The following is a 288,358-nucleotide window of genomic DNA, read 5'->3' as shown; positions in this document are numbered from 1 at the left end:
GAGGGTGACATAGCTGTTGGCTGTCGTTAGTGTCCCACCAAGGTCTGAACCAGGAGCTGTAGTTGTTGGTATCGGAGTGTGTGCCGGAGTGTCAAGCGAATAGCTGGACTGCAGATGACGTGCAGAACGGAAGACTGTGTACTGCCTGAGAGTACTGTGTATTTGTGTGGACTAAGGATCACTGTGAGTCAGCGAGGGAAGCCGCTATCGTGAGTGAGAGGATGATGGACCTGTGCTATTATTCGCTGTTGTGAGTATCGTCCTGCTTGTTCACTGTATGTGACTGTGTGAATTACTGGACTGTCTCTGAAGTCGAACCATGGAATAGCCATCGTGTGTTGTGTGGCCCGTAGCCCTGTATTCAAATCCAGCGGTCTGTTACTGTATGAGGTGACCGGACTTGCGGAAGTGAAAGTAAGGATTACAACCGTCCGCAGGTAATTTCAACCGGCCGGGACTCCCTGGTGTGTGTACAGAAGAGAGACTTTTAAACAGACAGTAATTAGTAAGTGTGGCCATTATTGGCTGAATAGAATTGTACATACATGTATGTGTACATTTACTGGGTCATCCTGAAATAAATTAGAGTATTAAAACAAACGGTGTTTTGTTCGTAACAATATCTTGCAGGAGGGGAGATCTCAGGCAGAGGTGGTTCGTACGTCCAACATATCTAGACAACTGGTATCTGTCTGGAAAGAAACCTGTACACAATACGTGGTCATGCGCACAATAAACCACGACAAGGTCGTCATCGAAATGAACCAAGATAATAGATACGGTAATTAGAAGACATAGTAGCAGATCCTAGATCATTGCCGATCTGAGGCAGAATTATGGAGTAGATGTCCATGTATCTACTGTAAAACGTAGGTTAAAACATCAGGATTTTTCCCTCATCGTCCTTGCAAGGAACCCTTCATAAATGCACGCATCAGAAACAAGAGTCTTACTTCCGCAAGAGAGCACCCTAAATGGACACAGCAGGACTGGTCTAGGGTATTATGGAGTGACGAAAGCAAGAATTTAATATGATGTCATCGGATGGCATTCAATATGTTCGTCGCCCTAGAAATAAGATACCTTCCACGTTACCAGGTTCCTACTGTAAAACATGGAGGTGGAACATCATGGTCTGGGGATGCTTCTCCGCTAAGGGCGTAGGTCCGTTAGTGCCCATCGATGAAATAATAAATGGTCCTGACTAGCAGGATATTTTGGACAACCATCTGCTAGAAAAATATGGCTTGACAATGGTTTTTTCAACACGATAATGATCCCAAGTATCAATGTAAGTGTGCAACAGGCTATCTGCCAAAGAAGAAGATAAAAGTTTCACCATGGGCAAGTTAAAGTCCGGATTTAAATCCAATAGAATGCATGCGGGAACTGCTGGGCACGCGTTTAACGACAGGATCACATACAAATAAAGCGGAGTTCTTTAACAGTTTGAAATCTGAATGGGCAAAGATCCCTAAAGACAAAATTAGAACCCTCATTGCTTTCATGCCTGAAAGATGTGATCCTGTTATACAAGCAAAAGGCTATGCAACGACATATTAGCTGCCACGGTCAGAAAATGAACATTTAGTCTATTTGACTTTCTCCCAAATGTCTTTGTAAACAATTCACTAGCTTTGAATGTCACAGTTTTTCTTTTTGCTAGCGGCTTTACGTCGCACCGACACAGATAGGTCTTATGGCGACGATGGGATAGGAAAGGCCTAGGAGTTGGAAGGAAGCGGCCGTGGCCTTAATTAACGTACAGCCCCAGCATTTGCCTGGTGTGGAATTGGAAAACCACGAAATACCATCTTTAGGGCTGCCGACAGTGGGATTAGAACCCTAACCGCACGGCCAACTCGCCCGGCATTTCAAATTTAATCATGTAACAAACAATATTCTACCCCCAAAATATTAGTTTGTTTTTGATGTATGTCCTTTTTGTTCATAATTTGTGTTATGTATCATACAAGAGGCAAAATAATGCTCTGAATAAAACTATTGCGACAGACGTTGTTGTCAAAACACTTCTGAGCGCTACTGTATGGTCGATGTTATGCAACAAGGTAACAGCCCACAATATCAAACTTCCATGTTTCTAAATTTCAGCACCGTTGTGTATGAAAATTGGTTGGTTAGTAGGTTACAGATGGAGGCAGAGCATAATGTCGTCCTTAGAATTTAGACAAACGTTATATCGATAATTCGTGATGTCCAAGATGAGGATCTTATGTCATATTACAGTATTATCAGTCCCATTAGTTAATCTCTAAACACACAAGTGTACATCGAAGGTGCACGTGATACACCTTGTAATCCCAGTAAAGAAAGTTTACAGTGAATGCAAAAACCTTCTCAGGCTTTTATTTTCAAGGTTACCTTTGTCATTTTTGTTTTGTTTTCTGTTAATTAACTCTTAATCCATTTACAGTGTTTTGTAATAATAATTAATGTTATTGTTTTTACGTCCCACTAACTATATTTGCTGCTTTTCGAAGACGCCCTCGGGAGATTTTTAAGTGTCAGTGTATCTACTGATACTAGGCTGACGTATTCGAGCACCTTCAAATACCACCGGACTGTGCCAGGATCAAACCCGCCATGTTGGGTCGGAGGACCAGCGCCTCAACCGTGTCAGGGTAAATATGGACTCGTCTGTGAACAACACAGGTCTCCATTGGCGAAGTTGCCGGTTGACGTGGGTATGGGCAAACAGAAGGCGAGCTGAGCGATGTTGCTGCCTTAAACGGGGCACTCGAACAGGACGTCTGGGTATTAAGGACACTCCTATTAACCTGTTCCTTACTGTCTGGTCAGGCACTGTGACTCCAGTGACCCTCCTGAGGTCTTGTTGCAGTTTTCAGGCAGTTGCTGAACGACGCCGCAACGCACAGATGGTCAGATATCGGTCATCCACGACCTTGTCCAACACTCCTTGTCAACTGGCCTGTATCATTGCAGCGATTCCACAAGCGTTGAATAACAGACGGAGAGACATTGAGATCCACAGGAACACGTCGAAAAGTTCATCCTTCCTGCATCAAAGTGACGGCCCTTGCGACTTCAAGCTCGTCAAGATATCTCATGGGATGTGCAGGTTTACGTACAGTGTGCCCGAATGACCGCAGTAGTCTGTGTACCTCACGACGACACACGGACGCACCGCTATTCACTTTGTTTTGAGCGGTCACCTGACATTTTAATGCATGGCTACGCCTACAGATGGAGTATAACTTCGATTTGACATACCCTGAGTAGTTAAGCTCTCAAGGTATGCTGTACGACCACTGGAACTCCATCTACCAAATTAACGTTCACATACCGGGTGAGTTGGTCATGCGGTTGGGGGCACGCAGCTGTAAGCTTGTATGCGGGAGACAGTGGGTCCGAACCCCACTGTAGGCAGCCCTGAAAATGGTTTTCCGTGCTTTCCCGTTTTCACACCAGGCAAATGCTGGGGCTGTACCTTAATTAAAGGCCACGGCGGCTTCCTTTCCACTCCTGGGCCTTTCCTATCCTTTCGTCGCCATAAGACCTATCTGTGTCGAGGCGACGTACAACTAATAGTAGTAACGTTCACATACCAGACGTTACAAAACATGTTCCCCTAATTTTTTTGAACTGTGTAATTCTATTTACGGAATGCGTACCGACAGATGACAGAATTAGGCGATATTTCAAAAAATACAACTTACAGATGTCTGTTCGTACATAATGAAACGGTAATTGTGTCAAAAGTTCAGTGAAGGGCCTTTTGTTCCAACCTTGGACAGTGGCCTTTTCGAAGCGTACTTATGAGTTTCGGAAGAGTCATACATTCCATGCTCCTTTCTCAACCTAACCATGGACAGAAAATTCACAACCCCACTAATGTACACGGGAAGATAATTTTACAGACTGGGTAAAGTCATTATCAAGAGTTGAAAGATGCAGAGGAAATTATTCCTTCTTGATTTGTTGTCGACGCAGGCAACATCCCCTCAGTATGATAAGTCTCACGGTATTCATGATGTAAACCGTTCTTTAATTCCATGTCGTATCAGACAATTTAACGAACATAATCTTGTTTTCACCAGAAATCTCATCACATTTTCTATATGCTAGTTTCTTCCAGTTCCTTGACTGGCGTCGTCCACTTGTTGCTTTTCTAGGTCTTTCTATTTCTTAAAGTTCATTATTACAACTGCATGGACGAGCAAATCCAACATAAAGGTGTCCTTGCTGCCTTGGCGCATTCTTTTGAAATATTTTACTCAAAACAGTTTGGCTAACCTATTCAGAAAGAATTCAATAATGTTCGAAAACACCTTTACATCTGGATATTTTTCGGTGGTATTTCCTATATTACCATCCCAGGAAGGTGCGGAATGTACGTTATCATCTCCGTCAGTGGTAGACAATGCTTATTTTGTACAAGTTGCATTACGTCGCACTGAGACAGACAGGTCTTATGGAGACGATGGGGCGGTAAATGGGAGTGGCCATGGCCTCAATTAAATTACAGTCCCAGCATTTGCCTGGCGTGAAAATGGGAAATTTTCAGGGGTGCCGACAGTGGGATTCGAACCCACTATCTCCCGAATACTGGATACTCGCCGCACTTAAGCGACTGCAGGAATCGAGCTCGGTTAAGACGATGGTTTAGATGCTTCATTAAAATCCACACCTTCTTCACCAGTAATTCTACGATCGCATAAACAATGGTCGTTCCTTAATTTCCAATTATTGATGTATAGTTGGATACCGAGATGTGTCTGCCATTTTGTCTTTATTTGAAAGTTGGGATTGCGCTAAAGAAAAATGTACGACAACGTTGGTCGATTTCTGCCTCATCAGTTGACGCATCCGTAGATCATTCATCTGAATCCATTTCGATACCTAATGAAAATATGGTAATAATTAGATATTCTGTTCCGTGTTCATAAATAGGACTATGGACATGTGATAACTGTGATCTTTATGACTGCGGGACTAATCACATTAAAATTACAACCGGGCGAGTTGGCAGTGCGGTTAGGGATGCGTAACTGTGAGCTTGCATCCGGGAGATAGTGTGTTCGAACCCAACTGTTGGCAGCCCTGAAGATGGTTTTCCGTAGTTTCCCCATTTTCAAGCCAGGCAAGTGCTGGGGCTGCACCTTTATTAAGGCCATGGCTGTTTCTTACCCGCTCCTAGGCCTTTCGTATCCCATCGTCTTCGTAAGACCTATCTGTGTCAGTGCGACGTAAAACCAATTAAAAACACAAATCAGTCCTAGAATAACCTCCTTATATAAACAATAGAGTTAATCTGTAGACAGAAACGTGTTGAACGTGCTCATTAAGGGTATCAGAGATATCCTCATCAATCGCGTAGATCGAAAGAACTCACTTGTGAAGAAATAAGACAACATACTGAACACAATATTTCTCAGACCGTGTGTTGGAAGGGCTCAAACTTGTAACTTCTTACACTGTTACACACTCTGTGAGTAAGGCAAGTAATGCCAGTGGCAATGCGTTACGGGAAGTTGTTATAGGAGTCAGTAGCATAGCGATGATGACCGATTGAGGTGGGGGGGGAGGGGTATGATTACAAAATGATGATAGAACATAGTGAAGGTGTTTGGGCTTGTGTGGTGCAAGCATGCACGAGAGTAATTTGGACACTGATGGAAGTAAATTATGTCCATATTCAGACTAGTCCGCCTCTCTGGTGTAGTTGTTAGCGTGATTAGCTGCCATCCCTGGAGGCCTGGGTTCGATTTCCGGCTCTGGCACGAAATTTGAAAAATTGGTATGAGGGCTAGAACGGGGTCCATTCAGCCTCGGGAGGTCAGCTGAGTAGAGGTGGGTTCTATTCCCACCTCAGCCATCCTCGAAGTGGTTTTCCGTGGTTTCTCACTTCTCCTCCAGGGAAATCCCAGGATGGTACCTAACTTAAGACCACGGCCGACTCCTTCCCTCTTCCTTGCCTGTTGCTTCTAATGTCGTATCTCTCCACAAGGCCGTTGTTCACCACAGCAGGTGAGGCCGCCCGGGCGAGGTACTGGTCCTCCTTCCCCGTTTTATCCCCACCCAATGTCTCGCGCTCCAGGACACTGACCTTGAGGCGGTAGAGGTGGGATCCCTCGCTGACTCCGAGGGAAGATCTGACCCTGGAGGGTAATAATAATGGCGTATGACCTCCGGAGATGCCTGGTGCGGTCTTTATCTCGTAGACGGCCTATTAGGCGACCTGCATGTCTGTGAATATGATAGCGCTACGTAGGATGATTTCTAATGCTGAATACGCAACACACACCCAGCCCCCGAGCCATTGGAATTAACCAATTAAAGTTAAAATCCCCGACCCGTCCGGGAATCGACTCCGGGACCCTCTGGACCAAAGGCCTGCACACTAAACATTTAGCCATGGAGCCGAGCCCCTGGAGGGTAAACAGATTAAGGAAGAAAGAAAGAAAGAAAGAAAGAAAGAAAGAAAGAAAGAAAGAAAGAAAGAAAGAAAGAAAGAATGAAAGAAAAAATGATATTCAGACTACAGTGCTGGTACACTACAAAATCTTATATTAAAATACGGAACAAGAACAATATAATTAAAGTAAATACATTTACGGTGAATGGTACGTTTAGATTACAATCTAAAATTCAACTTTTGAGGCTTCTTAAAAAATGGAATCTAGAGAACTGTTGGTTTTACAATTTTCTATCTATGAAGGTTCAAAATACCCAACAGTTTGAGTCGATTTTTTCTCTAGTTTATTGTCAGTTTCTGTTTTCGTTTATAAAATTTCCATGTCGGAGGGTGGGGGGTGGGGGGTGAGGATTCTAACTCCATGTAATCGCCCCTTGGCTTCGTACGTGTTACCCAGTATCTCAGTGACAAAGTCTGACAGAGATGTATGGTCTTGGGGTAAGACACTGTTGTGTGAATGCTGAACACTTGAGTTCGAATCCCAGTATGGCAGAGAGATTTTATTGCATAGTAAATGAATACAACTTTCAGTATAGAGTACCAAGGAAGTGGGAGATGCAGATCAACCAATAGCAACAAGTTAGATACAACAGCCGAGTAGAAGGTGTCATGGCAGTGACATGGATGGCTTCGGAAACTTAGAAGCATGTATGTGAAATATGGAGGATGTGAGAACATGAAGGAAGAAAGTCGGGAAACACAATGTACTGGAAGTGGTTAGGAAGAAGTCCGGTATGAGTAAGGTGAATTGCTCACGGGTTGAATTGAAGATGGGGTAGAGCCTGCGTGATAGGCTACCCACACTGCAGGTGCCAACGGCCTAATTTTAAACAAACCGACATAGAGTCCTCCCTGTATTTTAGATGGCTGGGGTAATCGCTCCAGTGGCCCCTGTGGGATCAGGACGTCCGCTGCCTTTGACGTGTTCTCAAACACTAGCCCGCCTTTGGCCCTACATTTATCAACAGACCAGAAATCCGTAAGCCATCACATGCTCATGCATGCGCACTAGAGTATATTGAGACTTAAACTATTATTCTTCAGATCTTTAGAACTATCACAGTCACAATCTGTTAATTTACAATTCAGTAAAAAAAATCGGCCCTAACGTGAATCGAACTCGGAGTACGTCACTCCGGTGCCGTACTCTGAGATCACACAGCACCAGCGAGAGGTTGAGTTTAGATCCCGTGTAATGAAGTACAATAAGGAAGCGACCTAATGAAGTACATGTACTCCTCTAAGTACCATAGCATTGTTTCTAGGTATATTAATGTAACATATTAACATTACTAGGTCTGAATTATTTGCAACCTAACAGTAATAGAAATTGCCCAAGTTCCACGTTTTCTTTATTTCCTTCTGTCTTTCTTCCTTAACCCATTACACATCAGTGTTAGTTTTCCCCCCGGACACAGAAAGGGATCCCACTTCTACCCCCTCAAGGCTAGTGTCCTGGAGAGTGAGACTTTGAGTTGGGATACAACTGGGGAGGCGAACCAGTACCTCTCCCAGGTGGCCTCACCCGCTATGTTGAACAGGGGCCTTGTTGTGTTAGGTAGGTTGGAAAGATTGGAAGGGATAGCCTTAAGTGAGGTACCATCGCGGCATTTTCCTGGAGAAGGAGTGAGAAACACGTAAAACCACTTCGTGGATGACTGAGGTGGGAATCGAAACCCCTGTACTCAGCTGACCTCCCGAGGGTGAGTGGACGCCGTTCCAGCCCTCGTACCACTTTTCAAATTTCGTATCAGGGCCGGGAATTGAATCCAGGCATCCGGGTGCGGCAGCTAATCACACTTACCACTACATCACAGAGGCGGAGCATGTTTTATTTGCTGATACTTTAAAGCGTTTGTTCATTTTGGTTCACGCCGGAGTATATAAAGACACAAAGATAGAAGACATAAAGTTCATGATGGTAGGTAAGCGAGGTGTGAACAATGATATGATAATTTATGCGAAAGCGGAAACGAAATTTGGTTTGTTCTCATCAGACAGGATACTTAGACATACAAAATGGCGTTTGTGGTTTTCTCCTTAAAGATATGGCATAGAATAAACGTGAAAAAGACAGCTAATAAAAAGGTATAGAATTATTATTATTATTATTATTATTATTTGTCCTCCTCTGTTGTGTAGGTTTAGTGTGATTAGCTGCCACCCCCAGAGGCCCGAGTTCGATTCCCGGCGCGGCCACGAAATTTGAAAAATGGTACGAGGGCTGGAACCGATCAACTCAGCCTCTTGAGGTCAACAGAGTAGAGGGTGCTTCGATTTCCATCTCAGCCATCCTCGAAGTGGTTCTCTGTGGTTTCTGAATTCTCCTCTATGCAAATGTCGGTATGGCACCTAACTTAAGGCCACGGTAGCTTCTGGTATATCCATTATAATCTTTCAATCCCCTCACAAGGCTCCTGTTCAGCATAGCAGATGAGGCCATCTGGGTGAGGTACTGGTCCTCCTTCTCATTTCTATCACCCGACCAAAGTCTTACGCTCCAGGACACTTCACTTGAGGCAGTAGAGATGGGAACCCTCGCTGCATCCGAGGGAAAAAGCAATGCCGGAGGGTAAACGGATTAAGGAGGAAGAATGAAATCGACCTATGGGTGAGGGTGGGGGGTTATGGTTACAAAATCATGATAGCACATAATGACGGTGCTTGTAAGTGTTTGGTGCGCGCATGCGCGATAGTCATAACGACACTGATAAGTGTCCCATCATCGCCGTAAGACCTATCTGTGTCGATGCGACGTAAAGCCAATAGCATAACGAAGACAGGGTTCTTGTATTGACAGTCCATGTCCAGACATGGCGCGCTTCCCGACCTCGGTGCACTGTAGTATCGAGCTTGCCACAATGTCCACACTTACTATCTTCAGACAAGTTGTGACGAAAGTGCTTTGTTGCTGTTGGAACCATGTCGTTAATTACCGAGTAAACTGATGATTTACACTGTGTTGGTACTTGTTTGTTGTTGGCATTTGCCAAACCATTTTCCATTTCCTTTCAGGAAATTTTTGTTCAATCGGTACTGGTCTCTGTAATCCTTTCAGCAGGTAAGTGTAGAAATTCTTCGTCGAATGAAGTTATTTTCTTTCTTTTCGGTCCCGCGGGTGACTGTCAAGTATACCAATGATGGTTCGGAAAGTAGGATGTATGTGCCTATGTCGACCACCTGTTATATCAGGCTCAGGAGGTTGGAGAAAAGTCGGTTATGTTCGAGTTTGCAAACCTGATAGTAGAGCCTTACATTTCAAGCCTACACAAATTAGGTTTAGTCCTCCATGTGCAGTTGGCAAGTACAGCTGATCACGTCTCACCCGATATAGGGAACCTCTCCAAAGACAGTGGCCTATTCAACGTTCTATACGTTGAGTTATTTGTTTTGTTGCAGGTAGAACTTGAGCAAAGTACCATATTTTGGATAAAGCAAGCACATTAATATGCCATACATTTTGGATGAAATTCAGAGACCTAGTACGCTGCTGCATTAAGGTGTTTCTAACTTTATTATTTATCGACGTCCAATTCTCGGTTAGCATATCATTAAAATATTGTTGGAAAGAAAATTCCTAAGATATTCAACTTAGTTGCAATGGGCAGTGATCTATTAGGCGCAGGTAATTCATGTCGGCCAAGAAGCAGCATTCCGGACTTTTTCTTATTTATCTTCGATCCTGAATCTTCCTCAAATTCGTGGATTATATTTAGAGTTCACTCTTCGTCGGATGGTTCTTTTACGATAATACAAACGTCGTCAGTATACGTTCGTGCTGACACTTTTTGTGCACTGAGTGTCAGGCCAATTATACACTGATCTATTCGGTGAAGAAATGGTTATAGCGCTACGATGAACAGAATCATAGAGAGGGGACATCCTTGAAGAACTGATTTCCATATAGCCTAGGTATTTTCACAGTTAGATGTCAATTTATAATGATTCTTGAGGTGACTGTCCTATACAGTCCTTTAAAGCGCTCAGTCAGTTTAGTTGGAAAGGCGAAAGATTGCATGGTGGAGCATATATATATATATATATATATATATATATATATATATATATATGGATGTTTTATTCTGTCGAAGGCCTTATGGAAGTCCAAAGTTACGAATATTGTGGAAGGAAGGTTCGATGATGCTTTGCCGTGTAACAGAATTATGTTCCTCATCACTAACAGATTGGAGATAATATCCTGACCTGATGTCCCACACGATTCCCATTGTCCGATGTTCTGTTGCAACTGCAGTTTAATTCAAGATGCTATTGTTTTAGCGAATATCTTGTAATCTGTATTTAGCAAGATGATTGGCCTGAAGTCTTCCACGCCCAGTGGTCTTGTGGGTTTGGGAATTAAAACAATAATTTCGGACGTGAAATCTTCCGTTAGGATGTGTGGCCTCTCTAGTATCTCTTGATACACTTTCAACAGGTCTTCCCCTATTATGTCGCACATTAACTTGAAGAATTCATAAATTATTCCATCTGGTCCTGAAAAGCGACGACGCTGTGCTTGGGAAAGTTCAGAGAGCATTTCCACCGAGGTAATATCTGTAATCAAACTAGACTCATCTTCTTTATTCAGTGTTGGTATACCGTGCTGTAGGATGCTGTAAAAGTGCTGATTAATGTGTGGGCCGTGTTGTCTTGTGAAATAGTCTACACGAATTTGGAGTACGTCCTTCATATCCGGCTTTATGTGACCATGCTCATCCCGGAGTTTAGTAATTGCTTTCCTCTTCCCTTTACGTCTTTCAGTCAAAATGTAAAATAGTTATGAACGCTCTTGAACTACTGAGGGTACTTTTGCACGGATGAGTGCCCTTTTAAGATGATTCTCTTGATTATTAATGAGGGTGTGTTTTATTTCTTTCATTTCATTAGTGACATTCTCCTCAATTTCTTGCTGTCGTTGAAACTGATATAAAACTTCATAATAAATATTCAATGCATTTCTCTTTTCCTTTGCTCGTTGTTTGGAAATCTTTGAAAAAGTCGTTTAATTTCACGTCCAACAGTACCAGTTCACCATGTCACGTGGTAATGATATTTATATCGTTTACTAAGCAATTTCATTCATAGAGTTCGAAAATCATTTTGGACATCTTGGTCGTACAAGATGGACGCATTAAGTTTTCAGTATCCATACCCATGAATAGGTGGTCGTACTGTTGTTGAGTAACGGACGAGGAGAGCATGATGGTCACTAAATGACACCGATATAACCTCAGAACTGTGTTGACTATTTATCATCTCTCGTGATAGATATACCCTATCGATTCTAGAAGCTGAACCGAGCCGGAAGAATGTAAATTGGACGTCTGTTCCATGTTTAAGTTCCCATACGTCATGTAAGTGTAATTCCTCAACAATATATTTTAGGCTGCGACAGTTACTGAAATGTCCAGTTTGATCGTACAGATTTAATACACAGTTAAAATCACCGGCCAAACATATGTTGTTAATAGGGCCCTGCACGAAATATCCGATGTCATCTTCAAATAATCGTTCGCTGTCAAGACGCCCTCGGGAATGTGATGGAATATAAACATTAATAAAAAGAGTATCCTAACATTTCACAGCAATAATTCTACCATTGTGATGAAACTCCGTTTCAGAAATAGTCAGTCCTGCTCTATATATTATAGCCGTACCTTGAAGTGATGAACCAATATTTACTTTATATTCGTATCCCGACAACCAGTCTAAGTTTGGATTATTAACTTCTTGAAGAAATAGAATACTATGTCTTTAACCCTGAGAAAATCCTGAAGGAGAGCTTGCGTGGTCAGACTTTTGACGCCGTCTACATTCAAGGTGGTGACACAACGTGGGAGAGTCATCTGCAGAAACAAGGGAAGAATCAAGGTAATTGTAGCAGAATTCATCCTGGTAAGAGGATTCGATTAAGCTGATGTGGTCAATACACTTTCACGCATACACTGGATTATACTTTCTATTATTTAAGCCGACTGCGAGAGGTACTACGCCTTTGGGTGTTGTACGGTTTTGATTCGTCACGTGCGTATTTGTTGACAACTTTCATCTGTAAGTCGTGAGAGTCCTTGGTATTGCCTGTTGTATTCGGGGTAGTCTTGTCACCTGCTAGCGAAGTCACTGCACTTTCACTGAACATTCGGTCCTCTTGTCTTGTTAAGGTAAATTACTGGGTCAGGAATGGGATAATTTTCTGAATCTGGTGTAAACTCCATGTCTTCACTGCGCAAATGAAGCAGACTTTGTTCGTTGTCTGTGATTGGATGTTTTCTAAAATCTCGGCGTGTATCAAGTTTTATTAACTGAATGCCCCCTGTCGTTACATTGGTGTCTTCTTGAATTTCCTTATCGTCAGACCATATTTTTCGTGTTATTGGTGTACTTACTATATGTTTCATTCTAACTGGGTTCTCTTCGGCTGCCGCCTGATCTACAGTCTCCTGTGGTGCCTGAATGTTTCACCTCTTCTCAAAGTTGACACTACAAAGTGTCATGATTGCTTCTCTCGTACTACGAGGTGTCCTCAGTGCTGTCAGCTGGCTGAGAGGTGTCTTGAAAGTCGTGTTGTTGTTTATGCGGAGTGTGAGTAATACTCTCTAATACTGTTGGGTATTCAGGCGAGAGAACTCCGACTTTTGCATCGGTTGTGTTGCTTAGTGTACTGCTCCTATCAGACTCGGCCACTGCGGAGCTGTATGTTTGTTTTCTACTCAGCGGGGGACGGACTTTCCTACTGGGACAATCTGTTTGGAGATGTGTTGTTTCTTTGCAATAGAAACATGATTCTGATTATCTTTCGTACGATAGTAGAACTCTACAATCATTCAGCATAAGCTGAGACGGGATAGGGTACTTAAGTTCTAGTTTTTCAATTCGTATGCCATTACATACATCTGCAAATTAGTAGGCTTCATTTCACCGTTCTTCCTGGATGTCCTTGACTATTCCATATGTAGATGGAACTCCTGCAAAACGATCGTTGCTTATTTCTGGAGGAGGTTGAGCACACGCACTCGTTTAGTTAAATTGTCCGCTGCTGAAATAGTTACTTTAGTGGTACTGACATAAGCTAAACTAAAAGATTTCACTCTTTCGTGACGTGCTAGAAGGTTTCCATAAAGAGTCGCAGATATTAGTTTTGTGTATACAGCATTTTCCCCGTTATATAACTGTATTAAATTCATTTGGTCTCTGTTAAGTTTTAGTTCATTACTAATCCAACGATGGATTTCTAAAGGCGAAGGCTTATTAACCCTTTCTTCGAAAATACATTTCATGGTGTTTTCTCTGATACTTCCCATGATTTTACATACAATTTTCCAAGTAGGCCTACCACACAATATGTATATTAGGAACACACACTCGCACTACGCGACAACCACACTATACTTGCACGCCGCTTGCCGTGTTACCTCTGCCGAGGTTACGCACGAACTAATAAACAAACCGACATAGAGTCCTCCCTGTATTTTACATGGCTGGGGTAATTGCTCCAGTGGCCCCTCCGGGGTCAGACGACCGCTGTCTTCAACGCATTTCCAACCAATAGCCCGTCCTTGGCCCTACAAGAAAATAATGATATGGCGTATGGTTTTTAGTGGCGATAGTGCCCGAGGACAAGTTCGGCTCGCCAGATGCAGGTCTTTTGATTTGACGCTCGTAGGCGACCTGCGTGTCATGATGAGGATGAAATGATGATGAAGACGACACATACACCAAGCCCCCGTGTCAGCGAAATTAACCAATTACGGTTAAAATTCCCGAACCTGTTTCGAATCGAACCCGGAATCCTAATGACCAAAGGACAGCACGCTAGCCATTTAGCCATGGACTTGGCCCTATATTTATCAACAGACCAGAAATCCAAGATTTGGTTCTGGTTACTGGTTGTTTATATGCGATCACATGCTTACGCATGCGCACTAGATTATACTAGGGCTTAAACTATTGTTCTGCAGATCTTTAGAAGCATCAGTCACAATCTGTTATTGAAAGTAGTATTTATTTACAATTCAGTAAAAAATCGGCCCTAACGTGGATCGAACTCGTGCGCCCTTTATCTCACTCCGGTGCCGTACCCGGAGATCACACAGCACCAGCGAGTGGTGGAGTTTAGTTCTCGTGTAATGACGTACAATAAGGAACCGACATAATGCAGTACATGTACTCCTTTAAGTACCATAGCATTGTTTCTATTAGGTTCAACTCTTCTTGTCACTAATGCAGGAAATATTAAACTTAGGAAGAAAGCAAGTGACACTTATGTATATACTCTTAGAACGATTGATGATGTTAAGAATTTGGCATGATATAGATGGCTGTAAGGGATAAATTGTTATCATTTTACTATCAGAATGTTAGAGGGTTGAACACCAAAATAAGTGATATATACACAAGTGTCCTTGCTAGTAATTATGACTTGATCATGGTTACAGAGTCATGGTTGACGAAGAGCGTATATAATGGAGAAATAGTTGATACAAGATATAATGTTTTTCGGCGGGATCGTGTTCATAAGAAGGGTGGTGGTGTTTTGATAGCTGTTGCCAATACTTTTAAGTCTGTTCTTGTAGAAATTGATGTAGAGAACATCGAATGTGTCTGTGTTAAATTTTTTTTTTAGGTGAAAAGTTATATCTCGTGGTAACTGTTTACTTTCCACCAAACTCTGATTTAGAAACTTATAATAATTTTTTTTGCTGTACTTGAAAACAACGAATTCATACAACATTATAATATTATTATAACGGGTGATTTTAACTTACCCTTGATCAATAATAGTAACTGTAATTTACTAAACTGTGGACCAAAATACCTTGCTCTGGTTAATTTTATTGCTTTATTCAATCTGAATTCGTGTAATAACGTAAAAAATGCCAATGGTTAAACACTTGATTTAGTTCTGTCCAACTATGTAGGAAATATTAATGTATTCAGAAGAGATTACTTCCTTGTGCACCGGGCGAGTTGGCCGTGCGCGTAGAGGCGCGCGGCTGTGAGCTTGCATCCGGGAGATAGTAGGTTCGAATCCCACTATCGGCAGCCCTGAAAATGGTTTTCCGTGGTTTCCCATTTTCACACCTTAATTAAGGCCACGGCCGCTTCCTTCCAACTCCTAGGCCTTTCCTATCCCATCGTCGCCATAAGACCTATCTGTGTCGGCGCGACATAAAGCCCCTAGCAAAAAAAAAAAAAAAAACTTCCTTGTGCCTGAGGATTCTAATCATCCTGCTTTATATTTTGAACTGGTTGCTAACATTGAGCGAGTCAAAATATTACCTGTCAGCATCTACAATTTCAAGAAGGCCGAGTTTTATGAGTTGTATGCATCGTTACAAAAATATGACTGGAATAAGTTACTATTGAGTAAAGACCCTAACAATGCAGTAAGCTATTTTATGAAGTCCTTAATAAACTTTTCACAAAATATATTCCTAAAACAGTGAGGAAGAAAAGAATGTACCCTTGTTGGTTTACATTAGATATAGTTAAAATGTTGAAATTAAAGGAGAATCACAGGAAGCACATGAAGCATTCTGAATACAGTGCTCACATGTACGAACAATTAAGAAGAAAGTCTAAGACACTTATTGCAAGGGCATATAAATTGTATATATTACAGTCACAGGATAATATAAAAATGATCCGAAAACGTTTTGGGGTTTCATAAAAAAGTAAACGAAATAATAGTTTGTTCAAACAGTGTATGGCATATGGTGGAAACCATTTTGTAACTGTGCAAGGAATAGCCAACGCGTTTCCATGTTATTTTCAAACTGTTTATGCACCCCAGCCTTCTTTATATACAGCCTCTGAGTCAGTATCAATGATTACTGCTCACAGTTTTCAGATGGGTTCTATACGCGAAGATGAGTACAAAGATGCAGTAACAAAACTTAAGGCATCTAAATCGGCGAGAATTGATCACATACCTCCTTACATTATTAAAGGATGTGCAGAGGTGCTAATGGTTACACTATGTACCATATATAATTTAATTTTAAAGACGCAAATATTTCCAGAGATTTGGAAAGTAAGTAAAATAACTCCGAACCTTAAATATGGTGATAGTTCGAAAATTGAGAACTACAGAGCTATCTCAATAATATGTGCTCCAGCGAAGCTCTTTGAACAAATACTCTATGTTAGTATATTTAATCATATCAAACCATACGTATCAGAATTTCAGCATGAGTTTTTTCCCAAGCGTTCTGCTACGACTAATCTTATGAACTTTATTCAGGATATTTCTGATTCAATGAATGAAGGGCTTCCTATCGATGCAGTTTATACTGATTTTGCAAAAGCTTTTGATAAAATTGATCATGGTATACTTTTGAGTAAATTATCATTATTTGGTTTATCTTCTGAGTTTATGAAATTAATTTCTTCATATCTATTAGACAGAAAAAAGTTTGTGTCTTACGCACAAAATACTTCATTCAAGTTCAAAGTCAATTCTGGAGTCCCTCAGGGCTCAAACCTTGGTCCATTGTTCTTTTCATTATTTACAAATGACTTACCGAAAGTAATAAAATATTCAAAATGCTTACTCTTTGCTGACGACCTAAAGATTTATAAGAAAATTACCGGGTATGATGATGCTATGGAATTGCAAGCCGATGTAAACAACTGTTACAAATGGTGTGTTGCAAACAGGCTTTTCTTCAATATAAAAAAGTGTTTTGTGATCACATTTTCTCGTAATAAGAATGTGACTGTGATTAACTACAGTATAAATGGTGAGATCTTGCAGAGGTGTAATTTAGTAAATGATCTGGGTGTTATGCTTGATTCAAAACTTTCATTCAACAGCCGTATTCACGAAATTACAAATGATGGATTTAGACAATTAGGGTTTATTATTAGAAATACTCGGGAACTTAGGGATGAATATACTTTAAAAATCGTATTCAGTCATCTTGTTAGAAGTAAACTTGAATATGCATGTGTAGTGTGGGCTCCTCACTACATGTGTATAATTAACGAAATAGAAAAAATACAAAACAAATTTTTGCGATATTTATATTTTTAAAAATGTTACCGATCATCATATCATCAAAGAGTTTCTTATAGAACTCTACTAAATGAATTTGGTTTAATGCAGCTCAGTACACGTAGAATATTAGCTCAACAGATATTTCTTTACAAGACAGTTAGTGGAATATTAGATAACCAAGAGTTTCTTAAAAGAATCATCTTCAATACCAAGAGGGTAAATCTTCGTTTGAGACAAACATTTTACTGCCTCTTCTCAAGCACCTCACATCATAAAAATTCACCTGTTGTAAAAATGTGTGAAGTATATAACAGAATATCTTCAGACAGCAGACAAATAGATTTTGCATTATCACTTCCTTTACTTTCAAAAATGTTAAAACAATATTTACATTATAATGAATAATTTATTGGAGAAAATTAATTCAGCTCTGAAATATGATGTATGTAATGCCACTATTATTTTTGAAATGTATATGTGTTCGTGTATTTGCTGTTCTTATGAATATTTTTCTTCTTTCTCTGCTTATTTGTTTTATCTTCCTTAACTTTAATACTTTATATGTTTGTATGTTTTAATGAAAATGTGTTTAAAATATTCTTAATGTAGTCAAGGCAATTTTGGTTTTTTAATTGTTAAATATTATTTTGTACATATAGGTACCATTTATATATTGAATGTATTTTGTACCATCCATTGTAATTGGGGATAACCCTCTTATGGATGTATTAATAAATAAATTACTGTGACGCATTAACATTAATAGATTTGAATTATCTGCAAACTAATAGTAATAAAAATAGCTCGAAGTTCCAAGGTTTCTTTCTTTCTTTGTTTCTTTCGTTCTTTCGTAACATTTTACCCTCCAGGGTTGGTTTCCTGCCTCGGATCCAGCGAGTGATTCCACCTCTACCACCTCAAGGGCAGTGTTCTGGAGCGTGAGACCTTGGGTTGGGGTTACAAATTGGGAGGTGGACCAGTACCTCTCCCAGGCGGCCTCATCTGCTATGCTGAACAGGGGCCTTGCGGGGGATGGGTGTTTGGGAGAATTGGAAGCGGTAGATAAGGAATTAGCCTTAAGTTAGGTACCATCTCGGCATTTGCATGGAGAAGTGGGAAACCACGGAAAACCACTTCAATGATGGCTGAGGTGGGAATCGAAACCAACTTCTCAGTTGACCACCAGAGGCTGAGTGGACCCCGTTCCAGCCCTCGTACCAGTTTTCAAATTTCGTGGCCGAACCGGGAATCGAACTCGGGCCTCTAGGGGAGGCAGCTAATCACACTAACCCTACACAACAGAGGAGGACTAATATTATTATTATTAATAATAATAATAATAGTACCGGGAGGTACACCTCCACTCCGCACATTCAAAAGAAGCGCCTTAAAGAACTCTATCTATCAAACAAAACGCGAAACTGCTACTGCATGAAGTAGGGACATTAATCAGAAGATGTCATTACTGAATAACTGAGAAGTTTATCATTTCTAAGTTTCCTAAACTGATTGGATTTGTTTTGTTTTGGTGTATATCAAGAAGTTCGAACTTTTCTCCATAGATGTCTCTACAAAACTGAGGTAACGCACTCTGGTGCAAAGTGGATTAATTATTTATTGAAATAAATTTCGTGTTTATAGGTTTTTCTCAAGTAAATTAACATTCATTTATTTTTTATATATTTCAAGGTTTGTAACACTACCTTCTCTTCCCGCCAGCTTTGGTGTTGGTCAATCAAAATTTTTTTGTAACTATTTTTCAGCCTATCACAGGCTTCTTGTTTGTTTTTGGGTGTAACTTTTGATTCTGACAATAAAATTGAGAGGGTGTGTCCGGATTAGTCCAGAACCCTATAGAACCGTCCCCTCGCGTATATAAGCTGCGGTCTTTCAGGCTACCTTGTCTTAGGATCACCGAATTTCTGAGAGTGTATTTGTTAAGTCAGGAGGCGGCGTGCCTCATTCTTCGCCAGGCAGTTCAACCACCAAAGTAATGGCCACCTATCTTATTTTTCTGTAGCTAACTCCGCAGACTTACACGAGAGGAAGTTTCTAATTTCTAACTATAACCTCCTGTTTGTTAAAATGTAAACCCTCTTTCGGCTAATGTAAAATTTTATAAAATCTTAAACTGTAAATCGGGAATAGAGAGTGCGTTACCCTCTCGAGTTCCCCTTCAACTTAGTTTGTGGTGACTGTGACTTTGTAACCTTTTCTCTTCCCTGTAAAGTGCTAAATTAACCTCAATTCCAGTCACCTAAGCAGCTTGAGATTAGCCCATGCATCATCGGGCCGAGAGCCCAACAAGGGTTTTTCAATTTTCTAGGAGTGCAAGTGGACGCCTCCATTCATTTTGTGTTCGGGCCAGTAATTTAACCTGTTCTTCTTTCCACAATGGTCCAGTAGTTTGGGTAATAGATACCCCTGTGTACAAATTGTAAATGTTAGGTTGGGCCTAGAGAGGCCGGAAGGTGTTAGATTTTGTGTAATATTGCCTTGAGTAGGCGGTAAAAAATTGGGAGGGCCGTCTCCTTGATTAATGCTGGAGAGTATGTAAGCTCTTTTCTGATTTCTGTAACATTGAGGGGTGCGTCTGGAAGGCTATAGATTTGTAACCTTTGGAGCAAAGTGCTCTGAATTGGGAGATTTATGTCCCTGTCTAAATAATACTACATTTGAGAAATTGTAAATTTGTAAACTAGGGGCGTGAAGCCCAAAAATTGTTAAATTCCCTATTCTTGGGTTTTCCAATTCATGAAATTGTCATTGTACCTGTGAAAAGTTGTTAAGTTGTGAATAAAGAGAAATATAACCTTTAATTTTAAAGTTTAATTTAATCTTTGATATAGTATATAGACCCATTCCACCCAGCACCTTCTTTCACCTCTTTCTGCTCCACGGAAACTCCGTGTTAATAATAATAATAATAATAATAATAATAATAATAATAATAATAATAATAATAATAATAATACTTTACCTTTCTATTAACTGTATTTTTTACGTTTATTCTATGCCCTATCTATAAGGAGAAAACCACGAACTCCATTTTGTATGTCTAAGTATCCTGTCTGATATGAACAAACCAAATTCCGTTTCCGCTTTCGCATACATTATCAACTCGTTTACCTACCATCATGAACTATCTATCCTCTATATTTCTGTCTTTATGTACTCCGGCATGAACCAAACTCTGGCTGTGGCAGCTAATCACACTAACCACCTGACACCAACTTCAGTTGATGAGCTAATGAAGATGAAATGAATTACAGTATACGAAATTAGTTTTGGTGGTGGAAGGAATCGGCATTTGCCTGGAATGAAAGAAAAGTGAAACCACAGAAAACCAATCCGTGGACTGACGACGGTGGGGTTCGAACCCACTCGTCTCCCCAATGCGGAGCTTGTCTCCATATCCGTAGCGCGTTAAAATTCGCGGTCACTCCGCTCGTAGTGAAAGGAAGGAATAACAAACTGAACTTAATAGTACGGACATTTTTCTTTTATAAGTCCAAGAAATGCTTCGATTATCAGGGAAAAAATAATCACGTATGGGATCGGAAGAAATTATTGAAGCTGAATGCCCTTAACAAACTCATAATACTTCCGAGTCAAGATCGGAATAATCTTTGACGGCCGTATTCCTGAATTGCTAAATGATGATTAAAACTGACTGTAACGCATGTTGAGATACAGTGGCATTAAAATCCTGGATTATATTGTTAAATCACTCTCTGGAACACAGCATTCGTATGACCTTACGTGCAGTGTTTGCTGATGTGTATAGCTTCTCATCAAAGTAAATAACTATAGCAGAAGATTTTCCTCAGAAATCGGAAAAACTCCTTCAGATATTAATACATTCATGAGCACTTGTGTTTGAATTGTATGTTTACCTTTTCTTTTATATTAATACATTCATGAGCACTTGTGTTTGAATTGTATGTTTACCTTTTCTTTTCTTGATCCGGCGATAGAAAGAAAAACTGAAAATGGATTCCTTGTAGATTATTGCCAAAGATCAAAGACAACAACTTGTTGACAATAATTTTCTACCAGAAGTGAAGTTCGATATCGATATCTTCCCACATGATTGTATGAACAGTGTATGAGGTCTTGGAAAAGATCTACGAAAACCTTAAAAGTAGCTATTGGGACGTAAAGCCAATAACATTATCTTGAAAAAGCTTCATGAAATGTGGGGTGTAGGCTCCCATGGTCATAATCTGATGGTTACTTGTTATTTTCCGAGCTGTTAGATGGCTATCACATTTTTGACGAAAGCGTTTTACCAATTACATTGTCGGCCTTCCTAAGACTTGGTATACAACATAATACGAAAGAGTTTCCATAAATTTCTGCCCTGGAATATGTTCTTTCAGTGCTTTTATGATCAATATCCTTCCTGCATGTACCACGGACTCTGTACTACCAATAGTTAGAATTACTAATTCTTCATACTGTGTAAGTAGCAAAATCTCTCCAATCCCTCTCAATCTTCACGAGTGCCTTCGTTATAAACACAAATAGGTCCGAGGCAATTATCCACGTGGTACTTGTTTCGTAGTTGTAAGCTTACATTCGAGAGTCTTTGAATTCGAACCCCGCCATCAGCAGTCCTGTATATTACGTTCAGTTGTTTCTAATTTTCATATTAAACAGGTGTCGGTACTACTGCTCATTTTCCAGTACTAGCCCTTCCAAATTCCATCGTCACCGAAAACATATGAGTTAGTGCAACGTTCAACTCCTATGATTATGATTATGTATGATTATAATTATTAAATTTAGGAAGATGATCATTGATATGATCAGGAGAAGAACGCGAATGCAAGAGAGATTCTTTGTTGTGTGTTCAACATTTTTCTACTACCACCTGCATTAGTGTATAGGACTTTAGAGTGTCAGAATTTTTGTCTGGAAAAGGTCACTAAATATATAGATATTTATCTCTTACGCTTAATCATTACATTCAATTTGGCTGCATCCAAGTTTATATCTAATCAAATGGGTCAAAATAGGCAATCGTCTTATAAACTGCAGTGCCTAGTAGGTCATGAATAATCTTTTTTATTTTACAACTTACCTCTCAACCTCAAAATACCCAGTGTGTTAATAGACAATGAATATTCCACTCAATTAGCCATACTCATTATGACAAAGCAGTGATCCTAGGTGAACTGGGTTAGTTTAAACCAGTGGTTCCCAACCTGCGGACGATCGCCCCCAAGTGGGCGATTTGGGTTATCAGGGGGGCAATAAATAAATGGGGGGCGATTTGGGGGTGATGAGTATTCAATGGGGGTAATTAAAATAGTACTGTACAGCAGAAGTTGCCGGGTAGCACGAGTCACTGGCTGTTCTCAGCCGGCGAGTTCACTGCACTCACCACTCCCCACCTGTTGTTGTTCAGTGCGGCCGACTGGTGACTCAACCCCCTCACCCTCCTGCCATTACAATACACTTGCCATTGATCTATATCCGTCGTCAGTCTTAACTAGCCATTGTGTGCCTCACCATCAGTTTTTGTGCGTGTCTTTTCTGTTTCTGTGCGCTTGTTTTGAAGTGTAGAAGTTCATGCAAAATGGATTAAAAAAAGAAGTGTCGTCAATACTCAGCTGAGTATTTAAAATTCAGTTTTATCGCGTCACCGCAAAATGTGCACTTTCTACATTGTCTTTTGTGCGATAAAACATTTACTAGTAATGAGGCCATGAATTCCTCGCGAATGAAAGATCATTTATCAAGAGTACACAGTGATAAAGTGAGTAAAGAACTTAGTTATTTTCAACACCTCAAAGCTAAAGCTGATAAACGGCCTAATGTGAGTGAATTATTTAAAAAACGAGCAACCGATCTTGACAAAGATCTTCTTGCTTCTTACGAGGTGTCTTTATTGATTGCTAAATGTGGTAAACCTCAAACAATTGGCGAAACTCTTGTTTTACCGGCTACCCCTCAAAAATGGTTGAAATCATGCTAGGCGAGGGCCCTAGTAACAATCAATCGTTTCCTTTGAGCAACAATACTGGTTCCAGCCGAATTGACGATATGACCAAGGACGGTGAATCCAAATTCACCAATTTGTTGAAGAAAAGTAAATTTGCATTGCACATTGATGAATCAACTGTGATTGATGACAAAGCAATTGTATTTAATTATCTTACGTGAGTTTTGTCAATGAACACAAGGAAATTACCGAGGAAATGATGTTTGCTAGACCTTCGATCACTGATACGAAGGGATAGTCGATTTTTGAAGTGGTACAAGATTATTTTGAGGGGAAAGAGATTCCCCTAACAAACGTGAGCGCTTGCGCAACAGACGGTGCTCCTGCCATGTCAGGTCGTCATACTGGGTTTCTAGCCCACCTTAAGAAAGAAGTACCAGAGGTCATCAATATTCACTGTGTCATTCATCGTCAACGCTTATCTATGAATAAATTGAGTGATATTCTACATGAAACCCTGCAACTGTCATTACTGGTGTCAACAATATCAAAGCGAATTCTCTCAGTGACCGTCTTTTCCGACAACTTTCCCATGAAAATGACAAGGAATTCGAACGCTTGGTTCTGCATACGGCCGTGAGGTGGCTTTCCAAAGGAAACTGTTTGCGCCGTTTCTTCGAGTTATTTGACACGGTTACTGAGTTTCTCGACACGTCTGATACTGTTTTAAGTGAGAATTTGAAGCAACGCAAGTTGGAACTTGTGTACTTTACAGATATTTTTGAAAAAATGAACGAATTCAGTATAAGGCTTCAAGGAAACAAGATAAACCTTATCAAGGCCAAAGGAATTATTTCGTCATTCATCGCTAAGTTTGATATTCACAAGGTAAATATTGGCCTAAAGAGCTGATTCAGTTTCCGACCCTTAGAAGGTGTTCAGTGTCAGATAACGAGAATCCTGAACTCCCAGAAGATGAAATCCTATTTTTTACTGATCTGCTTGACTAGTTAAAATCTGACATGGAATCAATATTTGAAGATTTGACTAAGTTACAAATTCCGGATTGGATTCTAGATCTCGCTTGAAGCTGTGGATAAGCTTGATAACTCTTGGCAGACGGAGTTTCTAGAACTGAAGTATGACTGTGAGGCGAAAATCATTTTCAAGCAGAGCGGTTACGAGTTAGCCTGAGTGAAGCTAATGGACACTTGTCAACAACTGTGGGGAAAAACTGAACCACTTCTCATCTCGTTCCCGTCAACATTCTTATTTGAAAAAGGATTTAGTTCTGTTGTCCAGCTCCTCACAAAACAAAAAATTAAGTCGGACATAAAGGAGACTTGCGCCTGAACTTGACAAACGTACAGCCGTATATTCAAGCTTTAACTGAAATCCACCAAGCACAAGGCAGCCATTGAAAAGGTAAAATAAAACAATAACAATGTTTTCAAACTTTAATTTACTTTTTCAAATTTAATTGTCATCTTTCTCAACTTTTCCAGATTCCAATTTAAAAATGGAAACATATACCCCTGTTTTTGAATGTACGTCAATGATCTTACTTAATTACTTCACTTCTTTGTTCTCAAAAAGTCTGTAAAAATGTACATTTTATTTTTTCTATTTTATTTAACAGTGACCGGTTAAAACTCTTTTGGTTGTTTCTATATATGGTAGTAAAATTGTTTAAAATTATAAAACTCCATTATTACTAACACTTTACTTCAAATTAAAATTAGGCATACATTGAAAATGAAAACAGGGTGATAGGTATTAGTTAACCTCCAGAAAGTGGAAATGGGCCACAAAAGGTTGTGAACCACTGGTTTAAACTCTGGCGAGCAAGTGGCTATATCGTCGGGGACGTTAAATACAACGGCTTCGAGTTGAATTTGTATCCACTGGTTTTGTGAACGCACCATGTGTCAAAAATCAACACTCCGAGTTATCATGGAGCAGATATAAAGGAAACAGGCTGCAGCGGCCCATGTAGTAATACTATGGTAAGGTCTACATATGGTGGGGTTCGAGCTTATTATTTCCCAAGTCGAAGATTACTATTACTATGACACAGTAGTGATGCTATTCAAACTAGGTTACATAAAACGCAGGGAAACAAGCGGTTATGCTGGAGAGGTCACAAGCAACGGCTTCAAGTCATATTTCAATACCTGGTTTTCCGAATCCATAGATAAAGTCCACCAGGTGCCGAGCTTTCATGGAGAAATGGTAGAGAAGGAAGCGCCATTGGTCTACGTAGGAATATCATATTAAGTACTGCAGATTGTTGGGTACAAACGTACAATTTCCCGAAGCCTGCAACGTAGCTAACTCACACGGCAGCTTGTGTATAACATCGTTCTACTGCAAATAGTTTCTTAGTGTCGCTGGGACAGGAAAGGGCATGAATTAAGAAGCTAGCTATGGAATATATCTGGTGTGAAAATAGGAAACCACACAAAATCGTTTTCTGGTTTATCGACAGTGAGTTTCGAACACCCTATTTCTAAAAACCAAACTCGTAGGCACGTGAGCCGTACTGAGAAGTTGATTCACGCGGTGTCTTGAGGTTAACATCACACTAAAACACACGGTTTCTCAGTGGCGCTAGAATAGAAAAGCGTTAAGACTGGGAAGATACCCCAAATCTGGCAATAAAACTCAAGAGAAAAGAAACAAATATTTGATCTTGATAGCAAGGTTATCATCTGGTAGAATATGTAATAATAATAGTAATAATAATAATTTCCTGACTAACACTTGTTCCGAGATTGAAAAAAAAAATGCATCGAGTGAATTGACCACACGGTAAGGGTCGCGTAACTGTGAGTTTGCGTTCCGGAGTTAGTGAGTAAGAATTTCACTGTCGGCAGCCCTGAAGATGGTTTTTCGTGGCTTCCCATTTTCACACCAGGCTGTTCTTTAATTAAGGCAACGGCCACTACCTTCCCAACACCATCCTTTCTCATCCTTGCTTCACCAAAACATTCGATTTGTTAGTGCGATGCTAAACCCCTAGCAATATATATACAACAGGTGGCCCGCCAGCGCCGTACTTTCTACTGGTAAGTGTCCCGCAACACTAATGAAAAATGGGATATCTTATCTGTCTTATACCTGCCTGCAGGCAGTTTACGTTACAGTTTGAAGAGATATCAACCAGACGGCCGCTCGCTGCATGTTCCTCAGCGCTACCCGTCTAATACACTGCCCTAGAGTTGCTGTCCACATATCGATAATGCTAACGACGAATGTTCTTTTTTTGCTAGTGGCTTTACGTCGCACCGACACAGATAGGTCTTATGGTGACGATGGGACAGGGAAGGGCTAGGAGTGGGAAGGAAACAGCCGTGGCCTTAATTAAGGTACAGCCCCTGCATTTGCCTGGTGTGAAAATGGGAAACCACGGAAAGCCATTTTCAGGGCTGCCGACAGTGGGGTTCGAACCTACTATCTCCCGAATACTGGATACTGGCCGCACTTAAGCGACTGCAGCTATCGAGCTCGGTAAACGACGAATGTACATACACAATTTTAATGCATGGAGAATCCGGTCGTAAAGCTGCCGATGGTCGCAGACGACATGCGCAGAAGTTTCCAAAAAGATGCTTTAATTCTATACACGTTTTTCTCTGAACAGAGTTGCAATTTAGAGCTATCGGATTGTTCACGGCACACGCCCCGTACAAGCAACACTTTGGTAGAGTGGAATGTCTGTACGTGTATAAATTAATGAGTTACACTTTATTTTCTGCATCTTTGGCGTATTAAATAATTCACCCTTTTGCAGAACATGTATAGTAAAATGACTGCTATTTGTTTCACTTCCGTAATTCAGCACTTTTTAGTGCTCCTTTTTAAACCACCTATTAGGCTTCCCCTTCATCACTATTGTATGTGGAACACTTTAACGTAGAAAGTAAGGGGCTGGAAAGCCACCTGGTGTTTATATATCCTATAAACGATGCAAAACAAAATCACAATAAGGAACTTTTTGTCAAAATTAGGATCGACACTCAAAAATTCTGGTTTCTTTTTTCTTCCGCAAGTTGTTTTACGTCGCACTGACACAGATAGGTTTTATGGTGACGATGGAACAGGAAAGGGCTAGGAGTGGGAAAGAAGTGGCCGTAGCCTTAATTAAGGTACAGCCGCAGCATTTTCCTGGTGTGAAAATGGGAAACCATCTTTATGGCTGCCGACAGTGGGGTTCGAACCCGCTATCACCCGAATACTGGATACTGGCCGCACCTAAGCGACTGCAGTTATCGAGCTCGGTGAAAATTCTTGGATTGTAAAGAACCCTCAAGGCGATGGTTATGTAGATGGAGCAAATGTTATAGAGATTGTACTGTCAGTACCTGTACAGTGACCAATTAAAAATATAAGATCAAATGAAGCTAGAAAAACACCCGGAATCGGAACCTAGCATCTTTCTAGAAGAAGTATAAAAAATTGATTCGAAAATGCCGAAAGCTGAAAAATCATTATGCCCTGACGGAGTAAATGTAGAGGTTTTGAAAGTTACAGGCGATGCTGGAGTCAAAATGCTGTTGAACATTTCCCAAGGTAATATGAAATTCCATAAGCTGGCTCCAGGAACTTTCATCTCAATCCACAAGATGCGATCAAGGAAAAATGTTGGAAATTATTGACTAATTTCTTTTATTCACATGTCAGTAAGGCTATTTTTATATCCTCTACAAACGACTCCGAGCATTCTTAGATTACGAAATTCCTGAATTAAAGGCTGGATTCTTGAAAGAAAGAGTACATGACATCAGAACTTAAGTCTAAAACAGATCATTGAATAGGCTAGGGAATTCAATATTCCGGTATACCTGTTTTGTATTGACTACCAAATGATATTTGATATCGTTAAATAAAACTCTCTTCAGAAAGTTTGTAGATGATAATTGTTTGCAACTCCATATGTGTAAGTCTCTGTGTACGTAAAATTCAGGCACTGTTAAGATTCAAAGCAAACAATCCCAAGAGTTTCAAACAAATGCTGTAGTCCGTCATTGATTTCTCCTATCACCACTGCTTTTCAGTCTCTATGGTGAATATACAATGAAATCTGCACTAGATCGGTGTGGATTTTCTACTGGAGTGAAGCAAGACCAAGACTTGAGATTTTTTGATGACACCACCCTGATAGCATCATCTGAAGTGTTGACAGATATGATCAAGGAATCAAGCCTGGAAATAATACTTCATTTAAATCGACATTAAACTAATGCCATGATTGTCGATTGTAGGAAAAATAACAGTCCACATATCCAGCAGATAAGGGGATGTGAAGTTTTAAACCATTGCGCATACCTACGCACCTTATTGCCTTATTCTTGTGGATCCACAGATGAATGAAACGAAGGATCGAAATAGCAAAGGTAACAATGATCCGCCTGCGGAAGAGTCGGTAAGATCATAATATCGCCATGAACCCCTTTGGGTGGGGTACGCAGACAAAGAGGATATGAGGATATGAAAAATAACTTTACTGACATGCGAATAAAAGGAATTAGTCAATAAATTCCAAAATGTTTCCTCGATCGCATCTTATGGATTGAGATGAAAGTTCCTGGAGTCAGCTTCTGGAATTTCATGGGTCGACTTTACTTGCAGTTAGTATCACCATGTGAGGAACAACATGGATCTGCGTTACCAGTGAGTAGTGCCTTTATGTGATGAATACGACAGTTCTGTGGTCAGTAGGGTCTACGATCGTGTGTATTCCACCGAAACGGGGGAGCGGGCATTCGGCTGCGCGAACTAATGCCTATGTGCCGTAATGCTGTGTTGGAATGTGTCGGTTCCCCTGGGTTCAGAATAGATCTGAGCTACCTATGAGTAGTACCATTTTACGAGAAACACCATGGGTGTACGTTGTCTGTGATTAGTACCACTATGTGAGAAAAACCACCGATTTTGCTGGGCTCCGTAGTAAGTACCACTATGTGCTAAAACCATGGGTGTGCGTTACCTGAGAGTAGTTCCATTATCTGACGAATACCATGAGTTTGTATTACCTGTGGTTGTCACCATAATGTGTCATACACTATGGGTCTACATTGCCTATGATTAGTAGCACTATGTGAGTAACACCATGAGTACACCTTGCCCATGATTATTTCCACTTAGTGAGGGACACGACGGGAATTCCGGCGCCCGTGATATGTGGAGAGCCACATGGGTCTGCGTTGCTTGTGAGTGATGCCACTGTGTGGACATATGATAGGTCTTCATTTCCTGTGATTAGTACCACCATTAGAGAAACACCATGAGTCTACGTTATCTGTGATTAGTACCACTATAGGAGGAACAGCATGGTTCTACCTCCCAGCGATTAGTACCATTGTGAGGGGGCGGTAACCTGGAGTTTGGAGCGCTTTAGACCCCAGTAATTCAGGCTTTGTGAATTGGTTCCACTGATTGTTTTTCTTTCACTAATATTTTCTCATCGTCATTCGTTCTAGATTCCTGTTAGTGGTTAAATTTTGAAGTTTTAATTTTCGTATCGTTCGCCTCTTACCATTTGGTGCCGATGACCTAGCTGTTAGGCCCCTTTAAACAACAAACATCAACAACATCATCAATATCACCATGAATACAAAAATTAAGCTTGTTGAATCCATAGATTACCCAGTATTTTTCTATTGTACAGAGACGTGAAACATCCAACAACGTGATCGCGCACGAATAAACAGCTTTAAAAAATGGTACTGGAGGGAAATTTTAAGAATTCCTTGGACAGCTCATCGCACGAACAATTCTATTCTGAACAATCTTCAGATAAAATTTTATCTATGTGTAAAGTCTCTCCGCAGATCGTTTACCGCAGTATTTTATACATGTTGTAACGGTTCAAATCCCGTTACAAGATGATATCTGTATTTTTAATTATTGTATGATTTTATCTGTATTATTATTATTATTATTATTATTATTATTATTATTATTATGTCAGTATTATTATTATTTTATCTGTGATATTATACTATTATTGTAATTATCCGTTTTATTCAATTTTGCAATTGCCTGTTGCTTGCAAGATTGCACTTAGATGTATGCATATATACGTATGTGTAGTATAACACTCAATACCTGTACAGTGAGAATTGTTGTATATATCAGAGATTGGAAGTGACGTTGTTATATTGCTATACCAGTGGCGATTCTGCCAAGTCATCGCCAAGCCATGGCTATGTCATCGTTTTTATTTAGAATATGCGCGCACGGACTCGTCGCCGCGGGGCTATTTCACCACTGGATGTAATATCTGTCGCGTAGGTGGGAGTATGTCATTGTTATTTTTGGAGATTACGTAGCTGTGTCAACCAAGTCTATATAAGGTAGCTCCATGTTGTAGCGTCAGTCATTACTTATACGGATGCAGTACAGTGAAGTAGTCTACTAGATCAAGAGGCCTTAAGTGGTCAGCCAACCAGTGTGAACGAGAGATGGTGAAGACTCAGTGAGCCATTATTGGTCATTGAGAGAGTGAGACCAAATGGTTGGTCCGTCACTTAGTGGAAGACGCGGACGCAAGGCTTACCAAGGAGTCAGAGAGGGCAACCCTGGACCTACCAAGAGGTCATACCATATTGACTTACAAAGAAGTCAGATGATATGGAGAAGAAGCAGTCTCAAGGATGTATCACCACGTTAGGCGTGACACATCTACAGTAAACACCAGAGCAATGGATTACGTCGTAATTACACTCAAAGTGTTAAAGGTACAGTCAAGTGAATCAGTGAGGGAAATATTTCGTATAAATTGCTAAATGTCCGGTCAAGAAGAATCTAAATTCATGCCTAGTTTCTGTCAGTTGCAATGTCATAATTTCATATTTTCATCTGTTTTATCGCAACAAGACTCACTATTTTTTTGATATATTATTTAAAGAATATATATTGTTCTATCAAACGAATTCAGAGTTTCATTTCATTGACAGTAAAATATCTTAACCTCAAAATTAATGGAGAAACCGAACGCCAATCTCCTTTTCCCAGAACTTATATGGTATGTTGTCAAAAGTAAGCTTATTACCCCACACCCTAGAGATAGTCAAGAATCTCATTCTATTATTGCTGTACTGAGTGACAGCTGGCGCCCTTCAAATAACGTATGTGTAAGTAAGCAGGTAACAAGTAAGTGTGAGTACAAGGTCCGACGAGTGTGTATTTTATTTAATGAATGTTAATTTTCATAATTTCCATTTTAAATGCAGATATTCAGATTTACATATGTTTGTAAATTGGGTCAGACAGTTAGGAAGTTCTCATTTTGGCCCCGCAACGTGGTGCACGAAGAAATTCAGAATTTGTTCTGAATGACAGCATATCATAGGTTTATTTTGGGAGGAGTATGCAAATTTAAGCCAACGGAATTATTACCGGTAAATGTCAGGAGTATAATTTTGTGATATATATTTGTATTTTGGGGATATGTCAAGGGATTTGAAGAGGGAAATTAATTTGAGATCGCGTACTATCACTAGTGAACCAAAGATGGACAAGGAAGACAATAACAAGTCATGTGACGACGAGGTCATTGCTTCTGCGGACATCCAAGGTGAAATTCAGAGTAGGGAACAGGTGAATACGATGGAAGCTTCTGAGATAATTCCGGAAAGTGCAGAAATTGAGAAGCACGTTGAAACTCAAAACGAAGTCCCAGGGGGTGGGGAACGACAATTTCTTATTTTGATGGCCAAAATAAACGAGCTGTGTGAAAAGTTCGATATTAGGAACGAAAATAGTAAGAAAGAGATAAGTGATAAAACTGAACAAATAATTGGTAGTAGTAGTGAAAATAATAAGAAAGAGATGAAAGAATTAATTGGTAGTAATGAAAATAATAATAAACAGATGGAAGAAGTGATTGGTAGCTGTAGAAAAATGGAGGAAAATATTGATACTAGTGGTGAAAATAATATGAAACAGATGGAAGAAATTAGTAGTAGTTGTAACGAAAGTTTTAATGCGATTAATGATAAATTAGATAGGTTAAATGAATCACTAGATTCTAAAATAGATACTAAGATAGTAGAGGTAACTGGTCAAATATACAAGTTAGAAAATAAGTTTAATAAAGTGTGTGTTGACCTTAGAGGAGAAAGGAAGTTGAGTCGGAGCGGTTTTCATACTCAAATTGAGCATGTCAAAGGAACATGTACAAACAAGATCGTACTGTTAAGTAATAAAATTTCGAGTAATAGGGAAGAAATTCATGAGGTAGTCGAGAAGAGATTGGACAAGATTTACAATGCAGTTGGGGAAGATACGAGGGAACAGATTAGTAGAAATGAGCAAGTTGAAAGCAAACTTGTGGAGGTCACTGAACTACGGAACGAACAGGAAACGCTATCACAGCAGGTAAGAGAAAGAGAGGAAGAATTGAAGGAAGAAGTGAGAATAGTGGAAGAGAATTCTGAAAGAGCAGCGGAAGAAGAAGAAGAAGGAGAAGATGAAGAAGAAGTTGTAAACTGCCAGGAAGTGATACGGCAGAAAGGTAGAGGTAAGACAGGTTTAGACGTGATAGTAGCGAGTGGTTTGTTCAGTAGGGATCGTGATTTAACTGGGTTTTCTGGAAAACAGTTCAGTACTACAGAATTTGTAAAAGGAGTTGAGAAAAGATTTACAAGTAAGTCGAGGAATAATATTAATGAATGGGAATATGTGTTGGAGATTTTGTCGAATGTTTTTATCGGTGAAAGTAGAATATGGTTTCGAGTATACTGGAATAATATGTCTAATTTAGGAGAGTTTAAAGTGTTCATTGATAGGCTTTGGGAGGAATGTGTGCTAGGGCGCGCGCGCGAGAGAGAGCGCATGATAGCTGGGGAAAGTAGTATAGTAGAGAGAAGGGGGAAAATGTTAGCCGTGTATCAGAGGAGAGGGGGTGATCATGATCCGCAGAGGATTAATAGTTGTGTTGATGGTGATAGTGGTCAGAAGAGTAACGAGAGAGAATCGGAAGATGGGAGGCGTATGGATTTGAGTTGTGAGAGAGAGGATCAGAAGAGTAATCAGAGAGAATCGGAAGATGGGAGGCGTATGTATTTGAGTTATGAGAGAGAAGGTCAGAAGAGTAATCAGAGAGAATTGGAAGATGGGAGGCGTATGTATTTGAGTTATGAGAGAGAAGGTCAGAAGAGTAATCAGAGAGAATTGGAAGATGGGAGGCGTATGTATTTGAGTTATGAGAGAGAAGGTCAGAAGAGTAATCTGAGAGAATCGGAAGATGGGAGGCATATGTATTTGAGTTATGAGAGAGAAGGTCAGAAGAGTAATCAGAGAGAATCGGAAGATGGGAGGCGTACGGATTTGAGTTATCAGAGGGATTACGATAAGCCGAATATGAATGTTATCAAGGTGTCTCTATCGAGCCAGAGTATCTCAGATTCACAGGGAATCGGGTAAGTTAAGTGGACAGGCCGAAGGTAGAAGATGAATAGGTATTTAGTATAAGTAGTTATGTAGTGAAAGTAGATTTAAGAGTACAGTGTGATTGTGACCTAAGTAATATTAAGTGAGATATTTAAGTAGTGCCGTAGTCGTAGATCATGCAGTAATTAATGGTAACAGTAAGTTAGACGTAAGAAGTGCTCTGTTAAGTGATGTAAGTACTTGTAATGCCGAGAATATGATGTAAGTAGTGAGATAGTAACTCCGATGATGGAAATTGTGATATGAAGAAGGTAAGTGAAGGCACTATTAGATATTATAACAGCCGTTGGGTAAGTCAAAGTGAGTAAATAAAATGATGGCAGTACCAATCATAATTGAAGATAATTGTAAGTTTTAACTATGCCTTGTTGTACCAAAACTTGTGTATTCAGTCGTTTTAGGAGCTGACTGGCTTACAAATCATGGAGCTAGATTAGACTTTAATTTAGGTAGTGTGTGTTTGTTCTGGGAGGAAACTAGCAAAGAAGTACGTGTTAATTATGATGGCCTGAGGTAAGTGTGTTGGTGACGTGTGTTCTTTGAAATATATGAGAGGTAAGTGAAGTTGTTCCTAGTGAGAGGAAATGTTTTGTCAGGTGTCTATAACGACCAGTATCTGAGGGATCGTCGGTATGAGGCAGTGACGTGAGGTAATTTGAGTGAATTACAGGAGGAGTAATTGTGGTCGATGTTAGGTAAGCATCGAGATGTATTAAGTGGTAAGTGAGGAAGAACACGTATATGAACATAAATTTGTAGTAAATGACCATAGATCGTTTGTGGGAGGTAAGTACCCCAGTCAACTTAAAAATGCTAGTGACGTCTAAGAACAAATAGACATTATGCTGGATTACGGAATAATTGAACCATCTTGTAGCCATAGTATTGATTCTTTAATTATTGTTGCCAGGAAGGATGTGATCTATTGAGATATGTAAGTTAATAAGGGCAAAATTGATTCAGTTTGAGTGACAGAGTGCTACTCAGAGTTCCATTTCATCATCTGCAGAGGCGGGAAATATGTTGAAGTTATTATTTTGTATCAGGGGTATTTCACTATTGTGAACCGTATCGGGAAGTGTGCATATTCTTATAAATTCAGGAAGGGGATATTGTCGGTATTTATAGTATTATGAATGTAAAGAAGTACTTCACGTGAGATTTGTTGAGATAATAATAAGATGATTAATTTTTGTAAGAAACTGGCAAAATAAAATTAACATACATGAATTAGCGTGTGAACCAAGTGTCGTATTGGTGCATTGGAAGAATAAGTGCTACATTGTCATGTTCTGTGTGACAAAACTGAGAACAGGACATTGGACAGTTATCTGCGATAACCATATGCGAGAAAAGTTCTCATATAAGTGAATTTTCACAAAATATTTTGATATGTTAAAAAAAAGGAGAATAATGTTGTATATTGATTGAAAATTATTTGTGTGTGTTAAATCAAGTGCTATACTCTTGTGATTTGTATGAGAGAAAGAGAGAGAATGGGACACTGGACAGTTATCTACGATGGCAATGTGCGAGAAGAATTCTCATATTTGTGATATTTTATAAAATATATGGATGTTGAAAAAGAAAATTATTGTTGTATACTCATTTAAAGTGTTTATCTGTGTCAGTGTTATATATATAATTTTGTTCATAAATCAATCGATTCTTTGTTCTTCGATTTATTTATGAGGGAGGCGAATTGTAACGGTTCAAATCCCGTTACAAGATGATATCTGTATTTTTAATTATTGTATGATTTTATCTGTATTATTATTATTATTATTATTATTATTATTATTATTATTATTATGTCAGTATTATTATTATTTTATCTGTGATATTATACTATTATTGTAATTATCCGTTTTATTCAATTTTGCAATTGCCTGTTGCTTGCAAGATTGCACTTAGATGTATGCATATATACGTATGTGTAGTATAACACTCAATACCTGTACAGTGAGAATTGTTGTATATATCAGAGATTGGAAGTGACGTTGTTATATTGCTATACCAGTGGCGATTCTGCCAAGTCATCGCCAAGCCATGGCTATGTCATCGTTTTTATTTAGAATATGCGCGCACGGACTCGTCGCCGCGGGGCTATTTCACCACTGGATGTAATATCTGTCGCGTAGGTGGGAGTATGTCATTGTTATTTTTGGAGATTACGTAGCTGTGTCAACCAAGTCTATATAAGGTAGCTCCATGTTGTAGCGTCAGTCATTACTTATACGGATGCAGTACAGTGAAGTAGTCTACTAGATCAAGAGGCCTTAAGTGGTCAGCCAACCAGTGTGAACGAGAGATGGTGAAGACTCAGTGAGCCATTATTGGTCATTGAGAGAGTGAGACCAAATGGTTGGTCCGTCACTTAGTGGAAGACGCGGACGCAAGGCTTACCAAGGAGTCAGAGAGGGCAACCCTGGACCTACCAAGAGGTCATACCATATTGACTTACAAAGAAGTCAGATGATATGGAGAAGAAGCAGTCTCAAGGATGTATCACCACGTTAGGCGTGACACATCTACAGTAAACACCAGAGCAATGGATTACGTCGTAATTACACTCAAAGTGTTAAAGGTACAGTCAAGTGAATCAGTGAGGGAAATATTTCGTATAAATTGCTAAATGTCCGGTCAAGAAGAATCTAAATTCATGCCTAGTTTCTGTCAGTTGCAATGTCATAATTTCATATTTTCATCTGTTTTATCGCAACAAGACTCACTATTTTTTTGATATATTATTTAAAGAATATATATTGTTCTATCAAACGAATTCAGAGTTTCATTTCATTGACAGTAAAATATCTTAACCTCAAAATTAATGGGGAAACCGAACGCCAATCTCCTTTTCCCAGAACTTATATGGTATGTTGTCAAAAGTAAGCTTATTACCCCACACCCTAGAGATAGTCAAGAATCTCATTCTATTATTGCTGTACTGAGTGACAGCTGGCGCCCTTCAAATAGCGTATGTGTAAGTAAGCAGGTAACAAGTAAGTGTGAGTACAAGGTCCGACGAGTGTGTATTTTATTTAATGAATGTTAATTTTCATAATTTCCATTTTAAATGCAGATATTCAGATTTACATATGTTTGTAAATTGGGTCAGACAGTTAGGAAGTTCTCAATGTAATGCACCGAGAAAATAACTTTCAAAAGTTAATTGTTGTGGGCAAGTTTCAAGGAACTAGACCACAAGGATGAGTACCAACACGATGGATGGACATGGCGAATGGTCCCTTACAGAGTTAACCACACTGAAGACTTTGAATAGAGAAGAATGGTGGAGTAAGACCCATCAGTTATCAGGCTGAATTATGATAACCACGACGCCTCAGCCAAAACGATTAAGAAAAGGGACCGGGAAGGTACCGGCCACGGTTCTGATTAATGTACAGCGCCTGCATGTTCATGGTGTGAAAATTGGAAACCACGAAACTCCATGTAGACTTGCCGATGGAGAGATTCCAACCCATCATCTTCCGAAAGAAGGACCACATATACCTAAACTGCATCACATACTAATTCAACTCATTTTACTAGTGGTTAGAAGTTGACTTCCTCTCTACTCCTCACACAGCGAATAGCTCATAGCTCATGGCCATTCATCTGTGTATTAACCACACCCAGTTTTTCTTAACTTTGGAGAAGTGACGTAATCTAGTGTTTCATACACGGCTACACTGTACACCACATTTTCTCTACCGGATGCAATAAACTAGGGAACTTTTTTCTCGGATAGAGGCCGATATTACATCGCCAATGAACACGAAGTTTTTTCTTTGCCAATGGCAGTTACTGAACCTATTTCAAAAGAATTTGCCCGTGAGTGAACCCCAGCGTGCCCATGACACAGTCTCCAGTGCCAGCGAGAGGACACTTTCTCAGATGCTTCTCCTGCGCACTTCGAGGCCATTAAAGGCGATGAGCCCTAACGTTATTGAAATGTGAAGCCGTCTTGACGACATTTTGCAAAGGTTAAAGACTTCAATTGTTAATAGGGAAATTGATAATGTTCCTGCTCTTTAGCAAGGGAACAGAACGGATTGCTAATTTCTAGCCCAAGAGATCCTGTATCTCCTAACTGAGTGTGTCCAACACTCAGTGAGCTACTGTAATTCTAGCTTTGAATCATTGAATTCATAATACGAGTATGTTCGTATGTTGAATATTTCATCTACAGTTATTATTTCATGACCTTTCTCCCAATTATCTGGCGCCAGATGTAATGTGTATTAAGCCCAGTTTTATACCCGAATGCCCTTAGGACGCCTAACTTTCGTCGAGAGATGAGTTCACTATTACGTGTTTTTTTGCTGGATGGTAGTGTAATTTGCTCTATGTAAATGTGTATTAAGGCGATCATAAACACCCAGCCTCTGAGCTAGAGGAATTAACTAACATGACTCAGCCTGGAATCGAGCCCGCGGCCATCTGGACGGAAGGCCACCAATCATTGAAAGCTGTGGAGTATCTATGCTAATACAATTAATTTTGTTTGTACAACTTAATTTTATTCTCATACTTCGTTTTCATCTCGGATTAAGAACACAAAAGTCGCAAGTAGATTCAATTCTGTTTTTGTCTATCTGTTTTTTGTTTATTTCTGTGTTACGCAACTGCAAAAAGAATTGGCTGAACAGATTTTCTTGAAACTTGGTATTTAAGTTCAGTGACAGCCGGGTTGTGCTCTAGGCTATGCAATTTGATCAGTGTTGAAGTGTAACAATAAGGTGGGCCAAACTTCCAGGAAACAATCCTAACACTTAGAAGAAGAAAATATGTTATATGGACATGGGTTCGGAAACGCTTTATTTCACTTTCTGAAATTGTAGAATAATACATTAATTATGGGAAACACGCTGGAACATACCATCTTACAATAAATGTTCAAAATGCCCTCCATTAGACTGATATATGCATCAATCCGCCACCGACGTATCAGGGATCCAATGGAACGATGTGTTATGTATCATATGAATAAAGTCTTTCCGGATCCATGTTCATATAACATATCTTATTCTATTGCGTGTTAGGAAAGTTTCCTGAAAACTTGGCCCGCCTTATTATTACACTCTGCACAGCCGCAAAAATACAATTCTGTTTTTCTCATGCTTCCTTACGAGGAATAATAATCAAGATATTCATGATTATTTCATTTTTCACAAACTTCCAAATATCTCCGGAAATATTCGTTCTATGTAAAATCTGTACATAACATGTAGTATAGAGAACCTGATTTACAATCTTCTAAATCTGATAATTACACTTTGGTTTGTCCGACTCATTGGCTGAATGATCAGCGTACTGGCCTTCGGTTCAGAGGGTCCCGGGTTCGATTCCCGGCCGGGTCGGGGATTTTACTCTTAATTGGTTAATTCCAATAGCTCAGGGGATGGGTGTGTGTGGTAGGTAGGGCCATCATCTTCACAGACATGCAGGTCGCCTAATAGGCCGTCTACGAGAAAAAAGACTCGCACCAGGCCTCTCCGGAGGCCATACGCCATTATTATACACTTTGTTTTACAATTGGCTTTACGCCGTACAGACAGGTCTTATGGCGACAACGTGATAGGAAGGGGCTAGGAGTTGGAAGGAAGCAGTCGTGGCCGTGGCCTTAATTACGGTAGAGCCTCCAGCTCTAGAGGACGGTGTTATAATGTTAAGTTAGTAGTAAGCTCCACCTATAGAATTTTAAGCCGTAGTGTTAAGCACTGTGTGAATATGTATTTATAATGATGCTGGATTTAGAATGTTAAAGAAGTAGTATTTCTTGTAATATTTTCTTTAAATGGAATTGCTTGTTGTATTCTTGTTGTTGTTGTTGTTGTTGTTGTTCGGTATTTATGTTTTAACTTTATTTTATTATCACACTACTGTAAGTGATCATTGTCACCGGGATACTTCCCAATTGCGATGCATTTGTTAATAATAATAATAATAATAATTTGTCTGATGTGAAAATGGAAACCACGGAAAACCATCTTCAGGGCTGCCGATATTGGGGTTCAAACCCACAATCTCCCGAATTCAAGCTCACAGCTGCGCGACAATAAGCGCACGGCCAACTCGCTCGATAATTACACATTAACCGCCAGAGCTACGATAATGGAGATATTAACAAATTTAGAATTTTATTAATAATAATAATGTTATTGGCTTTACGTCCCACTAACTAATTTTTCGGTTACCGGAGACGCCGAGGCGCTGGAATTTTGTCCCGTAGGAATTCTTTTATGTGCCAGTAAATCTACCGACACGAGGCTGACGTATTGGAGCACCTTCAAATACCACCGGACTGAGCCAGGATCGAACCTCCCAAGTTGGGGTCAGAAGGCTAGCGTCTCAACCGTCTGAGCTACTCAGCCCGGCAATTTAGATTTTTATTACTTACTTCATCAGCGGCGATCATTGTAGATTGGGAAATATAAACTTATCAGCAATACCAATACACTGACTGACTATTGTTGTTAGTTGAGGAGTGCTCTATTTTTCAACCCCTCTCTCCGCTTCGTGGCATTACTGCAAAAAATAACACATCAACTATCGGTACACAACAGCTATTAACATGTGTATCAAATTAATCTGTCATATGGCACGGAAACATTCAACGAAATTCTCTGTCAACTGATCAGCATTGTTAATAATAAAGTTTGATTTCACACGTATTTCTAATATCACAACCGACAAGAATGCAACAATAATACCTGTTTACTGTTCTGTTTTACATCGCACCGACACAGCCAAGTCTTGTGCCGACGACAGGACTTGGAAGGTAGCAACCCTGGCCTCAGCATCTTTCTGGTGTGAAAATGGGAAAAAACTGAAAAGTATATTCAGGCTTGCCGACGATGTCGTTGGAACTCACCATCTCCCGAATACAAGCTCACAACTACGTGACTCAAACTACGTAGCCAACTCGCTGAGTGCAGAGATAACAGTGCAAGTAATATTTTTTTTGTCCCTTCAATTTCCATGGATGTCAAGAGACTCTAGAGAGTCAGATATTTTACTTCAATACGAATTCTTTAATGTGCTACTGAATGCAGTGAGTCAAATATATCGAGTTAAAGCAATCTTAACCCTCAAGCACACGCGCCAAATCTTAGAACGCAGACACACGCGTTGGGGTGCTTCCCACCCCACATATCGTTGCATTGTAAAATATGAATTATTGTATTAATTGGAGATTTTAAGATAGCTTATGTAAGAATGACTCTGCGGGGATCCAGCCAGAAAGATATAAGAGCGGGGAGAGCACAGGAACGTTATTTGTACATTTCACTAGGAAATAAAATGACCTGGGGTGGATTCCACCCCATACGCGTGTGTTTGAGGGTTAAATGCCAACAGATTACGTCAGAATTGGATCCTACAACAGAGGACGTAGGTGAACATTGGTATGTTTGGAAGCTGTTTGTTGCGTTTGTGAAGGTGCAGATAGTCATTTCTTTTCCTGTCGGCTTCTTAAGCTACGTTGATTATTCACATGAAATTCAATACTCATTCTGAGATACCCCTTTGGGTGGGGCACGCAGAGGAAGAATACACCCACGGTATCCCCTACCTGTCGTAAGAGGCAACTAAAAGGGGCGACCAAGGGAAGATCGAACTAGATACACGAGACTACTTGTATTTAGTACCATCACGCAGGGAACGCCATGGATCGCCTTTACTTGCGAGTAGTATCACTATGTTAGGTACTCAATATGTTTGTGATTAGCAGCAATAGAGTGTGAATCAGGGTGGCATTTACAGTACCCGTGATTATTACCACTACATGCGGAACACCACGGGCTTGCGTTACCAGTATAATTAGTACCATTATCTGAGAAACACCACGGGTCTGGGAGTTGCCTGTGATTAGTACCACTATATGAGCGACACAGTGGGTCTGCGTTGCCTATAATTAGTACCGACCATGCGAGGAACACCACAGGATAGTAAGAACCACTGTGATTAGTACACCTATGTGAGGAACACCATAGGCATGCATTGCCTGTAAGTGGCGCCGCAATGTGTGAAACACCATAGGTCTGCGTTACATGCGCGTATTACATTACCTATGAGTAGCACCATAATCTGAATATACGCTACTTTTGATTAGTACCGAAACGTGACAAATACCAAGGTTCTACTTTACTAGCGATAAGTATCATTATGAGAGGCCGATGACCTGGATTTTGTACCCCTTTAGACAACAAGCATCATCGATTCAGGATTGTGCTAGAAAGGCACTCAATTGGTCGGTAACGCTATTGCTTTATGATAGTTTCTGGGAATGTGGGGCATTGCGGGTCGGATCCACTGATTGTTTCAAATTTATATTCACCCATTCATTCTTTATCATCACGTTTTGAATTCTGGTCAGTGGATGTTTTTGGACTTTTAAATTGTCATTACATTTCGTATCATTGGGGGCCGATGACCTAGATGTTAGGCTACTTAAACAACATAAATCATCATCATTATCATTCTGAGATCGAGAGTAAATCTTCACTGGCTCCTCACCAACGATGTCACGATTTTACCCCGGTCAATAAATTTGGAACTTCTTAAATGAAGCAGTCGCGACCCTGTGATTCGAATTCTGCGTGAAATTAAACATCCCTTGCCTATGTTACGATATCAACTGTCACGTTAAACTACCTGTTTCCTTTTCTATTCTGAAATAAAATCCACGTAGCAGTTTGATGTTGGATTATTAAATAAAATTCTTCTGAAATAAACAACAAAATCTGTTTTGAAAACTGTCCTTCGCTTAGCAGAGACCCTCCTGACAGTACGCCACGCTTCACATTAACATTTTCACAACCGATCCGGGCTGAGTGACTGGCTTTCTGAGTAGAAGTAGGCAAGATCTGGACTCAGTCCAGTAGCATTTGAAGGTGCTCAAATACACCGCTAGATTTGCCGTCACGTACAATAATTTGTGCAGGACAAAAATTCCACAATGTCGGAGTACTTGAAACGTTAAAAATAGTCAATGCGATATAAAACCAAGTTAAGGAATTTCTGCGGAATACTTCGGCGACTCTTAAGATTGAAAAGACATTTAAAAAATTCCTTTTCAATGAAAGGGATGTTTATCATAGTAGTAGTAATACATTTACAATTTTAGAAAGTATCGGTGTCCGCCTCTGTGGTGGAGTGGTTGGTGTGATTAGCTGCCACCCTCGGAGGCCCGGGTTTGATTCCCGGCTCTGCCACGAAATTTGAAAAGTTGTACGAGGGCTGGAACCGGGTCCCCTCAGCCTCGGGAGGTGAACTGAGTTGAGGTGTATTCGATTCCCACCTCAGCCATCCTGGAAGTGGCTTTCCGTGGTTTCCCACTTCCCTTCCAGGCAAATGCCGAGATGGTACCTAAGTTAAGGCTACGGCCGCTTCCTTCCCTTTTCCTTGTCTATCCCTCCCAATCTTACCATCCCCACACGAAGCCCCTGTTCAGCATAACAAATGAGGCCGCCTGGGCGAGGTACTGGTCATCCTCCCCAGTTGTATCCCCGAACCAGAGTCTGAAGCTACAGGACACTGTCCTTGAGGCGGTAGAGGTGGGTTCCCTCGCTGAGTCCGAGGCAAAACCGAACCTGGAGGGTAAACCGGTAAAGAAGTAGAGGAAGAAGAAGAAGAAGAAGAAGAAGAAGAAGAAGAAGGAGAAAGTATCGATATAGTGCCCATGGGTCTCATCAAGAAGCTGATGGTAAAAATCTCATTTTACACGAGAAGGAAAATATCCTTATCGTGATAAAAGAAACAAATTTTTACAACTGTGAACATATTTGCAGTGATCTTCCGAGACTAAAACTATGGAGATTATCCCAGAGGAGCCTGAGTGTGATACCATCCGGATGCTCGTCTGGCAGAAAAGAAAACCAAATGACGAATAATATCTTACCGAGGATGATCATCAAGGAATAACTCGACTGAAATATACAAGTAAGCCATACGTGGTGATGAAAACATTCCACTAAGACGGGTGAACATTCGTCGTTCTGAAAAGCTCACACACGTTCGCTGCGCCTATTCTCCTGCAGGTCTTTCGTCGTGCTATAGGGCAGAGACTAGTAGAAAATAAAGGAAGAAAGAAGAGACATCGTATACGTCATTGTTACGGAGAATGAGACCTGAATTAATTCCGCTGAACATGTTATAGCAAATGGCTCCATGTTATTTGGATTTCTGTACAAAATAAGGGAAATATTCTCTACTAAAATGTCAATAATGTCTGGCATACGAAACATAACACACGGTTTATTCTTCACAATATCACCTTTCTCTTGACCTGCTACGCAGTGGAGTAAGACGTGCACAGATTATTTACTAAAGGCATATTTAACAAACTGGGGTAATTGTAACATTTTAAAACGAATATAACAAAGGCGCAGATATTTTGATTTTACCAGAAATACTTATTTTTTCTTATGTCCTATATATCCATGTCCGCCTCTGTGGTGTAGTGGTTAGCGTGATTAGCTGCCACCCCCGGAGGTCCGGGTTCGATTCCCGGCTCTGCCACGAAATTTGAAAAGTGGTACGAGGGCTGGAACGGGGTCCACTCAGCCTCGGGTGGTCCACTGAGTAGAGGTGGGTTCGATTCCCACCTCAGCCATCCTCGAAGTGGTTTTCCGTGGTTCCCACTTCTCCTCCAGGCGAATGCCGGGATGGTACCTAACTTACGGCCACGGCCGCTTCCTTCCCTCTTCCTTGCCTATCCCATCCGATCTTCCCATCCCTCCACAAGGCCCCTGTTCAGCATAGCAGGTGAGGCCGCCTGGCCGAGGTACTGGTCATTCTCCCCAGTTGTATCCCACGACCAAGAGTATGAAGCTCCAGGACACTGCCCTTGAGGCGGTAGAGGTGGGATCCCTCGCTGAGTCCGAGGGAAAAACCGAACCTGGAGGGTAAACAGATGATGCTGATGCTGCCTATATATCCATAATATTCTGCGGCTACTGCCGTAGTTTTCACGTCAAAATTTTCTTTGACATTGTTTGACGATTGTTGTTTTAAGGTGATATATATATATATAGAATGCCGGGCCCGCGGTGTAGGGGTAGCGTGCCTGAGTCTTACCCGGAGACCCCGGGTTCGATTCCCGGCCAGATCAGGTTTTTATCTGGTTCTGAGGACTGGTTCGAGGCCCACTCACACTACGTGATCTGACGGTGAGATGGCGGCCCTGGTCTTGGAAACCAAGAATAACGGCCGAGAGGATTCGTCGTGCTGACCACACGACACCTCATAATATTTAGACCTTCGGGCTGAGCAGTGGGCGCTTGGTAGACCATGGCCCTTTGGGGCTCTTGCGCCATGGAGTTTGATTTGGTTTGATAGATAGATAGAATTCATCGGTCCGTTAACCTACTTTCCCACCTGCTTGACTCAGACTTGATTTCCTGTTCGAGCATGAAATTTACACCGATGAGTGTCTGGAAGCTTCCGTGGCTCAGGCAGCAACGCGCCGGCCTCTCAACGCTGGGTTTCGTGGTTCAAATCCCGGTCACTCCATGTGAGATTTGTGCTGGACAAAGTGGAGGAGGGACAAGTTTTTCTCCGGATACAACGGTTTTCCCTGCCATTTTTCATTCCAGCAACGCTCTCCAATATCAGATCATTTCATTCCATCTGTCAGTCATTGATCATTGGCCCAGAGGGCTGCGGCAGATTTCGGCAGCCGGCACAATTCCTATCCTTGCCGCTAGATGGGGCTTCATTCATTCCATTCCTGACCAGGTCGAATGACTGGTAACGGGCTGTAGATTTTCATTTTTTTGAGTGTCTGGATCTGGGAGGACCTAACACTGAAAAACAGCGGAGACAATGATGTTTGTTGCTTTAAGGGGCCTAGCATCTATGTGGAGAAGAAATGTGGATTAAAATCCCGCAGTCATCCACTTCACATTGTTCTTTTAATGATTTTTCATTTCAGCTATAGGATAACACTGGGGTGATATTTTTACTTACAAACCACGGTTGCTTCGTTCTCAACACTGACTTACTTGACTTAATTTCTTTGATTCCTATGAGGAACATAGAGCCTTGAAAAAACTGCACCAGCATGTTGTATCCTGCCTTTGGGCTTTCGTGACTCTAGGTCTTGTTGACAACATCAAACTCTTTATCGACAGTTACCTTCTAAGTTATCCTTGTTCTGCTTCACCTACGACTTCCTTGAGTGTTCCAATTCAGTAACTGCCTTGCGATATTGCTCTCTAATCTCTGTAGAATGTATCGGATTAACCCCCATTTTAGTCCAGTTTTTCTGCTGGACACGACAATGATTTGTGGCCTCCCAGGAATATGCTTTCAGGCCGTTATAAATAATTGATACATAGACCAGCATAAATGCCATATACACAAATTATCATACATTGCACACACTAAGTGAATAGAGATATTGATCACTATATAGCAGACCTTTACGTGGAGCAAAAAGAGAAACCTTTTGCAATTGCAGTTGTCCACCAGGTATTCACTTATCGAGCACGATGGATTTTCTTTCACATGCCGTTATGCGCCTCTGACAGTAAATGACAAACAGATAGCGGAAGACCAGTCACGGACTGGCAATTGTCTGCAGTACTGACCTACTTATTGTGGGTCAAACCAGTAACTTTAGATGGCGATCAATAGTTTCGGCAGCTAACCTCCCTCATTATGGCAAGTAGGTAAAACATATTTTTTCCAATCTCTTCCTCTTCCTTGTCATTCTTCGTCAACCAAAACGAACACGTCGCACTTACAAGAAATTCACAATATGTGGTTCGCTCTTTCAGAAGGATAACTGTCTTTTCGCCTAAATTACCAGTTATTAGCAAAATATCGTATGTCAATGTGCTTTAACAATAAATAAAATAAAAAATATATTCACGCGTAACATTGGCATAAATAACTGACGTTAAATAAGTATCACTCTTTGTTTAAAATATGTAAAAATATTACGCTTGTATCAGTGAAATATGATAGAGGTCATCAGTTGTATATTTTGAAGTGCAAATCAACACAACATATAGCAAAACTATTATCGTAAAATGCAAGGAGAGCCATGAAAGACTGGAGGATAACAGCTTCCACTATTCCTAACAAAAGCACTAGCTTTCTCTGTTGACTAGTGGTAGTGCATGTGTCCACATTCCCATGAGAACCAAGTCGTATATCGCCGCCCCTGACGGTTGATTTCCTTATTGTCTGCTTCTACGCTGACAGAGTTGTTATGAAATGGCTTTGACGAATACATTCGTTCGCCCTTTTCCGTACGTTGCTACCAAACGGTGGAACAAGACATTAGTTACACGTCACCCCCTTCTAAAGTGAAATGTGAACCATACCCGGGCGTAAAAAAAATAAAGTGTAAAACAGAATAGTACGCCCTTCCTTTTGGTGCTTACCACACAAAATTAACTCAGCCACAGATCGCTTAATAGATATCCGTTCCTTTGCCATTTGCTTAGAGTAAAACGCGATTCCAATTTAGGCAGCCTAAATGACGTAAAATCAAACGACTGCACAGGTTATCTGAGGCCATAAAACAATAATAATAATAATAATAATAATAATAATAATAATAATAATATGATTATTATTTTATTATTAATACACTGGCACTAAGAATGGAGCACCGGGCGAGTTAGCCGTGCGGTTAGAGGCACGCGGCTGTAAGCTTGCATCGGGAGGTAGTGGGTTCCAATCCCACTGTCGGCAGCCCTGAATATGGGTTTCCGTGGTTTCCCATTTTTACACCAGGTAAATGCTGGGGCTGTACCTTAATTAAGGCCACGGCTGCTTCCTTCCAACTCCTAGGTCTTTCCTATCCCATCGTCGCCGTAAGACATATCTGTGTCGGTGCGACGTAAAGCAACTAGCGAAAAAAAAACCAAGAAGAATGGAGCTGTTCGGGTTGGGCCAGACCGATTGCCATGAAACTTGGTAGGATGATGAATAAAGACATCAGAAAACCGCTGCACGCCTGCCATTCTTTCGTACGACGAAGTGAGTGATACTACACAGAATTCTTGTACTGTAGTTTCTTTGTCTGTGTTATGATAGTAAAATATTATCTTAATACCATGCGCGTTTGTACATATACTGTATACAGTAGATGACCAAGCATTTATTTTTCTTTCTCCTTTAATCCGTTTACCGTCCAGGGTTGGATTTTCCATGGGACTTAGCGAGGGATCCCGCCTCTACCACCTCAAGGGAAGTGTCCTGGAGCGGTAGACTTTGGGTAGGGAGGTTATAGCTGGGGATGAAAACCAGTACGTCGCCCAGGCGGCCTCACCTGCTATGCTGAACAGGGGCCTTGTGGGGGATTGGTAGATCGGAATGGATAGACAAGGAATATGGAAGGAAGAGGCCGTGATCTTAAGTTAGGTACCATCCCGGCCATTGCCTGAAGGAGAAGTGGGATACCACGCAGAAACCAATTCTAGGATGGCTGAGGTGGGAATCGAACCCCCCTCTACTCAGTTGACCTCCCGAGGCTGAGTGGACCTCGTTCCAGCCCTCGTACCACTTTTCAAATTTCGTGGCCGATCCGGGAATCGAACCCGGGCCTGCGGGGATGGCAGCTAATCACACTAACCACTACAGCACAGAGGTGGACATCAGTTTTAATACTTCATAACGTAGCATTCATTATGAACGATACAGAAGTGTTATTTAAACTACTAATATTTTGGTCATTGCATATATTGTACGTGTAAGTAAAATAAGTTTATAAAACTTGAAATTCTGTTTGTACTGTCAGTATAAAGAGTTTAATCCACCTTTAAATTAGAACTATCGGTATATTTCAACAGTGCTTACGCAAGTTCACAAAGTCATAATCATCTAACTACTCCGTCCCACCTATCTATTTTTAAGCAATTAAATATAACATTAGCATTACATTTTACGCTAAAATAAATATTTTCCTTTTAAGGTGGATACGTTTTTGGGCTGGGGAGTCTATCTGGAATTAGGGTCATCAATTTTGCGACACAATTTTATCCATGGCAACCAGTGTTCGTCTATCTGTACTGGGTGGGTACGTTCATCTCCTCACCGTGCGTATCGAGTGAACCCCGTTCTACTCCTCAGTCGAGAATTAAAATCCTTGAATTGGCTGGAAAACGAACCCGGGATCTTAGAACAAGAGGCATGAGCGTTATCTTTACACCACAGGGCTGACTAATAATAATAATAATAATAATAATAATAATAATAATAATAATAATAATAAGACGTCATCGTGACGTCATAACATCACCTACGTGAGGTTAGGTCAGCCCAAGTCGGTAAGATTAGACGCCATTGTGACGTCATTAACTAATGGGTCAATGACCTAGCCTGTACCAGAAAAATGCTGAAAATTCAAATTTCTCACAAAAATCGTGGGAAAATTCTGACGAAGCACTTATTGTTTTAGAACATATTTTGTTCTAGTAATATGTACTCGCTCTCTCTTCTTCTAATCCCCAAGACATATCCATGGTTCTATGCTTTTACATGTAGCGGAGTAGGCTGAGTGAAATTTTTTCTATTAGCGTATGGTTTTTATTGCCGGGAGCGTCCAAGGACATGCTTGGCTCGCTTCGTAGCTGATTTTCCCGGTACATTGCATGTTGATGGGCTACATGTACCGTTGTGTGAGGGTGTTATCTGAGAATATAGGTGTAATTTTACGGGATATGATTTTACCCAACAATCAGCCTGGTACTCATTTCAATTGTAGGCTGAGTGAACTCCAGGACCATATGCCGCTCCATAAGTGGATGTAGTGTTCCTAAATTTTGTGGCTTCTTGACGGGGAATTGAACTCGCGTCCTATGTGTAACGAGAATGCCTTTACCGCCTCGGCTACTGCCCATAAATTGGTAGGCCTGTATACTTCATCTTATACCAAAACGGATATTGAGGTAGGTATATTCTTTGTGTGTCCGGCTCTTTGGCTAAATGTTTAGCATGCTGGCCTTTGGTCACAGGGGCCCTGGGTGCGATTCTCAGTATGATCGGGGATTTTAATCATAATTGGTTAATTACTCTGGCACGGGGCTGGGTGTATATATCGTCTCCACCATAACTTCATCCTCATCACGACGCGTGGGTTGCTTACGGGAGTCAAATCAAAAGACCTACATCTGGCGGGACGAACTTGTCCTCGAACACTCCCGGTGCTAAAATTAGTGATGGGCAACGGTCTCGGTCGAGACTGACGTCGCAGATCTCGAGACTCTCGCGAGAATGTCGAGGCCGATCCTCCTGTAGTGCAAGCTGTGCAATGCACCATAAACTACGACTGTAAACTAGATAGCATATCACTGGCAGTCATTGCGTGGAATAACGTTCCCATATGAAAACGTGTGAGCTAACACATTTTGTCAAAAGCCTGGAAAAGTACTGCATGTTCAACTCTGAACCTCTTAATACCATTAACGAATGTGAAAACAGAATGTCAGTACCTTAAACTGTTCACGGCTTATTTGTGATGGACATCTTAGCTGAATAACCATGCATAATTTGTGAATACTGCAGATAGGATGTACACTTACTTGGATACTAGAGGCGTGCATTATTCGAACCCGAGACGGGGAAGATGTGCTTTGCTACATATGCAACCCCCATTACAAATGGGTGTAACGTGTAATCTAAAATGCCCGACTTTCCTCCAGTTCTTTCAGCAGGGGTGATGGCCAATACTCTCGAGACCGATTGTCGTGTGCTGCGAGCTGTGTGACGTCCCAGTAACTATGAGTGTAAGCTTGATAGCTATCATCAGCAGTTCTCATATGCAAACATGTGTGACGATAAATTTTATCAAAAGCTTAAGAAAGCACTGCATGTTGAATTATGAGCTCCTTAATACCATTAACGAAAGTGAAGACAGAATGCCAGTATCTTAAACTGTTCACGAGTGTTGTCAGGTGGACTTCTTAGTTGAATAACCCGTATAATTTGTTAATAACTGTTATTAGGATGTCAACCTACCTGGATGCCTCACAATCGTTGTCGGCAGGGTAGCTACTTGTGATTCAGATCGGGCCGGAGGTGTTCTGTGCCTATTCCTCTTCATTGATATTATGCGTTTGTAAGTGCCGGACCATCCCAGAAGTATTTCTGCCGACGTATTTAACTTCTTTTGAACAAGCAACACAGCGGGCTGTGCTATGTGACATCTCTTCAAAATAACCGACATCCAAGACTTACGTTGCGTTTCGGACATTTTCTTCAAGTTGTCGCGTACAACTAGACACAATTTCACATTGCACCTTCATATATCGAAGTACCTAATTATGACGCGAATACTCTATAACATTGTAAGGAATTATTTCCTTCGCCAACAAAATTTCGGTAAACACAAGCAGTGGTCATATGTTGTTGAATGTGGGGTCTGATAATGATGTACACCTACCTGTCGAAAGAATAAGAGCAAACTGAAGCATTTTAGATTACACATTCCACTCATGCGTAATGGTGGTTGCATATGTAGCAAGGCGCACCTTGCCTCGTCTCAAGTTCGAATAATGCACGCCTCTGGTATCCAGGTACGCCCTAGTCGCTTGTTGACACGTATTTCCGAAATTGAGGAGGCCCGTGGTTGGCTATTCGCATACTCGGCACAAACAATTTCCGCTCCAACTACCTGTAGGCCTACGACATGCTGCTCAACGCACAATGCGGGGACAAGGCTATCGAGATCTCTCGAAATTTCTCGCGAGAGATAGTGCTTGCGCTAGTATCGAGAAATGCCGAGAAATCTCGATACCTCGTCTCAGACTGCCCATCACTAGCTAAAATCCATATACCATTTCATAATTTTTCATGTCTTTATATGTGAACTAGGTTGTTATTGCTACATAATTTATCCAACAGCACTGTCACAGTCACTTAGTTATCATCCTTCTGCTCGCAAGGAAAGTATTCGTTCCTGATTTTGGTCGATAGCATTTCAGAGTCTTTGAACCTAAAAAGGGTGGGCTGTATGTCTCAGACGGCTGAGGCACTGCCCTTCTGACTCCAACTTGGCAGGTTCGGTCCTGGCCGTACAGAATGTTATCATATTCTGGATATGATGTTCCTTTTTTGGGAATGAGCCTATTAGAATGTTAAGGGAAATACAACTGGATAAAAAAACCACTGTCTAGCGGTGGTTACCTGCATATTTAAGAAACGTTTGCTGTAGGATAACGTCAGTTTTTTACAGTACTTTACGTATGAAGGTCTACCTTTAGGTTCGTATACAAACTGAATGGCATCGCTTGATTGAAGATCTGTCTGACTCGTTGTCTGAACGGTCAGCATCCTGGCCTTCGGTTCAGACGGTCCCGGGTTCGATTCCCTGCCGGGTCGGGGATTTTAACCTTAATTGGTTAATTCCAATGGCACGGGGGCTGGGTGTATGTGTTGTCTTCATCATCATATCATCCTCATCACGACGCGCAGGTCGCCTAAGGGAGTCAAATAGAAAGACTTGCACCTGGCGAGCCGAACCCGTCCTGGGATATCCCGGCTCTAAAAGCCATACACATTTCATGTCATTGAAGATCTGTTGATTCGAAGTTTAATATCCACAGTTGTACTTTGCACCAGAATTAATGACACAATACAGATTTCATTTTTATTTAAACTATCACAATTTTCTTCGAAGAAGGGGATATGGCAAGGAACTTTCATTTTTCTTTTCTTGTATTTGTTTTACATCGCACCAACTACGACGATGGAATAGGACTTAGAAGAAAGCAGTCACGGTCGTAATTAACGTAAGTGAATGGGAAACCACGGAAAAACATATTTTGGACTGCCGACAGTGGAGTTTTAACACACTAACTCCCAAATGCAAGCTCACACTTTCGTGACGCAAACCACATAGCCAACTTGTTCGGTGTTCGCTTTCGAAACTAAATCGTCGCTGTTACAGCAAAACCCTATACGCCCAATGCTATTGCTATCCATTACGTTTCTTAAGACTGGTCAGGCCTTCCAGCCAGAGATCGATATCCAGTCCATCAGAATAACGTTCTCTGTGTTCATTTTCCTTCGATTATCCGTAAAGGAAATTGAGCTTCACCGTACCGTCCTGTTTTAAGAAAATGATATTTGCTCGTGGCGTTGACGTATGAAGAACTTTTGCCACTACTTTCACCATTTGAGAGGAACTTGCGTGTAAGTGGAATTGCGGAAGTGTAGAATGTTAGGCAAGGAACGTTAAGGACGACACAAACAATTGCAATTAAAAACCCCTGGCTTAGCCGGGAATCGAGCCCGGGGCCGGCGGGTGACAGGCGGACGTGTTGCCCCCTACACCGCGGGGCACGACGTACCGTCCTGTAGGAATGTGTGTTTACATGATGTGTTTGCGCGATCCTACAGTATAATGTATTTCAGGTCTATTTACCTGCGCAGTTGAGTGCACGGAATCATGCCGATATAGAAACAGTGGTTTATGTTGGTTGGAAAATAAATCGAACGAAAATTTTACTGATGGACTGCATATCCACACCTTTCATAAGGAGAATAATGGATAGGGAGTCGAATATACGAGGTATTGCTGTAACAGCTTCCATATTTATTTGTTTTGGTCACCTGACTACATCGGCCAATTTTTGATTCAAACTTTGTGGTGCTATGCACAAGTCCTTATACCACCCTTAATTAATGTAAACAACATGATTTGTGTAACACGCGGCGTAGTCAACTTCATAAGTCTTATGTCCGAACTCCAATCACTTTAATTTCGTGTGGCTATTTCTAGCCGAGTGCAGCCCTTGTAAGGCAGACCCTCCGATGAGGGTGGGCGGCATCTGCCATATGTAGGTAACTGCGTGTTATTGTGGTGGAGGATAGTGTTATGTGTGGTGTGTGAGTTGCAGGGATGTTGGGGACAGCACAAACATCCAGCCCCCGGACCACTGGAATTAACTAATTAAGGTTAAAATCCCCGACCCGGCCGGGAATCGAACCCGGGACCCTCTGAACCGAAGGCCAGTATGCTGACCATTCAGCCAACGAGTCGGACACTCCAATCACTAATAAGGATATTAAAGTTTAAGTTAAATGAGTATATTTTGCTGAATACTGGAATTATTGTTTTATTTTGCTGACGTAAATTACCACTTAACTGACTAGTACTATTTATGACTAGTACGTACTATTTATTCAACACACTACATGACTTATTGTCCCAATTACAGTGGCTTATTACAATGTATGAAACAAAATAAACAGGCATGCTTAAAGGAGTAGGGTATACCCTAATGGAAACTAATTATTGGCGTTTGCCAATAGTCGCGAGGCTGTTCACAACATAGCGAAATCTGAATAATAATAATAATAATAATAATAATAATAATAATAATAATAATAATAATAATAATAATAATAATAATAATAATAATAATAATAATAGCTCCCGCCAGTGGTGTTAACCGCTTGTGTGAGGGGATATGTTGTGAATGGATATCATGAATCAGGAGGCTACTCCATACTCTGAACGAATTAACAAAGTGGACAGGGATGGCAGCACTTTCTATGGTCAAAATCTTAACTGCAAAATTCCCGGGGAACTGACTAGTAAATCATCTGACATTTTGTTTGACAATATGTTACATTTGCATCAACAATCATGTGATCTGTTACTTTGTCTTTCAGAATGGATTGTATGTCCCATTTTAAGGTCAGCGTGGCCGTCAGTCTGTAATACCTACAATCTATGACAGTTGGTTTTAATAAACCGTCTTTCAATTCAGTTTTGCACTTATCGGCTATTCAAATAACCAACAAGGCAAAAGCTTTCCTTGGATTTGAACAAACTGTCAACCAACTCAACGGATGTCACATCATAATACATAGTTAGGTATTTTTTTACTGTCAAAGTAAGTGTATTTTAATTAATCCTTTCATGGTCTGGAAAAAGATACATGATAGTCCTTTGGGTTAATCTAGTGTAATACGAGACAGTGTGTAGGATAATTTTTAATGTTCCATGAAGACCTCGTTCTGCTTTCTCACAAGTAAACCACAACACTTCTAATGATGCTGGAAGGTTTGAATTAGGCCTAAATGTTACCGCTGCTTCGTCATTGCTCAAAGAGATTCAGACCACTTTGGTTATATGAAATCTGCCTGTGATTACAGCAAGTTGGCTACGCGATATGGGTTGTGTGTCTGTAAGCTTGTATTCGGGAGTTGGCGGGTTTGGATCCCACGGCCAGCAGCCTTGAAGATGGAGTCCCGAGGTTCCCATTTTCATAGCAGACACATGCATAGGCTGTACAGTTGAGTGCACGGGATATTGCCAATACAGAAACAGTGGTTTAGCTTGGTAGTGAAATGTTACAACGCCTCTGCGCCATCCAGTGCAAACACTTTACTTGGTTCTAGCTATTCCCTTGCGCAAATGTTTAGCCTATCTACATTCATCGTTCGTTAAATTTCGTTGGATACAGATTTTACAGTCTAACGCTGTCACGGTAGCTAAACGGTGAAGTTATAACAACGGATAACCAATATTTAGAATTAATCGTATATTTTCGTTTAATAATGCTCAGCGGGGAGCCTCCGTGGCTCAGACGGCAGCCCATCGCCCTCTCACCGCTGGATACCGTGGTTCAAATCCCGGTCACTCCATGTGAGATTTGTGCTGGACAAAGCGGAGGCGGGACAGGTTTTTCTCCGAGTACTCCGGTTTTCCGTGTGATCTTTCATTCCAGCAACACTCTCCATTCTCATGTGATAGCATCTATCAATCATTAATAAATCACTTTGGGAGTGGCGACCCCATTGTACTAATAGCCTATATCTGCTCCATTCATTACATCCCTGACCCGGTCAATGACTAGAAAACAGGTTGTAGGTTTTCATTTTTCAATGCTCAGCGGTTTGCTAGAATATGAGTTGAGATCGAGTATTTTAATCGCTTCCATGTAGTGTAAAATATTTGTTTTTGTATTTACTTTTCGTTGTGATAAAAATCGCTTACATATTACGCTTTTAAATTAATCATTTGGAAAGGTGTTATTTCTTTATAAGACTGGTAACATAGGTAACTTAAACACATTTTTTGTTGAAGGTAGTTATACTACAATTATAACTACAGATTAGAAACGGTTTGTTGCCGAAGAAGCAATAATGAAACTTACGTAATTATGTAAATCATACATTTTAATATTAGCACAACGAAAATGCATGTAACTCAGTGTTGTCCGATGAAGGCTGAAAACCGACATAAACAAATACACGTGGGAGCTTTGTCTTCTGATTGTCTGCCGGCTCTGCAGCGTTGTTCAATCAATACTTCCTACTGTATTAAATTTACGGCGTCTTTTAACTTAACAAAATGTATTCGAGAATATTTTCTTTGTATTGTAATCTTAATCATTAAGATTTGTGGGAAAATATTGTTCCGTATGGCAAATATTTCACGAAGTCTGAGTGTCTAGTAATGTTTAGTAACGAATAGTATCCTTGTTAAACATAGCGCAAGCTACGAAAATTGGTTTGCCAAGTCTCTGAAAAGTGTAGAAACAGTTAGTTTTGAACGTGTTCCACAAATTTTGTGAAAAGTACGCGACATTAGGGGTGAAGGAAATCCATTTACGGCAGAATTTGCCAGCGTCAGCTGAAAGTCTTCAAGGAGCACAATACAATTTTTAGATTAAGGGCTTGCTTGCCTTCGTTAAGGGAGGACTTGTACGTACGGATGCGATGGGAGTTCGTACCTTTCACAGGTCTGGTGTGTACATACCTTACCAGGCAGTGTGTCCCATTCACTCTGGTTAGCTTTTCCTGTACTCCTCTCCTTTCATTTCTCACCAAGAGTGGACCTTTCTTCATTCGTTAATGTTAATGTGCAGGAATTTACTTGGGACCGAAGAGAGACTGGCTCATTAAAGGGCTGGTGTGGCCAATATATAATAAGAAGATTCTGCCAACATTAGCTGGAAGAAAGCACTTCTGGAAACTAGACGCAACGGAAAGTTTCCGTGCACTTGACTGTCAGCTACCTATTACGGCCCCGGTCATAACCTTGCAACCTCTGGTTCCTTACTATCCCTTCGTCACCGAATATCTACCTGAGTTAGTGTGACGTTGAACATACAGAATATAGTAGTCTATCCTATTCATAATTAGAAAGCAATTTACTTGACCCTGACAGGTAAGTTCGACAAAATCGAAAAGCTTCACCGTCGGGATCTGCAAGGTGAGAATCACGGCACTGACAGGATTTAGCCTACTCCACTTGGGGATTTTCTCTGCGAATCCTTCCAGAATAATTTCAGATAAATAGCGCCATACCATCTTCATGCAACTCTCGAGGCGTTATTTTAAACACAAGGCCAAAATGATTACAGGCTAATTGTAGGTATTATGTCGATCGCACGACAGCACAGATTTTGTGTGTGTCTTTACACACACTCGTATGTAGGTTAGTATCGATCTCCTAAGAATTACAAGGCCCCTAACAAGAAACAGCTGTAACAGAAGTAAGCATATGTTGTAAGTCACTTCTATGCCATGGAGGCCCTTAGAGGAGTACAAGGTATAGGTGCCTCCTTTTGTAACCTGAGCTTGAAGTAGGATAGAAAGGTTGGCTATATATCCGTTCACCTCTGTCTCCGGGAATGAATCCGCTTCTCAATTCGGCTGTAGTCTGAGCGACCTCCTAGGACTATCTCTCTATAAATGGACGTATCGACTTTTTTTGGCTTTCTGACAGGGCCCTTAAGAGTGAACCATGCCCGGCTTGACCACCTCGGCTAAGCAGCCCATAAGAATACGAGTGTTGTTATGCATTTCAAAAATTATTTAGCTATAAGTATCCGAAATCACCAGTTGTAGTGATGTGAAAACGAAGAACTGTTTATGAACGAGATGTTATAATTAACTACTAGTATTAATTTTTGACAGCCTAGTTCTGAAAACAAAACGTGCTTTGAACTATTCCTTGTAGACCATAATTTCCTCCTAAGACAATAGTGTATATCATATTTTGTAGGTTCATCTATTATCAAAATTAATTACTTCTAGTATATCTTTGAACGTAGTACAGTGTTCCTCCCGCTCATTAATGCAGAGTTTCTAAAACTAAGATGTCATAAGATGACTTAGTACATTCCAACTTAATGTATTCCCATTTCTGAAACAAACACTATCTCAGGGTGTAGATGATAACGAAAATTGTTTTGTTTAACGGTGACGTTGCTGACGCTCTTGTCTAACATCTTTGCAAAGCAAAGCAAATCATAGCAGAGAAAAGTCATCTCCGCACAGGCCACAACGTCCCTTCGAGAGGTGGAAGGTAAAGGCTTCCACTACCCGTAACCTCGGCACGTGGAAGGGGGTAGATTGGTCAGCACTACGGTCGGCCGCCTTTGGCTCCAAGAATTAACGTGGTAGTCATTTTTGGTGTAAGCTGACCGATCCTCAGAGCCATATGAACCTCCGGAAGTGGAAATCTAGTTTCTTAAAAGTTCCGACTTCCTGACGGGGAATCGAACCCAAGTCTTTCCGGGTGAACCAAGAATGTATTTACAGCCTCGACTAGGCAACCCCACTAACATCTTTGCACCCAAGCCAAATCTAACATAAATGTAACTCATTTCAAATAATCGTGTGTATAATGAGAGAACTATTCCATTACTCTTTTCTAATAATCGGATAACCTGCTTATGATTGTGATTTTTAAGGACGATTAGGAGGTGAGGAAGTCGAAGATCAAGAGGAAACTTACCTGTAGGCTTACGTTTTGTTTAAAAAATAGGGTCTCTTGAATACCAGTTGTTACTTCAAGAGAACACCCCGTTTCAGGCTCTATACAGAAGAAACCATACCGTGTTCTTCTGGGCCTTCTGGTTGCTTCTGGTCAGACGGGATGTGCTGAATTCACGACTTCTATTGTAAACATACGTTTATTTGTATGTATTCCAATTTTGTATAAATATAACTTTAAGTGAAACAACTACTTACAGAACACTGCAGTGTAGCATCAAATACACATATTTATAAAGTATTTATAACGATCACATTCTAAGCGCGTGCTAACGCTTGGGCAGCTCGAAGTTGAATGGGCATCAGTTAACTCATGAACGGTTTCTCCAGTAACCATGAAGAGAAGTGCTCAGATGTATCCACATAGTCCTCCATGGTTATGAGCGGGACAAGTTTTCTGTTGTAGTTTACCTCAGTCAATTATGCATTATATAGTAAAATATGGTGTTATAAAATGTACTAGGAATGAATGCCGGCATTCTTCCGTTCGAGCCACTCAGCCCAGAGGCTAAACTCTTCACAGCGTCCTTGGTTTCTTAATGAGAAACGACCAAAGAACTAAAGCATATCACTTCTCTCTTATCGTTGGTGTTGCCTTTTGTTTTACACTACGCAATGTTCCTTTGAGGACGGAGGTAGAGTTAACTTGGTTCGCATCCTAGTCATACAGATAGATGTTTTCAACAACGTCGTGATGCTGAACCAAATATTGTGTTCTTTTACTTTTGTAACGAAGTTTAGCTCAGATTTTTAAATAAGGCGTATTGGCAGGTGTTACCAGTACTGTTAATGATGGGAAACTGCAGTACTGGGAAAATCCTACCCCTGTAGCTGCTACTGAACGTCATGCTGCTGGCATTCCTTTCTATATAATTCAGTCAGTGGTTAAGTTTGTCTGGCATAGGGAGTTGTTTTCAATTCGTTAATCACTCCACGTATTTAATACTGACAGCAGTAGCGTAGTCAGGGTCGGCCAATGTGGGGTGGGGGTGGGGGTGGGGGGTGGTTCTTAGATACAAAATGATGGTGGATCACAATGAAGATGCATTAATGACTTGTCATTATAAGAACACTGATATAAGTAAATTACAGTTCTGTTGGTTCTAAAATTACGTCGCTGAAGTTTATTTAGCTTATTCTTTCTTCTCAGATTCTGTATATTTTCTTTCTGTAAAAATTCCAGGAGGGGGGTTATCCAACCACCCAATAATCCCCTCCCCTGGCTACCCCCTGATTGACAGGTACTATCATTCCTCAGTTAATATTTTTTAGTTTGTTCACCATCTCTAGGATAGTGAACGTACGTAGGTAATTGCAAGTTCCTCGTGCATTTTGACACAGAACTTCTATAGACATCTTCAGTCACGTCATTGGGGAAACTGAAGCATGAAGTTAGTTATTTTCTTCAATTCTTTGAACATATGACATACCTACACCGGGTTATTCGTAGGTCACTGTACGAACATTTTCTTGCTGCTGGCGTAACGCCGCACTAAAGGTGTTTAGCGACGCAAGGATGGGAAAGGGCTAGGATTGGCAAGGTAGCGGTCGCGGCCTTAATTAAGAGAACAGTCTGGAGATGAACATATGTTTCTACCTAAAGCACGTAATGTTCATGCAATTTTCAGTGAATGTTTTGTGAGTAATAGGAACGGTATTTCTAAAACCTATTAAATATATATATATTTTTAAGAGTACATGAAATAAGAGTTATTTTAAAAATTTAAGAAACATTTTTATTAAGTTCCATTGGAAATTTATTGCAAATTTGTAACATACATAAAATATATTTGAAAAACCCAATGTATTGAGATTTGTGTACGTATTTCAGAAAATTATTATTCTATACCAAAATGCAGGCCATGACGATCCCAACTAACTGAAAACAGCAATCAAAATTTCCATACACCTGTTTTTTAATGTAACTATGTTACATATAACAACATTTTTGCTGAGATAAATACAATACTACTAGAAGGAATGAACTGTGTCCGCCTCTGTGATATAGTGGTTAGTGTGATTAGCTGCCAAACCTGGAGGCCCGGGGAGGACTCCCTGTTCTGCCACGAATTAGTAAAGTGGTACGAGGCAAATGCCGGGTTAGAAACTAACTTAAGGCCACGAACGTTCCGCTTCCTCCCCCCTTACTTTTATACCCCTTTCTATCCGCCACCCTTCCCCCCAAAGCCCCTGTTCAGCACAGCAGGTGAAGCCGCTTGGGCGAGGTACAGTCCTCCTCCCCACTTGTAGCCACGACCCAAAGTCTCACCCTCCAGGACACTGCCCTTGTTGCGGTAGAAGTCGAATCACTCACTGAGTCCGAAGGATAATACAACCCTGGGGAGTAAATGGATTAAGAAAGAACGAAAGAAAGAAAGAAAGAAAGAAAGAAAGAAAGAAAGAAAGACAGAAAGAAAGAGAGAAAGGAGAGACAGAGAGGAAGAAAGAAAGTAATAAATGAATTGTTTTATAAAGTTGAACGGAAAATTAGAAGAGAAAACTGAACTTCAACATGTACAATGGGAAATTTTGGAAAAACTAAGACAAAGTTAGATAGACCCCTACAGTGTTCTCTGATGTATCGTTACCTAAAAGTTTCCAGAATAATATGTTTTCGGCAAAATAGCCGAAATATCCATTTTTGTCTCCAGACTGCCCCTTTAAATTACAGCTCCAGCATTTTCCTGGTGTAAAAACGGGGAAACCACGGTAAACCATCTTCAGGGCTGCAGACGGTGGAATTCGAACTGTACAAATTTTGTGGGTGTAATGTAGAGGTAGACATAAGACTAAAATTATATATATATATTTCTGAAATTGCTTTACTACAGAGTTATGCAACACACACCAAATACATTGTTCCCTGAGTTTATTGATTTAGGGATCACAAATTCAACTAAGGGAATGTAGGTATTGTGAATTTCCAGGGAATGCATTCTAACCGGAATGGAATTCCACCCAGTGCAACACAAAACGAAATTAATTCATCCCAGAGTTCAACTAAACAAAGGGACCACAAATTCAACACAAATTACTGTACAGTACAGTACATTCAGTTTACCCTAAATCCTGTTCGAAGTGATGTGCATGGCAGTGCAGACAGAGACGTGCTGGTCGTCGTAAAATGTCATAGATCCTCTTCACACTTAGGTACAGTAAACAAAGCCCTTTCTTGTCAGAATAAACTGTGTGTAGCGGGGTAACAAACACCCACTGTACTGAACAGAACAAACTCCTAACAACTAAACATAATGAAGAGGTAAATCCCAACAGCGATATTGACAACGTTTCAATTCATGTTGCATGTTATCTGGCCAATCTCTAATTCTCTTCCACAGGCCACGCGAAAATTGACTTTTCCCTTAATTTTGACAAGCTCTGTAGATGAAAATGACACGTCCGAAGGCTGTAATGGCTTGTGTTTTTAACCTAGCGAGATTATGCATCATCACTCTGAAACAAAGCACTTTCAGGAAAACAAGTGTTACGTAATATTTTACTCCTATTCTTACTTCTACACTATACCCATGAAGTTCCACACTGTACGGTGGCCGGAGTAATCAGGATGAATAACAGAAGTAAAGGAGGGTACAGTACGAATGACTCATGAAATAACCCCGTAACAAATAGAAAAAACAAACGTTTTCCCAGTCCACTGACCAATGACTGTCTTCTTCGTGGCAATTCTGAGAGCCAAGTGATAAGCAGATAGATATACGTACATTCTTTTCCTGTTATTCTTCGTGAATTATTTATTCCAATCCAGACACTTTTTTATAAATTGAAACCATCCCAACGAGATAATCATGTCAAGGAGGAGTACTTAGGCACAGCCTGGAATCAAATCTGACCACACGGACAGTAGTCTGAAACGGTAATCTGTGGGCCTGAAATTACAAAGCCGGTTTATTATCATTCATTAGGTGGAAGGAAGTTTACGAGCTAACCTTGAACACCTCTCATATAACAGACTCATTTTGCACATCTAATGAGATATTAAGACAACCCCCACTTTTAATGACGGTCTTATACGTTACCTTCGCGCTAGACTTAATACAGCTACAAGTATATCTGAAGAGTTTAGCAGTAAAGCCCCAACGACTTTGCGATGTTTAAATCAAATTAGAACATTTTCTCATTTCTTTTCTTTTTTACAAAATGTCTTTTCGTCGCACAGGCACATGTATTATGGTGACGATAGGATAGAAAAGGGCGCGGTTTTAATTAAGGTACAGTCCCAGACTGTATCTGGTGTGGAAATGGGAAACCACGTAAAATCATTTTCAGGGCTACCGACAGTTGGGTTCAAACCCACTATCTCCAGAATGCAAGCTGATAGTTAGGTGACTCGAACCGTGCAGTGACTTGCTCTGTTTTCTCAACAATACGCAAACATGAAATCTATTACTCTCTCCTTCAGAGCAGTTTTTGTGTATTTCGTTTTTTTTTTGCTAGTTGCTTTACGTCGCACAGACACAGATAGGTCTTATGGCGACGATGGGACATGAAAGGGCTAGGAGTGGGAAGGAAGCGGCCGTGGCCTTAATTAAGGTACAGCCCCAGCATTTGCCTGGTGTGAAAATGGGAAACCACGGAAAACCATTTTCGGGGCTGCCGGGGTTCGAACCTACTATCTCCCGAATACTGGGTACTGGCCGGACTTAAACGACTGCAGCTATCGAGCTCGGTTGTGTAATTTTTAAGAAATTGCACTGTTGTTTTCTTATTTCGCAATTATTGGTTCATAGTACGGAATACCAGATAAATCGTTGCTAAATAACTCTGACATCCTACAACGAGGCCTTTGCTGGCAAGATGTAGTGTTTACAGTGCACTATGTCTTCTGGTATGGGCTAGAATAAAATTGTCACTTTCATTGACCTGTCTCAGTCTTATACTTGGGTTTGACAATATGAAAGAGGCTGAGGTATGAGTGACGCTAGTAATTCCATTCCTTATGCAGCCAGTTCCTGCTATGAATGGTGCGAAGATGTCGCTCATAGGGTCGGTTGGTGCACGCATTTCAGTAGGCTTGGCAGACTGATGTGCAATAGCAACTTCCGGCTCAGTGAGGAAAGCAACGGGAAACTACCTCACTCCTCATTTCCCTAGTACGCCTCTTCAGTGACACCTAGGCCATCTATTACAGCTAATGGTGAACCTGTTGAGGATCCAACCAGCTTTCGGGCTGAATACCCAACATACATTCTATAATGAAAGATCAACACACAGCGAGCTCTACGCGTCAATATTGCAGGAGGTTAATAAATCATTTACTATTTTCAGACTTCCCACGTATCAAGTAACAAATTCCAAACGTCGGTTAAGAGCTTAGTACACGGTGGTATGTTCTGGACGGTTCCTAGAAAGGTTCATACTCTGACAAAGTCGTTGAGTCTCTTGAGTCTTAGCCCATAGGCTGAAAATAACAAATCTCTCTTAATTTCTGTGACAATCACTAACGTACAATTTAATAATAAATAATAATGTAATTGGCGTTACGTACCACTAAATAATTTTTAGTTTTCGGGGACGCCGTGATGCCGGAATTTTGTCCCGCAGGAGTTCCCTTACGTGCAAATAAATCTACCGAAACAAGGCTGACGTATTTGAGCGCCTTCAAATATCACCGGACAGAGCCAGGCTCGAACCAGCCAAGTTGGGGTCAAAAGCCCAGTGTCTCAACTGTCCGAGCCACTCAGTAATGGAGGCTTGCCAATTAGATCTTCGGTTTGAGACACCTCATCATAATTCCGTAAACACTCAGATGTTAGTGTAATTGAATTCAACTCAGACTTGTTTGTTCACGTTCTTGTTGTACTAAAATATTCGGAAAAGTAAGAATAAGAAGTGGAAATTTCCCTCCTTCGTTGCCGAGTCCTCTAAAATATGATCAACGGTAGAACTGAGGAATGTCTGTTCAAAAGGTGCTATTTCCACTTCCAAAAACTAAATCAGTATTTCGTCCTCATGCAGTACAGTAGTTGAATATTATCGACTGCCACAAGCAATAATTGAGGCTAGGAAGAGGTAATTTTTAGAAAGTTGTACCAAACCCGATCATGGGTAAGTCCCATGTGCCTTTTAATTTACTTTTCTTGCACTTTTCCCACAATTGTCTTAGTGCCACAATAAATAATAATAATAATAATAATAATAATAATAATAATAATAATAATAATAATAATAATAATAATAATAATAATCATGTTATTGGTTTCACGTACTACTGATTACTTTCGCCTTTTCGGCGACGCTAAGGTGCCGGAATGTTGTTCACAAGGAGTTTTATAATATTCCGATAAATCTACTGACACGAGGCTGGCATATTTTGGACACCGTCAGATACTACCGAGAGGAGCTGGGATCGAACCCGCTAGCTAGAACTGGAGACTGAATAACTCGACACAGTTCAGCGGCTATTCTGAACATGTTTCCTACTCGGATTTTCATTCCATTCCAGTCATTCCAGGTATATAATGGAATAGTCCGCCTCCGTAGCGTAACGGTTAGCATTATTAACTGCTCTCCTCGGGGTCCCGGGTTCGACTCCCGGTACTGCCAGAAATTTAAGACTGGCAGGAGGACTGGTATGTGATTGAAATGGTACATGCAGCTCACCTCCATTGGGGGTGTGCCTGAATGGAGCTGCACCACCTCGGAATGGGGACACGAGTTTACCTTATTATGGCTCCATAGCTAAATGGTTAACGTTTTGGCCTTTGTTCCAGAGGGTCCCGGGTTCGATTCCTGGCCGAGTCGGGTATTTCAACTTTCATTGACTTATTCCAATGGCTCGTGGGCAGGGTGTTTGTGCTGTCTCTAACATCAATACAACTCACACGCCACCCATAACACCATCCTCCACCACAATAACACGCAGATACCTATACATGGCATCTGCCTTAAAAGGGCTGCACCGGGCTAGAAATAGCCACACGAAATTAAATATTATGGAATAGAAATATACTACAAGTTTCTGGCTATCACAATTATAAACCACAAAAATAGTTGCACGTGGAGAAACACAGGCGTCGGGCATTTTCGACGCACATAAATGCTTGGAATTGAGACTGAAGATATCACCAGCTTCTAAACTAAATCAATAGAAAACCTAACTGTATAAACTCTATTTGCATTTCTGAAAAGATTGGAGTGTCAAAGTAATTGTTGTGGTTGTTTTTGCCTCATATAAAGTGTTTGGAGCTTCTTCGTCATCAGCCACGTCTACTGAATGAATATGTGAAGTTACTTCTGACAACCTGGTTCGATGTGGTATTTGAACTGGGCTGTACATTAATAAATAACTTGCGTTGAACACAGGCAGAAAAACAATCCTGACCGAGCGAGCTTGCCGTACGATTAGGATCGCGCAGCTGTAAGCTTGCATTCGGCAGATAGTGGGTTCGAACCCCACTGTTGGCAGCCCGGAAGATAGTTTTCCGTAGTTTCCCATTTTCGCACCAGACAAATTGTAGTACTGTACCTTAATTACGGCCGCGGCTACTTTCCTTCCGACTCCTATCCCTTCCCTATCCCATCGTATCTGTGTCGGTGTGACGTAAAACAAAAGCGTAAAAAATTAAAAATCCTGTTTTACACGTTAGGTGCAGTATATAATTTGGGCAGGACTATAGAAAAGCCCTATTTTATACGTTTGGTATAATATGCAACTTGGGTAGGACTACCAACAAAACACTACTATTTTATACGTTTGGTACAATAGATAACTTGGGCAGGGCTAGCAACAAAATCCCCTATTTTATACGTTTGTTATTGAACCCATGACCTTTGAGTCATAAGAAGCCAGAGTCCTAAAGTCATTACATGAGGTCTCATAAATTACAAGTCATGAGTTCTAGCCACATTTTTTATCTCTGATCAGAGACAGCACGTGGAGAACAGGTGGTGATTCTCATTCTCACGCTAGAGAAATTACAGCGACATGGTGGGACTATTTTTCTAATATAAGTATATTTTAAGGAGAATTTCCGACAAAACTACCGTAGTAAACGTCAGGAAATCGTAAGTGAAACCATTTGGTTATTTATGGTAAAGATTTTAGACACGACAATAATATGGAGTGTAGAGAATTTGTGGTAGCAAGTGTTTCAAGTCTTGCGAAAATGGGAAGGAATGTGGATGAGATTATGAAATCCGGTAGTGTTGACGAGACTTTATGCCGGGATTTCTTTGTAGGGAACCCGAGAATTAATTTTGTGTAATTTAATGATATGGGATTAACGTCAGTCCATAGTTAGGATTCCACGTGAAACCATAGGACCGTGAATGGATAAGAATATTTCAAGTGACGTTTTAAATTAAATCTCTTCGCATAATCTATGTGGGTCAAGAATTAATAATAATAGACTTGATATTTGTTCGTAGCGTCGACCTTTACAGATCTTTTGCCACTATTTCCACCATTTGAGAGGAACCTGCGTGTAAGTGTAATTGCGGAAGTGTAGAGTATTGAATGTGAGGAAAGGACGACACAAACACCCAGTCCTCAGGCCAGGGATATTAATCATTAACAATTAAAATCCCCTGACCGGCCGGGAACCGAACCCGGGGCCGACGGGTGACAGGCGGACGCGTTGCCCCTACACCGTGGGACCGGAGGGGGTCAAGAATTATATTCCATGTGAATTGCCAGCGAGGCGAGGTTATCATTTGATGCAGGTCAAGATAACATGTGTGTTTTGTTGAGTGATAGCGAAGAAACTAATCGAGATTTGTCATTTGTTGTAAAATGTTTGGAATTAGAGTTCATTATTTTAGAAGAAAGTCATTTTAGTAGAGACTTGAATTCATTATCGAAGCGGCGGAAATGAGACGATGGTACGTTATGTTGAAAATAACCATTTTCAGGGATGTCAAAATTGGAGAATCGGTAGTGATGTTGTTTGGTGTTGATTTGAGGGTTGTACAAAGTTTTGCAATTATTTTATTTGAACGTCACGATAGATGTCAATCCACAGAGTTCGTGACGGTTGATTGTGTTGTGTTATTGTTGGTTTCCAAGGCACAAATGTAGGTTCTTGTGGTATGAGATCATGCTTGGGGAGCGCATGGGGTGCAGCAGTCCATCCACCGTAGAATTGGGTGAGGCGCATTACGACACTTCAGTCTCATCGACCTGAAATCATATCGAAGGAGGTGCCGGAATTAGTCCAAGGAATAACCGTAGGCATTGTAAGCCGTTTGACATGGGTTGTTTCATTTTGCGTTGTGTGCAAATTTATGCAAATCATAGGATTTAAGGTTAGTGTTATCCAAGCTAGTTTTTTAATAATCATTAGCGTTATAATGTTAGCTTGTTCAGTGACGTCATGAAATAAATAAGTAGTACTGATAATTATGAAAATGTATCCCATATTTGCTGCGGTGAAGGAAACTTTGAGCATAAAATAATATTAGATCAAGATTTTCGTCAAAGCAATCAACTGTTAATTAGGATTATTTTTAGTATTCAGTTATATTACATGAGGCTGACTGATCCCCTATAGTCCAGCGAAATTATCTGAAAAGATGCAAGTTTCCATAGTGCTGGCTTTCTGAGGTCAAGCTAATGGGTTCGAACCCGGTTCAGTCCGGTGGTATTTCAAGTTGATCTTTTACGCCAACCTCGTTTCGGTAGATTTACTAGCACGTTCATAAATTTTGTGGGACAAACGCCTGACATCTCGGCCTCTCCAACAACCGTGAAAAAGCAGTTAGTGTGACATCAAAACGAACAACATTATTATTAATAAGCAAGCAAGTTTACATTTTTACGTGACTGAATCCTATGATCATAATACACGGGACCTAATTCGAACATCAGGGATGTGACTTTTCGTTTGAAATAACACACATGGATTGCCGTATCGCGAACGCCTTGTTAAGAAGATAGCAACAAACTCCCGGAGCTCTCATGCCCTGAAAAGCCAGTCATCAAACATGAGAGAGCAGGAAATCAAACCCAGGTAAGCAGGGTGAAAATGATTGTCGATTAGTTAGAAATCAAGAGTGTGTATATCCTCCGCTCTCTCCGCTCAGCGCCTGCCAGCCGCACGCACGCCAACGTGTATATTGCGAGACTCGACGCGCAGCCTTCAGTGCGCGTGCCTGTAATGTCGAGTGCAGTATAAAAGGAGCTCCCTGTCTGTCACTCCCCAGGATTCTCCCCAGTGTCCTGCTCCAGAATACACTGTACGTCGAACACGGAGGCTACTCCTCTTTAAAATGTGTCTCGACCAGGTGGACTGAATTCTGGTAGTATGAGGTTTCACCTCAGGTCACTGCTCCAATTTACCGTTCCTTCATTCCAGTCGAGCCCCGATGCTGTACTCTACACATCCCCAATCTCACTCAGGCTCCGACACACACATTAGATTCTCTAATTGTGAACTTAGCTGTCGTTCTGTGCAAACTCATAAACTCAGACACTTCGAGTCAGAAGGAACTCTATTCGCTAATCAATGCTAGTGAAACTGATAGTTTTCGACTATCACGAACTGAACATTCCTACGAACTATCTTTTCAAGATAGAAGCTATTGTAAATGCATTCAAAGTGTACATAGTGTATAGTGACAGAAACTCTCTCAAGCTTAATTATCTACTTTGCTTCAAGACAATTTTATGTTTCATTCCTGTAAATTTTTATGTGAAGCAAATAAATAAGTTGTATTCATGTAAACCTTACCTTGTTTACAACAAAGAGAGTTACAGGGAACACCACATCATAAGATCTTCGATAATCACAGCAGTGATGCTTGTGAATTACAGAGATGTCTTGCATTACAGCTGGGACTAACCATGATCTTCGGCTACGGACTTCAAGCCAAAGGGTAAATTTGAGGACAGACAGGAGGTGCATTCAGAAGTACCCTGATGGACAGATCGGATGAAGAATGTCTAAAGGTTAGTTAGTATTTTACACGAGGGTTGGTGTACACTATCTGACCGAAAGTATCCGGACAGCTACCTCAAACTGAAGACCGTATTTGCTGATAACATACCCCCTAATAGTCGACGTTAATACGATGTTGGTCAGCCTACTGCCTTTATCAGAGCCCTGTCTCCGCCAAGGAGACTTTCCATAATGTGTCGGAACGTTTCCTTGGGAAACACATCCCATTCTTACCGACGAACCGTAGCCACAGAAGGTGTTTTGATGTTTCCGCGTATCCGCTACATGATTCGGAGCCTTATCATGTTGATAAAAACAAGGGTCATCACAGAACTGATTTTCCACTGTAGGTGGTACGAAATCATTCTGCGTTTACAGTTCATTCAGTCCTACAAGAGGGGCTAGTCCATGTCTTCGGAAAAATCCCCGAACCACAATGCCACCTCCTCGGAACTTCACTGTTGGTACTAAATATTCAGGTAGATAGCGTTCCCCGATCATTCTCCATACCGATATCCTCCCATTAGATTTCCACAATTTATAACGCGAGTTAAAAACTCCATGAATTCCCTGCCAGCTTAGGTCAAAAAAACTAGCTTTTTATCAAGATTTAATGTCGCCTGCCGGGACTACTGCTGAGGACAGCTGACTGAATTGTTGAAGTAGGAATGTGTGCGTGCTTGAAGATTAGCCAGTTATAAGAGTTTGGATATTAATTAGTTATAATATTAATTTAGTTAGTAATTTATTTTGAACATCTTCTCAATGTAAAAGGAAATTATCCTGGTGGTGTTGCGAACAGCCAAGCTCATGGGGAGGAGGAAAATGATGTTGGTGTAATTATGCTTGAGGAAGTGGAAAGGATGGTAAAAACTCCATTGTCATAAGGCAGCAGGAATATATGAAATTAGACCTGAAATGGTGAAGTATAGTGGGAAGTCAGAGATGAAATGGCTTCATAGAGTAGTAAAATTAGCATGGAGTGTTGGTAACGTACCTTCAGATTGGACAAAAGCAGTAATTGCACCTAGCTATAAGCAAGGGAGCAGGAAGGATTGCAACAACTATCGAGGTATCTCATTGATTAGTATACCAGGCAAAGTATTCACTGGCGTCTTGGAAGGGACGGTGCGATCAGTCGTTGAGAGGAAGTTGGATGAAACCCAGTGTGGTTTCAGACCACAGAGAGGCTGTCAGGATCAGATTTTCAGTATGCGCCAGGTAATTGAAAAATGCTACGAGAGGAATAGGCAGTTGTGTTTATGTTTCGTAGATCTAGAGAAAGCATATGACAGGCTACCGAGGGAAAAGATGTTCACTATACTGGGGGACTATGAAATTAAAGGTAGATTACTAAAATCAATCAAAGGCATTTATGTTGACAATTGGGCTTCAGTGAGAATTGATGGTAGAATGAGTTCTTGGTTCAGAGTACTTACAGGGGTTAGACAAGGCTGTAATCTTTCACCTTTGCTGTTCGTAGTTTACATGGATCACCTGCTGAAAGGTATAAAATGGCAGGGAGGGATTCAGTTAGGTGGAAATGTAGTAAGCAGTTTGGCCTATGCTGACGACTTGGTCTTAATGGCAGACTAAGCCGAAAGCCTGCAGTCTAATATCTTGGAACTAGAAAATAGGTGCAATGAGTATGGTATGAATATTAGCCTATCGAAGACTAAATTGATGTCAATAGGTAAGAAATTCAACAGAATTGAATGTCAGATTGGTGATACAAAGCTAGAACAGGTCGATAATTTCAAGTATTTAGGTTGTGTGTTCTCCAGGATGGTAATATAGTAACTGAAATTGAATCAAGGTGTAGTAAAGCTAATGCAGTGAGCTCGCAGTTGCGATCAGCAGTATTCTGTAAGAGGGAAGTCAGCTCCCAGACGAAACTATCTTTACATCGGTCTGTTTTCAGACCAACTTTGCTTTACGGGAGCGAAAGCTGGGTGGACTCAGGATATCTTATTCATAAGTTAGAAGTAACAGACATGAAAGTAGCAAGAATGATTGCTGGTACAAACAGGTGGGAACAATGGCAGGAGGGTACTCGGAATGAGGAGATAAAGGCTAATTTAAGAATGAACTCGATGGATGAAGCTGTACGCATAAACCGGCCTCGGTGGTGGGGTCATGTGAGGCGAATGGAGGAGGATAGGTTACCTAGGAGAATAATGGACTCTGCTATGGAGGGTAAGAGAAGTAGAGGGAGACCAACACGACGATAGTTAGACTCGGTTTCTAACGATTTAAAGATAAGAGGTATAGAACTAAATGAGGCCACAACACTAGTTGCAAATCGAGCCTTGTGGCGACGTTCAGTAAATTCTCAAAGGCTTGCAGACTGAACGCTGAAAGGCATAACAGTCTATAATAACTAAATAACTAAATAAATAACTAAATAACTAAATAAATAAATAAATAAATAACTAAATAAATAAATAAATAAATAAATCCACTGTTCCAGTGTCCAGGGGTGTCACTCTTTATACCACGCTAGGCGGCGCGTTTTATTAAGAAGGGAGATATTTTGTTCTCGCGCAGCCACTCGACCATGAAACCATATTTTCTTTAATTCTGGAAGCACAACCATGGGACTGTCTGTACCTTGCGTAGCACTTTGGAATTCCGTGGTGTTTCTTTCTACAGACAACATGTTGGTGGCGTGCGATTATCAATAGTTAGTCAACTGTAGTGCTCGGCAGTAGTGGTAATGTACATACGATACTGATATAATATAGTATAGAATTAGTAAATATGTATAGCTTAAGCAAAAAGGTCGTAGAAAAAGAGGCACAGATAATAATACTTGAACGATGGAAACGCGCAGTAAGAAGGAGCTAGGTCATAAAATGAAAGAATATAGGAATAAGGGAAAACCAAAGTTTAACAATATAAATAAGATATAATTTAACAATAAACAAACAAATAATGAAACATTTTGTAACATGGTAATAAATCGAAGACAAAAGTATGATAGATAGTGAATCATATAGAGGAAACCTGAGAAGATAAGAAAAATGTGCCACATTTACATTATAGATCATAAGAAATGTATCCAAAAAACCTTATGACCAAATACAAAGCGTACAATGAAGAATATAAAAGCCGAATAAAAAAGGAGCAAAACCTGAAAGAAAAGAAATGCGAAAGGAAGGGAAAGGGGAAGTGGGGTAAGGATCGATCTGGGGAAAGGATTTTCTTCTCCGGATGTGTCTATGCTGCGGGATCAGTTGTTATGATATTATAATACAAAGTATCATACGTCCTAGGAGGCGGGTGATGAGATTACAATCTTTACATTGTCCGGAGCGCACTTCGGGATTGAAAGGTTTTTGCAGAAATAAAGTCTTGCATATGTGATTTGAAGATACAAATTTAAGCCGGCGGAATGAAAGTTCAGCTGTGGCAGATGTCCCAATAGAAAATCTAATGTCCAAATAATATAATAAGTCTTGCTCACCAAATTACTTGAAGAAATAACAGTCCAGATGGAAGTGACATTATTTAACGTAGCACAGTTATTTTGGTGCTCCACCACTCCGAGACGAAGGCAGACTCAATTTTTGGAGCAGCGGAGTGGGAATATATAGCAGTACAGAAGGATCGAGAAAAGTAAAGAGGCTGAAAGCCAGCATGTTCCAGAAGCGTCATTATCACGTGTCCAATAGGTAAGCACCAGCACACACACAAGTGGAGAAGGCGAAGCGTGGAGAGGATGACGTCAGGGTCACGTGATAAATTGAGTAGCCAGACGACAGGTGATTGGAGTAGTTGAATGCGTGGAGCAGCGGCGACGTGATGGGAGGAAAAGCAACATGCAAGGTAGGGAATATACGTAGTATAAGCGGAGATCCTAACAAACGCACGATTTTCAAACCACCATCTTTAATGTTCGTTAGTCTCTGGCTGTCATTATATGTGGCCGATCAGATTGTGGTTGTGCTGTGGTTGTACTTCACGTTTCCACTTTAAAAATACATCACTGTCAGACGATTTGTGTCAATTCATACAGTTATAAATGTCCCTAACATATTTAGTTCTTATGTGGCAACCAATGATTACCCCACATTGAAAGTAACTAAGCCTCGCCTCGTCTTGCTATTCCATCGTAACACTGAGCAGTAAAACCCTCCCTGTCTCTTTTCATATACCGGTACGATGCGTCATTTGTTTCTGCTTAATAGTGTACAGTGGTGTCATATATATATTTTTTCCAATAATGTAGGTCCTCCGAAAGTGGCTGAATTAGAAAAGCGTTACATCAACAGTAGATAGGCTAGTGATTCACTCTTTGACATTGCAACAATACTCAGTTTTAATTCATCCAGAAGAATTCACGGACAAAAACTTAGTTGTTCTTATTATTTATATTTGGTTACAGTCGAGGAAATAATAATGTTGTGTTTCTACGTCCCACTAACTACATTCTGATGGCTTTCAGAGACCGTGAGGTGCCAGAATTTTGTCCCGCAGGAATCTTTTTATGTGCCTGTAAATCTACCGACAGGAGGATGACGTATTTGACCACCTTCAAATACCACCGCACTGAGCCAGGATGGAACCTGCCTAGTTTGGGTCAAAAGGCCAGCGTCTCAACCATCTGAACCACTCACTCCGATTACAATCGAAGTAGTCTAAGCTTAGCAGCGATTTAAAACTGCGAAGCTACCACCTGATAATTGTCAAATGCTGAGTTTCTAATTAACTTTATTAACTAGTAAAAGTAATGGGACTATTGGGGTCTCTTCAGGGTTGTCAGTCGAAATAGTGGATTTTGTAACGATTTGGAATGGAATACTTCAGACTTAAGGTTTATTTCGGTGGTCTTCACGTGAGTGAATAAGAAAGTGTACGGATCATGCACCCTTAAAAACAGTAATGTTCATACATATGAACAGCAAATCTGGGTTGCTTCGTGTATGTTTAGGAAAAGAGTCGTCGTCTGTTTCCCTTCGACTTCTTATTGAACGTGTTATCCAGAAGCAGAAAATAGACAATAACATCCTAAATTAATTTTTGTGATTACTCTAATATTTATCACACCTTAAAAATTAATATATGGACAGAAAAAAAAATTCCTCACTTGAAAATTAAATTGATCTTTGAAATAACAACAGAAGGTTAAAATGAATACGAACATTACAAGAAAGTACGCTTTAGACTCCTTAAAGTGATAGGGTTTATATCGGCTTCTAAACAGTCATCAGTGCAGTTCTGCTACTTCGTGCGGCGTATGATCATTCATTTCAGTTAACATAGTCTTTATGATAAATAAAGGCCATAAAACCAGCAGTTATTTATACTGGGCGAATATAAATGAGCCATATTACTTCGTTTGTGTTAACGCTGATAACGGATTTAGTTTTTGTTGCGGATGAAACATTTTGTGATCCAGTATAATCTGTATTTACATTAATTGTACTGGTTTACTCTGAATTCGTAAATGATAGTACCAATATTATGGCCTCACGGCATTTTCAAAGAAACTCGTTCGTCTCGATAACTACAATTTTGAACGATATTACTGATAGCGCACGTTCCAGAGAGAAGTATCAGAACTGTATCAGAATCACCTTTCACGTTATACTTCTACTGTTCTTGATATGTGCTGTTCTTTTTACAAACAAGGATAGATGGTAAGAGTTCGCGAACTCTCACAAAAATACTCAATTTATATAACGATTTCCTGTATATATCACTAGGGAACGAAATCTCGACACCAAAGCTTTGCCTACAGGCAGGTATTAAAAACGTCCAAGTTTAATGTATACAATTGTTCTTTGAAACAAAATTAGTGACGATTTAAGTGCACCATAAATACTCATTCAAAGCATATTAATATTTTCCATAAAGAAGAGAATGAGGTAAGTCACGTTGATAAATTTATGTTATATTGTATATGTTTTAGTCACCTACCTACCAATGTTCTGATTGAAGCATAGCTTCACACTTTACAAGTTCCTGTACCAGCTTCAGTTGACGTAAACAACACGATTTTTAAAACACGTGACGTAGTTAACTTCGAATGCTCGGTGTCCTAACCTCCACCCCTAATCATCACATTCTAGTACAGATATGAAATGCATAAATTATCACAGTTCATGACCATCATCCAAGCCTGTGTTTAAGGGCTGATTTTCGTACTCTGAGACTTAATTCTGGTTTAAATCTAAGGCATCCAAGTTTGTTCACTAGTACTACATGTGTAAAGTCATGAAACACCACAGGTTTTATTATAATTAAAGAGTAATATGGCCAAGAAAGTAAATATTAGTACGGATGTGGTTGTAGTAAGTAATTGGTAATATCGTCACTCGTAGGGTAAAGGGTGTTCTATTTACTAATACAAAAATATGTTGATGGGAAGAGATACAATCTAAGTACAATGATGATGCTTTTAAAATATTCCGAGAATATTTCAGTACATGATAAACTACGACTAATTCTAGCACTCTAGATCATAATAATTCAGAAATAAATTATCTATATATATAATCATAAGGAGAAAGACATTTATAAATGGAAAAATATGCAGTCATTTTCATTATCAATCTCTCACAAATCGCCATCCCTTATTTCCCGGGCACTGGCTCCTTCCACTTCTTAGCAATAAAAATAGTACATCTGCTTGTCCATTACACTGAAAACACACAATAGCTCATGTCTTATAGTTCCTACTAACTCACATGATCAGCTCTTCCTATGCCACAATTAAACACTTTCCCTGTAATGATCGAAATTCTATTAAAAAGAACTATGTATTTGTCTTTACTGTATGCACTTATTCTTAGATATATCACAGACGTTATCTTTCCTCGTGATGCCCGAAATATTGGGCAGTGTATATAGATTACACACACATACATGAACATTACACTCTCATAAACCCCATACCCCACGCAAGGTAGGCAGTACAGGTCTTGCTGGAGCATGACGGGCAAACACGAAGACTTTGTGGGCATTATACTAGCAGCGAGTCTCCAACACCTCGCAAAACTTTACCACTCAAGTCCCATTTGTCAGTGTGTGTAGCTCAGGATCTTTTGTAATGCCGTCAATAGTGGATATAGATACCTTTTTCTTTTTCGGTTTGGAGATATCCATGGGCACAATCTTGTACTCAATATCTCCATTTTCACTGAGGATGGCAGCTGGGTTTTCAAAAATGGCCTCTTGTTCCGGCCCTCTTTGGTCTTCTCGAGTATAATAGTGAGCAGCGTGATGGCGGGAATATGCGATGCCAGCTACAAGTGATATACCTGTCAGAAGAAGTAACAACACTGCAGCACCTGCAGCAATCAACCCAAGGCGGGAATCGTCACCCAGGAAGCCTGTAGAAATTCCTGCCGCTCCGTTCCCAGCACCGTCCATGTAGCCAAACCCTCCCTCACTGCTACTGCACCACCCCAAAGCGGAGCGATGGAGAGTTTCGAGCAATCGTCCCTCAAGAGAATATGGCGTAGCGCATCTGAGTCCTTTGAATGTGTTCCCATTACTCTTGTTTATACGGCTCAGTATTGGTGTGACGTGGCATAAGTCACAGGCCCATGGGTTGTCATGAAGATGAACTATCTTGATGGGATCAAACCGATCTATCAATCTCTCATCCAAACCACGGAATCGGTTTCTTGAAAGATCAAGCTCTTGCAATTTGGGCACTGGGGAGAGAATCTGGACAGGAAAATGGACAAAATGGTTTCCAGACAGGTTTAAAAATCTTAGGTGTTCATGGTAGACGAAGAAACCCAAGGGAAGTTCTGACAGAGCCATGTCTGCCAGCGAAAGATCACGGAGTTTTGATACGATTTGTAAGACGTACTTCATCTCTGATATGGAGATTAAGTTTCCACTCAGTTCAAGACTCCTCAGGGACTCTGCTAGAGGAAGGAAGGTTGTAGTTTCTAGACGATCCAGCTTATTGTAACTAAGATCTAGCTCTTTGAGTTTGGTGAGGTTTGTAAAAGCAGTCGTGGTCACTTTGGCGAGGCGATTTCTAGCAAGGGTAAGCGTTTGGAGATCGGACTGCCCACCAAATGTCCTTTCCAGTACCACGGGCAGCTGGTTTCCATCCAGTTGCAGAATCTGTAGCTTTCGGAGATCTCGAAACTCGTCTGATGCAATATACTTAAATTCGTTGTCTCCTAAATCTAGTAGATTGAGGTCTGGAAGCAGGCGGTATATCATCGTGTTTATGTTGGACAATCCGCAGCCACGGCATCGTAACACTCTCAGCTCCTATAAAAAAATAAAATTATAACATCGTATTATTAATAGAAACAGATAAAGCACTTAGAATAATGACACATTTAATTCTGTGCCTTCAAGGAAGAAAATGAAAAATATAAAACGGATTGTTCCCTTAAAGGTGACTTTGAACATAATGGAAATCAAATGAGAACTATTTTGATTACTTAACTCTTCAAATTTCTTTAAAATAATACATGTGAACTCAATGCATCATAATGAATACGTCTGGGAAGACGTTGCAGTTAATTTCCAAAGTTTTCCATAAATTACTAACAGATCACTGTGGTTATTATTTCTGTTTTCCTGATTCAAGCACAGAATTGAAGATACAACGAAAATAATACATGTGAACTCAATGCATCATAATGAATACGTCTGGGAAGACGTAGCAGTTAATTTCCACAGTGTTCCGTAAATTACTAACAGATCACTGTGGTTATTATTTCTGTTTTCCTGATTCAAGCACAGAATTGAAGATACAACGAAAATAATACAGTGCTGCTGAAAGAGCATGCGATGGTTGACGAATAGGTAAAACGACCAGTTGTAAAGAGTTATAATAAAATTGCCCCTCAAAGAAATTTTTCAATTAAGGAGGAATAGATAATTTCGTGTGGTTATTTCTAGCCTGGTGCAGCCCTTGTCAGGCAGACCCTCCGACATGGGTGGGTGGCATCTGCCGTGTATAGGAAATTGCGTGTTTTTGTGGTGGGGGATAGTGTTGTGTGTGCTCTGTAAGTTGTAGGGATGTTGGAGACAGAATAAACATCCAGTCTCTGAGCCATTTACCATTTTCGGTTAAAATCTCAGAACAGACCAGGAATCGAATTCGGGGCCCTGTGAATCTAAGATGACTGTGCTGATCAACCAAGAAGCTGGGCAGAAGAATAGATAAAAGTGTAGAACAAAAGGCTACTCAAGCTTGATGGCCGTATATGATGAAAATTCATTTAAGAAATGAGTAAATTGAAACTCTAGAAACGTAACAGACTAAAATGAAATTAAGAGGACAGACAGACAGACAGCATTTGCCTGGTGAGAAAATGTAAAAACATGGAAACAATCCTCAGGGCTGCCGACAGTTGAGTTCGAACCGGTGATAGGTTGAGAAGTTGTTGTAAGAGTTATCTGCACATCAGGAACATCCTAGCAATTTGTATGCATATGAGGAGAATAAAGAACATCTAGGATGACAGAGTGGGATTAAAACTCAACTGCCTTTTCGCTTGCCCGCACAGGGCTGAGTGGTCTCGGGAACAAGTATTTTAAGCCTTCATATTGGGTTGGACGTAACACCCGAGTCAAATAGACGAAAATATACTACTGTTGTTGTTATTATTGTAACGCAAAGTTCATTTCTACTCCAGGGACGTCAAATTGACTACCCTAAAACCATGCGGTTAGGGGCGCGCAGCTTTGAGCTTGCATTCGGGAGACAATGGGTTCGAACCCCATTGTCGGCAGCCCTGAAGACGGTTCTCCGTGATTTCCCACTTTCACACCTGACAAATGTTGGAGCTGTTCCTGAATTAAGGCCACGGACGCTGCCTTCCTACTTCTAGCACTTCCCAATTCCATCGTCGCCATAAGATGTGTGTGTGTCGGTGTAACGCAAAGCAAGTTCTAATTTAAAAAATACTACCCTTACTGGTAGTCTTGGAGCTACCTTGCGATTCTGGATAAGAGTTAACTGAGCAAGGGGGTGTCACAAAGGTGACTATTGACCAAATACAAAGAAAGCAATGACAGTAAATGTAGAGACCCTCAGTGACGTCACCATACTGGCTCCTTGGCTGAATGATCAACGTAGACGTCTTCGTTTCGGAGGGTCCCGAGTTCGATTTCCCGGGGCCAGAGATTTTAGCCATGTCTGGTTAATTTGTCTAGGAATTAAGGACTGGGTGTTCGTCTAAATACACACCTCTTCATTTACTCACAACACACGACACTATCGACAGCCATAGACACACGTAACAACTCTATATATCCCTCCTCATGGGGTTAACTCAGAAAGAGTATCCGGCCATAAGACTGGGCGTATCTCAGAGGTACGACACAAAATGCACCTGTGACCCCACCAGCTTATTGGAAAAGACATGAAAAAATAGTGAAAGAAACCAGTGACGTAATGTAAACTCATGCCCTCGTCCCGGGATGGTGCAGCTCTTTTCAGGCACACCTCCAATGGAGGAGAGCAGCGTGTAAATTTTTTAAATCAAATACAGCCCTCCTGCACTCTTCAAACTTGGCAGTACGGAATTGAATCCAGGTCTCCGCGGACGGCATCTAATATTGCTAACCATTACGCTACGGAGACGGACAACAGTTACGTGACCTACAGTTTTATACGGGCGAAGCCTGTTGGCTACGCGGTTTGTTCACGTAGATGTTAGCTTACATTCTGGAGCTCGTGGGTCCGAAGCACACTGTTGGCAGCCCTGAAGATGGTTGCCCGTAGTTTTCCATTTTCACACTAGTTAAATATCAATGCTATGCCTTAATAAATGTCATGGTCGCTTCCTTCCTAGTCCTGCACTATCCCATCATCACCGTAAGACCTGTCTGTGCCAGTGCGACGTAAAACAAACAGCAAAATCAAGTTTAATATGGAACTGTTGAGCTGCTCGGTTACAAGCTGGATCCTCCGTCAGGAAGCCGAAAAAATAGAGATGATACTTCTACTTCTCATAAGGCACCTTGCTCTGAGGTTCACCCAGCCTACACGAGAAATGAGTAGGCGTACTTACTGCCTACCCGAGTAGCTCAGACGGTAGAGCGCTGGCTTTGTGAGCTCCAGTTGATTACTTGATCTTGGCTCAGTCCGGTGGTATTTGATAGTGTTAAAATACGTCAGTATCATATCGGTAGATTTACTGACACGTAAAAGTATTCCTGCGGGACAAATTCCCGTCTAATCAGATACTACAGAAACCGTAAAAGTAGTTACAAGGACGTAAAACCAATACCAGATTAATTATTTGGGACAAAAGTGGCGAGCGTAGACTACTCGCTCTATCCCACAAAGTTACGTTATAATGTCAGTGGAATTCTTATCTTCCGCTCTTCTAAGAGCCTTTATAGCCCATACGGAGATTACCTTTTCCAAATGATCTTAAACCAAGACCGTTTACTGGCATATACGATTTCAGTACCGCTAGAGTGATTTTTGTGTAACGTGTAACATTCAGAAGCACTCAAATCGAAAATCGTATATTAATATTCTGCAGTTTTCATTGTCTCAGTACTTCGCTGAAAGCTGTAGGCTAAAAAGTTTTTACGGATAAATTTAAAGTCGCAGGTTTCAAGTACTCGATTCACAGGTCTTTCCCACTCGACTAAAGGATGTCCCTCTCTGCGCTCCCTGTCAAACAGCCACTCGCACCATAAGCACCTCCGAGTTTCAAATCGTTTGGAAATTTCAACTTCGGCAATTGACGTACGTTTAGAAATTTAGTATAATTTTTATGAAAATGGACTTGGTGATGTGGTGACCAATTATTCCAACAACACACATTCGTATTAGTTTGACTCTGCTCGTTCATCTAACGAATTCGCAGTGCAAAAGAGAGCAAAGAATAGTATTTATTCCTAACAAGGGAACTATCGATACGGTCATTTCGAAACCGACAACGTAATTTTGCTGAGAGGATGAGGGGACCACAAAATAGCGATGTACAGAGAAGTACATGCCATTTCGAACTAGAAGGTGTCAAAATCTTGATTCAAAATCCGTGTGACAACGCAGCACTTGGACAATCCGTGTATCTCGCTTGCTGGCGCGGCGCACAGAGGAGTAGAGTTCCAGTTGTGCTGGAGCGAGATTGAACGAACTGGCAGGCTACCGCGCGCCAAGGTCACTTTATTGTTATTTTTTTTTGCTAGTGGCTTTACGTCGCACCGACACAGATAGGTCTTATGGCGACGAGGGTATAGGAAAGGCCTAGGAGTTGCAAGGAAGCGGGCGTGGCCTTAATTAAGGTAGAGTCTCAGCATTTGCCTGATGTGAAAATGGAAAACCACAGAAAACCATATTCAGGGCTACCGACAGTGGGATTTGAACCCACTGTCCCCCGGATGCAAGCTCACAGCCGTGAGCCTCTAACCGCACGGCCAACTCGCCCGGTACTTTATTGTTAGGGAACGAAAGTGAAATATAAATAAATAAGGTGCGTTAATCGCATGTTCAAAACGCAAATATTCTTCGCACGATGCAAAACGACTATGCACATTGTTCTTCACAGTTTTCCTTACTTGTTTAAAGGCGATATTTCGTAGGTACTTCGAAATCGGGAAGTCTAAGTTGCGCAATTGGTTGCGAATCACGCATATTTAATCATGTCTTGTCTTCGCCGCATGCGAAGAAAGCTTCTTTAAAGCAATAAGTCAATTTCTTTTATTCTCACTTTCCCTGATTTTGTCACTGTTACAATCATATTTTTGGTATGAAACTCTTCTTTAGAAACTCTCTGACCGACAGTTTCAGTTGCCTCCTGTAGTACAATGGATAATTTTGGGAAAATGTGTACCAGCCAAACTAACTGTAGGCGTAATTGCGTACGAATTGGTGAGCGCACTAACTGATCGAGTAACTGTTCCTGTGTGTTTCCCACCAACAAACGAGAGGCCTTTCCTCTTTCATTTCACGCACGAAACTGATCTGTATTGTACATTGAAAAAAAGGGTGTAGTCTGAAAATCGCTCTGTAGCTTCTTCTACATATTTCTTCGTGACTTAATATTTTTCCACTTCTTCTTGAAGATACTTGCGGAATGCAAATTTCGTTAATTTTTCTTTTTTTTATTATGTACTTTTTGTCGAAGTGACTCAACCAACCAGTAGATGAGGTGAAATTACGTTGTCCATTGAATATTCCCACAGTCGCAGGTCTTGATCGCAAATATTCCGCTTCAACCTTCTTGTTTCTGCTATGCGAGAAAATGATTTCGTACATTAGTTCCCTGTGTTCAATGCGACGTACTGATGTACATTCTAATTAGTTCTTCCACATTTACAATTACCGTAGTGACGTTACGAAACGACAATTTTTGCGAAATCCGCTTCTTACTCACCTCCACCCCCTATTTAACCATAAATGTACAGCTTTCCTCTTGTACGCAAGACCTACATCATGTTTCACTTTGTTCTGTGGACTGGAAGCATAGTGTGAACTGGTAGATTTGACAGAGGACTGCGGTGTCCCTTCACTGGATTGACGAGTATCAGACTCGGGGCTCAAACTCAGATCCGTAACATCTCTCGTACCTGGTAGTGGTGTACTGTCTTCTCTTTCGTGTAATGCAGATGAGGTGTCACTGCTTCCACTATCATTTTCGCTTCCACTATTTCTCTTGAGACACGATTTCCAGAAAATGTTAGCACCCATGAGATGATTTTCAATTAGTCTGACCATATGTCGACCCATCTCTCTACTTTCCGAATTTATTTCACGAGAAGTAGAGAAACCTTTTTCACAGAAATAACGTAACATATACTCTAGAACATTAGTTGGTTTCATGACTGCTCTCTCAAAGAAATGTGTGTTTACTGCCTCATATAGAAAGCTCAGTGTAAAGCACTCGCTTCAGCTAGTCACCAAGGGTGTCCACATCTAGCTATATGCTAACGCGTGCAATCTTATTATACATTTTAAAATAAATTTCAGCACCTAACAGCTCGAAATGGCAGAGAAATTTTTGTGCATTGCTTTCTTATGGTCCTCTCATCCTCTCTGCGAAATTTCATTGTCGTTTTCGATATGACAATATCGACAGTTCCCTTGTAAGTTTGACTTGCTTGTGTTTTATGAACGTTTCAGAATCTGTTAACAAGATGTACATCGGTGCCCATTGCCTCACTGGTCACTCACATGAATTTACACAATTCCAATAACTGTGTAGTCTATGTCGTGAGAGACGTGTTAAAGATGGAACTTGTATCGATGAACAGCCACAACACACCTCACAGATTATTCAGTGAATTTACTACAACGTCAATTTCAAATTTTGCGTTTGGAGCAGTCAGGGTGATGGGAGTATTTCCTCGAATTTCATCTGCAAACTTCTTCCAATTTCTTTTTCTTTTGGAAACTAAATAATTTTCCTCTCGTATCTTAGAGCCAATTGTAATTCAATATCCACGATTGTCAGTAAGTGCTTCCTGGAAAATTCTACTTCAGGGTAGAATGCGGATATAAGGACGATGTATTTCACACTTATTCAGAATTCAAAGTCTTTAAGGCATAATTGAGATCAATTTGATTGTGTTCGTATTTTTTATTCTTACCGAGTATATTTTTATCATTAAAAATAATTTCACCCGAAATACAGAATAATAGTTTCAACATATTGACCACTAATACCAGATTATCAGTAGCATCTAACGATAAATGAGAAGTAAAATTAGCTCAATGTAAGTGTTGTAACTGAAGACATGCTTACGGAGGTATTATTTTTGGTAGCGGTCTTTTTTTGCTAGGGGCTTTAAGTCACGCCGACACAGATAGGTCTTATGGCGACGATGGGATAGGAAAGGCCTAGGAGGTGGAAGGAAGCGGCCGTGGCCTTAATTAAGGTACAGCCCCAGCATTTGCCTGGTGTGAAAATGGGAAACCACGGAAAACCATTTTCAGGGCTGCCGATAGTGGGATTCGAACCTACTATCTCCCTCTACGTGCACGGCCAACTCGCCCGGTAAGGTAGCGGTTTTAACGTCGCACTGACACATCTAATGTTTTCGGTGACACAAGATAGGAAAGGGCTAGTACTGCCCGGTGTGAAAATGGTAAACACCGGAAAAGCATCTTTCGGGTCTACCGTCGGTGGGATTCGAAATCCACCATATCCCGAATGCAAGCTCACAGCTATGCGACCCTAACTGCACGTCCAACTCGCTCTTAGGTCGTAGTTTTAACGTAATAAGTTTTAGATAGTAAGATGTAATTTACCACAATACCACAAGCAAAACTGTAATAAATTGCATGACTCCAACACCAATTTCAGAAAAAATAATTATTTAACACCCGCTCGATTTCTTTAGGTTATTAGAGACGCCAAAGTGCCAGAAATTTGCCACTAAAAGGGGTTAAACCCACTGACATGGATCTCTCACGCTTAAATACCCTTAATAAAGTAAACAAATTTGAAGTCTTAATGACGTATCGTAATCATAGCCACGGGACCTCCAGTTTTACGTGGATACCAAGACACACGGACGTGACTTTCCTTTCGAAACACCACCTTTAGGTGTAAACCGACTGCACCTCGATTCGGCCTTTCAAACCTGAGTGCAGAAGCACTTATTCTTCCCTTGATCTCTATTTGTCGTGTCTATTTCTTAACAAAAACTGTGACTAATGTAGGTGTCGAAAATACCTATGGAGAAATGAAACAAAGTAAAATTTTCGGATGTTCAGAAGTATTGAAGGACATAGGTCAAGGATGAAAAATAAACAGGCCAGTATTCTACAAAATTTCTAAAGAGATTTGGGCACTTCATGTTGGAATTTCACTGATGAGAGAGAACAATATATGAAGGGCATATATTTGATAAATGTATCTCACCTGGACATCCTTGAAGACCTCTGGATTCAGTTCAACGAGCTGATTGCCACTTAAATCAAGTTCGTGAAGTTTTCCCAGCATGAGGAAGAGACGTGGTACAAGCTCTGTGATCCTGTTCCGGGCCAGAGTCAACACTCGCAGCTCTTGAAGATACCGGAACGTTCCACTCGGCATCGACTCGATCCTGTTATCATCCAAGTGCAATCTGAGTAGGTTGGCCAGCCCTCTGAAGTTGTAGTCGAGGACGTGAGAAATGTTATTACGAGTGAGGTTCAGCACCTGAAGAGTAGGAACACCCCAAAAGGAGTGCCTGCCTATGGCCGGTATGTTTGAGTCCGTAATGTGAAGCTCTTCAAGACGCCTGAACTGTTGGAATATGGGCCCAATTGTAATGAAGTTAGGGTTGGATTCTGGAGCGGTGATGATCAATATCTCAACTTGCTGGTCCATGGAGGCGATCGGAATTGGGTCCAGCATGCCTCCCTGTGAGCAAATCACCTGGTGACGACCTTTTATATCCAGCCCACAGGTACACCATTGAGGACACATAGTAGCAGCCAGCTCTGGGTCAGTCAAGAGAACCATAGCCGCTAGCAGATATACGAACATAAACGTCATCTGCAAGAAGAAGGACAAAGAAAAAGTTAGCTGAAAATTAAGTTAAATTAAAAAATAGCTCTGAATTCCTAGGCACCTGATTACCTAAAGGATGGAAAGAGGTTTCATGAGGATATAGTTGAGAAGAGGGTACAGAGTTATAGAATTTGTTAACTCAGGACGCTTCAACGAATACAATGCAGATAAAACATTTGACACGAAACAATAATATACAGTTCAAAAAATTAGCGGAACATGTTTTGAACGTATGTCATGCTCCACAAAAAAATACCTCACACCCAGGTATATTACCAAGTAAATCTTTATTCTTTACCGTTGAAGTATAGAAAAGAAGATCGATGGATTCGCGTTCATTTTCAGAATTCAAAAGGAAATGTCCAAATAGGGGCAAAAATAAAGTGATTACAGTCCTCCAGGGTGGATTTTTATCACAGTTGGAGAGCTTCAGTATGGTGTACGTCCTCCACGAGCATTCATCACAGCTTGGCACCTACGTGGCATGCTCCGTTTAAATCGACGTCACGTTGCGGTATCAGGTCCCATTCTTCAATGAGAGCCTGTCCGAGGTCTTGGATAGTATGTGGTGGAACAGGACTCCCAAGAACACTTCTGTAAAGCCTATCCCACACATGCTCTATGGGATTAAGGTCGGTCTATCTCTTGAATGTCCAGTTCTCGCAAGACAGATCTGGTGATGCGCGCTACATGAGCCATGGCATTGTCGGGCATGAGTACGAATTCAGGGCCAACACCGTATGCAGCAACCGACACATGCTGTAGCAGTATCTGATCGATGTACCCCGCAGCGGTAAGCTTACGATGACGACGAAGACAAGATCCGTTCGGGCATCAATACTGATGCCACCCCACACCATCACAGAACCTTGTCCGAATCAGTCGCTTTCCTGGACAACATGTGGCATGTACTGCTCACCACGGCTTTTCCATACACGTCGACGTCCATCACGCTGTGTCAGGGGAAATCTCGACGCGTCTGTAAACAACATTGGTGAAGTTGCCAGTTGACGTGGGTACAGGCAAACAGAAGGCGAGCTGCGCGATGTTGCTGCGTTAAACGGGGCACTCGAACAGGACGTTTGGGTCGTAAGGACACTTCTTTTAACCTGTTCCTTACTGTCTGCTCAGACACCGTGACTCCAGTGACCCTCCTGAGGTGTTGTTGCAGTTCTCTGGCAGTTGCTGAACGCCGCCGCAACGCACAGATGGTCAGATATCGGTCATCCTGTCGGGTTGTCATGCGTCCAGGACCTTGTAGAACCCTCCTTGTGAACTGGCCTGTCTCACTGTAGCGATCCCGCAAGTGTTGAATAACTGACGGAGAGACATCGAGATCTACAGCAACACGAGGAAATGTCTATCCTTCCTGCATCAAAGTGACGGCCCTTGCGACTTGAACCTCGATAAGATATGTCATGGGATGTGCTGGTTTACGTACAACGTGCTCAAATAACCGCAGTAGTCTGTTTACCTCACAACGACACACGGCGCACCACTATTCACATTGTTTTGAGGGGTGACCTGACATTTTAGTGCATGGCTACGCCTGCAGAAGGAGTATAACTTCGATTTGACATATCCCGAGTAGGTAAGGTCCCAAGGTATGCTGTAGGACCAATTGAACCCCATCTACGAAATTAACGTTCACATACCACACGGTACAAGACATGTTCCCCTATTTTTTGAACTGTGTGTATCTTTAAATCTATACTACTTATTTTAAGAGTATCAATTTTCTCGGAATAGCTGGAACACTACCGCAGTGGTTTTCTTTATAAGTGAAGGCAATGGTTCGATTTTGGCGTGGAGTTTTACCGCTCGGTCGACCACTGGGTACCGTGTTAACGTCGCCTGACCATAGACACTCGTTTACTGCATTCATAGCGCATGATTTACTAAGATCTAAATGTTGTGATATCTCTCTCTACAATGTGATTCACGTTGTATGTACCAGCAAGTGCAATTTTGCATAGTCCATACATAAATTTGATGAATTCCTCCTGTCTCAAACTGCCGATAACAGATAAGTCGTAAGGTTAAATCCAATGCCACAGAAATTAGTTACAGTTTGATATAAGTATAGTGAAATGGGAACTACTCATTAGGGTGAGACTGGATCCAACAGCCAGCTCATGAATGACGGTGAAATGAAGGAAAATAGTGTCTACGGTCAGGCGATGTTAACGAGTCACGGAGCGGTCGATCGAGAGGTACAACTCCACGCCAAGATCGAACCGTGGCTATGATTTATAGGGAAAACCGCAGTGGTAGTGCTCGAACTATTTCGAGAACATTTATAGCCTGGAGATTACTTTAACGTAAAGTGTATATTGAATGCAGGTTAGATTATAACCATCACGTAATAAACGGAATTTAGGCAGAAGCCTGACACTAAAGACTTCACCCTGTTATTTTATCATTAAACGTAAAGTTATACAAATGACTATTAAATCATTACTGAACAATAATATATTTCAAAATCGTTCTCCTGTAACCATTTTATAGTACACACAAAGGCAGGCTATAAGCACATTTACCGAGCTCGATAGCTGCAGTCGCTTAAGTGCGGCCAGTATCCAGTAATCGGGAGATAGTGGGTTCGAATCCCACTGTCGGCAGCCCTGAAGATGGTTTTCCGTGGTTTCCCATTTTCACACCAGGCAAATGCCGGGGCTGTACCTTAATTAAGGCCACGGCCGCTTCCTTCCCATTCCTAGGCCTTTCCTGTCCCATCGTCGCCATAAGACCTTACTGTGTCTGTGCGACGTAAAGCAAATAACAAAAGAATATATAAGCACATTTCACTTTCAGATGAAGTTGGTTTATGTTAGTAAACTGCAAGCTACTGGCGAGACCATCACTCTAGCTCAGTCCAGACGTAGCGATTGGAAGGAGGCAATGTACAGTAGCTGGGCTGGACTAAGAAAAGTTCAGAAATTATTTCTTCTTCTTCTGCTTAATCTGTTTACCCTCCAGAGTCGGTTTTTCCCTCGGACTCAGCGAGGGATCACACCTCTACCGCCTCAAGGGCAGTGTCCTGGAGCTTCAGACATTGGGTCGGGGATACAACTGGGGAGAATGACCAGTACCTAGCCCAGACGGCATCACCTGGTACGCTGAACAGGGGCCTTGTGGAGGGATGGGAAGATTGGATGGGACAGGCAGGGAAGAGGGAAGGAAGCGGCCGTGGTCTTAAATTAGTTACCATCCCGGCATTGGCCTGGAGGAGAAGTGCGAAACCACGGAAAACCACTTCCAGGATGGCTGAGGTAGGAATCGAACCCACCTCTACTCAGTTGACGTCCCGAGGCTGAGTGGATCCCGTTCCAACCCTCGTACCACTTTTCAAATTTCGTGGCAGAGCCGGGAATCGATCCCGGACCTCCGGGGATGGCAGCTAATCACACTAACCACTACACCACACAGGCGGTCTCAGAAAATATTTCCGAGTTTATTAATTATCACTTTAGCGTCGACGTGTAAATTTGCTTTTTGTGGTAAACTGCTGAAAGGTTGTTGTGGGCTACAGAAGTTCGTAATTTCATTCTAACACAGATGTTTAGCTTTCATTTAGTTTTTAACAGTAGTTAATATCACACATTCATAATCATTGACAAGTTTACGAAACGTAAACAATTTTGTACATACAGTATATCGTCGTTGCATCGCTATGTGACAATGTTGAGGGGAGAAATACTGACCCGCAGCACATGTATCATTTAGAATGAAAATTCGTTGATACAGTTCATGCAATACTGAATCTTACGTGACAGAACCTTTCTGGTCAGAGTTCTAAGCTGAAATATTATCATAGAGCGGCTTTTCTGGGTGTAACGACGATATATTCATGTTGTAAAAGTGATTTGATAGAATATGAGAATGTTCTTGTAGAACGAAGCATGTAATCCTGGTATTTTCTTTTACGGGATTGTTGGAATATTTTCATAAAATTTGTATTTTGTTCCTTGTCAGAATGAAAAAACTTCAATGTTACCCTAGATTCACTAGGTCTGCACTGAAAATAATGGCTTCAGTCTTCACAAATTAGGAAATATCATTCGCTGCCAGTATTTTTCATAAAAGGAGAACATTTCTAGTCACCTTCGAAAGAACACGAACGTACCAATTATAAATCTGGTATGAGAAATGTCGGTAGACGCTGTCTCGTGGGTATAAATGGGAAGAGACGGTGTTCGCATTGAACAGTACCCGTGGTCTTCCTATACATAACTTTCCGTGGTCTCTCGTCTCATTTCTAGGTGAAATCTGAGCTGTAATCAAACACACCGGCTACTGCCATACACTTTCTAATCCTAACAGTGAACAATAAATATGTTTTCCAGTACCGCACAAGTTACCAGGCACATTACACACGCATTAATAATTTCGTGGTGGGATGTTCTGTTTTGCTATGAATTCTAACCACTGGAATGTGATTTAGAGTTAGGAAATCCTCGTATATTCACCGTGGACTGCTGTACGTAAGTTGTTGGGAGGTACGTGGATATATTTCTGAGTAAATAAATTACGATTCGTAGATCACTTCCTTTCTGCCCTGTGTATGCTATTAACAGTTACTTACATTTCAAGGCTCGAAAGTGAGGTTTCACGTAGGGCCATTATTTGATACGAACACTTGTGCTGGTGTAACGTACAAAATATTTTATTTCATCATTTTTTGAATTTTTGTTACAAGTTGCTTTACGTCGTATAGACAGAGAGGTCTTATGACGACGATGGAACAGAAAAAGGTCAGGAGTGGGATGGAAGTGGCCCTGGTCTTAATTAAGGTACAGCCTCAGCATTTACCAGGTGTGAAAATGGGAAACCACGGAAAACCATCTTCAGGGCTGCCGACAGTGGGGTTCGAACCTACTATCTCCCGAATACTGGATACTGGCCGCACATAAGCGACTGCAGCTATCAAGCTCGGTTTAAGCCACTTCAACTATCGAGCTCGGTTTAGAACTTTTATTACTTTTATTTAATATTAGATGAACACAACATGCTTCGTTCAGGGCCCACCAGTCAAACAGTCGATAGGTGTAATAATCATGGATGTACAAATTGATGCCCTACAAAATACCTTAGAAAATTCGAGAGAAATAGGTAGGACATAGATCCTTACCAAATCAGAATGTGGATATAAAGAAGAGCTTGAACAAGTTTGTCCTTGGAAAACAAACAACATCGTAGCCTAAAACAATTGAACGAAGCCACGTACTACATACACACGACGCAATGTAGTAATCTGGTGTCTACGTAACCGTTTTATACATGATTTTAAAATGGAACGTTTCTGTTGGTGTATTTTTATGTCGGTGGAAGTTGAGTACCGTAAGTAACTACTGAACCGCTAGTTTTCACTTTCTACGTTATTTTCAAAAACATAAACCTATGCGATTCGACATAATATGAAATACAGGGTGGGCAAAATAAATCTGGCCCGAGAAATATTTGTAAGACTGACGTGGAACTGACCCTTGTTACTGAACAGCCCGTTACATGAAATCCTGGAAACCGTGATTTCTATGCATCAATCAGTTGCTGTCACATGTCTATGCGTGCGAATCTCTCGCAACTCTCGGGTATGTCCGTGTGTCATTACGTATGAGTGAGAGAGAGGAGCTGACGTGTTGAGCGACCAGTAGAATGCAACACAAAATGGTGCTCACGATAAAACAGCGCGTGTTCATTGTCGAGTGTTATGTGAAAACCTGAGTGGAACTGTTTGCACAAGAGTTTAAAACTGGAAGTGTTTTGTCAAAAACCTCCAGCAATATCTGCAATGAAAATCGTTGTGGCAAAATGGCGTGAAACGAATAGCGAATAAAACCGTAACTATCCGAAAAGAGTTCGAACACCAGAAAACACTGCTCGAATGGAAAGCCTGGAACGAAGTCACAACGCTGTTTATCTGTGGAAGTTGGAATGAAGACATCGTCGTGTCGAAACATTATGAAAAGGGACGCGCATCTGTATCCTTACAAGTTTACTGTTGTGCATGCGTTAAAGCGTCGAGAAGAACCTTCGCGTGTTGAGTTCTGCCAGTGGTTTCTGAGTGAAGTGGAGTAAGGACTTTTGGATCCTCAGTTCTTTCATTTCTTTTGATGAGGCGATTTCCAGCATCTTCTGTGATGTTCATCAACAAGGGCCAATCCCGCATCAGTCTTATTGTAAATATTTTCCGGGACAGTTTTATTTTGCCCATCCGGTAAAATATAACGCCGCAGCCTTGAGTATAGTGCAGAAAGAGGCAGCGAAAAGTTCCCGCACTACACAAGGGTTGTTGAGGGAAGTGAGAGCCCGCAATCACCGGTAAGCTGTAGCAGCGCGGGTACTTTCATAACGGTCGGCCTAAATTACTAGTTAAGAGTTAATAATGAATGGAGTTGAAAAGTAATGTAGTTCATTCCTTTCATCAAAGCAGTTTTCAAAAAATTATGTCCATTGTTCTCGATTCAATCTTTGTATCATAGTGAGAAGTTCGGAAACATTCGTTTTATACCCGCCTCTGAAATTTCATGTCTCAGTCGTCTGATTTCATTCTGCAGTGCTTGGAGAGTACTTGGAATGCTTTTGACCACTTTCTCTTAAAACTTCCGACAGATAAAATCACGAACACTTAAATCTGCATGAAGAATCATTCGGGCTCATAACCATTCTTACTTGAAATTCTGCAAGTTTCTTCTTTGTTAATAGCCTCTCCTGTGGTTCTCAGTTTTTATTTAAACAGACCATTTTTCATGTCGTTTACTGAATATGCAATGTTTCGAATACATATGCAGCGCCACGGAAACGATGTAGAAATTTGCGAACGATTCTGTCATACTAATTTTCTTCAGGGGAAATGTCTCAACAAATATATCCGTTGTCCAATATTATACCTCAAAATACTGATAGGTAACACAAAGAACATTCAACAAAAAGTGTAGAAATATAACAATAATAACGCTTAAACGTGCGCACAAGAAGATCTCCACTCGTAAACTAAATACGTATTCTCTACGCTTACCGCTAACCATGTTCACTGCGCTGCCTAACCGTGCACTCTGTCCCCGCCGCACTGGAACAAAGCAATCATTTCCGCAGTCCATCTGTGTGAAAGAATCGGCTGAAGTGCCCGTAACTTTTCTCTGCTTCGCCCTGTATAATAGCTTTACGTCATACCCGAGGACGATTCCCAATTAACTGCAATGAAACGCCCGGTGCAGTTGAAGGTATAAAATCATGAATTAATTTTCATAATATTGTTGCTAGGTCCCGCAATATTGACCTCATACAGCATGGATTGTAAGTTGATCCTCAGGTACAGAGTCATGTGCATATTTCAGTGAATTTATTCCAGATTCGTTAACCTTCGTCCACCGCCAACCCCTCTCTCGCTGCGCTACACAGCCCTGATTGGCCTTGATCTGCAATGTGACCGCTGTTCAGCACGAAGTCCTGCAGATTACGAGGTGAACCGTGGTCAGCGCGATGAATCCCCTCGGCTGTTATTCTTGGTTGTTTACTGAAAGCTGGGGCCATATTCACACCGTCAATAACACCTGAATATTGTCTTACGTTGGCGACGTAGACTTAAAACCATCCCTCAGATCCAGACAAAAATCTCTGACCTCTCCGGTAATCGAACCCTAGGCCTTCGGGTAAGAGATAGACTCGCTAATCGTAGTTCGCAGAACCGGCGGAATTCACAAGGGCGTGGTGGTGGTGGTGATTATTGTTTTCAGATTAATAAAACTGGGCAACTACCCTCACAAGAGCATATTATTCTACTTGAATACATTACATAAAAGTGAAGGCGGTATTCATTCATAGTGTACACCTCTCTGAAGTTTTGGGTCCACTGTAGTGATTTTTTCCAATTCAAATCTGAATTGTGAAACACTGGATTATTCGAATATCATTATCATCCAAGTTAATTTCACGAATGATTTCATCTATTGATTTGATAATTCATTCATAGCTGATGAAACGTGCCAAAACGTCCGCGTATCAACCTATGCATTACATTCTCATAAGCCGGAGCAGGTGCCTATGTACAGTGCTGTGGAATCGAATCCTGGAAAGGTTTGTTTGCATTTTGGAGTGTTTAATTACAAAATTTTTCATCAATAGTTTTCTGTCACGTTAAGAAAAACTCATTAGAGCACAGGCTTAGTATCACATCTCTTAATAATCATTGTCGCTAGGTAGTAGGGGCTGCCTGGCCGAGGCGATAAAGGCGTGCTCGATTCGCCCGGAAAGACGTGGGTTCGAATACCCGTCAGGAAGTCATAAAATTTTAGAAACGAGATTTCCACTTCCGGAGGTGCACATGGCGCTTAGGTTCTCTCAGCCTACACCAAAAATGAGTATCATGTAAATTCCTGCCGGCAACGGCGGCCGGACATAAAGCTAATCACTCTACCCGTTCAATTGCCAAGGTTACGGAAGCCATTACCTTCCACTCCTCCTAGGGCCTTCATGGCCTGCACGGAGATGACTTTGCTTTGATGTTTGCTACAAAGTGGTTTGAATCCCAATCAAAACATTTAGGATTCTGGAAATGAGAAGTCACGTCCCTGCAGTTCGGATTCCACATTAAACTGGAGGTCAGGGGAATAATAATAATAATAATAATAATAATAATAATAATAATAATAATAATAATAACAGCATCAAGTGTGCCTCTTCCTAGAGATGGGCAACACGTCAAACATCTAAATGACCAACCAAGTGACTGCGGCGTTTGTGTCACGTAGCTTGTATTCGGGAGATAGTGGGTTCAAACCCCAATGTCGGCAGCCCTGAAAATGGTTTTCCGTGGTCTCCCATTTTCACACCAGGCAAATGCCACGGCCGGCTCCTTCCCACTGTTATCCCTTTCGTCTCCCATCGTCGCCGTAAGATCTATCTGTGTCGGAGCGACGTGACAAAAAGCCCCAGATTTGTCTACTGTGAAGGTTCATAGTTGAAGTGAAGGTCGTTCCACAGTAAATTCAAGGTAAGATCACTTACACGTATACAGTATACCTTAGTAGTAAGTGCCGAAGACTAAAACCCGTGGTCCATACAGCCCATTACAACTTTTTTTGCTAGTTGCTTTACGTCGCACCGGCACAGATAGGTCTTATGGCGACGATGGGATAGGAAAGGCCTAGGAGTTGGAAGGAAGCGGCCGTGGCCTTAATTAAGGTACAGCCCTAGCATTTGCCTGGTGTGAAAATGGGAAACCACGGAAAACCATTTTCAGGGCTGCCGACAGTGGAATTCGAACCCACTATCTCCCGGATGCAAGCTCACAGCCGCGCGCTCCTAACCGCACGGCCAACTCGCCCGGTCCCATTACAACTAGGCCTGTCTATACTGATATTCGACGTGTTAGCGTAACCACAACCTCAACCATACTGCTTGGGCCCTCAATCCGGGATAAAAATCCTTGGATATAGTAAATACTCGAACCTGATAATAGAGTCTCAAATCACTGAAAATATCAATAACGTCCATAATATTCGATATCAGGTGGTCTATTTAGTGAGCTAATTAAACCAGGTTAGCACAGCTTGTTTACTGAATTACAGGATTGATGTCTGTATTACATAATTTATTGCTGGCTGACTAGCTCAAGCAGTAGAACGTTGGCCTTCTGTACCCAAGGTGGCGGGTCCAATCTCAGATCAGTCCGGTAGTATTTGAAGGTGCACAAACACGTCAGCTTCGTGCAGGCAGATTTACCGGCAAGTAAAAGAACTCCTGCGGGACAAAATCCCCACAATTTGGTGTCTCCATAAGCCATGAATGTAGTTGATAGGATTTACAACTATTATTATTATTATTATTATTATTATTATTATTATTATTATTATTATTATTATTATTATTATTATTATTATTATTATTATTATTATTATTAAACAAGTCGATTTTACAAGTAATAACCTGATATTGGCCTAGTTAGACGAAACATTAGCGAATTATCATAATTATTTGTGTATAAAATGTTAATCTATAATATTTTCGTATGAGCTATAATTAAAGCACACTACCGTATGCGACACATTAGTGAAGTACATTACACAATAGAATCAATTATATCCGTTGTGTTAGTGTCGATATTAAAGGAATTGTCATTTACTCTACTGCTCATCTTGCCATTTCAGTTCATATACGTAAGGCTAGTAATATTTCTCTGTAACACACTACAGTCACTTTAACCACAAGATCTACCAGGCCGGCTTATAGACTTACAAGATACTGGCAGTTGCATGAATTTCCCTTGTTATAGGAGTTGAAAAGGAGTAATGAAAGCCATCTTGAGCGAAATGTAGCCCGCTGATCCGCAATGGAGATAAAGTTCGCTGACCTGGAAGCGTAATGTATCTCTGAAAGCTCTCTGGATTCCTTCATTCCTCATTCACAAAGCAAATGAATAGCCTTGTTTGAAAATAGAAATATCAGTCCTCTGTTCTTACTCCTATATAAGTGGCACGAGCCGCACACGTAGCACAATAAATATTCTTCTTTGGTGAATATTTGTCTTCACGTGTGCTCCCTGTTTCATTGCTTTTATCAGTAAAAATACAGTTAAAATTTTGTGTGAACACCTAAAATTTTGTCTCATACTTCGTAAGCTGTACATAAGTTATAATTAGCTTCAATTCCCTTTTCGTGCCTGTCTATATGTTTGTTTGTTCGTTTGTTACATCACGGGGAACGGCTCAACCGAATTTCTCAAAACTTGGTATTTAAGTTCAAGTATAGACGGTTATAGAGTGTGCAGCAATAAGGTATGTCCAAACTTCTAGGAAACATTCCTCGCACGTAGAAGAGCAACATATGTTATATGGACATGGGTCCGGAAACGCCTTATTTTCATGTTGGAGCTCATTTTTCACAACTCTAGATACTGGATACATGTATCAGTGCTAACTGAGGAAATTTTGAACATTTCATATATGAAAACATTTCATGTAGAATGCTGGTACGTCCTGTTCCTGTGTGTTTCCCAAGATTAGTGTAGTAGGCCTACGCAGAGTTGTGGAAAACCACCGACCGAGTTGGCCGTGCGGTTACGGCCGCGCATCAGTAAGGTTGCACTTAGGATATAGTGGATTCCTTTTTTATTACAATTTGCTTTACGTCGCACCGACACAGATAGGTCTTATGGCGACGATGGGATAAGAAAGGCCTAGAAGTGGAAAGGAAGCGGCCGTGTCCTTAAACAAGGTACATCCCCAGAATTTGCCTGGTTTGAAATTGAGAAACCACGGAAAACTATATTCAGATAGTGGGTTCAAACTCTGCTGCCGACAGCCCGCAGTTCCCTATTTTCACACCAAGGAATTGCTGGGACTGTACCTTAATTAAGTGTACGGCCGCTTCCTACCCACACCTAGCCCTTTCCTATCTTATCATCGCCATAAAATCTATCTATATGGATGCAACGTAAAGCAAGTTGTAAAAAAAGTTGTGGAAAATGAGTTCTAACATGTAAATAAAGCGACTCCGGATCCATGTCCATATAACATTCTTTATTTTTCTGTGTGTGAGAAACTTGTCCTTATTGTTCAAAACCTGTATATTGTCTGATAGCATGCTTTGGTGTAGCAATACTGAAAAGAAAAAAAAATAGGACTACCCAAACTTCTCCGATAATATTGGCTGCTTTGATAAACAGTGCATAATTCAAGTTTTAGAAAGTTACATTTCAAATTGTTAATGTCGCGTGCATTTTGTAATAATGCTATTTGTTTTTGCACTCCGCTACCTACTTTTACGGATTTTGGAGACATGGAGGTGCCGCAATTTTGTTCCGCAGGAATTTTTACTTGCCGGTACTTTTACGGACACCAGACTGACGTATTTGAACACCTTCAAATACCACAGGACTAAGCAGGGATCGAACCCGCGAACTTTAGCTCGGAAGGCCAGCCCTCTTACACCTGAGGTGTCCAACCCACCGCGGCGCCTTCTTCTAGGACAGTACGTCCTTTAAATATTTTGCCGGGCTGAGTGGCTCAGATGGTTGACGACATATTTGAGCACCTTCAAATACCACCAGACTGAGCTAGAATCGAACCTGCCAAGTTGGGGTCTGAAGGCCAGCGCCTCAAACGTCTGAGCCACTCAGCCTGGCGAAATATACTTACCTGAGGAACTGTTAATAAGCAAATTGCACGAAATATTAAAAAAAAATCTCCATCTCACCCTACGATCCACGAAATTTACAAACATATTTCAAACAGCAATTTAATATTGCATTCGGATATCCGAAAAGCGACACACGCAGTGTACGCGATGCAAATCCTGTTAAGCTGTCTTCGATTCAAGTATGTCTCGTGTTGGTATCCGATGTGGGAGAAATGTATATATAAATTGGTGTCATTCACAAGAAATTCAGGAAAGTTGGTCTGTAGATTTTGCAAAAGGATGCTGGACCAGAAGCTTCATATGGATACTGAATCACAATTCCTAATGCAAAATTCAGTGACTTACAAGTTATTAAGAGATTCTGCAGTGAACCCGCCTAGAAATTTTATGACGATTTACGCAAGTGCAATGATGCAGAAGATGGGGTTGAAGTTTTTCAGCAGCAACATTTTGATAAAACGTCATTTCCGTGTGTTGTGTACATTTCTTGTTTTACCGTTATATTTTTTTTATTTGCTTTACGTCGCACCGACACGGATAGGTCTTATGGCGACGATGAGGGAGGAAGGGGCTAGGAGTGGGAAGGAAGCGGCCGTGGCCTTAATTAAGGTACAGCCCCAGCATTTGCCTGGTGTGAAAATGGGAAACCACGGAAAACCATCTTCAGGGCTGCCGACAGTGGGGTTCGAACCCACGATCTCCCGAATACTGGATACTGGCCGCACTTAAGCGACTGCAGTTATCGAGCTCGGTATCGTTATATGAACTCATACTATGGACATTGATCGTTCCTTAATCCCAAAGAGTGTAGTAAGCAAAATAATGTGACTATTAAAACATTATACACCATGTGTTGCAAGTAACCTTAACAGGTAGTCTTCTTCTTAATCGATTTACCTCCAGGGTCGGTTTTTCCCTCGGACTCAGCGAGGGATCCCACCTCTACCGCCTCAAGGGCAGTGTCCTGGAGCTTCAGACTTTGGGTCGGAGGATACAACTGGGGAGAATGACCAGTACCTCGCCCAGGCGGCCTCACCTGCTATGTTGAACAGGGGCCTTGTGGAGGGATGGGAAGATTGGATGGGACAGGCAAGGAAGAGGGAAGGAAGCGGCCGTGGCCTTAAGTTAGGTACCATCCCGGCATTTGCCTGGAGGAGAAGTGGGAAACCACGGAAAACCACTTCCAGGATGGCTGAGGTGGGAATCGAACCCACCTCTACTCAGTTGACCTCACGAGGCTGAGTGGACCCCGTTCCAGCCCTCGTATCACTTTTCAAATTTCGTGGCAGAGCCGGGAATCGAACCCGGACCTCCGGGGGTGGCAGCTAATCACGCTAACCACTACACCACAGAGGCGGTCTTAACAGGTAGTAATTTGTATAATCTTCAGAAACTTGTATATCTAATTTAAAATCTTAATAACAGGACAATGAGACTTTGATCGCCTTTCTCCTGGACGCTTCTTTTGTTTCTTTTTGCTAGTGGCTTTACGTCGCACCGACACAGATAGGTCTTATGGCGACGATGGGCTAGGAAAGGGCTAAAAGTGGGAAGGAAGTGGGCGTGGCCTTGATTAAGGTATAGCCCCAGCATTTGCCAGGTGTGAAAATGGGAAACCACGGAAAAAACACCTTCAGGGCTGCCGACAGTGGGATTCGAACCCACCATCTCGCGGATGCAGGCTGACAGCTTCGCGGCCCTAACCGCACGGCCAATACGCCCGGCGGCCACTTGTAATGCAAAGTCTATCGCTATCTCCGTGACTCCTTTCCTGGTTGAGGGAACTTTAAGTTGCTATGTAGAAATTATGTAACTGTTAGGATCGGAGTTTGTGTTTTATTATCGCATTATGTAGAGAAGTTCTGGATTGTCAAAAGACGAATAGGGCAAGTTTGTTTGCTTTACTTAATATCGCCGTGCGAGGCTAACGTGGGCATCAGACTTTGATTGGTAAATGTCATAATGATGTTCAAGTGACTAACCCTCGGTATTTTCCTCTCTTTTCTCTTGTTATTTTCAAAATTTATAACCTTGTTGACCGTTTAGGATGTTGGCTTTCTTTTCTCCTTGTAGCATCATAGTTTTGGCTGAACCCCACTTTCATTTGGGCACTCGTGCCCCAGTAGGTTGTTCTCTGACATCATTAATTTACGGAATGTCCTATGATTTTGGGGTGGCCCGCTTGTTGCTATTTTCGACTCTGTCTAGATTTATCCTTTCTTCTTCTGGGGTAAAGTGCTTTCCCCCTGTCTCAGGCGTATATACCAAATTTGGTTCCGTTTGATGCTGTACTTCTATTTAATTGTACCGGCTGAGCTAGCCGTTGAGTTAGGGCCGCGCAGCTACGTGCTCGCACCCGGGAGATAGTGGTTTCGAATCCCACTGTCAGCAGCCCTGAAGACGGTTTTCCGTAGTTCCCCACTTTCACACCAGGAAAATGCTGGGGCTGTACCTTAATTAAGGCCACGACCACTTCCATCTCATTCCTAGGCCTTTCCCGTCCCATCGTCGCCATAAGACCTATCTGTGTCGGTGCGACGTAAAGCAAAATAGTAGAATTTTTTTTTTTTACAATTGGTTTCACGTCGCACCGACACAGATAGGAATTATGCCTACGATGAGACAGGGAAGGGTTACGCGTGGAAAGGAAGCGGCCATGGCCTTAAATACGGTACAGCCTCAGCACTTGCCTGGTGTGAAAATGGGAAACTACGGATAACCATCTTCAGGGCTGCCGACAGTGGGATCATGCAATTAAAAGTTATTTAGTATTTTAATACACACTAAGGAACTAACAGACACTGAAGAGGCTGCCAGACTGACGAATGCGTGCGGCATACCGCTGAATTATAACTCAGTGTCCGACTCGTTGGCTGAACGGTCAGCGTACTGGCCTTCGGTTCAGAGGGTCCCGGGTTCGATTCCCGGCCGGGTCGGGGATTTTAACCTTAATTGGTTAATTCCAATGGCACGGGGGCTGGGTGTATGTGTTGTCTTCATCATCATTTCATCCTCATCACGACGCGCAGGTCGCCTACGGGAGTCTAATAGAAAGACCTGCACCTGGCGAGCCGAACCCGTCCTGGGATATCCCGGCACTAAAAGCCATACGACATTTCATTTCATAACTCAGTGTCCACGACCTTGGCAAAAACATTATACCCCTACTACCCTTCCCCACAGCACATGCAAAGTCTCCACTACTTGCCGTAGCGCTATACAAATCGATTAGCCGTGACAAATGGCATTTGGTGCTTATTTCCCCCAAAAATTATGTTAATAATTAAGGAAAATAAACGAAAGAATTAGCAGATAAGACACAAAGGCTTGTACAGATAACGTTTCTTTTACACATAATTAGCTGTGAGCTTGCATCCGGGAGATCGTGGGTTCGAATCCCACTTTGGGCAGCCCTGAAGATGGTTTTCCGTGGTTTCCCATTTTCACACCACGCAAATGCTGTTGCTGTACCTTAATTAAGGCCACGGCCGCTTCCTTCCAACTCCTAGGCCTTTCCTATCCCATCGTCGCCATAAGATCTATCTGTGTCGGTGCAACGTAAAGCAATTAGCAAAACAAATAATAATAATTCCTAGTTCCAGGTGGCTAAAGTGAATATGTAATGTTTACTCCACAAAGTGGCGAGGGGCGGGGGCGACTTTCCCTTCACGCCCCACCCCCTAATCGCCGCTACTTTTTATTAACACGCCAAAGATGCAGAAAAGGAAATTTAATCACTTGTTAATTTATACATGTGTAGACATTCCACTCGATAAAAGAGTTGCTTGTGTGAAACAAAAACGATACTGTTCGGTGAAATACTTGTGTAGAAGGCATACGTCTGTTTGGAGCTTCGGTTGCATTCCGACCGGGTTGTCCAGATTAAAATAATGTCTATGTATTCGTCGCTGCTGAACACACTAGCCACTGGCGATAAGCAGACTGTAAATATAGTGCGGTTGTACCATACACCAGCCTAAAACTATGCGGTCGAAAACGATGTTTACTAATGCAAGGGGTGCATTCGACCGCCAGCGCTTAGTAACATGCTGCGAGTGTGACTCTGTTTCTTATCTCTTCATATTCTGACGTAACCTGCCCGCTGGCAGTAGTTCACCTGTTAAAATCAGTTGGTAGACACCCCACACATCACTTATGCATGCGGGACATTTATAAGTAGCAAGTACGGCGTCCGTGAGACACCTGGTATAATTGCTGAAATTTTAGTGTACATACATACATACATACATTTATTGAACATAACAGGCGACTTCGCCCCTATACATGTTCACATGCAATAATAATAATAATAATAATAATAATAATAATAATAATAATAATAATAATAATAATAATAATAATAATAATAATAATAATAAAATGAATAATAAATAATAATAATAATAAAATGGATAATAATAATAATAATAGTAATAATAATAATAATAAGGATAATAAGAATAAGAATAATTAGCAGTCATTCGCTGAAGCAGTTCACTCACTCAGTGTTCATCCAGTGTCCTTATTATGCTCTGTCACATTCTTGTTACTGACCTACACCTGATCCATGATCAAACAACAGCACTCAGCATTTCAGCACTTGCATACCAGCTAACTTTAAAACAAACAGACCATGCAATCCTGTCCTCTTACCCAACTCCACCTAACTAAGTACTCAGTCCCTATATTCCCTAATCCATTAGAATTTTAACATACTATCCCCTTCCCTTATACAGATAACTATTCCACCCCCCTATTCTCCTGCCCACCCTCTAACTCACTCTCCTTCATTTTACTCTCGCAGGCCTTTTTTGTCGCACAAAAATACCTGTTCAATTCACCCCCTTTTTCCCATTGTTTAATAATCCATCTCAGTATTGCGTTCTCATCCCCTCTCCCCAATATTTCCCGATGCTCGGCACTCAATAATCCATGTCTTAACCCCCTCGTTACCTCACAGTCTCTTAGCAAGTGAAACTCATCATTTACATCTCCACAAAGTACACACCTTGTCTTATCCCTCCCCTGTAACCAGCCTGTATTCCTTGGCAAACCTAAAAGCCACCACATCATCCCATATCGTTTTGACCTATCGACGTATCTAATATTCAACCCTGCTATCTCCTCTATTTTCGTCAAAACAGTCAGCGAATTTCTTAGTCTGCTTTCCCCCAATAATTTCTGCCTATGGATATCTCTAATTCTCCTTTCCAGTATATTCATCCCTCTCACTTCTGTCCTTGACCAAACCTCCCCCCACAGGTGTCCTAATCCTATCCTCTCCAAATATCCCTTTATTTTTTCTAACCATCCACCCTTATACATGCTCTTAAATTGCTGTACATATGCTGCCTGTAAAACTCTCCCACCTTCCTGTCTTTTTAAATTCATCCAGTATCTAACTATTCTTTTCACACCCTCTGATTCCAAATCCTCCCCACACATTAATTCCGCCCCTACATTTGCTGTACACCTCGGTAAGCCCATCACTAACTTAGCAAAACTACTAACAATCCTTCTTAGTTCCTCTCTTTTCTCATTCAGCCCCCAAACTTCTGCTCCGTATAATACCCTCCCAACGATTACCGACTTGAACACGAGTCTCAGTGTTTTATAACTGATCCCCGGGTACTTGAGTAGCAAATTTCTGACTGAGGCTAAGGCTGCCAATCCTCTATATTTCACTCTTTTGATCTGGTCACTCCAAGTTCCTTTATCATTAAAAATAACTCCTAGATATTCCAACTTCCTTACCTGTTCCAATCTTTCTCCCTGAATTACCCAATTCCCTTCTATCTTTCTTCTTTTGTCCACCTGTACTACCAATATTTTAGACTTATTTCCATTAATTTTCAATCCCCATTTCCTCGCAAATAGCGTCACTGACTCTAAGGCCCTATTCATCGCCCCTGAAGTAAGCGTCATCAATAACACATCATCCGCAAATATCAGTCCTGGTACTTCCATACCATTAATTACTGGTACAGCCCAATTTTCTGCCCCAAACCCCTCTAAAATATCGTTAATAAATAAAATAAACAGTATTGGCGATAACTTGCATCCTTGTTTTAAACCCACCTTGGACTCTAATGGTCCACTCAGTCTCCCTTCTCCCAATTTTACACAAAACCTGACGTCCCTATATATTCCTTCCACTGCCCTCAACATCTTCTCCGAAATCCCTAACCTACCTAATTTCTCTAGTAGGGCCTCTCTATTCACCTTGTCAAAAGCTTTCTCAAAATCTATTGCTGCTACAAAAACCGTGCTTCTAGCCATATTCTTATACTTTTCTAAAATAGTCTTTACTATCATTATATTATCCACTGTTCTTTTCTTTTTCCTAAATCCCCCTTGGTAATCTGTCAAAATTTCATTTTCTTCCGCCCACCCGCTTATTCTGTTCGCTAGCACCCCAGTATATATTTTACTCAAAGAATCCAACAGAGATATACCTCTATAACTGTTCACATTGTTCCTACTACCCTTCCCCTTGTATATAGGGCATATAATTCCTGTTTCCCATTCCTTAGGGTAATTTCCTCCCTCAAATATCCTATTGAATAGTTTAACCATGCCCTCTATCATTATCTCATTTTTACTAATTTCCTTCCAAAACTTGTTATTTATACCATTACACCCCCCGGCCGACTTCGCTCTGGCTCTGTTTATCACTCTCCGGATTTCCTCTCTTGTGATTTCTTTATCCAGGTCATAAATTGCCACTCCCCTATTCCTCCAAATTACTTCTTCTCCCGAACCTCTCCATCTATCACCCCCCTTTTTTCCTAGTAATTCATCAAAGTGCCTGACCCATTGCACTTCCTCAATACTCATTCTCTCTATATTCCTTCCACCCTTAATAATTCTATTAATCTTATCCCAAACTCTCTCAAAATTGTTTGTCTTGCAGTCATTATTTATGGCTTCCATTTGTTCCTCTAACCACGTCTTTTTTGTCTCAGAGATTTTCTTTTTATACTCCTTCCTCAATCTACAGAAAAACTCCCTTTCTTGGCTCCCACCTTTCCTTCTATATTCTCCTAACGCGTCCATCACCTTCCTCCGCAATCCTTCACACTCCCTATTAAACCATTCTTCTCCCTCTTTCTTATTTCCTTTTCTAGCTTTCACCTTCTGCGCTATCATCTTTATTGGATGTAGCAACAATTCCAAGGCTTTATCAGTATTATTCTCTTCTAACGCCCCTTCCCACCCATATTTCAGAAGATGTAGCTCCTCCTTTACTACCCTATTCCAATCCCGGCCCACCTTCTCTGTCCATTTATACTTATTATAACCACTCCCTCGTTTGTCATTTGTCTCATCTTCCTTCATTGTACACTTCTCTTCCTCCCTTTTCAGCATAACCCTCACCGGGAAATGGTGTGATTCAATCCATTCTCCTATTTCCATACTTACAACTTCTTCAATCATCCCTTCCGAACTTAAAACCATATCTATCACACTACCCCCTTTCTCCGTAACATATGTCAATTTCCCCGTCCTGTCACCCTCTATCCACCCATTCAGAATATACAAATTTCCCACAGCACACATCTCTAGGAGCTTCTCTCCATAACTATTTGTAATTTTGTCCTCACTCCTTCTACTTTCCAACAAACACATTCCATCCTCCCTACTATAAACTGGGCTCTGTTCTCCTATTCTCGCGTTCAAATCCCCAAATAACAACATATCCTCCTCACCTGGATACATTCCCCTTATCCTACCAATATCCACCAATAACTCTTAAAAAAAATATTTATTTGCATATGCTGAATTACTAGGGTGGCAGTAAACAAAAGCTAGATTTATTTTCTTCCTCCTTCCCTCACTCCCTCCCAAATTCAATCTCAGCCATATGGTTTCCATCATATCGGTCTCTATATCCTCTACTCTTTCACTAATTTCTTCCCTAATTAGAACTATCATCCCTCCTGGTGCTCGTCCCTTATTCCTCTCTTTTCTTCTATATTTATATATTATCTCAAGCCCCTTCCATGAAATCTCCCTCCCTGTTTCCAACCACGTCTCCAAGAGTGCCACAACATCAAAACTTTCAATTTCTTCCCGAACTTTCTTGTTTCCTAATTTGTTCCTTAATCCCTCAATATTCACACATCCTATCTTCCAATATAGTTATAGCTTTCCCTCCCTCCCTTCTAGGTCCCCCCCTCTATTCTTACTTCTAGTATTTATCGACCTCTCTTCCTCTGTATCCTCCATCCCTTTACGTACTTTTCCCCATATGTCTTTTAAGCTCTTACTTCTGACTTTACTCATAATTTTTTTACCTTCTTGTCGATCTGTCTCCTCTTGACCTTTCTTGTTCACTACACCACTGCACCCTGCTCTCACCCCTTCTTGCTGCTCACCCCCACTCACCCCCTCACTATTTTGGACTTCTGAATCCACCTTCCTTTGTCCTTTCTTGCTCACTGCACCTCTACACTCTACTCTCCCCGTTACTTGCTGCTCACTCTCACCGTCCACTTCACTATCTTGATCTTCTGTCTCCCGGCTGCACTGCCCATTTTCTTCCGAGATGCTCTGCTCTCCTGCCACGTCCCTCCTCCTCTTCTTTTCTTCTTTCTTCTTCCCATCTTGCCTTGTCCTCTCACCACCCTCAACCCTCTCGTTTTCGTCCATTTCCTTTAGCTTCGTCACTGAATGTACTCTAACCCATCGCCCGTTTGTCACCTCCAACCTCAGACCTCTTATTCGGGCCTTTAGCCCCTGGTTCCTCGCTCTCCAAAGGTGCCTATTCAAGATCTTCATATTTTCACTTCCTTCTCTTCCTATGTCTCCTTTCACCCCTATTTTCAGTCCTTGTAAATTCTTGCTGTTCCTTAACACAGATTCTGCCATTAAGGTTGAGAAAAATTTAACCCTAATTGGCCTCCGGCCTTTGATTTTACCAACTCTCTCTACATCATCTATGTCTAACTCACTAAAGTTAATCTTCATTGCATCACGTATAACTTCCACCACCTTATATATCAGCTCAATCTTGCTCTCTCTCGCCCCTTCCTCAACTCCATATATAAATATGGCTTTTTTCAATCTCTCCTGCCTGTACCCCTCCGCTTCTTTCTTCATCTTCATCACCTCCTCTTTCAGATGTTTCACTTCCCCTCTCAATAACTCGATTTCTTTCTCATTATTGACCACTCTCCTGCTCGATTCCTCTGTCTTCGTTTCAAGCCATTTCTTCATGTTCCCTATCTCCTTTCTCTGCTCCTCCATCATGTCCTTTATTTCCTGCACCTTATCCCATTGACACTTTTCCTGCATAACTTCACTTACAACCACCCTGAGTGCGGCCAAATCCTCCGTACTATATTTTCCACTGGTATTTGGGCCTGGGTTTACTTCCACCCCCCCAATAACCAGTAGCACTGCTATCACTGTCACCACCAGCACCGCTTCACTCATTTTCAATCCGTCCGTACTTAGCACCAATCCACTCCTGGTCTCCTTCTTCTGCCTTGCCTGCCATTTCCCAATAGCGGCCCGGTACTGTTCAATGCCGACCATGTTTACAGCACGCACTTCACTACGCAACCTCTCTCCTCGACCGCTCGAGCTAGACTGTGTGAAATTTTAGTGTTATCTTCCCCCCGACTGTTGGAGATTTGTTTTATTAGTAATGCGATTCTATCTAAATATCACATTATTGATACATTTCAATTTGATTGATATTTTCATGGATACCATAACATGATCACTGCCTCAGTTTTGCAATCCGGGACCGAAGACTGTCAAAGTTACCTCACCAAAATGAAAACAATATGAATTTTAGCTCTGCCGCCAGAATAAATACATGCATAACGATGTCCTGGGTGGCGTTGGAAGAGGGTATTATAGATAGTTAATCTATTACTTATACAGATTTGTAGTAAAATCTCCTCAATTTCGTTTCCATCAACCAAAACTTAAAATACAGGTCTCAAGTGAATTCCTTCAACAATCTTCCCTATCATCGCTCTAAAAAACCCATGGTTTACTAATATCTCTTTTTAGGTAGGCCTACCTCTCTGAGGATATCTTCTAGCAGCTTGTAAAATATCGTCATCCGATGCAATTGCAGTAGGAACATAAATCTGAACGATGTTGATATCACACAGAGATACATTTACCTTAATGGAGATGATTCTGTCAAAGATTGGCTCATATTCTGTCACAACGTTATCTTATCTTCAAGTAATTACTGCAGATACACCATTCCGACTCATATTTTCATTCCGAGAAACACCGCATTTTTTCCATGACCCACGTAGGGGCCACAAACTACCTAGTGGGTCTCGATGAGTCCAAGTATGTCGAGATCATATGTAAACTCGCATTTCCTTCAATGATAACTAGTGTTCCTGTCTGCAGAAGACCTTTAGAGTTTTGTATTGCAATTTTCTTAACAACACGGATTGATGGTATGCGTTGAGAAGTATAAAGTGAGTCTTCTTTAAACGCTGCAAACACCCTCTCCCCTATACCTTCATTCCGAGATCTGAATTAGAAAATTCAGCAATTTAATTGAAGATTCAGCCAAGCCATGAGGTTGTCTTGGGGAAAATAAATCTCTGGTGATTTTCTATTGTCCTCCACAGACTCTAATTCTTTCCTGCTAGGTTTGATACGAAAAGCTCATAAGCTTTTTTTTTTTTTTTTTTTTTTTTTGCTATTTCGCTTAACGTCGCACTGACACAGTTATGTCTTACGGCGACGATAGGATAGGAAAGGTCTAGGAAGTGGAAGGAAGCGGCCGTGGCCTTAGTTAAGGTACAGCCCCGGAATTTGCCTGGTGTGAAAATGGGAAACCACGGAAAACCATCTTCAGAGCTGCCGACAGTGGGGCTCGAACCCACTATCTCCCGATTACTGGATACTGGCCGCACTTAAGCGACTGCAGCTATCAAGCTCGGTAAAGTTCATAAGATGTCAGTTACACTAGTTGGATCAGCAGCCCATATTTCTTCGTATTTATGCAAACCACAGTTTATAACTTTTCCCCTGTAAGCCGATGATACGTTCTTGTGTAGGGACATGGCTTGGAATACCAGGGAATACCAGTATTCGTTGCTGACAAACCAGCAATAAAAAGCTAATAATGTATTAACCCCGTGCTACGCGTATAAAAGGAACGGTCCGTGTTGATAAGAAACTGCGTTGATACTATGATGTTATGATATAAACATAACTGCAGGATACTTCCCTGCGGCCAACGCTGTTTTTGTGTTGGGAGGTTCAAGCCCTGTGCCGGCAAAGTATTTTTATACATTCATTTCATTCTCATGTGAGCCGCGATATTGTAGCAATTATTATCACGTATTACATCAACACGCATTACTACGCCTGCATGTTTGATAGCCCTTAAGGGGCTTGTCACAGAATCAAACTATCCAAAGTAAGTATAGAGGACAAGGGGGATGAGAAAAATGCAACAGGGGATTCTTAAATTTTGTTCAGGGAAAATTTATATCAAGAAAATTTTAGAGTTCTTTTATCAGCTTTTGGATTTCTTGCTTTCAAGTACGCTTAGTTAAAATACTTTAAAAGGTAGAACTTTTAAATAATTACCTATAGTATTTCTAAATATGCTGCACCTACAGGTACTGACAGTATGCTGACAATATTATTTTCCTAAATTTGGGTGTACTCGGATTGAACGTACCTACTTAAACCTACAGATTTCAAACTTTGCTTCATAGAGGAATAAACATGTTGCTATTCTTTTCTGAATTTTGCGTTTTAAGATTCGTTGAGTTATTAATACGTATCTTTGAAACTTTTTCTATATCTTCAAAATGTAATCATAATTTTAAGGAATATTGTTTCCCTCATGGTTTTGACGTAACACAAACAGGGTAGCTGTAGGTATAGCATGTTTAGAAGTACTATAGGTAATTATTTAAACTTTCTACCGTTTTCAGTATTTTAACTAAGCGTTTTTGAAAACAAGAAATCCAATGTCTGATAAAGCCACTCTAAAATTTTCTTGATATATATCTTACCTGAACAAAATTTAAGAATCCCCCCTGTCCTTTATACTTACTTTGGATAGTTTGATTCATTTTCTTGCATTAGCTTCCAGTATGAACACCTATCTATCTTCCAATTCAACGTGTCAAGCACCGATCGAATTGCACTCAGGTGGATCCATAGATATTCAAGTAACCTAAAGTTACCTACATATCCCATATTAAGTGTTACCACTGCATCATGGACTCAAGGATTCAGAGTATTATCCACCAAAACAACATTTTTAGGCACAAGGTTTCGAATTGCGCTGCCAAAAGATTCATTAACATTTTGAGCTTTCCCATGCAAGAACATTTTTCATCAAAGTATGGACAAGGCTTCATAAGAAACATTGCTCCTTCAGGGAAGTTCATGACGTTTATAGGTTTCTTTACTTCTATTGTACTTGCAGCATGAACTACACAGATGATGCAGAGATCCGCAGTTGGTTAGTCTTCGTCCAGGAAATCGTTCTTGGTATGAGCGTCGTGCATCTCATACATAGCATCTTGCTTCCACTTGAATACCTAGGGGTTGCTTGTACAAGGAATATGACTCGAATGTGTGCACAGGTTTGTATACACAGACCTATCTGTGCCGGTGCCACGTAAAGCAAGTTGTAATACATAATAATAACATGTAGGAGTTTTCCGCATAAAACTGAGACTTTAGTACAAGGGTCGTTATTCGTACTTTGGTACAAATTTCAGGAAGAAACCGGTATCGTCGAAATGTGTTAGTGTACTGCTTGTACGTATTTTTCGTTAATTGCTTTACGCCCCACCGACACAGGTATGTCTTATGGCGACGATGGAATAGGAAGGGCCTAGGAATGGGGAGGAAGCGGCCGTGGCCTTAATTAGGGTACAGCCCCAGCATTTGCCTGGTGTGAAAATGGGAAACCACGGAAAACCATCTTCAGGGCTGCCGACAGTTAGGTTCGAACCCACTATCTCCCGATTACTGGATACTGGCCGCACTTAAGCGACTATAGCTATCGAGCTCGGTCTTGTACGTTAGGAAGCAATGTGACTAGATACAGTCTTGCCATGAACTCGTCCAGAACTGCCCTGGGTCGGTTATTCAGATTGTGGTGGCAGACGGTTTTAATGGAGATTTACCGTTGTACGAAGGATGTGTACGGGAATGGGTGCGAATCCCGCTGAGAGTGTTCAGATGGCGTTGGGAACTTCATCGTGGACGAGTACAGACGTGCCAGGCACAGTAAGGCTAATGAGAAAATGAAAAATAAAGGAAAAATCGAGGTATGCTGGTTCCCATGCAATGGTGAGTCCAAAACGCCATGAAAGAAAGGGAGACTTGCTTGAAACCAACTTGGCTACTATATTTAGGTAGATATATCTTCCATCTTTACTTCCTGTAAGTTCACGTATAAGCCTCAGTTTCATTTAGGCAATTAATTAAGGCCACGGCCGCTACCTTCCAATTCCTGGTCCTTTCTTGTCCCATCGTCGTCATAAGGTCTCTCTGTGGCGGTGCGACTTAAAGCCAATTGTAAAAAAGTTCTTTAGTAAATCTTTATATTTAAACATGCTATGGAAATACGAGCTGTTGTTGCACAGTGAGACTTTACAAGGGGGGGGGGGGGGGGTAGGGGAGAAAGTGGACGGGGTAGTTAGTGTTCCCGTCCAGTTGAATCAATGGAACAGTGTTTGATTATCCCTGCCTTACTATGGAAAATTAAAATTATACTAGCGCTGAACTGGGACAAGGAGTGATGATAAACTAATATAGGCCTACTATTCGTCAGGCTACCAATTACGGTATGTACGAGTATGTTTTCCTAGTTCTTTCATTTCGCACAAAGTCTAGCGTTTCTTCGCCGATTTTGGAATAGGAGATGGCTAGAATTAGTAAGGTAGGAGTATTAATTATACAGATTCGACATTTTTCTAGTGTGAAAATGTCAAACTACGAAGACCATTTTCATGGCAACCAAGAGTACGGTTTGAACCAACCATACGAAATGCAAGTTTACAGATACATGCGGGTCGTATAGTATATTCCCTCGATTTTTGGAAGTATTGCACCAAATTTATAGGTGAGATTTTTCATAAAATTTGGTATTTGAGTAGCAGGCACAGTGCAAAGAAAACTGGTCTACAAATTATTACAATATCACGAAGTACATAGGGGATTTAGTGGGGCTCCTAAATGAGGCTTACATGGCATATTTCTAGAATGGCTATTTTTATTTTATTAGTAGAAAAATTGTTTTGAATATTTCTTGTTCAGTTCATTTTAAAGTAGGGTAAACTATTGCTGATGAAAATGAAAACCTACAACCTGTTTTCCAATCATTGACCGGGTCAGGGATGTAATGAATGAACCATATAATGGGCAATTAGTACAATGGTGTCGCCACTCCCAAAGTGATCTTATAAATGACTGATAGATGCTATGAAATAAGAATGGAGAGTGTTGCTGGAACGGAAGATGAAAGGGAAAACCGGAGTACTCGGAGAAAAACCTGTCACGTCTCCGCTTTGTCCAGCACAAATCTCACATGGAGTGACCGGGATTTGATCCACGGTATCCAGCGGTGAGAGACCGATGCGCTGCCGTCTGAGCCACTGAGGCTACACTATTGCTGATATACCTAGGTATATATGGAAAGCAGTTTGTGATAAAATATACATTAAACTTTATTTAGCTTATCCCAGGTATTTTCGTTCTAGTAGGTTGCTGAGCACTGTTCACAAAATGAGCTCCAAGAAGTAAGGAGAAAATAAAAAACTCATGGCTACTAGTCACAATAAACTGGGTTTCTGATTGCGAAGAAACTACTAATAATGATACTGGAGAATGAATGTAGCTGGATGATCGGTAAATGAATTTGCGTGTGGCTTTTATTGCCGGGAATGTCCGAAGACATGTTCGACTCGCCAGGTACAGGTCTTTTGTTTTGACGCTCGTAGGCGGCCTGTGCATCGTGATGAGGATGAAATGATAACGAAGACGACACATACACCCAACCACCGTCCCAGCGAAATTTACCAATGATGGTTAAAATTCCAGACTCTGCCGGGAATTGAACACGGGACTCCTGTGACCAAAGGCCAGCACGCTAACCATTTAGCTATGGAGCCAGACATGAATTCGTTCTAAGATATGAATTTATTGATGCGCTGATAAAAGAGATGAAAGAGGTGTGGAATACATTTAAAAATTAAAAGACCCGCAATCTAGGCTACTTGAGTAAAAGGGCCTTAGACTGAGGAGCACGATACATCTGCAACGGACAGTTTATTCCTCAGTTGCCTTCATGTCAAAGCAGTGCAAAGAAGGAGCGAGGATGACGGACAAATCTACATCACCAGACTTTTCTCCGAAAGAGTCCATACATTTCATTAGGAAGAAAAGTTCTTATATATTTTGTAAGAATTATTATTTATTCGGGAGCCTCCGTGGCTCAGACGACAGCGCGTCGGCCTCTCACCGCTGGATACCGTGGTTCAAATCCCGGTTACTCCATGTGAGATTTGTGCTGGACAAAGCGGAGGTGGGACAGGTTTTTCTCCGGGTACTCCGGTTTTCCCTGCCATCTTTCATTCCAGCAACGCTCTCCATTCTCATTTCATAGCATCTATCGGTCATTAATAAAATCACTTTGGGAGTGGCGACCCCATCGTACTAACAGCCTATATGATTCATTCGTACATCCCTGACCCGGTCAATGACTGGAAAACAGGTTGTAGGTTTTTCATTTTTCATTATTATTTATTCGATTGCGACTGTCTCATTCGATCAAGAAATGCCCAATGCTTTGAACAAATTTAGTGACCTGTACTTCAGTTTGTATTTCCAATATTCCACCCAGAGTCCCAAAATCTCGTAATTTTCATGACACAATAATTCGACTTTGCAGGGTTCTACTGTTGTAATACTATAATCATAATCATTCTGAAACCATGTTATAAGTTAACCGTTTATTCAGGATTTAATTTCCTTTCCTAAAACTATATTAAAATCTTCTCCTCAATACATAACATTCTATGAGTACAGTGAAAAGATGATATATTTTCAAAACTTGGAGAAAACAAATATTTTTCCTCTACCATGAGTTAGAGTATGTCACCACTAGCTTCATGATGGGAACAAATATGTAATTGTAATCCGTCTAGGCCATCATTTTTTATTCAGTTCCAAATTAACGTTAAAATATATTTCGTGTACACTGGCAGAAAACAATATCCAAACACCGTGAAATAGGGAATATAGAATACGGAAATTTCGGCAATATATTTGCAAATGTAACATAATTAAATGATTAACGGTGCAAGACTACAGGTTAATATCTGCGCGAGAAAAGCCATCGCAAATGTGCCATGCTGGTCCATTAATAACCGGTGTAATCGGCTGACTGTTAATGCAGGCATGAAAACGTGCATGCATTGTGTTGTACAGGTGCCGGATTCCCGCTTGTGGGAAGGAGTTTCATGCCTGTTGCACTTGGTCGGTCAATACAGGGACGGTTAATGCCCGTTGTGGATGACGCTGCGGTTGTCGCCCAGTGATGTCCCATACGTGCTCCATTAGGAATACATCGGGGAATCGAGCAAGCCAAGGCAACATGTCGACACACTATAGAGCACGTTGGGTTACAACATCGGCTTAATCTGTTTACCCTCCAGGGTTGGCTTTTCCCTCGGACTCGGCGAAGGATCCCACCTCTACCGCCTCAAGGGCAGTGTCCTGGTGATTCAGACCCTGGGCTGGGGGATACAACTGGAGAGGATGGCCAGTACCTCGCCCAGGCGGCCTCACCTGCTATGCTGAACAGGGGCCTAGCGGGGGGGATGGGAAGTTTGAAAGGGATAGACAAGGAAGAGGAAAGGAAGCGGCCGTGGCCTTAAGTTAGGTACCATCCCGGCATTTGCCTGGAGGAGAAGTGGGAAACCACGGAAAATCACTTCCAGGATGGCTGAGGTGGGAATCGAACTGATCTGTACTCATTTGACCTCTCGAGGCTGAGTGGACCCCGTTCCAGTCCTCGTACCACTTTTCAAATTTCGTGGCAGAGCCGGGAATCGAACCCGGGCCTCCGGGGGTGGCATCTAATCACACTAACCACTACACAACAGAGGCGAACGGCGTGCATTATCCTGTTGTAAAACACCCCCGGGAATGCTGTTCATGAATGGCAGCACAACAGGTCGAATCACCAGACGGATGTACACATCTGCAGTCAGGGTGCGTGGGATAACCACGAGAGTGCTCCTGCTGTCATAGGAAATTGTTCCCCAGACCAGAACTCCGGTATAGGTCCAGTGTGTCGACGCCGCAGACAGGTGGAATGCAGGCGCTCACCTGGCCTCCTCCTAACCAATACACGGTCATCACTGGTACCAAGGCAGAACGCGCTTTCATCGGATAACACAGCGGACTTCCACTCCATCCCGCAAATGGGCTCTCGCTTGACACCACTGAAGACGCAGACGGTGGTGGTTTGGGGTAAGTGAGATGTACGCCGCAGGGCGTCTGGCTCGGAGCTGTCCTTCAAGTGACCTATTTGGAACAGTTCGTTGCTTCACCGTGGTACCAATGGCCGCTCGAAATGCTCTTGCAGACGCAGTCCACTGCGCCACAGCCATACGCCGAATACAGCGGTCCTCCCTCTCGGTGCTACCACGGGTCTTCGGAGCCCGGTTTAAAACCGGCGGTTTTCTTGCGAGCGTACCTTCTCGTAACCAATATTGCCAGCACGCATGCACAGTGGAAACATTCCTGCCAAGTCGTTTTGCAATAGCGCGAAAGGAAAATCCACCTTCGAGTAGCCCTGAGTGGTGAGCAGTGAGCTGGTTGATACTAGCTTCTTCGTCGTCGTAAAGGCATTTTTAACCCACTCACAATCACTCCGTCCAATCTGACAGGTAAGTAACGATTTCACACATTACAGCCCGTATTTAAAGTAAACCTGATGTGCAAAGTCATGAGGCCGCTACTAGCGCCACGCTAATGCGTTTTGAAGGAAATTTGAATCAACGTCATCTTTCAGATGTATAAACACTCCTACCAACATTCATTAATCTAGCATTACCCCGTCTTGGTGTTTGGATACTTTTTCCGCCAGTGTATGTGAGAAAGACGGCAGTTGGATCGTGAGGAACAACTTTAAATAAAGTCCGCCTCCGTAGCGTAACGGTTAGTGTTATTAGCTGCCGTCCTCGGGGGCCCGGGTTCGATTCCCAGTACTGCCAGAAATTTAAGAATGGCAGGAGGGCTGGTATGTGGTTGAAATGGTACATGCAGCTCACCTCCAATGGGGGTGTGCCTGAAAAGAGCTGCACCACCTCGGGATGAGGACACGAGTTTACTTTTTTTTACTTTAAATAATAAACGTTCATAGAAATTTTACACTTTGTAAATAATACTAGGAAGTAATAGTAACAGAAAGTAAAAATAAATCTAAATATTATAATAATAATAATATTATTATTATTATTATTATTATTATTATTATTATTATTATTATTATTATTATTATTATTATTATTATTATTATTATTATTATTATTGATAGAACACGAAAATATTATTCATTTCAATAATTCATTAATTTAGTTCATAAAAATATCCGTATGTATTGTTTTAATCCTCTTAATATTCCTTCCAAAGATACTGATTTTTTGATACGAGGGAATGCCACAATTTTGGACTGAAAGGAGGTTATTGAAAGAGCCAACTTGTTTACGAGTCCCTGAGACTCAAAAATCTACTCGGTTTGATCGCTTGAGTATCCTATACCACGAGTGTATAACGCAACCGCCCAAACCACTGATAATCTTAGTTGGTTAACGTTTTAATATGAATATGAGGAAGATACTGTGCGCCGATATCTGAATCACTAGTAATGCAGTAGGAACACCTGAATTGTTACAGGGTCTGATGTCCAACTAGTTAAATTGCTGGTTTCTAATCCTAGAAGTTTATTTCTAAATCTCTTTAAACTGTAAAGTAATTTTAATGTAAAGAACACATGGTCTCAAATCTACAACCCTAGTTCGAACCGAGGCGGCGTGTGCTACTCACTTTTACTAGAATTAAGCTGAAGATAGAGTTGTGAGCGATCTTGCCAAGGATAGTCACTCTGCCGAAGAAGGCAAGTTGGCTATCTTCCAAATCCAGCCCATCTTGCATTTTACATTCCTATCGTAACTTCACGTCGGATGGAGTGATTGTAATTTGATTTTCTTTGATCGATGAACCTGTCAAACAGCATGCAAACTAAATAAATTCACAAAAAATCTGGCACGGTGGCAGAGGTCTATTAAGATGTTGTTCCCAGGGAAAAAAATTCAACCCAAGAAAAGAAAATATTTAGACAGCTACTATCCCTACATCGTAAAGTACAGAGTGAACGTAACAAGAAGAAACTAAGGGCTTGACTTTTGTAACTACTACGAGAGAGAAGAAAGCCATTTAGTGTGTCACTATAAACGATAGAATAAGAATATTGAAGAAATTTGTGAATAAGATATCCTAAGAGCACCCAAACTGTACTCTCGTAAAGAAAATCTGTCTGAAAGCAGACCGGTGTGGACATAGCTTCGCCTCAAATCTAACGCCCGAAATACCAGAATTCAAAAAATGTGTGTCGGTAGACATAATGGTAAGTTAAGGGGCCTCATCAGGAGTTATATCCTTGAACCGTAACGTCTTCAAGGATTTTCTCCGTTAAGAGGGGTTATAGGGCTTAACTTAATAACTCAGGGGCCGATGACTTAGAGTTAGGCCCCTTTAAACAACAAGCATCATCATCATCATCATCTACTTAATAACTTAAATAAAAAGTATGTATATTCCCACATAATAATAGGTCTAATGTACGCCTCCGTAGCGTAACGATTAGTGTTATTATCTGCCGTCCTCGGGGGCCCTGGTTCGATTCCCGGTACTGCCATAATTTAAGAATGGCAGGAGGGCTGGTATGGGGTTAAAATGGTACATGCAGCTCACCTCCATCGGGGGTGTGCCTGAAAAGAGCTTCACCACCTTGGGATGAGGACACAGGTCAATAGGTCTAACACCACTTTATTTTAGACCGACTTCACTCTACGAGGATGAGTGAATGAACTATGTGCCTCTATAGCGCCCTAATATTCAGCTTATACTAGTTTTCTTCTGGAATCCGTGGAGTCAAAATGGTTAATTTTGTGTTTTGGCCAAGAAGTGGAGGTGGTCTTTCTGACACCACATGACTTTGCAGGCGAAACTTCCAACCTGATGACTCACCGGTATTGTAACATCAGTGGACGGAGCGAGTTGGCCGTGCGGTTAGGGTCGCGTATCTGCGAGCTTGCAGCCATGAAAATGGTTTTCCGTGGTTTCCCACTTTTTCCGTCGACGAGAACCTTTGATGTGTTGGTGCGACGTTAAACAAGTAGCAAAAAGACGTTTGTTTGTTGGTTAAGGGACCTGACAGCTAGGTCATCGGCCCAGTAGTAAAAGGACAAAATACAAAAACATCAGCGGTTAGAGTGAAAAAATCGAGCTCGTTCCCTGTGCTGGTCAAATGCATGCGAATAATAATAATAATAATAATAATAATAATAATAATAATAATAATAATAATAATAATGAGGTACTGGTCATCCTTCCCAGTTGTATCCCCAACATAGAACCTGAAGCTCCAGAACACTGCTCTTGAGGTGGTAGAGGTGCGATCCCTCGCTGAGTCCGAGGGAAAAGCCAACCCTGGAAGGTAAGCAGATTAAGAAATAATAATAATAATAATAATAATAATAATAATAATAATAATAATAATAATGATAATAATGTATTTAAATGTAGGTAACGGACGTATGTTACAGATATTCGTTTACAGTTGTGCCATTCGAAAATACAAATACTTGCAAGGTAATATTTATTTTAACTGCATCTCTCAGTTGAGTCCAGTAGAAATTATTTATCATACCTCAAGTATTTGGATTTCGCGAGGCCTTCAGTGCATCCGAACTACCAAAACAAACATATATGTGGAATATTCATGCAAGGATGGCTTCTAGTGGCATTTCAAAATAAATCTTTCTTATAAGCTTATTAACACAATTGTTTGAAATGTACGACATTCAGATGAGAAAATACACCTGGACAATGAAGAGATGACGTCAGTTGAGCCAACAGAAAGAGTATGTTTCATAAAGACCAGAATGTCTTGCATGTCTTTCATCTTCTTCTTCCTGACCTTAATTCCATTTTATTAGGGTGTCACTTCATATCGATTTAGTCCTGTTTTACGTCGGGATACCCTTCTCGACGCCAACCTTATGTGGAGGGATGTATTGTTAATGCGTGTTTGTGTGGTGGTTAGTAGTGTAGTGTGTTGTGTATACTCGTATATGAAAAGAAGTGTAATATGATGAACATAACACCCAGTGCGCCAGTCAGAAGAATTAACAACAGGCAATTAACATCCTCGAATCGAACCCAGGGCCCACTGAACCGAAGACTGATACGTTGACCATTCAGCCAATGACCCGGGTTCTTGCATGCCTTTAATCATTCACAGAAATTTACACGGGACTACATGTGATACAATGTTCATCCTCATTTAGTGGAAAACGGGCCATCGGCCTTGTATCGATTTCTACAGAATTCTTTGAATGGAAAATAATTTGATGCCTTCGATGTGGTCAGAGGCCATTTGAAAAGTGTCCTTGCCCTAAAGCTAGCAAACAGGACGTAAAAACAGCCCGAAAATTTGTTAAAGAAGAACAGAAGGTATTTTGATGAATTCATTTTTTACAAGTTGTTTTACGTCGCTCCGACACAGATAGGTCTTATGACGACGATGGAACGGGAAAGGGTAAGGAGTAGGGCGGAAGCGGCTGCGAAAATGGGAAACCACGGAAAACCATCATCAGGGCTGCCGACAGTGGGGTTCGAACCCACTGAATTCAAATTTATCCCTATGACTACAAAGCTTATTTAATTTCCATCTAAGACAGTTCGCAGATCACCTTCGGACAATCAAATACTTTCATATAACCTAATGTGTTATTTCCATAGTCAACGTGATCCACACGTAGTATATAATTAAGCTACGCTATTACAGTGGTTAAAGATTCCGTTGCTCAGGCGACAGCACGCCGGCCTCTCACCGCTCAGTTCCGTGGTACTCAGGTTTTCCCTGTTATTTTTCATTCCAGCTACACTCTCCGATATCATTTCATCTGTCAGTCATTAATTATTGCCCCAGGGGAGTGCGACTGGCTTCGGCAGCCGGCACAGTTCCTATCCTCGTCGCAAAAGGGGGCTCCATTTATGACCTGATCGAATGACCGGCCGGAAATAGGCTGTGGATTTTCATTGTGGTGGTTGAATTTGTAATACCGCTATCTAAAATGGAATACGTAGTGTATGTAATTATTACGGTGAGGATTTTCGGCAGCCATGTGTGAATTCTAATTATAAACGGGGATAGAGCGCAATTCTAAATTGAAGTCTTTATTGAGAATGAAAAATGAAGTATAATCCGATTTTTCTCTAGGGCTTATCTGAAACAAATTTCATTGCAAATGATATGATACCTTTTTTCAAACTGATGCAGTTATCGACAGGATAGCATACCGTACATAACTCCATAAACACACACATGACGATAAATGTTGCCGCATTTCTTGAGTGAAGTGTATGTTTGATCAATAACTCAGTGTACTATTTTCGATGGAATATCAGTCTAATTACTTGTATTGCTGGTTTTAGGAGAGTAGGTAAGTTAGTAATTAGCAAGAATACATGAGATATGATCAACTGAAATCTGATTTATTAACAAATTCCAACAAAATGAAATTTAAAAATTAACAGAGACAGCCATCTTTAAGAAATAGAAATGTAGTACCGTCGTACAAGAAGATTGTCTGGCTTCATGGCTAAATGATTAGCGTGCTGGCCTTTGGTCACAGGGGTCCCGGGTTCATTGGTTAATTCCGCTGGCACGGGCATTGGGTGTATGTGTCGTCTTCATCATCATTTCATCCTCATCACGACGCGTAGGTCGCCTACGGACGTCAAATCAAAAGACCTGCACCTGGCGAGACGAAGTCCACGGATACATCCCGGCACTCAAAGCCATACGCATTTCACAAGAAAATACACTCGGTGAATTCAGACTCTCATCTCACTGCTTCATTAAGCTTCTGATATCGTGCGAAATCGACAGTGTTTGCTCTTGAACCATTCCAGTACAGCAGTCTGAGTTGATCATTTTCGTTGAAGTGCATCCCCTTCAGAAATGTCTTGAGGGGCTCAAACGAATGAAAGTTATACGTTGACTGGCAAGGAGGGTGGTCAAGTACCTCCCACCATTTATTCACTAAAGCTTATTGCGGCATGTGGATGCACGTTGTCGTGAAGAATAATTACATTAGACGACAACACATCGAGACGCTTCCTCCTGATGGGTTGTTGAAAGTTGTCCAAGTATAATGATGGGTTCGGAGTCGCCACCATAAGCCCATTTACTTACTGCCTGCACAAACAAACGATGCGCGTTAACTGCCAGCTCCTGCTAGAGAACGATGATAGACTGTTGCCTCGCTACCTGATGCACAAGTGGCGAGCGTCGAACTAAGTTCTCTTGTCAATAATATCAAATCAAATCAAATCAAATCAAAATCTGTTAATTTGCAAATGAGGTGTCTACCTCGGTGGCCAATTGTACACTAAAATACATTATTGTCAAGCACTAAATATTAAATTAACAAGAAGAAAATATTCCTATAACACAATATTATACAATTTACGCTAACAATTTTTTCTATTAAACACACAGCTCATCCTTAATAAATTTATATTGTTTACAAAATTCTACTTATAATATCTCCTGTACTACTTACAAATATAGTCAACTGATATATAGTATGTGGAATTACTTCAAATGGTACTATACAACTGGTATAAGATTAAAATTTACATTGCATTTATTTACTGATTCAATAACCACTCGCACAGTTGAACATATTACTAAAAGCAAGCTTGCAGTTCTACGTGGCTGTTGATAACGTGATCATAACTACGGGAACCCAAGTTTACGTGGGATTCGAGCCAGAGAGACGTGCCTTTTAATTTCGTAAGTTCCACGGATATTGTCCAGAATCCGAACCCTGGCCACCGTAGTGAGAAGCCAATGACGATGTCACTTGGCTACCACGCCTCTACTAAACTCCATGGCACTACAGCCCTTGAAGGGCCTTGCCTACCAAGCGACCGCTGCTCAGCCCGAAGGCCTGCAGATTACGAGGTGTCGTGTGGTCAGCACGACGAATCCTCTCGGCCGTTATTCTTGGCTTTCTAGACCAGGGCCGCTATCTCGCCGTCAGATAACTCCTCAATTCTAATCACGTAGGCTGAGTGGACCTTGAACCAGTCCTCAGGTCCAGGTAAAAATCCCTGACCTAGCCGGGAAACGAACCCAGGGCCTCCGGGTAAGAGGCACGTACGCCACCCCTACACCACGGGGCCGGCACAACGCCTCTACTAACATAAATTTATTATAGATGGATATGCTACGTCTCAGACCTACCCGTGGTGTAAAGTTAGGTAGAGTTTGTAAACTACGTCGACAGAATATTTCGAGTACGACAATTACATAATTACGTCCATAAATTCCGCAGTGAGAATGTGATGGTAATATAATGGTTACAATATCATTCACTAGTTATTTTGGTGTCGAGGTGTTACGTTTGATTGTTGTTGCAGCACTTTGTTTATTCTGGAATGGAAGGGAAAGCGGTACAGCTTCCTGTCTGCTTGTATTTGATGCAGGTCCCCTAACAACAAAGAAAGACTGTTTATTTGGCATACCAATTTCTCGTTATGTGCCGTGCATTTGGCTAGGGAAGTTACCCGCATTAGAGAAGTTTGTCTGTTGTTGACGTTTGATGGAGTATTCTACGTCTGTTCGTCATGGAAATATAAAAGTTCACTTAAGAAAAGAAGATATGCTTTTATAGTGCCGGTGGGTTGTAACTATAGAAAACTATGTGTGTCAAAGAGTGCCGCTAAGATTTGTACGTATAGATTTATATCATCATTCTTTGAAATGTTTTGTAGTTTTGATCACAAATATATTTTACGTATTCATACTTAACTGTGATATTCTGCCTTGATCACAGTGCAGTATGTGGAATTCAACGTTTAACCGCATTGGGTTTTTCGAATCATGCCAATCCCAAGTCTGATGAAAGTACAGTAGGAATTCATAGTACATATTTTACCTTTATTATCATCATTACTGTCTTCACCAAAAATGAGTACCAGGTTAATTCCTGGGGGCAAAGGCGGCCGGGCGTAGAGCTAACCACTCTACCCTATCAGGTACCGAGGTTACGAATGGTGGAAGCCTTTACCTTCCACTCCTCCAAGGGCCTTCATGGCCTGTACGGAGTTGACTTTGCTTTTTACTGTCTTCATTATGCGCTATAATAACTCTTGGGGAGTGCAGTAAAAGCGAGCTTACTTTACCTGGAAGGATGTGGGACCTACCCCCCACTGCCCCCACAACCAGGCAGGAGAGACATTTAAGAAAGAGTTTGTGTGAAGTGAAACCAGAAGGAGAGAAAAAATCTTTAAGTTAGAGGCGGCCTGGCCGAGAACAAGGCACTCTATCACACCACAGGGGCCTTCATGACCAGTAACAAGATTACTTAACTTTGTTAATATCTCCACTGAACCAACCTGTAACTTTGCGGAGTTGACGTACGCACAAAGTCGTGTCCCTTATTTAAAGGCCCCGGGATCGATGCCAGGACTCGTTTGTGGAGTCTAATCCTAATGTGCGAGATGGAACGTAGCTCTCCCAGCTTCGTGGGAAAAGTTGAGGAGGAGTTGTTTAATATTTAAGGAGGCATAATTGGTCATCAAAACCAGTTAGTATGTCTGAAGGAGTCATCACGCTAATCACTTGAAAACCCAAAATCTACCAAACACCTGGGCATGGGTTACGGAAACCACCGTTACTAAGCTATAATACTTCTAAACTGATATCTGCCCAGAAATATGCAGAATATTTTCAAATGATAAATTCTGCTTTCACGGAAGTGGAATGGAGAAATTTATATATTTACGATTTGTTTTACGGCGCACCGACACAGATAGGTCTTATGGCAACTATGGGATAGATATAGAAACGTATGGATAATGGATTTTCATAATTCTCTATATGTACAACAGATGAACGAGCATTGCATCAGACGTGCATTCTGTGAAGTAACTCAGGACTGTCATTCATTTGTAATAAGTTATTGTTCAAACAATAAATACAGTGTAACACTGTACGTCTACCCAAAGGTATTAATTTCAATTAAAAGTTCAAATATTTTACCAGTTTCACTGACAACCAATTAAATTTCAATTTATCATAGTAAATGTTTCATTATATGACGTCATAGCGAGGAAGTGACTTCGAAGACTCTAGAAAAGGCTACTGTTCTCCATGGGCTGGTTATTAAGAGACATGGTTTAATTTTTATATATCTGTACATTCAAAGAAAACTGACACTTTACATTTCTTGTGTTACAATGTACAGTCGATAAAAAATTAAAGGAATAAGTGCGTGGTATTGTGCGTTGCTTATCTTTAATATTTTATCAGGTTTAATTTTAATTAATATCACTGTACAATTCATCTCCTATGTAGATAAAAACCCTGTAGGTACCCACAAAAAGCCAAGCTATTCACAGTTTGAATCACTATATTTGTTTGTGAAATCAGATCTTCTCTCAGATATCCGGCCAATTCCTTCTATTATGTTTTGAGACTGTTTATTGAAAACTTGTTGATATGAAACTCATAAGGGATTCAGTCATTTATGTAACACAAAGTACATTTACCGTCAGGACGTGGCACTACTACTCATCGAAGTTTTACCTAATATTTAGGACACGTAATTCCACCTATTGTTCTTTGTTTCAGTAATATCTGTGATTTTTCATCTAAATAACTTAGTCTTCCTATTCTTTCTAGGAATGTAGCCTATGATAGTAATTTTGTATTGATCTTCTTTCTTGAAGATACTTCACTGGACGCTATTTTCAGTAGCTAATTATAATTATCGTTCAGTCGCGGATTAATTTCTTGCCGTCTTGTGTTACTAATAGAAATATTCGTTGACTCTTCCTATAGGGACCTTTGTGGCTCACCTGAACTGCTCTACATCTAGCGATGTGGAGTGTTAGTAGTATTTTGTCTAAAACGTAAATCCATATCCTCGATCTAACACGTAGTCCTGACTTACTGACTGATCGCTACTTCTCTAAGCCTGGTTGGAAATCGCGAAGTACAGTAAGCACGACACATTTCACCATTACCGGAGTAACCAGTCCCCTGGGTTAGGAGTAGCGTACCAGCTTCTTATTAGTAAAGTGGGCTGATCGAAATATTAGCTTTAGGGAATTTAATGTGAAATAAGACTAAACAGATTATAGACTTCTGGAGGGAAATCATGTTCGTCAGCTTGCTGAGTGGTGTAATGTTTTGCGTTAGCCTATATGTAGATGTGTGTGTTAGGCCAAACACTATAACCCAGTTTCCGAAACATGGGATAAGCCATACGCAGTTAAAATCGTTGGCGCAACTAAGAATCGACCCCGGAGCCCTCTGAACTGAATCCAATTCATTCATTAAAAAAATCCGACATAGATAGACTAACTGAAGAAAAAATATAGCTGATTTCGACTTTACTTTCGAGACAGAGTGTATATTAAATTTACTAGATTATACGAACAGTGAGATGTTAATCACTTTGTGGTTCAGGCCGTGCTCATCCACTGTAAGATACACAGCGACTGGCTGAATGATTTGGATCACGTAGCTCTCAGCTTGCATTCGGAAGGTAGTGGGCTCGAACCCCACTGTCGGCAGTCCTGAAGATGGTTTCCCGTGGTTTCTCATTTTCACACCAGGCAAATGCTCAGGCCGTATCTTAATCAAGGCCACGGCCACTTACTTCCCAATGCTACCCTATTCCTATCCTATCGTCGCCGTAAGACCCACAGGTGTTGATGCGACATAAAGCAAAATGTGGAAAATGAAGAAAAAGTAAATTTATTAGTAGCACCATCCTTGATTTGTCATAAAAATTATATTATTTGTATCCTTCTTCCTGAAACACAACCATGCATAAAATTACCTGTACCGGGCGAGTTGGCCGCGCGGTTAGGGCCGCGCAGCTGTGAGCTTGCATCCAGGAGATAGTGGGTTCGAACCCTACTGTCGGCACTCCTGAAGATGGTTTTCCGTGGATTCCCATCTTCACACTAGGCAAATCCTGGGGCTGCACCTTAATTAAGGCCATGGCCTCTTCGTTCCCACTCCTAGGCCTTTCCTATCCCATCGTCACCATAAGACCTATATGTGTCGGTGGGACGTAAAACAAATTCTAAAAAATAAAAAAATGCCTGTTACCGGGCGAGTTGGCCGTGCGGTTAGGAGGGTGCAGCTATGAGCTCGCATCCGGGAGATAGTGGGTTTGAATCCCGCTGTCGGCAGCCCTGAAGATGGTTTTCCGTGATTTCCCATTTTCACACCAGTTAATTGATGGGGCTGTACCTTAATTAAGGCCACGGCCGCTTCCTTCCCGTTCCTAGGCCTTTCCTATCCCATCGTCTCCATAAGACCTATCTGTGTCCATGCGACGTAAAGCAAATGACAAGAAAATAAAACTGCCTGTTGAACATAAATATATACCATCGTGGTTTCCCCTTACGTTATCAACGCATTTACTGCTCTATCTTGTCCTATTCTGATCATAAATAGAAAGCCTGAAAGAGAGGTCTTTCAAATGCATTTCAATAAATATCCTCTGTAGTTTGTTGTGAGTAAAATGTACAAGCTCATGCTGCAGCCTTAGCGAACAATTCAGCGCCGGACCGAACAAGGGGTGACAGCCACAAATTACGGCATAAAGGATGGTCCATTCGTATAACTGAGTGGATTTACATCACACATTACTTACTGGTCAACATATTCAAAGTCGCATTCATCAATTCATGAATTAGGACCTTAGTCGACGAAGCAGCCAGTACTGAGTAGTTTTCAAACACCGAATTCCGTATAATCTCTCTTGTCGCATTTCCGAGAACATTCGCCATGTATGTGCAACAGTGCCGAGAAACACAATACACACGATCTTTAGGTAGGATTCAGGCAATTGCATAGTGTCGTTGTGTGTAATGTCCCTAACCCTCCAACTGAATCTTTAATAATAATTTCCTGTGGCTATTTTTTGCCGGGTGCAGCCCTTGTAAGGCAGACCCTCCGATGAGGGTGGGCGGCATCTGCCATGTATAGGTAACTGCGTGTTAGTGTTATGGAGGATAATGTTATGTATGGAATTAACCAATGAAGGTCAAAATCACCGACCCAGCCGGGAATCGAACGCGGGACCCTGTGGACCAAAGGCCAGCACGCTAACCATTTAGCCATGGAGCCGGACATCTTAAATAATGGGTTATCAGTTCGTTTCTGTATAGAGCGGGCACTTCTTTGCTGGCTGTCGAGGGAGAATGGGGGAATGGATCAGCAGACTGACTTCATGGATATAATGACGGTACACGGAGATGATGCCTTCTTTCTTCCTTAGTCCGTTTATCGTCCAGGGTTGGTTTTTCTCTCGACCTCAGCAATAGGTCCCACCTCCACTGCCTCAAGGGCATTGTCTTGGAGCGTGAGACATTTAGTCGGGGATACAATTGGGGAGGTGGACCAGTACCTCACCCAGGTGGCCTCACTTGCTATGCTGTAAAGGGGCCTGGTGAGAAGATGGGAAGATTGAAAGGGATACATAAGGAAGAAAGAAGCGGCCGTGTCCTTAATTTAGGTACCATCCCAGCATTTGCCTGGAGGAGAAATGGGGAAACAACGGAAAACTACTTCGAGGATGGCTGAGGTGGGAATCAAATCTCCTTACTGAGTTGATCTCCCGAGGCTGCATCGACCCCGTTCCAGTCCTCGTGCCACTTTTCAAATTTCGTGTCAAAGCCGGAAATCGAACCTGGGCCTCCGGGGATGGCAGCTTATCACAATAACCACTACACCACACAGGCGGACGGAGATAACGCTACCATAAAAAATTGGTTCTTCTTCTTCTTAATCTGTTTATCCTCCAGGGTCGGTTTTTCCCTCGGACTCAGCGAAGGATCCCACCTCTACCGCCTCAAGGGCAGTGTCCTGGATCTTCAGACTTTGGGTCGGGGATACAACTGGGGAGAATGACCAGTACCTCGCCCAGGCGGCCTCACCTGCTATGCTGAACAGAGGCCTCATGGAGGGACGGGAAAATTGGATGGGACAGGCAAGGAAGAGGGAAGGAAGCGGGCGTGGCCTTAAGTTAGGTACCATCCCGGCATTTGCCTGGAGAAGTGGGAAACCACGGAAAACCACTTGGAGGATGGCTGAGGAGGGAATCGAACCCACCTCTACTCAGTTGACCTCTCGAGGCTGAGTGGACCCCGTTCCAGCCCTCATGCCACTTTTCAAATATCGTGGCAGAGCCGGGAATCGAACCCGGACCTCCGGGGGTGGCAGCTAATCACGCTAATCACTACAGCACAGAGGCGGACTTCTTCTTCTTCTTCTTCTTCTTCTTCTTCTTCTTATTTGGATTTGTGGAACGAACTTGATACAGATTATAGAGTATAACACGGCATAAAGAGAGGGAAAATATAGCATTATAAAATATTTTCTGAATAAATTAATTTATTTGATTTATTTTTGCCGTGCTGAACTCCGATATTTACCATGGTGAATGAAAGATTATGTATAATTTACGCCATTTCCTCGTTAATGTCCGGCACGCTTTTGAAGTTCACACGACGGTCAACGTGGAGTCTGTCATTGACGAGGCAAGCATGCTATTGGTTTTGGTTTCAGCGTAAGGAAAGAGCATGACTGAACCGTAAATTCTTCGTCTTATTACTCGCAACTGACATCTGACAACCTGGCTACTTTGATGAGACAGTGGCGATGAGTAGGATTCATGATCTCAAGTTCACGGGTTGGATCCTGGATGAGGTAGTCGATTTAGGAAGAATGGCCGTAATTCTTGGCAATCCATGTCTGATGCTGGTGCAGTAAGTATCATAGGACATTAGTTTAACTGTCCGACTTGTTGGCAGAATGGTCAGCGTACTGGCCTTCGGTTCAGAGAGTCACGGGTTCGATTCCCGGCCGCGGCGGGGATTTTAACCTTCATTGGTTAATTTTAGAGGCCCGGGGGCTGGGTGTTTGTGCTGTCCCTAACATTCCTGCAACTCACACACTACACATAATACTATCCTCCCCAACAATAACACGCATTTACCTACACATGGCAAATGCTGCCCACCCTCATCGGAGGGTCTGCCTAACAAGGGCTGCACTCGGCTAAAAATAGCCACACGAAATTGTTATATTACTGTAATTTAACTCAACCATAGGAGGCGTGCAATAGGGTTTCGCTGTCATTGCAAGACAGCATCACAGTCGGAATGTTGACATTGATTGACAGGCGACCTAGATGCAATTCGGTAGCTGTGGCCTCTCTCGATTGTACCTAAATAGTTGCTATCTATAGTCATAGACAACAGTCAATGGTCACACTGCCATTGCGAGTTCCGGTGGTGGAATGATCCGAATACAGACCAGGTGAAGACTGCTCTGCTGTGTTCCGCTCAGTGTGTTAACTCATTCCTGTCAGGGTCGCCATAGGTACAGATTGAATAGATCGAATAGGCTACTATATATGATTAAGGGATCCGGATCCATTGCTATATGGTTAGCGTGCTGGCCTTTGGTCACAGGGGCCCCGGGTTCGATTCCTGGCAAGGTCGGAAATTTTAACCATAATTGGTTAATTCTCCTGGCACGGGGACTGGGTGTATGTTTCGTTTTCATCATCATTTCATCCTCATCACGACGCGCAGGTCGCCCACCGGCGTCAAATCCAAAGACCTGTACCTGGCGATCCGAAGTCCTCGGACACATCCCGGCACCAAAAGCCATACGCCATTTCACTATGATTAAGGGGAACGGTAAGATAAAAAGTTATCGAACTTCCGAGCTCTCCTACTCTCTTTGTGACAAAATATTCTCCGAGAGGATCAACAATGATGAGGAGCAGGAAATTACAAGACTATAAGATCGTTATTTCCGTTGTTACTCGTCGTAGGATCCAATTGTACTGCACGTAACAACGAAAATGTTATTCTTTTCTTGCCTTATGTAACATTTATCGGCAGGACAGGAATTAACGGGTATATTTGAGAAATAAAGATAAATAATAATGTTATTGATTTTACGTCCCACTACCTAATTTCACGCCGAGCTGCCGGAATTTTGACCCTCAGAAGTTCTTTAAGGTGCCAGTAAATCTACCGAAAGGAAGTTGAAGTCTTTGATGACCTTCAAGTACCACCGGACTGAGAAAGGATCGAACCTGTAAAGTTGGGCTGAGAAGGTTAGCGTTCTACCGTCTGAGCTACTCAAGCCCGGAAGAAATTAAGTATACGCCTTCCTTAAACTACTGTTTCACTCAATATGAAAATAGAATTTATAGCCTATATTTTAGTGCCTTCTAACCTGATTTTAAATGCCGATTTTCATTCAATTCTGTTATGCCATTTTCTCGCGATGCGCATTCATATAGGCTATACATAGGCTCTACACACAGACATGACGAAAAATTTACATTTTACATTTCCTTTTTATTCTAGATATGACAAAAACACGAATATCAATTTTTAAACATTCCGACCAATGTAAGGCAAAACTATTATTTTATTCATATTGGCCTCGGTAGACATTACAACCTCACTAAATTTGTTTCTGATATATAAGTCTTGTATACAAGAGAACTCCCTGCTATTTTTCTAATGTATGTAACTTCAATCGGTTACTTATCATGAAGTCGTAGTCATTTTCTAATTTACAACGAAGTCTTTGGGACCTTACTATCAATGTACGTTACTAAATATAGGCCTACACAGTTATATAATTTGGGCCATTGACCTAGATGTTAGGCTTCTTTAAACAACAGCAAGAAATAACATACTTCGAGTGTCTGGTGTAGCCTTTATAAGTCAGACCCTCCGACGAAGGAATGGGAATTTGCATGATGTTGTGCGGGAGGTAGTGTGTGTGTCTTTGTGTTGCAGGAATGTTCGAGACAGCAAAAATCCGCGTCCCGGAGCTAAGGAAAGTTACTGTGTACGACTAAAAAGTCTAAAATCCCTCGATTTTATTGCCTTGAAATGTACAATTTATTTTAGCATAACATAAACGTATCCTGATCCTTCATACACGTTCGAATGCAGTTAGATTCTAAAGAGAGTTGTAGATTTTGAACTCCTTTTGTTTGATGTTTAATGATGTACAGTCTTTGAACGAGCGCTTGATTTTCATAAGGTGTTCAGTCTGCCAATTTTGAGTTCATCATCTTCTCTGCCATCATGAATGGCTTCATTGTTATCACTGGTACTCTCTCCTCTTAGTGAGTAACTTAAGCGTTATTAAGCCCAGGTATCGAGAGAGTATCCTTCTGTGGTGAAGGCTGAGTGTAGAGAGAACATTTTGAAGTTGGTCCATATTACAGCTTAACTTCGTGGTAGGATTTCGAAGTTTAAGTTCTATAGAAGTTTGAGACTTTGAACAGTCTGATCGACGTCTGTTTACCTGCTCGAGAACAAACAAGCTCCTGTCAAGGCACTAGCCGTGCCTACCTTCTCCTTGTAGGCGTAACACTTCTGCTGTGTGTCAGAGTAGCCAGTGGAGCCTTATGCGCGACGTTACATTCATCTTGCTGATTAGACTTAGTATCTACGACACATCCTTTCATAAAGCCAGCATGGTTTGATCATACGTTGGTTATCAGTTCAACCTGATTAGTGCTCAGAAATCTTAGGAGGGAAAAACCAATATATAAAAATTCACATTTTCATTCATGCAAGTCCTCTCGAACAAATTAGGGTCTACTTAGTCATATCCAAGCACCATATTAAACTTACACGACCGGGCAAGTTGACCGTGCGGTTAGGAGCGCGCAGCTGTGAGCTTGCATCCGGGAGATAGTGGGTTGGAACCCCACTGTCGGCAACCCTGAAGATGGTTTTCCGTGGTTCCCCATTTTCACACCACGCAAATGCTGGAGCTGTACCTTCATTAAGGTCACGGCCGCTTCCTTCCCATTCCTAGGACTTTCCTATCCCATCGTCGCCATAAGACCTATCTGTGTCGGTGCGACGTAAAGCAAGTAGCAACTTATACGAACCATGTAAACACTAAACTTGATTAAGCTCCTTGGCTGAATGATAAATATAGCCTTCGATTCAAGAGATTTTGGGGTCGATTCCCGCCCGGGACAGAGGGTTTAGCCACATTCGGTTAATTCCTCTCGCTCAGGGAATGGGCATTGGTGTTTGTCTCAATACATAACATACACCAGATTCCAATCACTACCGAAGCACGCATAGTAATTACTGTACATCCCTCCTTCTTGAGGGTTGGTGTCAAAAAGGGCATTCGGCCGTGAAACAAGCTCAAATCGACATGTGTGACACAGTTCGCTCCTATAACTTCAACAGAGTGTGAGAAAATGGCGGAAGAAGTTGCAAACACCAGACTTGCTTCCAATGTGATTCAACGTTGCATCCAAAGAGTACTATTTTTAGTCATCTCCGTTTCTGAAATAGATTCTCTAAACGGCAATTGTGCTCTAAATTATGGCTTAGTTCATTTTTTTAAATTGAATTTAATGTCGTTGAACTATACAGAGAGTATTTGAAACATATTAATGCGTTTGTCATAGGACTTATTTATAAAGATCTTGTAGTACTGAATGAAAGAAATAAACTAATTCAGTTTCATGTTTTAGACATTCATCAATGTCCTGTACTCTCTCGTTGACGTAAACAATTGTAAAGCGAGCAAAGGCTTGTCCAAGCTTATAGTCATACAAGAGCTGTATCCAAAATTTTCTGTCAGCCACGTTTCATAGCAGCGAGGAATACTGCGAAACTACACAACACCAGCTCATGGCTAAATTAGTGCCGGACTTTGTTTCAAGGGGCCCAGGGTTGGATTCCCGGCAGGTTCGAGGATTTTACCTTTAATTGATTAATTTATCTGGCTCAGAAAATGGGTGTGCTAGTCATCTTTAACATTAGAATTGTGCTAATTTCCAATTTATATTTTCATTTTATCATGTTATTTTCAGTTAGTAGAAAATGATATATCCTATAGTAGTAAATATCATGTTAGAATAGCTCATTGACAAAATATTCCCCAAGCATCGAATTCAGATCGTGAACCTTCTAAAATCATTGCAGACGGTACAGATGAGAATATCAGTGCCGCATAATAGATGATTGGATAATGGTGGTCTGTTATACAAGCGCCTGCCTCCGTAGCGTAACGGTTAGATCTATTAGCTGCCATCCTCGGGGGTCCAGGTTCGATTCCCTGTACTGCCAGAAATTTAACACTGGCAGGAGGGCTAGTATGTGTGGTTAAACATGATACGTGCAGTGTCTGAAAAGAGCTGCAGCACCTCGGGATGAGGACACGAATTTATTTATTTACGAGCAATATAAGGGACATTCCGGACAGAACCTTTCCATTATGGCCAGACATTACAGGAGTATTTCTAACAGAAGATTTCCTTCCAAGTGCCTTGACAAACACAAACGCCATTCAAGGCTCCAGAACCAATTTGCTGCCGGTTTTCTTCTCAGAGGAAATCGCTTGCGATATAGACGTTGCTACTGTAATGACTTTTATCGTGTATCTCCATGGACGACTAGTAGATGTATGTATTCGTCACCGGAATGCGTTGCGAGTATATTTTAGTAAAAACAATTATGTTCACTGCTGCATCACGAATGAATAAGCCATAGCATATTGTTATCTTCTCAAAGGATACACACTGCTGCACATAGTGCAAAGAAGCTGCGAATACTGTCAAAAATACCATGCATAAAGAAAGATTGGAATCGTGAATCCATCTTCAGATACCAAAAACCTTACTGGTACCTTGATAGCAGAAAGCGTGCTACTTAAGCATGTTCCCTTCACCTCGACATTTTAAACTTTTCACTACCGGTACTGAGTTTTATTCACACTTATGAATGCCCATCCCGGATTTTTCTCGATTTATTAGCAATGGCTGAATTGGGCTAAGTAGTTGAAAACATGTTACAAATATTTCCAGATTTACTCAGCAATCATGGTAGGAAAACGTTAACAATTGGTCTCTCTTGCCTGTTTCACCGGAACTGAACAATATCTACAGATTCATTCACTGCAAACTCGTCTTCACTATCGTCATAAAAGCCACACTTCCCATCAATCCCGACAATATATAAAATTTCATCCTCCATCATGCTTTCATCACACATGTAGGAAGACAGAAGACAGCTGTCAATGTTGAAAACAAAGCCTAGAATTATGATAAGCATACTGTATACGTGCCTGCCTCTCGCCCGGAGGCCCCGGGTTCGATTGCCGGCCAGGTCAGGGATTTTTATCTTGACCTGAGGGCTGGTTCGAGCTCCACTCAGCCTACGTTATTAGAATTGTGGAGCTATCTGACGATGAGATGGCGGCCCCGGTCTTGAAAGCCCAGAATAACGGCCGAGAGATGCGTCGTGCTGACCACACGACCCCTCTTAACTTGCAGGCCTTCGGGCTGAGCATCGGTTGCTGGGCAGGCCAAGGGCGTTAAATGCCGCGGGGTTTGGGTTTCGTTTGGTTATATTATAAACTGTTGAATCGAATCAACTATCGTCTTCACAGAGCACAGCCCAATTCCATGGCTGCATGGTCAGCACGCCGCCCTTATGATAAGGGATCCCGGATTCGAATCCCGGCCGGGTCGGGGATTTTAACCTTCATTGTTTAATCCATCTGGCTCGTTGGCTGGGTGTTTGTGCCATCTTCAATAATATGTCATTGTAGGTACGGCCAAACCCTCACAAACGCGTAGGTCGTCCATCGTCATAAACTCTAAAGACTTGCACCAGGCTTCTCCGGAGGTCGTGCAGCATTATTATTATTGTTCCAAGGTATCTGTGGAACAGCAGAGGTGAAAGAAGGTGTTGGGGTGAATGGGTCTAACTACACAATCAAAGTTAATTTAAAACTGTAACAAATGTTATATTTTTCTCTCTTTTAAAAGAAACAACAAGTAACAAGGTACCAGTAACAACAATTTAAGTCTAGGAAAGACAAGATTGGCGGTATAAACAGAACTTGGGCTTCAAGCCCTCACTTTACATTTCCTGAGCTCTCAGCTCACACAACACATATCTACCAAAGGGCAGAAAGCCCCTTCATACATGGAGCACTTACTCCCAACTTTTAATATCAAGCCTCTCTGAGGCACGTTTACCACAAATAAAAGAGCTGACCCGCTCTCAATTTTCTGAGCCTATTAAAGGTCATAACAGACTTTACTATTAACTGCCCTGAAGGCACAACTTACAAGGAAACAGGGATATCTTGTACCCAACCTACTGGGCCTTAGCAGAAAAGAACAGGTTAAGTAAATGGCCCAAAATACAAAGATGAATGGAGGCGTGTACTTGCACTCCTACATGAAACTTCTTAAAACCTAAGAGGCACTAGGCCGATGAAACGGGGCTATTCCCAAACTATGGAGGTGACTCGCATAAGAAAAATTTTAAGGTATTGCAGAAGGGAAGAAAACCAGTTACCAAACGTAGTCACCTCAAACCAATATGAAGGGGAGCTCGAGAGGGTAAAGCACTCTCTATCCCCGAATTGCAGTTACAGATTTAATGAAGTTTTTACATCAAACGGCAAAAACATTACATGTCGGAAAGACAGTTTACATTGTAAGGGAATTCGGACCTTTCCCGAGGGTTAAACTGCTGAGCTAGCAAGAAATAAAGATGTTAAACGGCCATTACCTTATTGAAGAGCTGCTGCCTTATGAAAGAGGCGCTTCCCGCCTCCTGCAACATGTCCATACACTAGGTTAGAAGTTGATGAAGTGTCCGAGAGACAAGAAAATCAGCAGTTTTTATACCCTCAGGGAAAATTTGAGACCTTTCATGAATAAAACAGCCACACCCACTCAATTTTATTGGTCAGTGTAGACGGTACACTCAAAATCGAAGAAGAAAGACACGATTGGTCAAAAATTAATTACAGAAATTCTGGATTGGCTCAATTCAAAACTGGCGGAAAGAAAAGATTAATATTGCCAACCCACAAATGAATGAACGAAATTTAGTAAAGAGAAAACTTGTGAATACAAAATTTCTTCAAAAAAGTTCCTTCACTTCGCACCAGGGTGCATGATCATAGTTTTTTTGTAGAGACATCTATAAAAGAATGTCCACACTTCTTGATCAATGGAAAACAAAACAAGTTGAAATCCACACAATATTGACAACTTCGTAATCACAAAATTTTCGGTAGTAACATCTTCTGAGAAACTTATGAGTTGATCCAGTTTTTGAAGTTCAGAGTTTCTCCTGTAGAGGAGGATTTATTGGCGCAAGATTTAAAACTGCGGCGTAGGGGTGTACCGCCCGGTACAATTATTATTATTATTATTATTATTATTATTATTATTATTATTATTATTATTATTATTATTATTATTATTATTATTATTATTACACTGTCGGAGAAAGTATCTAAACACCATGAAGGGGTTGTGCCAGACTAACGAACGGTGGCAAGCGTATTTATACATCTGAGAGATGACGTTGCTTCAAATTTCCCGCAAATCACATTAGCGTGGCGTTAGTAGCGGCCCCATGACGTTGCACATCAGGTTTGTTTTAAATACGGGTTGTACTGTGCGAGAGCGTTATTTACCTGTGAGATTGCATGGAGTGACTGTGAATTGGTCAAGAATGCCTTTAGGACGACGAAGAGTCCCAGTATCATCAGATCACTGCGGTTGAAGGAGGCCGTATGATAGGGCGTGAAGATGGATATTCCTTCCGCGCTATTGCAGAACAACTTGGCAGGAATATCTCCACTGTACATGCGTGCTGGCAGCTGTGGTCACGAGGAGGCAAGCACGCAAGAAAACCAGGCTCCGAACGTCCCCGTGGCAACACCGAGAGGGAGAAACGCTGTATTCAGCGTTGAAGAACTACTTACTTTGATCGTATTAGTGGGCATTGTGTTATATCAATACGAAAGGCAGAGAATGTTTATGGAATTGTCCTTTCATCTTAGCGCGAACATTGCATATAACTTAGTCGTTTTTCCTGTGCGAAGTTGACTCGTTTTACGTTATTAGCTCTCATATCAGCCAGCTCACCAGTTGGACTTACAAAGGCGAGTGAACATTCTTCCGGCTGTATACATTTAAACAGGGAATTGAAATTACTTGGCCTGACTAGAACCCAGTACTTCCGGATAAGATGCTGGTACGCTACTCCTAACCCAGGGGACTGGTTTCCAAGGAATACGCAGTAAACTGACATTAATGGTGAAGTATATCGTGCTTGCCTAACGATTCCAACCATCCCTAAGAAGGGTAGTGATCAGTCAGTAAGTCAAGACTACGTGTTAGACCGAGGATATGGATTTACGTTTCATACAAAATACTACTAACCTTCTGCATCGCAGGATGTAGAGCTGTTCAGGCAAGTCATGAAGGTCCCTATAGAAACAGTCAACGAATATTCCCATTAGTAATACAAGACGTCAAGTAATATCCGTGCCGGAACGATAATTAGCGACTGAAGACAGTTTCCAGGGAAGTCTCTTCAATAAAGCAGATCAATAAAAATTACTATCATAGGCTATAGAATAGGAATACTAAGCTGGTGAGATGAAGAACTCATAGATATTACTGAAACAAAGAAAAATAGGAGGAATTAGTGTGCTAAATGTCGGGTAAAGCTTCGATAAGTTGCAGTGCCACGTTGTGACAGTAAAAGTACACCGTCTTACATAATTCACTGAGTCCCTCATCTGTTTTATATCAACAAATTTGCAACAATCACTCTCAAATCCGTTTTTAAAATGTACTCCGAAATTCCGGAAATGTTTGCTTAAAAACGGATTCTTTAACGTCCCAATTAAGCTGTTAACATGAGTTAAACGCATTTGAACAGGTGTAAATGCCAGCCTATTACGCCGAGAATCGATCTATGAACCTTGAGCACAAAAGTAAGAGACAAATCGAGTACGTTACGCAGACGGTCTGCTTTTGATTCGTTTTGTGGGCTTGGTACATCTGATGATGGTGATGATGATAACAATAATAATAAAATTAATAATGGCTTATGGCTTTCCGAGAGGCCTGTTTCAGGTCTTTTTTCTAGTAGACGGCCTACATGCGACCTGCATGTCTGAGCCACTCAGGGGCCTTACACTTGATGATTTCTAATGATGAAGACGTCACACACACTGAGCATCCGAGTCATTGGAGTTAACCAATGAAGGTTAACGACCGCGACACGGTCGGGAATCGAACCCGGAAGCAGTGCGATAAAAATTTATCCATGGAGCAGGACAGGCTGGCGTATATGAGCATCTTACAATAACACCGGACTAAGTCACTATCGAACCCACTCGTCCTGGCCTCAAGACAACTATGATCATCTGTCTCGTGTACTTGTGACAGCAGAATATACTGATCATTTATATTTTACAACTGGGATTATGGTGTGTTTGTTCAACTGTGCTCTGCATAAGGATGGACATTTTGATTTACAGTTGTAATGGTTTTCCTAAGGCTTCAAATAACGTTCTATTTCACGATATTCCTGGTGTATATGCGGACAGACACGAATGACGTTTTATTGTCGTAAGTGTGAATTAGCGTCACATTTCCATTGTTCTTATAACAAGAAGTCTACAAAGTAGCCTCATGCCATTTTCTACAGTCTATTTTATCTTTTACGGAAGGGTATTGATTTCGGAAGTGCCAAACGATTTTGATCACTTCAAAGCTTAGGTACGCAGATCTACACCGCCACATATTGATAATTGCTTGGCAAGCGACTGCCTTTTACACGTGAATTCTCGCTACTATAACATTCGTGAACTCCTACGTTCATGAAACCTACACCAGCGGCAACACCGTAGCAGGAGCATGCTTAAGGTAAATATTCTGTAATATCAAGGTGGTGGCTTCCATGGCTCAGGTGGCAGCACGCCGGCATCTCAGCGCTGGGTTCCTTGGTTCAATTCCCGGTCACTCCATGTGTGATTTGTGCTGGACAAAGTGGAGGCGGGACAGGTTTTCTCCGGGTAATCCGTTCTTCCCTGTCATCTTTCATTCCAGCAGCACTCTCCAATATCATTTCACTTCATCTGTCTGTCAACAATCATTACCCCTGTGGAGTGCGACAGGCTTCGGCAGCCGGCACAGTTCGAATACTCGCCGCTAGATGGGGCTTCATTCATTCCATTCCTGACCCGGTTGACTAGAATATGGTTGTGCATTTTCATACATCAAGATGGCGGACTGACACAAATCCGTTAGGATGGGTTTATACCAGGTGGATCAGCTGCTCCTACAAATATCTTGCTCTGTAGTCCAAGAAAAATGTGCGAGATCGTTATAAGGTAGATATTTCTCTGCTAGTATTCGGTATAGCACTAATGCACTGCAAGCACATCCTGCAGACGGTTCTGAACACTATTACCGTTCCCGGCAGGTGACTATATACCGTTCGAAAAAATATGATATGTTTAAATCATTTATCGTATGCAATTCTATCGTGTACATTTGTTAGGATGTCGTTTTCAAGTGACCGGGTGTAGCTAAACGCGAAATTAGTGCTTAAAATTACGATGCAGTGACGTGCAGAGCGCACGAAACAACGAACTGGAGGAGTAAGGTACTCTAAGGCATTGTTAATACAATCTCACTCACAGCTGTGCCACAGATTTCATACGCTAGCCTACCAATTAATGGAACGTTCGAATCGTACATCGAATGTAACAAAGGCTTTTCAGTCTGTCTGTGTGTTTGACAGACTGAAAAGCCTTTGTTACATTTAACTAAGTCAACACTGGAAAACATGGCTTCATTCTTAACAAATCCTACATCGTAACTGCTCATGTGATAGTTTTAACACCGTCGGAATGTCCACTTCGTGTTTCACAGGCGTTTCTATTCATATATCAGAACATTTAGAGACCTCGCTTATTGTTTCTATTCTTTAATAGTAAAAGGAGTATAATTTACGATTTTTGACTTTTACTCACAGGCCGCGGAAATCCTCGAGCGAGCGTCATATGGCTTGTGTCAAGCGAAACTACATCGTTCCCTGGCAATACTGCAAGTCAGTCCATATAAGTCACGAAACTGGTATTTCATAATCGTCAGTACGAAATGCAACAATATTATTACATTTACGATCTCATCGTATTCATTCAGTGCATAACACACAGCGTACAGATTTCATTGCAAGAATGAGATTTTACAATTGGCTAATGAATAGTGTCCACGATGGTATCGTGGATCCACACTTTCTTTTTATGAGTGACGAAACATCTGAGTGGGTATGTCAATTCACAGAACAATAGAATCTGGAAAACAGAGAACTCGCACATTTTACAGCCGGGACCTCCGCACGATGTGATGGTGGGTGTATGGTGCGCTATTAGTGCCCGACGAAATTATCGGTCCGATATTTTTTTTAGGACACGATTACTTCCAATCGTTACATTCATAATGTTCTCGGACTATTTTTTGCTGAACTGAATGAAGAAGAAAAAAGTTACGGCAGTTCCAGCAGGATGGTGTGTCGACCCATATGGCGCGCAGCTCTATGCGATGTTTGCAGGAAGTGTTCGATGATGATCAGATAATAATCAGTAAGGGCTTGTGGCTCCTTTGCTCGCTTGATTTATGCACCAGCGACTTTTATCTATGAAGAAATCTCAAAGGAATTGTTTACAGGAATAATCCTCAAACTGCAGAAGAATTAAAAATCGAAATTAGGAACACCGTGCGTTTCATCAGTGTCCTTGAAATGAAAAGAGTGTTTCGAAATCTCATTACGAGTTGTGAAGCTTGCATCGTAGTTCAAGGAGATCACTTTGAACATCGTCTGTAAATACTGGTGAGTTCAGTTTTGTTTATTTATTTATTTATTTATTTATTTATTTATTTGTCCTGAGCATGTACATAGCTGGTGAGTTCAGTTTTATCTAGTTTCTATAAGCGCGATCATGTCGCTTCTATGAGACGACTAGGTCCGCTCACTATTGCGGGCACTGCACTCGCTTTTTTTTTTTTTTTTGCTAGTTGCTTTACGTCGCACCGACACAGATAGGTCTTATGGCGACGATGGGACAGGAAAGGGCTAGGAGTGGGAAGGAAGCGGCTGTGGCCTTAATTAAGGTACAACCCCAGCATTTGCCTGGTGTGAAAATGGGAAACCACGGAAAAACATTTTCAGGGCTGCCGACAGTGGGGTTCGAACCTACTATCTCCCGAATACTGGATACTGGCCGCACTTAAGCGACTGCAGCTATCGAGCTTGGTACTGCACTCGCTGTCACTGCTTCTGCGTACTCCCCTACGAAGTTTAAAATTATACTTCCTGTATAATGGCATAGCTGCTTATTATTTCTGTGTAGGTCGTAAATACAAAGATATCCGTTTTGCTATGTTTATTGTGCGTACCGGTAGGGGCAGCTGATTCACCTGGTTTTGTGTTCGTCTTCTTAGCTGAATGGTCAGCGTACTGGCCTTCAGTTCAGAGGACCTAAGGTTCAATTTCCAGTGGGGTTGGGGATTTAAACCTTCATTGGTTATTTCCCCGACCGACTGCTCGTATCATCCTCAACATTAGATTTCATCCTCGATAGGGGCTCATCATCACTCCCTTGAGCGTCAATTTGAAAGACCTTCATCAAGTCTTTCCGGGGCCCACACGCCATTATAGCTTATAATTTAATGGCTTCTTTTTGGGTTGTTTTGATTATAAAATATTCTGGTCACACATTCCCGCTAGATAACTACATTCATTACACACTAGTTTATACAATTAATGTAACATATTGTAATTTTAATTAGGTCCGACTCATTTGTTAAACGGTCAAAAATTGAGGCCTTCTGATTAATTCTTCTGGCTCGGGGAATGGTACTTTGTGTTTGTCTCAACACCTTCCTCTTCATATTCAGACAGCACACTGCACTACCAATCACCACAGAAACACGCGATAGTAATTACTTCCCGGTTGGCGTCAGGAAGTTCTTCCGGCCGTAAAACAGGGCCAAAACCACATATGCGACAAAGTTCGCACACACGACTCCACACATGTGGGAAAAACGGTAGAAGAAGAATATTTTTATTTGATTGGGATGTACATCTATCACAATGGTCCTTTCTATTGGCAAATTTGAGTTATATTGACTATTATATGTTAAGAAGGAAAGTAAAATAATTTTTTACTTACTTCGTTAGTCTTTTTTTCTGAAAAGCGTAAATATCCCAATGCTGTTTTCAGCTTACACAGTTCATGAAAATTAAATCAACGTGAAATGCAGGTAGACTGCGAACGTTTCAGGGAACAAAATGATTCAAGCTTTGTATCACATAGATTTATTCTCATCGGTCTCGTCCATAATCATCTCCAGCTGACTGATATGAGAGTTATTTGATTATGGCAGTTGAATAAATTGCGTTATGGTGCTTCAATCTCGTGTAAAATTCTAGGTATAATTAATGACTCAAAATTGTATATGAAGAATAAAATAACAAATAACAGAATGAATGTTCACTTTCTCGATTTAAGGAATGAATGCCTCTAATGAAAACGAAATGGCGTATGGCTTTTAATGCCGGGAGATCCCAGGACGGGCTCGGCTCGCCAGGTGCAGGTGTTTTGATTTGACTCCCGTAGGCGACCTGCGCGTCGTGATAAGGATGAAATGATGATGAAGACAACACATACACCCAGCCCTCGTGCCAAGGAAATTAACCAATGGTGGTTAAAATTCCCGACCCTGCCGGGAATCGAACCCGGGACCCCTTTGGCCAAAGGCCAGCACGCTAACCATTTAGCCATGCAGCCGGAATCTATATAAATAAAATTGTAGGGGGTCCGCTGTCTGTAATTTATTTTGTTTTTCCAATTTTTCAGATATTTATCCGTTTTAGGTCAACTCAAGACCGAATCGGTGTTTTTTACGTTTCGTGTCTGTCTGTTTGTCTGTTTGTCTGTCTGTTTGTCTGTTCCACCATCACGTTGAAACGGCTGGATAGATCTCAACCAAACTTCATATTTAGAGTATACTCATCCCTGGGAAGGTTTCGATATGCATATCATTTTAAAATCTTTGAATACTCGGGGGGTTTATAGGAAAACCAGAATGGTTTTCCACCATCACGTCGAAACGGCTGGATAGATCACAACCAAACTTCATATTTAGAGTATACTCATCCCGGGGAAGGTTTTGATATGCATATCATTTTAAACTCTTTGAATAGACGGGGGTTTATAGGAAAACCAGAATGGTTTTCCTCCATTTTCTCTTATACTATTGATTTTCTGTAAACTCCGTTTACCGTACGTGAAACTTCTCTTCATTATAAACAACTTTCGTTATGTTCATAATTTACCTTACTCTTCACATGACGGAGAAATTTACCATTTTCCGCTGGTATCATGCTCTGCATTGAGTGACCGATAGACCGACAACGAACTTACAGGTTACCATGGCAACGTCTCTGACTGCATGCCAGCAGGGAAGTAACGTATTGCCATTTTCCTCATCATGCTTTTAAATTCGTGGTTGTTCCTTGGGTAGAAGGCAAGAGAGGCGTCAATCGGCCTATCTGCGGGATATTGGCGGAATATCGTTGGATGTTATAACCGCCCTCGAATAGAATAAGTAATAACACCATTAATCATCTTCTTATTATTTGTTTACCTAGGAATCACTGGACCTGAATTTCTCCTCTGTTACCGCTTTATTATATCCATAACTCACACTAGCATAATTTGTTGAGGGGCATTTGATTTTCCAATACATTAACTTGGCATTTACATATTTGTCGTTATCCGGCTGTCCTCAGTTATAATCCATTTTCTATTACTTTCAACTTTCTTAACTGTATTATTTTCTTCCATAATTACGCCGTATGTACGCGAGTGCTACAAACTACTTTCCACCAAGACTCATATTTAGAATACACCTGTCCTTGATAGGTTTTAGGGCAAATATTGTTTCTAAATCCGTGAACTGACTGGGGGTTTATACGAAATCGAAACACTGATTTTGCACTTCCACAAAATATACACAACCAACGTTAATTTAAATCTACCTGCCTGGGTAGAAATTAGTTTCTAAACCTTTTTTCTCATGTGCATCATTTCGATGCGAGAATTTATAAGGAAGATATCATTAACGGACCGTTTTTCTGTACAAATCCCATCGGAGTTAACTCACGAGCGGGTGCGTGCAAAGCGTATTCCTTACAACTTGAAAACTACTGAAGACATTCGAACCAAAATTTATATTTAGCATCCACCTGTCCAAAGGTAGGTTTTAAACGTAAATAACATTTCATGTTCCGGAATGGACTGGCGGTTTATAGGGAACCGAAATGGTGATTTTACTCTTCCACTATATATACAGAACAAGACCAACCTGACTGGAAAACGACCAAACGTGATGGAATTCCACCTCTAAACCTTTTTTTCATGTGCATTTTTTCGTCAGGAGGATTAATAAGGGAGATATCATGAATGGTCACTTTTGCAGGTTAAGTCCAGCGGACATAGCCCAAAAGGTGTTTTACATGGAGCAGATTCCTTATCTATATAAATCAAATCGTAACGACTGTGTGCCTCTACACTGACTATTTTGGCGAAATTTTCGTACAGCTTTCCGTTTAAGGGGTAATATTGAACATCTACACAATTTTTGGTTTAGTTTCCTGAAAGTCCTAATTTTTACCCGCTTCGCCCAAAATCCAGATTGCGGCATAATCTGCCAGAAGGAAAAGAAGATAATTGAAATTTGACAAAATTATACGTTTTAGCCTGTAACGAACAGAAACATCCAAGATTATTAAATTTTTCACTTTTTATCCCCGAAGAATATCGAAATATGCAGGCAATTTTAATTATGGTGCAGACCTTCGGAAATTCCTATCACATAACAGATTACACAATCTCCGTTCAGTTAGGAATGATCTACAACCTTGGTCTTAATGACTTTTTGCCGTATCTGTATCCCTTTTACGTTTGATTTTTCTCTGTTTCTCGATGATAAGTCAATTTGGAATTTTCACATGCATAATTCATACTTTCGATTACTTATATGAAATACAGAATCATCAAACTCTTCACGAAAATTGGCCCACCCAGTACCCATATGTGAGCCAAATGCTATGTATTTGTATAGCTGTCACATAATTATCCGAAAAGTAATGCAATGTGAGATAATCTTACAAAAACTTTACGCTGTTCCACGTTTCTAACTCAGTCTGATGCAAGAATAGATGAGATATCATAGGACCAGCCATTTAGGCCACTAAATCCGGCGTGTCTTATGGTATAATCCTTTGTCGATATGACGTACGTTTAGTAGCAGTTAATCTGTAAATGAAGGTCTTCAATATTGTGAACAAGCATATACTTTCGTATGTCGATCTATATATATTCACTGATGTCGATTTGTAGCGATCGAGAAAGGGTGGGTCTGCTATTGTAATCAGTACTCCCCACACCGACTTTGACTGGCAGTATGAAAGGGTTCCTTCTCCAACTCCTGTGTAACTGTCATTAGTAAGGAAGGCCTACAAATGTAATGAATAGTTCACTTCTCGATTTGACTTGCAGAAGGCAAGTGAGCATGTAGTTTTTTTTAAACTCCCCTACCCGATTGTGTTTGGCAGTAGGCAAGGGTGCCCGCCATTATAAAGAAATGTCCTCATCTAAAATGCGACTGGCATTAGGCATAGTGGCCTGCTATTTTGATGGAAACTCACCAACTTGGTGTGACTGACAGTAAGCTGGCTGGAAGTAGGAAAATGGGCCTGGCATTATAATGCTAACTGCACAACTCAATTTCGAGTGATAGTAGGGTAATTGCCTGCCATTATAATAAAAACTCCTCAACTGTAATCTGTCTGGGAGTAGGAAAGTGGCTGCCATTTTAACGAAAACTCCACAAATCGATTCTGTCCGCGTAGTAGGCAATGGGGCCTGCAATTATAATGTAAACTTCCCAACTCGATTGTGAATGGCAGTAGGCAAGTGAGCCTGCCGTTATATCACAAATCCATAACAAACACTTTACATTGGAAACAACGTACGGGGATCTCCCCATGCTCTTTCTCGGATAACGCTAAGAGACATGCAATTTTAAAACAATCTTATTTACTGCATGTACACTATTTACTTCGATATTCGAATGCAATGTAGAATACCGTAGCGAAGCACGGGTACATTCGCTAGTGTCTTGAATAAAATCGCAGAGTTTGAGAGAAACGTTATTGTTCTTTTGGTTAAAATAACTGGGTGTTCAAAATTCTTGCCTTATGAACCTTCGTAGAAAAATGTTTGATCGACGCTGAAAAGGAAGTGTTGGACAGATACGTCCATCATATAAAGTCAGGCTTATGACGACTGATTGTTGTGATGGCGGCTGCACTCTTATAAAGACTGTAGCGCCATTCATTCATACTGTAGAACATCGATAAGTTTTAGCATTTTTGTGGAATGATACCTACATGAAACAATTCATTACCACTCGTTATGATTACCAACTTCATCAATTAGATATTTAACTGATTTTGGGATTTTGATTCCTAACTTAATAAAATATGTATCCTTATATCAAATGGACGCATGCCAATCCCAGCAGACACAGGTAAAATAGTGACTGCTGTTCACAGACTTCGTCGCTCACAAAGCAGCCAGCTACCTGGGCGATACAATGGAGTTGAAAGTTGTGCCATTATCCAAGAGATTTTCAGAGTGGAGGCAGAACAATGGGCTTAAATAGCAGCGTTTAACAAGTTTATTTTATCTGTTGTAGGCCTACTGCACAGCTTTGGTGTGGGCAAGTGATCTCCCATTCTTCATCTATCAATACACACAAACGGAGTTCGACCAAAGAGCTAAATAGTGTCATTTACCAAGGTTTATCACCTCATTTCCCTGGAACGTTAATGAAAATACTACGTCCTAGTGTCCCAGTGCGTTTCAGAATATCTGTTTTCACAAAGTTCATAAGCGTTTGTTGCCCCATGATAGCTTTCCATTGTCTTATCAGTCGAGAACGACGGAACACGACAAAGCCACAATAAACTGTGTATCTCGAGAATTTTAGGTTTGTGCGAGTCATTGTTATTAAATGGAACATCCTACTTTCTGTGAAGTACAGTATAATAAAAATGAATCACTTGTAAAGAAAACAAATTAAGCGCACCAATGCATCTAAACAAATGCCTTCTTCGTTTTCTTCCTCTTTTCCCACACCTGTGGGGTCGCGGCTGCGAACTGTGTCGCACATGTGGATTTGTCCCTGTTTTACGGACGCCAACCCTATATGGAGGGATGTAATCACTATTGCGTGTTTCTGTGGTGGTTGGTAGTGTAGTGTGTTGTCTGAATATGAAGAGGAAAGTGTTGTGACAAACACAAATACCCAGTCCCCGGGCCAGAAGAATTAATAAGAGGTGATTAAAATCCCAGACCCGGCCGGGGATCTAACCCGGGACCCTCTGAACCGAAGGCCTCAACGCTGACCATTCAGTTAATGAGTCGGACATATAAAAAAATGCCTACATGTTTAGTAAAAAGAAAAATATGATGAGATATTTCACTTTTATGGTAGGCTACTCATGTTTGTCGCCTGAAATAAACTAGATATTACCATTCAGCTCTTAAATGCCACAGATTTTACTTCAAAATGTTTATATCTATGTCAGCTGGACAATGTTATAAAAATGAATTTTCACCAACATTTTATTGTGTAGGAAAGTTACCACGTGGGACACAATCTCATTCCTTTCAGAGCCATGAACTTCCTTAGTACGATCCCATGAATCACGACTTGTTATTCTTGGTCCTTTCTACCAATTGTCTGAAGTCGGCACTTCACGTGGATTAACCCCAGTGTCATGGACGGATACCTTCCTCACGCCTACATTGTATGGAGGGATGTTTCTGTGGCGATTGGCAGTGTAATGTGTTATATGTAAAAGAAGATTTGTCGTAATGAACCCAAACACCCAGCCTCCGAGCGAGAGGGTATGGCCAGTCACCGGTCCGGGTGGGAATCCAACGCACGGCCCCATAAACCGAAGATTCTTAAGCTGAATATTCACTCAAGGAAATTATTATTAACTAATTAGTGCAATATTTACAAATAACAATTAGCTCACCGACGGAGCCGTTTTCGTATGGAACCAAAAACCAAACCAAACCAAAGCAAAGCAAGCCCTATTGTGCAACAGCCCCGAAGGGCCATCGCCTACCAAGCGACCGCTGTTCAGCCCGAAGGCCTGCAGATTATGAGGTGTCGTGTGAGAAGCACGACGAATCCTGTCGGCCGTCCTGTGGAACCATCCTCTTTTAAACCTACCTCAGCGGTGAAATCAGTCATCTGCTGTCCCTTTCTCTCCAAGTTGGTAAATTCGATCCTTGTTGAAATCTGTGGCATTTGTGGGAAGAGATTTTTTGTCCAACAAGAGTTGTTTAAAGTTAACGAACTTTTGTGTGGCTCAATTTCGACAACTCAGTGTCCGTTAATATCTACGAAAAATGAAAAGGAATTCAATTATCTCATTTTTGTTTTGTTCGGGTAGCTTAATAATAATAATAATAATAATAATAATAATAATAATAATAATAATAATAATAATAAATTTCTCACCGGGCGAGTTGGCCGTGCGCGTAGAGGCGCGCGGCTGTGAGCTTGCATCCGGGAGATAGTAGTTCGAATCCCACTATCGGCAGCCCTGAAGATGGTTTTCCGTGGTTTCCCATTTTCACACCAGGCAAATAATGGGGCTGTACCTTAATTAAGGCCACGGCCGCTTCCTTCCAACTCCTAGGCCTTTCCTATCCCATCGTCGCCATAAGATCTATCTATGTCGGTGCGACGTAAAGCCCCTAGCAAATAATAATAATAATAATAATAATAATAATAATAATAATAATAATAATAATAATAATAATAATAATAATAATAATAATTTTCTCAGAAGTGTACAGCAGTCACGCTGTGGCGATAGAGCTGGCATTACACTGGCCACATAACCCCTTCAACGATGGTGTACGACCATGGCAGTGACATGGTGCGAGTGTGCCAGCCGCTTGTGTATAATCAATGTCTACGTATGTGCGAAATTCGGCATCAGAACTGTGGTCGCAAAAAGACCCTAACCCAGTGAGACCGGAGGCAAATGTCACTGGAAATACATTTCAAACCCGGCAGAAATTGCTGCTTTCCTACACTGCCGGTTCATCCCAAAAGTTCTGAACGAGCACTGAGAAGGGAAAAGAGGCCACTGCTCACAACGACCCATGGGCTGGGGATCACTGAAACTGGATCGTAATGGACAGGAAACGCGTAGCATTGTCCAGGGATTCTCCTTTCCATTGACACAAGGCGTAGAGTGGACCGTGTTGCAACTGATACGTCCTATAGAGTTCCCCAGTTTGAATACACTCGAAAACTGTGAGGCTATTTGGAAGTGGCTGAAACGCAGACATCGTCATGTCTGTACGTCACTAGTTTAAGGTGAATAGTTTACCCCGATGTAGTCTACCTCGTGCTGTCACTTCCTCACTGAAATCAGGCAGTTATCCAGGCCAGAGGCAGTTGTATTCGGTATCTGGTATGTTCTCGAGGAGAGTGACACATTTTTGTCCGGTGTGTTTATGTTCTTATCACATATATTTTAATGTTATTGCTTTTACGTCCCACTAACTACAGTACTTTCTTGATGATTTTCGAGGACGCCGAGGTGCCGGAATTTTGTCCCTCAGGAGTTTCTTTACGTGCCAGAAAATTTGCCAACACGAAGCTGATGTATTTGAGTACCTTCAAATACCACCGAACTGAGCCAGGATCGATCCTACCAAGTTGGGGTCAGAAGGCCAGCGCCTCAACAGTCTGAGCCACTCAGCCCGGCTGTTCTTATCACTTTCTCCTGTTCAACTATATATCTGTTCTGTACTACATGCACACACATAAACTGCACTGAGTTGCTACCTTGACGTCGATGAACAGGTATTGAATATTAAGGAAATATTTATGAGATGTAAATAAAATCCTACACTAGCACCCACCACAGAAATACGCAATAGTGAATACAGTCCTCCATATAGGGTAGGCATTAGTACGGGAATTCGGCCGTAAAACAGGCCCAAGTCCACATATGCGAAAGCTCACGCCCACCACCCCGCCAGGGAGCGGGTAAAATAGCACAAAATTAGGAAATAATAGAATAACTATTTTTCACATCTAGACTGAGGATGTTGATATTCAAGAAACATGTTGCTACTCTCCCTCATTCGGTGCGTAATTGCTGAGGTACGTGGTTTAATGTTCGTTTACTTCTCAACCTGCAGGTTGGTTAGATCCTCAACATTCCATTATCAGCTGCCAGGGAAAACCTTGGCGCTACTGAAGAGGCATGTTGGGGAAATGAGGAGTGAGGCAGCTTCCTGTTGCTTATCCTAGTGAGTAAGAGGATGCTGATACATATCAGATTGCCAAGCCCACTGAAATATACAGAATGGAAGGAGTATAGTTAGATAGTCGATAACGTACAATTCCCTATATCGAAACCAGAGGGCGATAAGTGACCAAACAAAATCGGTTGTGTGTGTATACACGGGACTAAACATCAAGACTTCGGAGAAACATATACAAGTCTGAGCGTGCTTGGCCGAACTTACCTTACAGAATCTCAGAACAAATGTTCGAACAGCCCGCCATGGGTACGCTTGGAGGCTTAACATATTCAAATCCAGTTGTGACGTACTCGAGCCAAGACACCAGGGTTATTCCAAATACCCTCTATTGCTTGAAAAACACGTTCCTGGAGGTCATCCAAAGTATCGAATTTCATTCTGTGTACTTTGTTTCTCATGTCCACAAAGACATAAATTGAATGGATTAAGGTCTGGAGGACTTGTAGGCCAATTGATAGGTCCACATCGTCCAATCCATTGATCAGGAAATGTCTGATTCAAATGCTCGTGCACTACGCGACTTAAATGTGGTGGTGTACCATCGTGTAAAAACCACAAGGCTCGCAGCATTTGAAGCGGTACGTCCTCATACAACTTCGTTAACGTACTTGCGAGGATCTGTTGGTATGTCACACCGGTCAACCATGCAGGTAAGATAACTGGTCCAGTTAACCAATCTCCTATAAAGACAGTTCAGATATTGGTCGAGAACCGATGTTCGAAATTGTCCTGACGCACAGCGGGAGATTTATTTCACTGCCCATGTGTGAGTATTGTGCATATTAAAAACACTTTGCCGCATGAAAACAGCCTCATCTGTCACAAATACACTCGAAAGATGGTCTGGACTGCGTGCTTGATCGATTAACCACCAGCAGAAGTGCACGCACGGTAGAGAGTCAGTGGGTGAGAGACACCGCAAGCGTTGAATATGATACGGGTGCACGGTCCAGGCGGCTACACCAGTGACACGTGCTATTCTAAGAGTATTGCATCCTGGATCATCTTCTACAATTGTAAGAATATCTTCCTTTAGGCCAAGGATTGCACGTGAGCGAAAAAGCCCATAATGTTCATTGCACGGTGTCACACAAGATGCTGCACTAATGCGAGTAGTGTTGCTCGATTCGGCACCCGTGCTAAGTATTTCCCTCCCGATAAATTCGCGTATTATGTCGTGCCTCACCATAAGATAGCTGGATGTCATTACAGGTGGTTTGATTAAGCTGCCATCATCCAAAAATCGTTACTACGTAAAATCTACTAATAGTAATAGTTCGCGCGACTCGGCAAGCTCAGATCGACGTTCATTACCGACAAGGTGTTAAATATTACAAGTGATCAGCTTTAACAGCTTCATTTCAAGTAATACTAATCCCGTATTGACTATAATCAATCAATGAATATTCAAGATAAACTTAAATATTATAATTAAGCGGTCCGCCTATTCAATACAATATATAATTTATTATTATCTAGGACATGTTTCGTCCCGTAAGGGACATCATCAGCTAATAATAAATTAATATTAATATATCAGAAATAAATATTAAAATTGGAAAGACACATTAAAATTTTTGACAATTTAAAATATGATCTTAAAATTTTGTTAAAATTGTAAGTCATAAGACAGGTAAAACAGTTAAATTGTCCATATTTCTCTTGTTGATGTTCTTGGAAAATACCAGTTTTGCTTATAAAATCTTAAAATATCATTTGTTGTAAACGTGCTAGTTGTTTAAAAAGTTATATATGACAAACAGGTAGGAACTTCATTATAAGATATCAGGAACACACCCGAGCCAAGAAATACAACAGATACTCGGCCATGAGCGAACACATGACCGACTCCAATCACATGTTTACAAACATAGATAATGACCTCAAAATACTGAAAACCGTAAAGAAAGGCCATTTATTAAACATATATGAGGAAATCTACATTTATCTGGACCAGAGAAACAATCCAACAAATAATATCAATGAGCTTTATGAGAAGTATAACATTTTAGATGAAGAACTATTAAAAGCGAAAGTTAGGAAGAAACGCCAGACTCACACGCTCGGTGACACTTAGGTTGTTCAACTTAGGACACACTCTCCTACTTCCCCCTCCACACTCCCCGCTCAGCGTAGCAACTACCAATACTTGTTTTAAAGCAGATGCACACTTACCTCGGTAGAAGTGAGTCCTCCTCCGCACATCGGGGCCAATAATAAGGAATAAAATTATATCCATTACCACGCAGAACTTTACCATCACGGCCACGATCTGACTTTAAATTCTGAAGCATTTAAATTTTAGCATACCATCTAATGAATGCTTATTAAGTTTCAACATAATCTTTCACCAAGGAATACAAATCAAGTGTGCTATTTACAACATATGATATTTTCAGATTTTATAAGGTAAGGTAAGGTAAGGGGTTTTCTGCCCGAATGCAGGTCCGGACCTCCGCAGAGGTATTCCTGAGCCGGAGTTTACGTGTGGTAGGGTCGCCAGGTCCTTTCCGCTCCTCCATTCCCTTACCCCCCACCAACAGCGCGTGGAAACCCATCCAACTCCTGACCACGCCCAATGTTGCTTAACTTCGGAGATCTCACGGGATCCGGTGTTTCAACACGGCTACGGCCGTTGGCAATTTTATAAGCAAAACTGGTATTTTCCAAGAACATCAACAAGAGAAATATGGACAATTTAACTGTTTTACCTGACTTACGACTTAAAATTTTAACAAAATTTGAAGATCTTAATTTAAACTGTCAAAAATGTTAATGTGTCTTTCCAATTTTAATATTTATTTCTGATATATTATTATTAATTTATTATTAACTGATGATGTCCCTTAGGGGACGAAACATGTCCTAGATATTAATAAATTATATATTGTATTGAATAGGCAGACCGCTTAATTATAATATTTAAGTTTATCTTGAATATTCATTGATTGAGCTGTTAAATAGGTGAAGGGCTCCCAGATAGATTATAAGCGACGTAAGTAGCGAAGGAAATAGAGGATGCCCCAACCCCCGGTAATACCCATTGGCTCAAAACACCATTTGTATATTTGTAAACACGTACCTCTCCTAATCTCTCAGACATACACGCGACACTTGAAGAATGTTGCTTTCAAACAGCGCCCATTACAAGAGCGGGGAAAAATGGTTTCAGTAACATCAAATATGAGGAACATTTAACACCATGAGCTCATTCTATTTTCAGCGAATATACATTCACATTTTAATTAAAATGCGTAATACAAGGCCTATCTCAAATAAATTATTTACTGACAATGTGATATCTGATTTAAATGTTAATACTGATGTGGCTGAAAATCGTCAATGCTATTTCACGAATTTGGATAATGCTTCAGTAGAAATTACTTTTTAAATTCTCTCTCTCTCTCTCTCTCTCTCTCTCTCTCTCTCTCTCTCTCTCTCTATATATATATATATATATATATATATATATATATATATATATATATGTAGTATATATATATACTAGCAAGATACCCGTGCTTCGCTACGGTATTATATTGAAATTTATAATTGAATGCTTATTGTTTTAGATATATAATCCGCCAAAATTCGCGATCTGACTCGTTTTCTGCGAGAATCCACCAAAATTCCCGATCTGAATCGTTTTCTATTAGATTAGGGCACGTTTCCTCCCATTTTTCAATCTTCCTTTCCAGCAATCGATTTTGTACTTCCCGGGCTAGGCTCAGGTATTCCTCCCGGTCAGTTGGGTCCGTAATTCTTTGCCATCTTTTCCTATAATAATTTTTAATATGGATAAAATCCTGTAGGAGATCCGGCGTGGTGTCATATTGGGTGCCTTGGCGGCACTGAACCCGCGGCCGGACTGCATTCTTAGTCATTACCCGTCCAGGAGCCGTTTCCAGCGCGGTCCGCACATCTGACGACGGTCCGGAACATTATTATTATTATTATTATTATTACTATTATGTGTGGCTGGAATGGCTGATGACAGGGAAAACCGGAGTATCCGGAGAAAATCCTGTCCCGCCTCCGTTTTGTCCAGCACGAATGTCACATGGAGTGACCGGGATTTGAACCACGGAACCCAGCTGTGAGAGGCCGGCGCGCTGCCGCCTGAGCAACGCAGGATCCTTATAAGTACATTAAGAACAGTAAAATCAATTGGTCTCACCTCCTTCTACACCCCACCGCCGTTAAGTTTATTTACCGCCACCCCCGCACCAAAAAGGAAGACGTGTTTCCTTATGTTTAAAGGAGATTCCAAACACCAATGTTCACGTCTATTACCTTCAGTTTTGAGATATAAGTATCCCCATAAAAATAATTTAATTTTTTCACTTCATTTCACACTACTCCCCCCCCCCAAGTGAATTTTCCCGCAAAAAATACTTGTTACCTTAATAGTAAAGGATCTTATAAATACCAATTATCACGACTCTAACTTCTTCAGTTTTTGATTTATGTGTCCTCATGAAAGGAATTCAACTCCTTTACACTCCCGCCCTCCAAGATGATTTCCCACCCAAAACGCGTTTTTCTTTGTTTTTATATTTTTTTTGCTAGGGGCTTTACGTCGCACCGACACAGATAGGTCTTATGGCGACGATGGGATTGGAAAGGCCTAGGAGTTGGAAGGAAGCGGCCGTGGCCTTAATTAAGGTACAACCCCAGCATTTGCCTGGTGTGAAAATAGGAAACCACGGAAGACCATTTTCAGGGCTGCCGATAGTGGGATTCGAACCTACTATCTCCCGGATGCAAGCTCACAGCCGCGCGCCTCTACGCGCACGGCCAAATCGCCCGGTATCTTTGTTTTTAATGGAGATCCAAATACGATTTTTCACGTCTGTAACAACTTTAGTTTTTATTAGATGTATATATTCTCATAAAATTAAGTCAATTAATTTTTCAATTCTTTCACCCCCCCCCCCCCACTTCGTTGGTTTTTCCGATAATACGTGTTTCTTTACTTTTAAAGCAGATTACAAATATCAAATTTCACGTCTGTAACGTCTTCATTTTTGAGATATCAGTAGCCTAATTAAAATAATTCAACACCATTTTCAGTCATTTTTACCACCCCCCTCCACCCAAGTGGTATTTCCGAAAACTAAAAATACACGTTTCTTTATGTTTAATAGAGATAAAAATTACCATTTTTCACTTCTGTAACATGTTAAGTTTTTTTAGATATACTGTAAAAATTCTCATTTTAAAATTTCATCCCTTTTGAGTTCTCCTTAAGTGGAGTTTCCAAAAACAAATCACCTATGATTCTTTACATTTACAGGAGATTCCAAACATCCACTTTTTACGTCTGAAACATTTTACGTTTCCAAGATATTCTGTAGATATAGTCTTTCAAAAAATTCACCCCAATTTGTCACTCCTGTTTAACCGCCATTAATTGGATTTTCCAAAAACTAAAAAATACGTGTTTCTTTATTTTTAAAGGAGATCCCATATACAAATTTTCAGTTCTGTAATATCTTTCCTTTCTGAGATATACGTATCCTCATTAAAGGTATTCAACCCATTTTTCACCCTTTTACATCCCTCCTATTGGGATTTACAGGAAACAAATATACGTATTCCTTTATTTTTAGAGGGGATTCTAACTACCAATTTTTACATCTGTAAATTTTAAAGTTTTAAGATGTAGACACACTCATTTTAAAAAATTCACCCCCTTTTTCACCCCCCTATATTTGGATTTTCCAAAAACGAAAAACACGTGTTTCTTTACTTTTAAATAGATCCCAAATACCAATTTTTCAGGTCCGTAATATCTTCAGGTTCTGAAATATAAGTAGCCTCACTAAAGGCATTCAACCCATTATTCACCCTTTTACACCCTTCCTATTGGGATTTTCCGAAAACAAAAGAATACTTGTTTCTTTATTTTTAAAGGCGATTCTAAATACCAATTTTTACATCTATAAACTTTAAAAGTTTTGAGATATAGATACACTCATTTTAAAAAATCACCCCCTTTTCACCCCCCCCCCTTAATTGGGTTTTCCAGAAACACAAAAATATGTGTTTCTTTATTTTTAAAGGAGATCCCAAACACCAATTTTTTGGTCTGTAATGTCTTCAGGTTCTGAAATATAAGTAGACTCATGAAAGGCACTGGACCCCTTTTTCAACCTTTTCCACCCTTCCTATTAGGGTTTTCCGAAAAAAAATATACGTGTTTCTTTATTTTTAAAGGTGATTCTAAATACTAATTTTCACATCTATAACCTTTAAAAGTTTTGAGATATAGATACACTCATTTTAAAATATTACCCCCTTTTCACCCCCCCTTAATTGGGTTTTCCAGAAACACAAAAATATGTGTTTCTTTATTTTTAAATGAGATCCCAAACACCAATTTTCAGGTCTGTAATATCTTCAGTTTCTAAGATATAGGTAGTCTCATTAAAGGCATTCAACTCCTTTTTCACCCCTTTTCACTCCTCCTATTGCGATTTTCCGAAAACAAAAAAAATACATGTTTCTTTATTTTAATGGCGATTCTAAATACCAATTTTTACATCTGCACACTTTAAAAGTTTGGAGATATAGATTCACTCATTTTAAAATTTCACCCCCTTTTCACCCTCTCATAATTGGATTTTCCAAAAACAAAAACAATTCGTGTTTCTTTATTTTTAAAAGAGATCAAAAGTACCAATTTTCAAGTCTGTAATATCTTCAGTTTATGAGATATACGTACCGGTATCCTGATTAAAGGCATTCAACCTTTTTTTCCCCATTTTCACCCTTTTTCACCCCTCCTATTGGGATTTTCTGAAAACAAAAAATACGTGTTTCCTTATTTTTAAAGAAGATTCTAAATACCAATTTTTACATCTGTAAACTTTTAAAGTTTTGAGATATAGATACACTCATTTTAAAATTTCACCCCCCTTTTCACCCCCTTAGCGATGGAATATCCAAAAATCCTCTCTTAGCGAGCACCTACATCTTAATATGAATATATGCCCAAAATTTCATTTCTTTATGTCCAGTAGTTTTGGCTCGGCGATGATGAATCAGTCAGTCAGTCAGTCAGTCAGTCAGTCAGGACAAGTTACTTTATATATATATATATATATATATATATATAGTGTCCTTGAAAATGGTTCCAATATTTACAGAGGCATCAGCACGCATCAAACGAAGGAAATAAGGCTATTTGCTTTACGTCGCACTGACACAGATAGGTCTTATGGCGACGATGCGATAGGAAAGGCCTAGGAGTGGGAAGGAAGCGTTCGTGGCCTTAATTAAGGTACAGCCACAGCATTTTCCTAGTGTGAAAATGGGAAACCGCGGAAAACCATCTTCAGGGCTGGCGAGAGTGGGATTCGAACCCACTATCTCCCGGATGCAAGCTCACAGCTGCACGACTCTAACCGCACGGCCAACTCGCCTGGCAAGGAAAGAGGGGCCTATATACATCGGTGGCAAACACAATATCCCCGGATTTATGGTTCGCTACTACGATCAATTATCACGATGTTCTAATAATTTATGGAGTGTCGTATGCAACAAAAGACAGAAATACGTTCCTACCTAAATATCTGTCGTAATCCTACTAGCATGTTTTGTTATCTGTCTGTCAGGTCATCAGCCCAGAGGCTGGTTGGATTCTCAAATAGCACCACCAAAGGTTATGCGGTTACAAGGAAACCGCAAAAACCAATAGCAGCACCAAAATGAGGCGTACTAGGCAAGACGAGGAGTGAGGTGGTTTGCCATTGCTTTCCTCACTGGGTCAGAAAGTGCTATTGCAGCACGACTGACCCTATAAGCAACACCTTTCATAACACTCAGATGCACTAGTCGTGCTCTGAATGCCATTACTAAGCACCACCCATACCCCAGAAGCTTCCATATTGTCACAGCCATGGATGAGACTGGGGCTTCGGTGAAAGCTACACTTTACTCTGACCTGTGCCAAGAGATGGATACAAAAGTACTGTATACATCAAGAAATGGCAGCAGGCAATTGTGTTATCTATATATATAAAATAATATGTCCTGACTCACTGACTGACTGACTAACTGACTGACTGACTGATTCATCATCGCCGAGCCAAAACTACTGGATATAAAAAATGAAATTTTGAGGATACATTTATATTAGGGGGTACGTTCTCACTAAGGAAGGATTTTCGGGTATTCCTTCGCTAAGGGGGTGAAAAGTGGAGTGAAATTGTATATGAGGATATCTATATCTCAAAAATTTAAACGTTTACAGACGTAAAACTTGGTATTTGGAAACTCTTTTAAAAATAAAGAAACACGTGCTTTTTTGTTTTCTCAAAATGCCATTAAAGAGGGTGAAAAAAGGGGGGAAAAATTAGTTGAATACACTTTATGAGGATACTTATATCTCAAAAAATTAAGATGTTACAGACATGAAAACTGGTATGTGGAAACTACTTTAAAAATAAAGAAACTCAATTTTTTGTTTTTGATAAATCGAATGAATAGGGGGCGAACGGGATTGACGAACGGGGTGGAATTAAAAAAAAATATATATCTAGGCCTACAATATATCTCAGACACTTAACATGTTACAGACTTGAAAACTGGTACTTGGAATCTCCTGTAAAAGTAAAGAAACGTAGATAATATGTTGTTAGAAAATCCACTTAAGGGAAACTGAAAAAGGGGGTGAATTTTTAAAATGGGCGTATCTACAGAACATTTCAAAAACTTAACATGTTACAGATGTGAAATCTGGTATTTTTAATCTTTTAACAATGAAGCAAAATGTATTTTTTTCGGAAGAAACCACATAAGGGGAGGGAGTAAAAAGGACTGAAAAGGGGGTTGAATTTTTTTAGTAGGATAGTGATCTCAAAAATTAAGAAGTTACATACGTGAAAATTGGCATTTGGAGTCTTCTTGAAAAATCAAGAAATACGTATTTCTTTTTCTCGGAAAATACACTTAAAGGGACGAAGAAATTGAAAATGAGTTGAATTCTTTATATGAGAATACTTAATCTCAAACACTAAAGATGTTGCAAAAGTGAACATTGGTATTTGGAATCTCCTTTAAAAATAAAGAAACACGGATTTTTTTCGGAAAATCCACTTAAGGGGGTGAAAGAATTGAAAATTAATTGAATTATTTTTATGTGGGTACTTATATCTAAAAAATCTAATGATATTACTGACGTTAAAACAAATAAGTGGAATATCTTTTAAAAGTAAAGAATCACGCATTTTTGGTGGAAAATCAACCTGGGAGGGGGGGAGGAGTTAAATTCTTTTTATGAGGATAAATATATCTCAAAAACTGAAGGTTACAGACGTGAAAATTGTTATTTGGAATCTCCTTTAAAAAGAAATACGCATTTTGAGAGGGGGCGGAAATCAACTTGGGAGGTGAAAAAGGAGTTCAGTTCTTTTCATGAGGATACATGTATCTCAAAACTGAATATGTTACAGTCGTGATAATTGTTATTTATTTATTTATTTATTTATAAATAAATAAATAAACACGTATTTTTGTTTTCGGAAAATTCACTTAAGTGGGAGAGTGAAAGGAACTGAATTGAAAGGAAGTGAAAAAATTGAATTTTCAAATGGAGAAACTTATGTCTCAAAAACTGAAGGTTACAGACGTGAAAAGTGGTATTTGGAATCTCCTTTAAGAATAAAGAAAACACGCATTTTTGAGTGGGGCTGTGGTGATCAAATTAACGGGCGAGGGTGGGGGTTGCTGAAAAAATAGTCGAATTCTTCACATGAGGATACTTACGTCTTAAAAATGAAGATGTTACAGACATGAAAATTTGTATTTGGAATCTTCCTTCAAAGTGAAGAAATACCTATTGTTTTGTCTTCGGAAAATCCACTTACGGTGGGAGGGCGTGAATGAATTGAAAAATTAGTTGATTTCTTTGTGTGAGGATACTCATATATCACAAAATTAACGATGTTACAGACGTGAAAATTGGTACTTGGAATCTCCTTTAAAAATAAAGAAACTTTTTTTTTGTTTTTGGAAAATCGACTTAAGGGGGTTTGAAAATAAGTAATGAAAGAGTTGAATTCCGTGCATGAGAATACTTATATCTTAAAAACTGAAGGGGTTTCAGAACGTACAGACGTGAAAACTGGTATTTGGAATCTCCTTTAAAAATAATGAAACACGTATTTTTTGCTTTCGGAAAGTCCATTTTAGGGGCTAAAATGAATTGAAAAAGCGGGTGAATTTTTAAAATAAGTCCCGGTAAGCCTATATCTACAGTATATGTCAAGAACTGAACATGTGAGAGACAAGAAACACTTGGTATTTGGAAAGTCCTTTATAATTACAGGAACAGATACATTTTTGTTTTCGGAAAAGGCACTTAACGGGAGTGAAATGAAGTTGAAAAGTGAGTTGAATTATTTTTTATGAGGATATATCTCAAAAATGAAAATGTTAGACATGAAAATTGGTATTTTGTTTCTCCTTTACATATAAAGAAACGTGTATGTTTTCGAATTGAGACAAGACTGTTTCTCTCATGTACAGTTCTGTGTCGCATGGTCGTCTTAGCTCCAAAAGGCAATACCTAAAACGTGATTTACAAATTGTTTCTGGGGTAAATGAAACTCTATTTTTCGGTGAGTTTTTTACTTTAGGAATTTTCAGTTAATATCTTAGTACAGTGCCGAGGAACGATTACTTTTATCAAATTACGTATTCGACGCGACCGAAGCCGCGGGTAACTGCTAGTGGTAATATAATGTTAGAAAGGACGTATCTTGCACGTCGAGCACTTTGTCTCGAGACAATGGGGAACCATTGTACGTAGACAATTGAAACAGTGCAACGTGTATGTGCATTTGTTCTGTACCAAGCAAGAACGTAACAAACTAGTCAACGTACAGTTTTCCACTGCGTAGTACAGACCGTATTACTCTCGCAGTCAGGTAGGTTAATTTCGTCAGAGGGTAGCGGACAATAACTCTGGAGACATTGGGTTTGCGACCAATGTTTACAGGACCTTTTATCCTTCATTTTGTGCGTACGTATTGGAACCTTTTTCATGAACACCAAGCATAGGATTTATCTCAAATCTTCCTGAAAATATTCAACGATTCAAGAAAATATTGGTTAAGCTTTACGAAAGAGTTGATAAGCTACAGAGCCTACAGTTTTACGAGCTTACGAACCAGTAAGATATGAATTTCTTTAAAAAAATTCTCATTTATTGTTGGGGGTTCAAACGACAGCCAAACATAAGGATTAAGTTCATGTTAGAAATAATACTCAGCAATACTGTAGAACCGCTCCGACGTTCGTTATCAAATATTGATCCTTAGTGTATGTTGATCAAATATCAAAGACTGACAGGCTTAAAGAGAGCAATGATTGGTCGAGGATTAACTGTGTGTTTGTTATACACAGAGCTTGTTAATGTACCGCGCAATACACGGTACTTACTTGAACTAGTAAATATTTACTTCTCATATAATGTAGTGTGGAAGTCATTGATAATCCCGTCGTGAGAAGATCTTGTTTCATTCATCTTTTATAGTCCCTCGAGATATGTGTGTGTCAAGTATACAACTTGGTGTTTAGTTTGGGGCACTCCAGGAAATATTTTATGGTTAAGGAAAGTAATCTATATGATTATAAATGAAAGTACTTTTATCCTGAAAGTGTCACATTTTAACGTTTTGTTTTTGTCAGTTCTGCCTCACATTTATCATTCCTGGTACCGCATTGCTGTAATTCATCATTCCTCCTCTGCATAACTCGCATGGGATTACTCGGCTTCTATAGAAATAAAAAGAAGGCGAACATGACGTAAGGCCTGCTGCAGTCTAATGATAGTTTAAGCCTGGCACACGCTGTTCACTCTGGTGGAGAGCTATTGAATTTAACAGCTTATCTTGAACAAGTTGCTGTTAGGCTGTGATGATGTAAGCATATCGACAACGCTTCGAATTTAATGATTATAAAATGTTCATTTTCTAAGAACCGTCGAATAGTTACTTGTACTGAACTGCTCGGCACAATTTACTTATGGGGAATTTCCTAACCTCTTGGTCTTGAGGAAATAATTTATGACCAAATAAAGGAGGAAAGCAAAAATATGGATGACATTTTTGTACGTGAACAAAAATCGTGTCATTTTAATAAATACATGAGAATTCTGTCATAAATTCTGTCCTAAGCGTAGAATTAAAGTGGATGAAGTTGTTTTCTCAACATGATTCAGGGCACAAAGTCACCCGGAACGATTAAAATTGATGTACTTTTGAAACAGAGAGCTAGACACTGAGGATGAGGAGCCTTAGCCTATTATTTAATTACTGCAATACAGACGAATGAAATAAATAAAAAAGTATCTCAAGTCTACTGATTAAAAGTCTCCTTTGGTGTCCACCCTTGCCTTCAAATATAGTTTGCAAGACATCTTAAATGGAAAGATCGTTCCATCATTCTGTCAATCCATCCAAAATGAATAAGGATAGGAGGAAAAGTTTCAGAACGAGGATGAATTGAAAGATATTCCAGGTCTTATAACAGGTGAAAAGCCACAAATACGAAGAAATGAATGTAACGAACCTCAGTGTAGAAGAGTATTACAGAACAATAAGATTAAAATATGAGAAGAATAGAACAGAATAAGAAGGGAACAGGAATAGGTGATAATAGAATTACTATAGATGCCCTTGTGTCTAAAAAATATTACAAGTTGAAAAAGAAACGGCACCACATATAAGGACCTTCTTATAGAAACGTGTATCTTTTAGATAAGTTGTCAGATACAAACAAATTTAAGGCAGAATAAAGTTGAAATAGAGCGAGACAACAATAGCAGTGATATCACGTGACCATAGTCCAATGGTATGGGAGGGCTTGAATGTGTGTATTATATGATTAAGAAAATTTACTGCTATTAATACGAAATGCAAGTGACTGTGATGGTGATAGTCGTTCTGAGGCTTTTGTTAGATATATTAAGATTTGTAATGATCCTAAGTTCCAAATAAATAAATAAATAAATAAATAAATAAATAAATAAATAAATAAATAAATAAATAAATAAATAAATAAATAAATAAATAAATAAATAAATAAATAAATAAATATTTTTGTAAATTTATGAAGAAGCAACCTGTTCTTGCGTAACTTGCCTTTTGTTTCCTTACTAATCTGTAAGTTCGCGAGTTATTCCAAAATTAGCATCTTACTACTCCAGATCTACAGCAAAACTTGCTTTCTAACGGAATCATTTCATTTCAGAGCTATCGGAACTGTTATTATTTGTAACTGTGTGGATTTACTTTAAAATGAATGCAACAGTGGAACTAATAAATTTTGCAAATGTTGCCTGTTGTCTTCAGCCCGTGATTGTTCATTATTGTTAATTATTCTTGTCATGTCAGTACAGGACGAAGCTTTATCATTTATATTCTATAGAAGTTGTGAAGTTAATTAAGTTAATTAACATCTAACATGATTGGAGAATATTGATGTCATCTATCAGCAGTTGAAGGAGATAAGAAGAGGAAAGGAAGCGTTTCAAGAAGGAAGAAAAGTATAAAGAATTCAGAAAAAAACGCAGGTGGTCTTAGGGTTACTTGTAATCGTTTTCCTCAAGAATAGAGTTGCCACATTTCTGATAATTTTTGAAGATATTGATGAATTAAATAAATGTTTTATTGCGCACAAATATGCATGGACAAAATTCTTATGAGCAATCGTCTGTACAGAATTTTGTTAACGATTCTATTCTCAGTTTACACATAAGTACGTGATAGCGTTCACAAAGTTCGCCGCACCTTTTGCACTTGCAGTCCGGACTTTGCTCATGGAAACTCGCTTTAATACACAGGGGTTGGTGAAACCCGTGGACTGAGGGTCTGGTCACAACGTGTCTCAACTCATAGCCTCCCTGAGTGGAAAAGGCTTTACCGGGAAACATGTGAAGAAGAACGCTTTTGTACTAAAGTATATGGAGGTCATTAGCGAAAAAAATTAACCGTAGATACTGATTGATCTACAAACCCAGAATAAGTATCAGGGAAAATGATATACAATAAAAGACCATGATATTATCCAAGTGTGTCAGAAGGCTTTTCAAGATAGAGTCGGTAGCCTATCACTCGCAGCACATTAAGTCTGACTGTAGGACATAATCTAACTACCGGTGATCCTCTAAAATTATCTTTCACCAGAGAACAAAAATACGTGGGAAACTATATATGCTCGCTAACAAAATAAATGAAAAAGAATTTTATTACATCTTCAAACTATTTGTAGATCTTGGAACAAGCCCCCAGCCCCCGGGGGAGGTGAAATAACCATTTAGCGTTAAATCTCAGACACCGCCGGGAATCGAACTCGGGGCTCTCTCACCGAAGGCGACTACGCTGACCAATCAGCAAAAGAACCCGAACATTGTGAGATATAAAACACCCATAGGTCAGGCTGAAGTGAACTTTTGTACTTATTCAGAAACATACCCTGTTCGAGGTGCTAATGAGATAGCCTCAGCTCTACGAGATTACCTTGGAGAACTTGAGAGAAAATAAACAAAGGAGGGAAAAAGCACCTTAGGACTGTTTAAGGACTTGTGTACGACTCAGATAAGAAAGTATAATTATGACAACTATATTGAGATTTTTGGAGAATTGCGAAGTATCCTTCGAGGTTCAGCGCTGCTTTCCTATTCGAGTTTACAGTTTGATGCTTCCAGACAGGATAGAATATTTGAAAGCTTGGAGAAATAGTACGTAATGAAAGAAGAAATTTTATCTCCATATGAGTACTATGAGTAAAGAAACTAAGGAGCTGTAAAAATCTATATATATAAAATAAGAGTTTTGTCTGTACATTGCCCAAAATTTAAAAAGGATGGTATTTTTGTACCAGTCATGTTCATAGTAACAAGAAAATGCATTTTTTAATTTTCCGTAATGTCTGTCTGTCTGTCTGTCTGTCTGTGCACACATCACGAGAAAAGGGCTGAAGAGAATTTAATGAAAATCGGTATGTAAAGTCCGGGCTTAAGTCGCTATAATCTAGTCCATAATTAATCTTTTTCACGTTGAGAGAAATGGTAGTTTAGGGGAAGGCCTAAAATTTAATTCTCAAATATTTATGTTATTAGTGGTCATATCTTAATGAAAACCGGTATGTAATGTTCTAAAATAAGTCACTACAATATAAACTATAAATAATATTATTCACTCTGAAAGAAATGGCAGTTTAGGGGAAGGCATACAATTTTATTCGCAAATATTTATGTTATTAGTGGTCCCAAGTTAATTAAAATAGGTATGCAAAGTCGTCGAATAAGTTGCTACAGTCTACACCGTAAATAATCTTAGTCACGCTGAGAGAAAAGGTAGTTTAGGGGAAGGCCTAAAATTTAATTCTGAAATATTTGTTGTTACTTGTCCCATCGTAAATAAAATCGGTATGCACAGTCACGGAATAAGTCGCTACAATGTAGGCCATAAATAACTTTATTCACGCTGAGCGCAATGGTAGTTTAGGGGAAGGCCCAAAATTTAATTCTCGAATATTTGTGTTCTTAGTGGTCTTATTGACAATTACTATATAAATAAAGTGACATAGTATTAAATTTTCGATCATTTATGTCTTATACATTTTGACCGTACCGGCTATGATAACGGAGATATTCATGGATATGGATTTTTATTGCAAAGATCATATCAACGCCGTCACGAGAAAATGGGTAAACGGAATTTAATGAAAATCGGTATGTAAATTCGGGGAATAAGGAACTACAGTCTACGCTATAATTAATTTTGTAAGACGGCCTTATATTACAGAGTCGAAAGAAAACTGAATGTGAAGGCCTACAATACAGAAAGCTCATAACATTGATCAACAATAACATTACAATGACCATTGTTTGTTGTGATTTGCTTTGTGTCTCTGTTGCCATTCATCTCCGATAGATGGGGTTACTGCTATATACCGAGTTTTTTTAATTTGCTCTAAGTCGCGCCGACACTGATAGGACTCATGGCGACGATGGGATACGAAAGGGCTAGGAGTGGGAAGGAAGCCGCCCCTACGTTAATTGCGTTACAGCCCCAGCATTTTCCTGGTGTGAAAATTGGAGACCACGGAAAACCATCTTCAGGGCTGTCGACAGTGGAGTTCGAACCCACTACCTCCCGGATCCAAGCTCACAACTATGCGCCCCTAACCGTACAGCCAACTCACCCGGTCGTACCGAGTATAATAGCGTGCCTGAAAATTGGCGGGAAGTAGCTGGGGAGTTAGATAAATTTATGATACTACTGATACATAACAAACTGGTTCATCATAGCATTCGAGCAATTCAATTCCTACTCTGAGGCACTGATTGGAATGAGCAGTGTGCATATTTAACAGAATAATGGCAGAGAAGTGTTCACGGCTGTCTGCGGTCTGGTAATTGCAACACTGGAACTTTGGACTGTTAGATCGGCACCGTAGCACTGTTCGTTAAAAGTGAGAAAATGTGCGGTTTATTAATTTGATCGAGTATTTTATATAACATTGATTTTAATCACTACATTCCTTCTGACGACTTCAGGTAGGAAAACCCCAAATACAGTCTTTCTGAGAATCCCGTAGCGAAGCACGGGTAGGGCCTACATCAGCTAGTAATAAATAACACAGAAGTATATTCTTTGAAAGGAAAACCAACCAAGCTTTTGGAAAAGGAATTTCCTATTCCGAATTTCAAAGGTTCGAGTAATGAAATATAATGAAATGTGTGGGAGGAATTGTGTAGGTTTCAGTTAAAAGAAAAAACCTTTCTCAGGACCAGAAACTGAGGTGAATGCAAAGAAGATTTGGAAGGAAAACTTCAAACTCATTCAAACTCATGGACGAAGCCATCGTACAGAAAAGCAAGTAAATTTGTTAAATTCGTGCGATTATTTGAAGTTTCGGATAGAGTAAACTGTTTATGTAAAAACATGGTGAAGAGCACTGAAGTAAATGATGGGTGTTTCAGTATTCTTTGAAAACTAAAATATAGAACATTTGGAGTACAGACAGGATAAAATGGGCGAGTCAGAAACTTAATAGAACAAAAAATATCAGTTTTCTTTCTTTTTTGATATATTTCGTATTCGTAAAGAGTGTATACGCTAACATTTGCATTAATGATTTATTATAATAATTACATTGTAAATTAATACCTTTACTCGATGAAATAAAACAAGGGAAATACGTATTTCTAGAATTACTAATAATCCGTTGTGTTGATACGTGTAGAAAGCACGTCTAGAAAAAACTATAGCATGCAACATAATTTCTGTTAGGCACATAGGCACCTACGATTGGGATAGATTTAGCGGTTGCAGGAATTAGGATAAAAACTGTCTCATTGGATTCACCATAAAGGGGAGCAGATGTGAATGATGTAGACAAGATTGCACTGAATGTCAATTTAGTCAGTGTCAACAGCAAGGACAGGGCTCCTCTGTTCCCTCCCTCATACCCTGCCACGGCCGTTGTATTACAGTGGCCTTAGCATTGCTCAGCCAGCGAGCTTTGCAGCTCCGTACTTCACGGTGGCTCCGAGCGTGCAGAAAAAGGTACTACTGTGTGGATTCATGTACACTGAGGATTAAATAACGCAGTCAATCATATATGCACGAGGCATGAATCACTCCATCCATGCGTATTAATAAAAGTAGAGGATCTTTGGCGTTGTCCTGGATAGCGTGTTTTGCACACTCATATATCGACATTTCCCAAACATTCCGCACACCATTCCCAGTCCTAGTTTTGTCAGTTACATATCGTCGTTGCGCGCAGAAAAACCGCTATGGGACAATACTTCGTCTTAGAATATGACCAGAAAGGTTCTGGTAGGTGAACTACATCTACGAATTTACGTTCCAAGTGATATACCAGGTCGTCCACCAGCCCCTTGCGATCCAGTTTTATGCATCCCTTCACATTTACTACAATTCTGAAAGACATCGGTCCCTCTCCCTAAACCGGGGTAATTAACGAAATGTGTGTTTACCGGCAAGCAGACAACAGGAATCGTGAGTGCCACTGTTAATTCCTTATGGGTGCCACAAATGAACCCGTAAAACGAGTACAGATTCGCAGAATACGTACTTTGAAACAGGTGGTGGAAGCACAGACAGGCTATATAGGCTGGGAAATGTGCGCCGCTGGTCAAGTGTCGCAGTAGCTCACATGGCAAGCGGGTGGGGAAATATGTGGTAGTGGACAGTGCTCGTGGTAGGAGGTTTGAATCCCACGTAAGATTTTTAACTTGGTGGTGTTTTAAGGGGCCTAACATTTTTAACTTGGTGGTTTTTAAGGGGCCTAACATCGAAGGTCATCGGCCAGATTTTTTAACAGCCAGTTGCCTGGGATGTGGCGAGGTTGCTTACTTGATGGCTTCCAAGGACTGATTTGTTTACTTGACGCTGTAAAAGACAGTATGTATCGTTGCTTTGGGTATGGTTCTGGGTTGGACGAAGATTAGGAGATGATGGTGTGTGGTCAGTAAGCTACCTCGTACATGTTCCAAGCTTAGTAGACCACAGGTAGAGAAAGTATTCCCCACTGGAACAATAACAACATGGCGGATATAAAAGGCACAGCCATCTATACAACCTTGCCATATCCCAGGAAACTGGCGTAAAAGAATAAATTACTTGCATGGGACTTGAATCTTCTAATCCTCGAGCACTGTCAACTATCACACGTCCTACCGCGCAGTAGCCATTTCAGAGTATACCGCCTAATATAATAACATGAGTGTTTCATCAGCTTATACTTGCACACTATAATATTGAGGAACTTTTAAAGTGGCTTTTGATGTATGTAATGAAAAAACAACTCTCTGCTACTCTTTACCCTTCAAAATCACATCTCCTCACATCATGTATTGCAAACAATTTAACCAACAATAAAACGTTGACCATACATAATTTCTAAATTCAGTTTACTCAACCAACAGACATCGATGTTTACACGTCAGGTTTAATGAGCATTATTTGTACCAGAAATACTATTACCTAGCAGTTATGATTCATGTCCTGCAAGATTTCCTCAGTAAACGGCATTAAACTACCGTTACCAAAAAGGAGCCAAGAGTGAAAAGTGGTGGTCTTGTATCTCATAACATGCGGGAAAGCAATGTTGAATGAAAGTTAACTTGAAGTTGGGGTGACGTGGATCGCTCTGCATTTGAATGTAATGTCCAAATGAAATTTTGTGAAGATTTGGAAAATGAAAATTTACTGTACTTTGTAACATCAGCTACAAAGCCCAGGGATTTCAAATACCGCAAACGAACCGCATTTCTTAGAGTATATGTCTGAATATGTTACAGGAACACTCAAAATATTTGTGGACCCATGTATATTTAGTAAGTAAGACTTTATACCACTGGCTGAATTCAGTGGGGGCAATGGGCCAGTTATTTTTCTTCCGTTCCCGAGATAATCTCCTCGATCCTGGCTGCAGTCAGTGGCATCTGAGGGAGGTAAAATGCAACATTTTCCCGTCATTGGTATCCGGTGCGCTAACATTGTACTGTGGGACAACATACAACACCCTAACGCCTCTTAAAACCCATAAGAAGTGAAGGGAAGTTAAACAAGTACCACCGTTATTTACGTCAGTAATCGGGAAGATTTTCAGAATTACAGTCACTCTTGCTCATCGACAGTTCTATGTCACGTGAAATAGCTTAAATTACCTTCCTGCACTGCCAGTTGTCTAGGAGATGCCTGGCCTATGCGGCAAAGGCGTTCTTATTACTCCCGTAACGACATGGGTTCGATTCCCCGTCAGGAAGTCGGAGGTGCAAATGATCCTCCACCTTCCACTCCTCGAAGAGCCTTAATTGCCCGTATGGAGATGACTTTGCTTCTTACTGCTAGCTGCCAAGAATTTGTTTATTATTATAGTTACGGTATTGTTCAAATTCGTACATATACTGTATTTAACTTCTGTAAACGTTATTTTCAAAGATTTGTGCATACTTCATAAAGTTTTATTCTTGCTCATAGTTTTTTACCTGGAAGTTGCTTTATGTCGCACCGACACAGATAGGTCTTATGGTGACGATGGGACAGGAAATAGCTAGGAGTGGTTAGTAAGCAGCCGTTGCCTTAAGTAAGATACAGCCCGAGCATTTGCCAGGTGAGGAAATTGGAAACCACGGAAAACCATCTTCAGGGCTGCCGTCAGGGGGGTTCGAACCCACTATCTCCCGAATACTGGATACTGGCCGCACTTAAGCGACTGCAGCTATCGAGCTCGTTTGCTCAGAGTTTTAAGAATGTATTATTATTATTATCATCGTTATTATTATCAACTAGTGATTATTCTTTCGCCGTATGTTTTAATTTGAATGTATCCTTGCTAAGAAAATAAATACATGAATAATAGTTTTTAACTAAATTAATATCTGTTTCCCTCGAGGAGCGGGGTCTTCTTTCAAAGTGATTCCACCGGAAATTGCTCTTCTTATTTTTACTTATTCTCCTTACATTAAACATAATACTGTATCTCATTGTTAGGAAAGTGTTTCGGAAGTAATTTGGGCGAAATCTTCACTAAGTATCATTGAGTTAGATTGCTGGGGTAATATGTTGCTAGTCTACCCGCTTTGACTTCTACACAGAACGGTGTGTGTGTGTGTGTGTGTGTGTGTGTGTGTGTGTGTGTGTGTGTGTGTCCTAGAGATGCTTAATAATTAGCCTTTCGATCGGCATTTAAGTATGTTAAGGCCTTATCAGCGATATTTGGAAGTTTAGGTGTAAACAAATTTCACGAGAATAAATGTGCGAAACGGTAACAGCTATTCCTTGACGTGTAGGTTACGCTAACCCATCCAATTAACAGTAAAACAAATCACAATAGAATTTATTCTGTCCCATTCAATGAAAATACCACCAGTCTATTTACACATTACGCTAATTGTGCGCGCTGGCCACTGTGTTTAATTTATGTTCCAGATAATACCCATGTCGAATTGATATCACATAAGTGATAAAATAATATTCTGTGCTTTATATTGTGAAATGTAAATTCCAATAAACTCTAAATATGTGCGTCATGTGTTATAGAACTCAACCAATTCACACAAGGTACATTAAATTTAGGATACGCTAACATACCACTTCAAAAAATTGATTCTGATTGAATCTCTGAAGGCCAGTAAACTTTATGACGCATTGATTCCGTACGGTCTTATCCAACTCGGGATCGGTTTCATCAAACTCCCTTAAGGATTTCAGATGACGTTGAGGTGCTTGAACAGATATTGTTCAGAATATGTATTTAACACTAGAAGGGCCAAGGTTTCCTGTATACCCGTCATTATGACTGGTCGTTTATTCCCAAACAATAATTTAATTCAGAATATCGCGGTCAAATTTCTCTATGTGATTTTAAATCACAATTTGACTGATTTTTTAATAAGTAAGCACTCTGTTAAGTAATAACAGCAATGATACAATAAAATTTCGGTTCAATTTCTCATTTAAATTTGACAAGAAACTACGCTAGCATCTACTAGAATTAAAGCACTTCACGCCCTAGTGCTGAATTGGACATGTAATGGAGCACACTCACTGTTTTTACACACCACACAGTCGTTTGTTAATTTGGTTTTGCTTTTGCGTCCACCGATTCCGTACGGTTTCCAACTTTTTCCAACTACTGAAGTGTTTTCTTGTTTTGTTATATTTTGTAAGCTGCTCGTTCCTTGGACAACTTCAGAATGTACCGTTGGCAGGACAGCCCTTCGCCTGTTACCTGCTCTGTATAAAATGTAGACATGGAGGGCTGCCATATCCAAAAATACCTTATTGAGAAAGACGTGCATAGGCCATCTCCTACAGGCATACGTTACTTAGAGAACTTTGCCATCTGATCCGAGGTGCCCACAGTACATTTAATTCCGTTATAGAATTCCACTGTGTTCGGTAGATTTTAAGGATAAATTCATCCACTTCTACGATTTAATGGAGTGATCTCGATACGCAAAGGCCTTCATTATGTTTCACTTTTCCTTGGTAAGATGTTTTAGTTGTATCACCAGCTTTATAATTCACAGTGTTGTACGAAGGACCCGTGGACTTCTGGACACTTCTCCATTTTTTGAAGGAACCAGTACGACTTGTTTCCTTGCGTCGAGTTAAGAAGTGAAGAAATTATCGCAAGTAACATTTCTTCCCTGAGCTATGTTTGGTTCCAGAAGTCTTATCAACACCTACTCTGACATGGAGCTAGTCGATGGTCGTTCTTCATCCTTGCCTAGACACGGAAATCAGTTTACCATGTATTTGGAGTGTGCCCCTGCTGCAAGCCAAAATTTGATACCGAACTCTACTGGCTTGTAGCTCATATACTGCATGGAGGGGCAACGGGCCTTGCAAGGATAGAGCTGCTCATCAGCTTTGATGTAATAATACCATTTGTAGCACAATTGGCAATTGTCCATGAATGGTTTCCGACTTGGCTAAGCTGCTGAAAAACGGTATTTTTTCGTATTTTCTAGGGGGTATTTGTATCATCAAATCTAACAAACCTCAATATTTCAGTAAACTTATTTCTGCTCATAGTGAGGTTGCAGAAAGGTGTGTCCCATATTTGAGACCACAGTGACTTGATCGGAAAGTTCTTCACTACATATGAGCCCCTTGTTGATAAAATATCTATCAGAGCTTCCAGCGTTTCTATATACTGAGCCCTTATTAATGTGCTTATTTTATTGCTGTACTATCATTTATTGAGAGTACAGTAAATTCATTTTATAAAGTCTTGGTAACTTGGAGTGACCAGGGCATAGGTTTCACAATTCGACAGGAAGTTTGGTGCCGGTGGTCTATTGTGCGCAAGCTAAATTAAGAAAGAATGGTGGCCACTTGGCGCGCGTACGACCTTCACGTTCATGCTTCATAACAAGGGAATAACGGAAGACAAAGGCAGTGACCAACTTATCACATTTCGGAAGCCCGACACGAGGCCAGAATGGCATACCAAATGAGTTTAAAGTAAGCGTAGGTGACGCGATGGTTTGAACCAACGAAAAGAAAGCATCATTTCAATATTGGTAATACATTCTTTAAAACGAGAGATGTGCCCTGAACGAGCGTAGGCCAATGGCTGTGGAGGCGAATTAATAAAAGTGACCAGCTCGTGGGTTAGCTGTATATTCGGCAGGAGTCTTAGAAGTATCTAAATCGTGAGAAGTGTCTACTTACTTATCGCGTGTGCGGAGTTGGAGAAGTCAGGTATTATAAGTCTTGATCGTGTGTTGGGACATTCTTACACTAGCTCTATAAGCTCAGAATTTACTCTTCATCATTAGAAGCGAGCTAAGAATATTTTGTAGGCAAGGGGAGCCTGTAAGGACAATGCCGAGATAACAACTTTGTAATTACGCACTAACATTTCTGAGTGGAACCGAACTTGATAAATTCGACATTTTAGTGTCTGCAAACTTTAGGTGTAAAGAACAATTCGACATGGACATTCACACGTATAGTTGCCTGCCCTGGATGGAGTAACGTAGATTTTCATAACGGGAACGCCTGATAGACAGCACGGTTTCTAGTCCAGCATTGTGTACTGTAACCATATGTAGAGTTGTGACATAATACGGGTGAAGTACGGAATGAGAGGGAAAATTGCCATAGTTACAGTGTTAGATAAGCAGTGAACTGTCGCGCGGCTGAATGAGAACTGATTTTCACGGTCACGGGAAAAACTACGACCGAGTTTATTAATAGTATGTTTCAGATTGCATTGACCCAGCTGTAATGAACGGAATGTTGTAGTCAAGTTCCGAAGCAGCAGAAGCAGCAAGACATCGGGGACGTGATTTCTACGCCAGGATGGAGAACTACGGACTGCACGGTTTTCAGTTTGAAGACGTCACAGTGAGAATGGCTGAATAAAAGGGAATGGGAGCCGGCTGACCGAAAGCAAAGATGAGTATTAGATTTTGCAATGTCATAATTTACTTGTGCACGTGTATTATGTAGCAAAAAGGAGAGGTTAGGGTTTATTATTTAATTGCAGTAGGTTTAGCTATTGGTTGGGAGGACTACGTCTTATTTCAGTAAACTGCGGGGAAACTTGTATATTTACATGTAAATAACTGTAACGTACATGTGGACCGATTGCATGAGACAACAGCTTGCCTTTTTCGTTCAAAGTGATTCTATAGCTGAGTGGTTAATATCATTTTTTATAAGTCAGATTCTTGCTTTTAGCCATGTTTCGTAATATGATTTTCTTTGATGTTTGAGACGCAGTGAACGTCTTGTGGCTTCAATATAAATGTAAAAGGGATTTAAATTAAAGTCAGGAAATACTAGATTCATTAGATAATGGGATTTCAAAGTGTACTAGAACATGCCGTCACGTTTTTCTGATTTATTGCTTGAAGTGTGGACGAGAATGTGTGTGTTGATGGAGCTTGGATCAAAGACTTTTGTTAGCGTCATTTTCATGATTATTTGAATGTAAATATGAGTGTACTTTGTGGTGTCAAGAGCCCGTTGTTATTATTGCTGTGAATTTGTGACTGGTTCACAGTTTCCTCAATCGCAGTTTCGTTTTTCGAGTTCCGAATATAAGAATCGGATTTCTTTAAATTTTATTATTATTATTATTATTATTATTATTATTATTATTATTATTATTATTATTATTATTATTATTATTATTACGATGTTTTCGATTTGAACGTGCAAGATATTTCAATAACTTTCAGATTTTCAAACACGAATTATGTCTATGGTGGTAATTTATCAGTTTTCTAGTTATTGTATTATAGCAGAATTGGTCATTTTATCTAAAGTTTAACTTAACGAGCGTGACTGCTCTTGTACATGACCAGCGCGGTATTGTTTTTGTTAGAGGGTGAAAGTAAGACGACGATATTTATATTTGTATCAGATTTGGCAACTTTAAGGCATGTGATATATTGCGTGATGATGAGTAATGGGACGCGTTCCTGTATTATTAAAGGCCTGCATTTTCACGTGTGAGTAACTTGCCGCGGGTAGACTTGTGAGAAGCATGTGTTAAGGGTTGGATCCCGAAATTTTTTCATTTGCTACAATTTTGGGAGACTGAACCTCTGCTTTTGAGTCATTCGAGCATGTGGTAGGCGAGGACATTTTTGTGTTTCTACCGAGGAGAGTTTTGTATAGCGGCCTAGTTTGTTGAATTTATTGGTATTTTTCCATGTCACTACGGTTGATGCTGTAGACGAGACTTTTATAGCGTGACACTTAGATTTTGACTAGTCCCTTATGATAAGACCGCGCTGAGGATTAGTTGTGTCATGTAATATTTTTCAGTGACCATCGTTGAGTTATGTAATGAAAGCCGAAGTCCACTCTATTTATTTTTTGGAATTTCGTGCGAAGCATTTTATTTCAGGAGCCTACGTTGATTTATGCTTGACGTTGTAAGGTCTACCAGATGATTAGTTCTGTGGCATGTAATTTATTTCTGGAGCCTACGTTGAATAGGAAGTGATTAATCCAAGTGTGAAATTTATTTCATAAACATTTTTCATCGAGACTGTGTGATTGAGAGTTGCCTGAATGGGTCATGCTTTTCTTGGTGATGCCAGGGAAAACATGACAACACGTTTTTGCTCTTTGATTTGTGTATATTATGCCATTTATATTTATTGTGTGTGGCTCCGATGGAAGGTGATATGTGTTCAAGTGGATACTCGTTTTCGAGGCGTATATTTGGTAGGATGTTTTACCACTAAGCACATTTTTATGTATAGAGTTAGATTAGTTATTTTCAAACCGGAGCGTATTAAAACACGTTTTTAAGTTTAGAGACCCCTACTGTAACGTAAAGTACGCAGGAATGGGGAGATACACCTACTCATCTGACGTGGAAAGAATTAACAAACCAGCCAGAAGCGTGGTACGTACACGCAGGTCACAGTGTTAAATTTCAGGAATTTTCTTGCTAAATGTTAAGTATGTGTGTCGGCATACACTTGATTAACTGTAATATTATATTTTGATGCTCAAGATCAAGCTGCCTCTGTGGATCAGTGGTAGAGTGTCGGCCTCCGGATCCCAAGATAGCGGGTTCAAACCGGGCAGAGGCAGTTGGATTTTTGAAGGGCAGAAAAAAGTCCATACGACACTCCATGTCGTACGATGTCGGCATGTAAAAGATGTCTGGTGACAAATTTGGTGTTTACCTGACAAAATTCATTAAATCTCAGCCATAGACGCCCAAGAGAGTTTCGGATTACTCGGTCTGCCATCTAGTAGGCCTAGAGTAAAACGAAACGTCGAAATTGACGAGCAGGCAGCCAGATGGCGTCAAATTGAAATGTCTGCACACGGTAGCTGAGGCCATACGATTATTATTATTATCATCAAGATGAGCACTATAACCATTGATAATGATCTGAGTCATGTATTTACATGTCACATTTGATTATTTCTTTGCTATACCCTTTGTATTTCTTGTTTATTTTTAGTAAACATGTTTTCCTCAAAACTGACGTCATGCTTCGGACTCGCATCATTTATAGCTATTAGTTTACCTCGTCTCGTCCATATTATAGATATGTTCCCCACCAAATCCAGGATGTACATTTTTGCTATGTTCATAGTTTGAGTTGTTCGAACTGAGCACGCCTGGGAGCGGCTGACTGGTCTGGGGAAGATTACCTTGATGGTAGAAAAAAGGGGACAATACAGCACTCAATTATCGTCCTGAAGGTCTTTGGGAAAACGTCTTTCAGTGCTTGATTTGATATTTTCCGTACCACTTCACCATTTATATGAAGACGGCATGCACTTGAATTTTCTTCAATGGAGATTTTACATTTCATATATCCAATTGGTTCAAATATTTATCGCGAAACATTCCGATTGCCTCGCCTTCCATGATTTTTCTAGAAGCAGTCACCGTCCATGTAGTTCCGTCTGATGTCTCAGTCTTTCTAGGCACGGGTAGCGTATACACGGTGTTTCTTCGTACAAGTCGCTTTCTGGCTTAAGCCGAGGTTGATGGTTCACGAGGCGCAGACTGCCCTGCATCAGTCGGTCGTTTAATGTTCTGAGTTTCGATATATTGCAATCATCAGTTGAGTCCACTGAAAATTTTGAAATCTGTCTGTAGCGGAATATCGCCGGCACCAGTTGTATTACTCTCAATTTCGTCGAATACATCTAGTTCTCTAGAAGCGTTATCAACTTCGTCTTCAAAATCCCAGTCAAAAATTCTTCATAGCAATTCAACTACATCGTGATCTGATAAACTCTCTCGACTGTAAGTGCTGACTTGTTTGAGAGAACTGATGTAGAATTACAGGATATGAAAAGGAAAGAATGGTATAATCATTGTTGATACTTTCTACAAAATGACTTTCGTCAAAATGACGGATACCGGTCCTGTTAGAAAGAATTGCTTCCAAACCCTTAAAAAACAGGAACCTTTCAGGATTCATACAATATTGGTGAGAATTTATATAGCTTCAAAGACATAATATGCTAATTGTAAATGTTACAGGCAAACAAAATATTGTGACCGGTAAAAATGACGGGTTGGTTCTTCTATAGTGCGTCTTCGGTATATATGTGTACTATTGATGTGTGAGTAATTGATTGGATTTACAATGATCTGTAATGTTTAGAACGCCCACCAGAGTGCATACGTGATGCACCGTCCTGTTGTTGATAAGCTATTTCCAGTCAACTGCTGTGAAACAGTTAAGCAAGACGTACAGTGCGAAGTACCCGCGATGCCTCGCAGACGTGTTAGACAGCCTATCCACCAATTAGCGGCATTTGATTGAGGCCGCATTGTGTGACTGCACGAGGCTGGTTGGTTGTATCGTGCAATTGCCAAGCATGTGGACCATTCAGATGTCACAGTGGCCCGATGTTGGATTCACTGGGTACATGAGGGCACCCAATCATGTCGTGCAAGTTCGGGTCGACCATGAAACTCCACCCCGAGGGAGTACCGTTGTATCGTGCACCAAGCATGGTGGATCCCATAACTTCGGCACCTGCAATCCGAGAACATGTACTGGAGACTCTATAACATCCTGTGAGTTCACGTACAGTGTCTCAAGGACTCGCATCCGCCGGATTGGTGTGCTACCGCCCCATGCGTAGATCGCCATTTACACCAGAACACCAACGCCTCCATTTGGAGTGGTGTCTTGGCCTGGAGGTATGGACAGAGGACGACTGGCATCGCATCCTGTTCAGTGATGAGTCCCACCTCTCTACAACCTCAAGTGACCATTGTGTTTGAGTTTGGCAGCGTCGAGGGCAGAGGACAGGTACTGCTCATATTGTGGAAAGACGCACGAGCGTAATCCCTAGCATGATGGTGTGGGGAACCATAGGATATGCGTTCTGGTCACCTCTATTAGTGCTTCGGCAAACTTTGACGGCACAGCGAAACGTCACAGACATTCTGCGTCCGCATGTCCTACCCTTTACGGCACAGCACCCTGGGACAGTGTTCCAACAAAATAATGCACGTCCAAACACAGGACGTTGTCTATGGACTACATACAGAATTTTGAGGTCCTCCAGTGTCCAGAAAGGTCCCCGGACCTCTCCATCATTGAACACGTGTGGGATGACATTGGAATCGGTCTCCTTCCCAGTACCAACCTGCGGGATCAGGAGGGACAGCTGCAACATCTGTGGACTATCCTGCCTCAGGAAATAATCCAAATTCTGTTTGACACCATCCCGCCCCGCATAAGGGCGTGCATTGTGACCAGGTGAGGGTAAGACAACCTACTGACCTGGCGCCAACATTCTACCTGTAACTGCCAACCGCCCTGTCTCTTTCGTCCCATATTGTAATCAGTTCAACAAAGACACATGGTCTTTCAGCATATGTAGTTTTATTCACTTTCAACCACTCCTTCTTGGTGCTTAACGTTTTTCAGGCAGCGTATATAGCTTCCCGATTTATAGTCATCTCGCCCGTGGAAGTATTTCAATTTTTGTATGAAAGTTGGGATTACCTCGTGCATACAAGTAGGACGAGGTGTGGATTCAAATCTATCTCCTGGAAGTGATTTTCCGTGTTTCGCCAAGGTTTCAACCCCATGCGAATGCTTAATATAGAGCCCTCTGACATCTCGTCCCCAATTCTATGCTCAATTCATTAAATAATTATACACAGACACATTGCAGCATTCATTGGTGGGCAGTCAGAGATCCCCTCTCCTTGAGCGCTGTAAGAGCAGGGAGCCGCTGACTTGCAATAGTTTATGCTGTAAAGAATAGATGACGATATTCAGAATCAAGGTGCAAGCATAGCCACATCATTGCTGATTATATTATGTTTACACAATACAATCGTACAGTTCGTTCGTATGAGAGTCTTTGGAATCAGGACTGATGAACTCATGGACTCCTAGCCGCTTCCAATCCCATCGTCACCATAAGACATATCTGTGACGGTGCGACGTAAAGGAAATTGCTAATTAACAAAATTTAGATCAAATGTAACTTGCAATAGCCTTACAAAACTTTGTCAACTAACAGGTCTGGCGGCTAATTATCGTACTACTTTCTTCGGCGATGATTGGTCTTGCGTTGCTGAAATTCCTTTCAGTTGCATGGACTGTAAAAATTTGGTGGTATCGAAAACATGTCCGTTGTCTTGTCACTACTGACCTGGATTGGCACCGACAGCGTGGCTATCACGCGGTCCAAACAAATACAGAGCCCGCTAATAGCACGCATACGAGCTAGCACTCGGTTCGCTACGACGGGTTGCATGCGGTACTTGAGTGCCTGGATTACGAGCTAACTCGCCCTAACAAGGCTATTACGAGCTGCGAAAGCGCGATGCATGCCTTTGCTACCGACGGGAGTTTGCAATCTCCGCACACCCACCATAGCAACCATTACAATAAAACGAACATTCTTGCGTCTGAGATAACCCAAACATTTTCAAGTGAGAAAAAACAATTAATTTAAAATTTACTTCAGTATCGATTATGGTTTAATAATTGTTATTCTTTTATTATTACATTATTATTGCATTTTGGAATAAAAATAAAATTAGCATTTTAATGATTATCTCATTTTTTTTTAAAAAACCCACAAGATTGACGTAAAAATCAAAAGACTGTAAGCTTATTGTATGTGTGGAAATAAAACATCATTGATTCACCGAGTGAGTTGGCTAGGCAGTTTGGGTCATGCAACGTTTTCGAACACAATAGTCAGCAGTACTGAAGATTGTTTTCCGTGGTGTCCCATTTTCACACAAGGCAAATGCTGGAGCTGAACCTTAATTAAGGCCACAGTCGATTCGTTCCCAGCTCCGTAGCATCCCATCATCGCCATACGACCTATCTGAGTCGGTGTGACTTAAAAAATAGCAATAATTCTCAGTGAATTTTCTAAGAATAAGTAATAATAATGTGATTTGCTTTACGTCCCACTATTTACTTTTACGGTTTTCGGAGACGCCAACATGCCAGAATTTAGTCTCACAGGAGGTCTTTTACGTGCAAGTAAATCTACCGACACGAGGCTGACGTATTTGAGCATCTTCAGATACCACCGGACTGAGCCAGGATCGAATCTGGCATGTTGGGGTCAGGAGGCCAGCGCCTCAACCTTCTGGGCCATTGAACCTGGCTAAGAATAAGTAAAATACGGGTCTCGGAAGATACGAAATCTAATATTATTCTATAATTTTAACGTACTTTTTGTACGCGCTGTAATAGTTAGGAAAATAATTTTTACACAATCTTGATTTTGATCTTTTCTACACATATTTCAAAATTTTCGAAATTTGTAGATGTTCTATTCTTTTTTGCACTGTTTCGTCTGACTTGGTGTGGAATGTCTCGAATGGAAGAATCAGCCTCAAACTTCGTACACCTCGTCCCGTACTATGATCATTCGTAACAACATATTCCTTGCCTTATTCTAATGCACATTTTCCCAATAAACGTGCCAAGTTCTATTATGGTGGGAAAGTTACAAATAGCATTTAGGACAATTTGTAGTGAATATTACCTCATAAACTCATTCTAAGACCGTAAAAGTGCAAATTTTTATCGGAAAAATATAGCGTAAACTCTTCGTATCAACTAGTAGCTTTGAGATCTTAATGACAGTGTGCCTTCCTTTCGGTCGTGCTTATACTGGGGTGCTTACAAATTTTCTACCTATCCCTTTTTACACCAGGTCGTGCGCTTGTGATAACATCCAATATTTTGGAATCTTAGAAACTGTAGTTACTTGGACCTAGGATTTTGAAAAGAACTCAGGGACTTCAAGGGAAAAAAATGTGTTGTTGGTTTTACGTCCCACCAACTGTTTCTGCTGTTTATTGAGACACTACAGTGCTGCAAATATGTTCGGCAGGTGTTCCCCTGAGTGCTGGTAAATCTGCCGTCTTGAACTCGCCATCTGAGACTCAGAAAGCAGCTTTTTACTCTGTGAGCGACTGAACCCGGCGGATCTAAAATAATAACCAGAAGAAGAATGGTACCCAGGATAGCATTGGACGACGTCGGGCTTCGAACATCGAATCTCCGTGCAGTGCCACTTCTAGTGCCATGTTGAAGTATTGAGCTAAGACACTTAGTTTTGAGGAAGGACCTATTTTGTAGAGGTAGCTACTCAGTTTAGTCACCTCTAAAATACTACTTTTTCACCAGGAAACAAATATTGGCTTGTCAAGAAGACTTCTGCCATCCAGAAGGCCTGCAGATATTGGAATACACATGGTTAGCTTAACGACATCCTCAGTCCCATTGCTTGGCTTTATTGACCAGGTTCACTGCCTTTCAAATAAAGCAACTCCCATTTGCTCTCATGAGGCTGAATGAAACTCATTACAATTCTCTGTCCAGGATTAAAATACTTAAGCGTCCCGGGGTCTCTAGGCATTATTCAAATGTACTTGATCCATGCATCCTATTAATTTGACATCAAAATAAAGTGTTTTATAGCAGTAGAATTCCGGAAACTTGGCTGAATGGTCAGCGTACTGGTCTTCTATTCAGAGGGCTTCTCGTTCAATTCTCGACCGGGGTCGTCATTTGTCTGCGAATGGTTCCTTCCTCTAGTTTTGTGACTGGGTGTTTGTGTTCGTCTTCATATGCATTTCTCCATCTACATAAAACACGCCACATTTTTAATCACCAAAGAAACACGTAATAGTAAATTCATCCCTCGACATAGTGTTGGCATTAGGAAGGACATCCGGCCAAAGAGCTTGACAAAATACACATGAAATGACGATCCGAAATAATTTTTAAGAAGGCAAGAAGGAACGAGGAGTAATCATCAAGTTATCTTCATTACTTCTGCGTTCGGAGGAGCCACCAAAGCACATTCTGGGATTTGGCCGATGGTTTCACACAGTATGCTCATCGTACCACTACATAACTTTCTTCAGGTAAAAATCACATCCCCACAGACATCGGGAAGTAGAAACATTGTTCGCCCGGTGGGAAGTCTTTGAGGAATTCAAAGTGATACTCACTTCCTCCAAAATATTCCGAGAGAAATCACACATTCTAAAAAATTAATGATTGAGAACCCGCTGGAAAAACCGTTAACAATTGCCGTTAACTCGCAGGACGAGAACTTAGGAGGCCTCGCGTAAAATAACTGTTCGCTTAACTAAAGAGAAGAAGAACCTTTAGTAGTTCTGAAAATAATCAACAGGTCTACTATTTATACGTAATAATTATGGCTGAATATTTATATATACGAGCTACATAATGCCGAAATACGGAGAGAAATATGGAGTAAATTTTTATACATTTGGTGCAAAATAATATAAAGAATATGTGTTGTGTCAAATTTTAACACTTATAAAACGAGTCACAAAAATTAGAATTTAAAATGTAAATAGTCACGGAACACAAGTTTAATCATTTCATATAGGTCGCAGCGGGTCACAGAGCAGACCTTTCTCTTCATACTTCATAGGAATACTGTACCTGAATCCAGCTTTAAATTATTGATGACCGGGCGAGCTGGCCGTGCGGTTAGGAGCGCGCAGCTGAGAGCTCGCATCCGGGAGATAGCGGGTTCGAACCCCACTGTCGGCAGCCCTGAAAATGCTTTGCCGTGGTTTCCCATTTTCACATCAGGCAAATGCTGGGGCTGTACCTTAATTAAGGCCACGGCCACTTCCTTCCCATTCCTAGGCCTTTCCTATCCTATCGTCGCCATAAGACCCATCTGTGACGGTGCGACGTAAAGCAAATAGCACCAAATTATTTATGCTAATAAAATAAATTTGTAAATTCTGTTCTTAGAAGAATAACTTTGAAACCATAAAATTTGGAGGATATTTAAAATGTAAATATATCGTCGTTGTGCCTGAGAAAACCACTGTGTGATATTTTTTGAAGAAATACTCACCCGCAGCACATGTGTATATTATGAAGAGCGAGAATTCCTTGACAATATTCGCACAATATTGGACCTTAGGTAACAAACTTTTACCGGCCAAAGTTCTAAGCTAAAATATTTCACATAGTGATTTTTGCAGCAGCAACGATGATATGAGAGTTGTCCTCAAATAGGTAAAAACATGTACTAAAGCTGGAAATATGGACAAATGTCGAAAATAAAGTAAGGTTTTTATTCACTCCCATTATCCTAATTCGTAGACATATAACAAATGTTGAATTGTAGATAATGAAAAAGCAAATAGGTATGTATTTACATAGCATTCCCAGCTTCCCAGCTCTGGTTATCCTTATGGTAACATATTAAAGTAAAATCAAACATTTAAATCGTCTCTACGCTCCTCTTGATGAGACACACGTCCCACCTACGTACACTGGATGATACATTCCCTTCAAAGGCTAGATTTTGATTCTTTGTCCTATGAATAATATTTTTATTTATATTTTGTTATTATGCGAGGTTCTTCAGCGAGTTCCTGGCTCACAGACCATAAGAAACGGCTGAAAAACTTACCATGTACAGCCCTTAGTATCGGTTGCTATGGAATAGGAACAAGCGTCTCGAACATATTCTATGTTACGACTCTCTTGGTTGTACTCTAGCTGTTAGGACTACTTGTATATTTATACAATAAACAATATTTACTAGTTTAGCATTTGCATCTTGGTGTTCCAGTTACTCCCTGGAAGAATCTGTTACACTAGGGTGTTACGTCACAGTAGCACCATTTAAAGAGCAGTATTTCTGTATGACTATGATCCCTTGTCTTTGCCAGGGGTACTGGTCAGTCAGTCTTATACTTTGACCAGAAATAGGAATCAAACACCGAGATTGGCATTCACAAATGTAAGCTGCTAGAGCTTGTTGGCCGATAGTCTAACTTATTAGTTTATACAAACCCAGCTCATCAACACTACCACTGCTCTCATGATAGTCAATTAAAAGCCAGCATAACAGGAAAAACTGAATCAAGACCAAGACAGGATAGTAACTGCTATTTGTTTTACGTCGCACAGACTCAGACATGGCGACGGTGGGATAGGACAGGGCTAAGACTGAAAAGGGAGGGACTGTGGACTTATGGTAATTAAGGTACAGCCCCAGTATTTGCATGGTGTGAAAATGGGAAACCACGGAAATCCATCTTCAGGGCTGCAGTCAGAGGGGATCAAATATGTTATATATCTCCCGAATGCACGTTGTCTAACAGGTACATAGCCCGAACCATGCATCCAATTCGCTCGGTATATGACACTGAGTTCCAGGGTCATATGGTCATACTGGTACCGCGCACTTAGCTCCTGAAAGAGAGCGATGTATAATAATTTCGTGAACAATCGCACTTCTTTCTTACAAAATACCGTTGAACACAACTGAGAATTTGAATCTATTCGAATTCTCTCATCCCTACCCGACGTACAATTTTCTTAGGTTCTTTTTCGCCAATTGATACACTTTTAGTCTTGGAGGTTTCAATTACCAGCGAGCCCAGGGGTTTTCATTCCAGAGTGAGGGCTGAGAGCGGATTCGCTCAATTTCCTGAGGCCAACTGAGGAGTTGTTGATACGATAGACGACGGACCTGGTCTAGGAAGCCAAGCATTAGACTGAGAATGTGGAACTCCAGTATCTGCAAGTCATCCGGCTGGGCAGCAGCCGTCTAGGCAGGCGAAGGCCCTAATGAGCTGTTTCTCCATGTGTTCGTTTTTCTTCGTTTGAACCCTTCCCTGAAATTTTATGATTCATATAAACTAGGTACAATGCGATTCGGACATTACAGCCTTGCCTGGTGATTTTAGCGTCGCTCTAACACAGACATTCCTCGACGATGGGGTAGGATAGTGCCTAGGATTGGGCAAGTAGCAAATGCAGCCTTAATTAAGGTACAGAATGGACATCTTCCTGGTGATAAAATAGGAAACCACGGAAAATTATTTTCAGTGCTGTCGATAATGAAAGTCGTACCATCTTCCGAATACAAGATCACAGCTGCATGACTCATACCGCGTAACCAAATCGCTCAGATTTTATTCTTTTATAAATATATTAGCAGAGTTTAACTATGGTAGTAGACTAAAGCATAAAGTAAGAATACAGGAAGTAAGTTAAACTGGAGGATAACATGGCGAGAGAAAACTATTTTACTACTAAAATTAAAGTAATATTTCCCGATTTTTATTATTGATACCTCAGAAGGTTTCCATTGCACTTCTGCAGTATGATAACGAAAATATACGCTTTATGAAAAATGTTATATTAACACCACTGGGGAATCGCAGACTCATTTATGTATTTATTTAATGTGAATATAAAGGCCGTAAGCCCAATTACATTATTCACTCATACATTCTATATGAAAGTACTACAAATTAAATATTTGACATATAAGGAAAAAAGGAAAGAAAATAAAACAAGAAGGAAAACATACAATTCATACAATAAAGCCACTATAATGCAGGATAGAAAGTAACACATGTATTCAGATTTAATATTGAAGAAATGTGGTAATTTTGTAACCTTGTTTAGTACAGTAAATAATGATGTAACATTAACCATACAGTTATTAGATAGGAAAGAGAAAAGGTAAATTATGCATTATGTTATTAAAACAATGGAATGGAACTTAAAAGAAATTGAGAAAATGGAAACAACTAAGCAACATACAATAATAGAAAATTAATTTTTTTGCTAGGGGCTTTACGTCGCTCCGACACATATAGGTCTTATGGCGACGATGGGATAGGAAAGGCCTAGGAGTTGGAAGGAAGCGGCCGTGGCCTTAATTTAGGTACAACCCCAGCATTTACCTGGTGTGAAAATGGGAAACCACGGAAAACCATCTTCAGGGCTGCCGATAGTGGGATTCGAACCTAATATCTCCCGGATGCAAGCTCACAGCCGCGCGCCTCAACGTGCACGGCCAACTCGTCCGGTGAAAAGTAAATTAGCAACATAAACAACTATAGGCTTAATATTAATTCAGAACTTTTCTTAATATATTGCAAGATGCATTAAATCCACCTAGCGTATCATGAAATACATCAATTCCAAGAGGACATAATTTATTATATAATGCACATGATCTATAACGAGGAGATTTTTTGTTACTGTCTGTATTTGCTCACGCTAAAAAACATACGCATCTGCAGGTTTTCTAGGAGTATAATTAAGTAGTTTGCTGCATAATTCAATATCATATATTTTGTTATTAGTAAGTTTATAAAGGAATACTAATATTTGACATACTCTTCTATAATCTACCTTTCACAACTGAATATTTCAATAAGTTTACAATAAGATAAATGTAAAGACTTACCTTTAGCTTTTAACTCTGCATTGGTCCTTGACTGTCACCGTCGGCAGCGTCCCGTACTAGGACCTCACCTGTAAATAATATGCCAAATTTTAGAAATTATTATCAAAACACAGAAGACAAGATAGTGTTGTGATAGTGCTGCATGTGTTTCATCAAGGGACTTGTGTAAAACGTGTTCAATTGCCTGTAGAATAGCATGTGATAACTCTATCATTCTCGTTTACTTGAGGTCTTAGGGCTGGTTTACACGGGTAGAGTAGCAAGGCGAGTAGAGTAGATAGTAGAGTAGCCACGTTACTCTACTCTACCACAGTCTGGTAGAGTTGACACTTGTATCGTTCATACGGGAGTAGAGTCATACAGTAGAGTAGAGTAGTAGCACCATGTCAAGACGCAAGCACATCGTAACGAAGAGTTTAAAGACATTTGCAAACATATTAATGCAAGAGGTTAGTGAAGCATTAGAAGAAGCAAATGAGGGAAGAAGGGAATGGGTAAGAGGCTGGCTTAGGAGAGAGACACTCGGGGTATCAACATTAATTCTGAGAGAACTTGCGACAGAGTATAAAGAAGAATACAGAAAGTGTATGAGATCGAAGCCTGATAACTTTCAGACACTGTTAGATGCTATAACATCACAAATTCGAAGACACAACACAGTGATGAGAAATGCAATAACACCGAGATTTAAGCTTGAGGTGACTCTGAAGTTCTTGGCCAATGATAATAGCCATCAGTACACTGTAAATCACGCTGGCGTAGGCCTAATTTGTAGTAGCTCCTTTGCCATAAATACCCCAATTACTGATCTATTTATCTAATTCGTTTGTTCGTTGCTTGTACGGCCCAGGTGTAGAGATTAAGTTTCAAGACCTGACATTGTACTGTAAACAATAATTATTTTGGATATTCCAAAGAAAATATAAAAATTATTCTATTTGTTGTGGACATTACTGTTATTGCCTAAAATTAACGGCACTGTCAAGTGATACGAGGTAGAAGATCCCTATGTATGTTATTAATATGATAAAGTACACAGTCCTGCATCATTGTCTAACTTAAACACGTCTGGACACATGATGAACACGCTGTGTAACACTGAAACTTGAGAAACCGTCATCTAAAGGGACAATCCAGCTGACACTTGTTTATATTTGTTGTTGCATCTTCGAAACTATTATAGGTTTAGGTATTTTTAAAATCCTTCTTTCATCGAAATGAGGGAGGTCTGTTCTCCATTATAGGACAATACACCTGCATTTGTTTGACCTCCAAAGGTGCACCTCCCCTTAATATCACTGAGCTATAATGTTACGTTGTGGCTTTTAATATTCTTCTTTCTTTATTAATCTGCTCACCCTCCAGGGTTGATTTTTCCCTCGGACTCAGCGAGGGACCCACCTCTACCGCCTCAAGGGCAGTGTCCTGGAGCTTCAGACTCTGAGTTGGGGGATACAACTGGGGAGGATGACCAGTACGTCGCCCAGGCGGCCTCACCTGCTATGCTGAACAGGGGACTGGGTGGGGATGGGAAGATTGGACGGGATAGACAAGGAAGAGGGAAGGAAGCGTCCGTGGCCTTAAGTTAGGTACCAGCCCGGCATTTGCCTGGAGAAGTGGGAAACCACGGAAAACCACTTCCAGGATGGCTGAGGTGGGAATCGAACCCACCTCTACTGAGTTGACCTACCGAGGCTGAGTGGACCCCGTTCCAGCCCTCGTACTACTTTTCAAATTTCGTGGCAGAGTCGGGAATCGAACCCGGGCCTCCGAGGATGGCAGCTAATCACACTAACCACACCACAGTGGCGGACGGCTTTCAGTATTACCTTGCAAATTATACTTTACTAAACCACTTAAGAGAGGGAGTGTAGATGTCGGCGGCACCACCTCCAGACTTCTTGGATTTACGAATTTTCGTCAGTTCTTGGTTGTAGGTACATCGTATTTTAAAAAAAAACTTCTGTTTAAGTTCCATAAAACCAAAACCCTCTTTACCCTTTTCGTAATCAAGTCCTCTTCCGCCGCCCGTCTCATATTTTAGTTTCTGTAAATAATGTTGTTTATGTTCCATAAACATTCTTTTTCCACTGTCAGTTCTACAAATTTGCATGTTTCTTCTTCCGTACAGTTCATTTTGCCACCAAATAAAAGCACAAAAATGCTCAGTTTACTCAGCGGAATACCGTCAGTAAACACATGGAATAGGCGAATGACGCGCCAACTGAAAAATCGAGCGTCCTCGGCCTTGTCCGCCAGCTCTCGGAGCTCGGTTCCGGTGGAGGGGGAAGGATAGTGGTAGAGTTACTTCACCCAGCGGAAACCCACTCTACTCTACTGCCTACTAGCTACTCTACTCTACTTGCTACTATCCCAGTCGTTTACACGATGCTAGTAGCTCTACTATCCACTCTACTCGCCTCGCTACTCTACCCGTGTAAACCAGCCCTTAGACTGCATTACAAGAGAAGTATCTGCTAACTTCCCAGACACCGTACATTTTGGAAAGAAGAATAAATAAGGCACACACTGCTTTCTAGTCAGCGTGTGCTACTGTACACCAGAACTAATGCAGGTTACGCTATTTACACCACGTAAAGTTCGGCGGGTGGCGATACACTTCTGGTATGCAACCTGCAAGACATTTCAGAATGAGGACTTCAACAGGTACAGGTGGAGAGCGGATACCCGGCATTGCTTGCGGGGGTAGTTTGTTAGAAATTAGCTTCGTTTTCTTATTCCTCCTCCAATTTCCCCCACACACTAATGGTGTTGCAGATACGAACTGTATCGTATATGTAGTATCATTGATGAATTTCATCTTATTCCAATATCCGTGTTGACAAAGTATCCAATTCTGAAGTGAAAAAGGTCCACCTATTCAACATTTTGTTATATCACACATTTAATTATATATAATTTTTGTGGAATGCATGTTTCGTCTCCTATTGAGACATCTTCAGGTCCTTAAAGATCTGGCATAAAATTACAAGGATAATACTTAAAATTAATACTACAGATATAGTTTTTAAAATGGTTAAAGTCTTTATGATTGATAGTATATTGAGCACCAAACTTGAAATCTATATGAGCACACACTTAGATATAAAATATTTAGATACAATCTAAAGTCGTATCTGCAGACTTTTGTCCTTTTTTACAGTCAGATGCCCTTGACGACGCCAATATTATGTCGAGAGATGTATTCACCATTGCGTGTTTTTATGGTTTGTTGATAGTGTGGTGTACTGTGTATGTGCAGATGAGTGTATTGAGGCAAACATCAAGACCCAGTCGTCAAGCTAGGGGCAAAAATCCCCAAACCTTCCGGCAACCGAGCCTGGGACCCTCTGAACTGAAGACCGTCTCGCTGACCATTCAGCCAAGCAGCCAGACTGATAGAAACTCGAGTGCATTTACATATTTCTTTACCTCGCATATCTAAACATTAGTATGGAGAGAGGTGATAAGGAAAGGTATGGAGCGTTGTCAGGGAAATGTGCACGGTGAGTGGATGCAGATATAATCGCGAGTCTTCGTTTCCCACTCTTTTTGTGCAGAATAGAGGGAAGAGTACTGGTCATCGAAGTTTCAATTCAATAAATCAATTGTTGTGCAACAAATAACCACATTCACGTAAGAAGAAGCGGTGGTTATTAATAACAATATTATTGGCTTTACGTACCACTAACTAGTCTTACGGTTTTCGGAGGACTGTTATTAATGACCAAGGGGAAAGACAATCAATTACAATTACATTGACAATGTTGTTTAACATTTAAAATAAAAAAAGAGGCAAATTTCGTTACTTTCAGTCATTTGTATATTTCGAGTTATTGGCCAATAAATTTCAGGAACTCTTCATATTTCTTAATGAACTAAAATAGAAAGTCTATTTTCAGTCAACGTACCTAAATTATATACTTTACAGGCATACAAACTGATCCGGGGCTGTAGTCTAGTCTGGAGTAGTTTTACAGTTTCGGTTTCGCCTTTTCCACCGTTCCTGCCTGACCTCTCTTGATATTACGTTTTCGAGACCTAAGGCCCAGTTTCATCAACCATTGTTAAAAATCCGCTAACGGAGCGTTAATCAATGCCTTAAGATTTTATCGTGGCGTTACGGAAATCGTATTTCAGAGATTACTATAACAACCTCGTCAACTAACGTGGCGTTACCGTTAACGGTCAAGTTAGCAGTGTGTAGCATTAACATTATTTAGTTCTTCTGATCGGTGTCGGATATAATGCTATTTATTTGTCACCATTCACCTGTAATATTTTTGCACGAAACAATAAGTCCCATTTGAAATTGAATTTACTTGGTGATGTGGCGAGATAGTAAATTAGACTACGCACAGAAGGAAATTATGATGGAAGGTGACGGGAAAACCTTCGGAGCAGTAATTTTACTTCAGTGGAGAAAAAGAAGATTGCCAATTTACTTTCTAAATGTGGAAGAGTTATAGAATGTAAAAAAGACAGGTGATACATCCCTAAAGTGAAAAGAAAAGGAGTGGAATGAATTAGAAAATGAATTCAATATCTACCTGAATGTAACCACGCGTTCAGGAAAAAAATATTCCTGTACGACAACCTGAAATTAAGCGCAAGAAAAAAATGATGATATGAAGGACAAGTTGGAGCGGTGCAAGAACGGATGTGGTACATTTATTGCAGCATCTAAGTAGATGACTTAGAAAATTATTGCGTTAATCGGTGACCAATTTGAGCCTCTTGGTAATGACGACGACTGTGATGCAGAATATCTCGGCAAGCGCCCATAATTTCCTTAGTATGTTATATTAATATCGTTATATAAAATAACGCTTTGGTTTCAAAGCATTTTTGTTATTGTGTGAGTTGTCTCTTCCGTATTTTACTAACTGAAAAGATCATTAAAAACTACAGTAGGATAATCAAATTAGAAATTAGACCTACTCTGTTTTAAAAGATGTAGGCTACACGTGATTATGATCTTCCTTCCTTTGAATTTATATATCATACAAATGTTCTTTACATATTAATAAGTTAATGTGATATTATTTTATGTACCTATCTGTCTTGTTAGGGGATGCCTGGCCGAGGCGGTAAAAGCATGCTCGGTTTGCCCGGAAGGACATGGGTTCGAATCCCCGTCAGGAAGTCGTAAAATTTAAGAAACTTAAGAAATGAGATTTCCACTTCCGGAAGTGCACATGGCCCTGAGGTTCACTCACCCCACACCAAAAATGAGTACCAGGTTAATTCCTGGGGGCAAAGGTGGCCGGGCGTAGAGCTAACCACTCTACCCCATCAAGTACCGAAGGTTACGGATACTGGAAGCCTTTACCTTCCACCCCTCCAAGGGCCTTCACGGCCTGTACGGAGATGACTTTGCTTTTTCTTATCTGTCTTGTTTAATTACAACATCGATATCTCCCGTAATGATCTGAATGACACCATTGCATAATATCTCAGTGCAATCGGCAATTGCTGCATTGGAGATTGAGCTGAAATTCTTCCTGTAGGATACTCTAACCTCACTTATCTCTTCAAGTACTTTCCTCCCAACGACTTCGATAACATATATCACTCCGAAAACTGTTTCTTCGATGAGGTGAAACATATTACTTCCGTGTAAAACTTCTTGTCTCTCAGCATTGTGAAAACAGTCTAAACAGAACAACAGAGCACTAAATACAAAATCTCCTTCAGCCATTTTTAACGCGGCGTTAGGCAACTTAACGGGACAAGAATGCTACGTTAAATTAACGGAGTGTTTAACAGCGCGTTATAATTAACGAGAATTTATGAAACAACCATTTCTTTAAGAATCCCGTAAAATCAGTTCAAACCGGGCGAGTTGGACGTGCAGTTAGGCTCACGCAGCTGTGAGCTTCCATCCGGGAGATAGTGGGTTCGAAACTCACTGATGGCAGCACTGAAGATGGTTTTCCGTGGTTGTCCATTTTCGCACCAGGCAAATGCTGGGGCTGTACCTTAATTAAGGCCACTGCTGCTCCCTTCTCACTTCTACGCCTTTCCTATCCCATCGTCACCATAAAACTTATTTGTGTCAGTGCGACGTAAAGCAAATAATAATAATAATAATAATAATAATAATAATAATAATAATAATAAATCAGTTTAAAGTGATGTTAAATTCTTAATAAAGTTTTATGAAACCGGCCCTAAGTTGTCTTTCGTGCTCCCATCATTCATGCCGCTTCTCGTTTGAAATCAGGCACCCACATTCCTCGAGAAGATTAAATTTGTGTTTAATATTGTTCATCCGTTTAATACAATAACCAGTACCAACATACAATGAAGTAGTTGATGGCATGACATTCTTTCGGTTATACGCTTCGTGTCCTGAGAAGGAGATACGACAATTATAATGCAGAGATGGCCCTGTGAAGATGAGTAGAAGTTAAGGAAAGAAGGGTAAAACTGCGACAGTGGTAATAGTTGTTGTGATCAGCAAGAAACGAGAGTAATAGATCTACCAAATATTTAAAAAGGAGAGAGATAAAATATGGCGTTTCATTTAATCGAAGACAATAAAATAAAGCGAAAACAGAAAAATATGGATTAGAAATTAACAATTCGGACATAAATATGGATATCAAAAGGAACCTAAAGTTTTCTGAGAAAGAGCAATAGTAAATTCCCTTTATAAGCTCACTAAGAAAATATTTTTTTTGCAAGTGGCTTTACGTCGCACCGACATTGATAGGTTTTATGGCGACTATGGGACAGGAAAGGGCTAGAAGTGGGAAGGAAGCGGACATGGCCTTATTTAAGGTACATCTCCAGAATATGCCTGGTGTGAAAATGGGAAACCACGGAAAACCATCTTCAGGCCTGCTGAGAGTGGGGCTCGAACCAACTGTATTCCGAATACTGGATACTGGCCGCACTTAAGCGACTGCAGTTATCGAGCCCGGTACTAAGAAAATGAACAGCTGTTTTGTCATCGACTGGGTAGTATGAGATTTTCATTCCAATTAATGTTCTTTCAAATATCTCAGAAATTCTCATACGGAGTAAATATTTGTGGAACGTTGATTACAACGCTTCTTTCTTCTGCTGCCTGTTTAATGTCAACCTAACACAAATAGATTCACAGCTATGGGGGAGGGAAAAGTTAGGACTGAGAATATAGTGGCCTTGGATTTAATTAAGCTACAGTCTCGACATTTAACTAATGTGAAAATGGCGAATTTATTTATTCATTTTTTACTGTACTATACCGTTACTTAAGTGTTATATCTGAATATATCTTACTGTGCCTAGCTATAAGTTCTTCTCTTCGTTTTACGTTCAATCTTCAATTTTTCTCGTTGTTTCTTTAGCCGTTATGTTTTGTTGTTATTTGTTGTCTCTCTACAGTTATTTTGTTAGTTTTTAATTTTTTCCTCTATTTTTATCGTTAGATGCTTTTTCGTCATTGTTCTTCCACTTATTTTTTATGTTCGCCTTGTGCTACTGTATTGTAAATATGTTTTTCATTGCGGAGCTCTGTAATTCGGCTCTCGCTGTTTTGGTTTCCCAAATAAATAAATAAATAAATAAATAAATAAATAAATAAATAAATAAATAAATAAATAAATAAATAAATAAATAAATAAATAAATAAATAAATAAATAAATAATCGTTGTATCTGTCGATAAGGGGGTCGAACCCTCTGTATACTGTATGCAATTGTGGAGGTGATCCATGCCTGAGGGGCAAAGCGAAGCTATTACCACCCCCTCTTGACGCAGGAAGGAAAAATAAGAACTCCAAACAGTTGAAAATGAAAATTGGAATATACAAGATGGTCACATTAGGTAAAATTAAAAAATAACAGACTGGTTGGGAGTAGTAACACCATGATCGGAAAGCAATGCGAGACGAATAAGGCACAATGGAGAGAGAAGGCAAACGTTTGTTTGCTGTATACATTACTTACATGTCAGTGGATGTGAAGCTCTAAAGGACTTACTGAAGTGGGCAAGAATAAGTCGAATAATAGTAACTAAGTGCCTTATCTGAACCTGGACGTTGACGATCTTATCAGTGTCCACAGTTAGGCGAAAGGCTAATGATCAGTCATGCTCAGCCGAAGTGTACTTAACCCTCAAACACACGCGTATGGGGTGGAATCCACCCCAGGTCATTTTATTTCTTAGTGAAGTGTACAGATACCTTTTCTGTGCTCTCCTCGCTCTTGTACATTTCTGGCTGGATCCCTGCAGAAAGAGTCATTCGTACATAATCTACTTTAAAATCTCCAATTAATACAGTAATTCGTATTTTACAATACAATGATATGTGGGGTAGAAAGCACCCCGACGCGTGTGTCTGCGTCCTAAGATTTGGCACGTGTGTTTGAGGGTTAAAGTAGGTTGGCCAGTTTCTTTCAATTCATCCACTTGCGGACATCACGTGACAACCCATCCAGGTATCGGCCATGCTCAGTGTTGCTCAACTTCAAAGATGTAACGGAATTCGGCGTTTCAACATGGCTAATAAGTTGACTGTAAGGTATAACTTGGACACAAAAGAGTTATGTTTTAACTGGTGTATCTGATTACGAGATATAATACAGATATTCAACAAAGACCAAATAAATATCAGAGATATAGTATATTGCCCCGTAACTTATGAAATGTTATTTTCCAATGTCGTCTTGAAGACGCTTATTTGACGTACGTTAAAATATAAAACGAAATTTTGTAGAAATTCTCGGAATTCGTATCAAAGATTATGTCTACATATCTACAATTCCGCCGTCGTTGCTGTCAAACTTTGCTCGCCTGATACTTGAGTTAACGTTTGCAAATGTCTGAAAACAGGTGTACCGGGCGAGTTGGTCGTGTGGTTAGGGACGGCTGTGAGCATGCATCCGGGAGATGGTGGGTTCGAATCCCATTGTCGGCAGCCCTGAAGATGGTTTTCCGTGATTTCCCATTTTCACACCAGGCAAATGCTGGGGCTGTACCTTAATTAAGGCCACGACCGCTTCCTTCCTACTCCTAGGCCTTTCCTATCCCATCGTCGCCATAAGAGCTATCTGTGTCGGTGCGACGTAAAGGAACTAGAGAAAAAACAGGTGTGAGTTAAATGAGGTGTGTACGATAGATTCGTTATCAGTTAAGAGGTACTATACAGAACTCTGCCCAATCTAATGAGTCAATATTTTCATATTAACGAAGTGGAGATTCAACAATACACCTTTGATTATTTATTCAATGAATAAGTAAATTGTCGTTAGTACCAGCCACGCAACCGCTTCCAAAATCATAAATTATTGATATTTTTGCCACGGTTCGATTCGAAGGGTAGCGTGAAACTGCGCGAACTACAAATTACTTCATTTAAAATAATGCGATTGCAAATCATCTAGAATTAAGTTTCAGGAACTTCCAGCTCGTTTCCGAATAGGTGACTCTTTCATATTCATCCGGACTTTTAAAATCTTATGGAGTCCGTACTTCATAATGGTTTCAGTTGTATAATTGAAACGAATTTTACTATGCTATGCGATATTCCTTGATCGAGTTACAACCACGATCAACATTTATCCGGGTACACGCAAGTTTGTAACAAATGTTAACAGACTTTTCTTCCACCCTCCCGACATTTCCGATAACAATTTATTTATTATTTCAAAATTATGTTAAGCATATATTCACGGAAGTCCCTTGATGTTCGTCGAATATTTCCCTTTATACGACATGGTTTAAAAATTACGCTAAAACTATTAGAATTTCTTTGCATAAGTGTCGCTAAACAGTGAATGTCCATGATTGCTTCAAATACCTTCAGAGTATTAATGTTAAATTGGACTTAAAGGAGAGACGATTGTGTCCAGCTTGCCTGGCTTCGAGAGGCTCATTCGAGAAATGTCTATGCTTTGACCGTTTCTCAACCTTCGACCTTCCTACCTCTTACCTTTAATCTACTGAAAAGTGGCTAATTTACGTTACTGAAAACATTCACATGCTCTAATGAGTACATATCCATTACACATGGATTCTATATTTAGAGTTCCTAAGTTATCTATCGTCCATCGCTATTTCAAATCTCGTGGTATGCGAGTTCATTATCAAACAATTTGCTTACAAGTTGCTTTACGTCCCACCGACACATATGTCTTATGGATTTTCTTGCTTCTAGGGGGCATGATTCTACCAGACTGACACTGCATAGCTTGTCAGCTAATACCACAGTTGAAGTCTAGTGAGAGGAAGGAATGCTAAATGTACAATATTTACCTCCTTAATCGGTTCTTATTTATAATCGACCAGATATCTCGTTTCATTTCAATTACTTCTTCAGGGAAATTGACTAGCCCGATTCAACTTGGGAAGTGCCACGTTTTCTACTCGCTGGTGCAAGAAGAAATGTTTCAAGTTTGGGTACTACTCTTATTCTTGTCGTTGGTAAATGATATTGACGTTTAATGCACTGACTTAAAGAAGAATATCAAGGATAATTTGTTTCGAAATTAATGAGGTTTGGTGATTGGAAACATTCCTCAAACATACTTAACTACACACAGAATTGCAAAACGGTTGAGGAGAATAAGGTGCTTAAATTCTGGTGCAATTTAAATAAATTTTTCACTGTTGTAAGTAATGTTTAGCCTCTTGGTAGACATCTACATCTTGAAGAAAAAGAAGAAGAACATATAATTAAGCAACAATGTGTGATGAAATGACCAGTTTGAGAGGCTAGAAATAAATTCAGTACGCCTCAGAAGGCAGTTCAGTAAAAAGCCACTGCATGCTACTGCTAATCACAATAGCGCTGTCTAACTAAACGTCGAAATGTTGGACACTACCACATGTCAGCCGGGAATGTCAAACGTATCGAACCTTGGCACTTCTTGGGTTGTGGTTGCGAATGACCTGATAGATTCCCTTAATTTAGGATGCCGTCAGTGAGTTCGTCTGAAGAGGCAAATGACTTATCATTTCATCTATATATATAAAGTAACTTGTCCTGACTGACTGACTGACTGACTGACTGACTGACTGACAGATTCATCATCGCCGAGCCAAAACTACTGGACATAAAGAAATGAAATTTTGGGCATATATTCATATTAAGATGTAGGTGCTTGCTAAGAGAGGATTTTTGGATATTCCTTCGCTAAGAGGGTGAAAAGGGGGGTGAAATTTTAAAATGAGTGTATCTATATCTCAAAACTTTAAAAGTTTACAGATGTAAAAATTGGTATTTAGAATCTTCTTTAAAAATAAGGAAACACGTATTTTTTTGTTTTCAGAAAATCCCAATAGGCGGGGTAAAAAAGGGTGAAAATGGGGAAAAAGGATGAATGCCTTTAATCAGGATACCGGTACTTATATCTCAGAAACTGAAGATATTACAGACCTGAAAATTGGTACTTTTGATCTCCTTTAAAAATAAAGAAACACGTATTTTTCTGTTTTTGGAAAATCCAATTAATGAGAGGGTGAAAAGGGGGTGACATTTTAAAATGAGTGAATCTATATCTCCAAACTTTTAAAGTTTGCAGATGTAAAAATTGGTATTTAGAATCGCCATTAAAAATAAAGAAACATGTATTTTTTTTGTTTTCGGAAAATCGCAATAGGAGGAGTGAAAAGGGGTGAAAAAGGGGTTGAATGCCTTTAATGAGACTACTTATATCTCAGAAACTGAAGATATTACAGACCTGAAAATTGGTGTTTGGGATCTCATTTAAAAATTAAGAAATACGTATTTTTTTGTTTCTGGAAAAACCAATTGGGGGGGTGAAAAGGGGGTAATATTTTAAAATGAGTGTATCTATATCTCAAAACTTTTAAAGGTTATAGATGTGGAAATTGGTATTTAGAATCCCCTTTAAAAATAAAGAAACACGTATATTTTGTTTTCGGAAAATCCTAATAGGAAGGGTGGAAAAGGTTGAAAAAGGGGTCCAATGCCTTTCATGAGTCTACTTATATTTCAGAACCTGAAGATATTACAGACCAAAAGTTGGTGTTTGGGATCTCCTTTAAAAATAAAGAAACACGTATTTTTGTGTTTTTGGAAAATCCAGTTAATGTGGGGGGTGAAAAGGGGGTGATTTTATAAAATGAGTGTATCTATATCTCAAAACCTTTAAAGTTTATAGATGTAAAAATTGGTATTTAGAATCGCCATTGAAAATAAAGAAACAAGTATTCTTTTGTTTTCGGAAAATCCCAATAGGAAGGGTGTAAAAGGGTGAATAATGGGTTGAATGCCTTCAGTGAGGCTACTTATATTTCAGAACCTGAAGATATTACAGACCTGAAAATTGGTATTTGGGATCTATTTAAAAGTAAAGAAACACGTATTTTTTAGTTTTTGGAAAATCCAAATATTGGGGGGTTAAAAAGGGGGGTGAATTTTTAAAATGAGTGTGTCTGCATCTTTAAAATTTACAGATGAAAAAATTGGTAGTTAGAATCTCCTCTAAAAATAAAGGAATACGTATTTTTTGTTTCCTGTAAATCCCAATAGGATGGGTGTAAAAGGGTGAAAAGTGGGTTGAATACCTTTAATGAGGATACGTATATCTCAGGAACGAAATATATTACAGAACTGAAAATTTGTACATGGGATCTTTTTTAAAAATAAAGAAACATGTAAGTTTAGATTTTGGAAAATCCAATTAATGGCGGTTAAACAGGAGTGACAAATTGGGGTGAATTTTTTGAAAGACTATATCTACAGAATATCTTGGAAACGTAAAATGTTACAGACGTAAAAAGTGGATGTTTGGAATCTCCTGTAAATGTAAAGAAACATAGGTGATTTGTTTTTGGATACTCCACCTAAGGGGAATTAAAAGGGGGGGGGTGAAATTTTAAAATGAGCATTTCAACAGTTTATCTCAAAAACTTAACATGTTACCGAAGTGAAAAATAGTATTTTTTATCTATATTGAAAATAAAGAAACATATATTTTTTGTTTTCTGGAAAACCACTTGGGTGGAGGGGTAAAAGTGATTGAAAATGGGGTTGGATTCTTTTAATTAGTATACTGATATCTCAAAAGCTGAATATGTTACTGACGTGAAATTTGGTATTTGGAATTTCCTTTAAAAATAAATGAATACGCATTTTTTGTTTTCGGAAATCCACCTAAAGGGAGAAGGGAAATTGAAAAATCAGTTTAATTATTTGTATGAGGATACTATTATCTCAAAAACGAATGATTTTGCATACGTGAAAATTGGCATTTGGAATCTACTTTAAAATAAAATAAACACATATTCTCGGAAAATCCAAAGAAGGGGCGGGGGAGGTGAAAAGTTGAAAAATTAGTTGAATGATTTGTATGAGGATACTTACATCTAATAAAAACTAAAGTTGTTATAGACGCAAAATTTGATATTTGGATCTCCTTTAAAAACAAAGAAAAAAGCGTTTTTGGGGGGGGGGGAATCATTTTGGGGACGGGGGTGAAAAGGAGTTGAATTCCTTTTGTGAGGACACATATTTCAAAAACTGAAGATGTTAGAGTCGTGATAACTGGTATTCAGTAGATCCTTTAATATTAAAGAGACAAGAATTTTTAACGGGAAATTCACTTAGGGGGGCGGGAGTGTGAAAGGAAGTAAACATGTGAATTCTTTTTCTGGAGAAACTTATATCTCAAAACTGAAGGTCACAGGTGTGGATATTGGTATTCGGAATCTCCTTTAAAAATAAGGAAACACGCCTTCTTTTTGGGCGGGGGTGGGGGGTGGGGGGTAAATCGATTTAACGGCAGTGGGGTGAAAAAGGAGATGAGACCAATTGATTTTACTATTCATAATGTACTCATTCTGATCATAAAATGATCATTTTTAATCTTACCTGGGTTCGTTTTCAAGAACCATCTTTTCCTTTGGAGTACATAAAGTTAGATTACAGTAGATTCTCCTGGTATATAAGTAAAAATGTAAACACATTTGAAATAAACGATATGAATGATATTTACGGTGCAATTGTTCACCTCTATAATAAGGTAAATAATTCACGGAAGTATATCATTCGTGTCGCCAGAAATCTCGCGCACTTGCTTACGCGTAACGATGGTGCTGGTCACATTGTCAGCAATGACAAAGGCAGAGGATGTAATTTACCTCCAAGTAGCAGTCTTGCATCCTGCTGTGGGTTCCATACCAATAATAATAATAATAATAATAATAATAATAATAATAATAATAATAATATCACCCACCCTAATAATAATAATCATATTAATGTTCTGGACCGTCGTCAAAATGTGCGGACCGCGCTAGAAACGGGTCCTAGCCGGGTAACGACTACGATTGCAGTCCGGCCACGGGTTTAGTACCACCAAGGCACCCAAGACGACACCGCGCCGGATATCCTCAAGGATTTGATCCATATTAAAATGCTTATAGGAAAAGATGGCAAAGATTTAGGGACCCAACAGGCCGGGTGGAATACCTGGACCTAGACCGGGAAGTACGAAATCGATTGCTGGAAGAAAGATTGAAAAACGGGGGGAAGTTTGCCGTAATCTCTCAGAAAACGAGTCAGATCACGAATTTTGGCGGATTCTCTCAGTAAACGAGTTAGATAGCGAATTTCGGCGGATTATATATAAAACGTTAAGTATTCAATTATAAATTTCATTATAATACCGTAGCGAAGCACGGGTATCTTGCTAGTCTCTAATAAGAAACTACCCTTCATATTCGTCCCACGTCTTCAAACACCACGCTTCATTTTGTTTACTTTATCTCACTCTGTTCTGAAAACCAATTTGTGATTAATGGTCTGCTATCTCCATAATGCGATAATAAGCCATGGGGTGTGTAACTCCCGGACGCTCTCAATAAAAGGCCCATTTCTCACTTCGTATAAAAAAAGTTGACACAACTCTAGCTTTAAGATAAAAAAAACAGAGAAGTTATTAACGACGTCAGCCTATTTTGTAAGGCAAATTATTCTCGGGTCTTTATTCACTTCATCAGCAGTGTATGAGTTTTGATTAATGACAAAAGAACAGATAACATTCCAATCCAAGAGTGATCAAATTCAACTAAGTTACTTTCTGTTTCTTTTCCAAGCGAGTGGATATTAATTTCGAGTGATTATACTTTTTATTGCTCGAAAACCGAACCGTGTATCGGAACGAATTCAAGAGGGAAGGGAACTTTCTTTGACTAATGGGCGGATTCCAAAAATATCGGATAGAGGATGCAACACAGATTACGATGGAATAACGATTGACAATTAAAATGAATGAACCATCCTAGTATACGACTTTATCCGAGTGTGGAAAATGCGGAAGGAGACCATATGTAGTATAGCCTTGTGTCAGCTTTCGAATTCGTCTCTTGGCATATGCCGCCCCAAATATCTTATATCCATTTAGTAATGTTAATCAAAATACACATACACTCACATTTCAAGCAGTTCATTTATTTATTTATTTATTTATTTATTTATTTATTTATTTATGAAGTGGAGAATTCAGCGCTCTTAGGCCTATATATGTAAACACAGAAAATATTGGAGATTCCTTACAGTGTTATTTTAAATAGGATTATAATAAACCACACGTCATGAAATAAAGGTTTAGTTAAAAACAAAGTAAACATGTAAAGAACAGCCTAAATTAATACCTGTTAATACTACAGTAACTAGCATGTAGCTAAAATTAAAATGCAACAAGATTACGATGGAATAACGATTGACAATTAAAATTAATGAACCATCCTAGTATACGAATTTATCCGAGTGTGGAAAGTGCGGAAGGAGACCATATGTAGTATTGTCTGTGTCATCTTTGGAATTCGTTTCTTGGCATCCGCCGATTGCGATTGGAGTGGCCTTCGGTTCGGAAAGCCCCGGGTTCGATTCCCGACCATTTTAAGGATTTTAACTGCATACTGCCAATTCCACTAGCTCGGGGACTGGGTGTTTGTGTTCTTAATACATATTATCATCTACATATCGCAGTGGATACGTGTGGTAACACTGTGTACATGCGCATGTGAATAGACATCTCGAGAAGTGCCACGTAGAGTTGAACACACGCAGCTGAAGCAATCTAGTCTGCTGCAGCCAGTCTAACGTAGTGCGTGTGAAGACTCGTGTCATAATGCAATGAAGAAAAGCATAAACATCAAGTTTTGTTATAAACTGGGAAAAACAGTGGCGAAGACGCAAGCGATATAGGTGAAAGTGTACGGAACACAAGACATACGCAGAAAATGTGTTTACGACAGGTTCAGACACTTTCGGGATGGACAGGAAACTCTTGACGGTACGCTACGTACGGATCGCCCGTCAACAAGCAGAAGTGCAGAAAACATCTAGCAAGTGCGACAAATCGGCGACTGTCTCTGAGAAGGACATCAGAGGAATTAGAGGTTAGCAAGAACAATGTGCACACCATAATTCGCAACAATTTGTGAAAGCGGAAGGTCTGCTCTGCATTTGTGCGGCGCACATTGACTAACGAGAACAAAGCAATACGGACGGAAATTCCTGGAGATTTCAATGGCACGTGTGACAGAAATTCATATTTTCTGAATGCCATAATAACAGGCGATGAGAGCTGGTACTACCAGTTACATCCGGAGACAATGGCATAGTGTTCACTGGGCACCACGTCACAAAAAGACTCACCTTCAAAAGTCCAGAATCAAGACATACTGATCGCCTTCCTTTCCTTCCTTCGAACCCGGTGAGGTGACCATGCGGTTAGGGACGCGCAGCTGTGAGGTTGCATCCGAGAGATAGTGGGTTCGAACCCTACTGTCGGCAGCCCTGAAGATGGTTTTCCGTGGTTTGCCATTTACATATCAGGCAAATGCTGGGACTGTACCTTAATAATTAAGAACACGGCCGCTTCCTTACCACTCCTTGTCCTCTCCCATCCCATCGTCACAATAAGACCAATCTGTGTCGGCGCGACGTAAAGCCAATTGTAAAAGAAGAGTTTTTCAAAATATAAAGAAGCAAAATAGAGTTTCGTTTGAGGGGGACAGCACTATACTGAGCTAGAAAATAGGTGAATGAACGACTGAATGCCAGTTTATGATTAGTTGAAGCGTTCCATTTACCCAGGGACAATCATGGTTTATACGAAGATGGTATTGCTATCTATATATCCCTCTCCCACATTAATTTAATACCGAGCTCGATAGCTGCAGTCGCTTAAGTGCGGCCAGTATCCAGTATTCGGGAGATAGAGGGTTTGAATCCCACTGTCGGCAGTCCTGAATATGGTTTTCCGTGGTTTCCCATTTTCACACCAGGCAAATGCTGGGGCTGTACCTTAATTAAGGCCACGGCCGCTTCCTTCCCACTCCTAGCCCTTCCCTGTCCCATCGTCGCCATAAGACCTAACTGTGTCGGTGCGACGTAAAGCAATTAGCATTAATTTAATTGAATCGAAACAGTGTAAAATAACTGTAATATTCATCAATAAATCGCAACATGCTTATGTTGAATCAGATTTATGTTATAACTTCTTTCAATGTGTAGGCCCTAAAACTTGGTCAAAAGAGGAACCAAACTTATATGGCTTCTAATGTGAAATAAATGGAGGTTATGTTTACAAATTTAGCATGTGGGGTTTTCAATGCCTAACGTTAGCACCATTATTAGCAGTAGGAGTCCTCCTTCAAAAAAATAATAAAAAAGTGAAATGGTGTATGGCTTTTAGTGCCGGGAGTGACCGAGGACAAGTTCAGCTCGCCAGATGCAGGTCTTTTGATTTGACTCGCGTAGGAGACCTGCGCGTCGTGATGAGGATGAAATGATAATGAAGACGACAGATACACCCAGCCCCCGTGTCAGCAAAATTAACCAGTTATCGTTAAAACTCACGACCCCTCCGGGAATCGAACCCGGGACCCCTGTGACCAAAGGCCAGCACGCTAACCATTTAGCCATGGAGCTGGACCCTCCTTCACAGAGAGCAGCTGAGTATAAGTAATATATTTATAATCCTTAGGGATAATATCTTAAGACTACCGCAATTTATTCACACTACAGAAAGATAGTGCGGTGAGGAGGACCCTGAAAATTAGATTAAAAAGGTTGCAATTAAAGCGATAAATATCGAAGGTTTACTAATAGCACTCCATTTTATTTATGTTCAAAATTGGATTAATCTACCATCCTACCGAGCGAGTTGGACGTGCGGTTAGGGGCGCGCGGCTATGAGCTTGCATCTGGGAGACAGTGGGTTCGAATCCCACTGACGGAAACCCTGAAGATAGTTTTCCGTGGTTTCTCATTTTCACACCAGGCAAATGCTGGGGCTGTACCTTAAATAAGGCCACGGCCGCTTATTTCCAATTCCTAGGCCTTTCCCATCCCATCGTCGCCGTAAGACCTATCTGTGTCCATGCGACGTAAAGCCACTACCAAATAAATCTACCATCCTTATGTAAGAAACGAGCGTTTTATTGATAGTGTCAGAGTTTCTCATTATGATTGTGGCAGACTATTATTAACAAATTGAGGTTCATGATGCAGCATGAGGTACGTTGCAAATGAAGAGGCAGGGTGATTTCGTATTAAAGATGAACTGGTAACACGTTTCCCTACAGAAGGATGCAGTGAAACCAACCTACATAACACGAAGCTTCCCGGTTTGTTTCCTTGTTATAATCGGACAGTTTATTTTTCTTAAGAACAAACCACTAACAAAATAAGTAAAATATACCATAATGCCCATGAATACACTCATAGCGCATAACATATCACAGTCCTATACGTTTACTTTTAAGGAATACGGACTCTTAGGGGAGTAAGATATCATATATCGTCAGTATATTTCCTTGCGAAAAAAACTGACTGATGATTATAATGCAAATGGCTACACAAATAAAAAAAGACCAGTTTACGATGTTCCGTCCGTGGATTAAACCTCTTTAAAACAGTTAATTTATTGAAACACTTCATAATTCCGTTGAAAGAATGTTTTAGACGATCGTATAAAAATCTTAATCACTACTTACGTTTATGGATTTATGTAAAGAGGAATATATAATGTGCCAAAAAACTTGGTTTCATCACTACACGACTTGGTAAACAAGTTTTTTCACTACATGACTTGTTCAACAGCTAGTATTTTACCACAAAATTCGGTAAGCAGCTGTCTCTTTACCACAGGACTTGGTAAATTGCTGGGTTGTCACCACAATACCTGGTAAACGGCTGGTTTGTCATCCCACGACTTGATAAACAGATAGTTTGTCACCTCACGACTTGGTAAACAGCTGGATTATTCACCCAACGTCTTGATAAACAGATAGTTTTTCCTACAGAACGTGGTAAACAGCAAGTTTCATTCGCCACACTACCTGATAAACAGTTAGATATTTACCACATCACCTGGTAAACAACTACCTTTTACACCACACGACTTGGTAAACCGCTAGTTTTTCATCAAACCACCAGGTAAACAGCTATTATTTCACCACATTTCCTGATAAACAGCTAGTTTTCCAGTTGTACGTATTTTTAACATACCCGATCCTAAAAGCTTTATACTTTCTTTTTCTAATTTTTACGAAGAAAACAAAATCATAACTTACTAATTTGGAATTCAGTGCGTCCTAGAACTACGAAATTCAATACGATACCTTTGTGTTACGGAACATGAGACCAGTCTTTATAAATTTGAGTGAAGGGTATTGGATATCCTAGTGACACAATCGTTGAATTCTCACCAACGAGGCCGCAATTGAAGGAAGAGGCTACTGACGTGAATACTCATGTGAGGACTACAATTTTACGTAGAATACGCAGAAGGGGCGCGCAGCTGTGAGCTTGCATCCGGGAGATAGTGGGTTCGAACCCCACTGTCGGCAGCCCTGAAGATGGTTTTCCGTTGTTTCCCATTTTCACACCAGGAAAATGCTGGGGCTGTACCTTAATTAAGGCCACGGCCGCTTCCTCCCCATTCGTTGGCCTTTCCTGTCCCGTCGTCGCCATAAGACCTATCTGTGTCGGCGCGACGTAAAACAAATTGTAAAACAAAGGACGTAACTTTTCATTTCAAAAATACATGTATTGATCGGGATTCAAACTGCGGATGCTGTGATGATACCGCCGACCTCGGCTTAAATTTTGGGCCAAAGTATATGGAATTCTCGAAATAAAATAGCCATGTCCTTATGTTTATGCCTCGTTATTAATCACAAGAGTAACAGTCACTTAAAACAGGGAGCTTGCTTGGTTTCACTACGAATTTTCTTCACTGCTAATGTTAAAGTTTTATTTTGTCTATTTTGAATATTTTATCTATTGTAGTATTAGGTACTCAAGATAACAGATCTGATAGACTTGAATAGATTGTCAACTTAGAAGCTTCCCTAAAATTTGATATACATGGAACGCAACAAGGGATTCCATGTCGGTGAGAATATTAGTGTTCTAGATTGTACACTATATAATTTAGACGATTCTCAGGCCACGTGCGTAGTGTTGTTTGTAAAGAGCTAACCAGCTCTGCTCAAGCATACGGAATCAAATCCTGACGCAAACGGTTGGCAGGTAACAGTTTTACTGTCACATTAAAGAATTCCTCGTACGATCAAATTCCAAGTATTCTAGTATTTCTTAGAAAAGGAATAGTTGTAGGGACGTTGAACACTTGGTGTTTATCTACCTCCGCCACCATCATGAACCACCACCATAATGAACTGTAACAATTTTACATTGTCGAGGGAAACTTGAAGACAAAACGTCTTAAAGTGGCATAAGCTCAAAAGGAATTTTAATGAAGTTTTTTTAAAGGCTGTTGAGGTCAGATTACTATTCGATTTCCTTTACGTGGTTAAGCGAAAAAAGGAGTTCACAATGTTCTATTAATTGTATGAATGATCGGCTGTCCCTAGTGAACTGTGTAAAAGTCTCTAAAGAACTCTAAGGCCAGCATCCTGATCCATAGGTTTTGCCTAAACCATGTTTACTTTGTATCATGTGGAGGAAAGTCTCACCTCCATTGGCTAGGTTGGAACTAGATGAAGCGCTTTCGTTATCAATGGATGCTACTGAAAGAAGAAAATAGTATTGACTTTGTCAGTTGGGTATATTAGACATCGCTGATATTCTTGTGAATCTAGAAGAGAACGGCAGTGTAGGAGAGTGTAAGATACTCTTTAACAGTTGTCAGAAGAAGATGAGTGGAATGTGAAAATTATTGTTCATCAGGAAATCCGTCGTACGAAACCAAGTTTATATTAGACACGTAAACGATCGAGTGTTATTGATAGACTTAGTGGTTAGAGAACTTGCAAAGTCTCGACGTATTGACCAGCCAAGGACTAGATGGGTACACCATGTTTTAATTAAAGAGTAATAATATTCATCATCATCATACATATTGATGATCAGCATTAACAGAGCTGAGTGACCGCACGCGCTACGGCTGTGTAGCCAAGCTCTGCATTCGGGAGACGAGTGGGTTCCAACCCCGTCCTCGGCTGTCCTGAGAATGGTTTTCCGTGTTTTCCCATTTTCACTTCCAGGCAAATGTCAGGAAAGTTCCTATTCGTAGGTTCACATCCGATTCCTTCCACCCCATTACCCAGTTTCATTCAGCATCATTCATTTCATCTTCATTAGCACCACAACTGAGGTTGCCATCAGGAAGTACATCCGTCATGTCATATTACTTCATCTCACCTCATCCCCTGCCGTCATATCAGAAGACGGGGCAGTGCGTAGATATACATACTGATGATCCGCATTAATACACTGATAATTACTACTAACTTTCCAGTCGCATACTCAGATCGTTCAACAATGTTGCTGTATAAATCCAGTAGTCATGAAGAAATGCAATATACATACCACTGAGCGAGTCGGTCGTGCGGTTAGAGGCGCGCAGCTGTGAGCTTGCATTCGGGAGATGGTGGGTTCGAAACTCACTGTCGGCAGACCTGAGGATGGTTTCCCGTGGTTTCCAATTTGCACACCAGGCAGATACTGGGGCTGTACCTTATTTAAGGCCACGGCCGCTTCGGTCCCACTCCTAGCCCTTTCTTGCCCCTTCGTTACCATAAAACCTATCTGTATCGAAGCGGCGTAATGCAAATTGTATAAAAATAAAATGTATATACTGGCACTAAAAAAAATCTCCAAGGGAATATTGCACTGGAGCAAATACGTCGATGACGTAATGTGTGTTTATGATAAATATGTCAATAATGCATAGCAGTTTATTGACATATTCAGCTCATTACACAGTTCAATCAAGTCCACAATGGAACCAGAAACAAATGCGAAGATCAACTTTTGTACACCTCAATCAATAGAAATAAAGAAATGTCATGTAAGATATACAGGAAATCCACTCAAACATCACACACAAAAGACAACGATTCGATTCACACGACCACACACAAATTAACAGGACTGAATGCGATGATACCATACCACCGAACAAAACAGATGATAACAACGAAGTACAGTAACAAAACAAATTGCGGTAGGAAACAACCATCATCCCAACACAGTACGCCGGATATTAGAGGGACAATGAAAAACCCTAAACTAACCCTCACCCGAAAACGGCAGATATATAGTTGTTAATTTTTTCAATAAAAACACATACAAAATTGCTAACGTTTTCAAAAAAGCAAGGATTTAAAATAGCATTCAGAGAAAACAACGCATTACAAAAGAGAACTGGTAAAAGTAATCTAAGTAAAAAGTACCCTTTCTCCAAATCAGGGATATATGAAACATGAACCACGTTGTAATGCTACGTATATCAACTAGACGAAACGTAATTTCCGTATCAGGTACAAAGAACACAAAAACGCAATTAGACACAAGAGAGACAACCTTCTGCAAACACATATATGAGAACGGCCACCACTTCACAGACATCAGCACGGATCTTAAAATATTACACATCGAAAATACTAAAAACGTTATATAAAAGAGAGTCATTAGAAATTCACATACCGGGCGAGTTGGCCGTGCGCGTAGAGGCGCGCGGCTGTGAGCTTGCATCCGGGAGATAGTAGGTTCGAATCCCACTATCGGCAGCCCTGAAAATGGTTTTCCGTGGTTTCCCATTTTCACACCAGGTAAATGCTGGGGCTGTACCTTAATTAAGGCCACGGCCGCTTCCTTCCAACTCCTAGGCCTTTCCTATCCCATCGTCGCCATGAGACCTATCTGTGTCGGTGCGACGTAAAACCCCTAGCAAAAAAAAAAAAAAAGAAATTCACATTGCAAAAAATGCCAACCAGAATAACTTCAGTTTCACCGCTCTTCACTCTGCTTAAATAAAACAATCTCTGTTCAGTAAGCAACAACTTTTAAAACTCCATTGAAATTGTATAATACATAAATTCATTAACACCCCTTAAATCATTCAAAGCAATTTGAAGTATAATAATAATAATAATAATAATAATAATAATAATAATAATAATAATAGCAGGACTGAACGCAGTGATACAAAGAGCTATAAGAAGAAGAATGATTGGCTCGGGAAAGACCCATGACAACGTAAATTTAAAGTAAAGAAAAACTGCACGACATTGCACTCCTAGGTGGACCAGTGAGGAGAGAAGAGACACATTGAGTAGCATTTCATTAATATGAGTTACAACATTCGAACAATAATTGTAAGAGTGGGCACATTTCTTAACTTAAATGGTTTAACGCTTCTCAATAATAATATTAATCAATTCATAAATGATTAAAGAAAATGTGTGATATGATAGAATTTAATGATGTTCGTTCAAGAACGAAACACGTCATTCTAATTTAATTAAGTTGTTTCTTTTTCAGGTATAATCTTTATTACTGAGTATGTTTTACTTTTCAGGTAATTTCAAAATTATACTAATTCATGAATTCATTTCGATGGGCTGAGGAACCTAACAGTTATAAATTAACGAAGTCGACACTGAAATCCGCAATTTGGTCCGAGTCTTTTTTGCTGTAGAGTGTGTGAGAGTAATTCGCATTCCTTCCTCTGTATGCTGATTCGTGGGCCAGCTTATTTTTTAATCATTGGTTATGACGGCTTATAACCTCCGGAGAGGCCCGGTACAGGTTTCTCTCTAGTAGACGGCCTATAGGCGACCTGCATGTCTATGAGGTTGGGGCCAAACCTAAGATGATTTCTAGTGATGAAAACTGCACACATACCCAGATCCCGAGCCATACGAAATAACCAATTAAGATTAAAATCCATGACCAGGCCGGGAATCGAACCTAGGACCCTCTGGACAAAAGGCCAGAACGTTAAACATTGACCCATGGATCCGGATTACTCATTGGTGAAAGCTAGTGAATGAAAAACATAAGTAATCTTTCCAACCAGTAAGAAGCAAACACTGTATGCTCTTCTTCTGCCGACTGACCCCTTCCGTAGCGCAACGGTTAGCGTTATTAGCTGCCATCGGTGGCCCGGGCTCGACTCCCGGTACTTCCAAAATTTTAAGAATGGCAGGAGGGCTGGTTAATATGTGGTTGAAATGGTACATACAGCTCACCTCCATTGGGGGTGTGCTTGAAAAGAGCTGCACCACCTCGGGATGAGGACACGAGTTTACGTTTTCTGCCGATTGACATCTTTATTCATGAGGAAAGAATTGAGTGGATTCCAGTTTTAGTATGTATAAAACATGTACTTAATTTCAATGTGATCTTGTATGAAGTATGCGAAATATAGCAATTGAGCTAAAGAAGCAGATGCATACATTTATATAGGAGGTTAACGTGATAGAGATTACTGTATGCGATTATCGTATTCCGGTACAATTCAGTATTTTTTTCGTTTTACCAGTTGTTTTGCGTCGCCCGCCTCTGTGATGCAGTGGTTAGCGTGATTAGCTACCACCCCCGAAGGCCCGAGTTCGATTCCCGGCTCTGCCACGAAATTTGAAAAGTGGTGCGAGGGCTTGAACGGGGTTCACTCAGCCTCTAGAGTTCAACTGAGTAGAGGTGGGTTCGATCCCCACCTCAGCCATCCTCGAAGTGCTTTTCCACTTCTCCTCCAGGAAAATGCCGGGATGGTAACTAACTTAAGGCTACGGTCGTTTCCTTCTCTCTTCCAAACTTCCCATCCCTCTACAAGGCCCCAGTTCAGCATAGCAGGTGAGCCGGCCTATGCGAGGTACTGGTCCTCTTTCCCAGTTGTATCCCCTGACCCAAAGTCTCACGCTCCAGGACACTGCCCTTGTGTCAATAGAGGTGGGATTCCTCGCTGAGCCCGAGGGATAAACCAACACTGGAGTGTAAACATATTAAGAAAGAAAGAAAGAAAGAAAGAAAGAAAGAAAGAAAGAAAGAAAGCAGGAAAGTATTTATGGCGACGATGGGATAGGAAAGGGCTAGGATTGGGAAGAAAGCAACCGTGGCCTTAATTAAGGTACAGCCCCAGCATTTTGCTGGTGTAAAAATGGGAGACCACGGGAAACCATCTTCATGGCTGCCGAAAGTGGGGTTCGAACCCACTATTTCCCGGATGCAAGCTCACACCTGCGTGCCCTTAACCGCATGGCCAACTCGCCCGGTAATTCGGTATTCTAATGAACTAACTACTCTATACCAAACTCGTCTCTACTTAAACGTATTCTGAGCTGGTTACTGTTTGTGATCTTCGGCTTTCTTTGGTGTAAATCACAGGAAACGAGATCGTAGCATGTAGCACTTGAGTATACGACTCAAGAGATCAGTTTGCGAGGAATCAAAACCTTCGACGCCAAACAACCTCCAAATTGCTTTGAATCCAAGCATCCTTTAAATATTAAAATCTCTTCAAAATAAAATTAATTTTACAGAGTTACAAACATAAAAAGAATCCTATGATATTAATAATATCTGCCGTCCAGTGTAATGATGAAATCGGTAATTTACTGTGGATAATACTTATTTGCAAACATCAACACTAGTCAAGCTTGTCAAAAGTAAACATACATCGAGATGTGGTTTGAAGTTAAACATGTTTGACATATGGAGAAATATCACGACATGTAAATGTTTAAATGTGTACCGTATTGAATTAATGGCTGTGTTAGCTTCAAGTAATTAACGTTGAAAACAATCACTGATTGGAATTATATTGGAATTATGGTGTAACAATTTATGACAAACTGTTTTTAAGTCTGCGGATTGCATACATTGAAAACAAGCATACGTAAGAAAAATAAACACACATTAAGCGTTCAGCCTTACTTCGTACGTTCTGGTAGCTGTAGTGAATCGAAGCTTCACAACTTAAAGACCCTGGTGAATATCCAGGAGGAGGACTTCCGCATTTGGTGCGCAAGCTATTCAGAAAACGTAGCAGCTTCAGTATGGCAGTAACAACGATATTCACCGTCCGAGGACAGAAGAAATAGTTCTACGCTCAAAAATAGATGGGCGAAGGTAAGTTGGTACCTACAACGCTATAAGGTTTTGTCTGAGTTGCTAAAACAGGTTTTAAGTACATGTTGTTACCGTGATGATGATAGAATTTCAGGGACACTCAACGAGAGTACGGTACATTTATCAATTTGAGAAACATCTCAGTCGCTGGGTATAAAATAAATTTTTTGAGGGATTCTTATGAACGTTGGAGCCTCCGTGGCTCAGGCGGCAGCGTGCCGACATCTCATCGCTGGCTACAGTAGTTCAAATCCCGGTCACTCCATGTGAGATTTGTGCTGGACAAAGCGGAGGCGGGACAGGTTCTTTCCCGGGTACTCCGGTCTTCCCTGTCATGTTTCATTCCAGCAACACTCTGCCCTATCTTTTCATTTGATATGGCAGTCATTACCGATTGCCCCAGAGGAGTGCGACAGGACTCGGTAGCCGGCACAATTCCTATCCTCGCTGCAAGTTGGGGGCTTCATTCATCCCATCCCTGACCCGGTCATTAACTGGAAAACAGGTTTTAGGTTTTCATTTTCTTATGAACGTGCGATTTAAGAAAACTTAATAAGATTTGTGTGACATATAATATCTTGTACTTGCACTGCATACACACGACACGAAGACATCTAGCCTACACCAGCTGTTCAACGTAGCAGTATGTTCGTGGGCACCCGAGCGAAATTCTCTGGCGTCGTTTTAGCAATATCACTAGCAGTGAGGATTATTGTCAGGAGCTCTGCTTTAGTCCCTGCAAGGGTCTCGCAGACAAGCCTCTTCCCATAATTCTACAAGAAGAAATCAAGTGAGTTCAGATAAGGCGAACAAGGCGGCCACGCAACAGGATCTCTTGTTCTTGTCCACGTTTTGGGGAACGTCTGATTCAAGTGCTCTCGAGTAGCATGCGAAGAGTGGGCTGGAACCGCATCAAGTTGAACCCACATACGTTGAGAAAACTGCAGCCTTACGAAATTCATTGTTGGAGTGTAAGATGCGACCGAGGCGTTTCCAAACCGGTCTTCTTCTTCTTCATCTGCTTCTTAATCTGTTTACCTTCCAGGGTCGGTTTTACCTCAGGCTCAGCGACAGATCCCACCTCTACCGCCTCAAGGGCAGTGTCCTGGAGTTCCAGACTCTGGGTCGGGGATACAACTGGGGAGGATGACCAGTACCTCGCCCAGGCGGCCTCACCTGCTATGCTGAAGAGGGGCCTTGCAGGGGGATGGGAAGATTGGAAGGGATAGACAAGGAAGGTGGAAGGAAGCGGCCGTGGCCTTAAGTTATGTACCATCCCGGCATTTGCCTGGAGGAGAAGTGGGAAACCACGGAAAACCACTGCCAGGATGGCTGAGGTGGGAATCGAACCCTCCTCTACTCATTTGACCTCCCGAGGCTGAGTGGACCCCGTTCCATCCCTCGTACCACTTTTAAAATTTCGTGGCAGAACCGGGAATCGAACCAGAGCCTCCGCGGGTGGCAGCTAATCACACTAACCACTACGCCACAGAGGTGGACAGACCGGTGTTCCCTATCTCAAATTGATGCATGTGCCTTTCTCCGTCATTCCTGAAAGCCTGTATCGTCATGGAAACATCCTGTGTATTTTAAGCATATATAGCCAAGCAATATTTACATATACCGTAGTACACACATGTTGTTTGACTGCTTGACTGAACAGAGAGTAGCGGATTGAGTGTTTTGGTCCATAGGGCTATGGATTCATTTCCACGACGGGAATTGCAGCCCCGTTTGGAGATTTCCTCTACATTGTAAGCCGGGTATCTCCATTTACATGTAACATATCATAATGCAGACCACCACAGAAACATGCTATAGCGACTACTGGGCTGAGAGGCTCAGCCGGTTGAGGCGCTGGCCTTCTGACCCCAACTTGATAGGTTCGATCCTGGCTCAGTCCGGTAGTACCTATTCTTTTAAGGCTATTTGTTCAGGGCGTTGACCTATGTAGATCTTTTGCCCCTACTGGCACCATATGTGAGAAAAGTGCGTGTATTATGTAATGGCGGAAGTAATGTGTTGATGTGAGGAAAGGAATGTTAAGGACGACACAAACACCCAGTCCCAAAGCCAGCGGAATTAATCACTACAATTAAAAGTCCCTTACCCGGCAGGGAATCGAACCCTAGGCCACCGAGTGACAGGTGGACACGTTGCCCCCTACACCACGGGGCCGGACCCGATAGTATTTGAAGGTGCTCAAATATATCAGCCTCGTATCAGTAGATTCACTGGCACGTAAAAGGAATCCTGCGGGATTAAATTCCGGCACCTTGGCGTCATCCGGAACCGCAAATGTAGGTAGTGGGACGTAAACACTAATGGCATTAATATCATGATGCAATAGTGACTGTATATTTTCCATGAAGGGTTGATGTCAGGAAGAGTATCCTGTCGTAAATGTGGGCATGATCTTCACTGCCGGAATAAACATGTAACATTCTCACGGACTGTGTTCAATGGCACCAAGGTTAGAGATTTATTTGTCACCGACACTGGCGATCAGATGGCGCTCAGGAGGCCTGTCCATGCGCAATCTCTTTTGACTCTGCGGACAGTAACTATGCTGAGGTCAAAGGTGAGGAGTGTTTGCAACATTCATTCTAGGGTACACTAAAGCTCCGCCGACGAGTACGTGCTGCTGTTGAACAAATGAAGCCATTTGAACGGGGTCGCATTGTGGGCCTGCGGGAAGCTGGATGGACGTATCGACGGATTGCCGCACATTTTGGGCACAACGTATGGGTAGTGTGTCGTTGCTTTCAGCAGTGGTCTGTTGAACATTCCATCACCCGTAGATCAGGCTTGGGACGTCCGCGTAATACAGACGCTCGTCAAGATCGATGTATTCTGCGAGCAGCGGTGGCCGACCCAACACTGTCCAGGAACGAAGTCGTGACGCATGTTACACCTGCTGTGTCACCCAGGACCATTGGAAACCGTCTGCTTGCAGCAGAATTACGATCACGAGTGTCTCTGACCAGGCTACTATTGACACCACGACACCGCCAAGCACGGCCACTCTGGTGTCGTGAAAGAGTCGACTGGAGAGTGGAATGGTGCTCTGTTGACTTCAGTGACGAGAGGAGTTTCTGTCTGTATACAAGTGATGGGCGTACACGCGTACGACGTAGACCTGGTGAGCGGTCTATTCCAGAGTGCATTCGCCCACGACACCCGGGTACTACCCTAAGCTTCTTGGTGTGCGGGACGATCAGTTACAACTCGCGGACACAGCTGGTGTTTCTGCAGGGAAAATTGCCCAGTGCCCGCTACATTGCACAAGTTTGTTTCCCTGTGTTACTGCCATTTCTTCGACAGGAAGGTGATGCGCTTTTCAGCAGCTACAGTGCACGTCGACATACAACTGCTGCGACAAAACGTGCTTTAGGTGGTGTACAAAAACTGCCCTGATCATCAAGATCACCGGATCTCCCGCCAATTAACACGTATGGGACATGATGAAGGGGAACTTACGCGTTCTCCAGAGCCCGCAGGAACCATTGCCGAATGGCATCTAAAGGTGCAAGCTCCTTGGAACAATCTAACACAGGATGCTATTCGGCACCTCTATCATCGTTTGCATGCGCGAATACACGCTTGCCACCAGAGGGTTGGGATGGCATGGGGTGGGGTTACACTGTGTATTGTTGCGACTGTTTGGTCATTATGTTTCATTTGGTGTGAATTTAAGATCAAATACTCCTGCGATGATGAAATACCTCTCACCTCGCTTGTGAAAAAAAAGACCTCTTCCTTGAGGATGTTGCATGTTTTCTCAGCAGTGCACATTAGAGCTAAGCTCACATGAATGGAAAATGGCGAGGAAAGAAGAGGGGAAGCAGAAGTAGTAGCAGCATGCGTGTAATTACATCAGTGATCCAAAAGAGACTATAGTCCTTTATTTTTTCGAGTAAATAACATTTGGTTGGCTAGGATTGTGTAAGCAGAGGACACAGTTCTGAAATACGGAACCGTTAAACAGGAGTTGAAATATGGACGCCGGTGGGTTCAAAAAAGTACACCTCCATGTTGTGTAGAAGGTTGCAGAATTATTACTGCCTTTTGAGCTTTCCTGATCTGGTAAGCAATGAGCTAATACATTTTGCGGCCTGCTCTTTCATGGATCTGCCACGGATAAACACTGTAACTATTACATTCACACTGGCAATCAACTTAGTGGAGATAATATTAATATTAATAATAATAAAGTTAATATTGTTATAATGTACATTGCAACTGGAAAATATCTTGGTGGCAATACTTCCTGCCAACAGCACAACAAAATTAAATTAAAACGTACATTAAATAACAAGAAATACAACAAAATATTTACATGAAAAGAAAATATTGTAATAAACTGGATAGAACAAGAAGGTTCATGACTATGGAAAAAGAGGACAAGAAAACAACCGTGGGAAGACAAATACGAAAAGAACCAGAATATTAAAGCTTACTTACGAATGGTTAACCATAATTACAAACAGTTGCATAGGTATTAGCACAAAATTCACAAAATTCGAGGGTTGGGGCATGAGTCATAGCAATTATTTTTTCCTCACATTTACACGGTGCCGCAGTTCAATGGTCATATGTCCTGAAAAGCATGACACTCATACTACATGGACGCAGCACGAGATGGACAGGTACCACGCACAGGGCGATGAGACTGTAGTAGTGAGTCAGGCTCCGTGACGAGGCAAGAACAGCATGGAGAGTACTGGAACACCCACCATGCTAACCTGACTTGTCTCCGTGCGATTTTCACCTCATTCCCAAAGTGAAAGAATCATTGCGTGGGAGACGGTTTGGGACACGACAGAACATTGACGACGCCGTGACACATGAGACTGTAAAATGTACACATGGTGAGGCGACTAAAATCCGACGTCTCCCGCATCATTGGCAACGAGTTTTGGATAATTTAGCGGACTACTTTGAGGGTTTATCGTAAATACTACTGTACTGACTGAGAATTAATATTATGTAGCACAAGGATATCCTCGCTGTGTATCCTATACCAGGTAAACCTACTCAGCATTTTTCACACATTCCACATCACCTCCCTACGGAAGTCAAATCAAAAGACCTGCACCTGGCGAGCCGAACCCATCCTGGGATTTCCTGGCACTAAAAGCCATACGCCATTTCATTTACGTAATTACAATACCTTAACACGGAGCTCGATAGCTGTAGTTGCTTAAGTGCGGCCAATGTACAGCATTCAGGGTTCAAACCTATCTGTCGGCAGCCCTGAAGATGGTTCTCCGTGGTTTCTCATTTTTACACCAGGCAAATGCTAGGGCTGTACATTAATTAAGCCCAAGGCCGCTTCCTTCCCACTCCTAGCCATTTCCTGCCCCATCCCCGCCATAAGACCTATCTGTGTCGGTGCGACATAACGCCAATTGTAGAAAAAAAACTTAACACAGTGATACACAGTGGATTCAGCGGCACAATGACTTACTACTACCGTAACTAAAGATATACAAAATTATCAAGATATTTAAGTCAATTCTAAGAGCACCGTCGTGTGATATCGCTTTAAGTACGAAATAATCATCCAGAGTGATTATTATCGTTTAATGTGATTCCCTTGTTCCTAGGACACCCACACACACCTGCCCTGGAGAGCAGCCGACCCCACGTAACGGTTGGTCGATTACCCTCCCTGTGAAAATGTCAGCTATCGGAAGTATGAATTGGATTATATATTTCCCCTGCATTTAAATGTGATTTCACGCTTGTTGCCTGTGTAAACTCCGTGGAGACTCGTGATGGGATTACAGAGAGAGACACCTCTTTTAGGAACACTCTTACGGAGCTGAGCAGACTGTTCTTTCATTCTTCCTCTCTTAAAAATTATAATTGGCTTCTCAAACGTAATTTGGACATTCAATTTGTTCATGGATGCAGTTTGTTTCAGATCCTCTTATAAATCTGCATTCACGAACCGTATTCATTAATTTAGTTGTTTCTTTTGTGGAATAGAGGTAATAATAATACCGAGGTCGATAGCTGCAGACGCTTAAGTGCGGCCAGTATCCAGTATTCGGGAGATAGTAGGTTCGAACTCCACTGTCGGCAGCCCTGAAAATGGTTTTTCGTGATTTCCCATTTTCACACTAGGCTGTACCTTAATTAAGGCCACGGCCGCTTCCTTCCCACTCCTAGCCCTTTCCTGTCCCATCGTCGCCGTAAGACCTATCTGTGTCGGTGCGACGTAAAACAACTAGCAAAAAAAAAAAAATAACAATAATAATAATGGCAGTCTCCTTCTTCCTAGAATTCTTCCCACTTTATTGTGAAGTCCCATCAACTCAAGAGTCTTGCGCCAATTGACGCTTCCTCCAGGGGCAAGCTTGCTTATACAGTATCCAGGGTTGCGTGTACTGTAGAAAGCACTTCCTGGAGGGGGCGTCCGCCGGCATATAGGCAAAGGCGATGGGCTCCACGAAATGGAAAGTCCTTTATCAGTAACTGCTTCTTACATACATACATACATACATACATACATACATACATACATACATACATACATACGTACTGTCCCCTTCAAATTTGGCCTATAACAGCCATTTTATGGTCTTTTTTATTGCCAACATCATTCTTTTATTAGATCTGCAGTGTAAAGTTTCATTCATGACTAGCCGTGTTCTCATTCCGTGGTTTGGCAAGTTTTGGGCAAGGCCAGTGTATTGAATTTCCCAGCCAGCATCGATAACACATGGTAGTCACGTGGCCGGCTGGGAATTTTTCAAGGCCACTTCCGCAGACGAGCGCGTGTCATAGTTTCGCTTGGAGCACCAGTAATTTCTGGAATTAATTACAGCAAATCAACGAACGTCATGATAACCAATTAAGCGTCAGGACAGAGCCACACCTCCTTAGCTGAAGGAATATAAACCCCAGTGAAATGCATTAAAAGTCTTTTTTTTTTAATTATTTGACTCCGTACTGATGCAGACTTCGCGAACCTCGAAGTTAAGTGTGTTCATCAAGCTAATTATTCAACGTTGTTAGACTTGACAAGACTATTTTGTGTCAGTTTCAGCTACCTTCGGAGCTTCAACAAATAACAATACCCAGCCACATCGGAATGTTTCACCAATTTAAAAGAGGAGCAAGTATTTCATCTGAGAAAATGGACTTTGCTGTCGTCATGCTTTGCTAAATGTAGGCACGTTCTAACATGAGTGAGAGAACGTCGAGGATAACCTTCGACATGTGAGCAGTTTCCAGTCACCTGGAGAGATCGAGTTACATCAAAATGTAAGTGCATTTTTGTAACATTTTACTGTCCATCTTTGTAGAAGTAATGTGAGCCAGTTTGTTTAATGAATTAATTCAGGAACGTTAGGATGAGGTTCATCATCAAATTATTTTGTTTTCAACAAGCCAGATGAGGCTAATTTTGATTTTATTTACTTTTCAGTGTAAATCATACTTCAGCGTGGAAGGAGCAGATAGTCAGAATTGTTCAAACTGTCTTACGAGAAGAGATTTGAATTCAAACATCAAGATTTTGTTAAATATTTTGTTACATTTGTTATAAAGGAGTACTATTTATAATAAATATTATGCCTTATTGTTTTTATTTGTGTGTTTTTCTATTGTCCTCAGTTCTTGTTCCTTAAACTGTCCCTAAAATAAGCGAAGCCAGTCCACGAACGGTCCACCTCTGGGACTCTCATGCACCAGCTGAGCCTGTCCGGGAAATACGGGACAATAAAAAGCATATACAGATTATTTTGCAGTACAGGGTCTCGTCCTGAGGACAGTACGTAGTGGTCTAGCGCACTGCCTGTAAACATAATGATGCTGTTTTAAAGGTAAGGACCCAGGTCCGTAAGGCCCCATTGCGCTGCCTTAGCCACTGCCTTGATGGTTGACGGTTGCTGGTGTGCCTGCTGATAAGAAGGCGCCACCACCGGAATGGTCTGTGGAGCTTCATCCGCGTACATAGTCACCGTCTGGTTGCCGGAAGACATCCTCCTGGGAGTGGCCAGGAAGTCTATGTTGAGCATACGTTGAACCCGGAAAAACGTGCCTGACAAGATGTGCCCTGCCATTAACTCTGGTCACCCTATGACCCAACATAACCATGGGAAAAGTAATATTATATTTTCACGAATTTTCCTGTGTGTGTTTCTATAGTAAGGAAAATACTTTTACATACACGCGGTCTTGATTTTAAAATTTCGCGTTTTTAATTACCCAAATTCATTATTCAAGATTTTTTTGCTCGGTTTGCCTTGAAATGTCCCATATGTTAACTTTCTTTATATGCTACTTCGAATTAATCCCTCATACTCCAATTAGAACAGTTGAAACGGGAATGATAATGTTATTTGTTTTTACATCCCACTAACTACTTTTACGATTTTCGGAGACGCCAAGGTGCAGGAATGTAGTCCCAGAGGAGTTCTTTTACGTGCCAGTAAGTCCACCGAAATCAGGCTGATATTTAAGCACCTTCAAAGCCAGAATCGACCCTGCCAAATTAGGGTCAGAAGGTCAGCACCTCAACCGTCTAAGCCACTCAGCCCGACGGTAACACAAGCATTAATACACGTAATAGTACACAGAGATGGCGATAACAATCATGTAGCCTGATCGTCTGCATAGTATACATGGTTAGACACTTGCCCTATTATGTTCACTGTAATGCGATCAAATCAGCGTGCATCCGTGAGATAGTGTGTTAGAGTTTCGCTGTCGGCAGCCGTGCATATGGTTTTATGTGGTTTCCCATTTTCACTCCAGGAAAATTATGGGGCTGTACCTCAATTAAGGCTCGGCGGCTTCCTTCCCACTCCTTCGTATTTCCTATCCCGTCGTCGCCATAAGACCTATATGTATCAGTGCGACGTAAAGCCAATTAGGTACTGTAAAAAAAGTATAACATGCCTTGTTACAAAACATTATCTACTATTGCTTCTGCTATGTGCGTGAAGTTGCTGGATTTGTTGATGTTTCTCAGCGGACTGTCCAACGTGTCTATAAGCAGGGGTGTACTACAGATGGCCATGAAACAAGACTGTCAGAATAGTGGCCGAAAAGGTCCTGACTGAGAGGGACCGAGGACGCGTTTCACGGCTTGTGGACAAAAATCGTTTCCAAACCCGACATGAATTGCTGTAGTCAGTGAATGAAGGACCATCTCAACCTGTTAGTGAGAGAACATTGCGACGGTAACTACATGCAATGGACATTTGGATTCAGTCATCCCGCTCCACGGTTGAATTTGCAATCCTTTGTGAATTAATCAAGCGCCCCAAAAATTCTTTATTTGCATCTAGCTCTGTTTCCTTTAGTTCTAAAACTCTAACCATTCAATAAAATTGAGTCCAACGATCCTCACCTTGGTCCTCCCCTACTTCTCTTACCCTGCATGGCGGAGTCCATTATTCTCCTAGGTAACCTATCCTCCTCCATTCGCCTCAAACAGAGCCCTTCATCGAAGCCGGTTTGTACATACATCTCCATCAACTGAGTTCCTTCGTAACTTAGACTATCTCCTTATTCAGAGTAACCTCTTGCCGTTGTTTCTAACTATATTTACAAGCAAACTTCTTTCTCATTGATCGCAACTGCGAGCTCCGAGCATTATTTTTAGTGAATAATGATTCAGTTTCACTCCCATTCTACCATCCCTTGAGAATGTACATTGTACTTTCATGCCTCTTACTTCTAACATAGGAATGTGATATCGTGAGTCCACCCAGCTTTCACTTCCATGCAGCAAAGACTGTCTGAAAACTGACCAATATATAAGTATATTTCATCCCAGAAATCCCTTCTCATTGATCGCAACTGCGAGCTCCGAGCATTTAGAGAATAATGATTCAATTTCACTCCCATTCTACCATTCCGGGAGTATATACATTGTATGTACTTGAAATGGTCCACCTGTACCAATATCGTATGCCCTATCTGGTATTCAGTCCTCTTATGTTTCTTCCGCGCTGACATCTCTTTATACACCAGGCATGAACCGGTGAATAAATGTTCAATCCGGAAATACGTGCATACATTAAAGAAGAATACGGGTACTCGCTTTCGTGGTCGAGCGTTATAATGCATTAAATTCAATAAGTCTGCACTCTTAGAGACTTTTTCTTTCAGTCTGTGAACTCTCATAGGTTTTCAGCGGTGATGGGATAGAATAGGCATAGTCTGAAGGCTAGCGGCCTTGGCCTTAAGTACGGTAAAAGTAAGTCGTAGTGTTTGCCTGGTGTGAAAGTAGGGATCCAAGGATAACCATCTTCAGGGAGGCCGACTGTGTGGTTCAATCCTACATCTTCCGAATATAAGCCTACACCTACAATAATCGTACAGCGTAGCCTGATCACTCGGCAGATTTGGGGACTTTCATGGTGTGTGTGAGACCTCAAAATTCGAATAGAACAAAGGACGAATTTTCCTTTTACAGTCATCGATGGGACTTTAAGTCCACACAGCAAGCCAAATGAATGGAATCGCGCGTGTTTTTGTACGTCTCATTCTCTCATGAGACTACTTCATTAGCTACGATTCGGGGTTCGTGGTGGCAGCTAGTTTTCCCCACAGGGATACGAAATGTAAATGCTGAAAGTACCAATTATTCTATAATGAAAATGTGTTCTGTTATTCAATAATATTCGTGCAGCAGCAGTTACATTGGCAGAGAGAGGATTGCTTACATTGTACCTAATAAAAACGCACACAGAAAATATAAATGCAGAACTGATCTACGAGAAAGGTTTGTTTCGGAGATCAGTTAGAAATATCACTGTAAGGGATATTTGCTAATATTGAAACTCTATAACGTTAAATAAGAACATACATTGATAACAGATGGCATATTTGATATTAAGTATCTCACGCACAAAATTTTACATATCTTGTATTTATGATCGAATCATCCTATTATAGACATTATTTTTTCTTCATGAAATGTTCTTCATTAGACATACATACGATTGACGAGTGGTTTACAGAAGGTGATTTCAAAACCCACCAATGGCAGACCTGATTATGGTTTAGAATGTCATTCCATTTTAACGCCGGACACATTTTGAGGCTGTACGTTAAATGAGGCAATTACTGCCAGGACCTATCCCCGAGTCACTGAAATCCTAGCTGATTTTCTCGTCGTTAAACAACAAGCACTAAAGGAAAAAAGGCTCAGGTAGAGCAATGTATTAAAGATAACGCTCCATCTGTGTATAGATACAACTCAAGGCGACAGTCGTTACTTATTGTATTTTAAACGGGATCGTGTTTCACCCCCTTCTTATTCCCCTCGAATAACAAATCTCACTCAGTCTCAATCTCAATCTAATTTCTGACTTACCGTGGGGGCGATTTGTTTGTTATTTTCTCAAGCATACGTTGAACTGATTTGATTATGTGCTTCCACATTCATGATATAATCTGAGGTATTTATAGTTTACGTAAATCCTTTTCTCCAACGATTTAAATTTATGTAAATCTGAATGTTTACCACCTTACTCCTATACCTCACTCATTTAACGCTGAATTATAAGGACGTAGACAGCAAAATAATGTAATATTCACATGTCCCAGATTTAAAATTTTATATTCGTTGTTGCTTGCTGTTTAAAGGGGCCTAGCGTCTAGGTCATCGGCCAAATTACGTGTTCCATGTGTCACGTATTATCTTTCGATTTACTACAAGTTCAGCTGGATGCATCAAACCAGAGTTAATGTTATATTTTTCACTCCTCTACACTCCGCCTCCTGTCTTAACACACACACTCAGTAAGTCGACGATCAATAAGACAAGGTAGCTTGAAAAAGCCGCAGCTGATATACCCGAGGGGATGGTTCGAGAAGGTTCTGGACTAAATCCGGACACACCCTCTATTTTTATTGGAAAATCCAAAAGGGACAAGAAGCCTATAATTGGCTAAAACTTAATTACAGAAAATTTTTAATTGGCCAGATTCAAAAGCTGGCGGGACGAGGAGGAAGTGTAGCAAACCTTGAAATATCAAAATTAATGAAAGTTGATTTAGTTGAGAAAACATAAGAACACAAAACCTCTTTAAATCGCTAGTTCTCCCACCGTGCACCAGAGTGCATGACCACAGTTTTTTGTAAGGACATCTATGGAGAAAAGTTCAAAGTTCTTGACGTAAAACAAAACAAAACAAAACAAAACAAAACAAAACAAAACAAAACAAAACAAAACAAAACAAAACAAAACAAAACAAAACAAAACAAAACAAAACAAAACAAAACAAAACAAAACAAAACAAAACAAAACAAAACAAAACAAAACAAAACAAACAAAACAAAACAAAACAAATAAATCCAGTCAGTTTAGGAAACTTTAAAATAACACAATACTCTTATTTATGAGTGACATCTTCTGATTAATGTCCAAACTTTATGCAGTAGCTGTTTCACGTTTTGTTCGATAGGTATAGTTACTTAAGGCGCTTCTTTTAAATGTTCGGGGTTGAGGTGTACCTCCCGGTACAATTATTATTATTATTATTATTATTATTATTATTATTATTATTATTATTATTATTATTATTACTATTATTATTATTATTATTAGCAAATAAATTACCGTTGGTAGATTTCCCAGTGACAATGTAGTGTAGCAATGTCTTAAATATATTGTTATATAATGCAATATCCTCCAACAGTTCGGCTTTTTGGCTGAATAGTCAACGTCGCGCCATTCGGTTCAGAGGGTCGCGGGTTCGATTCTCGGCCTGGTTGGCTTCAGGAAGGGAATCTGTCCGTAAAGTTGGACCAATTCCATACGTGCATCACATTTCACACCTGTGACCACACAAGGGTATTGGAATGGAGGTAGCAGGAGTAGAAGAAGGAGCGTTATACTCCAGCACAATTAATACAAAAAGTTGTATGAAAAATAATTTCGTGAATGAAACAAAGACAATTCTTTGTTTTTCCTACCGCTTTTCTCACACCTGTGGGGTTGCGGGTGAAAACTGCGTCGCACATGTGGATTTGGCCCTGTTTTACGGCCGGATGCCCTTCCTGACGCAACCCTATATGGAGGGATGTAATCACTATTGCGTGTTTTCTTGGTGCTTGGTAGTGCAGTGTGTTTTGTGAATATGAAGGGGAGAATGTTGGGATGGACACAAACATCCAGTCCTCGAGACAGAAGAATTAATCAGAAGCGATTAAAATCCCCGTTCCGGGTTCGATTCGCGGCCGGTTCGGGAATTTTAACCATAATTGGTTAAATTCGCTGACACGGAGGCTGGGTGTATGTGTCGTTTTCATCATCATTTCATCCTCATCACGACGCGCAGATCGCCTATGGTGGTCAGATCAAAAGACCTGCATCTGGCGAGCCGAACTTGTCCTCGGACACTCCCGGCACTAGAAGCCATACGCCATTTCATTTCATTATTATTATTATTATTATTATTATTATTATTATTATTATTATTATTATTATTATTATTGTACAACAAGATTTCAATTTCAGAGAGATGCATCACTAATTTCAAATTAAGTGTAATTCCGAACGGCCACAGGCAATGTTGTCATCTTGTATGCACGAGAATGTTCGTAATTTAAGGGGTGCATTTCATTCTGCAATAATACAATCCAAGCTATATTTGAGTCGATGCTGGTGGTGATGTTGATGATAATTACGATGGTGGTTGTGGTGGTGGTGCTGGTGGTAACGTGTTGACTCCGGAGAGGCCTGCTGCAGGTGTTTCCTGTTGACGTCTGCGGGGGACCTGCACGTCCGTGAGGATGGGACCCTACCTGTGTTGAATTATAATGCTGAATACGGCTCACACATTCATACCAGAGCCATCGGAATTAACCTTGAGACAGCCGGAAATCGATCACGGGACCCCTTGTATCAAAGGCCAGGGCGCTAAACATTTAGCCATGGATCCGGATATGATGAGACAATCGATGTACGCAATCATAGGAATTAAATTATACAGTACTTCATTTCTGGAAAATTAATTATTGATATTGAGGTCAAAGAAAGCTGTTTATGAAGCGGAATTACACATCTACCCTAGTGCACCGTCACTAAATTGTCCTACACAAGAGACTTGCAATGGGGGCTTAACTGCGCACTAGCCGCCAGCGTCTTGGAAATGGGTATTTGTTTATAACATTCCTCTAAATGCATTTTTACGGTTTTCGGAGACGCCAAGGTATCGGAATCTAGTCCCGCAGGAGTTCTTTTACGTAAATCTACCCACACGATGCTGACGTATTTGAGCACTTTCAAATACCATCGGATTTGGCCAGGAACGAACCTGCCAATTTGGAGTCAAAAGGCCATCGCCTCAACCGTCTGAGGCACTCATCCTGGCTTGGAAGGGTGTGGCAACCCAACTAAAAGGATTGCTACCACGCTGGGGCGAAGGGCTGGTGATTTTACGATTTAAAAATCCTAAAAGAGCTTGAATACTCCAATATTCGAAATCGATGAAAAATGATAGTTTCCTTCTGGACACTGAATTTTTAAAATTATGTTACTCTTTTTACATCCCATTATCTACTTTTTATGGTTTTCGGAAGCGCTCAAGTGCCGAAAATATTGCCCCGTGCGAGTTCTGTAACATGCTGGTCAAATTATCGACAGGAGACTGGCGTACTTGAGTGCCTTCAAATACCACAAAACCGAGCCGGGATCGAAACCGCAGTTCGGACTCAAAAAGCCTCTGCATTACTGAGATGGCAGAAAGGCCTAGTGATCCTAACGTGATAAATGAAAATAAATCTAAGAAACCAAACATGTAATTTTTTACTTTCACGTGATTGTTGATAGAGTGACCATTGCCACGGAACCTCCAGTTTTATTTAGAATCCGACGTGATTTTCCACTTTGGAAATTCCACTGCATTGGCCGATATTTGAAACGCGGCCACTTTATTTGGAAGCCAATTGCTATGACACACAGACACCGAGTCTTTAAATGAATATAATCGGATATTATCCGACGGCAATCCTTAACGGAAAGCAGACAACTCATAAATAATATATAATTTCGTGTGGCTATTTCTAGCCGAGTGCAAACCTTGTAAGGTAGACCCTCCGATGAGGGTGGGCGGCATCTGCCATGTGTAGGTAACTGCGTGTTATTGTGGTGGAGGATAGTGTTGTGTGTGGTGTGTGAGTTGCAGGGATGTTGGGAAGAGCACAATCACCCAGCCCCCGGGCCAATGGAATTAACCAAAGAAGATTAAATTCCCAGACCCGGCCGGGAATCGAACCCGTGACACTCTGAACAGAAGGCCAGTACGCTGACCATTCATCCAACGAGTCGGACAACTCATGAATTACAATACTGTACACAGAAAGGGGTGTAAAAATTAAGGACACCTTCGGACATCGGGATATTCAAGAGGAGATAATTATCGCTGTCCCCCGGGCGTTTTCCCAGTTACTTGGAATCGACACTAAAGTGGAAATTTTACGGTTGGATGCCTTTCCCGACCCCAAACCATTTTCGTGTGATGTATTCTGTGTTTCTGTGATGGTTGCTAGTTTGATATAATGTATGTATATGAAGATGTGCGTATTAGGACGAACACCATGCCAGGAGCGAGAGGAATGAATCACTTGCAACTAAAATCCCCAATCCGGCCAAGAATCGAACCCGGGGTCCTCTGAACCGAAGAATAGTACGCAGACCATTCCATTTTTTGCTAGCGGCTTTACGTCGCACCAACACAGATAGGTCATATGGCGACGATGGGATAGGAAAGGCCTAGGTGTTGGAAGGAAGCGGCCGTGGCCTTAATTAAGGTACAGCCCCCGCATTGGCCATTCAATCAAGGAGTCGGTCGTGGAGGAGATCACTATGGAGACAGCATCTCTATAACTCTCAAATGGGGCACAAGTAATGCAGCTGTAAGAAATTGCTATTGGTTTCATGAGACACCGGGATGTCAATTTTTTCCCGCTATGAGTTATTTAACGTGCTTAAAGCCAAGGATACGGAGTAGTTGGATTCAAACACCCTTAAATTCCTATGGCCTCTACCGGAATTGAACCCGCTTTCACCGAGTGAGTTAGTTGCGTGATTCCCGCCGTGTATGCGTTAACTTTCATTCAGCAGGTGGTGAGTTCGAACCCCCACTGTCGGTTGCCTCGACGATGGTACGTTATTTCCAAATTTTACTAACTTGCAAATATATCCAGTATTAGGAGTTCACCGAGCAGGTTTGCCATGCGGTTGGGGTTGCGCAGCTGTGAGTTTTCATTCGGGAGGTAACGGGTCCGATCCCCACTGTACTGAACTCTGAAGATGGTTTTCCGTGGTTTCCCATTTCTACACCAGGTTAATGTTGGGGTTGTACCTTAATTGCTTTACTTCGCAGTCCTAGCTCAGTCCTCTTCCATCATCGCCGTAAGACCTACTGATTGTGAGTCAGTGCGACGTATTACCACCTGCTATCTCGGGAAGAGGAATGCAGCGATACCACCTAACACTCCAATATTTACGGGCCATTTAGCTGAACAACAGTAAGCCTGGAGGGCCAAGGGCCGTTATGGCTATATGTGCCACAGGGTTAGGGCTGTATCCTGTAGGCCTACTTAGAGGAGTTACGAGACGAAGAACAACTATTATAAGTTACCAAAATTGTTCTGTAATTTCTTTTAAGTCATAAATTCGAGAATTAATCATTACGAATTTAGTATTTCAGTCCTGCATTATTATTATTATTATTATTATTATTATTATTATTATTATTATTTTTATTATTATTCTGCAACCTTTAACATTCCTTACCTACTGTTCCACTGCGGACTTTCCACTCCAACGACCTTTCTACGGTAGTTTAAGCGGTGTATTCGACTGTTTGTTCAGAATCCTTTTGTAATTCCGTATACGATGAGGCACTTTTCAAACCAGAATATAGGTACACAACGATAACTTCGTTAGTTAGCAACACAACTGCATGAGGATACTCAAAGAAAATATCTATTTAATACGCATACGCCACATTTACAGCAATATTAAACGGCAAAACCACAAGCAGATTAGTATGTGCTGTAAAATTGAATTATTATCCATGCTATTAACATAAACAGTGATTACAATCTTCATAATTAATTAACCTTTGTTTTGTGGATAGACCGTTAGTTAACATAATTGGACAGAATTGAAAACAAGCCCCGCGTGGAGATGTTAAAGCACTACCACCACCACAACCGCCGCCGCACATTAGTTCATATTTATTAGAAAGTGTAACTCGTGTATCATGTACAATGTTCTGTGAGATTATAATAAATACTATTTCATTACTTGCGAAACTTAAATTGTATGCGACATCGGTCTCTTAAGAACACTTACAGTAATAATTGAACGTTCGTTTTACAAAGACGGGAAGAGAATAAAACGAGGTATGTGGCAGAAGATATTTATTTATTTATTTATTTATTTATTTATTTATTTATTAGCAAGAATATCGGAAGTTGCTTAGGATAATTTGTATTCATCTACCTATACGAACCGTCGTTGACGGATGTTTGGGTAATTTAAAACAGCAGAGTTTACAGGACAAACTTTAGATACCACTCCTGTGGACCGTGATCAAGAGGGGTTGATGCTCAAGCGATTTTTACCTCGTCTAAACAATTGCTACCACCATCGTCAGTTAACTCGTTACAATGACGACTGAACTGTATATTTTTGTCAGCGATGTTTACCGTTGAATGATGGAAATATAAATCTATGTTCCTGAATAAATCTGTTGTTTTAACGTGTACGATAGAATGTATGAGATTTGGCCTAAAAATGAGAAATATATTTTATATTTTTGTTTTATACACTTTTTACATAAAACTCATACAACACGATACGTCGCAGCCAAACAAATAGGGCTGACAGTGGGAAGGAAGCGGCCGTGGCCTTAATTAAGATACAGCCCAAGCCTTTGCCTGGTGGAAAATAGGGATACCACGGAAAACCATCCTCAGGGTTTATTAAATTGGGGATCGAACCAACTATCTGCCGATCGAAGGATCATAGCTGTGCGATCCCAATTGCACGGCCAACCTGCTGGGTGAACTGGTAATACTCCAGATATTCGCAACTTAGAAAAATATGTAGAAATCGTGAATCGGTTATAATTATTCTTCGTATGGTAAAAAAAGCGTCCGCCTCTGTGGTGTAGTGGTTATTGTGATTAGCTGCCACCCCCAGAGGCCTGGGTTCGATTTCCGGCTCTGTCATGAAATTTGAAAAGTGGTATGAGGGCTGGAACGGGGTCCACTCAGCCTCGGGAGGTCATCTGAGTAGGGGAGGGGTTCGATTCCCTCCTCAGCCATCCTGGAAGTGGTTTTCCGTGGTTTCCCACTTCTACTCCAGGCAAATGCCGGGATGGTACCTAACTTAAGGCCACGGCCGCTTCCTTCCCTCTTTCTTGTCTGTCCCTTCCAAACTTCCCATCCTCACAAGGCCCCTGTTCAGCAAAGCAGGTGAGGCCGCCTGGGCGAGGTACTGGTCATCCTCCCCAGTTGTATCCCCGACCCAGAGTCTGAAGCTCCAGGACACTGCCCTTGAGGCGGTAGAGGTGCGATCCCTCGCTGAGTCCGAGGGAAAAACCGACCCTGGACGATAAACAGATTACGAACGAACGAACGAACGAACGAACGAACGAACGAACGAACGAACGAACGAACTGTAAAAAAGCAGGAAACGTAAAATATCAGAAATTACAAATTTCTACACTTATATAGATTTATTGACACCTTGATATGACAAGATATAACAGGAAAAGAATGATAAATGAAACAATACATTATTGGACACCTGACGGAGTGTATTCCAAAAATAATTGTAAAATCATTTGCGGTTCCATATGTGAACAACGTGTTGATGTAAACCGAATTATGAAAAAGTGAGAACTGGCGAGCACTCAGAACGGCCAACAGACAGAGTAGCTTTGATGTAGTTATCTACCTTACTCCTGACCGCTCCACACTTCAGGGAAAATGAACTTTACTTGCTTTGGCTCGGCCATAGTGTGATACAAATATCTCGATAACGGTGCATCCTACGACCTTAAAATATGGTTATTTGGGTCCTTTGTAACTAGAATTTAGTCTGCAGGATCAAAACCCATAAAATGAGATCTATCCAGTCCTTGTATGGTAATATTCAAGAATTTATGTTTTAAACTTCCTCAAATCCCCACTTTTCCTGTTGGTCAACAGAATAAAGGTTAGTCCACATTTTATATTGAACTTACGGGAGCTCAGATATGAAAATTCACGTAAACCGGTGCAGCCGCTTTCCCAAGCTTGGTTAACCGACCGACTGACCGACCGACCGACCAAATCATATTTTAACTGTGAGGAAGGCCTACTTCAGTCTGTCGAAAATAATTCAGTAGCCTAAGTCAAAATTTAGAAAATACCTGAAAACGAAAACATTTACTGACAGATTACACGTGGAAAGGGTAGCATTAATTAAAAGCGGAATTCTGTTTTCTATCTCCCGAATGCAAGCTTACAGGTAGGTGGCACGAAAAGGGTAGCCACTCGCTCCGAGTTTTAAGTTCAGGAAACAAGTGTGACAAATGTGTTTTTCATAAATATTATCCTTTCCTGCGTGATACTCTAATGCTGGCTGTTAATCGCGCATTCAAGTAGGTACTATTGGTCGTAATTCACTCGGAATTCCTGAATTTTGTTCTAAGTGTGGATTCCGTAACATGTCAGTAAATCTACTGACTTGAGCCTATGATGGTCCCACAATTTTGTGATATGGCTACGCTGCTGGTGTCGAGTAGCTGTGATCTTGCAGTCGGGAGATGGGTTTTTGGCTCAGAAAAACTTTCGATATATTAGTGCGACGTTAAACCAGCATCAGAACAAAAATAAGCTATTATATGCCTTCACATTTTGTTTTATTCCCGGTCGGCGATGTTAGCCTATTCAAGGCCTAGGTTGTTTTCAACCACATTCCCTCCATTTAAGGTCCTCTTTTACCCCTCAGTCCTCGAATAGTCCTGCCCTCATGCCCTTCTTCTCATTTCGTTATTCATCTTCATTACCCTCAAGATCAGTAGAGGGTGATGACCTTGTGGATTTGCAGATTTTAAATCCACCGGGGTGAGTGGACCAGGCGGTGAAAGAGACCAAGTTGGCAGGTTCGATCCTGGCTCGGTCCTGTGGTATTTGAGGACATAATATGCAAAAGCCGCCAAGTCCAATTTCTTACATTTTGAAGCGTCATTATATACGCAATGAAGAATTCTTTGGTTATATTTTATTGCTCATGAGCAAAACCTACCATTTTTTGTTATAAATGCAGTTTCAAGCAATAACCCCCAAGTCCTCGAGTCATGGCATACAAGAACCACCAAGTCTACAGGAGTCAATAACTCTCCTCATCCGTCTCACGTGACATAGTTCATAGGTTTCATTTCACAGATGTTTATCAGGTCGTAAGATCACATACATTTGTTTAAATTATCAATAAATATATTAATAACATGGAATATTGTATTGCTAAAATAATACCTGTCAAATCAAGATAATAGTACTGAGAAAAACAATCAGTGGAGTTACACTTCAGGATGAAGCACATTACCGCACTGATTTATATTGGCCGCGGCTGTGAGCTTGCATCCGGGAGATAGTGGGTTCGAATCCCACTGTTGGCAACCCTGAAGATGGTTTTCCGTGGTTTCCCATTTTCACACCAGGCAAATGCTGGGGCTGTGCCTTAATTGAGGCCACGACCACTTCCTTCCCATTCCTAGGCCTTTCCTATCCCATCGTCGCCATAAGACCTATCTAAGTCGGTGCGACGTAAAGCATAATAGCAGAAAAAAGTATTCTCAAGAAGGGAAAGAGATTAGGAAACACTATTCTTAATATTCTTCCAAATGGTGTCCAAGTGAAAGAACAAAAGCTCACAGACATAGACAACCTACCGAAAAAGCAATGGAATGAAATAGCAAGAAAAGGAGAGCCTCAAATTTTACAAGGAGCTCATCAATCTGCCAGAAGATGAGCCTGCCTCTGAAGGGAATGGGAGTAAATGTGTGCCTGATAAGAGAGTGAATGTTTTTCGATTGTCAAGATCTATTTGGTGAACCATAACTAATTCAATTAAACATTATACTTCAATTTACACTTGTAAAGAAGCTTTTCATTTTTTGAAATATTTCATTGTTAACGCAAAATACTTGATTGAGGAGACTTAGCTTCTCATTCATCTACATTCACCTACATGACAGAATTTTGAATTTATGATTACTAGCATGTTCGAACCAAAACCCTCCAAGTCCAAAATAAAATCCACTTTTACAGCAAAAATAATAGGTATATGTTTATTTGTCTTTGCTCATATTATTCCCAAACCCCTTACATATCTCCTGTCCAATATACAGACAGTAAGAACAAATTGTAAAGGAGAGGTACGTTTTTCTCAATTTCTGAAAATTTTATCAGTGGGACTTGGCGGATTTTGCATCTGATGTCCTCGTTTGAAGGTGCTCAAATACATCAGCCCCATGTCAGATTTTCTGGCGCTTAATAAAACTCCTGCGGGACAAAATTCGAGCACCTCGGAGTCTCCAAAAACCATAAAATAGTCAGTGGGGCGTAAAATTAATAACATTATTACTAGGTGTTAAAACCAAATCCACTCCCTGTGGGTGGGGGATGCAGACGAAGAATACACTCTCGGTATCCCCTGCGTGTCGTAAGAGACGACTATAAGGGGTGACCAAGGGATTATTTAATTGGAACCATGAAACTACTTCTGATTAGTACCATCACGCGCGGAACACCATGGGTCGCCTTTGCTTGCGAGGAGTACCACTATGTTAGGTACACAATAGGTTTGTGATTAGTAGCAGCAGAGAGCGGTTCACTGTGGATTTCCAGTACCTGTGATTAGTACCACTATATGCGGAACATCACGGGCTTACGTTGCCTGTGATTTGTACCATTATTGTGAGAAACACCACGGTTCTGGGCGTTGCCTGTGATTAGTACCCCATAAGAGCGACACCGTTGGTCTGCGTTGCCCGTGATTTGAACCCACTTTGTGAGGAACACCACGGGATAGTACGAGTACCTATGCTTAGTACACCTATGTGAGGAACGCCATGGATTTGCGTTGCCTACGATTGGTGCCATTATGTGAGAAACACAATAGGTCTGCGTTACCTATGCGACGTACAATATTTGTGAGTAGTATCATAACGTTTGGAACACCGCGATTTTACGCTACTTTTGATTAGTACCGCAACTTGAGACGTACCATGGTTCTACTTTACTAGCGATAAGTACCATTATGAGGGGCCGTTGATCTGGATTTTGAACCCCTGTGACCGAGCTCGATAGCTGCAGTCGCTTATGTGCGGCCAGTATCCAGTATTCGGGAGATAGTAGGTTCGAATCCCACTGCCGGCAACCCTGAAAATGGTTTTCCGTGGTTTCCCATTTTCACACCAGGCAAATGCTGGGGCTGTACCTCAATTAAAACCACGGCCGCTTCCTTCCCACTCCTAGCCCTTTCCTGTCCCATCGTCGCCATAAGACCTATCTGAGTCGGTGCGACGTAAAGCCACTAGCAAAAAAAATGAACCCCTGTGGACAACAAGCATTATCGATTCAGGATTGTGCTTTGGAAGCAGTCCCTTGGTCAGTAATACTATTGTTTTAATGTAGATTCTAGGAAGGTCGGGCATTGCGTGTCGGATCCACTGATTGTTTTAAATTAATATTCATCTATTCACTCTTCGGCATCAGTTTTTGAATTTTGGTCAGTGGATGTATTTTGGACTTTTAAATTGTGATTGCATTTCGTCTCATTGCGTACCATCAGGGGCCGATGACCTAGATTTTAGGCCCCTTTAATCACCAATCACCAATCATCATCATCATCATCATCATCATCATCATCAAATCCAAATCCATGACTAGTTACTTTGATAACACAGCTCTTGAACACTATTTTCACTTCATCGGTGGTCGCCGTAGATGGACTTGAAAGTAAAAATATATGTACAAGGGCCATTCAAAAGAAACGAGCCGGAGGCAATAAAATGAAAACCTGTACCGTTATTTCAAAAGTATTGCCCAACACCGTGAGGCACTTGTCCCACTGCGACACAGGCAGTGAATGGCCGCTTCGTAAAATTCCTGGGGCTGCGTTCTGAACCAATTCCGAACGCAGTGCTTGACGTCGTCGTCCGAGATAAATCGTTTGCCTCTCAGAGCATTCTTTAGCTCACCTTGGATTTTTTGGGTCGCGGCGACCCTCCATGCTTTCACTGCAGACTTTGTCGTTTTGACTCGGTTTCGAAGTTACGACACCATGTCTTGTCTTCAGCGACCACTCTTGACAGGCACTTATCTCTTTCCTTGGAATAGCGCAGCAGATGTTCAAGGGAGAGATCCATTCCACATGCTTCTTGTGCTGGTTGAATATTGTGAGGCCCCCATTGGGCGCCCTTTTAGCGAAATTTAAATCTCATCCTAATGATGGCGTGAACACTTCCGACACTCACTCCGAACTCTACGGCAATGGATGCTACCGTATAACCTGATGGACAAGGGCATCGGTAATACGGTGAGACGTTCCGGACTGTGCATCCATTGGCCAACGTCATCTGACCTTCCCTGAATCGCTTGTGCCCCGACACTTGCATCGGACATGCAGTGCTCTCCTTACACTTCTGCCATTTTTCGATGAATTTTCGTTCCCCCCACTCCCTCTTCTTTCAAGAAACGCTCTACACCCCTTTGCTCAACTTTTAATGCCTCCATTTCACTGCTGTCAGTACGACTGCGTGGAGTGGACTGGAGTGGACGAAGAACGGATGCGCGTGCTGGCTCTGTCGTCACGTGGTGAGCATGCATGTCTTTACAGCGGCGAGTTCAGGACCTCAGCGCTCTTACTGGGACCGCACTTTCCTCCGCAGACAATGCATTACGGTCCTTTCAGCGGTTTTCATTTTATAGCCTCGAGATCGTTTCTTTTGAATGGCCCTCATACATTCGTGAATATCTCCGTTACTGCATTTTGTTTGGTAAAAAATAATATATCAAATATAAACGATTGGAAATCGGAGTTTCTATATTTAAAAATTATATGCAATTCTTAGACAATTTTTTCAGAGATATTTACAAGTTCTTGAAAAGTATCAGAATTGCGAATATCTCCGTTATTATTCCTCGCACAGTATAAATGTGTGGAACATTAAAAAATCGATAATTCTATTTCGAACGGTTTTCCAATACAGCTAACATTAAGGGAGAAATTTGACTTATCTTGTTTTGGCTCCCTGGTTAACGTCCATAGGACGCTACCAGGAATTGATCAATATAAGAGAACGAAAGAAAAAGGAGATAGGACTAGAGTTCTACACTACTTCAGGCATGATGGATAACAGTTGGATAAAGGAGTGCAAGAGCCAGAGACACGTCACAACAAGAACAGCAATCCATGGGTTCCACCACAAAATATGCGAGAACAAGAGATTACATGAACCGATCGAAGAATGGAGGTGTGTGCTATGTGAACAGAACTGTGGAAAATATCATGCAATAATATTTGCAAAGAGAACAAAATCTCTTACAGACTACAGCAAAGATTAAAAATGATGTTCTTCTTTTACTGTATATTAATGCTCCACTTGAGTGCACCTTTCTTGTTAAATTTATATCGCTACGCCACTACTAAAATAAAATAAAATAAATAAAATGGTAGTGCAGAGCCTGGATATTTCTGAACCTAAATGTCGTTTAGCCGTTCAGCCATTTCCCGCAATGTTAACACAAACAAACAAACAAACAAACAAACAAACAAACAAACAAACAAACAAACAAACAAAAAGCATTGAACTGCACCTATTTTAGAATTTTGTATTCCTAAACTGAGATTAAAAGAAGCATGAGGCGGGAATTTGAAGTGTGCAGACAAAATAATAATTTTATATATAGGGACAACTAAAGCTATCATTTACATTGAAATGGTTTGTGATCAAGATCCTTCTTTGGGACTACTACTCTGTAATCTGTATCACGAACAACAAGCGAAGGTCACATAGAAAACTTCAGTATAGCATATCAGTAATAGACATGGCTAGCCACATCAGAATGCCACCGCTTTTCAGTTAAGGTTACTAATTCAGCCAGAGATAACTATCTACCTTCTAATCACGAGAGCAGACTTGCTACGGCAATTTTAAAGGTGTAATTTTCTTTGAATAGCTTCCAGAGGGATATCATGCAACTGTAGCACAACATTCACACCTGGATGAGATGACAGATTACTTAAAAGAACATAGCTGAAAATGATATTGGTCTAAAATTGAAACGTTCCGTAATAGCCTATAATAGAGAATACTGAATGACAAATACTTTGGCGAAGCACTGTTTAATTTACAATAAGAATGGAGAATTAGGGATGTCAATCTCCATTGACTAGGATGAAACACTGATTGTGTTTTTCGACCCAAACGTGCGATTTTCAATTAATGATAAAAATGCAGGTAACAGAGGTCATGTATATAAATAAAATAATAATTTTGTCTGTACACTTTACATTTTTGCACCACACTTTGTTTGTACCTCAGGCAAAGTCTAATGTCTTAATATATGGATTGAAACTGTTCAAGAAATTACCACTAAATTGGCGGGCTATTCCATACTCAATTTTCAAAACAAAACTAGAGACATTATTTATTAAGCATTCTTTGTATTATGTAAGAGAGTTCCTGGCTCTTAGAGATAGTCTCTCTGGAAGGTCAACATTAGTGTAACAACTTTTATCCTGCTTGTTCAGTTTTACTGAAACCGATGTCTATTTTTGTACTTGTATACTAGCAAGGTACCCGTGATTCGCTACGGTATTATACTGGCATTTATAATTGAATGCTTAACGTTCTATATATAATCCGCCGAAATTCGCGATCTGAATCGTTTTCTGTAGATTATCCGCCAAAATTCGCGATCTGAATCGTTTCCTGAGGGAATCCGCCAAAATTCAAGATCTGACTCGTTTTCTGAGAGATTACGGCAAAGTTCCTCCCATTTATTAAATCTTTCTTTCCAGCAATCGATTTAGTACTTCCCGGGCTAGGTCCAGCTATTACGCCTGGTCAGTTGGCTCCCTAAATCTTTGCCATCTTTACCTATAAGCGTTTTTAATATGGATCAAATCCTTGAGGAGATCAGGCGTGGTGTCGCCTTGGGTGCTTTGGTGATACTGAACCCGCGGCCGGACTGCATTCGTAGTCATTATCCGGCCAGGACCCGTTTCCAGCGCGGTTCGCATATTTGGACGACGGTCCAGAACATTCTTATTCGGGTGGGTGATATTAGTTGAATTTAGGTTATTATTATTATTATTATTATTATTATTATTATTATTATTATTATTATTATTATTATTATTATTATTATTGATATTCTAAACCCGGCAGCAAGATGCAAGACCGCTTCTTGGCGGTAAATTACATCTGCTGCATTTTCATTGCTGACAATGTGACCAGCACCATTGTCGCGCGTACGCAAGTGTGCGGGATTCTGGCGATACGAATGATATACTTCCGTGCATTATTTACCTTGTTATAGAGGTGAACAATTGCATGGTCAATGTCATTCCTATCGTTTATTTCAAATGTGTTTAAATTTTTATTTGTATGCCAGGAGATTCTACTGTAATCTAACTTTTTCTCCAAAGGAAAAGATGGCTCTTGAAAACGAACCCAGGAAAGATTAATAACGATCGGTTTATGATCAGAATAAGTACGTAATGAACAGTAAAATCAATTGGTCTCAACTCCTTTTTCACCCCACCGCCGTTAACTTGATTTAACCCCCCCCCCCCTTCCCGCCATGAATAAGAAGGCGGGTTTCATTATGTTTAAAGGAGATTCCAAATACCAATGTTCACGCCTGTTACCTTCAGTTTTGAGATATGAGTATCCCCATAAAAATAATTCACTTTTTTCACTTTCTTTCACCCCTCTCCCCCCCCCCCCGCTAAGTGAATTTTCCGGCAAAAATACTTGTTTCTTTAATAGTAAAGGATCTTCTAAATACCAATTATCACAACTCTAAATTCTTCAGTTTTGAGATATGTCTCCTCATAAAAGGAATTCAACTCCTTTCCACCCCCACCCCCAAGATGATTTTCGCACAAAAATGCGTTTTCTTTGTTTTCAAAGGAGAGACAAATACCAATTCTCACGTCTGTAACAACTTTAGTTTTTATTAGATGTAAGTATAGTATCCTCATACAATTAATTCTATTAATTTTTCTATTCTTTCACCCCGCCCCCTTCATTGGATTTTCCGAAATCAAAGGAATACCTGCTTCTATACTTTTAAAGCAGATTCCAAATACCAATTTTCACGTCTGCAACATCTTTCGTTTTTGAGATAATGGTATATTCATATAAATAATTCAACTAATTTTTCCCCTCCCCCTTTTATGTGAATTTCCGAAAATAAAAAATACGTATTTCTTTATTTCTTAAAGGAGATTCCAAATACAAATTTTCACGGCTGTAACATCTTCACTTTTTGACACATCAGTATTCTAATAAATAGAATTCAACCCCATTTTCAGTCATCTTTACCCCCCCCCCCACCTAATTGTTTTTACCGAAAACGAAAAATACATGTTTCTTTATTTTTCATAGAGAATAAAAATACCATTTTGCATTCCTGTGACATGTTAAGTTTTTGAGATATATTGTAGACATGCTCATTTTAAAATTTCACCCCTTTTTTAGTTCCCCTTATGTGAAGTTTCCGGAAACGAATCACCTGTGTTTCTTTACTTTTACAGGAGATTCACATACCAATTTTTACGTCTGTAACAGTTTACGTATCTGAGATGTACTGTGGATATAGTCTTTCTAATAATTCACCCCATTTTTCACTCCTATCCAACCCCCATCAATTGGATTTTCCAAACACAAAAAAAGTGTTTCTTTATTTTTAAAGGAGTTTCTAAATGCTAATTTTCAGGTCTGTAATATCTTCAGTTTCTGAGATATAAGTATCCTCATTTAAGGCATTCAACCCCTTTTTCACACTTTTCACCATTTTTCAACCCTCCTATTGGGATTTTCCGAAAACAAAAAATACGTGTTTCTTTATTTTTAATGAAGATCCTAAATACCAACTTTTTTATCAGTGAACTTTAAAAGTTTTGAGATACATCTACACTAATTTTAAAAAATCACCCCCCTCTTCAACTCCCCTATTACCCGTATTTTCCAAAAACAAAAAATATGCGTTTCTTTATTTTTAAAGGAGATCCCAAATACCAATTTTCAGGTCGGTACTATCTTCAGTTTCTGAGATATACGTATCCTCATTAAAGGCATTCAACCCATTTTTCACCCTTTTCCACCGTTCCTATCGGGATTTTCCGAAAACAAAAAATAAATGTTTAATTATTTTTAAACGAGATTCTAAATACCAATTTTTACATCTATAAACTTTAAAAGTCTTGAGATATAGATACACTCATTTTAAAAATTCATCCCCTTCCCCCCCCCCTATTAATTGGATTTTCCAAAAACAAAAAATACATGTTTCTTTATTTTTAAAGGAAATCCCAAACACCAACTTTCAGGTCTGTAATATCTTCAGTTTATGAAATATAAGTATCCTCATTAAAGCCATTCAACCCATTTTTCACCCATTTTCATCCCTCCTATTGGGATTTTCCGAAAACAAAAAAATACGTGTTTCATTCATTTTTAATGAAGATTCTAAATTCCAATTTTTACATATGTAAACTTCTAAAGTTTTGAGATATAGATACACTTATTTAAACAAAAAAAATTTCACCCTCCCTATAATCCGATTTTCCAAAAACAAAAAATACGTGTTTCTTTATTTTTAAAAGAGATCAACAATACAAATTTTCAGGTCTGTAATATCTTCAGTTTCTGAGATATAAGTACCGGTATCCTGATTAAAGGCATTCAACCCATATTTCACCCTTTTCACCCCTCCTATTGGGATTTTCCGAAAACCCAAAAATACGTGTTTCCTTATTTTTAAAGAAGATTCTAAATACCAGTTTTTACATCTGCAAACTTTTAAAGTTTTGAGATATAGATACACTCATTTCAAAATTTCACTCCCCTTTTCACCCACTTAGCGACGGAATATCCAAAAATCCTCTCTTAGCGTGCACCTGCATCTTAATATGAATGTACCTTCAAAGTTTCATTTCTTTATGTCGAGTAGTTTTGGCTCGGCGATGATGAATCAGTCAGTCAGACAGGACAAGTTATTTTATACGTATAGACTAGCAATTACCCGCGGCTTCACTCGCGTGGATTTCGTTATCTGATCAAATTAATTATTCCTCAGCGTTGTAACTAGAAATTACCTGAAAAATTCCTAAAGTATAAATCGCACCGAAAAATTGAGTGCCATTCGTCCCAGAAATTCTTTGTAAACCATGTTTGTGGTATTAACTTTTGGGGCTAAGAAGATCATGCGACATAGAACTGTACATGTGAGAAACAGTCTTCTCTCAAGTCGAATAAATAAATACATGTGCCTTTATATTTTTATTCCCACATCTGTAACATCTTCAGTTTTCGAGATATACATAAGTACCCCCATAAAAATAATTCGACCCCTTGATCAGTCATTCCCCCACCCCCACCCCTATCTAAGTGTATTTTACGAAAACAAAAATACATGTTTCCACATAGCAGTTTTCATGTCTGTACATCTGCAACATCTTCAGTTTTTGAGATAAATATAAATATACTTATAAAAATAATTCAACTCCTTCTTCACTTATTTCCACCCCTCTCCCGCCTTAAGTGGACTTTCCAAAAACAAAAAATGCGTGTTTATTTTTTAAAAGGAAATTCAAAATACCAACTTCCATGTTCGTAACAGCTTCAGTTTTTAAGATAAAGTATATTCATAAACATATTTCAGCTACTTATTTACTTACTTTCACCCCCACGCTCCTTATGTCGATTTTCCGAAAAAACAAATGCGTGCTCCTTTATTTTTAAAGGAGATTCCAAATACTAATTTTCACGTCTGTAACATCTTCATTATTTTGAGATATAAGTATCCTCATAAACGTAATTCAACTCATTTGTCAACCCTCCCCTTCCTACCCGTTAAGCTGATTCCCCCCTCCCAAGAGTGCGTGTATCTTTATTTTTAAAGGAGATTCCAAACAGCAATTTTCACGTCTTTAACATCTTTAGTTTTTGAGATATAAGTATCCTCATACAAAGAATTCAACTAATTTTTCAATTCATTCAACCCCATTTAGTGGATTTTCCGAAGACAAAAGAACACGTGTCTCTTTGCTTTGAAAGAAGATTCAAAATACAAATGTCCATGCCTCTAACATCTTCAGTTTTGAGATATAAGTATTCTCAAAAATATAATTCAAATCCTTTTTCACTCCAGCCCGATAAGTTCATTCCCCCACCCCACCCACAATCCTCCAAAAAATGCGTGTTTATATTTAAAGGAGATTCCAAATAAAAATTTTCACGTGTGTAACATCTTCAGTTTTGAGATGTAAGATTCTCCAGAAATATATTTCAATTTTTTTCACTTCCTTTCACACTCCCCACCTAAGTGAATTTTCCAAAAATAAAAAGTACCCGCTCCTTTAAAAGAGCTTCCAAATACAAATATCACGACTGTAACATCTTCAGTTTTTGAGATATATGTATCCTCGTTAGAGGAATTCATCTCCGTTTTCATCCCGCCTACCAACTTGATCCCCCCGAAATGCGTGTTTCTTTATTTTTAAAGGAGATTCGAAGTAACTGTTTTCATGTTTGTAACATCTTTAGATATTTTTGGTATATACATTCATACAAATAACTACTTTTTCAATAATTTCACCCCCCATTAAGGGTTTTTCAGAAAACCAAAGAATACGTGTTTCCTAATTTTTAAAGGAGATTCCAAAGACCAATTTTTCACGTCTGCAACATGTTAAGTTTTCGAGATATACTGCAGATGTGATAATTTTAAAAAATCACCCATTTTTTCAGTTCCCCTTAAGTGGATTTCCTGATAAAATTATTTATGTTTCTTTACTTTTACAGGAAATTCCAAATACCAGGTTTCAAATCTGTAATATGTTACCTGGCTGAGATAATTTGCAGATATAGTCTTTTTTAAATTCACCCCATTTGTCACTCCTGTTCGCCCCCTATTCATCGGATTATCCAAAAACACAAAAGCACGTGTTTCTTTTCTTCAAAGGAGATTCTAAATACCAATTATCATGTCTGTAAAATCTTCAGTTTTTGAGATATACTCGTCAGTCTCCTCATGAAAGGTGTTCAACCACTTTTTCCCCATTTTTCACCCCCTTAATGGGACTTTCCGAAAAAAAAAATACGTGTTTCTTTATTTTTAAAAGAGATTCCAAATACCAATTGTTACGTCTGTAAACTTTTAAGTTTTTGAGATACACTTATCGTCATTTTAAAAATTGATGCCCCCTTCTCACCCTCTTAGCGACGGAATATTCAAAAACCCTCCCGTAGCGAGCACCTACACGTTAATATAAATGTATCCTCTAAATTTCATTTCTTTATGTCCAGTAGTTTTGGCTCGGCGATGATGAATCAGTCAGTCAGTCAGTCAGTCAGTCAGTCAGTCAGTCAGGACAAGCTATTGTATATATATAGATATGTAACTAATTGTAATATGTTGGAACTTTTCTTATATTAAGATTTATAAACCGCACGTGTGTGGTCGCTGTCTTATTCTAAATCAAGATTGGGCGTACAAATGTCAAAATAGGAATAGTTCAATTTTCAATTAATTTTTTGTCTTTCTTAGTTTCTGCGTTTGTTACGGCCTCATAAGAGAACGGCCGAACAGAATTTCTAGAAACTCTGGATTTGTGTTCAGGGGTAGGCCGAGTTGTACAGTAGGCTGTATAGAATTTGACTACTATTACAGTGGCTTAGCAATATTGGGGGGAAAAGCCAGGAAATGTCAAATTTCACCGTTAATATGAGCTGTATTGAAAAATTGTACATTATAATATTTATGCAAAATATAATCTCTAGACTTTTATATTTCATGCAATTTTACCAAGGAGTGAAAATTACTGAGATATTCGTGATTACCGAGCAAGTGGCCAAGCGGCTTGGGTCACGCACTTGTGAGCTTGCATTCGGAAGATAGTGGGTTCAAACCCTACTGCCGGTAGCCCTGAAAATGGTTTTCCGTGGCTTCCCCTTTCCACACTAGGCAAATGCCGGGGCTGTACCTTAATTAAGGCCACGGTCGCTTCCCTCCCAATCATAGGCCTTTCCCGTACCATCGTCACCATAACACTATCTCCCAGATGCAAGCTCACAGTTGCGCGCCCCCAACTGCACGGCCAACTCGCCCGGTGTTCACATAATTGAGGACACTTCTGTCGTCTGATGTTTAAAGGTACAAGTACCTCAATTTCAAATATGTGGGAAGATTGGTCTGAGTGGATTGTGGTGTTTAAATATCATGGCTGATCGTGCGGACTAAGGTAGGCAATGGGGGGAGGAGTTGTCCTCGAGTGAAGCCACCCCTGCTCTTGCACTGCTTCAAGAAGGCCACTCGCAGAGGCCAGTTTCCAAAATGCTACGTTTTGCTCAGTATACGATTTGATATCTGTGGAAGAGTATCCGAGAGCCTGGAAGTGCTGTCAGGCACCCTGGCACAGGCCGCCAAAGGAAAACAAACACAAGGACAGGACCGTTTTTGTGCGTCTACAGTCTCTTCGAAACCACCAAGTTACAGCACGAGCATTACATGCGGACCTACAGAAGGCTTTTGGAGGTCCTACACATTACTGACCAAGCAGCCAGATAGAGTCTTCGAGAGGCCAGTTTAAGGTCCCGAACGATCCACTCAATTGCCTGCACTGGACATACAACATTGTGGCCGAAGACTGCGGTTTACAAGAGACTATCTGCACCGGCAGCTTAGACACTGGCGTCTTGTGCTGCTTCTCGGAAAAATCCCGTTTCAAGCTATATCGCTCTGATGGTCATCTACGAGTTATTGGGTTTACGCCCCAGTAACTAATTGAACTAAATTCAAGGTTTCCGGAGTCTGTAGAAGACGTGGGAAGATATTTCATTCGACAGCTGTACAATCTACCGTTGCTTATGGAGGTGGATCTGTTATGGTGTGGACAGGCAAACGTCTTGTCACGAAAACCGATCTCCTGATCGTTCGCAATGGATTCTCAAGGGTCAACGGTACTTTGAAGAGATCTTAGTGGCAGATGTGATTTCTTTCGTAGCATGATAGTGCTACAATGCCAAAATCGTTCGGAGATTTCTTCAAGGGCACCATGTTCAACGAATGAAGTGGGTATTCCGAGGTTCCCACTTGAATCCAATAGAATAAGCCTGGGACAAAATGGAACAAGTCATCCGAGCGAGAAAATCGTTACTCGAAATACGAAAAGCACTTAATGGCGCCTTTTAGGAAGAGTGGGGACGTCTGCTTCAACTGAACGTGCAGTGCCTTGCCAGAAGCATTGCGAGAAGGCAATGTGAAGCTTTATTCATGCGAGGACCGGGCGAGTTAGCCGTGTGGTTAGGGTCGCGCAGCTGTGAGCTTGCATCCGGGAGATAGTGGGTTAGAACCCCACTGTCGGCAGCCCTGAAGATGGTTTTCCGTGGTTTCCCATTTTCACACCAGGAAAATGTTGGGGCTGTACCTTAATTAAGGCCACGGCCACTTTCTTCCCACTCCTCAGCCATTCCTCCCCCATCGTCGCCATAAGACCTATCTGTGTCGGTGCGACATAAAGCAAAGAGCAAAAATAAAGAATATATATGCATGCGAGGGATGGCATACTCTTATCAAGACGCTTTATTACTACGTAGCCATTTTGGTGTACCACCAGAGACCCGTTTTGTTGATGGCACGTTGTGCAATGACGTCGTGTATTGAGTCACCACAGAACGCTATTCAATTCAATTCCTTGTTATTTATTTTATATTGGCCTTACGTCGTACCGAGGCAGATAGTTCTTCTGGCGACGATGGGATAGGAAAAGGCTAGGAGTGGTAAGGAAGCGGCCGTGGCCTTAATTAAGGTACACCCCACATTTGCCTGGTTTGAGAATGGAAAACCAGGGGAAAACCATCTCCAGGGCTACCGACAGTGGGGTTCGAACCCACTATCGCCCGAATGCAAGATCACAGCTGCACGCCCCTATACACGTGGCCATCTCGCTAGGTAATTAAATTCGTAATTGTTGCAAAGACGAAGGTTTGCTTTCATTTCGTGTTTCTTTTCATTTCAATATGTACAGTATGCTTATCATGGAGGTATAAACATATATAAATAGTCACCAAATGTCATCCGACAGCTGTACAATCTACCATTTGACTATGTATTATTCAGTCGTCATGGTAACGAGTTGGCGCCATGTAATACGTCACTTGACTTGATATAGGGTGTGTGATCAATATGCCTGTCCCAGGAGTCGGTTGCTGAGGACGGTCACTCATATGTTGGTTGCAATCAGTAAGAAGGTAACTTGCTTACATCCCAGAACAGTAATAAAGCAATATAATTCATTATGATTATTATCATCACTACAAAACGGACGATAACACTGAAGAAAATAGTTTCTTAGGGTTAAGATATATTCTATTCCAATCATCTGTATATTTTCAGAAATTATATTTGTAAAATACAATTTCAGCCCAGATTTAACTGCGTTATTACCTGGGGAAGTAACCCTTTACTGTCCTCCAAGACAATCTAATGTAATGCACAACTTCGTGAGAACCATCCGTACTGCACACTCCCCCTATTTAGGATAATTTGTTTTAAGTGCTGGCTAGAATTAAACTCTCCCAGCGTGACGTGACGTCGTTAAACTTGATACGTGTGCGACTTGGAATGACATAAGTTGGTCAACAAAAGCATTCTACGGTTAGTTACTACTACCTCTGTTAAGAACTTAATTTGTTTCCCAGCGTTTGCTGACACTTCGTATGTTCTATTGGTAACACTCCAGTGCAATGAAAATATTAGCATGGCGAGTCATTTCAGCTGTTGTTTCGTTCAGCTGACAAGATACATCGTATTCATGAACCCAGATTACTGTCCATCTCTATGGAAAAATGGTTAGCGAACTGGCCTTTGGTCACAGGGGTCCCGGGTTCGATACCCGGCAGAGTCTGGAATTTTAACCATCATTGGTTAAGTTCTCTTGCACGGGAGCTGGGTGCATGTGTCGTCTTGATCATCATTTCATCTTCATTACGACACTAGGTCGCCTACGGGCGACAAATCAAAAGACCTGCACCTGGCGAGCCGAATATGCCCTTGGACACTCCCGGCACTAAAAGCCATATGCCAGATCATTCCATTTCCCTCATTACTGTCCGGCTCCATGGTTAGCGTGCTGGCCTTTGGTCACAGTGGTCCCGGGTTCGATTCCCGGCAGGGTCGGGAATTTTAACCTTAATTGTTCATTTTGCTGGCATGGAGGCAGGGTGTACTTCTTGCCTTCATAACCATTTCATCCTCATCACGACGTGCAGGTCGCCTATTGGTGTCAAGTCAAAAGACCTGCATCTGGCGAGCCGAACATTTCCACTCCCGGCACCAAAAGCCATACGCCATTTCATTTTATTTATTGTTCCCACCTGTTTGTAACAACGATAATTCACGCCACCTTCACGACTGTTACTTCTAACTTAGGAATAATATATCCTGAGTCCACCCAGCTTTCACTCCCGTACAGCAAAGTTTGTCTGAAAACAGACCGGTGTAAATATAGTTTCGTCCGGGAGCTGATTTCTTTCTTACATAATACTGTTGATCGTAATTGCAGACTCAGTGATTTAACTTTGCTGCCATTACATTCAATCTCACTTTCTATACTACAATCCTGGGAGAATAAACATCCCGAACACTTGAAATAATCCACATGTTCCAGCTTTGTATCCCAAACCTGACATTCAGTTTAAACATTTTTTCCCCACATGAGCTCGGTTATTCGCGACATCCCAGGAATATTTCATTTCACGTTGACAAAATTTTCAAAAAAATTACTATGAGTTCATCTGATTTACCCCCCGAAAAAATTGTTTATTTCCTTTTTCCCTCCCTTTCTAAGATTCGTTATTACTGTCCAGAAAGATTCCCATGCCGCTTGACCTAGCCTTTTCAATATATTGACCGATATCTTCCCACGGTCGGCCCCGTGGTGTAGGGGTACCGTGCCCTGCCTCTTACCCGGAGGCCCCGGGTTCGATTTCCAGCCAGGTAAAGGACTTTTACCTGGACCTGAGGGCTGGTTCGAGGTCCACACAGCCTACGTGATTATAATTGAGGAGCCATCTGCCGGTGAGATAGCGGCCCCGGTCTAGAAAGCCAAGAATAACGGCCGATAGGATTCATCATGCTGACCACACGACACCTCGAAATCTGCAGGCCTACGGGCTGAGTAGCGTTCGCTTGGTACGCCAAGGCCCTTCAAGGGCTCTAGTGCCATGGGGTTTCTTTATCTTCCCACAACTTCTTGGATTCAACAATTACAGTACTTGTTTTGCAATGTTTTTGGAGCCATTTCTGATACACTTTACGGTTGCGTTTACAATCTGATGCAAGCGTGCAACGAACTAGTATAACTTGAAAACAATTCTCTAAACCCGTGGGTACAGAGTGAAATATAGAGTTCGATTAGTATGTATTATTATTATTATTATTATTATTATTATTATTATTATTATTATTATTATTATTATTATTATTATTATTACTGTTGTTGTTATTGTTATTATTAGTGTGGTGTGGCTATGAAGTTGTTTACGTCTATTATTATTACTATTATTGTTATTTACGTAGTTATGTACGGACTTTATTTGGTATACATCCTAGTTGTATCATTTATTATTTGTGTGCTGTATGATCCGCCTCGTGTAACAAAACATGTGAGGTTATGCCACGATACATCTACTCTATGCCTATTAACACGACTTTATTTAATGTAAGGACACGTAATTAATAGTACATAATTTATTATTACCTGTAAATATGACGTATAAATCCGATAAAATGTTGGTAAGTTTTCTAGAACAATACATCATCGTCATTAGAGTTTTACAGAATGTTCTATTCATTTGTTCATAGGTTATTGAAGACTCAAGAAGATACGAGAAAGCATGTTGTGTCATACTTTTCTAGAAGCCTGGACAGGCAAGGTATGTAACCAGACACTCTTGGGAGTTAAAGAGTTAGTAAGTGACAGTCGCCAGTCGAATTCAGTGTGTGAACTCATGTTGTGATTTTGTTGTGTTTGTAGTTGGTTGATATGATATGCTAAAGTAGCAGTTAAGTGTTTGTTCAAAACAGCGGTTCGTTTTTGTGTATGTAACGTGTAGGGCAAGGCATTTGATGATTTTGCATCTTTTTTTATGAAGGCCAAAATATAGCTTGAGTATATGTACATGTGTTTCATGAATTGACTGATTAAATAAGGGCAATTTGTTAGGGCATTTTTTCATTTTTTGCCGTTTACAAGAGATAGGTCATTTTTGGAGCAATTTATGGTCATTTTGGCATTTTTATTTGTTTTCTGGGATGTGTTATATTTCGATATATTTGGATATTTAATTAATATTATTTATGTTTACAATACTTGTCTATTATGTTTAACTTAGACAAATAACTTGCTCAAGAAAGAACGTAGACTTGCAACATACCCTGCTGCCACTAGTTTTCAAGGAAAGAGTATTTTCAACTCGATTGCACTTTAGAAAACATACTATAAGCAGTACCTGTTTCCCCTACATGTAAGACGCATAATGGACTCGCCCAATGAGAGTCGAGTGAATTCGTTGTTGATAAGTACTGTAAGATGCCCAAAGAAGTACAATTGTTAAATTAAAACAATTTGTTACACAATATGGAGAAAAAATATTTTCCACTGACGGGAAAATATTATTTTGCAAAGTGTGTGATGTGCGAGTTTCAGCAGAAAAGAAGTTTACAGATGAACAACATGTTTCGCGAGAAAAACATAAACGTGGTGTGCAGCGACTTGAAGATAAAAGAAACCGTGGCTTACACCAGACACTACTGGGTGAATCTTCAACATTTTCTCCATTTTGTGAGAAACTGTGTACAGCATTTTTATGCGCCGATATTCCACTGAACAAATTGAACCATCCAAAGCTGCGTACATTCTTAGAACGGGAGACTGGAAAATCTGTACCAGATCCCAGAACATTAAGAAAAACCTACGTTGGAAGATGCTATGACAAAACGTTACAAGAAATAAGGATAAGGGATCCCAGAACATTAAGAAGAACCTACGTTGGAAGATGATATGACAAAACGTTACAAGAAATAATGATAAGGGAAGGAGACGGAAACATATGGGTATGCACAGATGAAACAACAGACAGTATGGGACGATATATAGCCAACGTTATTGTAGGCGTCCTGGAAGCAGGGAATGCTAGAGAACCATTTCTACTACATTGTGAGCAATTGGACAAAGCTAACTGGTCAACAATTAGCAAACTGTTTGACCAGTCTTTGAGGCTATTGTGGCCCGATGGCATTCGGAATGACAATGTGCTGCTTTTAATAACAGATGCAGCACCCTACACGGTAAAGGCTGCAAATTCGTTACAAGCGCTCTTCTCGAAAATGGTGCATGTCACATCGGACCGCGGAAGAGGTACGACATAATTTTCCTGAAGTTGACAAGTTAATTGGGTGCATAAAGAAAGCGTTTTTAAAAGCTACATCTAGAGTTCTAGCATTCAAAACAGAAGCTCTTGAAATTCCCTTGCCCTTTTCACCTGTTTTGACTAGATGGGGAACGTGGATTGAGGCATGTTGTCATTACTGCGAGAACTTTGAAGTTGTAAAGAAAGTGGTCGATTCCTTCGACAAAACTGAGGCTGGATCAATAAAAACAGCCCAGGAACTCTTGGCTGACAAAGAAATTGCTGGTAAACGTTCCTACATAAAAACAAATTTCGGATCCCTTCCTAATGCAATAAGTGCTCTAGAAAAATCCCAAGTGCCACTAGTGGAGCAGCTGCAAATTGTGTATAAAGTTGTGAATGATCTGAATCGTGTGTGTGGTAAAGTGTGTGAAGTTGTATCCATGAAATTGAATAAGGTGTTGCAAAAGAACAGTGGGTATAAAACTTTGTGTTCTATTGGCAAAGCATTGTCGGATGAAAATTTTTCTCTTACCGACTGTGAATTGAATCCGGGAGATAATGCTTGTTTTCAGTATGCACCAATTGTTTCAGTTGAGGTAGAGAGAAGCTTTTCCATGTACAAATCGTTACTTGCAGACAATAGGCAATCGTTTTCATTTGAGAACCTACGCAAAATTTATATTGTGCATTTCAATTCGAATTTATTGTAAACAGCCAATGAAGTTCGTTTTCTTAAATATTCTTTCTTAATTAAATGACACCTATTTGCTAGGAGAGTATTTGAAGAATATGCCAGTTCTAAAATATTTCATTTTTTCACCAGGGGTGCAAAGTGGTATTTACTTTGTTAGTAACAAAAATAATTTAAACTTAATGCATTGTCATCCATTAAAATTCTTTCTCAAATCAGCTAATTGTTTCTTTAAGGATTAATAAATAAGTGACTTACGATTAATTTATTGGTCATTTTTTCAAATTTTGTGTCATTTTGTAACCATTTTTAGGTCATAAATGCATTTTTTTGCATTTTCTTGCTATTTTTGGTCTTTAAATGCCTTGCCCTAGAATGTGTATATAATTTGTATAATCTCGTGGGTGCGTCTTTGTGAATACGATAAATCTGCTCTCACTTCATCATTCTACCATGTAGTTCATTATTTGAAATCTTTACAAACAGTTGTTCCCTTATTGTTTCTAACACAGCACCCCTGTATGCCACCCATTCTCTCTATATATCCTGAACATTATTGCTGTCTATTGATGGACACTATTCATTAATTATATACATGTACTTCTGCCTAATTGCCTCGTCCTGGAAATTTTCTACCCTTGTTCGTTTCTAAACTGATTTCACATTCTCTATACTAGGTCTAAAGATACTTAGTTCACTACAGATCAAATAGTGGTCTGTAACATCAAAAATTACCGCAATACCCGCACATTCCCAGCAGATTTCTTGAAGTCAAAGTCTGTTATGATATTGTCTATTGTGGATCGGGTGGCCTTACTGTCCCACGTGTAGCGGTGAATAGCCTTATGCTTGAAGAATGTATTGGTCACTGCTAGTCCCATACTAGCACAGAAGTTTCCTTAATCATTTTAAAACAATTTTTTTCACGTCGTACCGGCACAGATAGGTTTAATGGCGACGGTGGGATAGGAATGGAATAGGAGCAGGAAGGAAGCGGTCGTGCCCTAAGTTAAGCTACAGCCCCAGCATTTGCCTGGTATGATATTTGGAAACAACGGAAAACCATCTTCAAAGATGCCGACAGCCAGTTTCGAACTCACTGTCTCCAGAATGCAAAATTCACAACTACGCGAACCTAAGCACACGGCTAACTCGCTCGGTATATCCTTAAGTTCTACTTTCAACTGTCTGACTGAAATTGCCCATTAGAATTATGGTATCCTTGCTGTTGGCCCTCACTACAAGCTCACTCATTGCTTCATAAAACCTGCCAACTTCATCCTCACCTGCACCTTCACATACCGAGCTCGATAGCTGCAGTCGCTTAAGTGCGGCCAGTATCCAGTATTCGGGAGATAGTAGGTTCGAATCCCACTGTCGGCAGCCCTGAAAATGGTTTTCCGTGGTTTCCCATTTTCACACCAGGCAAATGCTGGGGCTGTACCTTAATTAAGGCCACGGCCGCTTCCTTCCCACTCCTAGCCCTTTCCTGTCCCATCGTCGCCAAAAGACCTATCTGTCTCGGTGCGACGTAAAGCAACTAGCAACAAAAAAAAAGCACCTTCACATGATGAGTACACAGAGATAATTCTCGTCCTAATTCCTGCAATGACCAAATCTACCCACATCGTTCACTCATTTACGTGCCTAACAGGAACTACGTTGGGTGGAATAATAGTATTCATAATGAATGGTCCTGCCCCACACTCTGCCCTTCTACTTTAACCCCTGTCGGGAATCAGTTATCATCTCCTAATTATTCTTCGTTATCTCCGTTTACCTTTTCATTAACTCCTAACACATCCAGACACGTCCTCTTGTTGACTCAGCCAGTTCTACTTTCTTTCTTCTATAGTTATAATCATAGCCTCCCACCGAATCCGATTTCTTTCGTCAATTTGTTTTCGAGGAGTCCCGCGCCTGTCAAATGGAAGTGGGACTCCGTTACTCCCATAGGTTCGAAGATTGCTCAAAACGTTCTGAGCGTGCTCGGTAAAAATTCTGTGAAGCAGGATGCTACCCAATTACACATAGTCTCAGTGAGAATCTCTCCTCTAACGGGTTAGGGACTACGGTGGATTGTATAGTCCTAGCAGCCTGAGCAAAAGGAGGGCAATGACTCAGAATATGTGTAAGATGGCCAAACCTATTCCGAAGTAACTGTTATCCGGACTCTCAGGATCACTTACTATGCCACTCATCCACTGCCCCTTGTTCACGAACTAGAACGTGACTACAGTAACCCACACCACGAACCAACCAGTAATAATAATAATAATAATAATAATAATAATAATAATAATAATAATAATAATAATAATAATAATAATAATAATAATAAATTGGATAAATAAAGTGGATAAATGTTCGTCTTAGAATGAATTCCATCTTACAAGCTGTAGCCTATGCTATTTTCGAAATAAAAATGCGTAGTGACTGAAAATCTCTCAAGGCTTTATCATCATGTAACCGACGCCGAGGAAGCGAACTTGAGTTAATCTATCTCCAAACCAAAAAATTTCTGTTCTGTCAAATTATTATTATTATTATTATTATTGTCATTATTATTATTATATTCACGGTTTTTGGACACGCCTAGGTAGAGAAAATTTTATGCCTTAGGAATTCTCTTCAGTGTCGATAAATTTACTGACATGAGGCTGGCGAATTTTAGCACCTCAAGTTACCGCCGGACATGTCGGAATCGATCCGACAATTTTAGCTCAGCAAGCTAGCGCTCTTCTGGCTGAGCCACTTAGCTCATAAGACTCGAACATATTTTACTAGTGTAATTCCTCTTCTTAGTTTTTTTTTTTTGCTAGAGGTTTAACTAATATGTATAGGATTTTGACAACGGTAGAAAGAACGGAGGGCTGGGTCGAGGCCTTCATTACTCTGCAATTACAGCATTTACGTAGTGTTAAAATGGTAAGCCATATAAAAGTATCTCCAGTTCTGCCGACTGTGTGGCTCAAACCCACTATTTCGCGTATGGAAGCATACAGCTGCCAGCTTGCTAGGTGTTTCATTAATTAAGATAATATTCATACAAGGAGCCTCTGTGGCTCAGACGGCAGCGCGTTGGCCTCTCACCGCTGGATACCGTGGTTCAAATCCCGGTGATTCCATGTGAGATTTGTGCTGGACAAAGCGGAGGCGGGACAGGTTTTTCTCCGGGTACTCCGGTTTTCCCTGTCATCTTTCATTCCAGCAACACTCTCCATTATCATTTCATAGCATTGAAATGAAATGTCGTATGGCTTTTAGTGCCGGGATATCCCAGAACGGGTTCGGCTCGCCAGGTGCAGGTCTTTCTATTTGACTCCCGTAAGCGACCTGCGCGTCATGATGAGGATGAAATGATGATGAAGACAACACATACACCCAGCTCCCGTGCCAATGGAATTAACCAACTGAGGTTAAAATCCCTGACCCGGCCGGGAATCGAACCCGGGACCCTCTGAACCCAAGGCCAGTACGCTGACCGTTCAGCCACCGAGTCGGACATTTCATAGCATTTATCACTCATTAATAAATCACCTTGGGAGCGGCGACCCCATTGTAATAACAACCTATATATGTTTCATTCATTACATCCATGACCCGGTCAATGACTGGGGAACAGATTGTAGATTTTCGTTTTCAATATTCATACAAATAATGGTTGCAAGAAGTTCTATCACGAAGGAGTTGAAAATGCAATCACCGTGAAAACACACCCGGATCCCAGACGCGTGCATTAACTGATTACAGACGGACGACCAATGCTTGAGCTTTTTGATACTGAATGGTCTATCTTTAGAAACATCTGCAGGCAGGGACTAATTTGCTTTGAAACCACTTGATCTCCAGAGGCTGTCTAGTACAGACAGCAGAAAGTGGTTAAATGTTCGTCTTACAATGAAATCCATCTTATAAGCTGTAGGCTGTAATGCTATTTTCGAAAAAAAAAATCGTAGCTTCTTAAAGCTTTATAATTATGTAACTGACGCCGAGGAAGCGAACTTCAGTTAATCTATCTCCAACTCAAAAATGTTTTGTTCTGTTAAATTATTTTCTAACATCTGACTAACATCCCACTGTTGCCCATACCCGCCAAAACATATCGGCATCAACTGCGGTTGCGGCTTGGGTTTCTCAGGCCTAAAAATCATCAAGATCAACCACAAATGTTCTATAGTACCATTTTGTTAAAGTGGATCGAACAAAAATGTTTCAGTTGATGATTCTTATCAATCAAGTTGCTTTCTTGTATGTCAATCACAAGCCGAGTTACAAGATATTAAAGTTGACTGTGCTTAACTCTGCAGGAGAGAAATACTGTATATCAAAACGCGCTAAGAAATTAGAGGGCTAAATATGTAACCACTAAACTAAGAGTGGTTTCGTTAAGAAGAATTTTATTATTGTCACGATCCACGCTGAGGGATGAGCGGGAGAGTGCTCCTTATGTTTATTTACACAACATAGTTACTTTCTGAGGAAAAGTTAGTATGAGGCGTGAGCGTTGCTTATAATTTCGCATCTCATGAGGTAAGCAGTTTCGTCGGAGTAGCGTTCCAGTTCAGTACGGGGACTGAGCAATGCGAGCCACAGAGCTAACAATGGAACTATCAATACGGTCATACGAAACCGACAAGGAGATTTCGCTGAGAGGGTGAGGAGAGCGGACCACCAGCAGGGACGATTTTTCCGTCGTGCGACAGGCTGAAAGCACTCTACGGTCGCCACAGTGCACCAACCAGACACACGTCGTGGCAGCTGAGGATAAGCCTATTTCCACCAGTATCATATCCAGGTGACCAGCAGAGCCTGATCTGCGGGCCTTACAATGTTTTCAATTACGGCCTAAGCATCGCCGATCACGTTTGAACTTCTGACAGGAACGAGCAGCAGGACAGCCTGCGGAGTGGCGACGAGCGGTGTTTAGCGGCGAATCACGGTTCTGTCCGGATCAGTAAAATCGCCGAACAGGAGACTGGAAATATCCTGGCCAGCGGAGTAATCCACGTTTGACTGTAGAGGTTTGCACCGCCCCAACGATTCCCGCTCCCCAATTCAGGTGACTGAAGAAACCTTGACGGAGCCATGACACATGTAGGAAATTTTATGACCGTGTGTGCTCCCCCTTTTCGTCCGGTTCGACAACCACATTTTCCCGCAAGATAATGCCCGACCTTACACAGCCTGCCTTCTTTCTTGCCCTCTCACCCATAGATAACGTTTGACGCCACACTGGAGGACAACTTGGGCAGGGACATGTACGGCAAATCTGAAGGGTCACGAGGGCCAGTTGAGACAGGATCTTCCTCAGGAGAACATCCGACGCCTGTATGTCTCCATGTTCGACCGCATCGCCACCTGTCTCCATGCTACGGATGTCCTGCATGTATTTGTTACCTTCACTTTTGTTGTGGGACATGTTTTGTTGTTTTCTTTATATTACCATGTTCTGTGTCTACCAACTTACGTTGCCCTGAGATAACTCCTTCATGGTGCATATTATTTTTTCAAATGAGTGCAAATGAGACATTCGCCTTAAATTTCTTCTAAACCTTCAAGATATAGTTTCTTTTCACAATGGTGTATGGCAATATGGTGTTAGTAATACGTAACATTATCAATCACTGAAACAGAAACACTAACTTTGTTTTCTTCAAAAGAGCTACCACACTTTCTACCGCAAGAATAATACGTCTTTCTCATCTATCTTCTGCGGTAAGCGGTTTTTTTTTGCTATGGGCTTTACGTCGCACCGACACAGATAGGTCTTATGGCGACGATGGGATAGGAAAGGCCTAGGAGTTGGAAGGAAGCGGCCGTGGCCTTAATTAAGGTACAGCCCCAGCATTTGCCTGGTGTGAAAATGGGAAACCACGGAAAACCATTTTCAGGGCTGCCGATAGTGGGATTCGAACCTACTATCTCCCGGATGCAAGCTCACAGCCGCGCGCCTCTACACGCACGGCCAACTCGCCCGGTGGTAAGCGTATTTTTTTTACGTCACACAAGTTCTCTTATAGTAAACAAGAGATACGAGTGTAAGTCAGAAGATAATGGCCCATTTTATTCCTCAGAAACAAAGGAATTGAGCACGCTGAGCCTTATGTATCCGCTGGTTTGTAATCTCGTCGATAAATGGCTCATAAATGTTCAAGAAAACGTAAAATAACTTCTGTTCAACAACAGTTACAAAATGGTAAAGTTACTGAATGAGTGTTCACTGGATGAGTTGTGGGCAGTACTCTAATTTCTGAGGGGCGGGGGGCACGAAACCTATCAAGATTTCAAGGACATTTTGGCACGCATATAGAAAGTAATGCGTATCCAAAACGTGCAGAAAGGTGGTGTGAATTTTCACAGGACTGAACAACCCATTCACCACTCAGCCTGGATTTGAACTTGACAAGGACGTATTGTCGTTGTGCCTGCAATAATCACTATGTGAAATATTTTATCTTAGAACTCTGGCCGGTAAAGTTCTGTTATCTAACGTTCAATATTATGCGAATATTGTCCAGGAATTCTCGATCTTCATAATATATGTGCTGTGGCTTTCACAGAGGCAGCTACGATATGTCCTCTGGAGTCAGGTTAATCTGCCAAATAAAAAGGAATTCGAAAAAAACTAATAAGGACGTGGTGTGTGTGAGTAGCGTGTCTAGCTTATGCTGTAAAGTCTCGGGTTCGTTCCGCGCCTGGTTTAGTGATTTTAATCTGGGAAGGAGGAAGTCTGATTACATGACACTCCAGTATCTACAGGTCATCTGGTTGGAGAGCCATTGCCGTGGCAAGCCAAGACCCTCAATAGGGTGAATGTGTCAGAGGAAGATAGATAATTTGTACAAGTTTCTTCCTCCTCCCATATAATATATAGTAAATTGTACAAAATGAGGGATAAAATTGAACTTTAAGGAATTTGGAAACATTCTACAACTACCAATACTACACACGTAAAAAGATTCATGTATCTCCATTAGGTCCAACCTTACTTCTGACCTGATATGAATTCCTTGCTTAGATTTCATTGCAGTATTGAAATAAATGTACAATGGATGTCTCCGTAGTCTTTAATTGTTCAAATACAGCATAAGATACCTTATCGCGTCTCTCACCAAAAAGTAATTTTCATCCAAGGTAAACATTGTGAGATCATCATCATCATTATAACCATCATCTGAGCAACGAAAGCACATGGAGCAATGGAAGGTAAAGGCTTCAACTATTCGTAACCTTGACACTAATTTGCACGTTTCATGCCCGGACGCACTCGCCTCCAGGAATTAATCTGCTACTTATTCTTACGGAAGGATAAGTCACCTCAGGGCCTCTCCATTAGTGGAAGTTGAGTCTTTAAATTACACGACTTCCTGTGAGGGAATCGAAAGTACTTTCTTTTCATTTTCATGTGCGCGCAATCTTTTCTTCAAACGATAATTGTTTTGTCAATGCTATTTGCTCGGGACGTCGCCCCTACTTGCACCATGTGATATGAACCTGCGTGTAATTGGAATGGAGGAAGTGTAGAGTGTTGAATGTGAGGAAAGGAACGTTAAGGACGATACAAACACCCAGTCCCCAGGCCAGGGATATTAATCATTTACAATTAAGAATCCCTGACCCAGCCGGTAATCGAACCCGGGGGCACCGGGTGACAGGCGGACGCGTTGCCCCCTACACCGCGGCGCCGAATTTCAACCGATAATACTAATCATACCTCAGAGGCTAAACATTTGTATTGAATTCTAGAACCTTGTCCAAGCAATCGTACTGGTCTTGTACAAGACCGCGATTCGACGAGTTGCAAAGGAACTGAGTAGTTACAAATTAGTGTTGTATTTAAAGGCGATTGTTCTTATTTTAATGACCTTTCTTTACAACATGCTTTACGTCGCATCAACATAGATAGGTCTTATGGCGACGACGATGCAGGAAAGGCCTAGGAGTAGGAAGGAAGCGGCCTTAATTAAGGAACAGCCCCAGCATTTGCCTAGTGTAAAAATAGGAAACTACGGAAAACCATCTTCAAGCCTGCCGACAGGGGGGTTCGAACCCACTAACTCCCGCATGCAAGCTCACAGCTGCGCGCCCCTAACCGCACTTTAAGGACTCTAACATTTGGAACATTGAGCCTGTGTTTAGGAAAATTACGGGACTCTAGGAAGACGACCACTGTAGAAATAAGCAAGGCATTGAAGCTATTGAGAAAATATCCAGAAGCTGACTATTTGAATGTTAAAGAACATAAAATAGGACGAAATGTGCATTGACTGATACAGATCAGCGTTATATCGCTGCTCAGTGTGACTATTTTTAATCGATCTGAGAGATAATTGGGAACGAATCCTGCATGACTTTAGGATGTTACCTACTTTTAGCGCCAGCGAAACGGTAGGACGAGTATTAGTTGCAAATACAACAGTATACAACTGTACAACACAGTAAAATTATTTATGACAGAAACAGATCCTTAACAGGTTTGCCGTCATAATACATAGTATAGTTAAACAAATGAATTAGTGTATGAGAAGAATGCTTTCTCGCGAGAGGCACGCCCCGGAAGTCGTTGATAGGGAGCTCTCCAGTATGTGAAATTTCTTCTGAATATCAACCATCAACATTGGTAGATTTCTTCACCCGCCCACTAATATACGGTAGTAGGGGAGCAAGGGGGATTCTATACCCACCACATTGACTGCGCTTCGGCTGCCGCCGCCACCACACGATCTCGGGAGAGGCCTCCATCGCATTGAGTGTGCTGGCTAAGACTGCATGCTTAACCTCACATTCGCCATCTTGGATGGCTTAACCTAACTTTTGACGCGTAAGAGGGCAAGCTTAACCTCATGGAGGGGCCTAACCTGAGTTTTACGGCCGGATACCCTTCCCGACGCCTAAGAGAGCGAGATTAACCTCACATCCGCTATCTTGGACGGGCTTAACCTAACTTTTTACGCGCAAGACAGCAAGCCTGACATCATGGAAGAGCCTAACCTCAGTTTTACGGCCGGATGCCCTTCCCGACGCTATATTGATTAGTAGGGCAATGGGTATCCTCGAGACGTTGTTTTGAGTAGTAGGGCAATGGAGATTCGCATAAGAGAGCACGCCTAACCGCGTGGAGGAGCCTAAACTCACTTTTACGGCCGAATGCCCTTCCCGTCGGCAATTGCACAAGATGGCGGCTATACATGGCTCCTTATGAGACTCCTTACGGGAGCCTGCGCAAGATGGCTGCAGCTCTTAGGAGACACCCTAGGGGTGCTTGCGCAAGATGGCGGCTATACACAGCTCCTTATGAGATGGCCTAGGGGTGCTTGCACAAGATGGCGGCTATCTAATTCTACAAGATGGTGGCTATACACCGCTCCTTATGAGACGGCTTAAGGGCACTTGCACAAGATGGCGGCTATACACGGGCTCTTATGAGACGGCTTAAGGACGCTTGCGTAAGATGGCTGCCGCAAGATGGTGGCTATTCACGGATTCTTATGGAGAATGATGACGGCTTAAGGGTGCTTGCGCAAGATGGCGGCTGTACATGGGCTCTTATGAGACGGCTTAAGGACGCTTGCGTAAGATGGCTGCCGCAAGATGGTGGCTATACACGGCTCCTTATGGAGAATGATGATGACTATGGGCGCTTGTGCAAGATGGCTGCTGCTCTTAGGAGACGCCCTAGGAACGCTTGCGCAAGATGGCGGCTATCTAATTGCAAAAGATGGGTGCCCCATCTTTACGCTACTAAACTTCATCCTTGTGCACGTAATGGCGGGCAATTTGAAAAATTCCACGTGCTTTTTGACAGCCGTCATCTTGCATTGCTAACCTCAGTGCAGCTATCTTGACGGGGCTAAACCTGATGCACGTGGTGGCGGGCAATTTGAAAAATTCCACGTGCTTTTTTGTTATCCGCCCTTAAGCCGTCTCATAAGAGCAGCCGCCATCTTGTGCAATTGGCTTCGGGAAGGGCATCCGGCCGTAAAACTGAGGTTAGACCCCTCCATGAGGTTAGGCTTGCTCTCTTGCACGTAAAAGGTTAGGTTAAGCCCCTCCAAGATAGTGGATGTGAGATTAAGCTCGCTCTCTTAGGCGTCAGGAAGGGCATGCGGCCGTAAGACTGAGGTTAGGCTTGCTCTCCCACGCCTCAAAAGTTAGGTTAAGCCCCTCCAAGATGGCGGATTTGAGGTTAAGCATGCAGTCTTAGCCAGCGCAGTCAATGTGGCGGAGGCCTCTCCCGAAAGCGCGTGGTGGCGGCGGCGGCCGAAACGCAGTCAATGTGGTGGGTATAGAATTCCCCTTGCTTCCCTACTAACGGTGACGGATTTCACCTTATGGTTTTTCTTGATGTATCAGGACACTGGCATGTAAGCCGAATATATCTCGAGGTACACATCTTGTGTCGGTTAGATTAACTCTAGCCGTAAGTTTGGTTCGAAAATGAACTCATGGTTATTTGATCGATAGCTAGAATACAGGCTATATTTGAAGGACTGCTTCCTCCTGAGGCCAGACAATGAACTTCCTCATAAACCTTCCACCATCCATAACGAAAAGTGTTGGTCACATGGGCTCGTATTGTATGATGGCATGCATTTCTAAGTAATGAGCCGAAGGAACGGTGGCCGAGGATACGTACCAATGTTTGATCTCGCTATATGTATGGAGTGGTGGTCCCCTTGACACCTAGTGAATGAACATTACAGTGGAGGAACGTCTGCAATCATTTATGTGCTTTCAGTCCACTGAGATTTTGAAAGGACGGATGTTTTAGTAAACATTTTATTACCTCTCTAAGACTGTGAGAAGAGGATAACCCCTTTACCCTTCTTCAGTAAAAGAATACCTGTCGCTGCGCCTACGAAGACAGCTATGTTATAACGTTGTGGGAGAAATACTGACCCGCATCACATATATCATAAGAGTGAGAATTCTTAGAAATTATCCACACAATATTGAGCAGTACAGACGTGTGCAAATTATTAGAATAATGCATGAATTTTGTGTTTCTTCCCTCATTTAGTACAAAAACCTCTATACATATGAATATAAAAGTATGTTTCAAACTGTTTATGTATTCTTTGGTTCATGCAGTCCACTAATGGCCCTTTGGGATATCTGAGGGACAATTATTTCCCTCTCTGTAGAGGTTTCTAACACTGTTTATCGAATCAGCTAATGTTGTGGCAATTGTTGAATGTGGTTTCCATAGCTTTTTCTAGTTGAGTGTTGAGTTCCTATGCCAGAATTGAAGCCTAGAAGTGTTTTATATTGTTTATATATGTCTGTATAATCCAAGTTTGGGATAAAGTTGGGTTTTGGATTTGTTTCCTAGTGAGTTTTTGAAGTGGTGAACTGAAGTTGTATCTTCTTGCAAAAGTGAGGTCATGTTTAAGATAACAGATCTTTCTCCCCATAAATTGGCATTGACTGAATGTTTATTAAAGGAAGGTAGATATTCCCAAAAAGATATTGCTAGGAAATTGAATCTTTCGTAAGTATCGGTTAGTAGAATCAGCTCTGCATTGAAATCAGGGGAAAACCGTGCAGTCAAACGTAAGGGGAAATGTGGTCGAAAACCGATAATGAGCCCCCATATGCAACGAAAATTGATTCAAATGGCTAAGATGAATCGAAGAAGCATCAGTAAGGACTTGAGCAATCAAATAAAGAACTATGGAGTTGAAATATCTCCATCAATTGTCAGAAGCAGTCTTTGTGCTGCAGGACTTCCTGCAAGAAAGCCGAGAAATAAAGCCAAAATAACACCTACCATGGCTAAGAAACGGCTGGAATGGGCAAAAACAATGCACAATGAGCTTAAGGACAATTGGGAAAAGGTAAGCCACATGATATATCCCATAATTTACTGTTTGCTAAGAAGTAACTTCATCCTCATGGGTTAAGTGGATTTTTTTCAAAAATTCAGTCAGAGGTGTACTGATTTATTTTCTTATATTTCCAAAACATTCTGTTGAAAAAGCCATTCCAAGAAGTGCTTAATATCTTGCAGGTAATCTTTTCTGATGAGTCCATATTTTCTGTGTCGGAGGAAAGCAGCCAATATGTGAGAAGGACCCCTGATGAGGCGTTTTCTTCAAACTGTACCACACAGAAAGTTAAACATCCAACTTCAGTGATGGTATGGAGTTGCATGTCAGTTCATGGATGTGGCAGATTATACATTGTTGAGGGCATGATGGAGCAGAATCAGTACAAGAAGGTGCTTCGAACCCGTCTGCTGCCTCAGATCAGGTATTAGTTTCCTGAAGGAGATTGCATTTTTATGCATGACGCAGCACCATGCCATAAGGCCAAGTCTGTTAAGAAATTCTTGGAAGGAAAACAGTATAAAGACATTGCCTTGGCCTGGTAATAGCCCAGACTGCATCCCAATTGAAAATTTATGGGGAATTGTGAAGTCAAGAATGAAGAAAAGAACAATAACCTCATTGAAAACATCATAGATATATGGCATCGAGATGAAGAAATTCAGAAAATGTGCAAGAACCTTGTGTCAATCATGTCAAAGAGGATCCAAATGGTTATAAAAAAACAAGGGAATGCACACAAAGTACTAAAGAGGTCATTGTATATTGATAAATTATTATAATTATACTTTAAAAGTGAATTACTGTTAGTTTTATCATTTATTCTAATAATTTGCACACGTCTGTAAGTGACAAAATTTACCAAACAATGATCTAAGCTGAAATATTTCACATGGCAGTTTTTGCAGTGCAACGATGATATAACATTTCAAATCCACAATAAGCACATAGGACCGATTATTAATTAATTTCGTGTGGCTATTTCTAGCCGAGTGCAGCCCTTGTGAGGCAGACCCTTCGATGAGGGTGGGCAGCATCTGCCATGTGTAGGTAACTGAGTGTTATTGTGGTGGAGGATAGTGTTATGTGTGATATGTGAGTTGCAGGGATGTTGGGGACAGCACAAACACCCAGCCCCCGGGCCACTGAAATTAACCAATGAAGGTTAAAAACCCCGACCCGGCCGGGAATCGGACCCGGGACCCTCTGAACCGAAGGCCAGTACGCTGACCATTCAGCCAACGAGTCGGACATAGGACCGATGATCACATCATTTACATCTGGGAAGTGAAGAGAGAACAACTATTGCCGGTGTAGTCTTTCAGCCGCGAATACCTCACGTTGCTTGGAAATTGTGCTTATTATCAGTCGTGACGTGTGGACCTGGGCTACAATTAATAAAGCTTTACAGTTCCATAGGCTGACGAGCAAAGCTGTGGCTGACAGAACGAAGAGTTTGTTCCCTCAACGAACTGAAACGTTTGGTGCAGCAGTCATATGCTCTATTAATCTCGTTCACAATAGTAGGTGGAACGCCATCTGGCTTGAATGTTCCCAGAAATGTTTCACAAAAGAAGGATGTGAATAAATAACCGCGCACAGCATTCAGAATTAGCTGTGTAGAGAACATGACAATATAACACATGGACACTCAAAACGGACAATTACCAACAGATCGAACTCGTTCCCTCTCCACTACACTTCATACTGTAATACCGTGGTCAAGGCATGGATCATCATATTCTATTATGGCTCTTCATGATATTCCCTTTATTCCCGATCAGTAACTAAAATAGAAAAATGAACCATTTCACCAATTGTGAGAAGAAATGCCAAATGTGGGTTTTAATTCTTTCCACTAAAGTAATCAAACTTTGAAGTTATAAAATTTGATTTCTGTTCTATATTTTTCGCACTTGATTACTTTTGTAAATATATCATATTTCTTATACTGTAATTTCCATAACTTAAAATATACTTAGATTATTCCCGCTTTTCTCGTTTAATTCTCTTTCGGAATATGTTATCAGTCCGTCGGGCTGAGTAGCTTAGACGGTAGAGCGCGGGTTTTCTGAGCCCAACTTGGCAGATTCGATCCCGGCTCAGTCCAGTGGCATCTGAAAGTGCCCGATACGTCAACCTCAGGTCGGTAAATTTATGGGCAGGTAGGAGAACACCTGCCGGGCAATATTCCGGCACCTAGGCATCTAGTGTGACGTAAAATCAAAATTATTATTATTTATTAATTTAACAGTCTTGTAATCCTCCATGGCTCAGGCGGCAGCGAACCGGCCTCTCCCCGCTGGGTTCTGTGGTTCAAAAAAATTCCGGTCACTCCATGCAAGATTTTTGTTGGAAAAAGTGGTGGCGAGACAGGTTTTTCTCCTGGTACTTTGGTTTTCTCTGACATTGCATTCCAGCAACACTCTCCACTATCATTTCACCTGTCAGTCATCATTGCCCCAGAGGAGAGTGACAGGCTTCGGCAGCTGGCACAATTCCTATCCTCGCCGCCAGATGGGGGCTTCATTCATTCCATTCCTGACCCGGTTGAAACTCAAAAAAATTATGGATTTTTTATCAGTCCATTATGGACACAACATATACAGCATGACACTGGAGACATTGTCGAAAGGAAATACTATGAAGAGATTTAACTTCCACTGTAGAATTTTTCATGTCACATAGATACGCCTCGAGCAAGAAATATCTACAGATAACAACAGTTCAGCGGTTTAAACCTTCAATCAATTTATTGTTCTAGGTCTAAACATTCATTCATTGCTGATTCTAGATTATGGGAACACCCTTGCTAGAAATTAAGTTAACACTAACCGCGCGAGTTGGCCGTGCGGTTAGGGGCGCGCATCTGTGATCTTGCATCCGGGAGATAGTGGGTTCGAACCCCACTATCGGCATCTCTGAAGACGGTTTTCCATGGTTTCCCATTTTCACACCAGGAAAATGCTGGGGTTGTACCTTAATCAACGGCACGGTCAATTCCTTCCCACTCCTAGACCTTTTCTATCCCATCACCGCTCTAGGACCTAACTGTGTCGGTACGATGTAAAATAAATTCTAAAAATGCAAGTTAACACAATTCCCAGGACTAAATCCATATTTTGGAAACAGTTACGTTACAGTTGTTCACGTAGGAAGTATTCGCTCAAGTGATGTCCATTGTAGGTTATAAATATATTGTTAAAAAGAATATGATAGCTAACCCATGTTGTGTTGTTTGAGTCATCAGTCCATAGACTGGTTTGATGCAGCTCTCCATGCCATCCTATCCTGTGCTAACCTTTTCATTTCTACGTAACTATTGCATCCTACATCTGCTCTAATCTGCTTGTCATATTCATACCTTGGTCTACCCCTACCGTTCTTACCACCTACACTTCCTTCAAAAACCAACTGAACAAGTCCTGGGTGTCTTAAGATGTGTTCCATCATTCCAACCCTTCTTCTCGTCAAATTTAGCAAAATTGATCTCCTCTCGCCAATTCGATTCAGTATCTCTTCATTCGTGATTCGATCTATCCATCTCACCTTCAGCATTCTTCTGTAACACCACATTTCAAAAGCTTCTATTCTCTTTCTTTCTGAGCCAGTTATCGTCCATGTTTCACTTCCATGCAATGCCACGCTCCACACGAAAGTCTTCAAAAACATCTTTCTAATTCCTATATCAATGTTTGAAGTGAGCAAATTTCTTTTCTTAAGAAAGCTCTTCCTTGCTTGTGCTAGTCTGCATTTTATGTCCTCCTTACTTCTGCCATCGTTAGTTATTTTACTACACAAGTAACAATATTCATCTACTTCCTTTAAGACTTCATTTCCTAATCTAATATTTCCTGCATCACCTGCCCTCGTTCGACTGCACTCCATTACTTTTGTTTTGGACTTATTTATTTTCATCTTGTACTCCTTACCCAAGACTTCATCCATACCATTCAGCAACTTCTCGAGATCTTCTGCAGTCTCAGATAAAATAACAATATCATCGGCAAATCTCAAGGTTTTGATTTCCTCTCCTTGGACTGTGATTCCCTTTCCAAATTACTCTTTGATTTCCTTTACTGCCTGTTCGATGTAAACATTGAAAAGGAGAGGGGACAAACTGCAGCCTTGCCTCACTCCTTTCTGGATTGCTGCTTCTTTTTCAAAGCCCTAGATTCTTATCACTGCAGACTGATTTTTATACAGATTGTAGATAATTCTTCGTTCTCGGTATCTGATCCCTATCATCTTCAGAATCATAAATAGCTTGGTCCAATCAACATTATCGAATGCCTTTTCTAGATCTACGAATGCCATGTACGTGGGCTTGTCCTTCTTGATTCGATCCTCTAAGATCAGACGTAAAGTCAGGATAGCTTCACGTGTTCCTACATTTCTTCTGAAGCCAAATTGATCTTCTCCCAACTCAGCTTCAACTTGTTTTTCCATTCTTCTGTAAATAATACGTGTTAAAATGTTTCAGGCATGAGATACTAAACTAATGGTGCGGTAGTTTTCACACCTGTCAGCACCGGCTTTCTTGGGAATAGGTATAACAACATTCTGCCGAAAATCGGATGGCACTTCTCCTGTCTCATACATCTTGCACACTAAATGAAATAACCTTGCCATGCTGGTTTCTCCTAAGGCAGTCAGTAATTCAGAGGGAATGTCATCAATTCCAGGTGCCTTGTTCCTATTGAGGTCACTCACAGCTCTGTCAAACTCTGACCTCAAAATTGGGTCTCCCATTTCATCAGCATCAACAGCCTCTTCATGTTCCAGAACCAAATTATCTACATCTTTACCTTGATACAACTGTTGGATATGCTCCTGCCATCTTTCTGCTTTGTCTTCTTTCCCTAGAAGTGGTTTTCCATCTGAGCTCTTAATATTCATACACCTAGATTTCCTTTCTCCAAAGGTTTCCTTGATTTTCCTGTATGCAGCATCTACCTTTCCCAGGACCATACAGCCTTCGACATCCTTGCATTTCTCCTTCAGCCATTCTTCCTTAGCTACCTTGCACTTTCTATCCACTTCATTCTTTAATCGCCTGTATTCTTTTCTGCCCTCTTCATTTCTAGCATTCTTGTATTTTCGTCGTTCATCAATCAGGTCTAGTATCTCCTGAGTTATCCACTGATTCTTAGTTGATCTTTTCTTCCTTCCTAACATTTCTTCAGCAGCTCTACTGACTTCATTTTTCATGACTCTCCAGTCTTCTTCTATAGTGTTTCCTTCAGCCTTTTCATTTAGTCCTTGTGCAACATGTTCCTTGAAACAATCCCTCACATTCTTTTCTTTCAACTTGTCTAGATCCCATCCTTTTGCATTCTTTCCTTTCTTCAATTTCTTCAACTTCAGATGGCATTTCATGACCAACAAGTTGTGGTCAGAGTCCACGTCTGCTCCTGGGAAAGTTTTGCAATCCTACACCTGGTTTCTGAATCTCTGCCTAATCATAATGAAGTCTTATTTGATACCTTCCAGTGTCTCCAGGTCTCGTCCACGTATACAGCCGTCGTTTGTGGTGTTTGAACCAAGTATTGGCAAGGACTAAATTACGATCAGTGCACAATTCAACCAGACGACTTCCTCTTTCGTTCCTTCGTCCCAATCCAAATTCTCCTACTGTACTACCTTCTCTTCCTTGGCCTACCACTGCATTTCAGTCTCCCATCACAATTAGATTCTCGTCACCTTTTACATATTATATTAAATCTTCTATCTCCTCATATATTCTTTCGATTTCTTCATCATCCGCTGAACTAGTAGGCATATAGACCTGCACTATTGTGGTGGGCGTTGGTTTGGTGTCTATCTTGACGACAATAATTCTTTCACTATGCTGGTCGTAGTAGCTTACCCGCTGCCCTATTTTCTTATTCATTATTAAACCAACTCCTGCATTTCCACTGTTTGATTTTGTGTTGATAATTCGGTAGTCCCCTGACCAAAAATCTTGTTCTTCTTGCCAACGTACTTCACTTATGCCAACTACATCTAACTTTGGCTTATCCATCTCCCTTTTCAGATTCTCTAACCTACCACAACGATTCAAACTTCTAACATTCCACGCTCCGACTCGCAGAATGTCAGTATCCATCTTCCTGATGATCGCCCCCTCTCGTGTAGTCCCCACCCGGAGATCCGAATGGGGGACTAGTTTACCTCCGGAATATTTTACCCGGGAGGAAGCCATCATATACTCCTTATTTTCCAGATATATAGTCTTATAAATTTCTTATTTTTCCAGTAGAAAGAAACAGAGGAAGTCACCATTAGGATAGTACTACTGTCCACAAGTGTGTGTGACGAGCTGAACAGAAAGGCATAGTTAGAACATCTTTGTCTAAGAATCATAGAATGTTTATGTTTAGTTGCATTTTTTATTTCAAATACAGATATTTTTATTCCATTATTTGGTTCATGAATCGAGATGAATCACAAAATCCTTCGATTTTATTTAATATTTATATTTTGTACATCGCTATCGGGTCTTATGGGTAGCTTTATGCATAGTTCCATGTTTTCCGTCGCTTACATGCAATTTGAAATTCATGTAAGTGATCCGTCTTCAGTCAGATAACTTTTGCCTTCTGGCTTGGAATAGATCAAGTGTGTTCCTTTTAGCAATCTGTCTTGGGCCGGCAATATGGAAGTGGCTGAGTTTTGGGTAATTCTACAGTAGTAATATCATTCCGTCAGTGGCCAATCCCCATTATGAACATTGTAAAGGTGATGATTGTAGGGTAGAGTGGTGTATACCTTTCATTAGGCTTTTTAGGCTAATGTGCAAAAGTACTGTCTTGCCTAGTAGGAAAGTAACGTGAAATTACCTTACTCCTCATCTCGCGCAGGTCTATTCATTGACACCTAGGCAACCTAAAATGCCACCAAAGCACTTAGAGTGCAAGCGTTGAAGTTAAAGGCAGATGATAACAACAGCAGGTTCAGTGAGTAGAGACAAAACATATCAAGGCAACCACTTGGTTATGTGTGAGTGTAAAACTCTTGCTATCTTCCAAATGTTTTCATTGAATAACTGCAATTGTAAGATAGAGAGATAAAGGACGGAAATATTTGCATATGTTGTACTTTTTTGTTTAATTCCTGACATTTATCCAGTTATCTAAGGCCGGTGCTCCGAGTGAACTAAGCCCAGTTTTATGGCCAGACGCAACCCTACGTGGAACGAATTATTACTTTTTGTATGCTTCTATGATGGTTGATTTGTTGAGTATTGTATGCAGGTGAAGGTATGCATTAAGGTCATCACAAATATCCAGTCCCAGACCCAGAGGAATTAACTAAACACGGTTGACATCGCCGAACCGATTGGTAATCGAACCCAGGACCCTATTAACAGAAGGCCACTACGCTGATCATTCAGCCAAGGACAAAGTATATGGTGTATCAAAATAGTAATAATAAAAATAATAATTATTATGTTCCCTTTAGTACGTGAAAATGAAACACAGAAATACATACTGATAATATCTGTTTCGTAAGGGCAATTATACTTAATTATTTTTAATAATAAACAACAATTATCAAAATGAAATAATACTTACTTTAGTGTGAGAGTCCGAAACAAGCAACCGTACTCACGCATAGTTAACCTCCACTCACTGCTGTCTGGCATGGCAAGATGAATGACCTTCGAGCTTCGGGCACAAACAGCTATGGGCACAGACTCGTGGCAAAACGAGGGCGAAAGCCACCAGTGGCCACCATTAGCCGTCAGGGTGCGAATCATACATACATACTGTACCAGGAACGCTGATCCAGTATAAAGTCCCCGCACTTCAAACTTGAAATACGCGCCGCGCGCCAACTCAACAGCTGGCTGCAGAATGTAGGCTGTGTGTGACGTGGAGCTGATGACGTCATATCCTGCCTCAGCTTGTCACGGCGAGATTGCATCAGCCATCGAACATTCTAAATGTTCTCTCGTTAATAACTTTTCCTGGGATTATGATTGAAATACAAAAGCAACGTCATCGTATTGGCCCTTTAATGTCTTCATTTCTACCAATTTTGATGAAAATCCACCAAGGATTAAAGAAGATATTCAACACAATGTAATAGCAGAAATTTCCACGATTTTGGTATATAAATAGAACGGCTTCTCATGTGAGATCCGTGAAGTCCCACAGTCGAGACCCGACGGTCGACGTGTGGAGGTACCTGCCGCGATGTAGCAGTCTACGATTTTCGCCAAGTGTCGAACTGATTTATTTATTTCTACATTGTAGGAACTTGAACTCTGCAGTGACAGAATTGAACTTGTAATTTTCTTCAGTGTTTATCTATTTATGAGTGATTGAATTATTTCTGTAGTGAACTTAGTTTCTGAACGGTGTGATAGAACTTGTGATTTTATCCGACAGTAACATTTCAAGGTGATTAAATATTTCTTCGATCTGAAACAAGTGCGTTAGAACATGCAATTTTTCCAAGTACTCACGTTGCAAGGTGATAGAGATATTTTCGATTAACAAAGTTTGACCAATGTGATAGAACTTGTATCCTCGTCAAGTGACTAAAATATTTCGACAGTTAACACATGTAGAACTGTTTCATAAAACTTGTCTTTTCTTAAGTGAGGAACATTTCCAAGTGATTGAAATATTTCTCTGACAAATGAACTTAGACTTCGTAACAGCGCTATTGAACTTACAATTTTTATCGAGTGGAGAACATTTCTCAAGTATTTAAAACATTTTTGTAGACAACAGACTAAGATGCGCGTGTTATAACTTATGTCTATTCAAGTAGAATTTGATTTTACGTCTGATTGTTAGCGAAGAGAATCAATTTTCATTATCATTTACAACATTATGCGTGTGAACGAGACTAATTTCACGAAGCAAAGTATTTTCTTTCCTGATATATAAAAATGATTAATGATATGTGTAAATATTTCTCTCCAAGTCGTAGGACTCTCTTTATGCCATGTGTCACGTGATTTGAACTTGTCGATTCCTTTGACACTCGACTGTACGAAAGTGTACTACAGTAATTTTCTAAGTGGCAAATTTATTTATTTATTTTGTGAGTTCGATTTCATTAACATTCGACTCTATTTTTTCCTCACGAGTGATATGATTGGGTCGCGTGTTCGATTCCAGTAAACATTCGACCGCGTAAAAGTTTATTTTCAAAATGATCAATCTTAAACCACGGATTAGATTTCATTGACATTCTACCGTGTGAAGTTACTACTCTAGTTTTTCGAGTGCACGTTTATTAGTGTTATAAATCATTTTTGAATTTATTATTTCTTTTCATCCGTGCAGAAGCCGCTTTCCAAATTAGCACGCCCACAAGTACGTGTGTTCACCTCTATATTTCAAGTGACCAATCTCAGTACCAGAACTGCTAGATCTTCAAGACCATCCAGACCTTCCACAACCTCCAGACCTTCCAGAACCTCTAGCCCTTCCATCGCTGGAGAAGTCGTGGTTCCATGGTGGAGAAAGCTGATCAGTGGAAGAACGAGGGGAGCAGCCGACCTACGAGGAGCGTCGCCAGCCTCTAGATGAGGAAAGGTTATACTTCACTTATCTTCTGTACAGCGGTGATATAAAATTTTAACTTTCCTCAATAAATTCCGACAGTTTAAAAAGAAAATAATGAAGTACTACGAACTTAATTTGAACAAGACTCTCTCTCTCTCTCTGTCACTCCATTAATGTACCGTACACACCCTGCGTGATGTCTTGTGCACTTCGAGCCCAAAGTACGGGCATTTCCCGTTACAAAACATACATGCACTACATGTAACATGTTTTACACCTGATGTAATTCGTGCACAATTTTCCAGCCTCTAGGAAAGACACTTTTGAAGATGATCTGTTTATAAACCACTGTACATTATAATAGTAGAACAGGGCGTGTATGTGTGTGTGATCGATGTGATAACCTGTCCCAATTTTGTAAAATGGAAACCCACAGCTTGTTTCCAGTCATTCGACCGGGTCAGAAATGGAACGAATCACACTTTCATCTAGTGACAAGGATAGGAAATGTACCGGCTGCCGAAGCCTGTCGCACTCCTCTGGGGCAATGATAAATGACATAGAGATGAAATTAAATGATACTGGACTGTGTTGCTGAAATGACAGGTGACAGAGAAAACCGTAGTACGGGGAGAAACACCTTTCCCACCTCCGCTTTGTCCAGCGCAAATCACACATTAGGTGATCGGAATTTCTACCACGGAACCCAGCGCTAAGAAGCCGGCGCGCTGCCACCTGAGCCAAGGAGTCTTCTCCCAAACTCTTGAATCAGAAATACAATTTTCATAGTAAATATTTGGTCCAGGATAAGAATATCAGTAATGTACCACTATAGAAATATCCAAGTATGTTTGTGAAAAGATGTAGAAAAGTACACTCAGAGCATCTCCAGTCTGCACTATAATTTGAACCATAGTCCTCGAGATGGCGCATTATTTATGTGCCACAATTAACACTGAAGTTGAGACAGTGGGTACCATGTAAATTTGCCTTTGAAATCAAGAGCATGACATGTGTCCTAATATTTTTGTGCTCTTGTATCCACTTCTGATTGAGGCTAACCTTAAGACATGTTAGAAACTTAGCAATGATTGTCGGTTCGTATCAGAAAACATGGAAATTATTTACACTGAGAATTGTTGTCATACATTAAGTACATGATCTAACCAAGTATTATCTTCATCCATCTCGTCTTCACATGGTACGAAATTTACTGTAGTCATTTATGGAGGTACATTGCTAGCAGATGCGCCTGGACCGATCTCTGTTGAGCTCCCCAAATACCTAAGCTGACGATGGCCTTTGTAGAATATAATGATTTAGTAAGCATTTTTCTGGAAATGAAACTGTGAGAGAACGGCTAAACAGATTCAATAGATGACAACTTATTTTACAGCGTACAATCTGACGACCCTCGGAAAATTACTCCTTTTATAGAATTATCCATTTTCCTACATAATTTTCTAGTTTTCTTATTTTCTTCAAGAATTCCAAGTTCTTTCTCTAGATATCGTATGGCAGCTAGTGTAGATTCCGTGCTCACTGGCACGTATAGTACGGCAGCTGGTATCATCGCTACCAATGCTATTGAGATTCCGAGCAGCATGTGTTAACACTGCCGTCTTAACACACTGCAGACCGGGCGCCCTTCACCCCATGCACAGACCTGTTCCCGACCACTAGCTAACTACCTCCAAGCTGGAGTGCATGCATTCAAATAAACTGTCAGAAATTCACTAGCGTTTGAAGGACTACTGTGAATTTTTCTGGTGGCCTTCATGAATAGTTGTTGAAATGCAGGTAGGTATGTATTTGTTGAAATCTATTTCGGCTCATAGTTTTCGGAAATATGGGGTTTTCTATTAGGGGATCGGTTGGCCAATAATCTTCCAAACATGATTCCTTCACCTGCCCTATCAGTATACACAGAGCAATATTTTATTAATTTCCCTGCTAGTGACATTAGTCCACTTTAGTGTCTTACGGGATGCGTTATGAGAATGTGAATTCTGCTCATAGAATAAGTTTGTCTGCTCAGCTACATACTGAAAAAATCCTCAATAAACATAAGTCCTGCTATTTGTCCTATGTTTGCAGATTCATTAGGCCATACCTTTATACCAGGAGCACCTTCAAAATTCTCTAGCCTAGGTTCACTGTTGTCAATAACCCAGTTGTCAGAAAACACTGCATTATTTACAATATTTACACCCGTAACACAATTATCAGACTCGTTCTGCACTACGTGAGTTCCACACCGTGAAGATAAGGTTATATGCTCGTCATCACTGGAAACATTTCCGTTAGAAGATATTTCATCATCGAACTCTAAATATTCAGCATCACTTAAATATTCGGAGCCTGTATCAGCATATCATTCGCGAATAACTTCATCCTTGTCCAAACACGTGCGATCCCTGGGCGCTGTCATCTTGCATGGCTCTTCAAACTTTGTAAACATGTTGTCAGGAAATGCAAATAAAATCTATAATATGAAGAATAATCGAAAAGAAGTGTGACTATCGATTGTGTAGAACCATACATAACAGAGTTCGATCACCCTTGACCTCCAAATAGTTCCGGTATGTCTCAAAAGATAGCACTAAACTTCAGTCTGCTGCTAACACGAGGTAACTCGGGACCGGTCCGCGTTGTCCCGTCCTGAAGTTCACGCGTCAATTGTATGCTACAATGGCTGATCAATCCATCTGACGTTCGAGGGTAGAAGCGGGAGTAGGCTGTGCTTTTGTTGTTGATGACAACAGGTTTCTTTTTCGTCTACCGAAAATCTGTTGTGTGTACACAGCAGAGCTCTATGCCATCTGTGAAGCTCTGCGGTACACACTGTCCGATGAGCGCCGGCAATTTCTGCTGCGTACCGACTCCTTGAGCGCGCTACTATTCTCGCGTCACCGAGAGAACCGAACCTGATGTAAACAAAGAAAAATGTGTATCCGTATGTAACCATCCGCGGTCTGAACGCTGATTGGAGAATCATTGGGCTACTCCCGAACACATGGCAGGAACCACGTGGGCAGTCTCGAAACTGTCGTTACTTCGCTTGATTGTGGCGATTACATCAGGATTAGCTCTGCATGGACTGTTGCCGGATACCACTGACGTCAAAATGTACAGTAGTTGATAGGCAATTGTGATGCGGATTACGGCACAAATTATACTCACTGTCCGCGAAAAATAAACAACAATGAATGATAAATGGCATCTCGATATTTAACATATCAGAATAGAAAGGTAAATTTGAATTTATGGTCGAAAAGTAAATACGTAATAAATCAATCATAACAGCGCATATAAGTAAAACTTCACACATTTAATATTCTAATCAAGTAAAATTCTAGCGGGGAACATAGAAGAGGCAATATTAAAACAATAAAATGTACAGTACCGGTACTTTACCTAATCAGAATATGACAAGTAAGCGCTTCTTCGATTTCCCAGGTGTTCTTACCAATCCTTGGTGCAGTCGTGCGCTGCGCGCGGTATTAATGCTCCACACCGAAATACAAGTGAACTCGGATGTCAGCTTCGCAAATCCTTACCTAAAGTCGGGTATTTCTTACAAAATTTATGAAACACATTCAATGCAATTACCTTCTCGCCACTTTTCAAAGGTTTCTCTTTGCGATGCTTAACGAACTCAACTCAGTGACCCACATTGCACAAGAACAAGTAATGTCTCACTCACTCACTCACTCACCCAAGCTCACAGCTTAACAAAATGCCGGGTCAAGCATGAGCGAATGCGTCCCTGGCGCTCTTCAATTTGAAATGCTTGTTTATATTAAATAACATTGAATACAAGCAGTTTTTGTATATTTCTCTGACTTAAATTATTTGAGGAATCATATTTCGGACATTTTGCATCTAGGATCGCATTAGCCATGATGTGGCTAACGAACTAGTTTCATGTCTCCGCGTAGGTGTTCCGCGGCAGCACTAACCAATAAACGTTAACCCAAGCACGTGCTTATGTTTACATCACGACTGGTTCTCTGGGTGAAATCTGTATATCTGTAAATACATGTTTCCCTTGGCACCCTCTGGTGCAGCGGATCCAGGACCTGCTGGCTGGGTGTTCGGACACCGGCACCGGAATTACGTTTATGTGGCTCCCAGCCATGTGAGTGTAGAGGGAAACGAGATAGCTGACAAGGCTGCCAATGAGGCTGTTACATTGCCCTCGTTGCCTACAGGGTTCCTGCCAGTGACATTCGTTCTCAGCAGAGACATCTGGTTATGTCCCATTGGGAGGTGGAGTGGCAGGTCACTACTCTCCCAAATAACCTGAGAGCGATAAAAGGAACTACAAAGGTATGGAAGACTTCGCTTCGGGCTTCTCGGAGAGAAGCAATGGTATTTTGTCGTCTTCGGAATGGCCATGGCGTTGTAACGCACTTCTACCTACTGAAGGGTGAACGCCCCCCCCCCCCCCCCGGTGTGTAATTGCGGCGGTCATCTCACCGTGGTACACATCCTTACGGAGTGCGTGGACCTGGCCGATCTGCGCCGGAGTCCACAACTCCCGAGTGCCACTTCCCTCATCCTACGAGATGACGAGCAGTCAGCATTCATAGTCATCCGTTTTATAAGGGACAGTGGCATTGTTTGTCGTGTGTAATAATGTCCTTTGTATTAGTGTATCTTTTGTTGATCCGCCTCTGTGGTGTAGTGGTTAGTGTGATTAACTGCCAGTCCCCGAGGCCCGGATTCGATTCCCGGCTCTGCCACGAAATTTGATATGTGGTACGAGGGCTGGAACGGGATCCACTCAGCCTTGGGAGGTCAACTGATTAGAGGTGGGTTCGATTCTCATTCGATTCCCTTTCAATCTTCCCATCGCCCTGCAAGGCTCCTGTTCAGCATCGCAGTTGTGGCAGTCTGGACGAGTTATTGGTCATCCTCCCCAGTTGTATCCTTGACCCAGAGTCTGAAGCTCCAGGATACTGCCCTTGAGGCGGTAGAGGTGGGATACGTCGCTAATTCGGAGGGAAAAACCGACCCTGGAGGGTAAAGAAGAAGTATTTTTAATGACTACGCTTTTATCTCATTGACTCTATTTTAGTTCGTCTGGGCAGTTGTGTTCCTATTATTTCCGGTCTGTATGTGTCCGGCCTGATAATTAATCGGCCCTTCTTCGGGCAACAAACACATTCATTCACACACATTTTTCATGAAAGCGGGTATTGAATTTACAGTGCGTGCCGTACGTAAAAAACAAATATTTCAAAAATTTGTAATCTTCGCCCCGGACTCGAACCTCCCATCTGACATGCAAGCCCGCTCCACCACGTCATTATCAACTACACTACGGTTCCGTAAGGCACACTAGGCAGCTTGTAGCAAGTATTAAGTTTAATGCGGTGACAATTACATTTTAGTGTTTCGCCGGCGTGTCCGGTTTATATGATCTAGAAGGCATACGCACGTCTTCCAGTGTTTAATACGAGTATAATATTACGGCGTCCGATCATGGTGAGGTGGTAAATAACAAGATGTCCGGTTGTGTTGTCTGAGCATACCGGCAGGGCAGATGTTTTCAGGACGGAATGAATATTACGGGTTGCATAAAACTATATTGGAAGGGGTGGCAGAATCACGTTGTACATCTCTGTACTTCAAGGCAATGCCTTATTCCATTGTAGGTCTAGTCTATATTTTCTATAATTTGATTAGAAAATAAGGCATTGCTAATTAGATCTACTGATTATTTTAATCTCATAATCATTTTTCATCACCATTGTGGATATATTTGAAATAGTAATTATCATATTAGGGGCTGTCTGGCCGAGGCGATAAAGGCGTACTCGGTTCATCCGGAGGGACGTGGGTTCGAAACAAAATTTCCACTTCCAGAGGTGCATATGGCCCTGATGTTCACTCAGCCTACACCAAAAATGAGTACCAGGTTAATTCCTGGGGGCAAAGGCGGCCGGACGTAAAGATAACCACTCAACCCCATCAAGTGCCGAGGTTACGGATAGTGGAAGCCTTTACCTTCCACACCTCCAAGGGCCTTCATCGCCTGAACGGAGAAGACTTTGCTTTGCAATTACCATATCGTTTCGGTACATCTCGTACTATTCGGGGCCGACGACCTAGCTGTTAGGCCCCTTTAAATAACAAACATGATCATCATCAATCCATCTGACGAGCATGAGGCGCCATAAACACAGCGTCATAATACCAGTTCCCGTCATGTCACGAGACTGGCAACATGAGATAGCAGAGTGTGGAACACGTTTCAGTTGAGGACAGAATTCGATCTGAGTGAACAGTAACGTGCTGTAATGCTCTGTTCTTCTACTACTCGCCGCCGGTCACTGTACTTTGCACCGAATAAGTTTTAAAAACATTTACCTTGATATGTCACATAATGCTCGGTTTTCTATTTATCATTGTAGAAATAAATATTATAATTAAAAAATACTGAGATACTTTGGCAGACATCGAGAGTGAAATGTTATTGAAAACAGAGAATATTCTCGCGTTTAAATCAGTGCATCGTAATTTATTTTTGTGCTAGAAACGAAGTTACATGACGTCATTTCTTAGACTTTACTGGGTTCTTTCAAATACCACTTCCAGCCATCCAAAAAAGAGTATTTCGTGGCTTATCATTCTAATCCTAGGAAAATGTCTTGATGGCACAGGACACGTCGCTCCTACAAAAATCCTAGCAGCGTTTAATTATAAAATACACACACCAGTACGGATGCCATACTCGAGCAATTTATCAGAAAAACTGCGACTGTTGATTGACATAGTTTATAAAACAAAAATTTTGCCAAGCAACACCAACAGTAACCGTAAAAACTGTACGTATTGAATTCTGACGAATAAGGTTTGAATTCCGAAGACTGGGAAGACGTGATTTTCTGCCAGAAAATTCTGATAGCAGCATACCACAAGACAAAACCCAAAGTAATCTGAATATTCAAAATCCTACTTAGAATAACGTATAATATCATAACATTGTTAAGTTAAACTGTAGGTATTATAACGTGTAAGTTTGTAGCTCAAATAAGACGAAAATAGGAAGCAGATCTGTGACGTCCCCGCGCTCCGCTCAACATCCTCGCTGTAGACTTCTTCAGAGAGTTTATGAATTGTAGCGATAAGGGGAAGAGAGGAAATCAGATGTGCGGGCAGTGGAAATTTAAGGAGTAAAATAACACGATGCCCCCGAGTTCATGATAAAAGAATTTCGTTTTTGGACATTCAATCTTTTAGCTACTGGTACTTAAACTACAATTTTTCCACTGAATATCAATATTTTGTGTTTTGCTCTGTATTATGAGAAAAAACATGCATTAAAAATCCTTTTCTCCATGTTATAATTTCGTTTAATTTAATTTGGCGAAATATAAATAAGGTACAACACTATGTAATGTTGATTGTGTATATTTATCCGCAGCGTCTAGATACAACATGGTTACAGTGACACTTTTCTGAATTTTCTATTTCTCTTTACTTTAGCAAATGTGGTCATTGTTCCTATGCAGCCATCACCATAATATCTTTGGCAGATTCCTCTTCAGTAAATGACCGCAGTTTTCTTGCTATATATAAAGCTATTATACAGCTCAGTCGAACAGAAAATTCACTGCTTCGACATTCTTCACGATAAACATTTTCCTGTAATCTCGTCAGCAATTCTTGACGTCCCTTTCTCTGATATTTGTCATATTTATTTACAGGGCACTAATAATAACAACACTGTAAATTCAAGATATTAGTACATATATTGTAGTTGTTTGTCACGCGTTAAAGAATTTGCATCTTCTCCGCATTGCATAAATAGGAAGAGATTTTCTAATACGGACAGAAAATCATGCGCCTCAGTTTTACTTGATTTAGCCATCGTAATAATTTGATTATACATGCTACGACCCTCTTATCGCTGTCATCCAGGACACTAACTATTGTTCAGATGTCCTTGATTTAACTCACACCACCCTACCGTGAGCTCTTGGATAATATCACATGCAATACGCTTCGTTCACAAACCTTACAACTCAGTGAAGAGTCCTGCGCTGGCTTAGATAGTGATGATGATGATGATGATGATGATGATGATGACTGTTGTTTAAATGGGCCTATCATTTGTGATCAGACATTTGTGATGCAGGTACTGGGGTTTGTAACAATTAACCGTTAAATATTTGTTTTTCTCAGCCAACCAACGCTCAAGTGCCTGTCCATTACAAACTGAACACTAGCTTTCTTGGCGTCCAATGCAGAGGCCTAGTGTAGTGTGACTGAGTAACCAATCTAGAAAATTCTCATAAAAATGATATGTGCACAAACGGCCCCCAAATCAATAAATGTGTCAGTAAAATTGAAAATACCCATTTTACCATGAACTAAAAACAAATAACTTTCAGGATATTCATTAATTCGATATATTCACTACATTTTCAAATAGTAGCTATAGGCAATGTTAAGTATTCCAAAGATAACAAGAATGAGTATGACGAAACAACGTAAATCAGAAGTGATTTTATAACTATCTGAAGATAATATGAAATGTTCATAAATTGATTTTACTCTTCCACTTCTCTGACTAGTATTTCAGTTATTATTTGAACTGATCATTATGTTACTCTGAGTATAAGATATATATATTTATACCTCTAAAGCATCTTATAAACTATACATGGAGCCTGATGTTGTTAATTTTATAGTTAGAACGTTAAGAGGAAGTACTGAACGGTGAATTTAAGGAAAGTTTAATTTAAATGCAATATAGGTGCCCTCTTTCATGACGTAATGTCAGATGTAAAGAAAAAAATTGATATCCATTTGAGCAAACGGTTTGATTTATTAAAAATTATTAATAATATCTAGATAATCTCAAAGATGCTTAGTGATGTTTCGTGAGGCGCGTATAATAAAATATATGTTATTTACACCATTTACTGCAAAACTTTGCATTCGTTACAACACACTCATCTTGAACTTTCAAACATCATTTATTCATTTATACACATTACTGGCGTCCAATGTGCCCGACTAGCCGAATAGTGTATACAAACCGTAGAATAACTGATTTTGCCTAAAAAAATGTCAGACTCTCTCTCTTGTTCTCACGTTATATCGCGTACGTCTGGCACAATGACATGTAACTCGCACACAGATAAGACCCATCACAATTTACTTAAAGGCATTTATAGACTTGTGTGCCTTTTATGCCTTTCAGCAATCAATCTGTAAATCTCCGTTGATTTAACTACGCCTTGTTCAGTTCTGTACATCTTAAATAATAAAAACTGAGTCTGACAGTTGTTGTTTTGGTTTCCTTCTGCTTCTCTTAGCCTCCATGGTGGAGTCAATTATTCTCGTACCGTAGGTAACGTATCTCCGTATGACGCACGGCCCGATCACCGAAGCTAGTTTATACGCACATCTTCATCCATTGTGTTTATTCTAAAACAAGCCTCTATCTCATCATTGTTCCCACCTGCTTACACCGATCATTCTCGATCGCCACTTAGTTATCACTCCCGTACAGCAAAGTCTTTCTGAAAAGAGAACGATATAAAGATAAGTTTGTCAAAGAACTCACTTCCTTCATGCGGAGTACCGGTGATCGTACCTGCGAGCTCACTGCATTGGCCTTGTTACACCTTACTTTTATTTCACTTCCTTATTTACCATCCTTGGAGGAAATACACACCCTAAGTACCTGAAAAAGTTACTTTAGATGGGTCTCACAATTACATTCAGCCTTACCACTGGTACAGCAATTTCTCAAAATATCTTCCGTTACACTTACGTAATAACTTGACAAAAAATCGGAGGAGGCAGTGTAATTGTGACACTGCCGTTATGTTTAATGGCGTGAAAACGTCTAAAACAACATATTCTCATTCTTGAATTTATTTTAACTGTTAACTTATCTTCAAATCCTTTTCCATTCATTGAGAAGACAGTACGAGGGATGGGTAGACGGTAGAAATTTAGTTTAGGAACTTGTTATTCTGTTACTGCTTCTGATAAAATTATCTTGATCATTACACAGTCGATTGTGGTCCTGGAATATTTTTTTTACAATTTTTCTATACGTCGCACCGAAATAGATCTTATGGCGACGATGGGATAGGAAAGTGATAGGAGTTGAAAGAAGTGGCCGTTGCCTTAATTAAGGTACAGCCAAGCATTTGCGTGGTGTGAAAATGGGAAACCACGAAAAACCATCTTCAAGTTCGCTGACAGTTGGGCTCGAACCTACTATCTTCCGAGTGGAAGCTCCCAGCAGTGCGACCCTAACCCCACGGCCAACTCGCTCAGATTTTTTGTCTCGTTTTGTTTGAAATTTAGTCGTATTATCAATGATGGAGTAATCAGACGTTTTCGCCCTGCTTTGTTGTGATGTGAAGTTGGACATTACGAACATTTGTCGAAAATTTAGCAATTTTTTTTGTTGTTGCAAAAAGACGTCTGTCGCTTACTGCTTCACCAACTGAAATTATGTTTAAGTCGTTCTGAGGAGCATTATATAGGCTTCCAAACGGCACTTCGTTTTCGAAATCTGTCTGACGGTGCCAAAGTTATAACGATTGCCGTCGAGCGCGGTACCTATAAAATGGCGTCTTAATTGGCGGCCATTTTCTTTTGGTGGGTGAAGTCATAGAAATGTATATTTTTGGTATCAAATTGTAGATTAAAGAATTCGTGTTTGTTTGTTTGTTTGTTTCTTTCTTTCTTTTTTGTTATTTGATGGAGCCTAACAGCTAGGTCATCGGCCCATTAAGAATTCTTCCTGGCAACGATATATTTTCAACGACGATACCATTAACAGGTACGGAGATACCAGCGTTGAAAAGATGGCGTCAAAAGTAACATTGGTCGAAAATGTTTCTTTTATAGTTATTATATCGGGTCCCCACTAAGTGCAGGTCATGTCAGTGTCATTCGGACTTCTATTTCAGAGGGTGGATACTTGGAATCCTTACTTAATGATTTCACATTCAAATGTTTTACGTATTTCAAGCTATCTCTCTTATTCTCACGTTTTATCGTGTACGTCTGGCAGAATAACATGCAACTCTTAAACAGATTGCACGCATCACAACTTCCTTAAAAGGCATTTATTGCACACGATTTGTTTCGTGAACATTTCTCGCCTCGAGCAGCTGGAGGATGATTGATATCAGGCTAAGTGGGTTACGGTGTTCATTGCAGCGAGTCCCGAGGGCACGCTAGAGGTAACACGCAGAGTGCGTCACGTAGGAGCGAACGAAGAGAACGAATGTTATAGGTTACGATTCTAACACACAGGAATGCAAATCGGCTTTCAGTCGCCGGGAATAGGGAAGAATATTCGCAAAGGAGCAATAATAATAATAATAATAATAATAATAATAATAATAATAATTCTGGAATGACTGGTTCCGACTGATTCCAAGTTCACGGGTTCGAACAGGGCTCAGTACATTGGTATTTTAAGCTGCTTAATTAATGTGAAGTAGGGTCGACTATTGTGATAAATTCTTCAGAATGTGGTTCGACATCGTTTTCTGTCCTGTGAATGATGCGTGCGATCATAGTTTCTCCTATTACGTATACCTTATGCCATCCGTCGTGAGCATTAATGGCTTACAAAGTGCAATACATGATTATGACGACGACGACGACGACGACGACGGTGATGATGATGATGATGATCGAATCCTCGGGAATGTCCATATATTACTGTTTTCATATGTCTAACGTGTGTTTGTACTAAATAAACCCACGGATGACGATTTTTGGTTACAGGGGAAAACATCGAGGCCATTCGCACGGGAAGAATGAAAGAAATCACAATGTTCAAGAAAATACACATGGAAAGTGTTAGCCGAGTGACATCGTCAATACCTTTTCACAATAGTGGCGATCATTCGAATCCTAGCCGGCGCGTGCGGAATTTTTGAGCTAAGGCGTCATTACCTTGTAATTCAGATTCCACATAAACCTAGAGATCCTGAGACAATGATCACGACACCAGCAGCTATGAAATACTACAGGCTTGTTTGGTTTGAAATAATCCTTTCAGGTTTGTATTTACCTTAACCATGAACAGCACGATGTTGAACTGCGGCATATGTATATTTTATTTACTTAGTTATTTAAGTTTCTTAATTGGTTAATTTATCTAATAGTGAAATCAGTTCATCAATTATACGAATTGCGTTTCTGAGTCGTTATTTTACTAAGCACATTAATTTCATTATCATTCCTGCATACCTGAAGCGAAAGAGAGTCGTGCTAACGTCCAGTCGAATTAGATCTGCTCATGAGTTTTATTTAAATTAAATACTGGCCAATCGCAGAGAAATGTGGAAATAGGATCATTAGAATGCAAATTTCGAGAATTATTCAATACTATAATTTGGTGAGCGTTTTCGGGTTAAATATTAAGCCAGTTATCTACTTCAAGTGCGGTATTCAACTACATTGCCAGCTATAGAGTAAAACGTAAAAATTAAAAAAAAAACGTTCCTTAAGCGACAAGCAATATTACTGGACATGTAATGAGGTAGGATTTAAGAATGCTCTAACCACTTACCTGTGCTCCCAGTGAGTGCTAATACACAGAGCATTAACAGTGAATTGGTTTTAATGTCCGTTCATTTACTACAGGTGTTAAGAAGCAGCCTAATGCTCGAATTTTTTCCGGAGATCGTGCTCGGTAATGTACCAGTAAATCTACTGACATGTATCATTCGCATTTGAGCACTCGGAAATGCCAAATTACTCCGCCAGCATTCGATCCCACAACCAAAACAACGCTGTCCGTATTATTAATCTATAATAATGCTAATGCCAATAACAATAATAATATTATCTAGTGAGTTGGCCATGCTTACATGTTTCATAGTAATGGGTTTGAGGTTTCCAACCTCGCTCTCAGCAGACTTGATTATTCGTTTTCGGAATCTTCAAACTTAAATAGAAACCACGGTTTACATTGCTAACCTGAGCACTTCCCTAACCCAGTGTCATCAACATCCTAATAATAATAATAATAATAATAATAATAATAATAATTGTACCGGGCGGTACACCTCTACACCGTTTATTTAAAAGTTGCGCCAGTTGAAACTCCTCTTCTGGAGGAAGGTTGAACTTTATCTATTCTATTAATTCTCTACTTTCTCAGAAGATGTCACCACGTGGAAAATTTTGAGTTTTTTGAACTGTGTCACTTTTGATGTGTTTTTGTTTCACTTGAAGTAAGAAGTGTGAACTTTCTCTTCTAGAGGACTCTACTGAAGAATTACAATAGTGCAACCTAGTGCGAAATAAAAGAACTATTTTGTTAGAGAAATTTTTATTTCAAGAGTTTGTTCTTTGTTAAATTTCTTTCTGTCATGGTTTACGTTGGCTGTATACCCCTCCTTTTCCCCTTAGTTTGGATCTAGCCAATCCCGAATTTCTTTAATTAATTTTCCACCAATAATGTGTTTCTTCTTCCCCTATGTAGGGGTTTCTTTTCCCTAGCCAATAAAAACTTTGAGGGAGGGTGTTTTATTTCCCCTAACGCCTAGAATCTTCCGCGAGAGGATATAAACTGCTGATTTTGGGGTCTCCGGGCCACTTCTGTTCCATCTTTCAGTGTATTAAGTACATAGCAGGAGGCGGGAAGCGCCTCTTTCTTCTTCAGCCGTTCAACACCAGGTAATGGCCTATTAATAAC

General features: G+C 40.6%; 1 protein-coding gene across 1 annotated transcript; it reads right to left on the bottom strand.

Annotated features, from left to right (window-relative positions):
* Positions 1-75,846: 75,846 nt before the first annotated feature.
* LOC136863208 (leucine-rich repeat-containing protein 15) lies at positions 75,847-187,633 on the bottom strand. The gene is made up of 3 exons (XM_067139574.2): positions 187,565-187,633; positions 85,328-85,945; positions 75,847-77,756 (listed from the first exon to the last, which is right to left on the bottom strand). The coding sequence occupies exons 2-3, from the start codon at positions 85,943-85,945 to the stop codon at positions 76,527-76,529; spliced, it is 1,848 nt and encodes a 615-aa protein (XP_066995675.1). The 5' UTR covers positions 187,565-187,633; the 3' UTR covers positions 75,847-76,526.
* Between the last annotated feature and the right edge of the window lie 100,725 nt (positions 187,634-288,358).

The sequence above is a fragment of the Anabrus simplex genome, chromosome 2 (genome assembly GCF_040414725.1).
Source record: "Anabrus simplex isolate iqAnaSimp1 chromosome 2, ASM4041472v1, whole genome shotgun sequence".
Taxonomy (NCBI): Eukaryota; Metazoa; Arthropoda; class Insecta; order Orthoptera; family Tettigoniidae; genus Anabrus; species Anabrus simplex.
This window is presented reverse-complemented; position numbering and strand designations above follow the sequence as displayed.

Coding starts and splice junctions, on each gene's coding strand:
- LOC136863208 (XM_067139574.2), bottom strand. CDS start 85,945: ATGACGTTTATGTTCGTATATCTGCTAGCGGCTATGGTTCTCTTGACT. Junction 77,757..85,327: donor AGGTCTTCAAGGATGTCCAG/GTGAGATACATT, acceptor ATTTTTTTATAG/GAGCTGAGAGTGTTACGATG.